We start from the raw sequence: 288,358 nt of genomic DNA on the forward strand, positions 1-288,358 counted from the left end.
TCCATCTGAAGGTCACCAACATCAAAGACCAAAGGTAGATAAATCCATGAAGATGAGAAAAAACCAGTGCAAAAAGGCTGAAAATTCCAAAAACCAGAATGCCTCTTCTCCTCCAAAGGATCATAACTGCTTGCCAGCAAGGGAACAAAACTGGATGGAGAATGAATTTGACAAAAGGACAGAAGTAGGCTTCAGAAGGTGGGTAATAACAAACTCCTCCAAGCTTAAAGAGCATGTTCTAACCCAATTCAAAGAAGCTAAGAACCTTGAAAAAAGGTTAGATGAATTGCTAACTAGAATAACCAGTTTAGAGAAGAACACAAATGACCTGATGGAGCTGAAAAACACAACATGAGAACTTTGTGAAGCTTTTGCAAGTATCAATAGCCAAACTGATCAAATGGAATGAAGGATATCAGAGATTGAAGATCAACTTAATGAAATAAAGCATGAAGACAAGATTAGAGAAAAAGAATGAAAAAGAATGAATAAAGCCTCCAAGAAATATGGGGCTATGTGAAAAGACCAAACCTACGTTTGATTGGTGTACCTGAAAGTGACGGGGAGAAGGGAACCAAGTTGGAAAACACTCTTCAGGATATTATCCAGGAGAACTTCCCTAGCAAGAAAGGACAACATTCAAGTTCAGGAAATACAGAGAATACCACAAAGATACTCCTCAAGAAGAGCAACCCCAAGATATATAATTGTCAGATTCACCAAGGTTGAAATGAAGGAAGTAATGTTAAATTAATGTTAAATTTCTCTCAACCAGAGAGAAAGGTCGGGTTACCCACAAAGGGAAGCCGATCAGACTAACAGCGGATCTCTCTGCAGAAACCCTACAAGCCAGAAGAGAGTGGGGGCCAGTATTCAACATTCTTAAAGAAAAGAATTTTCAACCCAGAATTTCATATTGAGCAAAACTAAGCTTCAGAAACAAAGGAGAAATAAAATCCTTTACACACAAGCAAATGCTGAGAGATTTTTGTCACCACCAGGCCTGCCCTACAAGGGTTCCTGAAGAAAGCAACAAGTATGGAAAGGAAAAAACCAGTACCAGCCACTGCAAAAACATACCAAATTGTAAAGACCATCGACATTATGAAGAAACTGCATCAACTAACAGGCAAAATAACCAGCTAGCATCATAATGACAGGCTCAAATTCACACATAACATTATTCACCTTAAATGTAAATGGGCTAAATGCCCCAATTAAAACATACAGACTGGCAGATTGGATAGAGTTAAGACCCATTGGTGTGCTGCATTGAGGAGACTCATCTCACCTGCAAAGACACACATAGGCTCAAAATAAAGGGATGGAGGAATATTTACCAAGCAAAGGGAAAGCAAAAAAAGCAGGGGTTGCAATCCTAGTCTCTGATAAAACAGACTTTAAACCAACAAAGATCAAAAGAGACAAAGAAGGCCATTACATAATGGTAAAGGGATCAATGCAACAAGAAGAGCTAACTATCCTAAATATGTATGCACCCAATACAGGAGCACTCAGATTCATAAAGCAAGTTCTTAGAGACCTACAAAGAGACTTAGACTCCCACACAATAATAGTGGGAGACTTTAACACCCCACCATCAATAATAGATCAACAAGACAGAAAATTAACAATGTTACTCAGGACTTGAACTCAGCTCTGGACCAAGCAGACCTAATAGACATCTACGGCACTCTCCACCCGAAATCAGCAGAATATATATTCTTCTCAGCACCACATTGCACTTACTCTAAAGTTGACCACATAATTGGAAGTAAAACACTCCTTGGCAAATGCAAAATAATGGAAATAATAACAAACAGTCCCTCAGATCACAGTGCAATCAAATTAGAACTCAGGATTAAGAAGCTCACTCAAAACTGCACAACTACATGGAAACTGAACAACCTGCTCCTGAATGACTACTGGGTAAATAATGAATTTATGGCAGAAATAAATAAGTTATTTGAAACCACTGAGAACAAAGACACAGTGTACCAGAATCTTTGGGAAATAACTAAAGCAGTGTTTAAAGGGAAATTTATAGCACGAAGTGCCCTCAGGAGAAAGCAGGAAATATCTAAAATCGACCCCCTAACATCACAATTATAAGAACTAGAGAAACGAGAGCAGACAAATTCAAAAGCTAGCACAAGACAAGAAATAACTAAGATCAGAGCAGAACTGAAGGAGAGAGAGACACGAAAAATCCTTAAAAAATCAATGAATCCAGCAGCTGTTTTTTTGAAAAGATTAACAAAATAGATAGACTGCTAGCCAGACTAATAAAGAAGAAAAGAGAAAAGAATCAAATAGACACAATAAAAAATGATAAAGGGGATATCACCACTGATCCCACGGAAATACACGCTACCATCAGAGAATACTATAAATACCTCTATGAAAATACACGAACATCTAGAAGTAATGGATAAATTCCTGGACACATACACTCTCCCAAGACTAAACCAGGAAGAAGTCGAATCCCTGAATAGAATAATAAAAAGTTCTGAAATTGAGGCAGTAATTAATAGCCTACCAAGCAAAAAAAGCCCAGGACCAGACAGATTCACAGCTGAATTCTACCAGAGGTACAAAGAGGAGATGGTACCATTCCTTCTGAAACTATTCCAAACAAAAGAAAAAGAGGGACTCCTCCCTAACTCATTTTATGAGGCCAGCATCATCCTGATACCAAAACCTGGCAGAGACGCAACAAAAAAAGAAAATTTCAGGCCAATATCCGTGATGAATATTGATACAAAACTCCTCAATAAAATACTGGCAAGCCGAATCCAGCAGCACATCAAAAAGCTTATCCACCACGATCAAGTCGGCTTCATCCCTGGCATGCAATGCTGTTTCAACATATGGAAATCAATAAACGTAATCCATCACATAAACAGAACCAATGACAAAAACCACACGATTATCTCAATAGATGCAGAAAAGGCCTTCAATAAAATTCAACATCCCTTCATTTTATAAACTCTCAATAAACTAGATTTTGATGGAATGTATCTCAAAATAATAAGAGCTATTTATGACAAACCCACAGCCAATATCATACTGAATGGGCAAAAACTGGAAGCATTCCCTTTGAAAACTGGTACAAGACAAGGATGCCGTCTCTAACCACTCCTATTCAACATAGTATTGGAAGTTCTGGCCAGAGCAATCAGGAAAGAGAAAGAAATAAAGGTTATTCAAATAGGAAGAGAGGAAGTCAAATTGTCTCTGTTTGTAGATGACATGATTGTATATTTAGAAATCCCCATCATCTCAACCCACAATTTCCTTAAGCTGATATGCAACTTCAGCATATCTTAGGATACAAAATCAATGTGCAAAATCACAAGCATTACTATACACCAATAATAGGCAAACGGAGAGCCAAATCATGAGTGAACTCCCATTCACAATTGCTACAAAGAGTATAAAATATCTAGAAATACAACTTACAAGGAATGTCAAGGACCTCTTCAAGGACAACTACAAACCACTGCTCAAGGAAATAAGAGAGGACATAAACAAATGGAAAAACGTTCCATGCTCATGGATAGGAAGAATCAATATTGTGAAAATAGCCATACAGCCCAAAGTAATTTATAGATTAAATGCTATACCTGTCAAGCTACCATTGGCCTTCTTCACAGAACTAGAAAAAACTACTTTAAATTTCATATGGAATCAAAAAAGAGACCGTATAGCCAAGACAATCCTAGGCAAAAAGAACAAAGCTGGAGGCATCACACTACCTGACTTTGAACTATACTAGAAGGCTACAGTAACCAAAACAGCATGGTACTGGTACCAAAACAGATATATAGACCAATGGAACAGAACAGAGGTCTCAGAAATAACGCCACACATCTACAGCCATCTGATCCTTGACAAACCTGACAAAAAGCAATAGGGAAAGGATTTCCTATTTAATAAATGGTTTTGGGAAAACTAGCCTGCCATGTGCAGAAAACTGAAACTGGACCCCTTCCTTACACCTTATACAAAAATTAACTCAAGATAGATTAAAGACTTAAACGTAAGACCTAAAACCATAAAAACCCTAGAAGAAAACCTACGCAATACCATTTAGGACATAGGCATGGGCAAAGACTTCATGACTAAAACACCAAAAGCAATGGCAACAAAAGCCAAAATTGACAAATGGGATCTAATTAAACTGAAGAGCTTCTGCACAGCAAAAGAAACTTTCATCAGAGTGAACAGGCAACCTACAGAATGGGAGAAAATTTTTGTACCCTATCTATCTGACAAAGGGCTAATATCCAGAATCTACAAGGAACTTAAATAAATTTACAAGGAAAAAACAAACAACCCCATCAAAAAGTGGGCAAAGGATATGAACAGACACTTCTCAAAAGAAGACATTTATGCAGCCAACATACATATGAAAAAAAGCTCATCATCACTGGGCATTAGACAAATGCAAATCAAAACCACAATGAGATACCATCTCATGCCAGTTAGAATGGCGATCATTAAAAAGTCAGAAACAACATATGCTGGAGGTAATATGGAGAAATAGGAACGCTTTTACACTGTTGGTGGGAATGTAAATTAGTTCAACCATTGTGGAAGACAGTGTGGTGATTCCTCAAGGATCTTGAAGCAGAAATACCATTTGACCCAGCTATCCTATTACTGAGTGTATTCCCAAAGGATTATAAATCATTCTACTGTAAAGACACATGCACACATACGTTTATTGCAGTATTCACAATATTATTCACAACAGCAAAGACTTGGAACCAACCCAAATGTCCATCAATGATAGACTGGATAAAGAAAATATGGCACATATACACCATGGAATACTATGCAGTCATAAAAAAGAATGAGTTCATGTTCTTTGCAGGGAAATGGATAAAGCTAGAAACCATAATTCTCAGCAAACTAACACAGGAACAGAAAACCAAACACTGCATCTTGAACAATGAGAACACATGGAGACAGGGAGGGGAATATCACCCACCAGGGCCTCTTGGGGGTTGGGGGGCTAGGGGAGGGATAGCATTGGGAGAAATACATAATGTAGATGACGGGTTGATGGGCGCAGCAAACCACCATGGTATTTGTATACCTATATAACAAACCTACACGTTCTGCACATGTATCCCAGAACTTAAAGTATAATAAAAAAATACAAAAACCTAGAATCTTATAATTTTAGATTATATATACAAAATGTGTATATATATTTTCAATGTGTATTACTTTAAAAACTGGAGGTTTTCCACAGCCAATATCATACTGAATGGGCAAAAACTGGAAGCATTCCCTCTGAAAACTGGCACAAGACAGGGATGCCCTCTCTCACCGCTCCTATTCAACATAGTGCTGGAAGTTCTGGCCAGAGCAATCAGGCAGGAGAAGGAAATAAAGGGTATTCAATTAGGAAAAGAGGAAGTCAAATTGTCCCTGTTTGCAGATGACATGACTGTATATCTAGAAAACCCCATTGTCTCAGCCCAAAATCTCCTTAAGCTGATTAGCAACTTCAGCAAAGTCTCAGGATACAAAATTAATGTACAAAAATCACAAGCATTCTTGTACACCAATCACAGACAAACAGAGAGCCAAATCATAAGTGAACTCCCATTCACAATTGCTTCAAAGAGAATAAAATACCTAGGAATCCAACTTACAAGGGATGTGAAGGACCTCTTCAAGGAGAACTACAAACCACTGCTCAGTGAAATAAAAGAGGATACAAACAAATGGAAGAACATTCCATGCTCATGGGTTGGAAGAATCAATATCGTGAAAATGGCCATACTGCTCAAGATAATTTATAGATTCAATGCCATCCCCATCAAGCTACGAATGACTTTCTTCACAGAATTGGAAAAAACTACTTTAAAGTTCATATGGAACCAAAAAAGAGCCCACATCGCCAAGTCAATCCTAAGCCAAAAGAACAAAGCTGGAGGCATCACGCTACCTGACTTTAAACTCTACTACAAGGCTACAATAACCAAAACAGCATGGTACTGGTACCACAGCAGAGACATAGATCAATGGAACAGAACAGAGCCCTCAGAAATGATGCCGCATAGCTACAACTATCTGATCTTTGACAAACCTGACAAAAACAAGAAATGGGGAAAGGATTCCCTATTTAATAAATGGTGCTGGGAAAACTGGCTAGCCATATGTAGAAAGCTGCAACTGGATCCCTTCCTTACACCTTATACAAAAATTAATTCAAGATGGATTAAAGACTTATATGTTAGACCTAAAGCCATTAAAATCCTACAAGAAAACCTAGGCAATACCATTCAGGACATAGGCATGGGCAAGGACTTCATGTCTAAAACACCAAAAGCAATGGCAACAAAAGCCAAAATCGACAAATGGGATCTCATTAAACTAAAGAGCTTCTGCACAGCAAAAGAAACTACCATCAGAGTGAACAGGCAACCTACAGAATGGGAGAACATTTTTGCAACCTACTCATCTGACAAAGGGCTAATATCCAGAATCTACAATGAACTCAAACAAATTTACAAGAAAAAAACAAAAAACCCCATCAAAAAGTGGGCAAAGGACATGAACAGACACTTCTCAAAAGAAGACATTTATGCAGCCAAAAAACACATGAAGAAATGCTCCTCATCACTGGCCATCAGAGAAATGCAAATCAAAACCACAGTGAGATACCATCTCACACCAGTTAGAATGGCCATCATTAAAAAATCAGGAAACAACAGGTGCTGGAGAGGATGTGGAGAAATAGGAACACTTTTACACTGTTGGTGGACTGTAAACTAGTTCAACCATTGTGGAAGTCAGTGTGGCGATTCCTCAGGGATCTCGAACTAGAAATACCATTTGACCCAGCCATCTCATTACTGGGTATATACCCAAAGGACTATAAATCATGCTGCTATAAAGACACATGCACACGTATGTTTATTGCGGCACTATTCACAATAGCAAAGAGTTGGAACCAACCCAAATGTCCAACAACGATAGACTGGATTAAGAAAATGTGGCACATATACACCATGGAATACTATGCAGCCATAAAAAATGATGAGTTCGTGTCCTTTGTAGGGACATGGATGAAACTGGAAAACATCATTCTCAGTAAACTATCGCAAGGACAAAAAACCAAACACCGCATGTTCTCACTCATAGGTGGGAATTGAACAATGAGAACTCATGGACACAGGAAGGGGAACATCACGCTCCGGGGACTGTTGTGGGGTGGGGGGAGGGGGGAGGGACAGCATTAGGAGATACACCTAATGCTAAATGACGAGTTAATGGGTGCAGGAAATCAACATGGCACATGGATACATATGTAACAAACCTGCACATTGTGCACATGTACCCTAAAACCCTAAAGTATAATAAAAAGAAAAAAAAAAAAAAACTGGATGTTTTAAATTAGAAGGGAGCTCCCAGTTTATCTAATTCAATTTTCCTCTTCAGAGGGTGAACAACCAAGGATTAGAATCTTTCATAACTTGCTCAGGGTCATTTGGTAGCACAAACAGAGCTAGAATCCAGGTTTCCTGTTCCTCAGCCTGCAGCCTTTTCTTTGTTTCTGCATTAACTTAAAATATTAATATCATGCATGCAATATAGATTGTACATCTGTACATCTTTATCTTCCACCAATGAGTTCTGGAAGATAAAGGCAGAAATTTAATTCAGGTAAATGTAATTTTTTTTCTCTAACAAAATAAAGCATTCTTGTGATGCACACAAAGCACCAGCAAAATCAGCAAATCACATCAATAATTCTTTTTTTTTTTTTTTTATTATACTTTAGGGTTTTAGGGTACATGTGCACAATGTGCAGGTTTGTTACATATGTATCCATGTGCCATGTTGATTTCCTGCACCCATTAATTCGTCATTTAGCATTAGGTGTATCTCCTAATGCTGTCCCTCCCCCCTCCCCCCACCCCACAACAGTCCCCGGAGCGTGATGTTCCCCTTCCTGTGTCCATGAGTTCTCATTGTTCAATTCCCACCTATGAGTGAGAACATGCGGTGTTTGGTTTTTTGTCCTTGCGATAGTTTACTGAGAATGATGTTTTCCAGTTTCATCCATGTCCCTACAAAGGACACGAACTCATCATTTTTTATGGCTGCATAGTATTCCATGGTGTATATGTGCCACATTTTCTTAATCCAGTCTATCGTTGTTGGACATTTGGGTTGGTTCCAACTCTTTGCTATTGTGAATAGTGCCGCAATAAACATACGTGTGCATGTGTCTTTATAGCAGCATGATTTATAGTCCTTTGGGTATATACCCAGTAATGAGATGGCTGGGTCAAATGGTATTTCTAGTTCGAGATCCCTGAGGAATCGCCACACTGACTTCCACAATGGTTGAACTAGTTTACAGTCCACCAACAGTGTAAAAGTGTTCCTATTTCTCCACATCCTCTCCAGCACCTGTTGTTTCCTGATTTTTTAATGATGGCCATTCTAACTGGTGTGAGATGGTATCTCACTGTGGTTTTGATTTGCATTTCTCTGATGGCCAGTGATGAGGAGCATTTCTTCATGTGTTTTTTGGCTGCATAAATGTCTTCTTTTGAGAAGTGTCTGTTCATGTCCTCTGCCCACTTTTTGATGGGGTTGTTTGTTTTTTTCTTGTAAATTTGTTTGAGTTCATTGTAGATTCTGGATATTAGCCCTTTGTCAGATGAGTAGGTTGCAAAAATTTTCTCCCATTGTGTAGGTTGCCTGTTCACTCTGATGATAGTTTCTTTTGCTGTGCAGAAGCTCTTTAGTTTAATGAGATCCCATTTGTCGATTTTGGCTTTTGTTGCCATTGCTTTTGGTGTTTTAGACATGAAGTCCTTGCCCACGCCTATGTCCTGAATGGTATTGCCTAGGTTTTCTTGTAGGATTTTAATGGTTTTAGGTCTAACATATAAGTCTTTAATCCATCTTGAATTAATTTTTGTATAAGGTGTAAGGAAGGGATCCAGTTTCAGCTTTCTACATATGGCTAGCCAGTTTTCCCAGCACCATTTATTAAATAGGGAATCCTTTCCCCATTTCTTGTTTTTGTCAGGTTTGTCAAAGATCAGATAGTTGTAGCTATGCGGCATCATTTCTGAGGGCTCTGTTCTGTTCCATTGATCTATGTCTCTGTTGTGGTACCAGTACCATGCTGTTTTGGTTACTGTAGCCTTGTAGTATAGTTTAAAGTCAGGTAGCGTGATGCCTCCAGCTTTGTTCTTTTGGCTTAGGATTGACTTGGCGATGCGGGCTCTTTTTTGGTTCCATATGAACTTTAAAGTAGTTTTTTCCAATTCTGTGAAGAAAGTCATTGGTAGCTTGATGGGGATGGCATTGAATCTATAAATTACCTTGGGCAGTATGGCCATTTTCACGATATTGATTCTTCCAACCCATGAGCATGGAATGTTCTTCCATTTGTTTGTATCCTCTTTTATTTCATTGAGCAGTGGTTTGTAGTTCTCCTTGAAGAGGTCCTTCACATCCCTGGTAAGTTGGATTCCTAGGTATTTTATTCTCTTTGAAGCAATTGTGAATGGGAGTTCACTCATGATTTGGCTCTCTGTTTGTCTGTTATTGGTGTACAAGAATGCTTGTGATTTTTGTACATTAATTTTGTATCCTGAGACTTTGCTGAAGTTGCTAATCAGCTTAAGGAGATTTTGGGCTGAGACAATGGGGTTTTCTAGATATACAATCATGTCATCTGCAAACAGGGACAATTTGACTTCCTCTTTTCCTAATTGAATACCCTTTATTTCCTTCTCCTGCCTGATTGCTCTGGCCAGAACTTCCAGCACTATGTTGAATAGTAGCGGTGAGAGAGGGCATCCCTGTCTTGTGCCAGTTTTCAGAGGGAATGCTTCCAGTTTTTGCCCATTTAGTATGATATTGGCTGTGGGTTTGTTGTAGATAGCTCTTATTATTTTGAGATACGTCCCATCAATACCTAATTTATTGAGAGTTTTTAGCATGAAGGGTTGTTGAATTTTGTCAAAGGCCTTTTCTGCATCTATTGAGATAATCATGTGGTTTTTGTCTTTGGTTCTGTTTATATGCTGGATTACATTTATTGATTTGCGTATGTTGAACCAGCCTTGCATCCCAGGGATGAAGCCCACTTGATCATGGTGGATAAGCTTTTTGATGTGCTGCTGGATTCGGTTTGCCAGTATTTTATTGAGGATTTTTGCATCAATGTTCATCAAGGATATTGGTCTGAAATTCTCTTTTTTGGTTATGTCTCTGCCAGGTTTTGGTATCAGGACGATGCTGGCTTCGTAAAATGTGTTAGGGAGGATTCCCTCTTTTTCTATCGATTGGAATAGTTTCAGAAGGAATGGTACCAGTTCCTCCTTGTACCTCTGGTAGAATTCAGCTGTGAATCCATCAGGTCCTGGACTCTTTTTGGTTGGTAAGCTATTGATTATTGCCACAATTTCAGAACCTGTTATTGGTCTATTCAGAGATTCAACTTCTTCCTGGTTTAGTCTTGGGAGGGTGTATTTGTCGAGGAATTTATCCATTTCTTCCAGATTTTCTAGTTTATTTGCATAGAGGTGTTTGTAGTATTCTCTGATGGTAGATTGTATTTCTGTGGGATCGGTGGTGATATCCCCTTTTTCGTTTTTTATTGCATCTATTTGATTCTTCTCTCTTTTCTTCTTTATTAGTCTTGCTAGTGGTCCATCAATTTTGTTGATCTTTTCAAAAAACCAGCTCCTAGATTCATTAATTTTTTGAAGGGTTTTTTGTGTCTCTATTTCCTTCAGTTCTGCTCTGATTTTAGTTATTTCTAGCCTTCTGCTAGCTTTTGAATGTGTTTGCTCTTGCTTTTCTAGTTCTTTTAATTGTGATGTTAGGGTGTCAATTTTGGATCTTTCCTGCTTTCTCTTGTGGGCATTTAGTGCTATAAATTTCCCTCTACACACTGCTTTGAACGTGTCCCAGAGATTCTGGTATGTTGTGTCTTTGTTCTCGTTGGTTTCAAAGAACATCTTTATTTCTGCCTTCATTTCATTATGTACCCAATAGTCATTCAGGAGCAGGTTGTTCAGTTTCCATGTAGTTGAGCGGTTTTGACTGAGTTTCTTAATCCTGAGTTCTAGTTTGATTGCACTGTGGTCTGAGAGACAGTTTGTTATAATCTCTGTTCTTTTACATTTGCTGAGAAGAGCTTTACTTCCAACTATGTGGTCAATTTTGGAATAGGTGTGGTGTGGTGCTGAAAAAAATGTATATTCTGTTGATTTGGGGTGGAGAGTTCTGTAGATGTCTATTAGGTCCACTTTATGTAGAGCTGAGTTCAATTCCTGGATATCCTTGTTAACTTTCTGTCTCGTTGATCTGTCTAATGCTGACAGTGGGGTGTTAAAATCTCCCATTATTATTGTGTGGGAGTTTAAGTCCCTTTGTAGGTCACTGAGGACTTGCTTTATGAATCTGGGTGCTCCTGTGTTGGGTGCATATATATTTAGGATAGTTAGCTCTTCTTGTTGAATTGATCCCTTTACCATTATGTAATGGCCTTCTTTGTCTCTTTTGATCTTTGTTGGTTTAAAGTCTATTTTATCAGAGACTAGGATTGCAACCCCTGCCTTTTTTTGTTTTCCAGTTGCTTGATAGATCTTCCTCCATCCCTTTATTTTGAGTCTATGTGTGTCTCTGCACGTGAGATGGGTTTCCTGAATACAGCACACTGATGGGTCCTGACTCCTTATCCAGTTTGCCAGTCTGTGTCTTTTGATTGGAGCATTTAGCCCATTTACATTTAACGTGAATATTGTTATGTGTGAATCTGATCCTGTCATTATGATGTTAGTTGGTTATTTTGCTCGTTAGTTGCTATAGTTTCTTCCTAGCCTCGATGGTCTTTACAATTTGGCATGTTTTTGCAGGGGCTGGTACCGGTTGTTCCTTTCCATGTTTAGTGCTTCCTTCAGGAGCTCTTTTAGGGCAGGCCTGGTGGTGACAAAATCACTCAGCGTTTGCTTGTCTGTAAAGTATTTTATTTCTCCTTCACTTATGAAGCTTAGTTTGGCGGGATAGGAAATTCTGGGTTGAAAATTCTTTTCTTTAAGAATGTTGAATATCGGCCCCCACTCTCTTCTGGCTTGTAGAGTTTCTGCTGAGAGATCAGCTGTTAGTCTGATGGGCTTCCCTTTGTGGGTAACCCGACCTTTCTCTCTGGCTGCCCTTAACATTTTTTCCTTCATTTCAACTTTGGTGAATCTGACAATTATGTGTCTTGGAGTTGCCCTTCTCGAGGAGTATCTTTGTGGCGTTCTCTGTATTTCCTGAATCTGAATGCTGGCCTGCCTTGCTAGATTGGGGAAGTTCTCCTGGATAATATCTTGCAGAGTGTTTTCCAACTTGGTTCCATTCTCCCCATCATTTTCAGGTACACCAATCAGACGTAGGTTTGGTCTTTTCACATAGTCCCAAATTTCTTGGAGGCTTTGTTCATTTCTTTTTATTCTTTTTTCTCTAAACTTCCCTTCTCTCTTCATTTCATTCATTTCATCTTCTATCAGCGATACCCTTTCTTCCAGTTGATCGCATCTGCTACTGAGGCTTCTGCATTCTTCGCGTAGTTCTCGAAACTTGGCTTTCAGCTCCATCATCTCCTTTAAGCCCTTCTCTCCATTGGTTATTCTAGTTATCCATTCTTCTAATTTTTTTTCAAAGTTTTTAACTTCTTTGCTATTGTTTTGAATTTCCTCTCGTAGCTCAGAGTAGTTTGATCGTCTGAAGCCTTCTTCTCTCAACTCATCAAAGTCATCCTCCATCCAGCTTTGTTCCGTTGCTGGTGAGGAACTGCGTTCCTTTGGAGGAGGAGAGGTGCTCTGTTTTTTAGAGTTTCCAGTCTTTTTGGTCTGTTTTTTCCCCATCTTTGTGGTTTTGTCTACTTTTTGTCTTCGATGATGGTGATGTACAGATGGGTTTTTGGTGTGGATGTCCTTTCTGTTTGTTAATTTTCCTTCTACCAGACAAGACCCTCAGCTGCAGGTCTGTTGGAGTTTACTAGAGGTCCACTCCAGACCCTGTTTGGCTGGGTGTCAGCACCGGTGGCTGCAGAACAGCGGATTTTCGTGAGACCACAAATTCAGCTGTCTGATAGTTCCTCTGAAAGTTTTGTCTCAGAGGAGTACCCGGTTGAATGAGGTGTCAGTCTGTCCCACTGGGAGGGTGCCTCCCAGTTAGGCTGCTCAGGGGTGAGGGACCCACTTTAGGAGGCAGTCTGTCCGTTCTCAGATCTCCAGCTGCGTGCTGGGAGAACCACTACTCTCTTCAAAGCTGTCAGTCAGACAGGGACATTTAAGGCTGTGGAGGTTCTCACTGAGTTTTTGGTTGTCTGTGCCCTGCCCCCAGAGGTGGAGCCTACAGAGGCAGGCGGGCCTCCTTGAGCTGTGGTGGGCTCCACCCAGTTCGAGCTTCCTGGCTGCTTTGTTTACCTAAGCAAGCCTGGGCAATGGCGGGCGCCCCTCCCCCAGCCTCGTTACCGCCTTGCAGCGTGATCTCAGACTGCTGTGCTAGCAATCAGCAAGACTCTGTGGGCATAGGACCCTCCGAGCCAGGTGCGGGACACAATCTCCTAGTGTGCCGTTTTCCAGGCCCGTTGGAAAAGCGCAGTATTAGGACGGGACTGACCCGATATTCCAGGTGCCGTCTGTTTTCCCTTTCTTTGACTAGGAAAGGGAACTCCCTGACCCCTTGCGCTTCCCGAGTGAGGCAATGCCTCGCCCTGCTTCGGCTCGCGCACAGTGCGCTTCACCGACTGTCCTGAACCCACTGTTAGGCACTCCCTAGTGAGATGAAACCGGTACCTCAAGCAGAAATGCAGAAATCACCCGTCTTCTGTGTCGCTGGGGCTGGGAGCTGGAGACCGGAGCTGTTCCTATTCGGCCATCTTGGCTCCACCCTCCTCACATCAATAATTCTAAATTCGAATATGACTTCCATCACTAACTCAGTGCAGTCTTTGATAGTTCAGTTTACCTCAATGACATGTACCCCATATATACAACACAAAAAATAATGTCTTTACTTTCTGAGACAGGAAAAAAAGGCAGGGTTTTTTTTTAAACTATTACCAATTGGAAGGGACTTGAAAATTCCATGTTAAGTACATATTGTAACGTTTTGATAAGAAGCAAATTATCTCAACTACTAGCAATAATGGTTAAACAAGGCAGAAGGTCTATTAGCATGATATTTTGTTTCTGTCTTTAATTTCAACTCTACCCTTCTGGACAGAATTAAATATGTTTTCTCTACTTATATTTTTCTGCCTTGACCAAATTATTGTTAGAAATAAATTCTGTTATAAAACTACAATACCTTTCCTGAACTTAATCAGCCAAGGTAAACCATTTAAGTAATTTCTTCCTAAATCCCTGTCTTATCTGGATTGACAATTGACGTTGCTCACATTAAGTGGGTAATTACTTAATATGCATTATTTTCTGATATTACAGTGCGACAAAAAATAAGAGAGCATGAACACTGAGGGTAAATTGTGAACAAAAATGCACAGCTATTTAACATTTTTGTGTGTACACATGTTTGTTTACTTGTTTGAAGTTTGTGAGGACAAATGTTCATTTCAGGTTAGAGAAATAAAAATGAAGAAAGAACCAAAAAAATATATTTTTGGAGTAACATTTCTTAAATGCTTAAATTAGGATAGTAAAATAGGCATAGCCCCAATCTAGATTTCATTATCAGTATATGCAAGCCTTAATACTTGATCCTTGTTTATAGGAACTATCATTTGAATTTATTGATGAAAGTTGGTTTGCTATATCTCATTTGCATGGTCTGTTGCATAGAACAAATAAAATGCTTATTCTTCTTGTTATTTATTAAAAGACATACATTTTGATCTTGAAGGCATAGTTTTGAGTTAAAGAAGTATCTTTTAAGTAGGAATATTTCTTGCAATTAATAAGTTGGCACTTATTTTATGGTTCTGATTATATTTTTATTTTAACCATTAGAGGGCACGTTAGTTCAAGGGAAATTAATGAAAAAGCACAGCAATAAGACGGAAATAGGCTTTGAAGTGGGGGGCAGAAAAAATTTATATATATAACTATGCTTATTTTCATTCATTTCATTGTCATTTGCAGTATAATTTATCCAGGAAATTTTTTCAATCTGAAAAAGAATTCAAGTATATATAGTTTCATGTAAGAAATAACTCTTCACTTTTTACTGCTAGGTACTACTCCTTGGAGAATGAGGTTGGCCTAGTTGCATTTGACGAGGTTGACTGCTATATGACCAAGGAGGACCTAATAAATCATGGCATTTGAAGAACATCCTGAGTTCAAAGTTACGTATGATCAGGTTATTATGAAATAAGTATGAAGTAAGCAAATGCCAGTCCCTGGTCTTGCAGTTAATAATAATAATAAAAGGCACCTAAGTGTCAATGAATGCAGCTCAGCAACTAGGCTTTACTGCAAATATTTATAACCTTTAAAATTTGGTACAAATTACAGAGAGAAAAATAGATGGCCCTGGAGTGAACACAAAGCTTTATTTCACTGGAAAGGCTTGACTGAGGTCATAAACTGCAAGAGAACAGGCAGCTCAAGTGGCTTATGAATGGCTGTCCAGTCTCAGAATGAGCTCATTTGTTTTCAATCTACGCAAACTGTTATTATTTCTAATCAGTCTTTTGCTCTAAAGGCTGCAGGTTTTTAATCTGTAAAGGCTAAAATAGACACTAGCTAGTATTAAGTAATACTACTTTTATGATGTCAAGTTAAAAGATCACTTTAAATAATTAACTCATTATTTAGTAAAATTTATTGAGCACCTACTAAGTTTCAAGTTCTGAGCTGGGTGATAGGGAATAAAGACAGATAATATATTGTCCCCAGCTCAGTAACATAATTTTTTATTGCCCTGTTATTTATAGAGAAATAAATCAGCAAATAACTGTAGTACCTAACTTTATATATTAGTGCAAAAATAGGAAAGAGATTTATCAAACTTATTACAAAAAATACTTCGCATTTTTTTAAGGGAGGTGAGTAGTTAGGCAAAATGATTAGTATATACTATCTTCAGTTTAAGACTGCAGAACTGCTCTGTTAATATTTTTCTCTGAGAGTCAATTATGCAATAAATTGTAGTAATTAGTAGCATAAAACAAGGTAATAATGTAATTAAAACCAAAATATTTACTTGGTATAGAAGATACTTTTATGCATCTTAATTCTGCTCCTTGGGAGCTAATAATACTCTATAGGAATTTCTGTGTGGCTTTTACATCTGGTGGTTTTGGAATTAGCATGTACAAAGAGAGCTCAGAATTATGCTTTAATTATGATTTGAATGATGATTTGAGACTGAGCATGAGTTGTCAACAGAATTGTGAGCTGAGGGAAAAAGAGATAAGGACCGTTAGTGGGAAAAAAAGTATATTTGCAGTCACTTACTTTAAAGAGCCTTTTGTTTTAAAAGAAGTAATTAATGTTAGGAATTAATTGGTTCAGATTCTTGATTTTAAAGTTATCACTTGGTTGCTAAGATGAAGCCTTTTCAAAATTACTACATGATATGCAATGACAGGAACATTTCAGTTGAAGGTAGAAAACATAATTGAAAAGCTAGCTTTTGAGTGCCTGCTTATCACCCTAATTGATAGATGAGCCCGAGGAACTAAATGCTGTAGTTCAATACAAAATGCATTTAGCTGGATTTCACATTACTATGTGTGGTTTTTCTAAGAGCTAAACATTATTGCTGATATTCTGATACATCCTTGGGCTTTAGGTGGAACCTGGTCAGTGTGCATTAACTGTTATAAGCAATCATGAAGTCAAAATTCCATGCAACAAATGGATCCAGGTTTAGTATCTAAAAATCTTTGAAGATTTGGATAACAAAATTATGGCATTCATAAAATTCATAAAATGCAGGCATAAAGAATAATGTTTCAAATATATGTTTGTTGACATAGAAAGCGCATTGCAAAAAAGATGATACAGTGAGTCCCACTATTGTAAGAAAAATATGACATGTATAAGAATGTGAAAAATCAGAAAGGACACACCCCAAATGTTAGCAGTGGTCATCTTAAGCAGTGGGATTAGGGAGGTGTTCATTTTCTTTAGGCTTATATGTATCTTCCTAATTTTTCTGTAACAAATATACTCAATTATATAATAAAAAAGATGTATTAGTATCCAGTCTGCCCAACACGTAGCAGGAAATTTTTCATACGACTTTAGAATATTTAGTGATATTGCTGATATTTAGTTAGTCCTAACATATATTTATAACTCCTATTTGTTTATGTGTTCTCTGTTTTTATATTTATATATTTTCTTGTAGCATTTATTAAAAATTCGGCAAAATAAAACACAGATAATACCTACTTTGTCTTAAACAAATGAGAGGATACAATGAATTTGGAAACAGTAAAAAAAAAAAAGACAATTGAAAAATAAAGGTGAATTTTAGCTTTGCAAATATAGAAGTGAAAATTTAAGATAATATGTATAGGATGTGACCTGGGCATAGAAGAAGGCTGAGATGAAAGAAGTCCACATTAGACCACCTTTTGAATCTGTACATGGGCAGGAGGAAGATAGAACTATTGGGAGTGACTGTCACAATAGTCAGGACGGGAGGTGTGACAATCTTTTGAGAAAGATGGTGAGTCAGCTAACACCCTGGTGATCTATTTCTACAAGGTGTATCCCTTTTAGTGAGGAGAAATCTTGGCCCAACTGATCTGCTCAAGGAGAGTTTATTTTCTTATTTCTATTTAAAAGAATAGTTTTTGGCAGATGGATTCTCAGGGCATTTTGTATGTTTGGTTCAACCGTTCACACTGATGTGATGCCTGAGACATCACATCAGTGTGAACGGTTGAACCAAACATACAAAAATCAAATGAGATGGGCGAATTTGGATGAAGTTCAGCAGGATCTTCCACTGATAGGGGGAGCAAAAATGACTCCTGAACTACTTACTTGGAAAAAGCCATACACACATATAGATAAACATCGAATAGCTCTTTGGGGCATCTCTAGTCTGGGTCAGATGGGATTAAGCTATAAGAGAAGAAGATTGCCTTGCTAGTTAGTATTCATAGTTAAGCATGAGGTAAACGTTTATTACATTGTTGAAAGTAAATGTTATAAAATGAGGGCTTAAGGGAGGAAGTTATGTTTCTGGGGACACAGTATTAAGCTTCTTTCTCCCTTTTCTGATTAAACAAACTCTAGTGGGTGTTTTATTTTTTTCTGCTTTATAGGTTATGTTCATTCTGACATATGGAAAACAGCTTTTAACTACTAGTGAATAATCGATTTTTCATTACAATTTTATTAACAGTAAGTAATTAATCAGTTTCACAATTTTATTTAGAATGTTGGTTTAAATATATGGCTGTAATTTTTTTCAGTCCAGAAGAAAATCTGTAAACCAACCATGTTTCAAATTGGCCCCTTAACCAATGAAGTGATTTTCTTGAGAGAGAAAGCTTAGAAAATTTTCTAATTAGTGCTAAGACCTGATTTTCTGTGGCTCACTGCTTCATGTATTCTACTTCTTCAAATTATGCTGTAGGAAATGTCTTTAGAGCTTGGTGTTTTCTGTTGATCTTTACAATTGTTCTCACTAATTTAGAAGTTAACTGTGCAGTGATTTTTCAAGAATGCACTGGAGCCTTGAGTCGGCACATACTCCTGTCCACCAAGCCAGGGGGCAAAGATTCTTGTGGCCCCTCATCCTAAGGCTCCATGCATGAGAATAGCATGCATGAACTCCAACTGCCAGTTCATTTTCTCCATGGAACTCTCCTATTAGCCTGCAGTTCGTGCCTTAAATGCCTCTTCCTCTTAAAGAGCTGAGAGGGGATTTGTGTAGCATGAGCTTACCTGAGAAACTAAAGACATTAATTAGAAAGGTGCTTCTGAGCAACAGGAAAATTTTCACTGGAAAGGTTTCAAATCTAAGAAAGTAATTAATTTCTCTGCGGAAGAGGATCATGATTTTCTCTTCTGGTGCCCTTCACTGTTGCAACTGAATGGTTTATGCCACAACAGAGGGAATTTGACTCCCCTCTCATTAACCCTTGTAGTTTGGCTCCCTCTGTTCCGTCTCCTTTTCTCTTCCATTTTGGCCTTCTAGGGGGTTGGGGGACAATATTTTATTTTTTTGTGAGGAAAAGTTAAGGAATATGTTTGAAGGAGTATATGCAATATGTAGTTCTTTTTGTTGTTGTTGTTTTTGTTTTTCTTTTTTTGAGATGGAGTCTCACTTTATTGCCCAGGCTGGAGTGCAATGGCGTGATCTTGGCTCACTGCAACCTCTGTCTCCTGGGTTCAAGCGATTCTCCTGCCTCAGCCTCCCGAGTAGCTGGGATTACAGGCATGTGTCACCACTCTGGGCTAATTTTTGTATTTTCAGTAGAGATGGGGTTTCGTCATGTTGGCTAGGGTGGTCTTGAACTCCTGATCTCAGGTGATTCACCCGCCTTGGCCTCCCTAAGTGCTGGGATTACAGGCGTGGGCCACCAAGCCTCGCCAAGCATATTCTTATATGTTTCCTGCTTTCCCTCCTTTTTATACAAAGGTAGCATACTATATATACATTTTTGTACTGACATAAAAATTACTCCGTATCAGTTCATATGTATTCTCTTCATTGTTTTCACTGTTACGTGATATTTCACTGTGTGTTTGTGCCATAGTTAATTCATTCAATCTCTTACATTAGGGCTTTTAGGTACTTTCCAATATTTTTTAGTTGCAAATAATGTGGCAATAAATAACCTCATATTGTTAGAGCTGTAACTTCTGGGTAAAATCCTAGACATGGGATTGTTGGATTAAAAGGCAAATATGTATGCAGTTTTGTTAGATACTGTCAAAGCCCTCTCTATAAGGGTTATATCATTTTGCATTCCTGTTGGTGTTGTATGAGAGTGATTTTCTTCCCAAACGTCATCAACAGAGTATATTGTCAAGCTTCTAAATTTTTGCCAGTTGGAAGGGTGAAACATGGTATCTCAGTATAATTTTAATTTTTACCATCTACTATGAGTAAAGTTGAACATTTTTTTCACGTGGTTAGAGTCATTGTTAAGTCTTTCTTTTTTGGTGAGTTGACTATTTATGACTTTTGTTCACCTTTCTATAGGATTTTTGTTCATTATTTCTTTTTATATTAGAAATACTAATTCTTTCTCTGCACTATATCTCACAGATTTTTCTCCCAATTTGTCATTTGTCTTTTGATTTTGCTTGTGGTGTTTTATGTCAAAAAATATCTCTATTTTTATGTAGTTAAATACATCAATTTTTTTGAATTGTGTCCAGATTTTGAGTCATGGTTATTAAATCTTTCCCTACAGCCAGGTTATAGAAGTTAATGTGTTTTCTTCTAGTATTTATGTTGTTTCATTTTGTTTTGTTGTATGTGTCAAGAATGAATTAAATTTTATCTTTTTTCAATGGCTATTAATTGTTCCAAAGCAATTTATTAAAACATTCAATTTATCTTTACCCCAGTAATTTGAGAAACCACCTTTATAAAATATTTTATCAAATACTTTATCACATTTCTTTAACAAAGAAAAATGTTCATATATAATTGAGTTTGTTCCTTGATTTTTTATTCTAGTCCATTGGTCTGCCTGTCTATTCAGTCACCAGTACTACACTGTTCCATAGTACATTATAACATCTAGTAGGGCTTGTACCCTCTTATAGCTTTTTTCTTTCAATACTTTCCAAGTGTTCTTGCATGTTTACTTTTTATTTATTTATAAAGCCCAGTCGTTTCAGAAGGACTATTTTATCCAGTTTTTGCATGTATACAGTGGGATATTCTTTTTCAGGGGCATTGGAGGGTCTTGAGATAGGGTCTTGCTCTGTTGCCTAGGGTAGAGTGCTGTGGCATGACCATAAATCACTGCAGCCTCAAATTCCTGGGTTCAAGTGATCCTCATGGTTCAGCCTCCCAAGTAGCTGGGACTACAGGCATGCACAACCACACCCAGCTAATATTTAAAAATTTTTTTAGAGATAGAGTCGCCTTGCTATGTTGCCTAGGTCTCAAACTGCTAGCCTCAAGTGACCCTTTGTCCTTGGCCTCCTGAAGTGTTGGGTTTACAAGTAGGGGTCACTATTCCTAACTATGACATAAGTTATCTCTTATTTCTAGAAAGTTTTTCTTGATTATATTTACAAATTTTGGTTCTGTTTTATTGTTTTGTGTTTCTTCTTCAGGCACTCCTATTACATGTATGTTGGACCCCGTTCCTCTCTATTTTCTCTTTTAAGCATTTTTCTCTTTTACTCCTTTTTAAAAAAATCTTATTTTCCTTCTCTTGGTTGTCATTCTTCCCTTTTGACATCTCTAATTAAATATTTATGTAAATGTATTCTCTTCTGGGCATCATGTAATTTATTCTTCTTTTCTGAGATGGTTTGTCTTTTACTTCAACTTCTCTCTGTGTTTAATCACTGTTTAATCACCTCCTGTGCATATTTTCCCGGCAAGTTTCATTTTATTAAAAAAGGTTTCTAGTTTTCCAATTTTTACATTTAGTTTCTAAAAAAATTTCAAAATGCTCATTTAATGCTATTTAATTCAGCTGGGAGTATTGTATTATACTCTTCTATCTCATGGCTTTTCTTTTTGAGAGGAGGGGAAGAATTTTCATCAGCTGAAATGCATTTTCTCTTTTCCTTGTACAGTAGCTTTGTATGGAGTTAGCCATAACTTTTCTATTCTGAGGCATATTTTGGATAGGGTTCTGAATTCAAAAGTGCCCTTTCCTGAGGTATAGTAATGTGCCATCTTTTTAATCAATGATGTTGGCAGTGGAGGTACTGGTGCTTACTTTTTCTCTTTTTTTCTGCAGAATTTTTAATATTTTCTTCTTCCTTCTTTATTTTTCTTCAAGAAATAAGGGGCTATGCCTTTCAGAGGCACCATCTTTTCTCTATTTATGTGATTCTCCCATAGAAGCATGCTTCTTGGATATTTTCATGCTCTATCCTACTTACCACTAAGCCCCTTCCCTGCAGCTGGTGCTATGAATTACCAAATCTTGTTTTTCAGTATTTTATGACTTGGTTTTGGACTTTCTCTTTCTAGGGGGTAATTTTGTCTGTGCTTAGTTTTAGTCCTCTGTTCTCCCCTCCTCTTTTTCACTGAGTCTCTTATGCTTCCGCTTGTTCACTCTTCAAATTCATAAGCTTGCAATGGTTGGGGAGCTTTGTCGAAATGTGGTGTTTATTTCTTTCTTTATGGTAATTTTAAGTTCATGGCATTCTCTGTCTCTGAGCAATGTAGATGGGCCATGTGCAGTTTTGTTTATATTCCTTGTTAATTTTACTTATTTTGCTTAAAAGAGCATTTGTGGAGAGATTTGGATTCAGGCGAATGTCATTATTTCCAGACCTGGAAATCTTTGTCTAAAAAGATACTTTTAAATTAACTGTTTCAAAGAGTGAATATGTCAAGTAGTTCAATATGTTATGCTCCTTGTCCCTTTCCAGGGAAAAGGTTTTCTTATTAATTATGGGAAAACTAAAATCCCACTAAGATTCTCCCACTGAAAGCTTGAGCTTTATTTAGTAGAGGCAGTATAGAGGATGTGGAAAGTTCTGGAACTGGACAATATTTCTTCTTCTCTTGGATCTCTTTGAAAACTTTCTTCTGAAAGTGCTCTCTTTTCTTTATCATGCTCAGCAGATGAGGTTTGGGGGTGACTTGTACCAACACTGGTACTCTTGGATGGCCAATTAGAAAAGAAAACGCAGGCTAGGTGTTTTATGTCAATTCTACTTTAGTGTCAGAGAAAATGAAAATTTATGCATTTTGCTTTCTTCTCTTTCCATAGAAATGGTAAGATCTGTGGTGTCAATCTCAGGGTGTGGGCTTAAGAGAAAGCGAGTGTGAACCTGAATGCATGGACTTTAGTTGGATGGAAAGATAAGTTTTTGAGGCTCATATGTGGTCCATCACAACTCTATAGAGAAAAGTATTGAGAAAAAATTGACACCATTTTCTTGCCCCCACCCCATGTAGACACTTGCCTCCCATCTCTACTCAACTTTTATACAATTTTCTCTATTCTCATAAGATAATGATTGTTTCATCCTGTTCAAGACCAATTGTTTCCATCTGGGCCCTGAGATAGCTGCTCCTGCATCCGCCAGTTTCTTCCATTCTGTCTCCTGAATCTTCAACATTCATTCCATATCAACCACTTGCCCTTTAATGGTTTCTTCTTGCCCTACAAACCTGCTTAAATTTTTATCATTCTTAAAAAACTTTAAAATAAATTCTTCCCTTATGTTACCCTATAGCTACCATCTAATCTGTCTGTTCCCCTTCTTATTTAAAATTCTCACAAGAGTGGTCCGTATTTGCTGCATTTAATTCCTCTTCTCGCATTTATTTCTCTCCTCTATGTTCTTCTACCTGTGTCCTAGGACTCATCAAAATGCCTCCCTTTAATGTCACCCATAACTTCCAAGTTCCAATTCTTTAACAACAGTGTTCAATTATATCACTAGAATTCTGTGGTCTCTGGCTTCTATGACATTGCACAAACCAGTCCTTACAGTTTTTTGACTGGGCCTTCCTGGTTTTTCTCTGTGAACTTTCTTTAGGGGAGTGACCAGAGGGACATTCTATATGATCACTGCATTCTTAATAACCCACACTAATCTTTTGCCTCACTCAGTGCCTGAAAGGGAGCAGAAGCTCAACATTATTAAAAACACTGCATACGTGAAATAAAATCTGTCTTCAAGCTGTGACCTTCAATGTTTGAACACTACTGTAATTAGGCCTAGTTAGGGCTATGAGCCTCAATTACTCTCTAGTCTCATAGTTCACTCAGCAGTCATTTAAAATGAGGAGATTTCACAGACAAATCTAGATTTTAAACTCTCTTGCTTAATATGAAGCTCCAGCAATATTGGGTTGGCATTTCTTCAAAGCAGCTTGTCACAAAATTGAGTAACTACTGCTCTCTTATTGATAGGCATGTACTCTCAAGCTTAATTTGATTCATTAATTTACCTTTCCTGCCTGAAGTGTTATAATTTGGCGCCCTTATTTAAACCTGTTATCTATACCCAAACTCTATTATCCTTGATATCCCAAGGAACTAATGATGACTCTGGGTAGGTGTCTGATTAGAAATAAAGGGACTTGGTGAACTGAACACATTTACTCCTAATAGTTAGAGCTTCCATATATGTTGATTGGTTGACTTAGCATGCATGTGACTTATAAAGGACATTAGGAAATTTTAGTCCAGAAAAGGAACTAGAAAGTCAAGTCCCAGTGATCTGTGTTTTAAAGACAGGACCATTACAAGCATAAAATAACACTATGTTAGTCAGTGCAGGTATATCATATTAAAAACAAACAAAGCACAAAACATAAAAATTTGAACGTATGAAGCAAAGACGTTATAGCTTGATAATTTTTGTTACACATGTTTCAGTTCTTTTTATAAAAGGAACTAGTGCTACGAACTTTTGAGTAGTAATTACCAAGCCCATCTAAGGTATAATTTTACTTACAAATAACTGTTGGAATTTTTTAATTGAATTCAATACTAACACCCGTTATTTTAAATATTAAGCATTTAAATGAAACATATAAGTGTTTCAGAAAAGTCTATTGAATTCTTTTGTTTTAATACAGCAACTATGCTTATTCCATCTTCTGCTTTTTAATTTGGGCTCATATATCTTTATATAGTTGTGATCAACGAGTTGTATAACATTGCTTTCTACCTTTTCAGTTAGCATTGTTTTATATAAGCATTTATCTGCCTATATTTCATTTAAACTACTTATTGGCATCACAATATTCTCTCAAAACAATATGTTACTGTGCCTTATTTTGGAGGCTTATATTGTCTTCAGTTTTTCAATGGTGTAGTAACAGTAATACAAATATCTTTTGATAATTAAAAGAAGTTTCCTTGATTTTCTCCCATTCCTTCTTAAAAAATTTTTTCTTCTGCAATCATAGCCATTGTAACCTTGAATACTTGGGCTCAAGTTATCCTTCTGCCTCAGCCTTCTAAGTAGCTGGGACTACAGGCATGTGCCATTATGCTAGGCTAATTCTTTTATTTTTATTTTTGTAGAGATGGGGGTCTCGATATGTTGCTCAGGCTGTTCTTCATATCTGGCCTCAAGCTATCTTCTTGCCTTGGCCTCCCAAAGTGCTAGGATTATAGGCAGGAACCACCACACCCAGCCAAAATTTGTCATTTATTGTCTTTTTTTATGGCTTCTTTAGCTGTCCTTGGACCTTAACTGTCGTCCAGGTCTCTGAATCAACCCACTTGGAAATGTTACATTTCTGGTCTCATTCAAGTGTCGCTTTTATTCAGAGAATTCTCACAATGCGTAAATGCAGGCCCTTATAAAGTACATACTGTGGATCAGGATCTCTTTCAGGAGATACAATGGTGAATTGAGTATGGTTTCTGTCCTCACAGACTATCCAGTCTAGAAGGGGCATTCAAGACATTATAGACATTCAAGTACTCTTGCAATACAATGATATGGATTTTGTACAAAGAAGACACAAAAAAGAGGTTGGTTAATTCTACCGAGTGAGGGATGATCAGGAAAGGTTAAGTAGAGATGGTCATATTTGGTTTCAGTATTGAAATATAGACAGTTGTTCACTAGATAGAAGGAATGTAGCGTATAATAGGGGAGATGTGGAGAGAAGGGATTTCAAGTAGAGAAAGTTACCCAATCAAAGATACTGAGATGCAAACAAGATAGACTATTCAGACAATTCCACATATTCTTCTTGGTTGGAACTCTTGAGAAGGAAATAAGGGTACGATTATGGGGGAGAGGGGCTTAAGCTCTATATAGACTATGAAAATAGTAATTAAAGAATTACAAGTACAGGTATAACATGATAATGTGATTTGCATTTCAGAAGATCATTATAATAGTTATGTGGAAGAAAGCTAAAATGGGATCCAGGCCAGAGACAGTGGAGCCAGATAAGAGACTATTGTCATAAATATTAAGGAGGAAAAATCAACTAGGATTTGGTCACTGATTGACTGCAGTCAATGAAGTAAAAGAAAGAGGTAAAGATGAGTTCCAGGTTTCTGCCTTCAGTGATAACAAATATTTGCCCAGTGAAAATGAATGGCATGGATCATGATTCTAACCAAGATAGAAAATAAAGATAATGAATTTAGTTTTGGCCAATCTAAATTGGAGGTGCCAGTGTCAGATGAGTGGTTTGATATATGCTGATACTGGAATTCCAGAGAGAGTTCCGGGCAGAAATTATAGAACTGTGCTCTCAGCCTTGAGCATGTCCTTATTTCCAATTATTGTAGGACGTGTCTACCTAGATATTCTACCATCACCTGGAATCCAGCTTAGTCTAATTCTAACTCATCAGTTTTTCACCCAAGATAATTTTCTTAACTCTCTCACAATTAATTGTGACACTAAGACACTCACTTCTAATCTCTAAGCAGTAGAGGTAAGCTTAGACTTTTCCTCTTTATTGTTATTGGTAAACTTGCCTATTATCACGTTCTGTAATGTCTTTCTTCAAAATTTCTCCAGTGAAAATTTCTAGGTGTCCAGAAATTTAGGCTTCAGTCCTGATTCTGTTGCTAACTGGGAAGTTGATCACCTTGTACAAACCATATAATCATTCTAAGTCCTAGCTTCTACCTCTGGAAAAAGAAGGACTTTGAATTAGTCAGTGGATTCCCTTCCAGATATTGAGTCATATATGTTCCTTCATTATTCTGAACGGATTCTTTGTGATTCGTGTGTCTCCAAATGGATGTCCCAGCTTTTGGTGTCATTCCCACTCAATCTTATGCTTATAATTACCACCTGAAGCTTCCTTAAATGCACATCTTTCAAGAACTAACCTAATGGCTTCCTTTTGCCTATCAAGTCTGACTTGTTTGTCAGGTTACCAAGATTCTGCAAAATGATTTCTACCTAGTCAAATGAATCCATCATTACTTTTTAACATCATCCCTGATATATAGTCAGTAGACTTCTGACTGATTTCTCCTCAGAATTTAATCATGATCTTTACCCCCCTTGAAAATCTAGTACCCTTCCCTCTGAATCCTAAATTATGTTTCAAATACCAACTCAAGTCCTGTCTTCCAGCGGGATTATACTGAACCACTCCAAACATCAGTGTTCTTGCCTCTGTTTCTAAGAGCATTTGTATTCTGTGGCATGATTTACCACTTAAATTTATCTATAGGCTTGGTTTTGACTGATTTCTATGTGGGGACCATCTTCTGTGTCTGCCACAGCCTACCAGAGTGTGAAGCCCAACACACCATAAGTACAGGTTGGTTTACTGGCTTTCATGAACACACATGTTACAATAAGGGACAGGCCATAACCTCAATGTTTGAAAAACCAAAACAAAATAACAAAGCCACACCTCTGTCGGAGGGATGACTTGTAAGATGATAAAAAAAATTATACACCAGAACAGACATGGGAAATTGAAAAGCTGAATTGGTCTATTAAATATAAAATTAACTCTTGAATTCTTTTTGGTTTATTTACATGCAATTGACAATTTGAGCACTCGGGGTTCAAATATCTTCATTACAAATTGTACATCTAAGAACTAAATCATCTATGCTACCACAATATCCTATCAGTTTTAAGAATGTCTGCAGTTTAGTTAGTAGTATTGTGTTAATGTTAATGTTTTCATTTCAATAAATGCATGTGATTATGCAAAATGTTAACAATAGGGGAACATAGGTGAACCCTGTACTATCTTTTTAAGTATCTGGTATGTCCAAAATTATTTGAAAAATTCCTTTTTAAAGTTTCTGCTAAATGGCTAAATATCAGCAAACATTTGTGTCTCCTCTGGAGCTCTGGAATCCTAAAATGTTGCAGAGGATGGTGACGTGCATGTCCCAGAGCCGCATCTAGGATGGGACACTCATTCTCCACACTGCCAAAAGCACTGAAAGAGGACAGCCCAGCCAGTGCTTCTCTAGGCATTGCCTGAGCCAATGAGAGACCAAGACCCTGCTTCTCTCCAGGGGAACACATTTACCAAGACGAGTGACAGTGGGGGATAGAAAGGCCTTCCCCCTTGCTTTATGGAGGGTGCCTTGGGGCCCTTTTTGATGCAGAATTTTCTGTCTTGTGACCACATTGCATTACAAACCTTGCATTTTCCCAATTCTATCAACTTCAACCCCCACTTGATTGTTGATCCCAACAGCATTCACCAATAAACTTCCTCTTCAGAAAAAAAAAAAAAAAAAAAAGAGTGCCACTTTAAATTACTGGAGAAATTAAGTGCAATTTCAAACTTTATATTGTTTTGCGGGTCAAAGTATAAAAATAGATTCCATGAATTTGTGAAGAAGGCAGCCACAAAGTAAACCAAAACATACTTGGTTAGGTCCCTGGGTAAAATTTGGCTGAGTTTTGAAATGTGAATGCCTCTTTGGACTTCACAATTTATTTCTGTTACATTAGGATTCAAAAGAAAAGAGAACTTATTTGCTACACTTTATCTCTTCTCCATATCTGTCATCAAACACTTATCTGTTTTTGCAATTATTATTTAGGGTTTTTGTATTTTGTCAGGCACCTTGAAGTAATTTTAATTATTATGACAAACATGTAGCATAAATACTGTATGATTCTATATGAATTTCTATATGACTTTCTCTGATGTCTTTGAGTTTGTGGTTATCGCCTACTTAAAAGAAAGTTTAGGCCATATCACTGCCTTCAAAAAGTTTAAAGTCTTCTACATTAACAATGCACCACAGAGCAAAGACAGGCCAGCCTACATTCAGAATTTAAATTTAAACTCTCATGGGCCTAAGACAGGATACTAAAGAGAATCATGATTCATATTCTGTGTTCTCTAAGGTGGAACAAGTGTCTAGACTCCTGAGAGCTGGATGTCAGCAGACTTTAACACAGTGATTCTCAGTGTAGCAAAAGTGGTAGAAAGCCGCCTCAAGGACTGAAAAACTGAGGGGGAAAAAGCTGTCTCCTAAAACACAGGAGACCCAGAGAAGACGAAGTATGGCAGAGACTTTGTGGTTTCCATCTGTTTAAGAAAAACTTGAGTAAACATTTTAGTTGGTTTCCATTCCCTGCCCCATCTTGGTGTTTGTATACCATTCTCTGCATCTGCATTCTATATTCCTATTAACTGAGAGAAATCTTCTTTTCTGTGATTTGAATGTGATTCTACAGCCCACTTGTCATATATGATAATAACACCATCATTGATTAATGTTTTACAGTTGGCAAAGCACTTTTACAGATGTTATTGCATGTGACCCTTATGGTAAGCCTATGATGTAGGTAGGAAAGACATTATTTTACTCACAAATAATTTTAAGCTCAGAGTACTTGATTAATTGTGTCCAAGATCATAGAGCTTATAGAATTATTTTGGAACTGAAACCTAAAATCTTTCTATTATTCTTTAAGTTCTATTACCAACTTGCTAATGATGACATTTATGGGTGACTTTGATTAATGGAAAAATAGCAATAAAGATGTGAAAGGACTCCCATTCATGGAAGAATAGGAATGAGGACTGAGAGTCCCCCTGTGGTCCTTTTCTGATTTAATCATAGAATTGTAGGATTTGATAATTAATAAACCAATGGGTAGGTATGATTTTTTAATATACAAAGCCCTACACTTACCTGAGCTTTTGATTTAGGAGACCCTGGAGAAAAATATATATTGTTTCCAAATAGTTTCAGAGAGGGGGCTCTAGTTTCTCTCAATATAACCCTTTCTGATCTTAAGTTCCTTTATCACCAAGTACTCATTTCTATCTAACCCAAATCCTGACTGCTGTCGTTTGAGCCCAAATCCTTTTGTTCAGTAGGAGCTACTGTAAAATTTTTATTTATAGCTTTGGAAAGGTGCAGGAAACATATTTGAATGATTTCTGACTGCTGACAAGCCCTAACAACCGATAGTCCTAGGCACTGAACTGAATGTCTCTTGGCAGGGATGGCTATTTTGAGGGGAAAAGACAAAAACTGGCAAGAAAACTTTTTTCATGCAGGTGTGATTTTATGATGGAATTTTATGACAGAAACCAACCAAGTGTCCTTTGTATCGTTTACGATGTCATCAGCTCTTAGGCCGAGATTTCTTTCTCATTATTCATGTTTATTTGGCTTAGAGCAAATTAAAAATCAGACAAGGAAATTGTAATATAATTTTGATTTTGCAGATGTAATCTGACTCCTGAGCAACTTGAGATAAGTTTGCTTCTTTTATTTGTGCTATTGAATTATGTTCTTAAAAGTTTTTTTGTTTTGCGAAGGTGGAAATTGTTCTTTGTCTGTATGGCTTGTGCAATTTTGAACACTCTATCACCACTTGATATTAACAGCAAACAAGAAATGCTCTGCATATTACAGTTATTTTTCTAGCTTCAAAGAGTTTAAAGGTAGGATTTAAAAAAATCAGTTTACTCTGAAGAGAAAATTGCAGCTGGAATTCTCTCATTGTGGTATACACTGATGCATTTCTTTGATTTTTTTTTTTTTTTGATACGGTGTCTCACTCTGTTGCCCAGGCTGGAGTGCTGTGGTGCAATCTGGGCTCACTGCAACCTTCGCCTCCCAGGTTCAAGCAATTCTCCTGTCTCAGACTCCCCGGTAGCTAGGACTACAGGCATCTGCCACCACGCCCAGCTAATTTTTGTATTTTTTAGTAGAGATGGGGTTTCATCTTGTTGGTCAGGCTGGTCTTGAACTTCTGACCTCAGGTGATCCACCGCTCCTCGGCCTCCCAAAGTGCTGGGATTACAGCCGTGAGCCACCACACCTGGCCAATATTGTTTTTTTCAATCTTATAGTAAATGGGGTAAAATTCATGGAAACAGTTTTTTTTTCTTCCTTCCTGAAGTTCCAGTTTGTTATCATGCCATGGTAAATGCCGGAAACAGGTATCCCTTTAAGAGCAATTGTAGTCTTCACACCTTTCTTATGAGTGGTTACCTTTCCATTGTAACTTGTGACCCTGCCCCCAACCAAATCTGAATGGACCTGTTGTGAGCATCTGGCCAAAAGGCAGCATCTATAGGCAGATTAGTCTATATCTTTTGATGTTTACCTCTCAATTCCTCTACCCTAATGCTTTATAAGCAGCATGCATGCACATATGTACACATACACTATTACTTTTCCTACATCTCCAGGTCCTCCTTATTATCTATTTGTAACCCTATGCCATCCACTTACTAGCCAGTGCCTGACTTTCTACTTTTCTTTGCAAATTTGCTTCCCATGGCATTGTGCACTCTTTCCCCCTTTTCTCAGCCCCTCCTTTCACCCATCACAAGCATTTCCAAATTAAAAAAAAAAAATTAGAAATTGGTATCTGTGCATGTCATTTCAAATTTTAATAGCAGTTGTGAGTGGATAGCAGCTCTGCTTGGCATATGAGCATTAGATATGACTCAAGCTTGAGTCATGGACATATAAAGCATGTATTCAAATCAATTTTCTTTTTGTCAGTACGTCTTGCAGTTATGGGTTGAATTGTATCCTCTCCAAATTCATATGTGGAAGTGCTAACTCCCAATGTAACTATACTTGAGATGGTGCCTTCAAGGAGGTAATGAAGGTTAAATGAAGTAATAAGGGTGGCGCCCTAATCTAAAAGGACTGGTGTCATAAGAAGAAGAGACATCAGGAGCACGCATGCACAGAGAAAAGGCTATGTGAGGACACAGTGGGAGGACGTCATCGGCAAGCCAGGAAGAGAGGACTCGCCAGAAACCTACCCTGCTGGCATATTGGACTTTCATCTTCCAGATCTGTGATAAAATAAATTTTATTTATTTAAGCCACTAGTCTGTGGTATTTGTATGGCAGTCTTAGCAGACTAATACACTTAGATAAGGCTTGAGTTTCAAAACATGATTTTAGTGGAATTAGACTTGAGCAACTCAAAATGATATACTTAATTCTGATCAGCATCATTGTTGATACATAATTGATTCAATCCTGTTATCATGACACCTGGGGGCTGTAAGTTAAACACTGATTTTAGTGGGAATATGATTAGACCTTTGGCCCATTGTTCATATGTGCTAGGTAATTAAGTTAAAAATACTTGTTCAAGGCCGGGTGCAGTGGCTCACGCCTGTAATCCCAGCACTTTGGGAGGCCAAAGTGGGCGGATCACAAGGTCAGGAGATCGAGACCATCCTGGCTAACACCGTGAAATCCCGTCTCTACTAAAAATACAAAAATATTAGCTGGGCATGGTGGCAGGCACCTGTATTCCCAGCTACTCAGGAGGCTGAGGCAGGAGAATGGCGTGAACCCAGGAGGCAGAGCTTACAGTGAGCCAAGATGGTGCCACTGGACTCCAGCCTGGGTGACAGAGCAAGACTCCATCTCAAAAAAAAAAAAAAAAAAAAAAAACTTGTTCAAAATCTCATGTAGGACACACTTTGGGGTCTGCATTTGTCCTAACCACTCTGTCCTGAGATGTAGAGCATTTCAATCTCTGACTTAGGAATAATATTGATTTTGATCAGAAACTGTAAATATTCATGACCTAGTACCCTTACTTAAGAGGATATATGATATAATATGATCTATCTAGCTTGGGGTTTCGAGGTGATTGTTGATGATTGCTCTATTAGTGATTGGTTTTTTGAAACTTGAGTCTGTAACCTCATTAATTTAGCTGGTATATAGAGAGCACATATTGAAAATCAAGTTCAGCTTTAAAAATGATAAAATAAACAATTTGAAAATATAAATTGTAAATTACATTTCACATGCACAGCACACATCAGAGGCTCAGACAAATAATGTAGGTTTAAGTTTGATTCTAGTACTTGTAACACGAGATAACTTTTGGCTATGATTGATGCACCTGTGCACAGCCTTGTACGATATATCTTCTCTGAAGCTCTCTGCAAGGGACTGTATCAGCCAGGGTTCAGCCAGCAAGCAGAGGCCCTATGAGTATCAAGGAAATAGGAGATTTCTTATAGGAATTAGATATGACACAAATGTGGGAGGAACTGGGGAAGTAAGGTCCAGAGGAGGAGTTGGAGGATCAGAGAAGGAGTCACTAGCCAGTATGTCTGAAGTACTGGCCATGATGGATAAGGGCGAGCTGGCAGGGAAATCTGTGTTGCCTAATCTGAGAAGGCAAGCACACGCAGCTGCCTCAGTAGGACCAGGGAGAAGGGTGTGACTATTTTCCAAGAGTCAAGCCTGTTGCTTTACCTCTGTCTCCCAAATCTCACACAAGTTCCTCTTTTGGCCAACTTTAACCTGGAAGCTTCAGGGTTCTCAGCTTAACCAAGTTGACATAGTACAGCACAGCCTAGCACAAGACTATCAGTTTCTACAGGGTTCTGTAGACAGAGGAGATGATGCTTGTGGTGTAGAACCTGCATCATTCTAGGGCTATCATTTGAGGGCCATTGAAAGGTATGCCTGCTAACAAATGTCCCCTGCCCTGTGGTACACTTGCTAACAAATATCTTCTGAACTGTCTTCACTGGTGCCCACAGCTCTCACCATGAGTCTCTATTTTGGGTTAGGGTATTTTTCTCATAAAAATTCCCAGTAAAAATGAAAAATCTTACTGAGAGAGTTAATACGTGAAACCTATTACTTCATAATATATTAAAATACTTGATCACCATCCAGGCATGGTGGCTCACGCCTGTAATCCCAGCAATTTGGGAGGCCGAGGCAGGTGGATCACCTGAGGTCAGGAGTTTGAGACCAGCCTGGTCAACATGGTGAAACCCTGTCTCTACTAAAAATACAAAAATTAGCCGGCGTGGTGGCACACACCTGCAATCCCAGCTGAAGAGGCCTACTCAGGAGACTGAGACAGGAGGATAGTTTGAATCTGGGTGGTAGAGGCTTTAGTGAGCTGAGCTCGTGCCACTGTACTCCAACCTGGGTGACAGAGTGAGACCCAGTCTCAAATAAACAAACAAACAAAAAACAAACTTGATCGCCTTGCTGGTCCAGCATCTGAGAAGTTTTGGGTAGAGAAAATGGAAAAAGCTCTAGTGTTATTTCAGAGGATAAGGGTGGTGGAAGCCCCTAAACATATAGGGAGTAAATGAATGGAGAAGAAAGGATGTAAAAGTGGAATATGCCCACTTAACCTTACTTCCTACTAATAATTTTGCTTTGAAGTCACCTCTCCACTATACTGCTCAAGGATAAAATTGCAAATAGCATTTGTGAGATGTTAATATTCATATTTAGGTACATGAAGTTAACTCTGGAATCATTTTCAGTTTGAAAAGGTATGTGTTTGTACAATGATTTGTTCTTTGGTCTCTGGGAAAATCAACTTATTTTCAGGTTGCCCAGTTTTCACATGTATTATTTTAATTTAGTTTTGCCTGATTCTGTCATAAATCTTGGAATCAAACTTTAGGACCGGCGTGTTTATTAGGTTTCCCTTCTCTTCCCTCCCTGTCCTTTATTTTCTTTTCTGATGTGATTCTTTAAACAAAATGCAGTGGTGATTTCTGTCTCTGACCTCTGGCAAACTGTGGTCTCCTGCAAATTGGCTTAAGTGCTCTCCCTTCAGTGGGCAAGATAACAGAGACAGAGGCACCTGGAGACAGCTACTCATGTTCTGGTGACTGTGAGATGTGATGTACAAGAGCAAAATTAGGCAAACATGATAGATTGACACTGAGGACACTTGGGATGAACAGCTTCTTCTAGTTTAAACATGAGACAGCAAGATAAATGAATAAAGAAAATTGACAGTCACTTATACCTGCAGGCATCAGCAGCCATCTCAGCTAGGCTGCTGACAAAAGGTCGCAGCTCACCTGCCATGGAGACAGCCAACAGTGAGGCTACAAATAATTTGTTTTAAAACATTGTTTAGATACTTCATACTGTTTGGTGACAGAGGAGTGTCTGATTTCCTCTCCCACCCCTTGACTCTTTAGCTCACTTGCGAGTATGCACGTGCCCTCTCTTTCTAGAATCATGCAGAAGCAATAAATCAGCCAGTTTAGGAAGACCCAGCCAGCCTAACACAGATCGATTTCACAGGGAAGTCGATGGGCTGCTAATAGAATTACAACTACCTGTCAAAACAGGAAAAACATATCTGTGACAGTGACAAAGGGCAAATCAATTTAAGAAGAGGTTTTTTCTTCCAGAAACATAGATGTGGAGTACATGGATGTCTCTGAGAGTCTGTAATTGTGAATAGAAACCATATACTTGGACCGTTACAGCTAAGGTTATGTCAATGATTCTGGGAGAGCATACTGACTCTTTTTGCTTTTTATTCCAGGGGTTTGCCTGGTAACTGTAACAATTTGCTCTGTAATAGAATATAGCAGAGAGCAGCTGCCTGAAAACACATTTGATTAACTATGTTACCCAAATAAGTTGGCCTGGCCCATTAAATAAGTTATATTTCCACAAACTTTCTATTTTCATATGTCTTGTGGAAATTTAGACAAGGAGCTGTGCATTGCCAAGGATATCAATCTGGCAAATCTTTATCTTGTAAGTCAACTTGATCATTTTCAGAGACCCTATAAAACTGTTGGTAATGTGTCTTTTACTAGCAGCAACTTCTGTGTTCAGGCTTAGTTTCTTGCAAAGGGAATCTTAATCCTGAGTACAACTGCCAGGTTAAACCCATTGTGACTTAACGCGAGGCTCTTTTAGGTCAATGACTAAATTTTTAAATATTTAATATGCATGAATTTAGCCCAGCACCATAGATTTTCTGCAAAACAAACAAAAAGTGATTCTATGTTACAACAGAATCTGACTTCTCATTGTAATCAGGAAATGCACTGGGCTGTATAGTCACCAAGCTCAGTAATCAAATGTAGCCCTAGTAAGCATGTTGCTGCTCCCTTACTAGAGCAGAGCTGCTGTGTGACAATCTATGCAGGTTAAGAAACATGGTTCTGGAATCAGGTATGTCTGTGTTCTGGTCTGCTACCTGCCACTTCGCTGCATGACTTGGGTAAGGTGCTTAACCACTCCAAGCCTGTTTCCCGTTTCCCATTCTGTACCGTGGGGCTAGTAATAGTGCTGACCTCATACAGTTGTTACCATGTATATCCATGGCCCAACTATGCAGAAGGAGGAAACTGTGGCATCAATCATTTCTGTAATCTTCCTTCTACTTATGACTAGGCCAAGCAGAGAATGATCCAACTGGCTTTTTTTGTTTTTGCTCTAGGAAGTCAGGTGATGGCTTCTCATGCTGTGTTTAAGTTAACAGATGTATAAGGAGAGCTATGTCCTCTCTCCTCCCCTTTATATACATACCCTTCCCTTGACATGTATCTCAAGGATTTTACATTTTCTTCTATTGTCATTTCCACCTCTACTTTTAGAGAACTGTCTCACCCTTTGGCCTTCACAGCCTGGGAAACTAGGGAAGCGGGGACAGCGAACTGCATGGTATTAACTCTGGTACCTTGTGTTTGCTGGGTGGTGGCTTTTTGCCTGACACTGAGGGCCAATGATTCATCCTCTTGGCTCAACCTGACCTTGCTGACTATAGCTCTTATGTGTATAAATTTATTTCCATCCCCATCCCGCAGTGGGGTGAGAAATAAATGCAAGAACAAGATTTTAATTACCTTCCAAGTGTGTTAGATATAATAAATGACATTTAAAAAATCCTTCTCTTCCAACTGTACACTGATCAGAGTTGCATTCCACAAGGACTTAGTAATAAGACTGTGGTTGGCCCAGCTGTTTCAGAATGATGCCTGGAAAGATGGACAGTAACCTAGTATGATTCTCCAATCTCAGCTTACAATGGCATACTCTCACTTGGGTCCAAACTCTGTTCACATTTTGATTTTTTAATTTGTATTTATTTATTTATTTATTTTTATTTTGAGATGGAGTTTTACTCTTGTTGCCCAGGCTGGAGTGCAATGGCACAATCTCGGCTCACCGCAACCTCTGCCTCAGCCTCCTGAGTAGCTGGGACTACCGACATGTACCACCATGGCCCAGCTAATTTTGTATTTTTAGTAGAGACGGGGTTTCTCCATGTTGGTCAGGCTGGTCTCGAACTCCCGACCTCTGGTGATCCACCCGCCTCGGCCTCCCAAAGTGCTGGGATTACAAGTGTGAGCCACTGTGCCTGGCCCACTGTTCGCCTTTTGTACTGCACTTCCATGAAATCTGTTCTGGAGCTGTCTCAATTTTTGGGCTATTGTATTAGCATCATCGCTTGATATGAAAAAATATTGACTGTAGCCTACCTTCTTGTTCTACCTCACTTTTTTGTCATGATAAAGACCTTATAAGGCTGGGCACAGTGGCTCATGCCTGTAATCCCAGCACTTTGGGAGGCCGAAGCAGGTGGATCACCTGAGGTCAGGAGTTTGAGACCAGTCTGGCCAACATGGCAAAACCCTGTCTCTACTAAAAATACAAAAATTAGCTGGGCGTGATGGCGAGTGCCTATAATTTCAGCTACTCAGGAGGCTGGGGCAGGAGAATTGCTTGAACCCAGGGAGCAGGTCGGGGGCAGAGGTTGCATTGAGCCAAGATCACACCACTTCACTCTAGCCTGGGCGAAAGAGCAAAACTCCATCTCAAAACAAACAAAGCAAATAACCTCATGAGAAGGTACTGTAATGCACCTATGTGTATAAAGACAAAAATGCAAGTTTGTCTTGTTATTAATAAGACAAAGTATAATTAGTCTTGATGTACAATTAGAATAATTATGTGGATTCCATCCTTAGGACATGTTTATATTGTTACCCTGGGTCTACATCTTCATCATCATAGTGGACCTGTTTAATTCTCGGAGGGATGAGATACAAGGATAGCCTGTGGGCTCAGTGTAGGATATTTTAAGTATGATAGAGACAGAGGAAGAGTGCTGAGTGATTTCAGATCTCTGTTAGCCCCTGCATTGAAGCTCTTTGTGTAAGCCTACACACTCTGCCTCAAATTCCTCTTGCTCTAAAAAGGGGATAACCTAAAGATGGTGCTTGAAAGGGTTGCCAAAATCTTAGCTTTGTGGTGGAGACGTCTTCCACCAATCTCATCACATGAAACCAGAACCAAAGGTGTTTCTAAACGAAGGTTCAGAAGAACAAATGCATCTGGACTGATACCTGGGCAAGGCATCAGGCCTTCCACCTGGTTTCTGAGAAGAAAGTGCCCGTGGCTCAAGCCAGGTGACAGGGGTTCACTTCTCACCCCTGTGTCTTGTAGTCTGTTTGATGTTTGACGTGTAACTTAAGCCAACCACCTCTGCCTTAAGTTTACAGTACACCAAGTGGAGGGGAAAAGTTGCTGTGTTGCAAATGATAGAAGGCATTTTTTTAAGTTTAAAAATGTATGTAATGATTCTTAGTTTTTAGAACTACAGGCAAGAACACGAGAAGCCTCCGTGGTTCTGCATCTGGTGCAGTAATTTCCTTCTCTGCAGGTTCTCTTCTCTTCTTCCTCCACCCCAGGGGCCTGTTGTGGCTATCTCCTCTAGCACAGAGCTAAGATCATCTAAGGAATACTGGTTAATTGCTGAGCAGCTAAGCAGAATTGTAAAGGTCAGCTATAACAGGCAACAACATACTCATGTTCAAAAACAGCAGGATGTGACAAAAGCAATTTGTCTTGATAAATGCACTTCAGAAATCTATTGAGCTTATTTTGTCTCCCTCAGGCTCTGTCTGTCCATGTTCATCTGCCCCTTTCAGTTTCTGCGTCGGTCCCTTCTTTGGTTTTTGTTTCTTGGTATCCCGTGTCACTGTCTGGTGCTCCTGGTTGCTCTTCCTTTGTAGTAGCTGTCATGCAGAGAGGACTATGAGGATTCTTTTCCCTTAGATCCCCTTTTCCTTTTTTTCTCCTCTCATCTTATTTTCTTTGCTTTTTGTTCCTCATCTTCTTCTTCCGTCCCTTAACAGCAACATTTATTTGTCTTTCCCCACTGTTAAAACTGAAGTACTGTGGGTGCTATTCACCACAATTCCGTGGCTTGTGTTTCAGCTGCTTCCATAAGACCCCTGGCTCCTCCAACAAGGACTAAGGCGATTGTTTCTGTGTAAATCTAATTTTGAAAGGGGGGGAACAATGCCTCACCTGAGCTCACATGTGGCACCCTTGTGGTCCCCTGTTGGGCTCTCCTTGAGCTCTACAGCTTGTTGTGGAGTTCCCTGAGAATAGAACTCCACTTCTGCTGCTGCCCATGCCATCAGTGGCCACCCTGCACCAAGTGCGAGCTCTGGAGACTGTGAGTGGCTGCTGTGCCTGGGTGGTGCATGGTTCCTGTGGCTGTCGCCGTGTTGGGTCCTCCTCAGAAGTGGGGAGGATGTCCCATGCCCTGCCTTGGGCCACACATTTTATTCCAGGACTGGAGCAATTTTCTGAGTACATCTAATAGGGTCCTACAAGGAAAGAGATGGCACAAGCGAAATGGGTGGTTGGGGAGAATTTGAAGGAGGCACTATTTTCAGAGGTGTTATTAATTAGTGGTTCACAAAACATTTTTGTTGCCTTATAAATAATAATTACATAATAACTATAATCACACATATATATCCAACATATGTTGTATATACCAGTGAGATCACTGAAAAATATTTGAGGCTTTCTTTGCAACTTAAAATCAAATCTCAAATCCTTTATATGTTGTACAAGGTCCCCGGCCCCTCCCTCCCTATCCAGCCTGATCTTCATTCTTTCCCTCTACCTCTAAACTTTGCCTTCCTTGTGTTTTGCAAAGCTGGACCAACTGTTTTCCTCTTCAGGACCTTTGCACATGTTGGCCTCTGCCTGGAGCAAGCTTCCCTCGAGGCCCTGCTTGCCTTCACCTGGTGGACTCACTTCTCAGGTTGCAGTGTCGTTTTCATAGAATATTTTGACACACTTTCATAACACCACCTACGTTTTCTTCACAGAACCCTTGACAAATGACAAATAAAACAAGGTAACAGACAATCCTCGCATGGACCAATGATGACAGTGATCCGTCTAACTCTGACCTTGTAAGCTTTGGTGGGAGGTGGGGGTGGGTGGGTTTATTGATATAATTTGTGTTATTGTTTACTATCCATCCCCCCCACAACATGACTGTGGGGATCATGCTTGTTTTTGTATAGTGATGTTTTCCCAGGACTAACACATAATGAACTAAGTAATCACTATACACCGGTTGCTTTACTTATGTTTGTGTGGGTCACTTCAGTTTTTACCATAATTCCATCAGGCAGGGGTTGGCAAACTGCTGTCCACAGGCCAAATCTGATCCACCAACTGTTTTTGTCAGCAAAGTTTTATTAGAACACGGCCGTGTCAATTTGTTTATGCGTTGTCTATGCCAGCTTTTGTGCTCCAAAGGCAGAGTTGAGTAGTTACAATAGGGACCATTTTGTCTGCAAAGCTGAAAATATTTGCCCCTGTTACAAGGTAATGCAGAATCTCCATTTTCTGGATGAGAAAACTGAGGATCAAAAGTTTCAGTAACTTCCTCATACCTAGATTTCAAGTGGCAGAACTCAGATTCAGAATCACCACATCTTCTTTTATCATTTTTCTCCACAAACCAGACCTTTTTGCTGATATATATTTTTAGGACACTAAATTTCCACAGGGGAGGTGACATTTGGTCTAGATCTTAAAGGAAAAGTGGGAATTCAGCAATGGACAAGAAAGTACAAAATATTCTAGGCTGAGATGCAGAGGTATAAGAGAGCTTGGTGTGTTTATGAGATAGCTTGTCAGACTGATCAAAACATAGCAGTGTTTTGTGGTCATGGGGGAAGTGTGGGAAAATTGACAGAAAAGGAGGCAGTTAGAGCAGGAGGAACCTGCCAGACCAGGAAGCCTGAACTTGAGCTTCCAAGCCTGTGGCTTCTGCTTTGCTTGCACATTTTCTCTTTGTCAAAGTTTGAGCTTTTGTTCCAATATCTTTATTTTCCATAAATTATCTATATGTATCACTATATTAATACTATATTGCATACAGTATAAAACATAAAAACATTTTAAAAAGATAAGCTCAAGGTAAAATGAATATTCAAAATAATTTTTATTTTAGTTATTAATGCTTCAAAGTATATTTTGGCTGCCTTTTAATAACAATAATATTTCATGGGAAGAATGCTAATGCATGTGCTTAATTATATTTGAAAATTTTGGCTTAATACTTAGCGATGCAGCTGTTTGAACATATCATTTCAAGATTAATTTTTTAAAATACATGGTTTCAAATGGTATCACTGCTGGAAAATAACTCAAAGATACATGGATTCAAGTGGAAGAAGTACATTGTTGGTTTCACTTACAAATTATGATAATTATTTTTCAAATCCGTCCACCAATTAAGCAAAAGTTTTTGTCTCAACTTATCCAGTATGTTTACATCTTCCCTGCTGTCAATTGCTTATCAATATGCAAATAAATGTGAAGGTTATTTGTTCTCATATTTTACACAATGTGTTCACAAGCCATTGAAACTGTTCAAACTGTTCACCTAAACATTTTTAAACAGATCGGAAAATTGTAAGTTTAAGTACCTATATTTGGCAGTTCTTGAAGGTGGTGCATACCATTTCCAGCAACAAACATCATATAACAACAAAAACATTGCTTTTGAAATGCTCTCTCCGAAGCACAGGTTTCTCCCTTAAAGAGGTTACTCTATCCCTCTTACTGTCGCCTGTACCAAGAAGGAACAGATTTTGTGATTTTTTTTTTGTGTGTGTGAAAATAAATGTATCCCAGTGATATGTATGATTATCTGACTGATGATTTTACCTCCTCTTGATGCTGACCGAGAGCACAAACTGGAAACAGGAGATATGTTTGTCTTACCATTTTCTTGTTATTTGTCGGTATCGTTACCATTTTCTTTAATCCATATCTTCTTTGAAAAGTCCCTTTAAGTCATTTGCCCATGTTGTGAAGGTTGGTTTAGTTAAAACTATTATCTCTAAATCCAGAGTACTGACATATGTAAACTGTCCTAACGTGCTCAAGCGAATGACTAAGGGATCTAAATTAATGTGTATATTAAACATTAGAAATCTTTACCTACTTTCTTATTTTTTAGATAAATAGAAATAGAAGTTGTAAAATTTTATTCCTACCCCTCAATGACTCTTCTTGCTGATCCCCTAGCACCCACATCTTATTTCAGAGACCACTGCTTTGAGTCCTAGAAAGCAAACACAAGTGATTTAATGGGAGGACAGGTGAAATTATGAAGTTCAATTTGTCTTTGGGATTGTATTTGTGGCTTTGAGTATTCCTTTGAGTATTTCCTTTAATATGCTTTAAGTATTCCTCTAAAGTTTTTCTTGTATGTATATTCAAATAAATTAGTTGGTTTTACACCATATTATCCCAACCTCTTCAGAACAGGCAGCCACTCTGAGCCTCATGGAGACCTGGCTAGCCTCATTAGTATCTCCATGCCCTCTGAAATTTTTGATAGCTCCACAGCCTCTGCCCTTTAGGTTGGACAATAAGGTGCTTTGGGTACAAGGAGAGGACTGAGGTGACTTACCTCAGTGTGGAAAGAAGAATAGTTGTGTTCTGTAACAGACCGGGCAAAAGTTTTTTGTGACCCTATTAAAACTGAAGATTTAACAGAAAAAATTATTAGCTCTGACTCCATAAAGAGGAAGAAGAATACAAAAAATGAGAAATAACTCTAGGTTAAGAGTTGCTTGAGAAGTTATGTCCCTTTTAAGCCTTAATGAAAAATTCTTGTGTTTTTTCTTAATATAAGAAGACAAAGATAAAGAACTAGCCAATGACCTTGAAACAATGAGAGAAAAAAATGGAGTTGGTCCCTGAGAAATAGAAGTTGTCAAAACAAAACCTACCTAGGCAAAATTTAATAGTCATTTGGATAAAAATGCTGTGCTAGTTTATTTTTCCGAGCATGTAACCCAGTACACGAGGGACTTCATCCCTTGTCAAGCCTGTAGAATTACTTTTGAGAGGAGAATTTCCACTATCTATTTGGGAAACAATTATGTAAAAAGTTTGTTGCTGCATTTTGTAATTTTTCCCATTACTATAATTGTGTGAGTTTAGAAGACACAAGTCAATTAGAAATCATAAAGACTACTTTGTCTAGCTGCTGGTGGCTTACAGGATGGCATCCACATCTGGAACCACACCCTCCAAATTATTGAGTGGTTGGAAAATACATTTTTTGACTTGGGAAGTGGAGTGTATATTATATGGAATGTTAAATTGGAATCCTAGCTAAGGTACCAAGGTATGATGGATATCAGACACTGGGAAGAGTTGTGAGACAGGGCATCTGTTTGCAGTTTCAAAGTAGGTGATTAAAACCCAGTTTCACCAAATCAACAAGAAAAAAAAAACATTAAAATGTGGGCAAAGAACATAGACATTTCTCAAAAGAAGACATACAAGCAGCCAAGAAACATGAAAAAGATGTTCAGTATCACTAATCATCAGAGAAATGAAAATTAGAACCACAATGAGATACTGCCTCATACTAGTCAGAATGGCTATTGTTAAAAAGTCAAAAAATAACAGATGTTGGCAGGGATGTGGAGAAAAGGGAACACTTATACACCACTGGTGGAAATGTAAATCAGTTAAACCCCTATGGAAAACAGTATGGAGGTTTCCCAAAGAACTACAAATAGAACTACTGTTCTACCCAGGAATCTGCCCAAAGGAAAATATTAATAAATCATTCTACCAAAAAGATACCTGCCCTCATATGTTTATCACAGCACTGCTCACAATAGCGAAGTCATGGAATCAACCTAAGTGCCCGTCAATGGTAGACTGGTTAAAGAAAATGTGGTACATATACCCCATGGAATACTACACAGCCATAAAAAATAACAAAATTATGTCCTTTGCAGCAACATGGATGCAGCCATTATGGTAATGCAGGCCATTATCCTAAGTGAATTAATGCAGAAACAGAAAATCAAATACTGCATGTTTTCACTTTTAAGTGGGAGCTAAACATTGGGTACATATGGGCATAAAAATGGCAAGAGTAGACACTGGGAACTCCAAAATGGGGGAGGAAGAGAAAGGGGGAATGTGTTGAAAAACTACCTATTGGGTATTAGGTTCACAATTTGGGTGATAGGTCCAACAGAAGCCTAAACCCCAGCATTACACAATATGCCCATGTAACAAACCTGCACATGTACCCCCTAAATCTAAAATAATTTTTAAAAACACTTGGTTTTATGACTCTTCAATTCTATAGTCACTTTGAGTATAGAAAATAGCTAAAAGTCCAGATATCTGTGGACAAGGAATTTGATGGCAAAGGATTTCTTTGAAGAAAGGTGCTGGGCGAATTGTGAGTTGAGTCTTCTCCGTTATCAAGGAAGATGGGTAGATGGTGTCTACCTCTTGCATTGGTCTTCAACAAGACCCTCTGGAGTCTTGAAATGGGCCCTCGGTAATTAGCCAGGCATCATGGACAGTGTCTGCCTTTTTCTCCGGGGAATCCAGACTATGAGGGGTGTGTCTACGGCCATACCACTCTGAATGTGCCCCATCTGGTCAGCCTATGATATACTGGGATAGCTTATATCCCTGAATTTATTTAGATAAAGGATTTGTGGGGATTTCCTATGATTGATGTGAACAATGAATGAAAGAGTTGATGTGGCCATCTTAGGTCCTGCTCAATAATGTTGGTTCTCTAATTGCAGAGGGCAATGGCACCTCAGCAAACAAAGCGAGCTGGAGGTCACCGACAGCATCCCAGCAGCTGCAGAAAATGCCAGGCAGCCAGCCAGATTGGAGATGCATTGCCCGAGTCTATGAAGTGGCGGCAGAGGATTGCAATACTTGTGAATCCCCAAAGAGCTTTCAAATGTGCCCCCAAAATAAGATGTTTAAATACCTGACAGGCCTAGAGAGCACAAAGTCAACTTGCAATGCTACTGATCAAATAAGAATGTTCCTTCCTCCCTTTCCTCTCCTGCCTTCCCCAGTATAACCATGACAGGACAATAAGATGGGGGACAAGGTTTTGGAAGTATAAGACAGGGATAGGAGTAGGGAACATGGGGCAAGGTGATTTAAACCTGTGTTTGTGGCCTAAAGTGACCAGGGCATTTTGTAATCTAACCATGAACCAAAAACTTACCAGACTTCCCAAGGTTACATCTGGGGAGTGGAAGAACTTTTCTCTACTGAATGAATTTCATAAATATAGTGGGAGGCAGAAGTAAAGATACTTGCAAATTATATCTCAGGAGTTCTGCTTATTCAGCATCCTGGTCACAGAGCCACCCCTTTGCTCTGGGCCCCCAGAACAAAGAGGCAGTAGGACACAGGAAGAGCAGTGTCCTCAGTGATCCGGGGACCCAAAGACAGGCCAATGTGTGATGTTTTAGCCCCTCCTCTGGCTGCAGTGGCAGGGCTGGGGTCAGAGGGAGGATGTGATTGTGGAGGAAGCAGAGAGTGCTGTTTCTTTTGATGTGCAAGGAGGGGTACTATGGGCTGAATGTGTGTCCTCCCAAGTTCATATGTTGAAATCCTAATAGCAAGGTGGTGGTATTAGGGAGGTGGGGCCTCTGAGAGGTGATTAGGTTCTGAGGGTAGAGGCCTCATAAACAGGATTAGTGATTTCATAAAAGAGGCTCCAGAGAGCTGTTTTGCCCCTTCCACCATGTTAGGACCAGTGAGAAAGCACCATCTGTGAACAAGAAAGTGGGCCTTCATCAGACCCTGAATCTGCCAGTGCCTTGATTACGGACCTCCCAACCTCGAGAACTGTAAGAAATATACTTCTGTTGTTTATAAACTGTCTGGCTTATGGTATTTTGTTATAGCAGCCCAAATGTACTGAGACAACGGATGTTCAGCAGGATCAGTTGGCCTTCTCTTCAATGAATTATTAAAAGACTGGTAGGTGTTGTGCATCTGAGGACTGGAATGCAATGCAAGGTGTATGTCTTCCCACCATATATATACATATATATATATATGTATATATAATGTATATATATGTATATATAATGTATATATATGTATATATATACGTATATATAATGTATATATATGTGTATATATACGTATATATATACACACACACATATATGTATAATGCAAAGGTAACCTCTCTCAGTATTTCCGCACGTGTGTGTGTGTGTGTGTTTGCACAAGGAAGTGAGGAAATAAAGTAACAAGTACCAAAGGATAAAGGCATGAGTTTGTAACTTGGAAAAATCGCAGAATCTTACCAGTTCAGGGTGACAAAACTAGTGAGACTCAGTACCATGCAGGGATTGAGATTACAGATTTTGGAGTCAGGCTGTCTGAATTTGAATCCTGGGACTTGGATAAGTATGCACTTCTGTTACCTCACCTACAAAAGAGGTAAACTACTTATCTCATGGGATTATTATAGAAATTAAAGAAGATAATCTCTGTAGAGTGCCTGCTGTAGTTGTTGGTACTTGATAAATGTGCCATAATTGTCAGCTAAGATTGCTATTGTTTCCTAATACGTAGAGTGAATTCCCATTATTCCTGGTATTTATATTCCATAAAGTTGCCACAAACGCTGAGTTAGCAAATACTGAACCATTGATCCTAGGGGAAATAGACGGTTAGGCTCTTGCAAGCCTATGGTCACATTTTTGTCAACAAATGAATACATAACGTTGTTTTATGTGTGTTTCTATTTAAAGACACCTTATTTAATATATAGTGTTGATTCATTAACATTGGGCTCTCAGCTAAGAGCACTAGAGCTGATGTCTTCATGAAGATTATCTAAGACACACATTTTCTCTTTAAGGCACATTCTTGTGATTAGGAATGCCAGACAGTGCTTTGGCACTACACTTGGAGGCCATTTTAAATAGAAAAATCTCTAAGAAAAAGCACAAAAGTGCAAAAATCATGGTATTCAATAAACTGCATAAAGGATACTTGTTTACAGAATGCAAGCTGAAACCAAAGGGCAGAATATCATTTGTTTGACCTCAGCTAGGAAGGTGCATGTTGGCTGATTCGAAATTTTGTGCAGCTCTGCCCCTGCCTGTAAATAACTGTGAAAGCCCCAGAGTATTGATTTGGGGTACAAAAAAATTTTAGTGAATAGGCAAATTTGCAACTATAGAATCCGTGAATAATGATGATTGACTATATCTGGGGGCTGTGGTTTGAATGTGTCCCATGAAGTTCATGTGTTGGAAACTTAATTCCCAACTGATAAGTGGGACTTTTGGTTTTGTTTTGTTTTGTTTTTGTTTTTGTTTGAGATGGAGTCTCACTCCATCACCCAGGCTGGAGTGCAGTGGCCTGATCTTGGCTCACTGCAGCCTCTTCCTCCCTGGTTAAAGTGATTCTCCTGCCTCAGCCTCCCAAGTAGCTGGGACTACAGGTGCACACCACCATGCCTGGCTAAAAACCCCATCTCTACTAAAAATAGAGAAGTGGGACCTTTAAGAGGCCTTTAGGTCATGAGGGCTCTGCCCTCATAAATGGATTAATGTCATTATCCTGGGAGTAGATTTGTTATTGTGAGAGTGGGCTTGTTATAAGAGTGAGTTTGGCCCCCTCTTGCTGTCTCTGACATGCTCTCCTGCCCATGTGATGACTTCTGGCTTTCACTATGGGGTGATACAGCATGAAGGCCCTCACCAGGTGCTTTTGCATGCTCTTGGACTTCCCAGCCTCCAGAACCATGAGACAAATAAATTTCTGTTTATGAAAAATTGCCCAGTCTGTGGTATTCAGCTATAGCATCATAAAATGGACTGAGACACTGGATTATCAGCAACTGGTACTCCAAGGTCTGGTTAACTCTTTCCAGCAAAGGGAAAATGACATGTTGAGGCAGCTCATTCTGTCCTTGGCCAGCTCTCACTTTTACAAAGCTTGCTAAATTCTACCCCGTAGGACCTCGCAGAAGCACTTTAACAATTTCTTTCAAATGACATTCCTATACTGGAACACAGCTATTGTGTCTCCTTAGACTGAAGTGTAGGTTAAGCATTCTCATTTCCTGTAACAATTTGCCATATGATAATAGTTTGATTGCCCTCATTGTCCTTATTGCCCTCCTTGGAAGATATTTCAGTGTTTCAAATATCTTTTTTAGAGAGTGAAGCCCAGGAATAAAGCTGAGTATGTGAGTGCCAGGTGAGGTCTGATAAGGGTCTCAGAAAAAAGTGATGATTACCCCTTTCATCCTAAATGCTATATGTTGCTAAATACTTTTAGAGTTTATGTGGCAGGGACAATTGGTGCTCACACAATAAATGGATATTTTTTTAACATTTCCTTGTCTTATGCATCCAGACGGAGTCATATGACTAATTCTTGCCGATGGGTGACAGGTGGAAATAATACAAGCCTCCTGCAGGTCTGATGCATAAGAACATCCCAAGGAATTCTCCATGGCCACCTAGGGAGTCATGGGCTCCAGATGATATAGCAACAAGGTAGAAGAATGCCTGGGTCGTGAGTCACCGCATGGTGGAGAGCTGTGTGGAAGAGCTGTCCAACCTGCCACAAGACTTTGCGTTGACTATAAAATAAAATGTATTTTAAAAACTGGTTTTTGGCAACATAAAGTGTTAATTCGGATAATGAGTATAATATGTAATAGCTTTTTTAGTGGCCATATTATGCTGTTGTGACTCACACTGAGTTTGCTATAAACAAAAAATCCACTGTTCTTTTTAACATAGGCAGCTACTCAAATAGGTACTCCTTTCATGAACTTGCTGATATTTTTGGATATAAGCCCAATATAATACATTATCCTTATTAGGTTTTAATTTTTAGATCTAGCAAATCCCTTTCTAGCTTCTCAATAACTTCTTAGATTGTGAATTTGTCAAGCAGCCATCCTTTAAAATTTTGTGTCTTTCACAAATGCGTGAGCTTTTTAAACTCCTCACTGATAAACATTTGATTATCCAATATCCTGGACCTTGGTATTCAGACAAAGAAGATACAAATACTGTTTCTAGGCCCATTAAACACTATTTTCCCATGTGAATTATTGGTCAATTCTAGCACTGTTCCTTCTTCTTCTTCTTTTTTTTTTAATATTTTTTGTTCAACGTAACTACTTATTTTATTGGTGTCTCTTTTTCTCTCCTTTATTTTTAGTCATACATTTTCATTCTCTGGACACATATTCTTCTCTGTCCTTGAAAAGTACCTGTCAATAACTAAAGGTATGTAATTCTGGAATCTGATGCTGGAGTCCAGGGATACAAACCCCACTGTTTAACCACTCTTTGACAATGTCTACAAAGCAAAGCATTCCTCTAAAATCCTGTCACTTCTAAAAAGTTTAAATATGTTGTTTTGTCTCCAAGCTATTTGTTTTCCTAGTGCAGTGGAAAAACACTGCCCTCAAAATTAGAACACTTTGGTTTCAGTCCTGGTTTTTCCAATTATAAGCTTAATGATCTTGGAAAAGTGCCTTAACTTCTGTGAAACTCAGGTTTGTTTGTTTGTTGCTTTTTAAAATCTGTGAATAGAGATAATTATTTTCATCTTGCATACTCCAAGATGTGAGGATTGAATGAGTGAATGGTGCCCAAATGTTTAGGACTGGATAAGTGTTACCTTTGTTGATTTCTGCGCCAAGGATACTTCCTGTATCTTTCTGTTGGGTCCTTCATATCATCATGGAGTGTATGGTGGTCAGCAGGTTTGATGGATCTTGGCAGGTACTCAGGTATTACTTTGTATATCTGTCTCGGGAAGGGAGGAGAACCCCTTACTGACTATATTAAATTTATGCACAGTGACTTCCTTCCTTCCTTTCCTTCCCTTCCTTCTCTTCCTTCCCTTCCTTCCCTTCCTTCCCTTCCTTTCTCTCTTTCTCCCTTTCTCCCTTTCCCTCCCTCTCTCTCCCTTTCTTTCTTCACTTTCCTTTTTTTTTTTTTTTTTCCAGCAGAGTCCTACTCTGTTGCCCAGGCTGGAGAGCAGTGGTACAATCTTGGCTCACTACAACCTCCACCTCCTGGGTTCAGGCAATTCTCCTGCCTCAGCCTCCCAAGTAGCTGGGATTACAGGCATGTGCCACTATGACTGGCTAATTTTTGTATTTTTAGTAGAGACAGGGCTTCATCATTGTTGGCCAGGCTGGTCTTGAACTCCTGATCTCAGGTGATCTGCCTGCCTCAGCCTCCCAAAGTGCTGTCTGCACAGTGATTTTCATTCCTCAAGGGTAGGTAAGGGCACGAGCTCTGGAGCTGCAGGTACTAGAGTTATTCTCGATGGGTTCAGCAACAGAGTTATCCACTGTCCACTCTAGATGCTCCATAAGCAAAGTATTTTAGGGTCACAGAGGTCTGGAAAGTGAAAAATCAGTCTTGGAGATTCACAATACAACTTTAACATATTAAAGGCTCTGAGAAATCCTGCACCGAAAAACACTCATTTGATTTCATTTAATTTAGAAGTTCTTAAAATTATTTGACCTTGGAACCCTTTCTTCCATGGGAATAATATTAGTGTCACAGTGAACTAGTTTCCAATGGAAGGCTCTTCTAGAAATGTTGGCCCAGGATAGTCAACAGTGAAATGTCCTTCAGTGGATAATAATATGGCAGATTATTTGTATTCTGATCTTTTCATAACCTGGCCCTATCCCAGCAAGGTTTTGGAGAGAAATAACAAGCCACTAGTATGTGTACTGGATTGCTAGATACCCTCAGACACACTGAGAGAGAAGTAGTCCCCTGTGCCTGGCCAGCTCTCCAGGATGTTCCTGTGTATCTTCCCAAACCTTGAGGTCATCCTTTAGGTGGTGTGACAGCAAATAGCTATTGGGAGCTGTGTGACTTTTGTCTGTGCCATTGAGAACAGGTTCTAAGGAAATTGAGGAAAGGACACAGGGAGGACACTGGGGGACCTCTTCCTAGCCACTACTGTGTTCTATGCTTCTTCACAGATATAGACACAGTACATGACATAAACATAGTATGTGGAATAACAGCAGTCAGCTCAAGGAAATGTGAGGTTGAGGCAAACTATCACTTTTTTCTGCAGTCTTCATATTTTCCACTATTGTCTACTCCTCAAGACTCTTCTGTAACACCTGATCAACTTTACCATTTATGATACTACTGATCCCTCGAACTTTGGGTTCTCATTTTCTGACAACAGCTGCCTTATCTGCTACCTGTTTATTGCTCTCAATACACTCACATAAATTCAATCATGATGATCACAGCTATTGCTTCCTGTGTACTTCACATGAATCAATGCATTTAATCCTTACCTCAGTGTGATCCAGGAACATTTCAGAGAAGTTAAATTATTTTTGAGAGGGCATATAGCTAGTTAAAAGTAAAGCTGGACTTTGAAACCAGATATATTCTTCCCCATAGCCCATCCTATATCAGTGGGTCTCTATTGCTTCTTGAGGATACATTGGACACCTCCACTCCAGATAGCCTGTGAGCTACAGCAATCCTATACCCTCCAGCAATTTTTATTTCCTCACTTCCTTTACTTAATGCTGCATTGAGCTAATTCTGCCCTGATGATCCCTTCAAGGGCTTTTTCTTCTACTGCAGCTAATCTCTAGGCATTGCTAGAGGAGACACTGAGTCACACAGATCTAAATGATGGCAGATATAGGCTTAGTTCAGGCTATTATAACAAATGATCATAGACTGGGTATCTTAAACAAGAAAATTTTATTTCTCACAGTTCTGGATGCTGCAAAGTCCATGATCAAAGAGCCAGCAGATCTAGTGTCTGGTGAAGGTCTGCTTCCTGGTTTGCAAATGGCTGTCTTTTCATCTTTTTTGTGTATCCTTACATGGCAGAGAACAGAGAGAGACACAGAGAGAGAGAGAGAGAGAGCTCGCGCACTCAGGTCTCTTCTTATAAGGTCACTAATTTCATTCATTCATATGTGCACTATACCTCATGTCTTAACTACTTCCCAAAGGCCCCACCTCCTAATACGATAACATTGGGGGTTAGGATCTTAACACATGAATCTTGGGGGACACAAACATTCAGTTCATAGCATCTGCTCCCCAGCTTTACTCTGACCCTACTGTGCTTGTCAGCCACTTTCATCTCTTATTGACCTAAAGCATACTTCATGAGAGTCACCCTTCTCTTTCCTTAAGCTCCAAAATCTTCCATTGCCATCACATATATTTCACACAGAAGACTGAGGAGGAGAGAGAATAATACAGTGAAGGAAAGGCAAAGTATTCAATGTGGAGATCAACTCCAAGATTTTTATTACCTCTGTCTTTATTTTAAAGAATTGCTCACACCTCTTTCCCTGTCATTCCACCTTTCAGACTCAAAGGCAGCAGGATCTTAGCTCTGGTTATAGCCTCCTTTGGACTCGGGGACATCACTTCTTAACATTTTTGTCTCTTTTCTGCCCAAATCTTTCTCTTCTCTGACATCTTAACAATTAGTCATTTGGGTTCTGTTGTTCTGTTTTATATTTGTATTACCCCAGTGCATTGGGTTTCTCAAAGATTACTAATAAATTCTTTCTTTCCGGATCTAATGACTTTCTTCAGTACCTATCAACTTTGACTCCTTTAGACACTTGATAATGCTGACTACTCATTAAAAAAAAAAAATCTCTCATTACTTTCATAGCAATGTGCTGTCTTTTTTTTTCCCTGCTCTTTTTTCTGTGTCTTCTGCTACCTCCTATTCTACTCTTACTCTCATTCTTATTCCTGTTTCCCAGAGCCAAAGCTGTACTCTTTGCTCTCCATTTCCCACACATACCTCTCTTGATGTCAGCAATCACTTATGATGAATGACTTTCAAATCTGCATTTATAGTCCTACTTTTACCCTTGAACCAATTATGCATCTCCAATTGGTTACAGCTGAACTCCAGTTGGAAGGAAAATTAAAGGCTCTTACTTACCTCTAAAATGTGTTCCTTTTTATAGCCCCTTTATTTTTGTTAGTCGTCCCAGCCATATTATAGTCTTCAAATAACTTTGAAGTTATGTTTTACATTATCCATCTCCTCCATACAATCTGCATTAGCTTTGTCCTTTTATTTCAAAATGCTTTTCATATTTTCTCATCTTCTGTATGCCTTTCCCTCCACCCCCCAACACCATCCTGGTTAAAACTGAAGCCTGCAAAATTTGCTTTGGGGAGCCTCCCTCAAATAGTTGTGGACTCCGAGCACCCTCAATGATATCTGTTTACAATTCCCTCAAGTTTACAGTTCTGGCAGTCTATCTTCCTTCCTCTAGTCAAAATTCTCTTTCTCAAGAAACAAAAACACAAAAACTCTTTAAATTCATCATCCCTGAGGTAGGATTATCTGTTAACAGTTTGTCACATTGCCCAATCCTATTAGCTTAACTCAAGGTTCTTTAAATTGAAATGGAATCAAAGCCTTGAATTGAAACAATGAGGCTCTAAATCTTAGTTTCAATCACTATAAATAAGAGCCTCTGAAAATAAGCAGCTTGTATGATTACCTACTTTGCTTGTATAAAAGCCTGGTGCCACGATCCCTGCTGAAGTCCTAATCTTGTCAGCTCCGTGTCTTACCTCTTTGAATCCAGGGCCTCCTTCCAATCAATCCAGCTACTAGCTTCCTACAAATATCATCAATTTCTCTTGATAAAAGCATAGTAAACAGAAGTGCTTTGCTAGTATTGGAGTAATTTTTGGTAACCTTATAATTAAAAAAAAAATATTTAGCCCAGAAAGCTAAATTTTATCAAATATTTGCAGTTTAATAAAATGCTTCAATGAGGAGTTTGGCTAACATTTAATCCTAGTTGAGGTTATAGTTGGATTTAATGTAATGAACCCAGTGAGTGGGTGTGAGGGTAGGAGGGGCCTGGCTCTCATTGCTTCCAACACTGCCTACTGTACTAAGTTATGTCTGTCTGCTTGTTTTTGACATTTCCTGCATACTATTTCCTGTCACTACCATTCTAGTGTTAGTCTCGATTACTAAATATTCTCTTGGTCAGCAGGTGGGCCTTTTCCTCTCCTTACTCAATCCTTCATTCTTTCTCTTCTTTGTGCTCAGATTTTGCTATTCCTTTTACCCTTCATTGAATCATATTTAGCTCTCAAGGACAAATATAAATGTTGCTTTCTCTATAAAAGCATTCTTTCACTTTATTCAAAACCAATTTCTCTCTTGTTTGAATTTCTATTGTAATTACGGTCACAGCCACTTAAATCAGCATATAATTGTTCTCTGAATTTTTCATTGCTTTTTATTTTGCCTCCCTAACTTGTGGGTCAGAATGACATGCCTTTTTCCTTTAACTTGTATACATTATAAACATTAGATGAATATTTGTGGATGGGCAGGTTGTTCTTCCATGTCTATGTAAGTTGACCTCAGTTGGCAACTATTTGAATGTATTGCTGAAGTTATTACTTTGACTTAGTTAAGAATGGCTTTATTTTTTCCACCTGAAGAGGTTAAAAAAATGCCCATTGTATTCACAATATTTGTGTGAATTCCCCTAATGTTATTACAAATACTTAGTTTACAATAAAAGTTTTGAAATTCAGTTCTAATGATAGGGTAGGGTTTAAAGAAGTTTGATAATGAAAGTATTTAAAATAAAAATGTAAAGGAATGTATGAATATGCCTCAGACTGAGTCACACAACCTTTCCAAAATGAACTGCAAAAATAAGGATTAAAATAATTTATCAGGCTCTTACTGTTAAATAATAGTGAAATGAAAGCATTTAGACAGGGGTTATAGGCATCACGTTGTTAATTACAGTGGTTGTATTTGCTTTTTTTCCAGTGCATTGTAATTAATGAAGATCTACAGCTCTGTGCTTTGTCTTGGAAAACATACACTGTTTTCTTAGGCATCAATACAGCTACGATATCCTTCACTTATTTCTTAAGAATGACTCTTTTTAGCACAGGGGAGTCCATTGTTGCAGCAGCAACACGAAAATCACAGCAAGATTTGAGCTTCGACAGATCAGGGAGCAATCGACTCTATTCATGTGTGCCTAACCTTTTCTCGACACCCGACAAATGTAGGCTATAATGACATATGAGACATTGTTTAGACCAACTCAATAATGATAGGTATAATCTTGGTCTTTTTAAAAATTTCAAGCCCAAAGCATGAGTTTAGAGTACAAGGGAGGAAAAGTTAGCAATGGTGTAAATTAAAATGTGTATTCTAGATCTCAACCTAGATGGTTTAGCCTCTGTGATTACATGAGTTTGCCAGTCTGAATTGGAGAATATGGCACATGTTTGGGGAGGGAGAAGGAGGATGGGTAACCTTAGAGATATTAATCAATGTTTTGTAAGCAATAAATCTGAAGAGCCAACTACAAAAGGGAGATGAGGGTGATATTTCTGTCTCCTGTTAGAAGTATTACATAAATGTAGAATTAGTGATAAGAAAAATAATTTCAATGTTTTCTCCTCTGTCTTGTCCTGTTTGCTAAGATCCTTCTCCAAAGGGCACTGGCTCTAAAATAAAAAAGTGATGATTGGACTTGTCATGTGGCCCACTGGAAGCCTGACAGTTATCTCCCAACAGCCTTCATGGACATTTGAAGGCTTTTCACTGCTGTTATTTTGAAATAATCAGTGTGCACACGAGTGAACATACAAATTGTGCCACTTGATTCTTCTTCCCTTCTCTTCAGGGGCCAACAGGGCACCCTGTGGAGATGTAGATGGGAGAAAATTCCTTCTCTGTCTCCCTCCCAAATTCCCTGTTGGAGCTGGGCGTACAGCCTAGTAGGTGTTGGGAAGCACTGACTCATAGCCAGCGCCTTTCGGTGAGGCCACTGGCTTGGATGTGACTCTCTGTACCTCTTAGACAGACACCTGATCGGTGCTTGACACCTCTGAGAATTCTCAGGGATGCAAATGGTGGGCCAGAGAGAGGCAATGAGATGGGCAACTCCTTTAGTGCTGACGAGCTGATGGAGTCCTCTACATCTTACAAGGCAGAGACGATTTCTCGCTCTTGCATAAATCCATAGAGGGTTACAAGTTACGAGTTTCTAAGAGTTCCATTTCCTCTCTGGGTGTTAAAAAACTGGGCTAATTTTTGATATTTTGAAAAGGAGTTTTAGAATTTTGTTGTAAGTGCCACTTATGGTTTTAAAAAAAGCACTTCCCTGTTTATAGAGGAAAACACTTCATACATAATATGAAGCAGAAAATCTCTCAAATCTGGAAAAAGTTAATTGACTTTAGATAGTCTTATCAAAATATGAACTGATATCATAGGACTCCAGCAGATTTATCCACTACAGATCTTTTACTTTAATTTATTGGTTACTTCACAGAATTGCCAACTGCATTACAGTCCCGTGTGTAGTGGGAAAAGCACTATCATATAACTCTTGAGCAGATGTGTTACAAGAGTCTTTTCATTTCCTTTCTTAAACTCAAGGAATAATGACACTGCAATATCATGTGGTGAAAAGAGCAATAATTTGATAAACATTGTCTTTCCATTAGATTAGAGCAATTAATCTGATTCTAATTTGGCTGAAACATTATCATACTGGAGTCCCCAGAGCCCTGTGAATAATCTCTAAACACATTGGCACACTCAGTAGACAAACATTATCTTCACTCGCACTGTTCTTCCATATGGTCTCCTCCCACGGTGATGGAGGGCACCCTGCTGTTTCAATCAAATAAATGTCAATTATCTGAGATAGATTTTTAGTTCTCGAGCCCGGACTTGCAGTGCAGCCAGAGTGACTGGGTAGAATGGTCTGCAACTCTTTTCTGCACATCTCACTTGCATTTTATAAGGAATTCACACATTGCCACATCATCCAGCATTCTAAGAACTTCATAAATAAAATGGTTGATTTCAGAAGCTGTGCGTGTGTGTGTGTGAGAGAGAGAGAGAGAGAGAGAAACTCTTGACCTTCATTTAGCTTTACTTTGCTCATTCTGAGTAGAGAGTATTTTTTGAAACTCAAGGAGGGCTACTTTTTATTCTCCATGATCTGAAATAGGGCTAGTATCTATGTATATTCATGTCCTGTTTAGGCACTTCTCCCTTTGTAGCAGCCCTCCCTGTAACTGGATGGAAATCTGACATGAAGATCTCAGAAACAAAAACCTCACCTGACTGTCTGATTTCTTTTGCAGGCCTTTTGCTAGACGTGTTTGTTCTGAGCATGGTGGCCCCTGGGGGTGAGAGCTGTAGGATTTTTCCACCAGCCTTTGCAGGGGTTGCTGATGAGATCAGCAGGAACTCTGGACTCCAGAAAACAGTAGAGGGAAGGAGGAGGAGAACACACCTTCCCCAAGGCAGAGAGGAAGGCCTGGCGAGGGCACTTCTGGTGTCAAAGAGGTGAATGGAGTCTCTTAGAAAGAGGACTGTACATATGAAGCTGACATCGTGAAACCAAGCAAAAGTAGATGAGGTGAAATGGAATGACATGCTGAGAAGGCTGTCACTTCTATGTTTCTTTGCACCGCTCTCTATCTTGAGGGTGTCAGTTGGTTTTGTTATCAGACAGGTCCTTGTCTCAAAAGCTTGTAAATTTGCCCGGAGCCCTGAGGGCCTCTGATGACTATATGTCTAGACTAAAAGCACTGGGTCACGCTCCTTGCTGCTGCTACTGTGACAAGCTGGCACAAAGAGAAAGGCAGTCCATGGGGATCTTGACTAATTCACTGTGGCAATCCAGCAAACGTCAGAAAGGATTTCAGCTTCCATGTTGTCTGTGATCCTGAATCAAGGAGGAAAGCCACTGAGTGCTCAGAGTGAAAAAATACAGTAGCCGCAAACTCCTCTGCCTCTGACATGGTTTAATCAGAAACTATCACTCACTGACATCAAATGTCAAGCTGTGGGTCACCCCCTGCATTTGGAGGGCAGGAAGTCCCTGACTCCAGAGGAGGGCCCAGTGCACCTGCTCTGCAAGGCAGGAGGTGTGAAGGGTGGATATTTTAGCAACAGCTGGAGCATTTGCTGAAAAGAGAGAACATTATGCCAGGTTGACATGTAGAAAGAGGTTCATGAAGAGAAGACTGAGATGAATTAGAGCAATAGGTGCATGGTTAAATATCTAGTCTCTGGAGGGAGGTGGCTTGGGTTCAAAGCCTGATATCATCACTTACTGTGTGATTGTGGGCAAGTCACTTACCTTGCAGAATTCTCAGTTTTCTTATCTACAAAATGGGGATTGATGATAGCCCCTGTCCCACGTGTTTGTTGTAGATACTAAATAAAATAGTGAATGTAAAGTACACAGAATTGTGCTGGCACATAGTATGTGCTCAATAAATATTTGCTGCTGTTCTTAGAGAGAGAAAGGGTTAGAAGGCTGGGTTTTGAATTGGGTGGCTCCACCACTTACCAGCTTTGTATCTGTCAGTAGGTCACTAAATCTGCCTAAGCCTTCATGTTCTATGTGTCTTACCAATGTCACATGGTTCTTTTGAGGTTCGAATGAAAGATATGCGGTGCTGTAATGAGGACATAGTAAAGTATAATGTCCTTGGCAAAAATCGCAATAGGCTTCCATTGTGTACACCAGGCAAAGTGCCCTCTTCAGTGCTGTGATATAGAGCAGTTGGATTAAATACATTAAACTCACATTACATGGGGGAAAGAGCTCTGAGTCTGTGTTGTTTTACTAGAGTTGCCATAACAAATACCACAGGCTTAAACAGTAGCAATTTATTCCTCACAGTTCTGGAGGCTTGAAGTCCAAGATCAAGGGGTCAGTAGGGTTGTTCTTCTGAGGACTTCTTTTAGCTTGTAGATATCTTCACATGGTATTCCCTGTCTGTGTGTTTGTGTCCTCCTAATGTCTTCTTATAAGGATACTAGTCCTATTGAATTAGAGTCCACCTTAGTGATCTCATTTTATCTTACTTACCTGTTTAAAGACCTTATCTCCAAATACAGAAGAGAGTAAATTTATATCTTGGGGAGAATTTGGGGGAATTTTGCCAAAATTAATTTAAACAAATTTTCTTAGAAGTTTTTTTTTAATTCCAAAAGGTTTTATGGACTGGGTGTGGTGGCTTATGCCTATAATCCCAGCACTTTGGGAGGCCAAGTCAGGTGGATCACTTGAGACCAGGAGTTAGAGACCAGCTTGGACTCAAAAAAAAAAAAAAAAAAAAAACCAAAACATGGATGTTACATTGTTCTTTGTGCTATGTCCATATTTGTTTTCAGGTAAAATAACTTTTAAAATTTCTTGGCAGTTACATTACTTAAATTCTATGTTAGATAATGCTAGCTGCTTGATTTGATTTGGCTGTGTCCCCAGCCAAATCTCATCTTGAATTGTAGCTTCCATAGTTCCCATGAGTCATGGGAGGGACTTAGTGGTAAGTAATCAAATCATAGGGTGGGTCTTTCCCATGCTGTTCTTGTGATAGTGAATACGCCTCAAGAGAACCAATGGTTTTGTAAAGGGGAGTTCGTCTGCACACACTCTTGCCTGCTGCCTTGTAAGATGTGACTTAGCTCCTCATTTGCCTTCCACCATGATTGTGAGGCCTCCCCAGCCATGTGGAACTGTGAGCCCATTAAACCTCTTTCCTTTATAAATTATCCAGTCTCAGGTATGTCTTTATAAGCAGCATGAGGATAGACTATACATTACTATAATAAATAAGCTCTCAAAATTCAGTGGTTTGACACACAAAAATATTTTTTCTTGATCAACCCTCTATCCAATGTAGGTATATCTGCAGTGAAGTGCTTTTAGTCAGAGGTGATTCAGGAATCATGAACTCAGGCTCCTATCTTCTGGCCTTACCATCTATCTGTATTAGTTATAAATTATAATACATATAGCCTATTATGTTATATTAGGCTGCTATAGCAAAGTATCATAGACTGGCTAGCTTAAACAACAGAAATGTATGGTGTCACAGTTCTAGAGACCAGAAGTCCAAGATCAAAGTCTCAATAGGATCAGTTCCTTCTGAAGGCTGGAAGGGAAGTATCTGCTCCAGCCCTCTCTCCTTAGCTTGTAGATGGTCATCTCCTTCCTGTGTCTCTTCACATCATCTTCCTTCTATTCCTGTCTGTGTCTGAATTTCCCTTTTTATGAGAACAGCAGTCATACTGTATTAGTGGCTCAATCTACTCCAGTATGACCTCATTTTAACGAATTATGTCTGTAACAATGATACCTTCAAATAAGGTCACATTCTGAGATATTGGGGGTTAGGACTTCAACATATGAATTTGCAGGTGGTTACAACTCAGCCCATAAGAGTCCAACACCAGGATTACATTATAATGGGTCTCCTCTCAGTTTATCAGATGTGAATAGAGAGAAAGGTAGTAGAAAGCGTACTGAACTCGATATCATGGCTTCTGTTGGTCTAGTCAGCATTCACACAAATTAGGTGAGTGACCTTAAGGAAATCCTTTCTCTTTTAGAGTCTCAATGTCTCTTTTCCAGTGTTCATGCTAGCATTAACATCTTATAATGGTTTAAATAATATGTATCCATCTGTCACTCTCTCTCCATCCTATCGTCCATTCATCCCATCTTCCATCCATCCTTCCATCTGTCTTCTCATTCAATCAACAAACACTTATTGAGCATTTATAATGTCCCCAGTATCAAGTCGATTTCTGGGAATACAATGACGGATGAGACACATTCTCTTCCTTCAAGGCATTTACCAATCTGCTGGGGAGACAGACGAGTAAAATGTAGATGGACTGTTCCCTCTTCTACATTATAGTCCTTCAAATATTTGAGGAAGGCTAACATTTCCTACTTTTTCTCTCTTGGCTTCTTGTTTCTAAAGTAAGTATACTTTAATTTCCTTAGTGATTCCTCGCATAACACAGTTTCCTCACTCTTTTAAATTAATGTTCTGTGGTATTTTCTAGGTTGTCGTCCTTAACAATTCAGAAATAAATACAAGCTGTGTGACTATACTGCTACTTGGTTAGGAAGCAGACAATAGTCAGACTACGCTGGGGTGTCACACTGAGTTAATCTGGAGTAAGATTGGATGTTGCAAATTACAGAGGCCTCTCAGATTACATTTTTCTCTCATTTTCTTCAGTTGCCTCACTCAGGCACATTTACTGAGCTCTTGTTTATCATAGAGCACTTTACTGGACAAAGTTAGCAGACACCTTTCAGTCAAATGCAGAAGTCATAATATTGACACAAGGGCCGCAATATTAAAAACAAAAACAACAGGTTGGGTGCAATGTATCATGCTTATAATCCTAGCACTTTGGGAGACTGAGGTAGGAGGAGCGCTTGAGGCCAGGAGTTCAAGACCAGCCTGGGCAACATAGCAAGAGCCTGTCTCTACAAAATATTAAAAAAATTTAGCTGAGCATGGTGGCATGTGCCTGTAGCCCCAGCTAAACTGAGAGGCAGAGGTAGGAGGATTGCTTGAGCCCAGGAGTTCAAGGACGCTGTTTGCTGTGATCATGCCATGACATTCCAGTCTGGGTGACAAAGTGAGATCCTATCTCTAAAAATAAACAAACAAAAACCAAACCAAAACAAAAACCCACTAATCTCATGTCAAGCACTTAGTGAACTTTGTCTTATTTAATCACTGTAACAACTCTATTAAATATTCACCATTTCATCATTGGAGTTACTGGATCTTGGAGGTTAAACTACTTGCCCATAATCACATCGTTAGTAGGAGGAGCCTGGACTTATCCCCAGATTTCTTTGATCCTAAGAACTTGGTTCATAACCCCTATGCTTAAGCATTTCTCTCAGGGCCCTCTGTTCAATTAAGGATTAGGAGATTGCTTGGTGGATTTTCTGTTGGGCTGCTCACACATTAGTTCCCAGGTAAGGAGAAGGCAGCTGGCAGATTTAGGCCAGGCCTCATGGGGATTATACCTTGATGGAGACATTATGGTGTTGGGTTTAGGTCTTAGCTTTTCCCTTTCAAGATCTCACTTCTATTATTTTGTCACAGTGAACAGACTTTGAGGGATAGATTCTCTCTAACAAAAGAGAATGATTTATAAACCACAGTCCCAATTTACCATGGGAAATAGAACTTATTTTTAAAATCAGGAACATTTTTTCAACAGGCATTCCCTTTTTGTGGGGTCAGTCACTCAGAAGGACAAATAATAATTCAGAAGGTTGCTTGGCGAGCATAGAATTTACAACAAAAAGATTAGGTATTGCCCAAGGGAAGTCTCCTCAGGCTAACATAACTTGGAGTTAATCCTTCTCTGCCCTGTGGTTGTTTCTGCCTAAATTACTGGAATCCATCCTCTAGAATCACAGCATAATTTTCCTTGGTCACTGCTACACTCAGACACACAGACAATGTAACCTCCCAATTCTTTTTAGGCAATCTTTCTCTTTTGAAAGTATCTATTATCGAAAACATCTCTTGTCACATTACTTCATTTTATAATGTTCTAAATTGTTATTTATCTTTATTAGTTTACATTGTAGGTTGTCTGCTCTTTAATGAGGCTTGGGTTGGACTTTGTATTGAACATGGAGTCTTGAGTCATCCATTTTGCAGCAGCTAGGAGGTTTGGGGCATTGACTTCAGCTAAAAGGATGAGCTCTAATTAGTCTATGAAAATCCCAGTAAAGCCTTACTCCCAAGCCAGCACCAGTATCCATTTTAGGATGTGAAGCCTAAGCTCCCATAGCATATCCTTGGCTGGAGGGCTTGGTCAAAGAATTTGTGCTATGACAGTCTGGATAAATGGGATATGAAGGTAAACTTGGCAGAGGGGCTATTCAGGAAAAAGTTTCCCTACTTTTAAGTGGGAGCCATGCAAAGAGTATGGGTGTAAGGCCAGAATGGCTAAAGCTACTTTTCTGACAATCTGAAGGCAAAGCCTCATGGCAGAAGGAAGAACATAGAGCAATGCATGGAAATGGGGCCGGAGTCATTGCATTAAGTCAAGGCCAGAGTCCAGCCTGCCTCTAGAATTTCGCTCATGTAATCAAGTAAATTCCATTTTTGTGCGAGCCAGTTTAATTTAGGTTTTTTGATACAAGCAGCTGAATGTATCAATTGAAGGATGACTTTCTCATATCCATTTTATATTCACAAACCATCAGGAAAAGTTCTGCAGATGGCCAAAGCTATTGATTATATGTGATTTTTTTAATACTCTCAGTTTGGTGAGTGAGATCTTTTAAACAGCCATTTGATTATGAGATCCAATCTACCTTTTGTGCAATTACTGTAGTTATCATTAATCCAGCTGTAGCTCATAGCAATATCAGCATAGCCATTTCTTTGAGCTCAAGGCAGGAACTGGCTCGTAAGAGTCAAATGCATTGTTCCTTAGAGCCATCAATTCACCAGCTCCAAAAGTCTGCCCTAGACTCACCCTGGCACTAAGAGCATCTTTGTTCAGCACTGATATCACAGACATTGTCAGAAGACTTTACTGCCTCTGGATCCCCAGCTGAATCAAATGTTTAGGATCTGAACAGAACCACATATGCTGTCAAATTGCTGGTTCCTAATGAAGGTGATGCTATGGGAGAATGTACCAATGTACTGCTTCCTTCACACAAACAATCTTCCTACGGAAAAAAAGAAGCCAGTTGAACTAAACAATGTGCTTCATGATCTAATTCACTTTCTGAAGCAAGATCTTTATCTTGTTGTGTGGGTTAGTAATAAATAGATTGACAGCTAGTCCGTGGACCTAACTTTGAATAGTCATTCTCTCATTCATTTATCAAACACTTACTGCACTAATATATGTAAGTAACCTAAGAATTATCTTGGGAGTTATCTAAGAAATCTTCTGCCTTTCTCTTCATGTTCAGCCTGGCATCATACCTTCCTCTGTATTCCTGCAGTCATTAGCTTGGTGCAGGCTTCCATTGCTTTCTGAAACACTGCCATTGTCCTGCCAGTCTTGCCTTCTCCGGGCTACAACATGCTATTAAAAAATATATTGCTCAAGGTGCTTTCTAGCTTCTGTGTCAATGAAAGATACTATGGTGGACCTTTTGCTGAATATAGTAGAAATGGATGTTGGCGTCTCATACTGCAAATGTTCTTGGTTAATGAGCCTTCCGTCACACTATCCTGAGAGAAGTGTGTTCTGCAACTTGTGTAGTTTCCTCTGTAGTCTCTTTTAAATGCCATCTGTGTCCTGGAGAACTAGATCTGTGGCAAAGAGACAAAGAAAGAAGATCTTGTTGGATGTTATAATACAAGCTGTGTGATAGTTAGGCATCTCTAGCCATAAAAGGGTGGGTGGAAGTTCTTTGAAATCGTGAAGGGCATCATAGTTATCATTGCAACCTGAGAGAACGAGCCAACAACTGTATATAATGAATGATAGTGGAGAGAAGATACAGTCAGAAGAATATGATAATTTCAGATGATTTGATAAGAAAGGAAGTTCAACTGTACTTGGGGATTTGGGGACCTTATCTCTCTGGGAATGATGCTTTATTGACTCTTAAGTGGTAATTATAATTAAACTCAATTTTTACCAGTGCATTCTTGTGCTTAACAGGGTTTTTTTTTGGTGGATACTTAATATTATAATCTCTCTGTCCCTTAGTTTTTGAAGAACTGAAGATTCAGTTTATTAGTATTTTAATAAATCTCACTAGAATGGATCATATTCTTCTTTGCTTTATGTCAATGCTGTGAAGCATATTTAATTTTTTTATGATAAATTTTTGATTTATAATTAAGAACATTAAATATATTACTCTGTAATGTGGTGATATCTTTGGTAGGTAATTAAGTTATGTGATACTGTTTTACCTCCATATAAACCTCATATGTTTATTTGGGGGTAAAACAATTACCTAGAACATTTTAGATAAACAAGATTAATGAAGGAAGTCTCTACCAAGTACTTTAATGCCTTATAAAGCTACAGTAATCAACAGTGTTTTGTGGTATAGAAACACAATACATAGCCAAGATATTTATGCCAATATAGATAAGTATTCAGCATATAGCAAATGTGGAATTTCAAGTTAGTTAGGAAATAATAGATTATTAAAATGAAGGCAGGACAATTATTTAATCATTAAGACCAAAAATAATGTTTAGTCAACTTTGTATGACTAATCCCAGATATATTAAGAAAGTACTAGAAAATGTAGTAGAAATAGATATTTGTATAATGCTGGGATGGGGAAGGATGTTTTTAAAGCGAGAACTTAACGCCTTAAAGATAAAGACAGATAATTTATGTATATATCAATTTTAAGACTTCTTTATTTTAAACACACTCAAACACAAAAGGAAAAAAATGTTGTTTCACCAATTAGGATGGCTAATAAACAGAAAATAGAAAATAAACAAGTATTGGTAAGGATATAGGGAAATGAAAACACTCGTGTGCTACTGGTAGGAATGTGGAATGGTACAACCACTGTCTAAAATAGCATGTGGGTTTATAAAATATTAAAAATAGAACTATCATATGATCCAGCAGCTCCACTTCTGGGTGTAGATCCCCAAAAATGGACAGATGAGACTTGAAGAAATATTTGTACACCTGTGTTTGTAGCAGTATTATTCACAATAGCTTAGGGATGAAAGCAACCCAAATGTCCCTTGACACGAATGGATAAACAAACTGTGGTATATATGTACAATGGAATATCATTCACCCTTAAAAGGGAAGGAAATTCTGATACATGCTACAACATGGGTGAACACTGAGGACACTACGTTAGGTGAAGTAAACCAATTGCAAAAGAACAAATACTGTGTCATTCTATTTATATCCCTGGAGACGGAATGTAGAATGGTGATTGCTAGAAGCTGAGGGGAGAGGAAAATGCATAGCTATTGTTTAATGGGTACATAATTTCAGTTCTGCAGGATGAAAAGAGTTCTGGAGATGGATGATGATGATAGTCGCATAACAACGTGAATGTACTTTATGTCATTTAACTGTACGCTTAAAAATGGTTAAGATGGTAAATTTTATGTTATGCGTGTTTGTAAAAATATTTTTAAAATAATAATTTAAAAAATAATAAACAAAAGAGGAATGGTGGTGCTTAGAGTCAAGAGCATGCTCTAGCGTCAGGCACAGCTGGGTTTTATCTGGCTCAATGGGTGTAGGCAAATGTGTTAAACTCTGTGTGCCAAATTTTCCCATCTCAGTTATTTTGAAGACTCAGTGAGATAATTTCTGTAAAGTGATTTTTATAGTGCATGGAACATAATAACTGTTCAATAAATGCTACATACTGATCTGTTAAAAGCCAAATGATAAACATATATTATTGACTATTATTTTTATTTTTAGAGGTGAATATATTATTGACTCTTCATATAGATGATATGTTAAGAACTCTAACAAACCAAAGAGAAATGATAAAAACTCTAGAGTTTATGGAAAAATAGCACGTTAAATTTTATCGACAAAGAATATGTTAGTATTTTTTATTTCAAGGAATGAGGCCTTTTCTGGGCTAGCTTAAGTAAATGGGGACTTTTTGAAGAATAAATTTTAAGAGAGATAGAGTGTTAGAGATGCAAGACTAGGAGATCGACACAAGATTGGATATAGGTCTAAAGTAGTTCTAAGGATCCTGACAGTAGAATCTACATTTCAGTGCTCTGTTGTTAATGTAGTTTATCTCCTCTTGTTTAGTCGCTGTCACGTTTCTTCTCATCTAATACATCATTGACTCACTCCTTTATACCTTACCTACCTCACAGCTCTTGCTTATTCCTGATTTGTACTTCCTTATGTCTTTGATTTCTGCATGACTTTGCTTTGCTGCTGACCATTCATGGATCTAATTCACAGTATCTTCTCAGCTTTAGTTCCCACTGCTAACAGTCTGATTTTTCTCCATTTGTTTGAATCAAATTATTCGAAGTAGAATTGGACTGGAACATTCCTTGTTTTTAGCAAGAATCTTATTGGACCTTTCTTTGTTTCCGGCAAAGCTTTTTAGATCAGGTTATCTTGAAGCTCACTGCTCAGCCACTTTCAGCTACATTTATGTCATGTGACCAGTCCTATTCCAATCAGCTGTGGTCTGGGTAATAAATTTCTATGGTGCAAAACAAGATGATCTGAGGCTGCCTCTACAGAAGGAGCTATTTTGTGTTTTATTAATCACTTGTAATGACCAGATTGTTGAATTTTTCTTTCAAGTTGAAGATTTGACAACACCATTTTTATGTCTGCTTTTAATAGTTCATCCCTATCTGTTTCTATCACCTTGCTCACAAGTTGCTAATCTGTTATCCAACCTTCAGTCTATGAATCAGAGCAGGAAGAACAGAAGTGTAATGGGAACATAAAATTACCACATAAGATAACCATATCAGTAAGCTTGATCTACCTTCATCTGTAGAAGCGAGTAAGTCAACAAGCCCTAGTTTAAGGCTACTTTTTAAATTCTCGAATAAAGCACATGATCTTGGCTTAGAGGCTTTTTGGATTACTTGGGTTGGTCTGGATTCTGAGAAGGTGAGGCGGCTAATGTCTAACTATCAGATTAAGCATAAGTTTCCTGTACATCAGAGCAGATGTGACACCTTTATTCACAGTATGTCCATATTGTTTTATGTTCTTGTGTTACTTTTTCCCCCCAGTAATGCCTTTGCATGAAATGCTTTCCTTTCAGTAAAAAAATAAGCCAAATTTTCTTGTTATCTTCTGGACAAGGGAGGGGGTGCTTTTTTCAGGGAAAACAATTAACAGTAATATAAAACTTTACAGTGTCAAAGTAAGATGATCTTTTTATGCAAATACTACCTTGAAGTTTTTAACCATCTGTTCTTAATTGAGCTTGGAGAAGATTATTTTCATAATCTAAAAGACATACTGTGAATGCTTAGGCACATGCTGAATAGCCCAAGAAAGTAGGGATCAGCATCACGTATGTTTAAACAAATTAGTCAAAGGGAAAAATTTTACTTGTGTTTCTGCATGAAAGGTGGAACCTAATTGAAAAGCAGGAGATATTTTCAATTTCATTGGTTGAAATAGTCAAAGATAAACTGTGGTGATTCTGTTTGGGGACCCACATATATGCATATCATGTAGGAAGACATAATTGCTTCCATAGCAATAAACTATTTCTATTTCTTCTTATTTGTTATGAGTTAGACTTTGTCATTCTTCAGGACTCCCAGAGATTTCGAAGAAAGACTATACGAAGATAGATAAAGCATATCCTTGATCCCATCTCTGTCTGTGGAAGTCGATATATTTTTAATGTGAAAAAATGATTGTAGTTTGGTGAAGAAGACATCACAGCTTGCAAAGGAAGAGACTTCATGAGAACTCACAGAATGAGTTTGAATCTTGGAGTGCTGGCCCAAGGTAGATAAGACACTGGGACAATAATTAGTCAACATTTTTGGAGCACACATCAAATGCAGAATATGGAAAAGGCTGTAGTACTAGTTCCTGTTTTGGGACAGGTGACTTATGCATGATCTGACAGATTTAGGAACTGACAGAAGAAATATCAGTAGGATTGTTGATCTGACTGCAATAAAGCAGCATAAATGACCCTCTGTCCAAGTGGGAATTTGTTCTGCTGCTTTTCCTCTCTTTCTAACTCAGCAAAATAACAAGAAAACCATGGAACCAAAAAGGATCTTGAAGACCTAATTCCTACATTTTAGAAATGTAAAAATGGAGACTCAGAGAGGTTAACTAGTTTCCTTAGGTAACCTAGCTAGGGAGCAGTTGTTTCAGGATGGGAAACCAGACCTACAGTATGGATGCCATTTTAATATACCATACAGTTCTTATTCCCTGTTGTGTTTGTGAAGATAGCAATTCATTTTACACTGCAGTAAGAAAATAACTTTTTCAAAGTTTGTTACTATTTCTTAAGGCTTTAATGGTTGGTTGTTTTATCTGTATTTTATTGAGCAACCTTGATGATTCTTTTCACACATGGACAGATAATTTATGATGGAACATTCTTCTCGTATGTTTTGTAGTGATTGGAGGCTATAAACAGATACATTTTGGTACCAGAAGCTTGCTTTGTGTCAGGTGAGAGGAAGAAACGTCGTTGTGTATTCACTGTGTGTTGGTAATGATCCAAGACTGTGAGCTAAAACATCTGGATTATGGTCCCAACTCTGAATTAATTAGCTCTGCGTTCTGGATCTTAATTTCTTCATCTGACCAAAGAAAGTTTTAGTTAAATGATCCCTAAGTTCCTCACAAGATGAAATGTCATAATATTCTAGATCAGGGAAAAGTTAGAGAAACTTTAGTCTGTACTTGTTAAAGGGCTGTAATGGGCTGAATATGCTTAAAAGACCAAGTTTACTTTGACACAATTCACTAAGCAATTGCCCAACTCTTTATTTAACACTGGCTTTTGGGTTTTCCTACCTACAAAGTCACTGTCTAACTTGAACTGTCATGCAGTGAGAACTGAATACATCCACCTTTATATAGGTATTACAACCACACTGAACTCCTGATTCCACTTATAAAAGCACCAGGACTCCCCCTGCCTTTGCGTGTGTTGCTTTCGCTGGCTCACATCCCTTCTTTCCTGTCTTGCCCTGGCAAACTCCTACTCATCATTTAAGGTCCAACTCAAATATCACCTCCTCTATAATCCTCCCATAACCATTTCAGTTGTCAGTCAAACCAATATTTATGGATCATCTACTATGTGCAAAGCCTCCTGTCAGTAGCTGAGGATGATCACAGTTCCAGCTTTCATTAAATAATAATTACAAGAGGCTGGGCATGGTGGCTCATGCCTGTAATCCCAGCACTTTGAGAGGCCGAGGTGGGCAGATCACTTTAGGTCAGGAGTTCGAGACAAGCCTGGCCAACATAGTGAAACCCCGTCTCTACTAAAAATACAAAAATTAGCTGGGCGTGGTGGCAGGTGCCTGTAATCCCAGCTATCTGCAGGCTGAGGCAGGAGAATCACTTGAATCTGGGAGCTGGAGGCTGCAGTGAGCCGAGATCGCACCACTGCACTCCAGCCTAGATAGAGTGAGACTCTGTCTCAAAATAATAATAATAATAATAATTACAAGAATGTAAAGTTATATGAGAGAAAAGTACTTAATGTCTTGGAGGGGCTAATGGAGGAGACTAAACACAGAATTAGTGGCTACCTTCTCTGGGTTCCCATGACACTTTATTGTACATCTGTACCATGACAGTAATTATGTTGTGTTCTTACCAGTATTATGGGTTTTTGTATCTATCTCCTCCTCTACACTTGTGTGATACAATATGGCAGCCATTAACCACATGTGGCTATTTAAATTTAAAGTAATTAAAATAAAATTAAAATCCACTTCCTCAATCATACCAGCCACATTTCAAATGCTCAATAGCCACATACTTCTAGTGCCTACCATATTGGATAGCACAGGTAGAGAGTATTTCCGTCATCACAGAAAGTTCTGTTGGACAGTGCTGCCCTAGAATGGTGAATTCCTCAGTGTCGAATATTGTGTTTCATTCATCTTTGTATCCCTAGGACCTGGAACAGCGATTTATTATTCAACAAACATTCGTATATATGCTTACTAAGTGCCAAGTACAATTCTAGATTCTGGGGATAAAGCGATGAACAAAAAATAGTGCTTGCCTTCATACAGCCTGCACTTTAGTGGTGTTGAGGGGAATTGGATATTCAACAAACCAAGTAAATATACAATATATCAGGTGGTGATGAGTACTATGCAGAAAAACAAAGCAGGTTAAGTTAGGCAGGGAGTGACAGGAGAAGGGGTAAGTGGTGGTGGGTTGATCTTTTAGGTAAAGTGGAAAGGGAGGCCTCACTGAGGGAATCAGTTGCCAAGAAGGAGCAGCAAGCATAATGTCCCTGAGGCAAAAATGTGTGGCTTGTCTTAGGAATGAGGAGGCCAGGGTTCCTGGAGTTGAGTGATTAAAGCAGAGGGTCAGAGAAATGAGGGCAGTGGGACAGCAGGGAGGGAGCAGGGCCTTTGGCTTTCACTCTGAGATGAGAAAAATTGAGGAGTATTGAGCAGAGATGGGAAGAGATCAGGCTTACATTTTAAGTATGATCAGTGTGATTGCTGTGTTGAAAACAGCCTGCAGGGGGCAAAGCCGGAGACCAAATGAGGTCTCTCTGGTGAGAGGGAAATAGTGGCTTGGATGGATAGGCAAGGTGGTGCGAAGTGGATATGTTCTGAATGTAGAGCAGGCAGGATATGTGGATGTGTTGGAATGTGAAGTGTCAGGGAAAGAAAAGAGTCAAGGATGGCTCTGTAGATTTTGACCTGAGCAAGTAGAAGAATGGGATTTGCATCAACTGAGATGAAGAAGACTCTGGACCTTGCAGACTGGGAGGAATATCAGGAGTTCGGTTTGGGACATATTAAGTTGAAGTGTCTGTTGAGTGTCTCCGTGGCTATTGCTGACCATGAGTTGGATATTTGTGTTTGTGGTTCAGGGGCAAGGTCTGGCTGGAGGTATGTATACATGCTTGTTGACTGACTGACTGATTGAATGAATGAATGAGACATTATTATCTTAAAATAGCGATTCTGAATGTGAAGCTGCAGGACATAGTCCTGGGGAGCAATTTGCCTACAGACAAAAGAAAAATCACAGAGGAGGCCTGACAATCTGAGCAGGCAGTGGATGCATATCCAAACAAATAAAATCAATTAAATCACCTTTAAAATTATTTTGAACATAGATTTTAGGGTTTAAAGTATAAAATTTCCTCCTATTCAAATGGTGGGGGAGGGTATATCAGTTTCCTACGGTTGCTATGAACAAATTACCACAAATTTAGTGGCTCACAACAACGCAAGTGTATTATCTTGCAGTTCTGGAGGTCAGAGCCTGCAGTGGGTCTCACAGGGCTAAAATCCAGGTGCAGCAGGGGCTGTGATGCTTCCTGGATGCTTTGGCGGAGAATCTTTCTCTCAGACTCACTCGGACTCTAACTCTCCTCTCTTTCTTTTACTTCTAAGAACCATTGTGATAACATGGGATCCATCGGCGAATCCAGAATAATCTCCCCATCTCAAGGTTGTTGATTAGCAACCTTAAGTTTGTCTGGAAGCTAAATTCCCCCTTACCACTTAACGCAATATATTCACAAGTTCCAAGAATTAGGATGTGGCTACTTCTAGAGGAGGTGATTTCTTGAATTTATTCATTCTTTTCATGTCGAAAGATCAATACACAATAATAAAAGTGATTGAAAGGACGTTTAGAGTATACACAAGCCCCAATTAGACATCCTCTCAATTGCTTTTACTATTGTATACAAATATTTTGACACTAAAAGCCAAAAAAGGACTGGAGATTACTAAGCAAAAGAATAATTGGAGAGAAGTTCACTTTTAAACAAAGTTGTGTACACGATCTGCTTTTAATTTAAATATTTTAAGTTTCAAAATATTTATGGCATGTGTAAAAACAAACTCAGACCTAAGCATATTGAGGATGTGTGTTTGTGAGTGTGTGTATGTGTGTGGTGGCATAATTATTCCATATAAAAATGTTTATTGGTTATAAATCTTATATAAGATCATATAAAAGGAATACTGGGGTTTACTCGATGCTACTCTTAGGATTTATGTTTTGATTTTTATGTATGCCTTATATTTACAAGGACCACATTTTATGAACCTACAATCTGTAAAATGCAAATGCCCTTATGGATCACAGGATAGAACATTTGAAGTTGAGATATCTTGAGATAACTGTCATATTTAATTGACCTGAATTGTCATATCTTATTCTGAAATGTCTGTCCCAGCTCTTCTCACCACCATTCTCATGGCCACCTGTTCAGACCACAAGAACAGCTTCCTAATTGACTGTATAACTGAGGTGAATCTGGGAGGTAGGAGAGTGCAGTGGTTAAAAGAATGGGTTCTGGCCGAGCCTGGTGGCTCACGCCTGTCATCCCAGCACTTTGGGAAGCTGAGGCAGGTGGATCACTTGAAGTCAGGAGTTCAAGACCAGCCTGGCCAACATGGTGAAACCCCGTCTGTACTAAAACTATAAAAATTAGCCAGGCTTGGTAGCATGCGCCTATAATCCCAGCTACTACTAGGGAGGCTGAAGCATGAAAATCGCTTGAACTTGGGAGGTAGAGATTGCTGTGAGCTGAGATAGCGCCCCTGCCCTCCAGCCTCAGTACAGAGTGAGAATCCTTCTCAAAAAAAAAAAAAAAAAAAAAAAAAAGACAGGGGTTCTGGAATCAAATTATTGAAGTCCAATCTTATTTTGTCCATTTATTAGATGGATGGCTGTAGACAAATTACTTCACCTCCATAAACTTCAGTTTTCTGTCTTGTGAAATGGGAGTAGTACTGATCTTATAGAGTTGTCTATAAAATTCAGTATGAAATTTATACTGAATTAAGGAGTAAATGAACTTGTGTTCAAGGAGTAGAAAGTCCAGTGGCTAGAACATAGTAAGTGAGCAGCAGAGTTAAGATCTGAAAGACTGGCAGGACAAGATCATGCAGGGCTCTGAAGGCCTTGGTATAAGGTCAGACTGGAGGCAAAAAGTGCATTGTCTGAATTAAGGCTATGGATATGAAAAAGTGATGTTGGGGCTAGTAGTATAAAGAAATAGCATTTACAAGACTTGTGATATTTTTTGGATGTTGGGGAAGGCAAGACAGAAGCCTGAATGACTGTGTTTCTGACTTGGAGGTCTGGGGACTGGGGATATCATTCTCTGAGATGGGGAATACAGGAAGACAAGCAGGTTTGGGGGAACAGACAATGAGTGCAGTTTGGGATAGAAATGTAAAGTGTCTGTGAGACATTCAATTGTAGATTTATATATAAAGATGGATGTGTAGATATGAATCTTAACAGAGGGTTTGGGCTAGAAGCATAGGTTTGAGAGTCATCAACATGTAATAGATTATTGACAGAAGACAAGTCTGGAAAGAGTTTTGACATGGAGGGAGGTAGACATTCAACTTATGACAAAATAAAAGATTAATCTGGCATTTCCCTCTCCCTAGCTCCCCTTCTTATTGCCGTGCTCCAAACACACAGAACATGGTTATAGGAAATCCACCAAAAGGATTAAGAGCAGAAACACAGCTAGGATGCTGTCCAAGGTTCTGGGAGGAATAGAAAAAGATTTCCGTGAAAACTGAAGTCACAAGGCTGTGCCACATATAGATTTGAGGTTGATATTTATTCTGCTTGTATTGTGTGAGAATCCTAAGCCAATAAATGAAAAAAATAGAGATGGGCTTTTGCCATGATGCCCAGGCTGATCTTGAACTCCTGAGCTTAAGTGATCCAACTGCTGCAGCCTCCCAGCTAAGCCAATACATTTATATAAGAATTTAGTGGTGACCAGAGAAAGCACTGAAGATCTGGAAGAAAAATAAATATAAAGTTTCCCTAGAAAGATACGTAACCCTAAGGAAATGTTCACAGAAAAATGAATCCTTCATGAGAGGATGAATTCAGCATAAAAATTTACAAACCATAGGAGGAAATGATTTATCACAAGAGAAAGTCAGTTGTGACAGTTATCAACTTACTGATTCTCAGATCCAAATCTGCCCTTTGTTGCCCTGATTCTTGTTAATGGAGCTTGGCTCCTTGCTGGCTGATGCAATCTTAGGCTTTGTCAATACAGGGTGCTGGTGGGCCCTTCACGTCACAGTGGAGGAGGGGGCTTCTCTTCCTGGTTCTTGTGACTCTTTTCTTCCTCCTAAGGCCCAGCTCTCAGTGGTGTGTGGGAGTCCCAGTGGAGCTCACCCTCCAGTGAAATTCTCTGGCACCCCAGTGGGCAATTTTCTGCATGCCAGCTCTGACCTGCTCATACCTCAGCAGGCAGCTTTCAGTAGACCAGCTCCAACCCACAATACCTCTGGAAATGTTGCTGGCACCTCAGTGGCAGCTTTCTGTGGAACACTTCCGAGCCATGTAATCCTAGAAAACTCTGCCATCCAGTGGGCTGTAACCACACCCTCTCCAACACAGTCTCAATATTGGCTGTAGTAGGGGTGGGGCCATTTCCAAATTTGCTTCTGCTTTGTATACCCTCCCTGAGCCCTAGAGGTAATAGCTGTTTTCTACATTTGCTATTCTTATGTTCTTTAGTATCCTGTTTTACTCCCCGCCTTTTTGTGTGTGTTAATCGTCTTTTAGAAGTTAATAATTCTTGATATTAAATTGTCCCTGTTCAAATTACTGATATGGTCTCTGTCTCCTGAGTGGACCCTGACTGATATATTAGCAGCCTTAATAAGCAGAACAATTAGCACCCTAAGAACATGAGGTAAACCATCCCAAAATGATTAGAAAATAAGTATGCTTAAAATGAATAAAATATTTTAAAAAGAAATAAAGACCATAAATAAATAGTAGGGTTCTATGAAAAGAAATAGGCATATTGAAAAATAATTTAATTAAATGTTTAAAAAACACAAAAGGTAGTCATTGGGTGGGTGCGACGGCTTCATGTCTGTAATCCCAGAACTTTGGGAAGCGGAGCGGGGAGGATCTCTTGAGCCTGGGAGGTCAAGGCTGCAGTGAACCTTGATCATGCCACTGAACTCCAGCCTGGGTGACAGAGTGAGACCTTGTCTCAAAAAAAGTAGTCATTAATTATAAAATCAAGTGGGTAGGTCAAACATTAAAATTAGTGACTTCAAAGATAGCCCTGAGGAAACTGCCCAGGATACAAGGACATAAGAAACAAAAAATTAAAAAGAAAGAAAGAAAGTTCAATAGAATGAGGAGATACCACATACATCTTACAGGAATTCCCTACATTTCTCTCTCTTTACCATCTATATCTATATATAAACATGTTTCCAGAAAGAGAAAATAGAAAGAATGGGAGAGGAGGCAATATTTGAATACTGCCTAGCTGAGAATTTTTCAGAACTGAAGAAATACCAGTAGGGTTTACTCTAGGATTATAGGAATAATATAACTTTATAAAATTTAATGTAACTTACCATATTAACATATTAAAGAAAGAAAAAATAACTCTTCTTAGCATACATAATAGGTTCAACAGCCATTCATGTTAACAAACCTTAGAAAATGATATCTAGAAAGGGACTTCCTTTAAAAAAAAAGGGTGTCTGCCTAAAACAATGTAAACCTCACATTTAATGGTGAAACATTGGAAGCATTCTCTTAAAGTCAGAAATAATTTAAAGATGCCTGCTGTCACCACTTCTATTCAGCATTGTACTGGAGGTCCACAGCAGCTCAATAAGACATGGAAATAAATAAGAGTTGTGGGGAATGGAAAAATAAGAAACCAAATTGTCCCTATCACAGATGATATGATTATCTATATATGAAATTCAAGAGAATGTCCCTGCCAACTATTAACAGTAGAAGTAACCAGAAAGTTCATCAAGGTTGCTGTCTAAGAAACTATATACAAAAATTAATAGTATTTGTATATACCAGATAAAATTGTTTCAAAGATGTAATTTAAAAACATCTTATTTTTCATAGCCATTAAACTACAGAGTATGTGAAATAATTAGATTGGTGCAAAAGTAATGGCAAAAACCTCAATTACTTTTGCACCAACTTAATAACATAATATATACATGATTTTATAAAAAATTATGAAATTTTATTGAATGACATAAGAATACCTAAATACATGGAGAGTTATACCATATATATAGATAGGAATACTCAGTATTTTGAATTTCCAATTCTTCCCAAAAATAATCTATAAAATTAAAGCCAATTCAATCTAAATCTTAAATTTTCTCGAAAATTGACAAGTTGTTTCTAAAATGTATATGGATGAATAAAATGCCAAGAATAGCCAAAGGAAAACATTTGAAGAAAGTTAAAGGTGATGAACTTACACTATCATTTATCAAGGGTTATTATAAAAGTATAATAATTAAAATGTGCTTTATCAGTAGAGGGAGGTACACATACACCCACTTAACAAAACAGGGATCCTGGACACCACCATGTATATGAGAGAGGTGATTTTCAAATTAGTGGAGAAATATAAAATAAAGAGCATATTTATTTTAGATAAGACAATTAATTTGTCATATGGAAAAAAATTGTAAATCTACCTTATACTATACATAAAAATAAATCCAAAATGGATTGAAAATGTAAGGATGAGTTGAAAAATATGAAAAAATTAAGAAAAATAGCTTTATAATCTTTTTTTTTTTTTTGAGAAAGGGTCTCACTCTGTTGACCAGGTTGGAGTGCAGTGGCGAGATCTCAGCTCAGTACAACCTCCACCTCCCAAGTTGAAGCAATTCTCCTACCTCAGCCTCCCAAGTAGCTGGGATTACAGGCACCTGCCACCACACCCAGCTAATTTTAGTATTTTTAGTAGAGATGGGGCTTCACACTGTTTGCCAGGCTGGTCTCGAACTCCTGACCTCTAGTGATTCACCCCTCCTCAGCCTCCCAAAGTGCTGGGATTACAGGCATGAGCCACCGTGCCTGACCAGAATAGCTTTGTGATCTTGAACGGTAGGGAAAGAGTTATTGCACAAGACTCAAAAAGCACAGACTTTAAAAAGATTACTAACTTTAATCATTTAAAATAGAAAAGGTCCATATGAATAAAAGACCATAAAATGATAAGATAAGGCACAGACTAAGAGAAGATATTTGTAGTCCAAGCAACCAGTAAAGGATTAGTAAACAAAATACGTATTAAATAGAAGCCTAAAAAACAATAAAAAGGAAACATTTCAAAAGAGAAAGAACAAAGGACATGATGAGTCAATTAATTAAAGAAGAAATCTTTTAAAACATAAAGTGTTGCACAATCTCATTGATCATTAGGGGAGATTAAAATTAAAACAAAATGGGACAGCATTCCATAACCAGCAGATTGGCAAAACTTAAAAACTCTGATCATATAAAGTCTTGGCAATACCATGGGAACATAGAAACTTTCAAAAACGGCTATTAGGTACTTCCACTTTGGAGAGTAATTTAACAATATCCATGGAATTAAAGATGTGTATAACCTACAAGGCAGCAAATCTATTTTTAAGCTATATATCCTTGTTGAATTCTTAAACGAGGAGGTGTTCTTAAATAAGGTAGTGCAGCATTGTTGTGTTAGCAAAACTTGAACAAACATAACTGTTCAAGAATAGAGAAACGGAGAAACAAAATAATTTAATAGAATACTAAATATCATTAATCATGAATAAGTTAGATCTACCTGTACCAAAATGTATATATTGCAAATTATAATGACACAAGTCATGAAAGGATATGGTATGGTAAAGTTTAGGTGAATCATGAAAATACATAAAAACAATACTATATGTTTATAGATATATACATATACAGTTAAAAATGAAACATATGGACGGGAAGTGTACGTGTTGTGGTGGCTCTTATAGGGAGGGAAGAAACAGTATTTCCAATATTTTATTTATTTGTATTTGCTAGATTTTATTTTGCAAATATCTGAGGCAAATACTGTCAAATAACAACACATGTTAAATTAGACGAAAGGGGGCATTGTGGTGTGTTACATTATTATCTATACTTTTCTATATGTTTGAAATAGTTCATAGTTAAAATTGAAGTATTTATTTACATGAAGGAAATAGCCCAAAATGTAAAGATCTTTTACCTAATCCTTGTTGTGACTCACAGCATAAATTGGAGACCATGACTGATTTTAGATGAAGTCTTTTTTCTTAAAACTAAGAGAGGATAACTGGCTAATAAAGAAGATATTCCTAACCTTGGTTTCATTAGTGCAGTTCTCTAAGCAACTAAACTGACTGTCCACAGGTGACAAAACCTATAAAGAAATAAAAAGCATTGTTTGCTTGATGAGTTTGGACATAATCACACAATTAAGGTAAAGAATAACTGTATTGTTTGTGGAACCTAGAGCAAGATGCTGTTAACATTGCTAATCAATTTCACATGAAAAATTTTACATATTATAAAACGTTTGTCCTATTAAAATCTTGGTATCAAATTCAATTGATTTCTAAGACGCAGTTTTTGTTGAGAGAAAAGTAACAAACAATGGTTTGTTTTAATTTAGTTTTTATAAAACAAAAATTTACATGGAGTTAGGAGAAAGATAGCTTTGAATGGAATTTGTGTACTTTGAAAAGAGGGAAGAAACCTTTCCCCTGCATTTACAGATATTCAGAGTTCAGAAATCCCATTTCACCCATAAGGGCTAAGTTTTAAAAATCCTCATCGTATAAGAGTTTCTTAAACTTTTATTACTTTTTTGGTGAGAGAACGTAAGGACCTAGAAGAAAAATAAGATAGGAAGAGCAAGATTTAGAGAGCAAATGTGTCAAAGCCACAGAGCCAATGTTGTGATCCCTGATCATCTGATTGAGGCTGGTACAAGAGTGTCCCAGCAATTCCCATATATTAGAACTGGAATCATCACAGTTGCCTAAAATGTTTAGAGAAGGAAATTCCATTGTACTTAGATTTCATGTAAAATAAACTCATGGTTGGGGAGGGAGAACTCTAAACATATCTGACTGCATTAAAGCATAGAATTATAGAATCCTGTGTTATTAAAACTGGAGGAAACCTTAGAAGTTTCCAGTTTAACCTTTTCATTTTTCATCTATGGCAGGGACATTTAAAGCTGTGTCTAAAGGCACAATTGGCTCAACTCTTTTCTAATTTATCTTGACAGTCCTAACAGTCAAACCAATTGTGTGTAGAAAGAGACATAGAGACAATTTCAAGTGGGGGTATTAACCTCTTGGTACGTTATTTTAAATATCAGTCATAAAAAAGCCAAAGTTTAGAAGCCTAGCTTTTGTCTTATGTCATCCCGCATATTTTAAATGCACCATAGTTGAAATGTAAATGCCAAATTGTCTAGGTATCACATACTGCCAAATATGCCTTAAATAGACAAGGACTATGCTATTTATAACCCACAGAATACCATGAAAAGCCTCATTTTCCTAAGTGTAGAGTGTGGAAGCTAGGATGAAAGAGAGTATTTCACTTGATTTATGAGCTTTAAAATATTAAAAAAAAAGGCATCCTCAACGAAAACCTAGCTTCCAACATTTGATGAGTATTTAACTGACTGTATGTGCTGTCTCTGCACAAACTGTCTCATTATGGTTGGACTGCTTTTTCAAAGAGTCCAGAAATATTTTCTTCCAGGTAGGAGTGAGTAGTTGGCCAGGTGGGGAAATTTACTAAGATGCATTTTTTTAAGTCCATGCAGTTTTTCTGGAGAAAATTGGGAGAAATCTCTGGAGGCTGTATATATAGGCAAAATAGGGCTTGCAGGAAACAGAAATGCTTTCAGTCTTTTAGGCCACGTGTGTATTTTCTTGTGGCAGACAGCAAGATGAAATTGAATGTGCAAGGTTTTTATTAGAGGAAATACTTGTGAAAGGAAACAGAGAGGGAGCCAGGTATAGCTGGGAGAACTGTCAGACCCATGAGGCAAGTCTGGCTCTAAGTGAAAGAGGGAGAGAGGTTGAGTGGAAGTGTCCTAGACTGCCCAGTAGTCTAAGGAAGTTTGGCAAAACCTGTGAGGAGTCCTTGAGATCAAGGTGGACAATACAGGAGCCCCGTGTCTCCAAGGAACTCCTTGCTATACCTCGTCCTTGCCAGGCAGCTGCCTGTGAGGAGTGGAGCCTTGGGACAAAGGCTGAGAAGGATTTCATAAAACAGCAGGGGGCCCCTGGGTCAGTTTCACTTCCTGTTACAGGATGTCTGCAGTGAGCATCCTCATAGCTGCTACTTCCATCCATAGGCAAAATGATGAAATAGGAAGCTTCATCTGCATTCTCTTTACCTTCATCTCTCCACCACATCCCTTGTCCTTTGTTGGGTGGTTCTTTCCTACTCCTCTTAGACGTTCAGTCACAGCCTTTGAAATACCTTTTACTCTTGAAAAACGATTTGCTCCTCGAAAAGATCTGATATTCACAGTAGGGCAAAATTCCATGTTCTTCAAATATTTTGCTTTTGTATCCCCTGAAAGAATTTTTAAAAAAGGTGTACACATTCACAAATCTTTAGTTTTGGGTGACTTATTTTTAATATTTTTAAAGCTTATAAATCAAGTGAAACACTCTCTTTCATCCTAGCTTCCACACTTTACACTTAGGAAAATGAGGTTTTTCATGGTGTTTTGTAGGGTATAAATAACATAGTTCTATGTCTATTTAAGGCACATTTGGCAGTATGTGCTACCTAGACAATTTGGCATTTAAATTTCAACTGTGGTGCATTTAAAATATGCAGGATAACATAGTTTTTTAAAAAATGATATACACATTCACAGATTTTCATGTAGACATCTACAAATTTTCTGCCAGAATACGTGTGTATCATGACAGTAAAACTCTTTTCTGAGATTCAATAGAGAGGCAAGTTTTCATTGCTCACTATATTATACCAGAGATGTAGGAAGGCTACAACTACTGAGGGAGGATGCAGATAATGGGTCTGCAGGGGACCAAGGTCTAAGATAAGATGGGGGTATCCCCATCTTCCATTGTCCCGCTTACCCCACATGTCTCAGGAGAGATCTACTGAGGATGGTGACTTAGAGGGGACCTAAGGCAGGTGCTACGTAGCTAGCCCCTACTCAGCTGTTGGGACACATATGACACAATAAAGCTTTGTTGGATATTAATTGACACAGAATGTAATCAATTGCTCTGGTATCTCAAAAAGTTTATTTTCTGCAGATTGGCTGCATCTTATCAAACAGGCTCATTTTTGCTTCCAGACAGACTGCTGCACTTTGCACTAGGCTGACATTGTTTGTCTGTCCTCTACTGTGACACAGGAAAAAGTGAATTATTTCTGATGTGCTCAAAGCATTCCTGATTTTCTCAAGGTGAGAGTCCACGTACAACTTCCTAGTTGAATACTGATGGGAAAGTACATTCCTGATCATCGTGGCAATCTGAAATTTGCAGTCAATTGTGGACTTAAAATAATGAGAAACTCTGGGTAGAGAAGATGCACAGTGTCTCCTCAGACACCCTTATTCAGATCTTCATTCACATTGTTTCTTGTTGCTCTTCTGTATTGGCTGTGGTTTATATAGAATACAATTCAGTCATTTTGCTTTCATCTGTGGCTCAAGGACATCTTGGTATTTTCTTCTATTTTTGACCAATATAGCGTATTGCTATTAATAAATTTAAATAGTATGCTTTTGTTTGGGAAACGATCTGATTTTTCAATAGCGTAGGATTTAGTGCCACTAATATACTTTAAAATAACATTTTAAAATTGCCTTTCCCCCCTATTTAGACATTTAGTTCCTTTTCCAACATACATTTTTTTAAGGATGAGATTTCCATTTAACACCACGATTTAGATTAAATTACTTTCTTAAAATCACATTGCTCCCATAGTATACCTAGTTTTCTAATTCCCATATGCTCCACTATTGCTGAAAAAACTTCATCTATATGATGTGACTGAAGAGGCAGCCTTCGTTCACAACACAGCACAATCTGTTAAAGTGGTAAATATTACCCATTTCTATTATTAGAGCTGAAATGGAATTTTCTCTTGCTGCATTTTCAAGATGTGACATAATGAGATAGCAAGCATGGAAAAGTCAGAAATAGTGGAAGCTAACGGTTGTCATCAGTACCAGGAAAGCTTGAATTCAGTCTGCCTTGCCTGGCTCCTGACTCGTTCACACAACGCCCCCAGGCCATCTCATTCTCTGTTGAATTATAGGGTGCTATTTGAGCTTTGCAGATACTGGGGTAAGGAAGCGTGAAGCAAGGTTTCCAATTCTATATTGGTTTTCAGACTGAACGAGAACAGAAAAATTCTTGCTTGATGTTTCAATTCTCTTCAGCCTCCTAAAGACACACCTTCCCAGCTCTGAGAACTAGCTGAGTTGTTCTTCACCCCACACAGAGACGCCTCTGACTTCTCCCCCCTTGACTACAAACCAGAATTAAAGAACGAGAGAAAAAAAGTAAAAAAAGGCAACCGTTCTTGTTGCAGAAGTACTGTTGAAATTAGCACAGTGTACAATTTCTGGCAGAAATGAGAGAAGAATGGGGGATAGAGTGTGTGTGTGTGTGTGTAGACCTCAATAGACCTCAAGAATGTAATTGAGGAAGGAACAAGAGTAACTAGAGAAAAACCTAAAAAACCCTATATATATATGTATGTTTATCATATATATATTCACATATATATATTTATCATATATATTCATATATATAACAAAAATGTTATCCGAAAAAGCTTTATAGTTAAAAATCAGATTCACTTTGAGCCTATTTGTTAAAGGAAAACTTTTACATCTTTAACTGGGCTGTTAATATTGTCATTTACTAGTTGATGCCTTCATTGAGTGCATCAGTGAAATTCAACTCAGTTTTCCCTGCTCTCAAGTTGTGCGTTAGTCACTGATACTCCATGGCCTGGCTTTTCTCATTGCTTAAATAGTTTCCTACTCTTTTATGTTATTAGGACAGAGTATATTCAGCTTTCCGAAGTTAATAGAGCAGCATAGCTTGATTTGTTTTAATAAACAATGGATAAAATTGCTGGTTTCACTGGAGTGGTCTGATTTGCAACTCCCAGTGGAAATCTTCCCTTTGAGTCTTGTGCTTTGGAATTAGAAGAGATGCATGCTTCTTGTCTTCCCTCTAAGTCATATGTGGACAGTAGAAAGAGGACTGGATGGAGTCTCAGGAGCCACGTCTCTTTAATACCAGCTTTGCCAGTAACAAGCGTTCCAACCTCAGGTGAAGTGCTTAGCTTCTCTGGGGCCTAGTTCCTCATGTGTAAAATTATGGGGAATGGACTTTATGATTTTTCTTTATAATTTAGGCATGTCTAAAGCTCTACCACATTTGAACAAGAAACACCAGTGGGGTTCTGTATATTTAGTATTGTTTAGTGAATGAATCACAGGGACACCAAAAGTTCTTTATGTTAACAGATGGAAAATTTTAATGGAAAGAGGAATGACTGAATCAGAATTTTCTTATTAAGATGTCTGCAGCATGCTAGCTAAAAATGAGGTATTGAGCCACACATGACAGTAATCTTTTCGAGTGGTCTCTGTCCTTCTTATTGACTGACTGATTTTTGGTTTATGGGTGTGGCCTCTGGAGCAGCCATTGGTTAACAGACTTGACTCCTTTCTAGATCCAGTGCTTATGGTTACATATTTCCGCACTTTTCCAGAGCTTGGTGCAATGACTGACTCCAATATTTTATATATGGCTAAGAGAACTCACCTACAAGAGTATACAATATCTAGAATACTTATATTGTTTCTATGTAAATGATTCCCTGTTTTAAACCTACCTCACTGCACAAAATTGTTATGACCAAGAATGTTTATATCATGGGCTTGATATAGACATAGCCTAAAATTTCAAGGATGAAAAATTGATGTGATAGATTATTGTCATTTCTGGTATGCTTACTGTATGCCAGGTACTGTGCATTATCTACGCATTACCATTTATAGGAATGATCTCACTTTAATGTTATCAACAATTTTATAAAAGAAGGAGTATTTTTGTGCCCATTTTTCCGTAATGTAACTGAGGCCCAGGGAGATTAAGTGATTTCTCCGGACTCATCATTACTAGCAAGTGTTAGACCTAGAGTTCAATCCATGTCAGTTTCACCAGAAAGCTTTACTTTTACCAACACTGCTCAGTTCTGTCTCGTTGGGTCATCTGTTTTCTGCCCAGATACCAACTGCCTCACCTTCATCCTCAAACATCCCCCATCTCCATGGTATTATGGTAATGCCATGACTGCAAAGATGCCTTCTTTAACACAGGCATACTTTGAAGGACATGTGTTCCTGCCTTATTAATTGAATATTCTGAAACTTTCCTTCCAGTGTACAGCCACTGGAAAATACCTGGGAAATCACATTTTCCTATATGCATGGAGAGATTGCTATTTCCTAAATTTAAGGGGTTTTCTCCAAATTTAACTGAATGTGTTTCTTCCCATTGAAAACAAAAGTGCCTCTCAGCCAACAAATGAGCAGAATATTTTCCCAACAGGTCCTTTAATTTGCAGATGCTTGAAAATGAATGAAGATCAAAAGCTTTTTCATAGACCACTTTCCCCTCTGGGAGACATTTAAGCATGTTAAGAATAAGCATCGTTTTTAAAAATTAAGAAAACAAGTTGGATTTTAAATATATTTCAAAAAATAGCTTTGCACAAATATTATGCCATTTTGTGCTATTCAGTTTTTTTAGGCACCCGAGGAATCGTCTTTTTCTACATCTAACCCATGTTGTTAGTACATATAGGCTTTTGTAGTACAGAACATCGTGATTTAACCAGAAAGATCATTACCATGAAACACATTTGTATATTGCAGAAAGCTCCACAAAAAGGTATCTGTGTCCTTGCAGATAAGGATGTTCCCATTTAGATTAACTGAAAGAAAAACAAGCCTGACAATGGATGTTGCCTTTAAAAAAATAAATAATCTGATTTTCAAATAACAACTTAAAGCCACTGTGGGAATTGCTGTCATTCTGTCAAATAGAGATGGCCTAGTTTTCTGTGGATCATCTTAAATGGCAAGGGGCAAATGTGTGTTTCAGATTCCCAGTTGAGCTGTTTCTTCTGGAAGTGTTGAAACTGTTTGACCATCTCTTTTTGTTAGGATGTGGGTTCATATCTTCTCTCTTGTTTATTGGAGTTGCTGAGACCCAACGAAGACCAGCCCTAGACAAAACTATGATAGAGATGTGGCTTGATTAAGGTTTCCCCTAATCTTCCTTTTAGTATATTCCTCCAGGAGGCAGATGTGCACGCCACTTCCGACCGGGAGAGACTGGTTTATTGCCTGTCACTCTGGCTCTGACCCCAGGACACTGCTTACCCACCACCACTCTCATCTCCACTCCCCACACATGTTCTGGAACATCCCTTTCACCTTGTCTTTCATTAGTGCTTACCCGACCAAGTTCCATTTTCCCAGGGTGACTGAGGCTAATGTGATAAACTAATGACTGATTTTGGGTGAGCAAAACATTAGCATTTAAATAGGGACCTTCTGAAGGAGACACACTTAACAGGGACGAGGTCTTCAGAGGGAGCAATTTCAGACATGATGACAGGACCAGGTCAAAGATAATTTTGTCAGATGGGGCCTTGGGGTTATGCGCAGGGTCAGCCCTAGTTTCTAGCCTTTGTCTCAGTCAGGATTTCAGACATTTATGGCAGGATCCCAACAGCTTTCACAGGACTTTTGACATAAGTACTTTGACCCAAGAGCATTTCCTCCTGCTCCTTGACAGGCTCCACCTTTCCTCCTTCACAGGAGTAGACTGTTCTTGAAACAATTGAAAAGAGAACCTCTTTAGCAGTTGAGAAGAAACGTGATTAACCATGTGGCAGCAAATGGACATTTTCAAAAGAGGTCCTAAATCCAGGGCCCCTGCTTTGCTCAGCTCCAGGGCACCCATTCACATAGAATTACAGTGACTGCTGCTTCCTGGAGACCTGTGCACAGAAGGCGCTGCTGAGATCTGGATTTGCACTTGGGGCTCCTGAACAAATGTGGCCTCCATTCAGCCTCGCAAGCCAATGTAAGAGTTTCTACTCTCATTTTTCTGTAGGTACAGCATAAGTATCCTGATTTAGGGCTCAATGCTAACCATCATCCTTTCACTCCCTGAAATGCTGAGAAAATAAGACGTTGTTACATCAAGCAAAGACTATGATGGGGGCTTCAAGACCATTGAGTGAGTCTTCAGGACCATTTAGTGAGTTTGTATGAAGGCATTACTGACTTAAGGCTGTTGGCTTTATCATCTCCATAATATAGTCAATGTCCCCTCCTTGGTTCTTTGGATAAAGGTGATGGGAGTGACATCTGTTCCAAAGTTGGTTCACTGAATGGCAATTTTGATAACTTAATGCCTTTTCAGACTTGTGCTGCCACCGCTGTTCTTTGGTTTTGATTTTAAAGCAGCTGAATAGAATCTCTAAGCCTTCCATTATGCCTGCCTTTAAAAAAATTCTGAAGAAATAATTTAGAACATACCAAGGACAAATGCTTGAGTTATAGAAACTTTTTTATTACTATTATTATTACAAAGCAACCCAAAGATCTTTTAATTTCTTTGATTGTTTAAAGTAGCTGTGTGGAAACATAATATCTTAGATGTGGAGAGAGTTTATAATTGAGCACAAGTCTGAGTGCGGGGACAATGGCAGTTGGTTGCTGGGATTCCCAGGGACTCCGGAAAGTGAAAGGGGTCAGGAAAAGTTTATCGGAATTTGATAGCAGCCTCTATACAAACATCCAGATAAAACTACAGCCAATTACTATGTATGGCTTATTGTGCTCCCCTACCCCAAGTTCCCAAATTCTGTGCAGATTTAAATCTTTCATCCAGAATAAAGATTTGTAGCATAATGACCTGATTTACCTACAAAGAAGAAATAAATCTGACAGCTGGGACCAGAAGAAGTATTAATCTCCAAAGTTCACGCAAGCCTTTGTTTCCTCCTTTCAGTTTTTAAGCAACAGGGGCAAAAAAAAAAAAAAAAAAAAAAAAAAGTGTGAGGGACTGTTTGCATTTCAGCTCGAGTTACATTGCTTGGGAGAAAACAGACCAAAAAGTGGGGAGCGGTGTTAGAATTGAAAGAAAGATTTTCCATTCTTTAAAGACATCGCAACCGAGGGAAAGCAGAGAGATGGAGTCAACCTTGGCCATCTCATGGGCTGCCCCAGGCTTAAGAGAGAAGCAGGTGGACAGGAAAAGGCATTCAGCAGGAGGGGCACCTGGGGCACCTGGATATTGTTTCTGATCACCCAGGCATAATTTAGTGGGACATTTCACGATGTGGAGTCAGGTGCTGAATGGATAATTATTTTACTTTTCAGTTTCAGGTTTGACCCCTGGCACACACTGACCCCAGGTGAAGACAGAGCAGACTCTGTAGTCCGCCAAAGGATGGGCTCTGATCTAAGCTCTCTGAAGCAGTCCTGGCCTCTAGAAAAATGACCTCTTCAATTAGGCTTCTTTACGTTTCATCTAGATGAAGAGATTTTGGCTCATTTCCCCACTTCTGCCTTTGCTCAATGTGAAAACACATTATAAAATATAATCGTTTGAGGGTGATTCTAACAGTTCTAACTGACTGGCTGTTCTGGAAGAGAAAAATAATACGGTTTTAAAGGAACCTTAACTTTTGAAAGTGAAGTGAGTACCACATGCTGCAAAGGAGAATATTGATTTAATGGCCACACATAATCCTGTAAATTTAGTCATGAAACAGACACTAATTTTAAAGAATAGTGCTACTATTAAAATATACCTCTGCACAGCTGTAGGACAAACAGATTTGATTCCCCTAAGGGGAAACTGAGAGGTCCAAGTGGACTTTGCCAGTCTGTGAACTTGCAGTGTGTGTCAGTGACAGTTTGAGTACTGCGAGCTATAGGACTTGCATTCCTAAGCAAGTTCTCTAGGCTCCCACAGAAATAAGTGATAAAAATTGCTCTTCTGTGTTTTGACTTAACTTCCTTTAGATCTCATTGAGCCAAGAGCCAAATCCACCATAAGTAAATGTGTTGAGCATTGTCAGAGAGCTGTACTAATGGACAAAGTCTGACTTTAAAGGTCATAAAGTATTTCTCTCACATGGGTGATGAATAGCAGTTTGGAATTTCCTTGGCTTTGTTATACCGTGTGCTGAGGTGGTGGTAACGTTTATCAGGGAAGCCTGTCTTGGCTCATTGGACTAAATGAGAGGCTAAGAAGGGAATGCTGTCCTATGTCAGGGCATTATAGGTAAGTCATGAAATTTTCTCTAATGAGATTTACAAAGGATCGTCTTTAACACTAGAAGGTATAGCTACTAATTATAACCAGTATTCAAAATGAGCTGGGCTTGAACCTAGTGAAAGTGTCATAGTTTCATCAAAGACCTGTATGACCAGAATAGAAAATTATACCTATAGGGCTACCAGATGTCCATAGAAAGGTAAATAGAACTTTGAATGGACAGGGTTAGGATTTAAAATCACACTGGTACACTGTAGAAGTAGAATAAAGGAGAGTGAAGTCTGGTAAAGACACGATGCTAGACAAGATTATAGTACTAAACATAGAAAACAGTTTTGTACAGTGATCAGGTAGGAAATAATGGCTAGTATACATTCCAGCAGAAAACATAATTTGTGGACTTGTTAAATTATTTTCTGTTCTGTTGTTCCATCATTTCATAATTCAGCCTCCTGTCTGTCAATTCTTCTTTCATTGGAAATAAAGCCAGCGGAGAAACCAAATTTTAAGGAGTCTGCTTATTTTCTCACCTCTACCTTAGAAGCAAAAGTGGTTTTGAGGTAGGGCCAAATACTGAAAAATGACAGCTCACAGTGTAAGGTGGATGAGGCTGAGGCTATCAGGCTGGGGCCTTTTAGTGTAGGGGCAACCAGCCTGCATATCCAATACTCATGAGATTACTATATATCAAAGCATAGAGCAATAATAATTTTTACAACGCTAACACAAAGTGTCATCAAAATGCTAAATGATGTTCAGTAAAAGTTTAGGCTCTTTTACAAGTAAATATATTGGTGTGGAACTTCCTATTATCTAATGGGGCTGGATAAATGTGCTGACTTTGCAATCTATTATTATTGTTATTTTTTTTTCAGAGATAGCACTAAAGTAAAATTCTTCAGTATTGCTCTTGCACAAATAATCATACAGTTTGAAGTAGTTAGGACTAAAGTGATAGGTTTCCAAGAATATAATTTTGAAAGCAAAAGTAGTTAGATTCATTCAGATATTTTAACTGTTTCCTGCCTGTATTCATTTCTATCTTTACACAGCAGATTTCTTACAAAAATTTAAAGCATGCGTAGAAAATGGGAGAAAAGTATCTTTCTGTAAATTGTAGTGTGGTGGAGCTACTTACATATTGAATCCAAAAACAGGTAAAAATGATTCTCCCTAGCTGATTAAGTGATTTTCAACTTGTGTCGTTGTCTTCAAATATAACATTTTACCATGGTTTCTGAGGCTAGGATAAATAATCATGGAACCTCATTTTAAAACAAGAATTGCAAGCAAAACAGAAAGAAAAAAAATCCACACTAGCATAACTGTTTTAAAGATCCTGGCATATATGATTTGCTTTTGAAAACAGTTCCTCACTGCAGGGAAAACCGATCGGTCATACACATCCATGAATAAGCTGCAGAAGCATGGTACCACATTGAATATTGCAAATTTCAGTGACTAGTCATGGTTGTAGATTCAAATAGTTCTTAGCAACTCTGGTGACATCTATGCAAACACTGTTACATTAGGATGAAACGTGTTGGTGACATGGGTCAAAGAAAAACGGGGTGTGCATTTAACACAAGAGAGTCTCCTCTAGGCTATTGCAGAGGGAAAACCCTGTTTTTCCTTGGCCTCATTGTAAACTTGTCTTTGACAAAATAACCAAAAGAACATAAAATTCAGTTAAGTCAAGGCAAAAGAAATAAAACCTCAAACTGTCCCTATGTTTGGGTGTTTTCTTTGTCCATCTTCATCGTGCAGACTCCAGTTATCAGAATTAAAGCCTTCGCTTTGTTCTGACCAAAGACTTGGAATTGTGCATTGGGTCACAAATGTAAGCCAGTTCCATCTGCTCTCTTTCATCCACTTGAAAAATTACTAACATTATCTAACTATTGAATGATCTTTTTCTAGGCTAGTGCAGAATGCATTTTCAAAATGGTAGGTTGTGAAATACTGCTAATGGGGTCCTTATAAAATAAACACTAGAGCAACAGAGCTAGTTGTTTTTGCATTATGTTCTCTTCAAGAACCAGTTCTTTATGAGTATTCAACAAATATTAAATAATTAGGGTTATAGCTAAGGAAGCGCAGCCAAAGGCTAAGTGGTGTTTTCAAGGTTGTAAAATGTGTTAGCAAGGAAACTTGGGATTGAAATGAAGAGTTCTTCGCTTCTTCCTGGGGCTTGGATCACTATGCCCCTCTATTTCCTTAATTGCATAAAACCATTGGGTTCCTTACTAACTCCTAATCCAGTGCTCAGTTAGGCAAAATTTGGAAACCTTCAGGCAATGACCTGTTTTTCAATGGAAAAATGTATTTACTTCCAGCTGGAACACATCAAGACAAGCCATTTGTCTTATAGCCTCATTCTTGCCAAAAGACTGGAAAATAACTTATTAGTGAGTCTAACATCTCAAGAGCCACAACAACAGCTGTACTGAATATAGAACACACAGAATGACTGGACACTGTGAAACTGGGTTGACGGAAACCAATGCAATGGTAATTCCAGGCCTTGCTTTGATTTTTTCAACTGAGTGCAAGTTAGAGGGAAACTTTCATGCCTACACAATCAGATTGACTTAGCCTGTCTGTTCATCTGTAAATTGTCTTTGTAGCATTTGTATATGTGCTGTTTGAGATCATATTCAAATTAATAATTGAGGTTTGTGACTGAATCATATTTTTAGAACCTCTTCCCAACTCAATATTCTCAATTAAACCAAATAGCCTACTGGGGAGATAAACTCAGTTAAAAATATATGTGTATAGTTATAAAACTCAAATACTTTATGAGATCAAAGGCAACTAGCTTCAAATATGCACTCCCATCACACTCGAACATTTCGTGATTTAATGAATTAAATAACCTAGAAATTACATCATTTACCAAATATATGAATTTAACGTGTACAGTTTCCATACAGTGATATTTGCTTTTCAGCCAGTTGGCAGTAGCATTTATGGAAAATCTTCTGGGTCTTGGGCATGTTTAAAAAATTAAGAGGGAAAAATTCCAATTCTTTAGTATTTCATTTCTTTAAAAATCTTGTTTCTGCTAGTTTAATGTAAAAATTTAAAAGTTGAAGGTAGGTGTTGTCACTTAAATGTTAACCACTTAAGTGGTTCTGAGATATTAGACAGTTCAAAAACTTTGATAGTTTAGAATAGGAAAATCAATTATCTTTTATTTAAAATTAAATTTATTTCACAATTGGTCCCATTATGGCAACGGGTGTACACTCTCTCAATAGTGATGCAATTGCTAAATAGCAGTGCTTCAGTGTTATTTATACAGTTAGAATGTTGATCAGACATTTACAAATATTTACTGAAATATAATAATTTATATTTGTGTGGCATATAAACACTAGTCCTAGAAGTATAACAGAAATAATTATAATCAAAAAAGGAAAGTAAAATTCCAAAATAATTTCTAATGACCTACTAATGTAAGTTTTGATTTTAATTATTATTGAAAACCAAAGACAGTAACTAAAGTAATAATAATATAACAAAATAAATGAATGCTATTATTTACTATACATTGTATTTTAAGCACATTTTCTTATTGAATTCCACAGTAACCCAATGAGACCACTTTAATGATTTTATAGGTGAAGAAACTGGGTCTCAGAGAGATTAAGGTCATATAGGTAGAAATTTGCAAGACCAGTCTTTTAGCACAGCCCAGTATGACTCTAAAACCTTTTAATGCTCTCCTGCATTAAGTGTTCAAAGATGTTACAGAGCTGTATTTGAGTCTGGAACACTATACGTATATCAGAATGAGAGCCTTCTCTTAGTAAGTACAAGTGTACTTAACAAAATTGGAGTAGATGTTGTTTGCCCATTCATTTGCCTGAAAGATAGGTAGAAGATAGAGAAAGTCCAAAAAGAATGTGTGCATGAGCCTATATGTAGTTTTTTTCTAAAAAATATACAGTCTGAAGGGACGGTGCACATATTTTGTAAATTTGTTTTACAAGCCATGTAGTGTGAAATTCTAGCACCATTTTCATTGAAAAAAATAATTTACTGCTGTGTGTGTATATCTAACAGAAACAGCTTGTAATTTAAAGCCATCTACAAGAAGGATTGTGATTTTAAATGTGATCAAATGAATTTTGGGATACTCTGCACAACATTGAGAGGATCTTGCAGAAGAAATGCAAAACCATATATAGCAACTCTCCATTATTATTTTACCAGTCAAATTGCAGCATAACCTGGAAATTGAAACATTCTTTTTAAGCTTGTATATTAAAGGAAAAACGCCTGAAAAATTATTTGGTATGATAGGAGAATGCAGGGATAGCAAATTCTATATCCAACTCCAGTTCATTGATAGTTGCTGTCTGGAATAGCATGGGGTTGAGAAGGATTATGAGGCTATGTCTGAGCTCAGGAAAAAAAAGCTGTGATTTTTTAGTAATATCTACCATAGATGAGACATGTGGGCATGGTCACACATGTGCCATGCATTGTTTTGCCCGAGTAGTGTATTTTCCCCATGAATTTTATTATGGTATCTTTAGATATGAGATCATCAAAAACAAAGACAATGTCTAATTCATTTTTAGGATAACCAACTCTCCTAGTTTGCCAGGTACTAAAAAGGGGTTTTCCAGGATGTGGAAATTTCAATGTTAAAACTGATAGAATCCTGGAGAGTTGGTCACTCTATTTTTTTTTAAACTTTTAACTTTGAAATAAGTATAGACTTGTCATAGGAAGTTGCAAAAAATAGTACAGAGTCCCATGTAACCTTCCCTCAGCTCCCTTCAGTGGTGACATCCGACATAGCTACAGTGCAATACCTATTTTTGTATCTCCCATCAGTGTCAAACACCTACACACTCATTCAGCCAAAGTGTATTGAATGAATGAATGAATGAATGCTGTCAGTTGAGACATACCTTGTTATAGTTTTACCCTGTTGCCCTAAAGAAACAGGGTTGTTTCCAAAGCTTAAAAACTATGCAAACAAGCACTTCATTTAAACACAGGAAAAGTGGGAAGAGTATAAAATCCTCTTTAAATTGGCCTGCAGACAAAGGAAGTTGGTATCATAAGATGAACACGGAACTGCAATTTTTAACAGAGAGATCTAGCACCATGGTTCAAATCTCAGTTTAATAATGCAAAACTATGAGTTTTCTTCAATTTCTAGGCCGTTGTAAAGATAAATTCTAGTAGTTTTGAAAGCATGCTTAGTATGCTTTAGCTTATTATTTAATATAGAGTTATAAACATAGAGAAGCTGGCAGCTGTGAGTGAGCTGGTGAATCATTGAGATTCAGTGTGGGATAGACAAGCAGAGCAGAATTTTCTTATCTTGGTAGGAGACAACTAAACTGAAAGTGATCTGGGATGCTTTTTGCCGGTGCAGACATAGGTTTGTTTTCGTCTTTAGAAAATGCTTGGTTTGGAAATTATCCATGTAGCAATAGCATGAGTCAATGATTTGAACTTACGGGGAAAATCAGAGTTTTATCTCTTCTAAGCCATCATGATGTGCGCGCGCACACACACACACACACACACGCACACACGATATCTAGTAGACCTAGATACTACAGGCAAAGTTGACTTAAAATTTAGAGCATCTTAAAAAAATGTGATCTAAGAAAAGACTGCTTTTCTCCTTTCTTTATTGGTATTTAATTTGGAGCTCTTGTATCTAACTACCAAGTTCATCCTGATTCTAACTCAAAACCAATCTCCAGTAACGTAGATTCTGAGACTTATTCTATCTTGTCTTTGACCTTATATTCACCTTTTGCCTCCAGCACTATTCATCCTCACCTTGCCTTTTTTTCTGTAATTTGTTTTCCTGCTTTTTTATCTTCTTTCGTCACCTCCCCATAGCTGCAGCAAGGAGGAGTGTACATCATTTTATTATAAGCCTTTCTCTTCAATGTGTGATTAAGCCTTTCTCTGAAGTCTGTAAAATTGGACACCAAATGACCTGTAAGAAATTAAAGGGTACTGTATTTCATTATACTGGTGCCCAAAAGATACTCTTTTAAACTGATTAGGGGAAATTTTGCCTTCCATTAAAAGACTGAAATCAAAGTTGTCTGTGTGTTCCTGACAAATAGGTTAACATAAAGTCTTTTTTCTTAGAATTCTACTGATGTCCTATCTTTCTATACCATATGCTTGGAGCAGGGCAAGGGTGGAGGAAGACAAAAGAGGGGGCATCAAACCCCCTCACCACTCCTATCAAACAGGTCACTGGTCCTACCTGCTGGGCATCTTGCTTCCGAAAAGAAAGAAGCCACTGCACCTCACCCCACCTGGGACAAATCTTCAGTGAGGAAGCAAAGCTGCACTGTGTGTTTGCTCACATTGTGTCTACACACGTATTGTGTGATTGAAGTTAATTAAAAGCAAAGACAAATAGAGTAAGACACACGCTTTGATGCCAAACAAGTGTTTTTGGCAAATGTTTCCCCTTCTGTGATTCCATTCTTTGTTCTGGATGGTTGAGCTGCAGAAGTTCAGGCAGCTGCGATTTTTAGCCCAGTATTTTCTTCACCTCCCAGGACCCTGCTGGCGTAACTGTCCTTAGTGATTGATGGGGCTCCACGCCCTCCATCTAGGGGGTGGCCCGCCTGCAGGAAGGCTCCTGGATCAGGGGCACACACAAGTGGCTTGTCCTACCTCTACATTCCTGGGAGAGCTGGGGCTCCCAACTTCCTTTGTGTGAAGTGAAAGAATAGAACTGATTTACAGGGTAAATAAAATATCAGAGGAAATAGAGGTTAGCTGTTACTTATGGCTAAGAGAGATTTATGAGATTACATAGTAACTGAACCTACACTTTAAGCTATAGTCATTATGGTCTACATAGTTCCATACCTCATTAGAGAAAAAAAAATGTGGAGAATGGAGAACACTAAGTCCTTCTTCTGTTTTAAAAATGTTTCTGGTTGGTGCAGATGTGATCCATAATCAAAAGAACACTCTACATTTTTATAGCATCTTCCCACAGCAGGTTTCACTAGAGACTATAAATCCTACTCTAACAGAGCTGAGTGGAAAATCCTTCTATTTTACGCTTGGAGAAACTGAGGCTCAGAGGCAGTCAGGGCTTTAAGGTGTATGCAAGAAGCAAATGGCTGAAGCAAGAGCACCTGGAAATTTTATTTCTAGCCTGTTTTTGCCTCTCGAAAAAAGTCGGTGAATAACAAAAAAGGGAAAAGGGAAAAAAAAAACCAGTACTGGATTCATTGATATGCTAGGCAGCGCCCGATATTCAATTCCAGTTCAAAAGCGTTTTCCCCCTACAGCAGTGATGGATTCCACAAGTCTTGGAGTAAGTTAAGGGACTGAAGAGTGCTTGTGGGTACAGTGAGCTATTTTGAGTGTGCTTTTTGAAAACTGAAATTACTAGAGCAAAATCTGTAAAGGCTCAATCATATACTTGTTATACAAGGGGAAGGATTCATGTAAATCCAGAGGTATGTGGCTCAAGAAGTGGACAAAGTTATAGGGAGTCTTGCCTCTGTGTCAACACTGTCTTGAATGCTCAGCCTTGTTACTCAAAGTGTGGTTCTCAGACCAGCAGCATCAGCATCACCTGGGTGCTTGTTGGAAATGCAGAGTCCCAGGCTCCATCTCAGATTTACTAGATCAGACTCTTTGAACTAGCTTCTGAGGATTTGCATGCATGTTAAAATTTGAGGATCATTGTGCTAACTGACACCAAAGAGGGGATCTGACCTGACTGTCATGGTTAAGATCCCTTGTGGGGAGGAGGGTTTTGTTGATAAGGCTGTGGACTGATGCAGTAGAACAGGCAGCTTAGGCCCTTCTCAGGGTGATGCCACCTGTATTTAGACAGAATTTTCCTCTGGCACAGAAATCCTTGGTTTGGCTTCTAACACTGGCATTTTTAAGTTATGTCAACTTCTTTGCCTCTGTTCCATTTAACATAGAAATGAAGTTAATAACAATTTTCTCAGGCATACTACTTCTGGCTCTGAGGAGAATGAATGTTTTAAGTAATAATTGGAAAATACATGAATAATAGGAAGTTTTTTTAAAAGTACACTATGATAAGCCAAAATATTGTCTGGTTCCTGACACTGTGCCCATTAAAATTACAAATGTTAATTTATAAGAAAGATTTTGTTTCAGAAGCCATTAAAAAATTTGGTTCTTAGCATACTTAACTCCTACCTCCTCACCTCCAGAACAGAATTACTCACATTTAAAATTAGTAACTGAAAATTTCATCCTAACCCTACATCTGGCACTTCACTTCATCTGATTACACTCAATTTCAGAGACAGGAATGTACCCGTTGAGCCTGGTCTCATTTTACACAATATTTTGTAAGTTTTCTTTATCTGGAAATAAAAGACCAATTTAGTCCTTGGGCAATGTTAATTATAAACCAGACTGAGGCATCATGCCTGTCTTTGTAGGATGGGGAAACACATAAAATTTCTTTGGAAGTTGGATTCTTTTAATGAGATAAGTACAGGGCAATGTTTCTATTTGTAAGTAAGTTGTTTAAGGAGAAATAAAGCCTTTGAATTCTGCCAAGGAGCCCCAGGCTAGAACACACAGAAACATGGAATTGTGTTCTGTGCTGTCTGGCCCCCAAAATGCAGTCTTTTTAATGAAGAAGGTCCCAAGTTTTTATCCAAGTGACCATGATAAATACCCATAATAAAATCCATGAAGGATTTCCGTGGTACTACTTCTCATTAGCTAAAAGGAACTTCCAAGTGATGGGTTGAGTGGGAGCCTATAGAGTGATGTGGTTGTTCCTGGAGCTTGATGGTTCCTCTGCAAGTTGTTCAAGCACATGTGGGAACAATACTTGGCAAATACAAGCACTCATTAAGCATCACCCCCTCCTTAAAAAGTACATTTTAGGGGGTGATGTGAGGAGCGGGGAAGGAGCAGAAAGTTTCTATTAGGATAAAGTCCCTAATCTAAATTTAAATGACCTCTGATTCATCTTGAACTTTTGATATGAAAAGAGCCAACAATATCTGTAAACTTCTTTCTCTTCAATGGTAGAGTTAGCATATTCATGCATACTAAGTTGGTCTTATATAGACATCATATAATCATCTAATCAATTTAACTTTATCATTCTTTATTTTCATTTCCATGAAGAAGAATGGTTGTCAATTATGTAAAGAGAACTGAGGAAACTTAATAAAGAGAATTATTGACCATGATGAGATTTGTGTTTGACTATGGCCAGTCATTGTTTCCTTAGGCTCTTTTGGAAAAGGTGACAATGCCAAAAACACTTTTATTTACTGTGTAACAATAGCTACTATTTACTGCGTACTTCATATACACCAGGCACTGTACTAAGTACTTTATATGTGTGCAATCCTCACGGTAACCTTATGGCATTGGTTCCATTACAGTATTATCCGCATTTCAGAGATGAGGAAAACTGAGTCTTAAAGACATGTAACTTTGAGGTTAAACAACTTGTAAGTGGCAGAGCCACACAGAATTCAAACCCAGGTTTGTCAGGGACCAGAGACCATGTTCCAAATGCCTGTGCTAGTCTGTATACCATAGAACAAAGACTTTGAGGTTTTCAGTTGAAACACGTCATGTAAAAGAAGAATGATTACACTTTCCATTATAATCAAATTGTTACTTACCATGCTCCATCTATGAGTTAAAGTGTTTCTGGTCATCTAGTGGGTTTCCCAGCACTGCAGATCTACTTATGTTCCCTTGTGCTTTCTAACTTTTTCCCCCCATATACTATAGTAAAGTAAACCTCTCCTGGGGCTCTTAAGTTTATCTTGTCTTATTCTTTCTACTCTGACCTCCCTTAATTTTCCCACATCAAACTAGACATTAAATGAGAGGATGGATGTGAAAGTATTTTGGAAAGTTAGAAGCAAATCAAACAGAAAGTATTATGATTTTGTCTGAAACAGCTTTCTACATCTGCTCAATGAAACCACCCCCTCTCTTTCCAATCATGACACTAAGCAAAATTCTTTCTGGAAATTCCAGAAGGCAGAAAGGCTATGAATCAGGCACATGAGCTGTCAAGTCAGTCAAAAGTGTCAAACCAGGTTACGTGCATAAGTACACCTTAAACCCAGTGGAGGGCAGCTTCCAGGCACAGGTCACGGGGAAATTTTGGAGGGTAGTACGTATTGTATTGCTTGAAAGCTGTTCCATGACCAAGAGGTTAAATGCCTTCTTTTGCCAAGAAAAATGAATAGACTGAGTATGACAGCATATAGACTGGCCAAAATGAGGTGAATGAGGAAGTCAACAAGTGATACAAAAAAGAGAAAAAAGGTCAAGAACTCGGTTTCAGGAGGAAGCAATATGCAGTTTAGTCTTTTTATTTTTAGAAAAGTTGGTTGCTAAAACTAAGGCTTTCTCTTAGTTTGTATAACTGATACCACAACTAGTTTGGAAATAATATGAGAGTTACAAATGAGTGAAGATTAACTAAATGCTCACAGTGAGTGGCTGTGAAATCTTAAAGTGCAATTTCTGATTTATCTTTTTAAAATGTTATGCCCACTTGGGTGCTTTGCAAGTCATACGAAGTGATTCACTATTCATTCTATTCACTAGTCATTTCATCTACATGTTCTCAGATTTCTACTGTGGCTCCTAGTCAGAACCCTGCTATTATTTATGGAGCTTAAAATTTGGTTCTATTCACATGATGATTTATGGACTGTATAGCAACAAAAGTATTTAATGACTGTTCATAGCACCAGTGCCTCCAGGAGATTCTCTCTCCCCCTCCTCTAGAAATGCTCTCTGGTCCTCTGCTCTGCCTTTCATTTCAGCTGGTAGAGGTCTTGGCCAGGAAAGTATTCCAAATGGCAATGAATACACAACAGAGCAATTCATTTTAAAAATCTCTATTTAATTTGTAATGAACTTGTTTTAAAAATAGTTTACAGAAGCCTTTTACACCAAAAAAACTAGTTACAAGGAGAGAAGAAATGAAATTGACTTATTGTTTTATAGATGTAGGTCTTCTCCCTGGGTAGAATGTGAAGCATGTGTGTTGGTCTCTTGTATTCACCCATCTCATCTTCCTGCATCCCTTCCTGTTTCTTGATGTCTCAACTTTCCTGGATCCTTGTGGTGGATGTAGGAGAACTTTACCTAGGCATATGCAGGATGCTGTCTTTGCCTTAGTTTTCTCTGGGTGCATTGTAATGATTAGATCAATCACAATCTATCAAACAGATAACTTAATTTACATAAACCATGCTGAATAACATAATGCTTACCTTGTTAAGGATGCCTAATTTAAGAGAAGGCTGGGAACAATAATGCTTGTACATAGGAATGAATCTGTAAATGCAATGGCCAGTAGAAGTGTTTACTTAAAAAAATCATGAATAAAAGTTTTACTCCAAAGTTTTTCTTTAGGCTGGGAGTACCCATCAAGAGTCTCAAGAAAGGGATGTTGAACAATAACTGCTTTAGATGCACTAATGCTCTGGGAACACTTTTTTTTTTTTTTTTTTTTGAGAAGAGACGCTGATCCAGAAATAACTGACAATGAAAGGTCTGGGAATTGTGTGATGGTATTAGCTAGGTTTCCTAGAAAACAGAGCATTTGAGGCAAAATTGCTGATGCTTTGTTGGGGAGTGGTGCAATACCAAAGCAGCAAGAGTGAGGAAGGAAGCGAAGGGAGGCACAGAAGCAGGCAGTACATTACTAAGCTTTGCGAGAGACACAGTGTAGTCAATGCTGTGACTCCGAAGGGGCCTTAGGGAGCCAGTAACCCTGGGACCAAAGAAGGGTGAGGAATTGACTTGTTGACCCTTTCTGTCTTCTGTACTCGTTGGTTCAGATTTACTCCAGACGCCATTAACTCCCCTGATTTCTTGGTTGTGTTACTGGTGAGGCTGAGATTGGTGACTAGACTACACTCACTCTTTAGCAAGAGGCTGAGGCCCTGGAGTAGGGGGTGGGAGAGAGGTCACGATTGGCCCAGCAAATCTGTGGGTCCTGTTGGTGATCTCAGGCGGTAGCTGTTGATGTTGACTGTCACAGACAGAAATGGTGTTCAGGTCAAGAAAAGAACAAAACCACAGAGACAATCCCAAGTGATACAAAAATCACCAAAAATTAGAGAAAAGAGGAGCATTAATGTAAGTTGGGTAGTCATGGACAGTCATGGGTAGTCAGGGGAGGTGGGCTAGGTGCTGGATTCCCAGCAGAGAGGAAAGGAGTGGGTCAGGAACAGAGATACTGCTCCTCTGAAATTCCAGGAGAGACAGTGACATACACTGTGACTTGATACCAAGGCCCTTCAGGACAGGCGTGTGACCTTTCTGGTTGTGTAACCCCAGACACCCAGTGTATGGCCCAGGCTAGCTGTAGGCACTCAATAAGCAGTCATTGAACTGGAGATGAAATGCTTTAATTTGAATCAACTTTATCTCTTTGCTGACAAATAAGTTTTGCCTTGGCAAATGATCTTAAGGGTTTTGTGTGTGGATGCCAGGGCTATGTAGAGAATGGAACCTTCCTTAGAACAGAGATGATGCCCACATTGCTCTGGAGACAGTATAGCATAAGAGTTAGAGTCAGATACATTTGGGTTTGAAACATGGCTCTGTCACTTCTTTACAGTGTGATCTGGGGCAAGTTAATTAATGTCTCAAAGCCATACTTTTTCTCAGCTGCAAAATGTATATACCAAGAGTAATTTATGTGTGGGATTGTTGCTACAAGAGTAGGTGGTTTATATTGAACATGCAATTACTAATAGTTATTATTACCATTGCTATTTATGCTCTTCATCCTGTGACTTATAAAGGGTACATTAAACACTGTCTGACAAAGAATTTAAGTTTATCTTATGTCAATATTTACAAACTTCTTTATAGGAAAGCGAAACAGTAAAAAGCATTTGGTTGGTAAATCCTGCACAATTATTTTTAAGACTGTTTCAAGTTTCAGTGCTGTGTAAAATAAGAACATCTAATGAAATGAGTTAAGTGGTTTCTTTTTTAGAAGGTAACTATACTGCATGTATGACTTATTCAAATTAAATTGAAAGGAGACACATGGCTTTAATGTCTCGTCCTATGAATGTAAACATAATTTGAACTGAAACTTCCTATTTTCCACTTTCCCTGTTATTACTGTTTTCTGTTAACAAACAGAAACATTCTGTCCATAAATAATTACTGCTTTAATCATGTCCTTGGTGGATTTTGTAGTCATCTATTTGATAGACAGATTATAGCCATTCCAAACCAAATTGGGTGTGCCAGCCTCTATACAATTGTTAGAATATTGTTAGAAACAGACCCAACCAACATCCATGTGAAGCAGAAAAGCAAGCAAATTATTAATTTGCTTTGCTGTCCACAGTTACTCTTCAAGCAAATTATTATTTTTCATTTAATTAGGATTTGTGTGCTTATCAGAAATGTAACCACAATGAAATACTTTCTAGCTCAGGCTTCTTACTACAAAGTGGAAATCTCATGAAAGCAAAATTTGAGAGGAGGAAAAGCAAACTAAAAGAAACATAGCAACTTAAATTTATTAGGGGATTTATAATCAAGGCATTAGCTCTTAAGTCAACAAACTCTTGGTTCTGGAGATGAAATTGTAATGTTCACAAATGTGCTGCATGAAGTAATGCAGTTTATTGGGTTCAAATACTGGCTTAACCACGTTTGGAAACTGGGACTAGTTAAGAAACTTATGAACTAAAATAATAATGATAATAATAAATGGAAACACTCATAATAATCACTTTACATTTTGTTCTGTGCTTTTCAATTAATAAATTAATGAATGAACAAAAAGTACAGAGTGAAGTTTGTGCCAGATGATAGGAATGTAAAAAATATAAACTATTGTGTTCTTACCTGCGGTGAATATGATTATAACACAAACCACCTCATCTAAGAAACTCTTGCTCTCATTGTGTTTATTTACTGAGACAGACTGTATATATTTTATCAGGCTGAGAGTTCATTATTAATTGCATTTTGATTGAGGGGCCATGGAAAGATTTAGATAATCCCTCACCCTGACACTCATTTATTATCTTAAATATTGCCTGGGGACTTTCATCTGATGTAAATTTCTAGGAAAAATGTAGCATTTTTTTGGACTATTGAACCCAGTACATAGCCAAAGAAGTTAATGTAAAAACATTACACAACTGGGACTTTCTTTTCTGTTGATTAGTAATTTGAACTTTGCAGAGAGGTAAAAGAAAAGTGATCAGTTTAAGGCTTCAGCTCTGGGGATTTAGTAGCAGAGGAAAATTCTCAGCCCCATTATGTTGCTGACCTTCTGAAATTAGGAAATAAAGAAGTTATGGGATTTGAAATACATAGCCAAGATTGCATTATAATAGCCTGATAAATAACTGCGCAAAGTTTATTAGCTCACTTATTAAAAAAAGACTTCTTTCTACCATGTATATTACATTGGTGATAAAAATGAACAAAATCAGCATACACTTCTACTCCCTTAAATAAGTTGTTTCTCACCTTGGGAAAAAAGGTGAATGGTTATTTCTCCTGCTGTCTTACAATGTAGTCATTTTAGGTTTTCCATGCCTTTGGAATTCTAATAACCACAAATTTTATACAGACACAACTCTATCATTAAAAGAAAAAATTATCTATTGGTCATTATCTATTTCGTTGAAAATAGATTCATTTTGTCCCAGGAAAGATATACTTCATATTTGTCAGCTTTCTACTTGTGTACACAAATTCTTTCAGAGCTGAAGCACTCCAGTCATTGACTTGTTGAAGATGGGGAAATGAGTCAGTAGCCATTAGGGTTTGTTAACTGGAGCAGAGAGAAAGATCATTCTCACCTAGTCTTACCTGGTAATTGGGAACTATATCAGAATCTCTTGAGGTTTTTTTAAACTTACTCCAGTGCAGCAGGCTTTCTAAATGCCTGTCCTCATCCTGGCAGGTGTTGGTGGTGGTGATGGTATTCTTCTGCCTTTTAGAAATCGCGTTCTAATAATCGATCCGATTATGTCACATCATATCTCTCCCTTGTTTTAGAGTGGAAAATTTTTGAAAATTCCTCATCCTGATGGAATTTCATAAAAAGCATGGAATGTTTGCTTGGGAAACATGTAGACAGAGCTCCTGATGCCTGGAAAATAAACAAACAAAATCCTCAATTCAGTAAAACAAAATATTCTTCAAGTTAATACATTTCTTCCTTGAAAACTTGGAGAGTAAGGATTTGAGATCAAATTATCAGAAGTCTTTTTCTATCAAGCAGGCTGGTAGTTCCAGGGTTAGTTTTGGAGACACAAATGTGTCCTGGAAAGGGTTTTTGACTTTGCATTTTCTGGACTGGTGTCCTAAAGAACACTACTCCTGCAAGACATACTGGGGAAGAAAAGGGAGATGGTTGGATGGATTCCATGACCACATTAATTGGGAACTCCTGAATCAGCATCTAGAAGGTTCTCAAGGGTCTTGCCATCACAATACCCATCACACACAAAATCCAAATGAGAATGCACATTGCTGTCATGCTTAGTTAACCCTTTGAGCCAATCCTGGCTATCCAAAATATGAGGAGAGGGGAAGGGATATTTGAATCACTATTGTTGATTTGGTGGCAAGCAACCAAAATTGTTAACAACATTGTAGAAATTTCAATGATTCCAAACATGTTGTATATACATGTTGGATCTAACCTTATATCTCTCCATAACAAATGAATATGTTGAAGGACATTAGAAGGTATACAGTAAACTTTTTAAGTAATAAAATTAATTTTAAAATGAAGCTACTTTACTTTTTGATGTTTTACCACTTTCCTGTGTGAATTGCTTTTGGCAGCTCAGAGACAACTTTAAAAACCTAAACACCATAAAGCAGTCCTTGCACTTCCATATGTAACTCAACTGAGGGCAAGATTTGAAAATCCATAGCTCCATGACTGGAAGCCTGTGATCTTGTGCCTCGATCAAAACTTGGTTTTCCAAGGCCTTCTGTGATCAGCTGACAATGACAAAGAGAGCAAAGAGCAAACAACTTGGGCCCAAAGGAGAGGGTGCAGTGATACCATTCTTATAGATGCTGTGGCTGCTTAGCCACTGGATCCTACTTGCTTGCCTGTCTCCATTGCAGCTGTTAACCTATGCACCCTCTCTATTGGACCTGAGGCCTTAAGGATATACCAGGCACTACAGACAGTAATTATCTGAGGTAAAAATCTCTCCTTTCATAATATTTAAAAAGTAACATGCACTTTCTGATTGTAAAATAAACACAACTGTATTGTCCTAAGCGCCTCATGTGCATAACTTAGTTAATCTTTATTGGGGAAGGACTATTATTTTAACCACCTTAAATATGAAAAACTGCAATTAGAGATTACATAGCTAGAGGAAGAAGCAGTATTGAATCTGACCATCTGGCTCCAGAAACCATACTGTTAACCTCTGTGAAAATACTGCCTCTTGTACTGTTGAAATAGATGAGTCGAGATGTGTGGAAGGTTAAAATAAACTCAGATTCAAATAGCCATTGGAAGTAGTAGAAGAGATGTCAAAATGCGGTGTATGATTAATTGTCAAATAAATTATATAGGCCATATATTATTGCAGTATAAAAAGAGTAGGGATTAGTTCAGACTGAAGATTCATTGTCAGGCTGTGCTTCCTTGAGGGTAATTGGGGAGGAGAGTGTGGTTTCAGCTTCGGCTTGAAGCAGGGGCAATATTTGTGACATCAGAGAGCACGATGTTTTGGGAAGGAAGTGGATCTTGGTCAGTTACTTAAAACTGGGTGGGTTATTCCAGGATAGAAGGTCCTAGGCCTAGAATGAGACCTCTCTACTAGAGTGGGACAGAAATTAGGGAGCTGACTTTGGGTGTAGGTGCGGACAGACTGTTTAATCTGACAACTACAGAGCTGCTTTTAACACAAAAACAAAAAAAAAGTGGATATCTGTGTGAAATGATGGCTCTGTTAATTTGCTTCACTATGGTAACCTTTTCTACTATCTAAATGTATCCCATAGCATCATGTTGTATACCTTAAATACACACAGTAAGTTTTATTTAAAGAAAAGAGAAAGTCAGTAAGATAGCTGAGGAGGGCAGATAGAGTATAATATGAAACATGGAGCCACAGTAACCAAGAGAGAAGAGAATTTTGCACGAGAAATGGGTAAGTAGTAAAAAATTTCAAATGTTGCAGAGAAGTCAATGAGAATAAGAACTAAAACATGACCATTGAGTTAAAAGATGGTCATTAATTATATTTAACAATTAGTTTTAGCCTAATGATTACTGTATAGAAGTTACAATTTTGGTGGGATGAAAAACTAATATATAGTAGTAGCCATCTTCTTGGAAGTGTAGTTCAGATATGGCTGAACAATGTATGCACATAGGTCTTAGGCATTATTTGTCAGATGTTTGGGAAAACTTACCCTTTTCCCACTTCATCCCATAAGTTGCCTGGTGGCATGGTTTGGCTGTGTCCTCACCCAAATCTCATCTTGAATTGTAGTCCCCATAATCCCCACGTGTCAAGGGAGTGACATGGTGGGAGGTTATTGGATCATGGGGACGGTTTCCTCCATGCTGTTCTTGTGATCCTGAGTGAGTTCTCAAGAGATCTGATTGTTTTTTAAGTGTTTGACAGCTCCTTCTTCACACACTCACTCTCTTTCCTGACACCTTGTGAAGAAGCTGCCTGCTTCCCCTTCCGCCATGATTGTTAAGTTTCCTGAGGCTTCCCAGCTGTATGTAACTGTGAGTCAACTAAATCTCCTTTGTTTATAAATTACCCTGTCTCAGGTAGTATTTTTATAGCAGTGTGAGACTAATATACCTGAGTAGTGAGTCTTCTGTGTATGCTGATATTCTCTGCCTTCTCCAGCACATACTTCCATTTCCTTTGGTGCACCCAAGTAGAAATATTTCATCTCAGTTATTGTAGGGCAGGGTTTGTCAATCTTGGCCCTATTGACATTTTTGGTTAGGTAATTCTTTTTGGAGGGGGCTGGCCTGTAATTGTAGAATGTTTAGCAGTATCCTGGCTTCTACCCGTTAGATGCCAATAGCATCTCCCCCAGTGGTGACAATAGAAAAGTCTTCAGATGTTGGTAAGGGTCTCCTGAGGAGCAAAATAACCCCCAGCTGAGAACCCAGCAGTCAGGGATATCTGTGATTTTGACCTTCCAGGATTTAGTTGCTGTACTGTCATTCTGGCAACAGCATTTCAATATTCCTTGGGGAAACAACTTCCTCTCGCACTCTCTACCCACTTGCTTCAGATGGAGTTGACTATGCACCTGGCACTGCTGAACGTAGGACATAGTCTGGCCATTTCTGTACCTAAGCTGTTGACTTAAGGATGGGCATATGACCAAAATCAAACCAATTGGCTTGGATTAATCCTAAATCCAGTCGTTGTGATTGAACAGCCGAAACGTGGGTTCTTTTCCACTAGATTTGACTTTAGGAGGATGTAATCCTGGAGTGTTGGCCACCACTTTGATACATCTAAATCCATTGTGTCTTCAAGCTAGTCAAGTCTGAACCTTTTAGTTATGTGATCCATTAAAACATTTTGTTTGCTTGATGTTGCTTAAGCTATATTTTCTCTCACTTGCATCAGAAAAATTTCTAATTGATACAAAGTTTTAGAATTTGGGGTTACAAAAAATGATCTCACGATGTAAAATAAGCAGGCTGATTTAGAGTTGAGTGGAAGAAAGTGAAGACCCTTCCATCACACTTTAATAAATTCACACTTGTAAATATTGTCTTGGGTTGTGAAATGGAAAGCTGTGTTACGCAATAGTGAAGCAGATGATTAACGTGCCACTTTTGGTATTTTGTTGCTTGGGCCATGTGCTTACCGAGGCTGGGACATTAATTAAGGAGCTTGGTAGCAAAGTGACGAAATGCTGGATCTTATGGATTATATTTTGAAGCCTCAGTAATGTCCTACCAATAAAAGGCAAGTTCAGGTAGATGCAGTCCTGTCTGAAGGCGGAGACAGAAGGAAATGTGTTTTTGCCAAGAGAGATATTTTCTGCATGCAGCCCAGAATCCAAGACCATTTAGGGGTCTGGTTTTACAGGTTTTGAAAATCCCAATTCTCTGCTTTGAGTTCAGGATATTTACACAAAGTCAGGATGGTGTGTTCAGGCAGGAGGTGGGAAACATAATAGGAGGTCAGACTGCGGCTGGGGAAAGTATGTTTTCACAAGCTCCTTCAGGCAACTTCTGTTATGCTTCTCTGCCTGAAAAACAGGCCAATTTCCCCCACAGTAGCTGTGAGGCAGCCGAGGGAGCAGGCGAATTAGACCTTGGTGACTAATGCTCCCATGCAGAAGCTACGATGAATTGGGCCCAGAGAGGATGAGCTGAGCACCTAGACCTGTTGCTAAAGGACAACACTCCCAGATTGGGTTCCAGAGGTAAAAACTTTGGCCTAACTAGATCTATGGGAATTGAATATTAAGTCATTGAATTGAGTGAAAATCAAATGATGAAAACCCTACTAAGTACGCCAGTGAAATGCCAAGTCTGGCAAACTGGCTCAACATTGCTTACCTCAAACCCCAAATGTTTAGTGGGTGCCAAAGGTCAGGTACTATGCTGCTAGTGGTCACATGGTTTTAAATGAAACAGATGCCCTTTCACTCCCTACATGAAAAGCTGAAATTCCAATGAAGAAAGAAGCCAGACAATATACAAATGAACAAATAATTATGAATAGATGAAGTTTGATTGTATTAGTGCTATGAGGAGAGGGGGAGAGAGAGAGAGCGAGAGAGCAAGCGAGTGCACACTGTAATAGAGATCTACTGGGAAGGAGATGGTGACATAAAAATTTGGAAACTCTCCCTTTTCTTCTATAAAGTATTGACAGGCTATTTTGGCCCTTCTACTAAAAGCATTGAAGTAGTAAATTACCTTTGGCTTTGACACTGTAATTATCTTTCTGAGGGGTCAAGATCTTTAATATTCCTTAATTATATTTCTAGTGCAAAGGTAGGCAGTAGCGGATGGACTTAATCATCAGGATATTTGAGCAGATTTGTTGAAGGCCATCTTCGCTGTGCAGACAGTAACCTGAAATGCAGACTGAATGGTATATTACCAACCACCTAATGAATCTGCTCCCTCCCAGTTGGGATCTTGGGTGCATTTACTCATCTTCAACCAGTGTAATTAAAGATGAAAAGTATAACACTGATGTATCCTTCTCTGGGGAGGGAGTTGTTTTAATTGTAGACCCATCAGTGGAAAATGAACCATGCTGGAGAAAGATCAGGCTTAATTACACACCTGTTGGTGGTATCAAGCAAAGCTGTTGCTTTGTGCTTTAATAGGGAAACTATCTAGAAAAACCCCGTGATGTGGCAAAGCTCAAAATATCACCTCATTAGAGCTTACAATTTCTGCCTTTTTCAATCATTGAATGATCAAATTTAAGGTGAAAAGGCGTTGAGGTTGTTCAGTCTAATTCCCATACTTCACAGATGAGAAAACTAAAGCCTGCAAGTATTGGCTTGTCTGAATTCACACAAATAATTTGAGAGGTGTTTATTACGCTTCTTTGCTGGCTGCCCACGTCTTCTAAATACTATCTGGTTAGATTTGAAAGTAGACAGTAGAGGTCCTCCATTCAGGACTTCAGAAAAAGTTTAAAAATTAAACCCAGACATGTTTCATTTTCAGACAGCTTTTCGCAAAATGAGAGGTGCAAACCATCAGTCAGAGAGAAATGGCTGTGATCCTAGATCCTTTAGGAAGCTGCCCACCTACTGCAGCTATAATCAGTTCTAAATTTTTGAAGGATATGATATAAAGGACAGAGAACTCTCTGGGAAAAATCATATTTTAAAATATCATCTCAGGATTTAACTCCAAATTCCTATTTGATTTTTTTTCTTGGTGACAGTTTTGAAGTGTTTGATCCTCAAAGTCTCCCTCTACCACTTTGCTTAATCTTACTACATGGAAGTCTGAGTGGGCTGCTTCATGCCTCATTTTTCCTGGGCCACCTCTTGGGATCTGCTTGTATGCCTTGGTTTTTTAAAGGCAAATTCTTCTAAAGCATGCAGTGCATTTAGGCCTGACAGAGTTAGGAAACTATAAGATGCAAGACAAAAGGTGTGCATCTTTCCATGAGCATGTGTATGTGAGGGAGGGGGAGGGACGAAGGAAAAAACAAAGGGAGAGATGGAAATGGATTCATTTATTAATTCAGCGACTTCATTGAGAGCTTATTATGTTCCATGCACTTTGATGGGTTCTAGGTATAAAGATATAAACCAAACAGGTGATTGCTGTCCTCATGGGATTTACAGTTGTTGGAAGAACTAGATCACGCTATTGACACTGTTGATATTTTGGGCTAGATAATTCCTTGTTTTGGAGCTTTCCTGAGCATTTTAGGATATTTAGCAGGATTTCTAGCCTCTACCCACTAGATGCCAGTAGCACATCCTCAACTTTGACAATCAGAAATGTCTCCAGATGTTGCCAAATGTCCTCTGGATAGTAAAATTGTCCCCAGTTGAGAACCACTGAGTTAGAGAATATCAAATGATCACACATAATTAAATAATTATAATGGTATCTAATTCCTTTTTGTTATATTTTCTGGTTGGTTACTTTGGAAAATAGTACAGAAGAGAAATACTGTTATTTGTACACAAGCTTGTTATTGAAATATAATAGTCATATATGAAAGTGCATGAATCACAAATATACAGTTTGAAGAGTTTTTTTCAAAGTTTACACATTCACATTATCAGCACCCAGCATCCAGATGAAGAAATAAAACATGACCAGTTCCCTTGAAGTCCCTCTGATGCGCCACTGCAGTCTCTATTATAATCTCCAACGCCACACTATGTGCTCTTCATGACAGGCTTCTGCTCATTTTATCTTTTATGAGAGTCATTCACATTGTTGCATGTGGAGCAGTTTGCTTTTTCCCATTGTAGTATAATATCCCATTTATTTTTTCTACCTTTGGTGGACATTTGGGTTGTTTCCAGTTTGAGGCATGATCAGTATAATGTTGCTCTTAATATTATTTTTTCCAAAAAACCCCACCTTTATTGAGGTATAATTTACACACCATAAAATGCACCATTTTAAAATATACAATTCAGTGATTTTTAGTGTATTCACAGAGTTGTGCAACTATTACCACTGCCTAAATTTTGAAACATTTTCCTCATACTAAAAGGAATCCTATCCCCATTAGCAGTTACTTTTCATTCCTCCCCTGCCCTCATGTCAGCCCCTACCAACCATCATCTACTTTCTGTTTCCATGGATTTGCCTATTCTAGATATTTTATATCAATGGAATAATGTAATATGTGATCTTTTCTCAGTGACATCTTTCACTTAACATGTTTTCGAGTCTCACTCAAGTTATAGTATGTATCAGTACTTCTTTCTATTATGGCCAAATAATATTCTATTGTGTGGTAATATCACATTTTGTTTTTCCATTAATCAGTTGATGAACATTTGGGTTGTGTCTTTTTGGGTCTTACGCCAGGTGCAGTGACTCACGCCTATAATCCCAGCACTTTGGGAGGCCAAGGTGGGTGGATCACCTAAAGTCAGGAGTTCAAGACCAACCTAGCCAACATGGTGAAACCCTGTCTCTACTAAAAATACAAAAATTAGCCAGGTGTGATGGTGGGTGCCTGTAATCCCAGCTACTCAGGAGGCTGAGGCAGGAGAATTGCTTGAACTAGGAGGCAGAGGTTGCAGTGAGCCAAGATTGCACTGCTGCACTCCAGCCTGGGCGACAGAGTGAGACTCTGTCTCGATAATAATAATAATAATAATAACACTGATGTGAATATTCACGTACAAGTTTTTGTGTGAGCATATACTTTTATTTCTTTTGGGTATATACTTAGAAGTAGAATTGCTAGATTGTATAATTCTATGTTTAATATTTTGAGAAATTGCCAAACTTTTCCAGAGCAACTGCACAATTTTGCAATCTTGCTGCAATGAATGAAGTTTCCAGTTTCTCCATACCCTCACTGACATTTGTTATTATCTGTTTGTGTCATTTTAGCCCATCCTAGCAGGTGTGGGTGTGAAGTGGTATCACATTATTGTTTTGATTTGCATTTCCTTAATGACGAATGATGCTGAGGGTATTTTGAGGCTATTTTCCTTTATTATTATTATTATACTTTAAGTTCGGAGTACATGTGCAGAACATGCAGATTTGTTACATAGGTATACACATGCCATGGTGGTTTGCTGCACCCATCAACCTGTCATCTACATTAAGTATTTCGCCTAATGTTATCCCTCCCCTAGCCCCCCACCCCCTGACAGGCCCGAGTGTGCGATGTCCCCTGCTGAGGGTATTTTCATGTGCTAACTCTACATCTTCGGAAAAATATCCACTCAAATTATTTGCCCATTTTTCATTGGGTTATTTGCCTTTTTTGGGGAGGATATATCACTGCTTTTTAAAAAAATAGACAAATAATAATTGCACATATTCATAGGGTACATAGTGATGTTTTGATACATACAATGTACAGTGATCTGGTCAAGGTAATTAGCATATCCATCTTCTCAAACATTTATCATTTCCTTGTGTTGGGAACTTTCAATATCTTCTTTCTAGCTATGTGAAGCGATGTGGTACATTATTGTTAACTATAGTCATTCTGCAGTGATATAGAATGCTAGAACTTACTCCTCCATATTTGCTATTTTTTGTTTGTTGACTTAGAATAGTTGTTTATAATTCTTGGATACAATTTCAAAATATTTTCTCCCATTCTTTTTTTTTTTTTTAATTATTATACTTTAACTTCTGGGATACATGTGCAGAACGTGCAGGTTTGTTACATAGGTATACACATGCCATGGTGGTTTGCTGCACCCATCAACCCATCATCTACATTAGGTGTTTCTCCTAATGCTATCCCTCCCCTAGCCCCTGACCCCTCAACAGGCCTCAATGTATGATATTCCCCTCCCTGTGTCCATGTGTTCTCACTGTTCAACTCCCACTTATGAGTGAGAACATGCAGTGTTTGATTTTCTGTTCCTGTGTTAGTTTCTGAGAATGATGGTTTCCAGCTTCATTCATGTCCCTGAAAAGGACATGAACTCATTCTTTTTTATGGCTGCATAGTATTCCATGGTGTAAATGTGCCACATTTTCTTTATCCAGTCTATCATTGATGGGCATTTGGGTTGGTTCCAAGTCTTTGCTATTGTGAACAGTGCTGCAATAAACATACATGTGCATGTGTCTTTATAGTAGAATGATTTATAATTCTTTGGGTATATAACCAGGAATGAGATTGCTGGGTCAAATGGTATTTCTGGTTCTAGATCCTTGAGGGATCACCACACTGTCTTCCATGATGGTTGAACTAATCTACACTCCCACCAATAGTGTAAAACCATTCCTATTTCTCCACATCCTCTCCAGCATCTGTTGTTTCCTGACTTTTAATGATCGCCATTCTAACTACCATGAGATGGTATTTCATTGTGGTTTTGATTTGCATTTCTCTAATGCCCAGTGATGATGAGCTTTTTTTCATATGTTGTTGGCTGCATAAATGTCTTCTTTTGAGAAGTGTCTCTTCATATTCTTTGCTCACTTTTTAATGGGGCTGTTTGTTTTTTCATGTAAATTTGTTTAAGTTCCTTGTAGATTCTGGATATTAGCCCTTTGTCAGATGGATAGATTGCAAAACTTTTCTCCCATTCTGTAGGTTGCCTGTTCACTCTGATGATAGTTTCTTTTGCCATGCAGAAGCTCTTCAGTTTAATTAGACCCCATTTGTCAATTTTTGGCTTTTGTTGCCATTGCTTTTGGTGTTTTAGTCATGAAGTCTTTGCCCATGCCTATGTCCTGAATGGTATTGCCTAGGTTTTCTTCTAAAGTTTTTATGGTTTTAGGTCTTATGTTTAAGTCTTTAATCCATCTTGAGTTAATTTTTGTATAAGGTGTAAGGAAGGGGTCCAGTTTCAGTTTTCTGCATATGGCTAGCCAGTTTTCCCAATACCATTTATTAAATAGGGAATCCTTTCCCCATTGCTTCTTTTTGTCAGGAGTTTCAAATATCAGATGGTTGTAGATGTGTGGCATTATTTCTGAGGCCTCTGTTCTGTTCCATTGGTCTGTATATCTGTTTTGGTACCAGTATCATGCTGTTTTGGTTACTGTAGCCTTATAGTGTAGTTTGAAGTCAGGTAGTGTGATGCCGCCAGCTTTGTTCTTTTTGCCTAGGATTGTCTTGGCTATGCAGGCTCTTTTTTGGTTCCATATGAATTTTAAAGCAGTTTTTTCTAATTCTGTGAAGAAAGTCAATGGTAGCTTGAAGGGGATAGCATTGAATCTGTAAATTACTTTGGGCAGTATGGCCATTTTCATGATATTGATTCTTCCTATCCATGAGCATGGAATGTTTTTCCATTTGTTTGTGTCCTCTCTTATTTCCTTGAGCAGTGGTTTGTAGTTCTTCTTGAAGAGGTCCTTCACATCCCTTGTAAGTTGTATTCCTAGGCATTTTATTCTCTTTGTAGCAACTGTGAATGGGAGTTCACTCATGATTTGGCTTTCTGTTTGTCTATTATTGGTGTATAGTAATGCTTGTGATTTTTGCACGTTGATTTTGTATCCTGAGACTTTGCTGAAGTTGCTTATCAGCTTCAGGAGATTTTGGGCTGAGATGATGGGGTTTTCTAAATAAACAATTTCATGTCATCTGCAAACAGAGACAATTTGACTTCCTCTTTTCTTGTTCAAATACCCTTTATTTTTTTCTCTTGCTTTATTGCCCAGGCTGGAACTTCCAATACTATGTTGAATAGGAGTGGTTAGAGAGGGCATCCTTGCCTTGTGCCAGTTTTCAAAGGGAATGCTTCTAGCTTTTGCCCATTCAGTATGATATTGGCTGTGGTTTGTCATAAATAGCTCTTATTATTTTGAGATATGTTCCATCAATACCTAGTTTATTGGGAGTTTTTAGCATGAAGTGGTGTTGAATTTTATCAAAGGTCTTTATCTATTGAGATAACCATGTGCTTTTTGTCATTGGTTCTGTTTATGTGATGGATTATGTTTATCATGTTTATTGATTTACATATGTTGAACCAGCCTTGCATGCCAGGGATGAAGCTGACTTGATTATGGTGGATAAGCTTTTTGATGTGCTGCTGGATTCTTTTTGCCGTATTTTATGGAGGATTTTCACATTAATGTTCATCAGGGATATCAGCCTGAAATTTTTTTTTGTGTGTGTGTCTCTGCCAGGTTTTGGTATCAGGATGATGCTTGCCTCATAAAATGAGTTAGGGAGGAGTCCCTCTTTTTCTATTGTTTGGAATAGTTTCAGAAGGAATGGTATCAACTCCTCTTTGTACCTTTGGTAGAATTTGGCTGTGAATCTGTCTGGTCCTGGGCTTGTTTTGGTTGGTAGGCTATTAATTACTGCCTCAATTTCAGAACTTGTTATTGGTCTATTCAGGGATTTGACTTCTTCCTGGTTCAGCTTTGGGAGGGTGTATGTGTCCAGGAATTCATCCCTTTCTTCTAGATTTTCTAGTTTATTTGCATATGGGTGTTTTTAGTACCATCAGAGGTGTTTATAGTACCATCAGTAGTTTGTATTTCTGTGGGATCAGTGGTGATACCCTTTTATCATTTTTTATTGTGTCTATTTGATTCTTTTCTCTTTCTTCTTTATTAGTCTGGCTAGTAGTCTATTTTGTCATTCTTTTCAAAAAACCAGCTCCTGGATTCATTGATTTTTTGAAAGGCTTTTCATTTCTCTATCTCCCTCAGTTCTGCTCTCATCTTAGTTACTTCTTGTCTTCTGCTAGGTTTTGAATGTGTTTGCTCTTGCTTCTCTAGTTCTTTTCATTGTGATGTTAGGGTGTCGATTTTGGATCTTTTCTGCTTTCTCCTGTGGGCATTTAGTGCTATAAATTTCCCTCTAAACTCAGCTTTAGCTGTGTGCCAGAGATTCTGGTACATTGTGTCTTTGTTCTCATTGATTTCAAATAACTTATTTATTTCTGCCCTAATTTTGTTATTTACCCAGTAGTCATTCAGGAGCAGGTTGTTCAGTTTCCATGTAGTTGTGCGGTTTTGAGTGAGTTTCTTAATCCTGAGTTCTAATTTGTTTGCACTGTGGTCTGAGGGACTGTTTGTTATGATTTCCATGATTTCCATTCTTTTGCATTTGCTGAGGAGTGTTTTACTTCCAATTGTGTGGTCAATTTTAGAATAAGTGTGATGTGGTGCTGAGAAGAATGTATATAATGTTGATTTGGGGTGGAGAGTTTTGTAGATGTCTATTAGGTCCACTTGGTCCAGAGCTGAATTCAAGTCCTGAATATCCTTGTTAATTTTCTGTCTCATGAATCTGTCTATTATTGACAGTGGGGTGTTAAAGTCTCCACTATGGTTGTGTGGGAGTCTAAGTATCTTTGTAGGCTTCTAAGAATTTGCTTTAGGAATCTGAGTGCTCCTGTATTGGGTGTATATTTATTTAGGACAGTTAGCTCTTCTTGTTGTAGTTCATCCCTTTACCATTATGTAATGCCCTTCTTTGTCTCTTCTGATCTTTGTTGGGTTAAAGTCTGTTTTATCAGATACTAGGATTGCAACCCCTGCTTTTTTTTGCTTTCCATTTGCTTGGTAAAATTTCCTCCTTCCCTTTATTTTGAGCCTATGTGTGTCTTTGCATGTGAGATGGGTCTCCTGAATACAGCATATCAATGGGTCTCGACTCTTTATCTAATTTGCCAGTCTGTGTCTTTTAATTTGGGCATTTAGCCAATTTACATTTAAGGTTAACATTGTTATGTGTGAATTTGATCATGTCATTATGATGCTAGCTAGTTATTTTGCCCATTAGTTGATGCAGTTTTTTCATAATGTCGATGGTCTTTACAATTTTGTATGTTTTTGCAGTAGCTGGTGCCAGTTTTCTTTTCCATATTTAGTGCTTCCTTCAAGAACAACTAAATAAGGCAAGGCAGGCCTGGTGGTGACAAAATCTCTCAGCATTTGCTTTCTGTAAAGGATTTATTTCTCTTTCATTTATGAAGCTTAGTTTGGCTGGATATGAAATTCTGGGATGAAAATTCTTTTCTTTAAGAATGTTGAATATTGGCCCTCGCTCTTTTCTGGCTTGTTGGGTTTCTGTAGAGAGATCCGCTGTTAGTGTGATGGGCTTCCCTTTGTGGGCAACTCGACCTTTCTCTCTGGCTGCCCTTAACATTATTTCCTTCATTTCAACCTTGGTGAATCTGACAATTACGTGTCTTGGGGTTGCTCTTCTCGAGGAGTATCTTTTTTGTGTTCTCTGTATTTCCCTAATTTAAATGTTGGCCTGTCTTGCTAGGTTGGGGAAGTTCTCCTGGATAATATCCTGAAGAGTAGTTTACAACTTGGTTCCATTCTCCCCATCACTTTCAGGTACACCAATCAAACGTAGTTTTGGTCTTTTCACATAGTCCCATATTTCTTGGAGGCGTTGTTCATTCATTTTCATTCTTTATTCTCTAATCTTGTCTTCATGCTTTATTTCATTAAGTTGATCTTAAATCTCTGATAGATATCCTTTCTTCCACTTAATCAATTCAGCTACTGATACTTGTGTAGGCTTCATGAAATTCTCATGCGGTGTTTTTCAGCTCCATCAGGTCATTAATGTTCTTCTCTAAACTGGTTATTCTAGCTAGCAATTCGTTTCACCGTTTTTCAAGGTTCTTAGGTTCCTTGCTTTGGGTTAGAATATGCTCCTTTAGCTTGGAGGAGTTTGTTATTACCCACCTTCTGAAGTCCACTTCTGTCAATTTGTCAAACTCTTCCTTGATCCAATTTTGTTCCCTTGCTGGAGAAGAGTTGTGATCCTTTGAAGGAGAAGAGGTATTCTGTTTTTTGGAATTCTCAGCCTTTTTGAGCTGGTTTTTCCTCATCTTCATGGATTTATCTAACTTTGGTCTTTGATGCTGGTGACCTTCAGGTGGAGTTTTTGTGTGGACATCCTTTTTGTTGATGTTGATACTATTCCTTTCTGTTTGTTAGTTTTCCTTCTAAGAGTCAGGCCCCTCTGCTGCAGGTCTGCTGGAGTTTGCTGGAGGTCCACTCCAGACCCTGTTTGCCTGAGTATCACCAGCAGAGGATGCAGAACAGCAAAGATTGCTGCCTGTTCCATCCTCTGGAAGTTTTGTCCCAGAGGGGCAGCCACCAGATGCCAGCCAGAGCTCTCCTGTATGAGGTGTCTCTCGACCCCTGCTGGGAAATGTCTCCCAGTCAGGAGGCATGGGGGGACCCACTTGAGGAGGCAGTCTGTCCCTTAGCAGAGCTCGAGTGCTGTGGTGGGAGATTTGCTCTCTTCAGAGACGGCAGGCAGGAATGTTTAAGTCTGCTGAAGCTGCGCCCACAGTGACCCCTTCCCCCAGGTGCTCTGTCCCAGGGAAATGGAAGTTATATCTATAAGCCCCTGACTGGGGCTGCTGCCTTTCTTTCAGAGATGCCCTATCCAGAGAGGAGGAATCTAGAGAGGCAGTCTGGCTACAGAGGCTTTGCCCAGCTGTGGTGGGCCCCACCCAGTCTGAACTTCCTAGTGGCTTTGTTTACACAGTGAGGGGAAAACTGCCTACTCAAGCCCCTTCCCCCACCAAGCTCAAGCATCCCAGGTTGACTTCAGACTGCTGTGCTGGCAGTGAGAATTTCAAGCCAGTGGATCTTAGCTTGCTGGGTCTGTGGGGGGTGGGATCTGCTGAGCTAGACCACTTGGCTCTCTGGCTTCAGCTCCCTTTCCAGGGGAGTGAATGATTCTGTCTCGCTGGCATTCCAGGTGCCACTGGGGTATGAAAAAAAAAAAAAAAAAACTCCTGCAACTAGCTCAATGTCTGCCCAAATGGCTGCCCAGGTTTGTGCTTGAAACCCAGGGCCCTGGTGGTGTCATCACCTGAGGGAATCTCCTGGTCTGTGGGTTGTGAAGAGCATGGGCAAAGCCTAGTATCTGGGCCAGAATGTACCATCATGGCACAGTCCCTCAGGGCTTCCCTTAGCTAGGGGAGGGAGTTCCCCAACCCCTTGCATTTCTGCTTTGGCTCGCCCTCCATGGGCTGCACCCACTGTCTAACCAGTCCCAATGAGATGAGCTGGGCACCTTAGTTGGAAATGCAGAAATTACTTGCCTTCTGTGTTGATCTTGCTGGGAGTTGCAGACCAGAGCTGTTCCTGTTCAGCCATTTTGCCACCACTGACCTATTTTCTCCCATTCTATGTGCTGCCTTTTAACTTTCTTGATGATCTCCTTTGAAGCACAAAATTTTAAAATCTTGATGAAGTCTAATTTGTCTATTTTTCTTTCATCATTTGAGTTTTTAGTGTCATATCTAAGAAACCCATTTCCCACATTTTGTGCCCACAAGGGCACAAAAATTTACTCCTGTGTTTTCTCCTAAGAATTTTATAGTTTTAGCCTTTACATTTAGGTCTATGACTGATTTTCAGTTAATTTCTATGAATGGTGTGAAGTAAGAGTTCAACTTCATTCATTTGCATGTGGAAATATAGTTGTTCCAGTACGATTGGTTAAAAAGATTATTCTTTACCTGATGAATTGTGTTGAGCCCTTTGTTGAAATTAATTGTCTATAAATGTAAGGTTTTATGTCTGTATTTTCAATTTGCCTAGTACAACCTTGTCTTGATTTCTGTAGCTTTGTAGTAAGTTTTGAAATCCAAACATGTGAGTCCTCCAGCTTTGTTCTTTTTCAAAATTCATTTGGTTCCTCTGTGTTGCTTGAGTTTCTATACAAATTTTTGGATTACTGTGTCAATTTTTAGTTTTAAAAAAGCAGCTTGGATTTTGATAGTATTGCATTGAGTCTATAGATCACTTTGGGTAGTATTGCTTTCTTAACAACGTTGAGTCTTCCAATCCATGAACATGAAGAATCTTTTCCTTTATTTAGCTTTTATTTAAAATTTTCAACAATGTTTTGTAGGTTTCAGCTTGCAAGTCTTGCAGTTGTTTTATTAAATTTATAACTATTTCATTCTACTTAAAGCTATTGTAAATGTATTGCTTTCTTAATTTCATTTCTGGATTGCTCATCACTAGTGTATAGAAATAGAATTAATTTTTGTGTATTTACTTTGTATGCTTCAACCTTGCAGAACTTGTTCATTAGTTATAATAGTATTTGTGTGTGTCTGTGCATTATTTAGAATTTTTTACATATAAGATTATATCGTGTACAAATAGAGGTAGTTTTACATTTTTCTTTCCAATCTGGATATCTTTTATTTCTTATTCTTGCCTAATTACCCTTGCTAGAATATCTAGTACAATGGTAAACAGAAGTGGGGAGAGCAGACACCTTGGTTTTATTCCTAACTTTAGAGGAAAGCTTTCAGTTTTTCACGTTTAAGTATGCTAGCTGTGGAGGTTTTTGTAGACATTGTTTATCAGGTTAAGAAAGTTCTATTCTATTCATTGTTTGTTTACTGTTTTTGTCATGAAAAGTTGTTGGGCTTTGTCAAATGCTTTTCCTATGTCTCTTGAGACTATCATGTACTTTTGGTTCTTTATTCTCTTAATAGGTATATTACATTGATTGATTTTTGGATGTGAAACTAAGCTTGATTGCTGGGAAAAATCCCACTGTGTTTTGATGTGTGATCCTTTTTCTTCTTTTCTGGATTTGGCTTTTTAGTATGTTGATGATTTTTGCATATATGTTCAGAAGGGATATTGGTCTCTAATTTTCTTTTCTTGTGATCCCTTTGGTTTTGGTATCAGAATATACTGGCTTTATAACATTGGGAAATGTTCCATCTGTTCTATTTTATGGAATAATTTTGGAAGAATTTTTATTAATTTTTTTAACATTTAGTAGAATTCACCATTGAAGCCATCTGGGCCTGGGATTTTCTTCTTGTTAAGTTTAAAAATTACTAATTCAATATCTTTACTTGGTATAGGCCTATTCATATTTTCTATTTCTCCTTAAGCCAGTTTTGGTGGTTTGTGTCTTTCTAGGAATTTGTCCATTTCATCAAGTGCATCTAATACGTTGTACAGTTGTTCATAGTATTCTCTTACAATCTTTTTTTCATCTCTGTAAAATTGATAGCACTGTCCCCTCTTTCATTCTAGATATTAGTAATTCAAGTCTCTTTTTTATCTTGGTAAGTATTATGGACTGAATTTTATCTTCTCCAAAATTTATATGTTGAATTCCTAACTTCCATGTGATCATATTTGGAGATAGGGACTTTAAGGAAGTAACTAATGTTAAATGAGATCATAGTGATGATATCCTAATCCATTAAGACTGATGTCCTTGTAAGAATAGGAAGACACACTAGGAACACATAGAGAAAAGGCCATCTGAGGCCACAGCAAGAAGGCAGTCCTCTGTAAGCCAAGGAAAGAGAACTCACCAGAAACTAACCCTGCTGGCACCTTGATGTTGGAATTATAGCCTCCAGAACTGTGAGAAAATAAATTTCTGTTGTTTAAGCCACCTAGACTAGGGCATTCTGTTATGGAAGCCCTAGTGGACTGATACAGTCAGTCTAGCTAAAGATTTGTCTGTATTATTATTGATCTATTAAAAGATTCAACTTTCGGTTTCACTGATTTTTTTCTATTGCTTTTACATCCCCTATTTCAATTATTTTCACTCTGTTATTTTCTTCTTTCTGTTTGCTTTGGGTTTAGTTTGCTCTTTTTTTTTTTTTTTTCCAGCTTCTTAAGGTAGAAGATTATGTTATTGATTTGCGATTTTTCTTCTTTTTAAAATATAGACATTTGCAGCTCTTAATTTTCCTCTAAGTCCATATTTAACTGCTCTAATAATTTTAGTGTGTTGTGCTTTTGTTTTCATTAATTTCAAAGTATTTTCTAATTTGCTTTGTGATTTCTCCTTTGATCCAATGGTTAAGAGTTTGACCGGGCGCAGTGGCTCATGCCTGTAATCCCAGCACTTTGGGAGGCTGAGGCGGGTGGATCACGAGGTCAGGAGATCGAGACCATCCTGGCTAACGCGGTGAAACCCCGTCTCTACTAAAAATACAAAAAATTAGCCGGGCAGAGTGGTGGGCGCCTGTAGTCCCAGCTACTTGGGAGGCTGAAGCAGGAGAATGGCGTGAACCCAGGAGGTGGAGCTTGCAGGGAGACGAGATTGCACCACTGCACTCCAGCCTGGGTGACAGAGCGAGACTCCGTCTCAAAAAATAGAAAGAAAAAGAAGAGTTTGTTATCTAATTTACACTCATTTATAAATTTTCAACATTCCTTATCTTAATGATTTCAATTTTCATTTTACTGTGTCAGAGAACATACCTTGTATGATTTTGATTCTTTAAAAAAATTTGGGATTGTTTTATGGCCTAACATATGGGATATCCTGGAGAATGTATGCTTGTGAAGAATGCATATTCTGCTGCTGTTAGGTAGAGTGTTTTATAAGATGTCTGTTAGGGATAATTATTCAAGTATTCTATTTCCTCGTTGATCTCTGCCTACTTGTTTTATTCTTTATGGAAAGTGAGGATATTAAAATTTCCAACTATTCACTTTGAATTGCCTATTTTTCTCTTCAGTTCTGTCACTGTTTGCTTCATATATTTTGGGGCTCACTTATTAGGTACATATAGGTTTATAATTATTATATTTTCCTCATGGGCTGGTCTTTTTATTATTATAAAATGTCTTTTTTCTCTAGAAAATATTTTTGTCTTAAAGCATATTTAGTTGAATATTAGTATAACCACTTTAGTAATTCTCTTTTGGTTACTCTTTGTAGGATATATATTTTCCATGTGTTTTCTTTTGACCTATATATGCCTTTGATACTAAAATGCGTATCTTATAGAAAACATATATTTGGATTATATTTTTTTCTTTTTTTTTATCCAGTCTGCTAATCTCTGCCTTTTGATTAAAGTGTTTAATCAGTTACATTTAATGTAATTACTGGTAAGGTAGCATTTACATTTGACCTCTTGCTATTTGTTATCTGTAAGTCTGATGTCTTTTTTGTTTTACTGCCTTCTTTGGTGTTAAATTGATATTTCCCGTGTACTATTTAATTCCCTTTTTGTTTCTTTTACTGTATTTTTTGAGTTATTTTGTTAGTAGTTACATTGGAGATTTTAACATCAATTTAAAATTGTATTTGCTAATTAATATCCACTTAATTTCAATATAAAACTTTGTTTCAATATAGCTTCATTCCCATCTTCTAGTTGTGTGATTCTTGTTACACAGATTACATCTTTATATATTATAAGCCCACCTACAAAATTTTATAATTATTGCATTATACAGTTGTCTTTTGAAACATATGAGAGAAGAAAAGAGTTACAAACACAAATACATTTATGCTGTCTCTTATATTTACCTGTGTAGTTACCTTTACTGGTGACCTTTTTTTCTTTTTATGGATTTGAGTTACTATATAATATTCTTTGATTTTAGCCTGAAGAACTCCTTTTAGTATTTCTTTTAGGGCAGGACAGGTCATGATGAATTTTCTTAGTTTGTTTTCTGATTAAATCTTTTGGATATTCTTTTAATGCATTACTTTCATAAAAAATGTAATATATGTGTAGCTATAAAAAACCCTACATTACAATAATTCAGATGCTAAATACACAGTATTGGGAAGGAGGAAAAAGTAATAACATTGAATTTACATAGTTTTTTTATTTTTCAGAAATGGAGTTAGCTTTATAATTTTGTCCAGTCTCAAAACACATGCTTATTGTAAAATATTTTAGGATATATATATGAATAAAAGTCCCCTGTTCTTTTCAGAATGTTTTTATGTAAACCCACGTCTTTTTAATGAGATTAAAAATATAGATGTATTGATTATGACATTTCCCAAGCTCTGTGCAGCATATATACCTTTATTTCTTTTATCACAAACTTTATTTTTATTCCAGGTCCATTCTTCCTAATGATGTAACCTAAGGAGTTACTTCTAGATAGATTCAGATTTTTGAAGTGAGTTTTTAGTCAATTCACCCCCTTGCTTCTCCTCAGTGTAACATTTTAGTTTCGGGTGATGTGTTGTTATGCTGTGTTTAGGCAATAGTGGGAAGGGGCATATGACCAACATCCTATGGCATCTGCTGAGGTGTAACTCATTCATTCTATCTTTAATTGCTGGTCTCTGCATTGCTGCATCTGCTGATACGCTGGAGTCTGTCCTGGCCATGAGTTATGTCCATGTAGCTCACTTTATGTTTCCTTACTCCTAATTAAAAGGCTCTACCAGTCCTATTTTGTACCCCTTGTGGATATACAAGAGAAATTTGGGTTCTTTTAAGTATAGTCAGGCTCTGCAACTACTGTCATTACCAGTTATTATGGATTGCATGAATTCTAAGCTCAGCTTACTTCAGTAAGTTCCAAATGCATGATCTGGCAAATAATAGCCTTGGCTTTAAAGCCGTTTCCTCTGTTAGGGATGCACACAGTCTATTTTGAAGTTCAAAGCCAAGAGTTTTTCCTCTCTTTTTTTTCTCTTTGGTGTCCTCCAATCAATGAGTGACCTCTGAGACAGTGAATGATGTTAAAGTGATGGCTATCAAGGGAAAAGGACAAAAAGGAAATGCAGGAAAAGTCCTACAGGCAAAATATATCCAAATTCAATCCCATCACATGGATCTACTTCTTTTTATTCTCCAAAATGGAAAGTTTATAATTTTATTTTGCTACATTAGGATTATACATAATAATACTGAAAATTTAACCTTTCCAATCAAATATAAGTTGCCTTGTAGCCATGCCCAAGATCACTGATAACATTCTGTCTATTTACCCTGTCTACATCTCATGTGACCATTTGTGCTGATATGTCTCTACTTTATATGGGTGGGATATACTATATTTGCCATCTTGTGACCTACTCCTTTTTATTAATACAAAGAATTTTTATTAAATATTGAGAAGATATAAAACGATATGTATAAAATATGTGAGAATGTAAAGAATAACAATACAACTAATTCTTATATGCTAACCACCTGATTATAGAAATGGAAACCCTCCTTTACTTGTGAGTTCCTGTGTCCCCTTCTAAGCTCTTTTTCTTACCCTCCCCAGAGGAAATTATTCTAAATTTTGTATTTTTCCCCCATGGCTTTAATTACAGTTTTTCATGTTAGTATATCTCTAACCAATTAGTTAGCCAATAATTAACCAATAAACTTAATTGTGAATTTTTTTGAAATTTCTACAAATGGAATTGTACTTTATACACTTTCATCTTACTTGGATTATCCACCCAACAATTTAACCTAGATTCCTCTATGTTGCAGTGTACGGTATAGTTTATTTGTTTCTTGTGATATGTAGTATTTCATATACCGTAATTTATTTTGCTGCTGATGGACATTTGGGCTATTTCTGGTAATTTGCTCTCACAAAAGCTGCTGCTACAAGCCTTCTTGTGCCTATCTTGTAGTGTAACTCCAGGTCCTCTAGGCTAGACAGATTCTGAAGACAAAAATTCCTCGGTTATAGGTCATGGGCAATCAACATTTGGCGTCACTTATTTATTTTTGCCATTTAGGTGAATGCAAATGATAGCTTATTTTGGTTTTAATTTACATTTTTTCTGAATACTCAATGAAGTGGTGCGTTGTTTTCAATGTCTATTGACAATTCATATTTTATAATCTTTGGGATAACAAGTTTCATTTAATGCCTGTTCAAATATTTTCCTGCTGGTTTGTTTTTTCTTATTAATTTGTAGGAGTTTTAAAAATCTTGTTTTGGTATGAATTCCTTATTGGTTATTATGTGGGTTGCAAACATCTTATCCCAGCTTATGTTTATGTATATTAAGACACATTTGGGCAACTAGACTACTTTCAGGGTTTTGCTATTATAATGCACCATTGAATATTTTGTAGCATTTTGTAGAATTTAAAAAACTTGTATTGAGTAGGCTAAATCCCAAGAGTTCAATTACTAGGTCAAAAGGTATGAATATCTTCATGAATTCTAAATAAATATTGCCTAATTGCTTTCCAAAAAGGTTGTAACAATTTACAATGCCAGAAACAGTCAAAGATGTAACAGTTTCACTCTAATCAACCTTAGCTTTTTGTCATTAAATATTTTTAGCTAGTCTAATGTGCAAAATGTTTCTCAACATTGCTTTAATTTGCATTTCTTGATTACTAGCATGGATGAGCATTTTTCACAGTGTTTGTTTACTAATAGTATTTTAACTTATGTAAATTGTGTAGTTTTACCTTCAAGGTCTTTATTTTATGTTAAGCTAAGAATACTAAATACAGCTCTCACAAACCAGAAGTAGAAAGTGATTTTCAGTTTTCAAAATGATTATGGAAGATTTTCCAAGTCTGAGTGTCTTACATACAGCTATTTATGGTGATTTTAACAAATATTTTTTTTAAAAAAAATCTATATTTCTGGTGGTGGAAATACAGACAAAAGAGTTGATCCTTGCTTTTAAGGGATTTATTATTTTAGGTTAAAGTAGAGAAATATGACAGAGTGGTGCTTCAGTGTTTTGGGAGCACAGAGGAGGGCTCCCTAAGTCAGATGAAAGTTCTAAAAGGCTTTCCATAAGTAGTGCCCTTTAAGTTACATGAGGGAGAAGAGTGAATGCTAAGTGGCTGGAGGGGGTACTGCAGACCAAGCAGAGTGCAGGTGTAAGAGAACAGAGGTGTGGAAGCGCATGGTTGTCCCTTGTGATGGACTGGAGCTGGCACTGGAGCAATAGGCTGGAGACCCTCCATCCATGCTAAGGAGTTTCAAAGCTATTCTGAAAGTGCTGGAGAGCCTCCAGAGACTTTTAAGCCAATTTAGAAAACTTCTCACAATGGTAGAATAGGATGGAGGATAGGTGGGTGTTGGGGAAAAGAGTATAGAGACATTTAGAAGTTATCTAGGGTGTAGTGGTGGGAATAAAGAAGAGGTGATGGATTTGGTAGTATGGAAATAGCTTTAAGAAAACCCAAGACTTAAGTCATATGTGCCATGGGATGAGAAGAAAAGAAGAGGAAAGACTACTACGCCAGCAGGGATGGGATGATAGTCTTAGGGGTGGCCCCAGAGACAAGGGCAGAGGCCCTGTGGGTAGATTCATCGTAGGGAGAGTGGGGTCAGGGGACAAACAGCCCTTTTCTCTTCTTACCTGCAGCTCCATTCCTTACCATGAAGAGCCTCTCCTGCAAGCATGTAGGCACCTCATATAATTGTGTCCTAGTCCCTCCACAACAAATAGCAGCTTCTGAGGCCTGAGGGTGTGCAGAGTAGCTCCATCTGCCCTTGGGAGGACAGAGCCCTGGGAAAAGGCTCATGCAGGCCTTAAATCAGGCTCAGAGTTGTTGGCGTAGGGAGCTCCAGACTCTTGAGTGCTTAGAGCGATCTAGGAAGAGAGAGATTGGGCTGCAAGTAGCCATATACTCTGGGACTTAGAGACTCCATGCTCTGTGGGGTTGGTCTGGTCAGAGGAGGGCACGAGAGGAGCTCCCTTTGGCTGGACTGAGGGTGGTATATGTGAAAGGTCTTGCCTGGGCAGGTGGACCTCTGGGAAGAGACGTGGCTTTGAGACTGGAGGCCAAGCTTGTGTTACATGGATCCTGTGGGCAACTTTGGTGGATGCTGTGCCCCAGCTGAGCTCTTAAGGGGCTGGAATAATCTCATAGCAATAGGGAAGCTAAGAGACTCTTTGAACTTGGGGATGACCACATTTTTTTGGAGACACCCACAGGGGATGACATTTATCCACTTTTGCCCAATGCTAGCTTTAGGTTGGCTGCCTGAGGAAATAACTGTGACAGAAAATTACTATTTATGTTAATGAAAATCTCCTTTTCAAAATATTAATACTTATTTTGGTTCTAAATGGTCACAAATGGCTTTTCTATAGTTGTTGAGTATGTTTCTCATTCTTTGCAATGGCAAGACATTTACAAATGAGCAAGATTAAAATATTCAACAATACTCAAAATATTTATTGAGTAACTACTATATGTGGTTGAGGAGATAGTGGTGAAGAAGACAGAAAAAAATGGCCTTTCTGGGGCTTAGATTCTGGTAAGAGACAGAAAATAAAAATGTCAACAGTGACTATATAAAAAAAAAGGAGATAAATGCTATAGGAAAAATAAAACTGGCAATACATTAGAGAGTGACAATGGAGGGAGGAGAAGGCTTTTCTAAGGACTGAACTTTTACCATGTATCTCAGCTTTTAGTTCTATGGAGATACTGAAAATGTCTACTTTTAGCTATGTAGGCCATTTCTGCCTTCAAGTCATGTATGACCTTCTGACCTTGTTCAATTTTTCTTCTGCTCTAAAAGCTCCATGTATTATTCTTTATAGCACTGACCATGTTTTCATTCCACATTTATTGGGGTAATTATTTGATTCATGTCCTTCTCCCCCAGAGTTCTGCAGGAACAGGGACAGGGTTAGTCATTCCTCTCTACTCCATCCAGGCACCAGCAGTGAACTTACTGGTTGAAGATGTGCAATCATTATATGTATTTTTCTGTAGTGAACAAATGATATACAGTTTTTAAATGCTTAACAAGTCTGGAACTCTGTATTTTTCTGATATGTTTCAAGGTTAGAGTGTGCTTGACAAAGAGGGCACATGGCAAATATCTCACTGTATGGAAATGAGTTTTTCCAGATGACCTTAATATATTGATCTTGATGAATAGTATGTGGTCTTGTTTGATTTTGCAAACTGGATCATACCTATCTAGTAACGGTGGTAAAAATACAGGTAAAAGAGGAGGGAAGCCCTTTTTGAAATGAAAACTGTTTCTGAGTTGACAGAATAATCTCCCCATGACAAGAGAGGAAACGAAGAAAAGTGGAGGATAGAAAGACTGAAATTTAAGCAGAATTTAGACAGAATTAGGAATAAATATGGGATTACTATGTCAAGACAGATTTACACATTATTTTCATAATGTTTTTGGTTGGAACTGGGGAAAAGGAGGAAACTATTTAAAATAAACAGTTTGAAAAAAGTGTAAATTCTACAACTACCTTTGCCAAATTACTGGGTATTATTAGAAATCAAAAGCCAGTCACAGTAGCTCTTGCTTATAGTCCCAGCATTTTGAGAGGCCAAGGCGGGAGGATTGCTTGAGACCAGGAGGTCAAGACAAGCCTTGGGCAACATAGCAAGACCCCGTCTCTAATAAAAAAAAAAGTCAAAGACTGCCTTATGAATCTTTTCTTTTTTGGGGCTACAAAAACTAGATGGGAAAGAGAAATAGAGGACTATTGGGCTTGAACCAGAAAAAAATGGATGAATGAGACAAAAAGGGAAGCACAAGTGGAGAGGTTTACTGCTTAGGATAAAGATCAAACCTTGGCAAGATCCTCCTTATCCAAACAAGAAAGTCCAAGACTCTAATAGATGTTTGCCAGCTTTTCTCATGTATTCTGTGCCTTTGCAACTGTAATAACAAATGGATCAGTAAGGAAGGATTACGTAGAAAGATACGATCACCTGAGGCTTCTGCCTTCCAGGCCTGGAAGACTCTCAGTGATGGGAATACCCTACTTTCCAAGGCAGCTCACGTTACCTCTAGACATTTCTATTGGAAAGTTCTTGTTCACATTGAGCTGAAGTCTCTGTCTTCTTATAGCTTCTATCTATTGTTCACAGTTCTAACCTTTGGTGCCTTCAATATAAATCTAATTCGTGTTCCACACAAAATCCTTCAAATATTTGTAAGACAACGTCATGTCTCTTTCTCCTGTTATCCCTATTTCTTTCTCTGCACGCTACTTTGCTCCACTCTGCAAATGTATGGTCTCATTTATCATGTCCTTCTTTCTCTATGATGACCCTGATTTCAGGATACAGTGGGTGCTAAATATATTTATGCTAAATGTCATATTGCTAAATAAATATTATATACAAAATAAATACATGGTAAATAATTTTTGATGCCAAATATTATATTGCCTTTAAGGAAAACAATACAATTGATAGCTATGTCATCCTGTAAATACCTATGGAGCTCACTCCTAGATAAATCCTTGTCTTTTTCAAATTATTGTGCTGCTGAGCAGTGTCCCTTCCATTCTATCTTTATGCCGTTACTCATTTAGAACAGTTGTTGTCCTATGGCTCCAGCCTGGTGAATATTTTAGATTCTGATTCTGTCTCCAAACTGTTTATTATTCTTCACAGTTTTATGCAATAGAAAAGACTGTTAGGCATGCTTCTTTACCTTCCTCCAAATCACTGGTAAATCCTGATCAGGAAAGCCTCAATATCAAAGCCTGTACTTACTATTCGAAGGAACTGGCTCACAGGTTGTCATCAGTCTGTTAATTGGTGCCTCTTTAGTATGGTTGTTCAATTCATTACCAATCTATCTTACCATGTTGTCATCAAGCACAGTAGCTTTCAACTTTTGCTGAATATTAGAGTTAACTGAACAACTTTTAGAAATCCTGGTGTCTAGTCCCCATGCCGGGCCAATTAAGTCAGAATCTCTGGTGTGGGATCCAGGCATTAATACTCTTTAAAGCTCCTTAGGTGATTTTAATGTGCAGCCGAGGTTGGAAACAACTGATATAGCCCAATATTCTCCAAACTTCTTTGATCAAAATAATTATCTGGGGTATATTTTATAAGGTCAAATTCCTAGTGTCTTCCCTTAGTCACTAAATCAGACAATCTCCTGGGAAGCTTCAGAAACTTAGGAACACTGATAACTCATACATAAGACATTTTCTTCCAAAAGAATATGATCAGAGGAGTAGTCAAATCTCTGTTGAAATCTAGATTTACTATTTCAACCACATTTCTCTGTAAAAGAACAAAATAAGTCAGTATAACTCATATACATATAGTAAATTATATTTTGTAGTAAAATATTATCTTATTTATGGTAGCCTCTTAGATGAAGTCCTATCTATCATCTATCTATCTATCTATCATCTATCTATCTATCTATCTATCTATCTATCTATCTATCATCTATCTATCTATCTATCTATCTATCATCTATCTATCTATCTATTATCTATCATCTATCTATCTATCTATCTATCTATGATCTATCTATCTATCTATCTATCATCATCATCTATCTATAAATATTTGTGAATATTTGAAGGCATGTATTTATTCAACAGAAATGTGTTGAGTAGCTCTTCTGAGCCAGGCTTGATGGCAGACAGGGGGATACTATTGTGAGAATAACATAGCCATGATACTTGTCTTCATTTGTTCAGTCTGGGTTGGTGTGGAGGAGACACAGGTATAAAATAAGTGCCCTAAATAAATACAAATTTTAGCAAGTAGAATGTAGGAAAGAAAATATTGAGGTAAGGAATGATGGAGGTGATAGCAATGAGGGAATTGATTTGAAAGGGAGGGCTTCTCCAAGGAAGTGACATGAACTGACTCAGGATGCCTGAAAAGAGGCATGGAGGGGCAAGCACTTCCAGGCAGGAGAGCAGCATGTGTACGAAAGGCTCTGGAGCAAGCAAGAGCTCGGTCTGCTTGAAGGGCAGAAGGAAAACCAAGCAGTGAGTGGGCAGAAAATGAAGGATGAGAGAATGTAGAGACAGGTTACACATTATGGTAATGGGTTTAGATCTTACCCTAAGTGAAATGGGAAACCATGGAATGTTTTTAAGTTGGTGGGTAGGTGGATGATGTGCTTGTGCAGGGAAATGATTGAATGGGGTCTGAGGGAAAATGGAACGGAGACCAGTGGGAATTTTTTGTGCTAGTCCAGGAAAGAAATGATAATGGACTGGGTTGGGATGGTGGAAGTGAAGAGAGTGGGAAGTGAGCAGATGGGTTTTGGAGACAAAATGAAAAGCACATGGATATAGTGTACAAGAGAAAGGGAGGGATCAAGGATGAATACTTTCTTTAAAATATTATTGGCCTGATAAATCTTGTTTACATGTGTCATGCATATGAATAACATTTTAATTGGATGAGAACTTCTTGGGATAAACACACTGTAATTAAGAAATCAGTTAATAAATTCCTGCTGTGTACACATCCTGGGCTGGCTGCTATGGAATATACTCATCTGATTAACAGGGATTTGAGTTCCAAGAAGGAGCGGAGCAATAGGGTTCTAAGCCGAGCTCTGCCATAAGTTATTTCATTGCCAGTTTTTGACTAGCGACATAATTAATGTACAGCTGATAATTAATATTGATAATTCCCTTATCTAAATAGTAAAATAAAATGGTAATTAAGTTTGAATAAACATCATAGTTGTATGATTTGTCCATCCATTGCGTGACCTTGGGTTTACATTTCCTTTGCTATAATCTGAGAGTTTTGGACCAGACAATCTCTCCGCTGTCTCCTAGCTATGACATTCTGTATTTCTGTCACCACTCTATGGACACAAGACACTCTTGTCACATAAAGTACAGTTTGGGACATTCTAAAATAGATGCCCAATGAGCAGGTCATGTGGGGATTTCTTGGAAACTTCTAATAAAGGAGAGGCTAGTCTGGAGTGGGTTGGTCAAGTCAATGTTTGCTTGGGGAAGAGTGAGCAGATTAGTTTGGCAGAACTAGAAGTTACAGTCAGTTAGGCAACAATGGCAGGTGAGCTTGTCACTATGTGTTCAGATGGGGTTGTGGAGAGTTTTGGGTGCTGTGTTAAGATGTTTCAGACTTTATTCTCTGGTGAGCTATGTGCAATAAAATCAGAATTTATGGCTCCACCTTTCTCAGTCAATTTAATGTGTACACAACGTAGTTGGATTTGGGAGTGAGGTGGAGCAGTGCCACGATCAGTGGTCCCCACGAGAGTGCTTGTCTTAGAACCCTGGGACTGCCATTTGTTCCCTCTTTACCCTTAAAGTAGGAGCAGTCTTTGGGATATGATCTAGTAGATGTAGATTTGTAGAATTATCTGGGGTATATCTTATAAGGTCAAATAAGCCTGTCTGGCTCTTCACGTTGCCACTTTCTTGTTCTGAGATTTTGGGCAGACTCTTTACTGCTCTGCATCTTTGTTTTAGGATATCTTAAATGGGGCCAATAACACCTTCTTTATGAGGTTATTTTGGGAATTAAGTATTCAACTTCTAAAGCTTTGTGAACACTAAAGTTTGCGTGATAAGCATGTGTACACAGCTCGCACTCTGCCCACTGACTAATGTCAGCAGGGTTATCTGAGGCTGCCTTTCAGCAAACATCATTCCATTTCATTGAGCCTTACAGGCTTACAATACAAACTTGAACAGTCAGGATGTTTCACTGCAAAGCTTTACAGAAGTGCTCTTCGAGTGATAGTCATGGCGGAGGAAAAGAAACAAATGCTGAACTAGGAGGCAACTTGGGGTTTTAATATGTTCCTTAAGTTTGCATCCTCCCACCTTCCCTAGATGAAAACCGCTGGTGATGTGATTTAATTCTTTTGGCTCGTGAGCTGCATTGCGTCGGTGGGCTGGGGAAGCAAGACGGTTGAAAGCCACTGCTGTGGAGAATAAATAGTGGTGTCCTAGAAACTTCCCCAGCAAGATTCAGAAGGTAACCTAAGACCCATGGCTTCATGGTGGTTTTCTACTATTTTGGAAACAGTGAGCTCATCGCTTAGAGTCACTGTGGATTAAGAAATACTCAGATGGCCTAGGTTACGACTATCAAAAGTCAAATAGATTGTTTCAGTTGAGGGACTGGGACAGGTCTTGGCCCCTGCCTTTGAATTCTTCCATCTACTGTTTCATTCTAACTCTTTGAGCTACTGCACTCAAGTCTTAGCCTCTGGTCTTTCATCATGGTGTTGGTCAGATACAGTGACAGTTTGTAGTGATTACAGATTTATTTTTAAAAGACAACCTATTGACCTTTTTATGAATAGCAGCTTTAAAAAGAAGACTAGAAAAAGTCTCTAAGCCAAGCATATATGCTTGGTCTTAGGTTTAAATTTGGAAGTGATGCAATGAGTAAGGCTAACTCTATTCTCCATGTGTTTTTAGTTATTATCATGTTCAATACAGTGTAATTTATATAAACTTAATCAAATGTATTATCTTTGACAAAAAGGCAAATGCTTGGAATATTAAGATTTTTTTTAAAGATGAAGAACATAATTAATTTTTTCAAACTTGTCTAAAAATGCTTAGCGGTCAGTTCTGCCATCTAGATTTATTTAAACATATGTAAATTTGGCATTTTGAGCAGCAATTAATAAAGTTGCTGTAATTTGAATCTTGGATTTTCTCTCTTCCTCTCTGGCTTTTTGAAAAGGTACTAGGCTAAGCATTTAAATTACTATTCCAGTTTTCAAAGATTTTGGTTAGTGCTTTCTGGGACAAGAAAATAAGTTGTATAGAAACAGTTTCACTATGGATTTTTAAAGGTACATGGGTTCATTAAAAATAGCATTTACTTGCACTGCTTTGAAAGTCTAAATGTGTTAGTCTAACTGTTATGGAAATCAATCTTTTTCTAATTGGAAATGAAATTTTGATTTTTAATTAGTCGAATCTAACTTTTTTTCTCAGTGCTCCTTCAACTCCTATATTCATTCGTTTTTTTTTTTTTTTTGTATTTGTTTTTCCTGCAGCATTTATTTATAGCACAGCAAATAAGTTCTACTCCTTGAGCAATCATTGAACAACTACCTAACTCAGTGATTTTGGACAAGTCACTGTGGACCTTTTTGGGTCTTATTTTCCTCGTCTTTAAAATAAAGGCATTGGAACCCACAGTGCCTAAGGTTGTGCCTAGCCTTGAAATTGTTATTCAAAGCTCTTTCTCCTTTAAACACACATTTACCCTTTTTGGTGTATTTGTGTATTAAATGTCCTGTTTATTTATTTAGACATTTTATCTCATCTGTTTTCTAAGCTCTGTGGCAGTAAATGCCTGATTTTTCTTTTCTTTTCTTTCTTTCTTTTTTTTTTTTAGACAGAGCCACCCAGGCTGGAGTGCAGCGACGTGATCTTGGCTCACTGCAACCTCTGCCTTTCAGGTTCAAGTGATCCTCCTGCTTTAGCCTCCCAAATAGCTGGAATTACAAGAGCACACCACCATGCCTGTCTAATTTTGGGATTTGTTTAGTAGGGATGGGGTTTCACCACGTTGGCCAGGCTGGTCTTGACCTCCTGACCTCAAGTGATCTGCCCACCTCAGCCTCCCAAAGTTCTGGGATTATAGGTGTGAGCCACCATGCACAGCCTGATGCCTGATATTTTAAAATTTATTTCTGAATTGCTGTTGACACTTAGAAGAGAATCTCACATAAACAAAAGCTTGATAAATATTTGTGAAATAAATAAATTTTCTCTCAAAGCAACTCATGTCAATATAAAAATTATAAAACTACTTAAGTTTTCACTTTTGTTGTACAGTAAGTTTTTAAAAATGAAATATCTGAATTTATTAACTTTTTAGATCCATACATTAATGTAACAAGATATACTTTAAAAAAGTTAATGAAAATAAAAATGTGTGGATGTCATCATTTATGCTCACCAAGATTGCAGAATTCTCTCCTTTGGGTGTAAGCTCCATTGACTACGTTGAGTTTAGATATGGCTGTGTGACATGTTTTAATAATGAAGTGCCACTCTTGGGTGGACATATCAAAGATCTGGTGTGTGATTCTATACACTCTTTTCCCCAGCCATAGTGAGCTTGAAATCTAAGTTGAGATGAAGTCATAAAATGGTAGGGTCTTTGTCAGTGTGCATCCTTGGTGACAAAATGAGCAGAGTTCTTCCCCTGCCCTCCACTTAACAGGATCCCTATAGATACAGTTAGACAGGTAGCACAGGACAGAAATGTCTTTGTTCTTTTTTAAGTTACTGATTTGTTTTTGTTACCACAGCATAACATAAATCTATTCTAGCCATTCTGAGTTGTAAATCTAATGAAAATAATTTTATACTTCATTAAAGTTGTAACAAAGATATTCTGTAAATTGAAATGTTTGCTATTTTACTATGAACCTCCAATATGCTTTTTGGAAAGCTTAAGGCAAACACTTGATTAAAATTTAGCTCAACTTTCACACGCTATTTTCATAGAGTGAAAAGTAATATGGCTTTTGATCCAGCCATAAAGTAAATTATTAAAGAAACATTTTTAGAACTGTGTTGTAATAGAGATAATGGAAAATCTCTGGTGGTGTGAATGCTTGTTGGATGTGTTTTGATTCAAACTCTGTTTTCCCAGGTAACAACCAGGCTCAGCCACTTCCAAAGTTCATTATCATATTTATTTACCACCAGTTATTTTCAAGTCAATTAATTTTAAAATAGAAAATAGGTTTTAGCATGTAAAAGAAAACTGCATTTGAACTTTCTTTAGTTTTAATTTCAAATTTTTAACATTTCTTCCAAAGATAGATCATGGAGACTAAAAACCTTAAGAAAAACTGTCTACAATCTTTTTGCATGCCAACTTCTGCTTCATGTAGAAACACTGTAAGACACAGGGTTACCAGTACAGACTCCAGACCTGGTTGTCTGGGTTCAAACCCCAACTTTACCAGCAACAAACTTTATGATCTTAGTCAAGTTACTTTTTCTCTTTGTGCCTTACTTTTCTCATCTGATAAATGGGGATGCTAATCCTAAATTATAGCTCTTATATGATTATTATCATGTGTAAAATACTTAATAATATCTGCTATGTAGTGACACTTAGTAACTGTTGCCCACTCCTGGTGGACATCCAGAGAGATTTCCTTTTATATGTAAAACTGTTTCTTTTAGGAGGATTCTGTTATTACTGGAGAAGTTCATCAACAATCTTTTCTTAATTTTATTGTACGCTATTTGGCTTCTTTTTTAGAATAGTGTTTGTTCTTCTACCCTTTTTTCCTTTGTCACATTTTCCTTTGTCATGCTTGTACTTAATCATGCATGCGTGTTGTAGATCGTATTTTCAATTTATTCTAATTGATATCCATTGGCCTATGAGGTTAGTTACCTCTAAACTACTATTACTATGACTATCCCTTAATAGTACTACACATCCATAATACTGAAACATATTTCTAAAATCATAAAATTTATTTCCAATCCAAAGTATGTAGCATAGATGAAACATTAGTCAAGATAAAAAGCTAGGTCAACAAACATTTACTAATGTGCTCAACACAAGATGAATGCTGTTGGTAATAAAATAGATATAAAGACAGGGCTCATGCCCACCAAGAATGTACAATGTAGTTGTAGAACTGTGAATTATAAACATGAAACAAACAGAGACCCATACTAATAGGATAGCAAGCCATACTCATTCTTACATAAGTGATACAGAAATGTTAAGAAGGGAAGCACTGTGGTAGATTGAATAATTCTTGAAAGATTTAAGAAGCTGCAACATAGACATTCCAGACAATCTATTCAAATTTAGCTTAACTCATCACACTGCTTCTATAGCATGAAGAAGCTATAGAAACTTAAGGTACACCTGATGACACAGCATGGATTTGTAATTCTTTAGGGGTCTTCAGTGTTGGTATATATATAACTGAAAGGAATTGGTGGAACAAATGGGACATTGTTTGGCAGTGCTAACATCCTGAGGGAATGGATTGCAGAGTAGAGGAAATTGGGGAATCAGGTCTGAGTGGAGGGGCAAGAACCCATTAGAGAACTTGTCAGGGGTTGGAGAGTCACTATGGGGTTGGGATGGAAGACTCTGACATTCAGACGTAAGTTTTTGGGTGAGCATATTGTGGGATTAGCTGATCTTTAGCTTTTGAAGTCTGTGCAGTTTTTCAGGGTGTTATCTTTTGATCCAGCCATACAGCAAATTATTAAAGAAACATTTTTAGAATGTTTCTTTAGATGGGAACTGGATGACAAAAGGAAAAGTTTCCATTCTGAATCATATTGATATTATGATTTGAAGTATAGTAATTGTGCTTACGTCCCTAAAATGACATGCTCATGTAGAAATATCAGGGCCCATTTAGATATGCTTAAAAAAGATGTATTAATGTTTGAGAAATAAATAACTATAGTTTTCTGTTAGTAACTGTTGAATTTTGGTTCCGTCTTGGTTGGTGGCTGCTGTGGGTACCAGCAAGGCAAGAGGACTTGCATTTTGAAAGCAATAATCTGACGATGTTTGCAATAAGCAGTACAAGTGGGAGAGGGAGGAGGGTCAAGAAGAGGTATCCAGGTAGGTGATGAGGAAAGGAAGGGGTGGGGGAGTGGGGTGGCTGTGTCATCGTGTAGGTGTGGCAAATCAAAGACACTTGCAATGGGGAATCTGCAAAGCTGTTTTGTCAAACATCCCTATTCGTCTGCTTATTTTGAAGGAAAAAAAACCTCTTTACTCCCCTTAAGATAAGATTTGAAAAGGAGAGTGGCAATTTCATAAGATATATAACAAGCTTAACTGGAGAAAGAGAAAGACAGAAAGCAAAAGGAGAATAAGAAAAAGTAAAGGACAACAAACTTAACCTTCCCTGTTCTTCGGGTGGGAAGTCTCCTAGAGAGAAGGTGTCCATCTGAGCAAGAGGCAGCTTAAGAGCCAGCCCTGGGATGACTCCCACCGCCTTCTCTGACTCTCCCACATCCCAACTGTGCAAAATTCATTAGACTTTTTAAAAGAGGATCTCTATAGAGTCACTATGCAGCAAATTGTGAGTGGTTGTGAAATTTCTTCTCTGACCCTGGGGAAAGATCAACATAGAAAAGAAGATTTTGGAAAATAATTCACAAAATAAAAATGACTTTGCACATTGTTAAGACATTTATAAGACAGCCCCTTTTTAAAAGTTCTTGCCATCTAAAAGGAGTAACTCACATATAATTTGATGATCAGGATGATAGTCATACATACATTTATCCATTCAAATATCTCAAAGAAAGTCACCAGCTGATAGTTTCTCCTGATCTTTATTTCCCACTCACCTCACAGTAGTATTTGTACATGTAACGAACAAGAAAAAGCTGCCTTCTTTCTTAGTTTGCTACATACCTTGGCCTTTGGCATGTAGGCAAATGGCAAATTTCAAGGCTGAGTTAGCCCCATCAGTATGGGTTCTGATTTTTGCCACACTCTACATGAGAAAGTGCTAAGTGGAGGGAGGTTGATGCGAAGCTGGGTGATTTGTAACTTTTTAAATAGGCTCATTAAGCACAACATCAACTCAAGTCTGCACACTTTGTTCCCGTGTGGCATGGCTGCTAATTATTCCCTGCTGACTGAATCAGTTACAAGAGCAATATAGCAAGGCAAAAGTTGGGAAGTTCTTAGAAAAATCTACTGATGAATATCAATTCATACCTGTTTACAGTTCACAGTTAACTTTCTTGTTAGCCAATTTTAAGCTTGGAACATTACATTCGTGGATCAAAACAGGTGTCAATGGAGAAGTGTCCTCAGGTGATAGGGCATTGCACTCCAGGGAATGAGGTCAGATACAGTTTGATTATAATCAAGGCAGGTCCCAAAATAATAAATTCTACTTTGTGGTATATTCAGTTTAGTTCGCTTTTCCCCTTCAGGCATTGTTTACTCAGGAATTACTTCACTTTCTTTTCTAATACAGGTTCCTCATGGCAATTCCTTAGGACAATCATAGCTTGCATTTGAGCTAAAAGAAAATCATCTTCTCCATTTGTAGATGTAGGGAGAGGAAATCTTTATGGTGAAGTTATTTATCCAATCAGTACTCCTTGACACTTCCCCGAATTAGCACTTAAAATGAATGAATGAATGAGAAAAATCTTATTTGAGTTGATTGAGTTAGTGCTAACAATGATAAGATTGCCATTTATTTATCCTACACCTTATACTGAGCACTGTGGTAGAATTTATCATGCATGCCCTCTTAATCTCTATAATGACCCTTTTCAATAGGCATTATTATTATATCTCGGTTTACAGATAAGGACATGAAAGATTATAGAGGTCATATAGGTATTAAATGGTGGTGATGGGATTATAACTCTTGTCCTACTGAGGCCAAACCTGAACTTCTTCCATAGAGTGATGTCAGTTTGAAAAAAGATCTCTTTCAACAAGTAGCCTATTGGAGAAGAGATTTCTCCAGGGCTTAAAACTGTGCCTTTCAGTCAAATCTAGCCCAGCTCCGAAAAGTCTAGAATTTAGACATAGCAGGAAAAAGTAATTGAGAAAAAAAGTGGCTCGTTGGTTTACCCCAGAGGATGGGAGGTATCAATGTCCCACCCCACCTTCAGGGGGCAGCTATGTGTGACCTAGGTTAACCTTGTATCTGAGGAACTTAAAAGGCTTTTGTTTCTTAAAGTCTGAGCTCAGTGAAGGAGGAGTTGGATTAATAGGGAGGTAACTCCTAGGATTGAAGGAGCAGAAAAGTTGCCTAATTCTAGAAAAGTTGGAATGTGCATTATTTGTGTGTGTTCGGCAGGTAGAGGAAGGGGGAGGAGAAGAGTGAGGAGTGAGAACCTCTGCTCTGATTTCCTGCAGCCCCCTGGAGGGACAGGACTGTGAGCATCTCAGTGGCCGTCGTGATGAACTAAAATCTAGGGTCCCTTCTGCAGTTTTCCAGCACTCTACCACTCCAGCTGTGAGCGGACGCCACTGTGACTGAAACTGGGTTTTCTGCCCCATGTTTTCGATTTGATTGTTAATCTAGATTTAATTTGATTTAGAAAAATAAGTGGGACATTTTTTACATCTAATGTATCAGAACACAACTGTACCTGTAACTCTAAAGGGTGCATCCTCAACAGGGTGATACCCGCCAAGGGGATGCAAATTAGTTCTTAGTGGGTGAAAGAAGTCTTACTTTTTTTATGCATGATGCACAGGTATAGATATACAGTTGACCCTGGAACAACTTGAATTTTAGGGGTGGTGACCTCCCGCATAGTGAAAAATCTGAGTATAATTTTTGACTCCCCCAAAGCTTAACTACTAATAGCCTGCTATTGACTGGAAGCCTTACTCATACCATAAACAGTCTATTAACATATGCTTTTACATGTTACATGTAATTACAGATTGTATTCTTATAATAAAGTAAGCTAGAAAAAAGAAAATGTTATTAAGATAATCATAAGGAAAATATATGTACTATTCATTAAGTAGAAATGGATCATTATAACAGTCTTTATGTTGAAGGCTGAGGAGGAGGAGGAGGAAGAAGAGGAGGGGCCTGGTGTTCTTGTGTCAGGGGTGGCAGAGGCAGAAGAAAATCTGCAATTAAGTGGACCCACACAGTTCAAACTAGCATTGTTCAAGGATCAACTGTAGCACAGAAACAGCTATGCCATATATTTGTGGTATAAAACAGGGGAGAAGAGATTAGGAAAAAACTGTTTTAAAAGCCTCCTTAGATATGTGATAATAAAAAAAGATTAAGAAATATTGCTCTAAAGTTTCAGATTCTTGGAGAAATAGTCAAAGTCACAAAGGTCAGAGAGGAAGCTATCAAGCATCATTTAGGAATGAAAATAGATGTGCAATGCAGGAACAGAAGGAAATGGGGAAAAGGACAAATACACAAGCATCATAAGAGAATTTTTTTCTGTTCAGACAGGCAAAAATTCACATAAATAAAACAATTAAGTTAGGTTTATTCCTGTAACCTAGAGGATATTGTTACAAGCTCTTTAAAATGCCCCAGCAAATGTCAGGAAACAGAAGTTCCCCAATTACTTTCTCACATGCTTATTGTCAGGCATGAAATCTTCTAAGCATCTTTAGGTGTCTCCTCTTCCTCATAGTCATATTTAGTACAGTTCTATGCTCTGTTTGCTCCCTCCATAAGTAATTACTGTCAGAATCTCTAGTAAGTAACTAGATAAGGATGAAATCTTTTTGTTCTTTTTGGCCCAGGCTTGACTGAAGTTCTCTAAAGCAATGATTCTCATATTTCACCTGCATCAGAATCACCTAGAGCCCTTCCTAAACCTCAGGTTGCTTGCTGGGCCCTGTCCCCCAGAATTTCTGATTCAGGAGGCCTTCAAGGAGGCCCAATAATGTGCACTTCTAATGCTGATGGTGCTGGTTGGGATCCACAATTTGAGAACCACTGTCCTCTATCAATGAATTGCCTATCTGGTGGGTCATCAGAATCACTGGCAACTCTAAAAAATTGTATTCTTGGGCTAACCTCTTGAGAATCTGGGGTCAGTGGATCTAGAGAGACATTCAGGTTTAGTACATTTTCATAGTCCTCTAGATAATTCTAATAATCATTTGAGTGTGAGAATCCCTCTTTCATGTGGCTCTTTCATCAAAACTATCCTCTGGCACTGGGGACTGACTGCCCTTTGGTTTTTCATTTGTAAAATTACTTTCCTTGGCAATGGATTGCTCCCAGTAGGTGATGCAATTTTGTAGTTTTATTTATTAATATCCTCCTTCTTATAAAGTGGATGTTGATTGCATTCTCCAGATCTCAAGGAAAAGAGCATATTTCTCTCTTTGGGGGTTGGCTTATGAAATTGTACTGTCCAGAGATGGAATATTAATTAGACTGTTTATGAGGTAAAATATAAAAGGCAAAACCTGGATTCTGGGTTCAGCTATTCAAATGGATCAAACAATGGGCCTCAGAGAAATGTGTAATGGTTTACTTATCATTTTGGACTTGTTTTCATACAAATTTTGTCTTTGAGTTGCGACAGGAGAATTCAAAACACTGGCAAAGTTCTATTAGGAAATTGGTTGGTGATGACTGGAATGACAATATTGTGTTTGAAGAAAGGATAACTTTTTAAATCTAATGTGATTTTCTTGAACTTATTTTGAAAGTGACTTCCAAGACTAGATTAGGTGATTAAAGCTGAGATCTCATGGCTGGGCATGATGGTTCACGCCTGTTATCCCAGCACTTTGGGAGGTCGAGGGGGGTGGATCACCTGAGGTCAGGAGTTTGAGACCAGCCTGGCCAACATGATGAAAACCCATCTCTATTAAAAATGCAAAAAAATTAGCTGGATGTGGTGGTGCATGCCTATATTCCCAGCTACTCAGGAGGCTGCGGCAGGAGAATTGCTTGAATTCGGGAGGCGGAAGTTGCAGTGAGCTGAGATTACACCACTGCACTCCAGCCTGGGCAACAAGAGTGAAAACTCTGTTTCAAAAAAAAAAAAAAAAAAAAAAAAAAAAAAGCTGAGATCTCTTTACTCAGAGGAAGGGGCAAGATTAGTCAATAAGTCAGTCAATTAATTGCTCTATCTGCCTGTCTATCTATTTAATCTTGATCTCTTACCACTGAAAATTTGCAGTAGCCCTCCAGTTGAACTTAAAAAAAATATTTCTAGCAAGTTTTCTGATCTGTCTGAATTCAGTATATTTTAGCAAACCTAATTTGCAGAGAAACACCGTGATTTTCTGTGCAAGGACAAGGGAATTATGAGAGATTATGTTCGAGTAGGATGGTAATACTGGGTCAGCTAAGCCTTTCTCCCTAGAAACTTGACGATTGGAGTGTACTTACGACTCAGGGACACACACTAATGATTCTGGAATTAGTTGCAGTTCTTCAAGGTACTAGCCTAGCAGATGGAAAGAATGTTTATCAGGAAATCATGGATATATATTCAGTTATTATATTTTTAGATGTTTGGAATATGTGCTGTCAACTGCTTAAGTTTCATTTCCGGAGTCAAAGACTTTAGCAACTTCCTTTACTTTAATGGATAGACAATTCCACTGCAAAGTTTGAAGCATGAGAAGCTCTGTGAACACTCTTTGGCATTGTAGTAAGTTTTTTTTATTGTTTTGTAGACTACTGTTCATAAAGTTTTATTACATTTCATTGCTTATAGCTTTTTTCTACATCATCCTGTCTGTTCACTCTCCCCAATAATTACGAAGGAGAAATGCCTGGTCATAAATATCTATTGACTTAGCCTAGCTACTAAGGTACAACCCCTTTAACCTTTGCCGAAGTGACACCTTAGAAGCAATGATACATGAAACTTCACTCACATATACAAGATATCCACTTCTTTCATGCCATTGAGAAATATTTATTTCATGATTAAAAGCAGTGACTCAAAAATGAACTGCATTTCCCTTTATTTTCTACATTCTAAGATGCCTGATGGTCTCACTGCTGAGCTATAACAGCTCTATTAGTCCCTTTCTCTGGGGTTCTGAGTGTGAGTGTGGTCTCCTCCACTTTAAACCCTGTAGGAAAAGGGGGCCAAAAGATGTGGAGATAGAAGATATGGAGGAATAAACAGAAATGCACTGACTGAAAAACAGCTGACTTGCAGGAGAGAAACTGGGGACAGATGAGATTGGGAAAGGAAGACTCTTTCCATCAGAGAATATTGAAATGGTAAAGGCTTTTCCCTCTGCTTTAGAATGAGCGCAACCTTTTGAAGAAATGGGTGGGTGGAGAGAGGGCAGAATTCTGATTTTGAAACAGCTTCAACAGTAAAATATCAACATTGAAAAGTTTATGAATCAGGTTGAACCTAATCTCATCAATGTTAAATGAATGTGTTTTCTTAGGCAGTTGCCTAGAAGCATGGGGACTTTGAGTGGAAGTTAATGTAAGCTTAGTCATATGTTTTCATGTCTATTGATGTTAATATTGTCCCTCTTAATGCAGAGAATGTCAGAGACCTCAGACAAGTATTATTTGATTACACCCTTATCCTGGTGCTTTGTCACCAGTGAGTGTTCAATAAACACTCCTGGTTGGTATTTTCATCAAAAGTGGTTATTTCCAAGAGATATATAATAGAAATGGTCATTGGTTTCAAACAGAGAACCATTTTGCAGTAATTATATCTTCATATTAAATATGTGATAGGCATCAGAGATACAAATTTCCTGTGCTTGTTAACTACAAAGAATCTTTGAGAATAAACCCCAGTCTTCAATTTTAGTGGGAAAAAGAGAACACAGGCAAATCACTATCCTGAGAGCCTGAAAAAATGGCTAACATGACTTATTGTTTAAATGGGACAGGATCTTAGATCTCTTATCTTTTGGTGGCAGACAAAGGATAGGGGATTGAAGAAAAGCGTGGAAAATGAGACCTTAATTTTCTTGATGAGGTTATACCAATAACAACAGTAGACTTTATAATAGAAGTCAGAAATGTTGACCTAAGTGGACACAAGGAAAGCCAGTGTTTCTTTCATAGTCCCCTTGGGTTCCCCAGCGTTATTTCTTCCACACTGTGGCATATATTTCCTGTTCAGATAGCTCCCTTTGGAGTTAATGAAACCTCATTTAACTGTACCATAAGTCATATATGTTTCCCAAACATGAGAAGGCATGACTGAACAGATAGCTAAATAGCTAAGCAGAGTAAGCGGATATCTTGGAATTGAATTGCAATTGTAAATATTGTTTGGTATGATCAAAACTCCCATAAAACAGCAATTAATTTGAGATAATTTCTACTTAGAAACTACATAATTGCATGTTTCCTTCTAGAGTCACCTTGCCTTTGTGCAGAGCATTTAATCGGTCATGCAGTTAACCTGAAAGGGAAGGGCACTTATGGTAGAATTAAGAACTGTAGCAGTATGTCATTCTAAATGGTAATATGTGAGGCCACTGAGCTGTTTAATCAAGTTAGTTATTATATCCTTGGAATTGAATCCAGTAGAGAGAAAGATGTTTTAGTTTTGGAATTAGTTACATGTGAGCCTCTCTTCTCAGAATATAGAAGAGCTGTATGTGTGCAGATCTGAGGATCATTATTGGAGGTAAAATAGTTTTCCATTCACCTTGGAATTGCAGAGAACCTAAACTGAGGGTTTACATACAAAGCTTGCCCAATAGGAGTGTCTATAGTGGTCAAGATAGAGGCTTTCGCACCAAATCCTTTGGGTTTGACGCTTTATTCTGCCACTTATTTGCAGAACAAACTACATCTTTTTTGACTTTCATTTCATTACATGTAAAATGAGAATAATAAAGTGCCTACTTGGAAAGGATATGGTGACTTTCATAAGCTAATATATGTAAAATGATTAGCATGGCACCTAATATTTGGTGAATGTTTAATAAATGTTTATTTTTATTATATCTAGTTTGTAATGGCAATTTCTTCTCCAAGACATATGCTCTAAGATATAAAAGGACTCCCAAATTTTGCTTCAATTGTGATGTCTCATTCTCCACTCAAAAAGATTTAGTCTGAGTTAGGCAAATACACATTATTATGCCCCTTAACTAGAATGACATACATTTTCAAGGCAATTCTATCTTTTTAATTTTTGGTAATTTAAAAATATAACCAGTGTACCTATTAAGTCCACCATAAAAATATGCATCGAAAGGCTCTATTTAAAAAGTCCTGGGTGAACTTTTTTCTTTTTTCATCAGAATTGTTCAAAGTCTTTTCAAGTACTCCTTCCTCATCAAATTCTATGTGTAAGTTCCCATCTGTGTGGTTCAGATTTAAATTTCTCTCCTTTTATAAAAGGCAATATTCTGTACCCCTTAAACTACATATTTTATTGGACATTCCATCCACACTTAATGACAGTTTCTTCTTTAAATAATTTTTGGGTTTCTCATGTCTGTATTTTATTTGTGGAACCAACAGGTTTTAGGATACCTCCTGACTGGCCACTGTTATATTCTTTATTGCCTTATGATAAAGTTCTTAGTAATTACAGGACTGTGAACATGTCCCTGAATAGCTAGTCTGAACAAAGTTAAATGCCATGAATTTGATACAGTTACTGATGTCTACACAAACTCTGTGTCTTAACATTGCACCAAGAATCTAAAGCACACCTTAAATTTATACAATTTTATTTGTCAATTATACCTCAATAAACCTGTTTTTAAAAAAGCATCTAGGTAGGTATGTATGGTCTTGTGTAGATTAAAGAAAAATTCATGAGGGCATAAAGAAGGCTGTTTTCTGTCGCTGCCTTTATTATTTGTTTATAGGTTATTTACAAACTATTAGAATTTTGAATGATACAAAAACATAGTCTTCAATCATAAAGAAGTTTCTTTTTTATTACATGGTATGGTTTATCTGTCATGCAACAAGAAAGGCCTCAATATGTGACTGGTCCTATTAACTCACTGTTTCTAAAGTAATAACATCAGTTCCACTATCATGTTTCCTAGAATCTAAGAGGCCATTAATTGTAAATTTCACCAATGATTTAAAATAAAGGTTTGAAAAATAAAGATTGTATTCTATGTTCCCAACGAACAAAATATCTCATTTCAGAAATGTCAACATGTGAGAAATAGTGCAAGTGTATTTTACAATGACAATGAACAGAAGGGGAATAAGGAGTACTTTTTTTTTTGCTGATAGAGTCTTGCTCTGTTGCCCAGGCTGGAATGCAGTGGTGCGATCTCGGCTTACTGCAACATCTGCCTCCCAGGTTCGAGCAACTCACATGTCTCAGCTTCCTGAGTAGCTGGGATTACAGGCCTGTGTGACCATGCCTGGCTAATTTTTCTATTTTTAGTAGAGATACGGTTTCACCATGTTGGCCAGGCTGGTCTCGAACTCCTGGCCTCAAGTGATCCACTCACCTCGGCCTCCCAAAGTGCTGGGATTACAGGTGTGAGCCACTGTGCCTGGTCAGAAAATGAGGAGTTCTTAAAGTACCCTGGGAATGTTGCTAGTGGGCCCATGTCCAGATATCTTCTCGGCACTGGCAAGTACAGTGCCTGTGTGGGTCCTTGTCTACAGAAATCATCACTAAGGATGAAATCTCTTAAAAGGGTGATCCAGATACAAACATTATAATAAATATTTAATTTCTATATAGAGTTGGAGGACATAGCCTGTTTCCTAGGGAAACTGAAGGGAGGTGTACCAATGTTGTATATTAATCTAGATTACAAACATCTTACACTCAAGTTTAAGTAAAAATCAAATTAACAGCCACAAACAGTGGACCAAAATAGAGTAAACTTTGAAAAAAAAAATTATTCATTATTATTTTTGAGTCAAGTGGGAAATATCAGTAGAGAATAAAGTTATGAAAATACATAAGTGGACTTTATTTTGTAGGAAGATAAAATATTTAGAAAGACATATAAAAGACTGGAAAATGTTGAGTAAATTTATAAGAAAGAAAATCTACCATACTGGAGAAGAGACATAGATAAGGTTTAGTACATGAAAATTAAACATAAGACAATGATTTTAGAAGAGCACCAACCATTCAGTAAGACAAGATTTCAAAGAGAAACATTCATATTCTGGAGATCACAAGAGTAAGACAAGTTGGAATCAGCCAAATAAATCAAAATCCACCTGAGACTGTTCTGTATAGCCATGAACACCCTGTTCCCATCAGTGAACATCATAACGAGAGAAACAATGTGGAAATGAAGTAAATGGTCAACCTGGGTAAAATTACATATGTCCAAGTTAGCTCTACCTTCATGGAAGTTTTGACAGTTGTTCTGGGAAAGAGGGTGGGATCCCACATCATCACATTTTGGAGAACTTAGAGCTTATTCTCCCAAAGACTTCTGTGCATTGCTTGGTTTATAAGGATTTGTGTCAGGTTATTGCCTCAGTGGATTTTCTTGCTGTAAGTAGCCATACAGGGCTTGCTGAGTGGAGAGATGTTGGTCAAAGGGTGCAAACTTTCAGTTATAAGATGAATAAGTTCTGGAGATCTATTGTACAGCATGGTGACTGCAGTTAAAAAGGCTTTTTGAATCCACTAAAATAATTAGCATAGGTGTAAGACAAGGGAGACAATTTCAATCTTTTCTCCCTTCTATATCCTCATGCTCTGCAAAATTATTTTCACCAAGTTATGGTTTGGCATTCTTCCCTCGGGTTACCATGCAAAGGGAAAAAAATCTTGTAAAACTCATTAATGCATATATGGTAGGGATACAAACAAAAACATTGTCCTCTATATTCCTTATTGGTTTAAGGCCTGTGAAAAACTTCTCTGTGAACTTCTTTGAATTCTTCTTTTTATATGACAAAAAGAATTCATATATTTGATTTTGCTGTTTCAGTCTTTAGAAGTTGCTCCAATGCTTGGAGGCAAAATTTTAGCTCTATTTTATTTTATTTTATTATTTTATTTTATTTATTTTATTTTATTGAAAGTCTTGCTCTCTTGCCCAGGCTGGAATGCAGTGGAGTGATCTCTGCTGATTGCAACCTCTGCCTCCTGGGTTCAAGTGATCCTCCTGCCTCAACCTCTCAAGTAGCTGGGATTACAGGTGCCCACCAGCATGCCTGGCTAATTTTTGTATTTTTAGTAGAGACGGGATTTCACCATGTTGTCCAGGCTGGTCTCGAACTCCTGACCTCGAGTGATCCATGCACCTTGGCTTTCCGAAGTGCTTGGCCTTCCACTCATAAGACATGAGCCACTGACCCTGGCCTAGCTCAATTTTAGTAATAGCATACAATGTACATGCAAATCTAACTTTTCTTTTGGTCTTGATGTTCTATCTTAATTTACATTTTTCCAGGTCTTGATTTGATTTCCTTTATTTACATTTTAGTATAAGTAATCTTGTGAGCTGTTTCAAAGAATTTGTGTAAAAAACTTGTTATAAAACATTTATAAGAAATGTTAATACATTTTGCTTTTGCCTTGTTTTTTTTTTTTTTGGTTGGGGGTGGTTAGTGTGGTCTGATTTGGTGAATTGTCAGTGTGTCAGTTATTGAGTTGAAAAATCCCAAACTGTCTGTTTCTCCTACTATTATAACAAGAAGGCTTCTGTGCCCAGATGTGGGGGAGTGATCCATACACCAAACGTGATCAGTCCCACAGTGGACATCAGCTGGGTGTCCTGTAATTCAGTACTGACACTATCTACCTGGTGGTAGCATCAGTTTCCACAGGTTGAAAGCTCAGTCCCACAAGCCTGCTCTTTACCTTAGACACCAGTCACAAGTCCAGGCTTCTAGAACTTCTAACTGACTTGCTATAAATTGGGGTTTCCATGACCGTCTCCTTGGGTTGGCTTAATTTGCTACAGCAGCTCACACAGCTCAGGGAAACGCTTGTATTGACTGGTTTATTGTAAAGGATATTTAACAGAATACAAACGAACAGCCAGATGAAAAGATACATAGGGCAGAGTACGGAAGGGTCCTGAGTGCAGGAGCTTCTGGCCTTGTGGTGTGGGGTGCACTACCCTTCGAACACATGGATGTGTTCTTATTCGCCTTTCTGGAAGCCCTCTGCACCTAGTCCTTTTTTGGAGGGGTTTTTATGGAAGATTCTTTATGTAGGTGAGATTGATTAAATCATTGGGCAGTGATGATCAATTTAACATGCAGCCCCTCTCCTTTCCCTGGAGGTTAGGGAGTGAGGCTGAAATTCCCAAACCCCATAATCCTGGTCTTTCAGGTGACCAGTTCCCCTGAAGCTACAGAGGGGCTGTCAGCCACCAGCCATCTCATTAGCATACAAAAGACACTCTTATCACTCCAGAGATTCCAAGTATTTTAGAACTGTGTGTCAGGAAATGAGGATGAAGAACAGATATATATTTTACAGTATCACAGTTATAGAAAATGCTTGTGTGTCAAAAAAATGGGAAATGGGAAATGGGATTTGTTTGAAAGACAAAAACACTTGTGAGAAATAATGTCTGTTTGATGGGCTGAGTAAAATTTTGGCAATGTAGGGTATTTTATATATATTTGTGAGATTATATAGTCGATTAGTTACTTCTTCCTTTTAACTTCAAGTGTTTTCACTGGCTATGCAGCATGTTATTCCTTGTTAATATAACCACCTCTGTGAATTAATCTCTCTTCTTATAGGATAGACATTTTCTAGCTAAGATCTCCAGGGAAAATTTTGAGGGATCACGAGAGATGGATGAATCATGAGGAAGGGGTTCTACATATTTCTGACCAGCTCCGAAGAAGGTAATACTGCATTGCAATAAATATGAAGGTCCTGTGTAAGAAAAACAAAAGCCGTAAATACATATTACACAATTCTCAGTTAAATGTTTTATGGGATCTTTTGGGATTAAATAGAACTCCTGGAGCTGACAAAGATTCCTTGGTTGGTTTAATTTTGGTCAAGCTTCCACATCTTCTTCTATGCCCATTTGTGTACTTCTTTGTAAAATCCAGTTTTAGCAAAGAATCCTGCTAAGTCAGTGTAACAAGATCCTTCATCCTTGATATCTGATCATTGTTGACATCTGATCAGTTTCCTCATCCTCCACCATTCCTCAGGAGATGTCTGATCACACTGACCTGTCTTTAGCAAGAGTCCTGTGAGGTTGGTTTTTACCAGAATCCCCCTTACCCAGGAGGTTTCCTCTTGGTAATTTTCCATCCAGTGATCCACATACTGCTTCTTGCCTATGAATTCCCACTTGTCAATGCTGTATTCTGAGTTGAGCCCAGTCTTCCTTCCCAACTGCAAGACCTTGTTGCAGTGGTCTCTATGCCTATTGTGATGGTCCTGAATAAAGTTTTCCTTACTGTGCTTTAGCAAGTATGATTGAATGATTTTTTTCTTTAACAGAGCCCTATGGTTTTATTTAAAGAGTAGCCAAGTGGCTCACCCAACATCTGAGTGCGCTGGTGGCAGGACTGAGACCACAACCAGACCTCCTGCAGCTCAGTCCCATGCCCTTGCCCTTTTCACCCCCAAACTAAATATGGCAGAGACTGCACTTCTAAGCTCGAGAGTGAAAATTGTTCTATTTATGTAGGGCTGTGCGAATGTTCTTAGAAATTTGGAAAATGAGATTGAATTTGAATTCTGCATCTATGTGGATAATTTTAAGTTTCATATGATTCATCTTTATGATGCACTTTTTAAAAGAATATGTATTCTATGTAGACCTCTGATTGGTGAAATATTCCATTGTTTTAAGTTAGAAAATATCATTCCTAGTCATCAACATATAGTTGAGAATATAGGCTTTTTGCTTTAACAGAGCCTTATGCTTTCGTTTAGTGCCCTGACAGACTAAAGCTGAATCCTGATTTCTCTACTTGGTAGTTATGTTACCTTGGCCAAGTTCCTTAACTTCTTTTTATGTCAGTTCCCTCATGTGTATAATGGAGATCATATTAGAAACTGATTCTTTTTTTGTGTGGTTAAGTGAGTTAATGCATAAGCACTCTGAATAGTGCCTGAAATAAGTAGTCAGTAAATGTCAACTTTTATTTCTCTATTTTTAATGTTTAGACAACTATATGCACAGATTCACCCATGCTTTGCTATATTTGAATAACAAAACAAGATATAGAAGAGAATATAAGTTGAGCTAAAATATGTGCAAGAACATACAAAGGTCATCAAATTTGAGGAACTGTTCAATTCATAAAAGTCTGTTGTAGCATTCTACCAACTGGTCATCCTGACTGTGTTTAAATTTTAAAAGATGAGGAATTCACTTTTTCTTGAAATAGTCCATTCCATTTGGAAAATTTTATTAAGAAGTTATTCATATATTGAACTGAAAATCTTTATCTGGTTTCTATTGGTTGTAGTTCTTTTTTTTAAAATTTTTTTTTCGGAAAGGAAGAAAGGAAATTTAACTCTCCTTTAATTGACATCCTCTAAATATTGAAGAGCGCTTTCACATGGCGGTCTATCCCTTCCATTTTTCAAAAAGACACATGAATAGGTGAGACACATGATTTCAAGCATTCTCCCACGTGTCCACTCTCTCTCCTGGTGCTTTTTTCAAAGTGATCTCATTGCCTATAATAGGTTTAATCAATCATTCAATTGATATATATAATTTTTGCCCTGACTGCATTTCAGAATCTAAAGTCTCCTGAATATTTTCTAGATGGTGGTTGATGGAAAGAGAAATTAATCCTGTAGGAAACTTTTATTTTCAGAGAAAACCTCTTCAGGATGCCCAGGACCTTTTAAAAATGGTGAACCATAACCTAAAATATCCGACACTTCCTAGACATTAGAAATATAGTCAATTTTTGGCTTCAATGGCAAAGATGAAATAATTTTAATGCCCAGCTCTCCTATTCCATTGGTTGTGAGCTTGAAAACTTCATGCCTCTTGGAGTCCTCTAAAATTGGAATTGTTGTTATTTTGATTTCTCTTACCATCAGGTGGCTAAATGTGTGCATCCCCTATAGCTTGGTGGAGGCAATGGACGATAACATTGGCAGGTTTGGGTCATACTTTCATTGTAAGGATGGATATTAACACTTAACTCACATGTGTTTTAATGTATGGATTATTCAAAGTAAAGTGTATGAACTGCTTAGTGTAATGCCTGATGCAAAGTAATTGCTTAGTAAATAAAAAGTAATAGAACTGATGGACTTCTGTTTTAAAAGAAAACTGTTGTATACCACTTTTTGTAATGTTCTAGACATTACATTATGTATTGTGTCCTTCTGGATGTTTTGTTTTCATAAATGTATGTGTGTGTATATATGTATATAATTGATATAGTATGAATAGATATACAAAGTGACCTCATACATGTGTATTCTTTCACAAGTGAAATTGTATTATATTCTGTTCTGCAATTTGCTTTATTCACTTTATATTACATGGACCTATTTCTGTAGACTAAAAATGGACATTCTTCATCTTTTTAGTAGTGACACAGTGCTCCATTGTGTGGATGTACTGTGTTTTATTTAATAATCTTTTAATGACAGACGTGTAGAATGTATCCATTTATTGGGTAATGTAAGCAATGCAACAATAAACATCCTTGGACAGATATTTTTGCACACTCATGTACCTTAGGGACACATTTTAAGAGTGGAATTACTGTGCCAAAGGATAAACGTATTCAAATTTAAATAGATACTGACAAATTTCCACTCTCTTAGTTTGTTTTCTCCTGCTATAACAGAATACTACAGGCTTAGTAATTTATAAAGAATAGAAATTTAATTGGCTCATGGTTTTGGAGACTGAGAAGTCCAAGAACATCTGTTGAAGATCTCATGGTGGAAGGGAAGGCAGAAGCGAGTATGGGAGACAGACTGCAAGAGTGAACAGAGCTCCCTTTTATGACAGTTGCTCTTATGAGAACTCACTCCCTGTGATAAGACCATTAATCCATTTAAGAGGGCTCTGCCCTCAGGACCTAATTACTTCTTAAAGGCCCCACATTTTAACTGTTACATTGGCAATTAAGTTTCCAAAATGTGAACTTTTGGGGGATACATTCAAACCATAGCAGCCACTCAAAAATTTGTAGTAGAGTTCACTTTCACTTTCTGTGAATTAATAAATTGTGTTTCACAGAATATTAATTCTTAATAAATTCTGTTTCACAGAATATTAATTCTTAATAAATTCTGTTTCACAGAATATTAATTCTTAATAAATTCTGTTTCACAGAATATTAATTCTTAATAAATTCTGTTTCACAGAATATTAATTCCTAATAAATTAAGAATCAATTTATTCTTTCATTCAGTAAGAGTTTCTGTTATTCCTACTCTCACTAGCACTGTGTATTATAATTATTTTTCTTAAATTTGTCAATTTGGTTAGTGAAAAATAATAGCCTACTGTTGTTTTAATTTGCATTCTAAAACTATGAATCAAATGGAGCATCTTAAAACATGTTTATTGGCTACTGGTGTTTCTTTTTCTGTGAATCTGGCAGTTGAATTCATTGTCCATTGTTCTATTGGATTGCCTGTCTTTTTCTTATTGATTTCAAAGTCAATAACGTATTTAGGTCTCTGTTGCAAAATTTGTTTCCTAGTTTGTTGTTTAGAAGGAGCCCAACCTTTTAATGACTATTTGATTATTCAAGGCAGCTTTCTTCTGTGGAAAGAGTGCTAGACTATAGGGTGAGAACACATGAGTCCTAGCTCTGGCTTCCACTCTTGCTTGTTCCATGATTTTGGTTTTCCCAACTGGAAAATGGGGGTACTAACACCTGACTGTGAAAGTGCTGCAAACACTAGATGTGATAATGTCCATGAAAGCATTTGATAGACTCTAAACAGTTTTGCAGATCACATGTTATTTTTATGATATCCATGAAATAATCCATCTGAGAAAAGGAAAGTTTGCTTGTGTTTAACCCTTCAACTCCAGTTCTTTGCTTCTTAGATTTAAAGTCAACCTCTTTCCACACAGCAAATTTAAAAGCATTGGCTTCAGATTAAAGAAAAGTTGTGTTAAGTCCTCTTTACTCTGTACTGGTCAGGTCTCATCTGGAAAAACTGAGTCATTTCTGGGGACTGTGGAGACTGTGCTTTAATTTGATTGTTCTGGAGAGCACTGGGAGAGAAGGTGCCAAAAAGGATAGGGCCTGGAAATCATGTTATAAAGATTAGGAAGGCTTATCTTGGAAAAAAAAAAAAGTCAAATTACAAAGATTTACTATATTTCTTCAATATTTGAAAGGTGGTTTCCTGGGAAAGGGAGTAGACTGATTTTCATTGTCTTACGGAGAAGTACTACTTATTATCATCAATTTGGGATTCACATAAAGAAGACATTTCTAGCCATTCTGTTTGACAGTGGAACAAGGTATTTCAAAACAGTGATTTCCTCATTACTAGATGTGTTCTAGCAGAAGGAGAAAGCCAGGGACATTGCCAAAGAAACTTCTGTGTCAGGAGACAGTGATTTCTGAGGCCCATCTGCATGGTTTGGCCATGTAGGTGTCTTTTTCTCTCACTTGTATTCATTCTCCTTACAATTTTTTAGGACATAAAAATTCCAAGTTAGATGTTTGAACAATATAAAAATGAGTAAGATTTGATCACAGAACTTAGATTATTAGAGAAGACCAATTTTGGAAGGGTAGACAGACAACTGACCTTGGAACCAGAAGATTCCAGAAGCTGAAGAGATATTTCCAGGACATCCTTTTCCATAGTCACCATTACACTGAAGCCACCTTTGCTGGTTTTCTTTCCTTCCCTCTCTTCTTCTGTCTACTCGGATTTCCTTTCCTTTTTATCTGGATCATTCTGAATGTTTTTCTTTTTTTTTTTAGACATTTGTTTATTAATAAAATCAAAACATTTATGAACCACCACTTAAGGGATAGACCACTGAAAATAACTTACATCTGCCTACATGTTCTTTCTCTATTCCAAGACCTGGTATCTGCACCAGACATAATTACTGAGTTCAATTTTGTATTTATCTTTCTCTTGTTTTATTTTTTAAAATAGTTTTTATCCTACATATAGTCTAAATAATATATATTTGTTTTACTTGTTCCAGGATGTTATAAAATGCTCATGTGGCAATGAAGCCTTCTAGTTTTGCCTTATCAACATCATGCTACTAAAATTCATCTATGTTGTTGAGTGTAGCTGCAGTTCATTTATTTTTCACTACTGTATACTATTTCATTGTGTCAATGTGCTGTAATTTATCTTTTCATTCTCTGGTTGAAAATTATTTAATTTTATCATTAGCATTTTACTATCATGAACAAATATTGTTCTACACACTTGCCGATACTTGTGTGTAAGGATTTCTTTAGGATTGATACTATAGGGAGGCTGAGGCAGGAGAATGGTGTGAACCCAGGAGGTGGAGCTTGCAGTGAGCCGAGATAGCACCAGTGCAGTCTGGCCTGGGCAAAAGAGCGAGATTCCGTCTCAAAAAAAAAAAAAAAAAAAAATTGATACTATAGGTGGAAAAACTAAGTCATTGAGTGTGTAAATGTTGCATCACAAGGTAATGCCAAATTGTTTTATAAGGTGTTTGTATCTTTGATTATATTCAAAGTAGCTTCTCCCTATGAGAACTTATCTTGCTAGAATTTATTTTCTTAAATTACATTATTTACATGCCCAAAATCCATAATGACATTCTGATCAAAAGACTCAATAGGGCATTCAGAATCCTCCAATGGCTGGCAGCCCTATACCCATTTAAAGTCATCTCTTATTGTTCCCCTTTAGGAACTTCACTCCAACCAGGCTTGTGACCTCAGTCTCACCCTCTTTCCCTGCTTTCCTGTCTCATCTTACCTTCTACCTCTTCCTTATCAATTTCAATCTACTTAGAGCAGAGAGTTTGAGAACACAGACTCTGGGGATGGACTGCTGGAGTTTGAATCTCATTTACTACCACTAACTGAGAGAACTTATTCATTTCTGGGTCTCAGTTTCTCCACGTGGGAAATGCAAATAATAACAGAACTTACCCTAGAGGTTTGTTGTGAGCATTAAATGAATTAATATACATAAAATTATTAGAACGGTAAACACTATATAAGTATGTGATATGTTATTATTATTCTAGTACAGGTTCTTATCTTGTTCTATAAGTATTTTATGATTAACGTAATTTTACATTGATTTCATAAATAATGCATCATTAATATCTTACCTGAAGGCAGAAGCCATGTTGGTACAACTTTCTTTCCAAATATTTAGTACAAATTGGGTTTGTTGATAAATAAATGAAATAAAATTGTGTATGGGAGTCAGTCCTACGTTTTCATAGTCTTGATACTGGCTATAGAAGAGCGGCTACCTCACACATAAAACTCCAGTTGGCTGCTAATTTCAATGCCATGATGCCAACTTATGACACAGATCTTAGCACTAAACCTAAATAGTTTACCTTGGAACCTAGATCATACAGGTATAACTTGGGACATAGGGTGGAAAAGAATCTCTAAAATGCAGATGCCTGGTTTTTGCAGGTTTTCTTAATTCTGCATAGGAATTATTCTGATAAAAATGTGAAACATCACGGGGTCCCAGAGCAGACCTGAATGAGGTACCAAAGGTGATTTTTGCACCACTGATGCTCACTCTCCAGCACCATACTGCAACCAGATGCCCCATTCACTTGATGTGGTGTGCTGCCAACAGGACTGGCATTTTTGCTATTGACCAACATTAGTTGACACGGTTACAAGAGACTGGAGAGCCAGTTAATCCTTAAAGATATGTCTTCTTTGATTGTGTGCTATAACATTATTCTTGGAAGTACTATTTTCTAAAGGACTTCGGAAGCAATAGAAAAAGCCGTAAATTGCTTTCCATTGCTAGGAAAAGTCACGTGTCTGTTTAAGTATACAAGCATCTTCAGAGGGCTATTTGTGATTGCAACATTTTCAGACTCAATAGAGTCACATAATAAAGCAAACTCTTTCTAAGCATTTGAGTGTCCTTTCTCTGCTGTCTGAAGCAGACAGATGAAGATAAAGATGCACTGGAGAGGAAAACATATTTCTCCCAGAGAAGAACAGGGTATGTGAAGTGTTAAAAAACTCAGAAAAGGGATAATGATTAGAATTTCAGGTATTCTTGAGCTATTGGATCAATTCAAAATACATGAGTGTTTCAAATTTTAGAGAATACTATAAATGAAAAAAAATTGGCCATGCAAGTTTGAATTTAAATATTGCTGACTTAGAGTTTTAACAAAGCAATTCACATTGCCATGAATTGGAGATGGCAAAGATCCGCATTGCCACCAAATCTGTTGATCTGTTGAGTTCTTAAATTCAGTTCAGTTTTTTTTTTGTTTCTAATTTTAAAATATTAAGAAAATTATTATATTTCTCCTGGATTGACATGTAATATAAGAAAAGGGAATTTCAGTATGTGTATACTTTAAAAACTTGAGGAGAAAGAGAAAACACTTTGAAAACATAGGTAATAGTTATAAATAAATATTTTAAGTGTCACTAGCCTCCTTCTCCATACTTAGTGTGCTAAGATGGCACAAACTTGGAAAAGGGAGGAGGAAATGATTTTTCGTGAGGGAAAGGTTAGTTGGAATTTTCAGTTTTTATTAGAAAGGAAAAAGACTTTAAACCTAAGAAATGTGATGTCATCCTTCATCTTCTTTTGTGACTTTTTGGCCCACTTAAAAATTAAAATAATGTATAGCTTCCTCAAGTCAGTAAGAGGATTCTCAAATAACATGCTTAGAATGAAGAGATCAGGATGACAAGTCTTTAATCTGAACAAGTAATTTATAGGATTATGAAAAATCCAGGTTCTTGACTATCCCCACTACAGAGCGAGACATAATTAAATTATGAGAGGAAAAAAGAACCATGAATCTGCTACAGCCTATAATCACTCATTAGATTTCAATGATTATTGAAAGCAGGTTAATGCAAAACTCAGCTATTTGTCTTTGATATACCTGAAAATTCTTTGAGCATTTCATCTAAATTACTTTGAAACACGTAGGAGCTTGGTAAGAGAATGCAAACAGACTTTTTTTTTTTTTGAGATGAAGTCTTGCTATTTCCCCCAGGCTGCAACCTCCACCTCCCGGGTTCAAGCGATTCTTCTGCCTCAACCTCCTGAGTAGCTGGGATTACAGGGGCCCACCATCAAAACCGGCAAATTTTTGTATTTTTAGTAGAAACAGTGTTTCACCATGTTGGCCAGGCTGGTCTTGAACTCCCGACCTCAGGTGATCCACCCACCTCAGCCTCCCAAAGTGCTGGGATTACAGGTGTGAGCCACCACTCCCAGCCAGACCCATTTTTTTTATAAATCAGGTAGTGCTACCCATTCTTAAAAGGTACACCACATTAGTATAGGCCAAAGGCTCTTTTGTTTCATTATATAACAATGACAGCAACTCAATTTAAGTGTATAATGACCCAAACCAGCCATCCTAGCAGCAAAAAAACTTAATAGCAATCTTATCTGGAATGCTGACAGGGAGCACTTCCCAAGAAACCATTACAGCCTCTTCAGTTTACAAAACAATTGGCTTTCATCTTTAATACTGTTAAGCAGTAGGGGGCAGATAGGCACATTAGCATAGCTTTACTTTTTATAAATAGCATTTAATACACCATATTCAGATACTGTTGGGCTAAGCATCTTATGTCAAACAGTTTTAGATTTGAGCAAATAGTACAAAGATTTTTTTTTTTTTTTTCTTGAAAGGCAAGGCACAATGCTTGCATTCCCATGATAGGACTTAGGAGGGTTTGTATATCAATGAAATTTGAAGGCAAAAACCTTGAACATGTTTCCTTAGGGAAATGTAAGATTCCTTGACATAAATTTAAGCTACAATAAGAAAAAAACCATTAAGAAGAAATTTTCTCAGTTCAACATAGAAGCATTAGCTTCATTAAATTCGTGTACTCTGCTTGGAGCATGAAGTAATGCTATAGTCTCACCACTATAGCTCTTCATCCATTTAAAAAAATTCTTTTATTATTGCATGACAAGAACCCAGATGTGAATTTCAGATATTCTGTTTCTTAAAGAAGCAGATATATTTTTTATCTTTGTAGTATGTCTTTGGATAACATGGAAGAAAGGGCTTAATATGATTGCTAAAATTGAAGGGCTGAGCTTGGATGATATTCCAATGACTTACTGGGATCCTCACACTCAGTGCATGCCAGGTAGTCCTGCAAGGCATACCATATACACACTGCACACCTTCCTGGAGCATCTCATTTCCTTAATGATAAGAAATGTGCTTTTGTATTCAAATAGGCACAAATGCATTATGAATATACTGAACAACTTCCCTGCATTTTAAGATAAACAAAACATAGGACTTTAAAGAAATTTCACATTTATGCTGGACTGCTTTGGCAGAGGTGGGCCTCCAGGTTCCCAGGGTAAGTAAGTACACTTGCCTTTCAGTTAAGGATATTTTGAAAGGGAGATTTGAAGACTGACTTAATGCGGAGCAAGATCTACAGTTTGTAGAAACCATGTGGTTAAATGACAACTTAAGCAAAAATATTCAAATATAGTTTTGCCTCAAAATTCATTCTGATAAAACTTTTCCTCTAGTTGCAAACAGAATTGGGAAAAATACAGGCCTTGAATTCTTGGCCTTATATTTAAAACTCAATAAAGCTATTTTGGAATTAGACATTATTTATTTGGAGAGAGTAGATTTATCACCTTGCTTCACACTTTCTACTTCTGATCTCTCTTGATTTGCCTCTTAGCTTTTGGGGGAGTATTTCTTTTTGATAATCATTGTTATCTACTTATCTCAGTAATAAAGACTCTTGCACTGTTTTAACATGTTAGATGGTTTGACTATTTTGACCCAAATTGCTACTTAATTAAAGCGTGTATATAAATATCATTCTAGCAGAAATGTAGCATAGGTAAGAGTCTTCTATCTTCTAATATGTACATCTGCATCAATGAACACACTTTCTATAAGATAACTTCAACTCTACTTATGATCTTCTCTACCTTAACGTAATACCATCAATCTCGTAGTCAAGACACAGAAAACAATTTTAGGATAAAACAGCACTGTGAGGCATTAAAATAGAAAAGGAATTGCTGGACAAGATGCAGAGCCTTTTTAAAATAACTTATTTGAAAACATCTAGCAAAGACAATGTGTTTTAGTGTTAAAGCAGGCTCTAGTCACAATTACAATAACTCCCCACAGTTTTCTTTAGTCTCTGTTTTCTGAGTAGCTTTTTTTGATCTTCACAACAATCCTGTGAGATAGGCAAAACTTTTGCTTCCATTTCACAGAGGAGAAACCAAGATTCATAAAGGTTAAATAATCTGTCCAAGGTCATAGACCTAAAAAGTGATACAGTGGTCATTGACCCTACACTACTGATTCCATGTTCAGAGAGATTTCCCCAAATGCCGTGCTGCAAGCTTTCACGCCAATTAAGTCATTTATAAATGTGACTTTGTATTTATAAGAATGACCTTTGTAAGAAATATAAGAAATAGACTGTGGAACTCAGACCTACTCTATTTGGGTGGTCAGAAACATACAAAACAATTATTGCTCAAAATGAGTTCTGTGGAACTTCAGAGCAGGGGAAAAATGAAAATATAAATGTGGGGAATACTATCTACTAAGTTCTCTCTGGGAGATTCACAGTGTAAATGGCATAGTTACAACCCTGAGAAACACTGCAAAAATAAATGTATTTGTTTATCGCTTCCCAAACTTAATTGGGCTTGGAACTTTCTTTTTATCCCACTTATTAACAATTCCCATATTAATGCTGAATTCCAGCTTATTTTAGAAATTTCCCTTGTACTGAAGAGTGAAATTTAAAAAATAAACCTGGTTTGAAATTCCCATTGCCAAATTGGGTAGTAAATGCCTGGAATATGAATCTTATTCTCCTTTAACTTTGAAGGTTCCTGTAAAGAAAGATGAGGATCTTTGAGTTTCTTTTTTACTTCTGCTTCCATCCTTTGGCTGTTCCAGAGCTGTTAACCACCATGCTGTGATGGTTTGAAATAAACCAGCCTTGCTATGAAAAACTTTGATAGATTCAACATCTCTTTATTTTCCTCCCTGTAGTGATCATTGTGGCACAAAATGATTTTTGAGGTTATGGGATAAGAAAAAAAGTTCTATGAAAGCAGGTCTTATTGATCCTATTGCAGGAGGTCTTATCACCGAGGATGGAAGATGCGGTTACTGAACTGCTTTTTACCAGCCTATGGAAGAGTCGATGCATTAAGTTGAAAAGAATGGGCTTAGATCATAAATCTGTTCTTTGGGGAAATTACAGATTCAAGCTCTTTGAAGATATTTATTCCTTCAAAGTTCTTAATTTGTGTTTATTCATTTCCCCTAGTTGATTTCAGGCACAAAGACAAGAAGAAAAACTTAATTCTCTATTGTGGCCATCCCTGGTCAGTGATTAGTATGAAAACGCTTTCTAAGTTTTCCAAGATTGCCTTTTAAAATAATCATATTTCGTTGCTGCCTTCTTTGGAATGCCTCTGTGTGTCTGATACTAGCCTTAATCTTGTTATTTTGTGAATATTATTTTTAAAATGAAATTCTTAAAGAAAAAAGGCTGAAAGGAAATTCACCAGAATATTAACAATGGTGGTTTTCTTGGAAAGTGGAATCATGGGTCGTTATATTAATTTTTTCTTATATTTTATGTGTTTTTGACATTTTCTACAATATTATTAGCATATCATATAGTGTTACTATGAAAATCAGTAAAAGGTACTAAACTATTTGACATTTAAAATTAGGGTCCTATTTCTCTTTAAACTTCAGACATGATTTAAAGATTTTTTGCTTTTCCTTTTAGCACCACCTTTAAAAGTGAGGGAGGTAAAGTAAATGTATAATATTTCCAATAGTAGTGCATTGCTAAAATCAAATTATTGCATAATGATGATTAAACATCTGGGTCTGCCTCCAATAAAGAAATGAGGAATGACCTAATTACTGTAGTTTGCCTGTAAAACCTATTCATTTATCACTTCACCGAACATTATGACCAGAGTTTTACAAAAAGAGCAGGTTTCAATTTATAATTTTCCTCCCTCATAAACTGAAATTTCTGTTGAGCAGACATGAAACATTTAGGCAACATTCACCAAGGAAAGCCCTCCAGCCTTCTCATAGGGTGCCTGGGAAGACTAACACAATTTACACGCCTCTGATCTAAAGAGTTATTGCTCTGAAAAATCTGAGAGCAGGCATCTCTCAGTCTTCTCCCCTTTGCATTTCTGACATGAATTGTTTCCACGTAAATTGACTTTCCTATTGGTTTTGACATGAGTAAGACCAGAAAGACTTTACAGGAAAGATTTGGGTAGTTATCAAGATGTTTTTCCAGCTCCTGAGAGAAACTGGAAATAAGTTTATATGAAGAAGTGAGATTTTTTAAAAGAAACATGAGAAAATATTGTATATATATATATATACATATAACATATCCCTGAGATCATTCCCTAAAAGCCACACTTCAGTGCTAAATTTAGCTAGTCTAGTTGGACATGATTTAATGATGTTTTCTTAAGTTCTCTGTGTCTGACTATTCATAAAGCAAATAAGTCTTGATGACAAGAATAGCTCAATAAAATCAATATTGAATTATCTGGAAATTAGCAATATGGTTTATGGACTCTGTATTAGTCTGTTCTCACGCTGCTATGAAGAAATACCAGAGACTGGGTAATTTATAAAGGAAAGAGGTTTAATTGATTCCCAGGTCCATATTGCTGGGGAAGTCTCAGGAAACTTATAATCATAGCAGAAGGCAAAGGGGAAGTAGGCACCTTCTTCACAGAGTGGCAGGACAGAGTGAGTACAAGCAGGCGAAATGCTAGATGTTTATAAAACCATCAGATCTCCTGAGACTCACTATCACTAGAACAGCACAGGGGAAACCCCCTCCCATGATCCAATTACCTCCACCTGGTCCTGCCCTTGACATGTGGGGATTATGGGGGTTACAATTCAAGATGAGATTTTGGGTGGGACACAGCCAAACTATATCAGACTCTCCAGATCCCTAGTTTCTCTTCTGTTTCTTTTGTACTACCTCAGCTATTGCATGAAGTATCATGAGAAAATGCAATTATAAGGTTGATATTCACTTGCCAAACCAATGCAAAGCATAAAGTATTTCTCTGGGTATGCATTTTAAGGGAAGAGAGAAGAATACACAAGGCAAAAAACATCTTACTAATGGCTTGGCAGTATTTAAATATTTGATTATCTAGTTGTCCTATTTCCACCAGCCTTTCTCTCCAATCTTATTTCTCAAAGTTCTTCACATGCACCCCAGACCCCCGTTTTTGTGAGTTTTTAATTAGGCACATGCATTAGTCAGGGTCCTCCAGATAAAAGGAACCAATAGTATGTGTGTAGACAGAGAGAGAGATTTCGTTTAAAGAATTGCCTCATGAGACTATGGAGACCAGCAAGTCCAAGATCTGCAGGGTGGGACAGCAAGCAAAGACCCGGGGCAGAGCCAGTGTTGCAGATGAAGTCTGAAGGCAGTCTGTGGCAGAATTCTTCTTGCTTGGGGGATGTCAGTCTTTTCTATTTAGGCCTTCAACTGATTGGATGAGGCCCACCCGCATTAGGGAGGGTGATTGGCTTTACTTGAAATCCACCATAAATGTTAATTTCATCCCCAAACTCTCCCAGAAACATCCAGAATAACGTTTGACCAAATATCTGGGCACCATGGTTTACGTAAGTTGATACATAAAATTGACCAACACAGCGTATGTAGTTTTCTAAGTCTCCCCGGGTGATTCAGACACCACCTTCTCCTCGCTGAGATAAAATCATCACTCTACTTCTGTTTCTCCTCCTGGTTGAAAACCATTGCTCTAGCTATGCCAAATTATTTTGAATACTCTGAATATTGACCTCCTTATGAAACCATGTCTGACTCTGCTGCTTCCTTATTTTAATGTTCTTCCTACCGCTTCTCTGCTTGGCTTCCTCTTAGACTCTATTCATCTTTTAAGAATTAGCTTAAGGCTGGCCATGGTGGCTCGCGCCTATAATCCCAGCACTTTGGGAGGCTGAGGCAGATGGATCATTTGTGGCCAGGAGTTTGAGACCAGGCTGGCCAGCATGCCAAAATCCTGTCTCTACTAAAAAAATACAAAAATTAGCTGGGTGTGGTGACGAATGCCTGTAATCCCAGCTACTCAGGAGGCTGAGGCATGAGAATTGCTTGAACCTGGGAAGCAGAGGTTGCAGTGAGCCAAGCTGCAGCTTGGGTGACAGAGCAAGACTCTGTCTCAAAATAAATAAATAAATAAATAAATAAATAAAAATAAAAATAAACATAACATAAAATAAAGAATGTGTTTAAGCACTGTAACCTTTTAAAGATTTTACCACCTTCTTCTGTGTTCCTATATATATTTAAGTGTCTTTATTTCAGCACATGGGATAGGTTGTGTTGTGACTATTCATTACCGATTCATCTTAGTCTGTTTTCTGCTGATATACAGAATACCACAGACTAGCGAATTTATAAAGAAAAGAAGTTTATTTGGCTTATAGTTCTGGAAACTGGGAAGCCGAAGAGCATGGTACTAGACTCTGGTGAGGGTCTTGTTGCTGCATTGTCTCATGGTGGAAAATGGAAGTGCAAGCAAGTACATGAGGCAGAGATAAAAGGGGGGCCACTCTCTTGATAACTAACCCAATCCATTCATGACCTAATCATCTCTTAAAAGTCCCAATAAATACCCCTCAATACTGTTAGAATGGCAAATAAATTTCAGCATGATTTGGGGAGGCAGCATTGAAACCTAGCAATGTCTGTTTATTTCATTAAAATGTGAATGCCTTGCTATTAGATGGTGACTTATTCATCTTTGTATCCCATCATCTAACAGAATCAAAGAAGGCCTATTTTCACAATGAATATTGGCTGAATGATTATTTGCTGGGTGAATTGAGATCTGAAGGCTATACCTAAAAATTCTAGCAGCTGTGGTTGGACAGAAAAGAGTTTTAAAAGTATCATGGAAATGGTCTATATACTTTTAGGGGAGTACTGGTTCATATGGGACATTCTAGGCAGCAGAAGGAAGCTTATTGGGCAGAAGCTGGGAATAGTAAGAGAAGGAATGTGTTATCTGATAACAAATATCTATTATTTTGAATTGTTTCATAGGTCAGCCTTAACATGTCCTTTATCCTTTTCTTATGCATTTGCCTATTAGATAATGAATAATATAACAATATAAAATGAGACCACTGCTTCTATCAAATTTTATGTTTGCTTAGTGCCATCTCCTATATAATGATGAAATTGCAAGACATTCAGTATTTTCCTGATCCTTTAAAATCTGTGTTTATATATTAAGCTCCTATGAACAATGCAAATGACCTGATGCGAGACCTCCCCCCCCACCTTGCTGGCCTCATATACCTTGATACTTTTGGACCCTATGGCAAGGAAAATGAGTTTGGAAGTTACTGAGTTAGAGCTATGGTTTTTAAAATGGAATAAAACATTGTCTAAGTCAGGGGAATAATATGCATTCTTGTAGGCCAATGGGGAAATGTGTGCAGAGGGTAGAAGGTGGGGGGCATGATTACAGTTATTTATATACCGGTTGCATCTCAGATATTTTGGATTTCAACTCTCCAAAGACCCAAATCACCACACCAAGTTTCTTTAAACTTTTTTTTCATGTGCATAATTGAGTGCTCAGCTGGATGCTGCACTCTACAAGCCTGATTTCCTTCCTAATTGCACAAGTGGCTGAGCTCTTACAACGCCATATTTCTGTTCATTTGCATTTACACAATATACTTCACTGTGTGCTTCAAATGCACCATTTGAATGTTGAGTCCTGTCTTTATCTTTAGGGTTCTTATAATGGCTCGGCCCACAAATAGAGCAAGTCTGGGGAGAGCTACTATAATCTCGATATGAGACTGCCTTCTTACAATCGGCCAATATTCAGCTGGCTTCTGAGGTGATGCTCAGCAGTAATTCAAATGGAAGAACATAGCAATAAGTAGAGGGAAAGAACACCCAAGGTGATCATTTAGAAATCGTTTTCAGGTCAGAATAAAAGAACATGGGATTTGTTTTATTTTATTCCAAACACCATATAATCAAAAGGGTCTCAGGCTCCCTAGGAGTTCACTACATGGGGTTGCTTTATAAAACTGTCGAACAAAGCTAGAAAGAATTCTTGCTTTATATTCCCTTCCTAACTCATACACTTGTTTTCAAATAAAATGAAGGAGTCTGTCTCGTCAAATAGTATAATTTCACTAAATGCTATAACTTCAGTTTCTACAAAAGACCTGTTGATCAAATATAGAGCACACGTGTGGTAGCAAAATGTATTTGTAATATGATCTCTCATATTTACTGCATTATGAATTTTGAACATATTTTCCTTTCAGATTAACTAAATAGAGAAAGGCTCCTGGGTTGTCCTGAATGGTAGAATCATCAGAATCAGAGATGGGGGAGTCCTGATGGGTTCATCCTATACTGGCTTGTGCTAAATATTCTTTAATGGTAAGGTTTCTCAACTTCAACACTATTGTCATTTCGGCCAGATCTTCTTTGTCATGAGCAGCTGCTCCGTGCATTGTAGGATGTTTAGTGGCATCCCCGGCCTCTACCCACTAGACACCAGCAGCATTTCTCCATTATGACACCCAAAAACTTCACCAGACATTGCCAAATCTTCCCTGGGAGGCAAAATTTCCCTGTTCGAGAACCACTTCTCTATAGGAACAATTTTGGTGACTGTGACCAGCCTATTTGGGCCATATTTTTACTCAGGAAGTATAACATTGAATGAGATCTAATAGATAAAATGTTGAGGTTGGCTTGCACTGTGGAGACTGAACATTTATTAAGGACTCCAGATCACAGCCAAAGTGACCTGGAATTTCAGAATTAATATAGGGATTTTCTTGCCATGCTATGCCCGTTGCATCAGTCAGGGTTCTCCAGAGAAAAAGAACCAAATAGTATTAACGGTAATGGCAAAAATTGCAATTACTTTTGCACTGACATAATATATATCTCTCTCTCTCCTCTCTCTCTCATGAGAAATGATTTATAAATCAGGAGTTGAGAGCACCCCTGGCACCCCTCTCAAGAGAGAGAGGAGAAAGAGAGAGAGAAAGAGAGAGAGAGAGAGAGAGAAAGAATTCATTCTGGAAATCGGCTCACATGACTATGGAGGCTGAGGAGCACCACGATACGCTGTCTGCAAGCTGGAGACAGAGGAAATCTGGTGGTGTAATTCATTCCCGGTTTGAAGGCCTGAGAACCAGGGGTGAGGGATAGGGTAGGGTGAAGTTGAGGAAGGAGGTACTGGTATAAGTCTCAGAGTCTGAAGTCCTGAGAACCTGAAGCTCCAATGTCCAAGGTAGGATAAGATGGATGGCCCAGCTCAAGAAGAGAGAGAATTTGCCCTTCCTTGACATTTTTGTTCTATTTGGGCCCTCAACGAATTGAATGACACCTGCCCACATTGGTGAGGGTGATCTTCTTCACTCAGTCTACTGATTCAAATGCAACACCTCACAGACACACTCGGAAATAATATTTTCCCAGCTATTTGGGCATCCCTTAGCACAGTCAAGATGACATATTAACTCAACCACTACACCTAGTCTATGGTCTCAGACTTTCTCAGCTCTCTCAGTGCAGCCCAGATAGAAGCATAGACACCCATTCCATCGGTTTTTCAGAGAACACCTATTGGTTCCATAAATTAAGTCCTTCTAATCTGAATATATTATTACCATTATTTTGAAATATTCAACTAATCAACAGGGCATCAACAGTGATACTGCCCTGTAATATTTCAAATTAGAATAGAAATCTTGTACTTTTTGGATGATTCACAAGTTGGATTTATAAATCTAAACTCTCTTGAAGTTAAAAACTCAGGGTTTAATTTATAGAACCTGCCCATATATTTTAGCAGCCTGCTTTTGATTTATAAGTCTCTCTTCTTTTTAATGGTAGTTGTAGCCAACTGGTTTTTAGTGTTTTATAAGTCCAAAAATTAATTTCCATATCCTTAAATGGGTTTACAAATCCTAATACAGATTTACAAGTCCTGAAACAGATTTTAAAATCATGCCAATAAATCCTAAATAAAGACTTGATTTACAAACCTGGATTTTGCACCTGGTTTTCCAGGAAGTGATTTATAAATCAGGAGTTGAGAGCACCCCTGGCAGAGTGAGTCCACTTTCACTCTGGGAAGTCCTGCTCTCTTCATGGAATTGCACTGGCTTGATTTACAAGGCAGCAGCCTCGAGCTGGCCAAGGCTCCTCCGGCTCTGACATGCCTGTGCTGGTGAGGAAAAAGGGCCACATCCCACAGGCTGGCTAAAACGGTCACTAATCAGACTGGAGATAGCAAACCATTCATCTTCTTTGTCAGAGAGGGAAGGTGGTGTCCAGATAGTGAAGACTTCCAGTTCTGTCTGAGTAAAGCAGCTGAGATACATGCAAGGCATTTGGTGCGATTCTAGTCAGCATTAACACTTGCATTACACTGCACAGCCCAGGGCCAAGGTCAGGGTAGAGAGTGTGTCTTATTCCTCCGATAGAACTGAGGATGGGCATCAGTACTTTGTCCCCTTCCTGTCATTATGCTGCTGAAGATGTTTGGCCTACAGGAGAATGTACACCAGACTGGTGACAGTGTTTTTTCTGGGGGAATGGGATAGGAGGAGAAGGGTAAATTTCATTTCTACTTCCTTAATTCCCAGGCTGTTTGAATGACTTTCACAGTGACCATGTAGTACTTTCATAACTGCAAAAAATATACCAGCAAGTATCAGGAATATGGGGAAACAAGGGGTTTTGTTATTTGTTCTTTCCTAAGTACCTATAGCAGCCTGCCATCACACAGGGCTCCTTCATTAGCTAGCATTCTGTTTTATTCTACATAGGTGCCCCCTGGTATTTCTAAAGTAGTTTAGAGTCCACAGAATCCTTCCATAGAATGCTTTCTTATTTACTCATCCAGTTTCCTGTGAACCAGGCAAGGCGACAGTCATGTTCCAGACATGTCAGCTGAAGTTCCCAGAGGATGAGTGGCTTGCCTTACCCAAAAGGATATTTAAGTAGGCTGAACAATCTTTGGGCCAGCACTGGATTTCTCATTCCGTAACACAGGCTTTCATGCCACACATAGGCCTCCTCACTGTCCAGGTCTGAAACGCATTGTGGCTCCTATGGCCCAGCTGCTATCTGGGCCATGTGTTATGACTGTGTTGTGGCTCCATCTGTGAGCCCACTGAAGCTCTGTCAATGATAGTCTTCTTTGAAAGACTATTATTTTCTATTTCTCTCACTCTTTGTTGGTCTCTCACCCTTGCTCTGGCATGTACCGATCTTTTGAGCCAAGTTGTGCCCTTCAGTGATCCTGCTCAATTCCCTCAAAATGTCTCAGACATCAGTTGTTTTGTTTTGTTTTTATAAAACCTTCCTGACCACTATACTTTCCAGTGCCTTTTCAAATCATCATAGCAGTTACTGGTTGTTTACCTGCCAGTTAATTACGTACCTCCTCTCCTGATGTCTTTCATTTTTGGTAAAGAAGTTCTCCAAAGTTAAAATCAGGAACTCTGAGTTTGTATTCTGGCTCCATGACTTGCTGAAATGAGGCCTGATGAGCCTCAATTTGTTCAAATGAGAATTTATTTTAACTTTCCTACCTACTGAACATTGTGGTTATAATGCTCAAATGAAACAAAATAGGAGAAAATGTTTTGCAAATCTTAAATACTATATGACTATAAGCTACTAATATAGCCCCACTGTTGAGGATGTGAAAAGTTTAAATGTGGCTGGGGCAATGATGATTAAAAAGTAATTATAAGAGTGATTTAGACCATAAATGCAACTTCGTTTACATATATATGAATGTGAATTATGTAAATTTGAAGTGCTATAATATAAAATGTTAATGTCTTATTTTATATACAAATTTTGAGATAAAAGCCTTCCAAATTAAAAAATAATAGTCAAAATTATACCATTTCAAAGCTATTGGGTTCAGAAAACTATAAACTATGCATTGACTATTGTTGCTTGGCAGTGCCACTTTAGCTGGTAAAGAAAAGAGGCACTCATTCTTTGTCAGAAAAATGTGAACCAGGCCCTTGTACCATGTGTCAAAATATACTATTTAAAATTCATTGTATTATAATGAAACAATATGAAGAGCCAAAAGAAATATCATTCAAACTTTTATCAAGTAGTGGTGTTAGCATTCGGGCTATGAATCCTCTTTTTTTATTTTTCTCCTACCTTACAAAGTAGTAACCTTGCAACATAATTGAGATGTGATAAAATACCATTTTTACTGCTCAATTATTTGGCAGAAAGAACTCTGGGAAATATTAGAGATAATCCTGAGTAAACAAAGAAGGAATAGTAAAGCAGTCCTCCTTTCAAATTCTTTAAAGTCATCATATATCCAGCCGAGGATAATGGGAAAAAATGGATAAGACTGTGGAGATGTGGCTGCATGATGAACTCCCTGTAATGTGTCCCCAGACTATCATGAGTGTAGTGGTATTCACTCAGAGAATGAAAGATCCTATTTAAATTTATTCCTTTGAGAAAATTAGTCTTGAATTTTGCAAGGTTTGAAATACCTCTTTAGGAAAACCTCCTTTGCATACAATCTGATTTGCCTGCAATCAATGTGGTGAAGATGTAGCTCCTGTTTAACATTTACAACTGGGTAGTGGAACACAATGTAGGTAAGACTGTGACTTTTAAATTGTTGTCTCTAATTTCTAAGACCTTTCTCTTTTTACATCTAGATTATCAACTTCTTGAAAGTAGGAAGGAGTCCATTTCATATTCTTTGACTTTCCTCAATATCTAGTAAAGAACAGGTACTCTCTCAATAGACATTTTGGAGTAATTCATTAAAAATATACACCTGTGTTATTCAGATTCTATGTAGAGCCTAATAAGAATTTCACCCCATGAATAATTTTAAAAGATTATACTAATAAATGGGATGCTTTGTTCACAATAAGCCCACTGATTCGTACCTTGGCTTAGAGCTAAGATGGGATTTGAGGGCCTGCTGATTACAAAATGATTGTTTAAATCTTTGCTTGTTGTAATAAGCCCTTTACTGAACACTACAGCATGCTAAATAGGAGCTCTCCAGTCTCAACAAATAAATCAGATAATCCTAACATTATATAAGAATCTACAGACTTAATGAAAATCTTAACAGGGAAGATGTACAATAAAAAATATTTATGTGTATCACTTAATTTAGTGAACACAAAAAAGAGTTACAGATCTGCAGTCTGCCTATACAGGCAACAAACCCTATTCCCGACCCCCTTCATGATGCCTGTGTTAGGACCAACAAACACATACTATGTATTAATTGAAGGTGAGTATAAAGCTTCTAAAAATCTTGAGGATTTAAAAATAACCAGCAGAACTAATTAAAAGGATATGCATCTTTTCTTCATGAGAATAAAGTCCAAAGAATTGTGGACTTGGATGAAAAAAATTTACATCTGCAATTTTACTAAACTTTAACTAAAATTTCACATTTTTATCTATTATGAATGCAGGCCAACCCCCACCCCCTCCCAAAACAAAAAAACAAAACCCACCGCAGTAAGGAGCAGTATTTGTGACCTTGGCTCAATCTTTTTGCATATCATATTACTGTTGATGGTGCTATCTTGAGGTACCATATATTCTCACCTCTGCTTTGAAATTATGTTTGTTAATAGACAAATCCACTATGTCCTGTTATTTAATATATTAACAAATACATAGATTACTATACCTTAAATTACAAAAGTATCTTTATGATATATATCTTGTGACATGGCTTCCTTTGTGATCTCATTTATTTTGGGTTATGCTCTTAGGAACATTTCTGGGAATGAACACGGAAGACTCCTAAGACTCCCAAAGGGATTTATGGCTCAGAAAAGGTTAAAAAACCCTGATCTAATGGCAGCTAAAACCATAGATTGTCTGTATTTGGGAATTAACTGGTCATAAACTTTGAAGACTAGGAGTCTCACTCACAGTTGACAAAGAAAGAATCCCATTACTGACCAAGTCTGTTGTGATTATAAATGGAGACTGGAAAGGCAACATTTTGTTACAACTATGTGCCAAAACTGTCTGCATGAGAAAAGGGGTCATAATCCTTTGCTCTTTCCTTTATTCCCCCATACATTGGTTAAAAAGTACTTTTAACAATATCTCTTTGCACCTTCTCAGCGATGGGTAAATGATTTATAAAAAGTCACATAAAGCAGAGCCATGACCTTAATTCTTTGTGCTTATGTAGGGACGTGAGATTTGTTATGTAGTGATATCATATACAGTGATTGTGCACTACAAAAGAATAATGACAGTGACAATTATTCCCAAAGCTGCTTTTGTTCATTGAAATGAGTGATATTTGTTGCTTAAAAAATATTTCCCAATTATGTATGGCTATTTCCTTGCCAAGTGCTGACCAGGCCTGGCCTTCCTTTTCAAAGCTGACAGAAGGTTTCAGGTTGAAAGGGATTTGGACTTGAAACTGAATTTCTAATCTGACCAACTCCCCAAATGGGGCTCCTGTTCTTGGCAAAAATGCTCTTTGCATATTTCCAGAAAATCATCAATTATTCAGAGGGACCTTTCAAATGCCAACAGCTTAAATAAGAAAATGTGCCATGGCAGAAGGAAGCAAGAACGAGGAGCATCAGGCTGAGTGGATCCTGCTGAAAGTAAATTTCCCTTATCAGGGTTTAGTCCCCAGGAAACGTCTCCATCCAGTTACTCCCTAGAGCAGCTGAGTCAAGAGGCCTTCTGAGCACTGTGGAAATTTTAACCCATCTGCCCCGAGGGGGTTGGCCTATGATACTGATTCTTCTTGTGTCTCACATTCTATTCCCTGAGAAGCAGGAATGAACACCACTTGACTCTTTATTGAAATTGTGTGCTTCCAATGGCACATTTCATGCTTTGATGCTTATTCAATTCTTTCAAATTCAAAAATTTTAGGAAAAAGCTGAACATGAAAAATCAAATTTCATTTCATAATATGTTGAATGCCTACTATGTGCTTGGCATTATGATAGCTTGCTCTAAGAAAATGCAATCTAAGATAACAAATTGGACAAAGACACAATGATTGCAAGCATTTGAGTTAAGGAGTTCATGCTTTACCCAAAGTACAGTAAGTTCCTCATTGTCTAGAAAGCTTGGAATCCCTACATTCCCAGATATTACCACAGTCAACTTTTTTTTTTGGCTTTTTCATTTGTAAAAGGAGAGACAATAGTATCTGTCTCACAGTTCATTGTTATGAAGTGTGGCTCAAATAAGATTATGTATGACAGGGGCACAAGGCTGTGTAGGCTTGTGCAGACTGGGCTAATTCAAAAAGGAGTGACAATAGTATCTGTCTCACAGTTTATTGTTATGAAGTGTGGCTCAAATGAGGTTATGTATGATGGGGCACGAGGCTGTGTAGGCTTGTGCAGACTGGGCTAATTCACAAAAGGAGCGACTTACTCCTACTCAATAGCCTTGTTATGTATGCAACTCAAATGATAAATTACACCATCTCATGGACATTTAGGTCACCCCTGGTTGAGTCTCAAGTAATAAATTGATAGCACAATTAATGTATATGGAAATTAGGGAAAAGTTAACACAGGGATGTCTTCATTGAAGAAGTGGACTTTGCCATGGGTCTTGAAAAGTCAGTAGGTTTCTAAAGGCAGAGAGGGTAGAAATTAGAAATGGTTGATGGAAGAGGAAATAGTATAAAGAAAAACTAAGAGTTGGGTGAATATAACACATGTGCAGGAAACAGTGAGTAGCCTAGTTTGTGTGCACCATGATATTTGCACCAGACTAGTGAGGAGATGGATCTGAGAGGGTAGCCTGGGCCATATTGTGAATGTTCTTCACATAGTTGGCAGTCAGGAAAAAACAAGAACATATTCTAACTGGGACAGAGCTGTGCTTTGGAAAATTAATCTGGTAGCAGCATGTAGAATGCATTAGAGGGTTCAAACATGCAAGGAGAGATAGAGACTGAAGTGGTCCCGCTAGGAAATGGCCTAGCAATTCAACAGCTAGTTTAGGACTTGGCTTTGTATGGCCACAGAGGTTATGATGATATGATGTTGAACTGTGGTGGTGGGCATGCGAGGCATTCAAGAGATTTTTCAGAAGCATGACTTATACAGCTTTGCACTGGCTTTATCGAAACAGGGGAGATATAAAGACAATTTGGAGGTTTGAGGCCCAGGTGACATAAGAAAAGAGAAATAACAGAAATGAAAAAGTTGGGAGAAGCTGGTCTGTGGGGTAAGCAAGATGGAGTAGTTCATGATATCAATTTGGAGTATGCTGAATTTAAGTTGTAAGTGAGGCTTCCAAGTGGGGGCGGCAAGCAGGCTGTTAGGAATTTGGGTATTGGCCGAGAAGAGAGCTAAAGATTCAAGTATACGCTTAAGCATCATCTTAAAGCAGGTAATATTTGAAGCAATGAAAATGAGTAGGATTCCTGAAAAGAGAAAGGGAATAAGAAAGCTGAAGTTAGAACATTGGCAAATATCCACTGCAGGTGAAGAGATGTGGCTGAAGGCTTTGTGGGATCAGGAGTAGGAAAAACCTACCAGTCAGGAAGGTAACTTAATTGGGAGGCAAGCTTGGGGTCAGAACATCCTCACCTACTTATTAAAAGGTGGGAATTGTGGGGGCACTAGGGAGGGTGGGTCTGTTTTAAGGGGTCCACTGGGACACAGTTTTAATGAGGGGGCCCAGTGTTGCAGATCTTTTGAATTTTCAAGAGAAGTCATAAATCTAGATCGTGATGGGAATCAAGGAATTGTAACACATGAAGTCAGACTTTAAAAAACACTGTGCAGAACAAACAGAACATACCTGTGGCCCTGACCTAGACCAGGGGCCATGGATCTCTCCTTCTGAAGTAGATAGAGATGGAATGTTCAGAGAAGTAGGAGGAAAGATGAAGTGAGGATGCTGCATTAAGCCTGACAAGTAGGAGGTAGTTGGTGATTTTCCAGAGGGCAATTTCACTGGCAAGGTGAAGGTAGAGGTCAAGTGAAGAGAGAGAGAGACATATCCAAGGAGGGGAGAATTCTGAGAAGTTTTTCTGGGTTGATAATCTTACATTGCCTTTACGGCAGATGGGAAGTCTTTACTAGCTAGGACCACTAATTAAGAACATTTCAGGAAGAAAATAAAAAAGACTTTCCAAATTACTACATTATTATGAGTGAATTAGGAGAGCAATTTGATCACTTGGAAAGTGCTCCTCTTTCAATAAATGTAAAATATGGATTCTTGCTGAGATTTCTAAGCTGCTTCATCTAAATTATATGCTAAAGTAGAGAAACAGATGTTAAATATGATTAAAACCAATTACAAGTTCCGCAGTGCAATACTGTGTTTTACTTACATTGGTCTCCCTGCTAGCTTAGGTGCCATCCGCTTTGCTTTTATTTCCTGTTCATAACTCCAGGGTAAGCAATGTGGGGGATTTATGCAGTTTAGACCAGAACCTGACAGGGAGGTACAGATTCAAATGGAAGTGCCTCAGCAAATCTAAACAACTAGCAGAAGGCTCACTAGGGAGGGATGTAGGGGGTGTCCTAGTTTTGCATATAAAACAGATTGTTAAGTTTCTGGCCTGACAGATCAGTGCTTGTATCAAAACTGAATTTTGACTTAATACTGGGGTGAGCTTTTTCCAGATTTTTGTTTGTTTTTAATTTTTCAAATGGGTTGTTGCTATCTTGAGCATATGACTGTTTGATGCCTGTGCTTTGTCATTCAGGGACTGAGAGCAGAAACACAAATACCTCAAGAAAAAGGAGATTTGTTCATTATTAAAATTTTGGTGGACTGGGACGGGAAGTGATCCGAAATGAGGCAGCTCTGGGGAATTGGTATTCTTAGGGTCTTGCAGTCGCATTTGCAGTTCTCTGCTGAGTCAGCATGTATGCTCCTTTCCTGAAGGATTCCTCTGCAGATTCACAAGATAGCCTCCTTAGAACTTCAGCCTTGTGACTATTCTGATGCCCTCTTACTTCATGGATTTCAGTTCTCACGGTCGACGACTTCAGTCTCCTAGGATCCTCTCCTTAAATTTCTTGAGGGTAAATCTCTTGGTTTCTGCTAATCTTTCAGGCCAGACTATTGGCCAACCTCTGGAGTGGCTGGCCTTGTGTCAGGGACCATCCATGGCCAATCAGCTTTGGTGGGGCTTTGGGAGTCATCCGATAACAAAATGTGTCTGTTCCTCGAGCAGGGACAGTAGACCTGGAAGATTGCCGTGGATGGGACTGTAAGCAGCACACTTCCACTAGAAGTTACCTTGCTAGTCTCAGTGCCTAACACATAAGAGGTCCTCAATAAATAAATAAATATCTGTTGAATAAATGACTGACAATAAATGGAGTGGCTTTGTCTTATGATTAGAAGTGTGTATGTTTGTATGTGTGAGATAAATATTTTCATGTTTGAGACTAAAGTAGGAGTGTCCAATCTTTTGACTTTTCTGGACCACACTGGAAGAAGAATAATTGTCTTGGTTCACACATAAAATACATTAATACTGATGAGATTTAAAAAATTACAAAAAAACTCATAATGTTTCAATAAAGTTTATGAATATGTGTTGGGCCACATCCAAAGCTGTCTTGGGCTGAATGTGGCTCACAGGTCATGGGTTGGACAAGCTTGGACTAAAGCAAGTCCGCCTACATGTTTTTTAATTATTATAATTGGAAAACTAAATGAGGTAGAGCTCTTGTGCTCAAGCAGCATCTGATAGAAAAATAACTATATTTATTTTTAGGGGTTTAATGGTAAAATATATCTTAAATTCTTCTTAGTCTCTAATCAGACACGGGTTGTATGCTTCAATATCTCACCCTCTCATTCTTTCTTCTCTTTGTGTAAAATAGGGTCAACAGAGAAATCCAAGTTGATTTAAATATATATCTTTCTTATAAAATGAGTCAATGAATAGTTTAAAACTCTTGATTTCCTGGGACTGAAGTCTCATAAGAAACTGATTACCATAACTCATTTTCAGAGTCAACTCTCTCAATTCTAATTAGAATTAGAAGTTTCTGAGGAATCCTGGGTACTTGTAATTCATACATAACATTAGTTATTCTTGAGTTATTCATTGGCTTGTCTTTGGGCAGTTTCTTTTAGCAGCCTCTCCTCATTTCTGCATGGATGGAGACTTCACCCTCCTGTTTTCTCACCATCCTCCATTTTCTTTCCATTCCACCATATCATTTGTTCTGAAGTGATTGATGTGGTCACAGTGATAGTGTCCTGGTTTCTTTTATTTTTCTGAAGTCTTAAGTAATCTACATTATTAAGCTTACATTGTTTTATAGCAATGCAAGATATAGAGTGTGTGTTATGCTCTTCTTGCATCGCTATAAAGAAATACCTGAGACTGGATAATTTATAAAGAAAAGTGGTTTCATTGGCTCATGGTTCTGCAGGCTGTACAAGCATGGTTCCAGCATCTGGTGGGCTTCTGGGGAGGCCTCAGGGAGTTTTTACTCATGGAAGAAGGTAAAACAGGAGCAGGCACGTCGTGTGGTGAGAGAGGGAACAAGAGAGAGAGAGGAGGAGGAGTTGCCACATACTTTTAAAACAGCTAGATCTCCTGAGAACTCACACACCATCCGAGGACAGCACCAACAGGATGGTGCTAAAGCATTCATGAGAAATCTGCCCCCATGATTCAATCACCCCGACCAGGCCCCACCTCCAACGCTGGGGATTACAATTCAACATGAGATTTACGGGGGCAAATATTCAAACTATATCAGAGTGCTACTGTTGTGTACATTTCTTTGGAATGGATTACTTTCTGAAATAGTGCAAAAATACTGTCATCACTTTTCTTAATACCATTAGGTCCTTTTCCCTTCAGTGGCAGTTTGTGAATACTGAGATCCCACAATGCAAAATGCCATCCTACATCCTGAAGCTATGCTTAGTGGGATTCAGTGATTCCTATTTATAGATTGAGTCCCTAGTGGTGATCTATGTACTATAAATTGCATGCTGATCTTTTGATGCCAATGCAGAGGGCAGTGTTCAGCATAAGAACGCAAGTAGAGGAGAGGCTGCAGGAAGCCAGGAAGTGATAGCAGAACTGGAAGAGTAGCAGGCCTTGGGTCAGGCCCTGACTTCTGGATCTTGAGTTTTGAATGGAATGTTTAGTAAATTAATGACAAATTGATAAATACTTAAACCTACAAAAACAAGTGGTTTTAAGAAGCCATGCAACAAACTAGCCAGACAGCAGAAATTGTATTCACCCTAACAGGGTTTAAGTCTTGCCAAGCTGAAGATGTGGCAGTCAGGCACCAATGGGCATTGAAGGCTAGGGGCTGAAATTAGGAGTGAGGCTGACAATCCATGAGTGAGCATGTGAACAAGTCAGTGGAGTGTGTCTTGGCAATAGTTTCTCTCCATGGCAGTCACCCCATCCTTTTTAGAAGCTGGGACCCAGGAGATCTGTTCTGCCTCAGGAGGTGCTTTAAAGCTTCTACATTTCAGTCTAGTGGTTCTCCATTGGGGATGATTTTGCTCTCCAGGGGACATTTGGCAATGTTTGAAGATATATTTGCTTGTCACGACTGGCAGATGTTACTGGCATCTAGTGGGTGAAGGCCAGGAATGCAGCCAAACATTGTATAGTACCTAGGACAACCCCCTGCAGCAAAGAATCATCTGATTCAGCATGTCAAGAGTCTCGAGGTTGTGAAAGCTAAAGGAAGAAAGCATTCTTAAGGATGTATCTCCTACATGTTGGCTTCACATTACATGTTGGTCTATGCTGATGGCTATCTCTTCCCAACCTTCCCTACCACTACACTTGCATCATCTTTTCTTCTTCCCCATTCATGCTTTGGCTGACTTTTGAAAACTGCCTCTGAAAGGGATCATTGTGGAGTTTCTAAATGTTTTGAAAGTGTTCTTATCAATAATTCAACTCTATTCAGTTCAACAAACATTTGTTGACTTTTTGCTCATAACTATTTTGCTATATTCCTTGTGTAAGGGAATACAGAGGTGAATAAGCCTGGGTCCCTGTCCCATAAGAGATCATAATTTAATGTAAGAGCCAGACATATACATAATTAATAATAATCAAGATAGACTAGAGTAGAGCTATAATTGAAGGGTAACCTAGCTGTCAGCTTGGGTCTTCCTGGCTCTACAGATTTAGGCAGCAGTGCCTTATATACTGCATGGGTATATGTGAGCCTTCTAAAATTTTTGTGAATTCACAGGGCAGTGTTCAGCATAAGAACACAGTTAGAGGAGAGGCTGCAGGAAGCCAGGAGGTGATAGCAGAACTGGAAGAGTGGCAGGCCTTGGGTCAGGCCCTGACTTCTGGATCTTGAGTTTTGAATGGAATGTTTAGTAAATTAATACTTTTACAGTCCATCTTCTGCATTAATGCCTTCTTTCTCTACCCATTTTCTCCGGAACACAGAAATTCATTCCTATATTGGTTTCTGAGTATAAATCTACCCACTTAAAGATTTCTTTGAATTTTTATAGGATTCACCAATAATTCTAGATTATTCATGAAGGGGTCTCCTTAAATATTACTTAATATGCCCTTTCAGAGTCCTCTGTCCCCTCCTTTGCTTTCACTCTGACACTTGCCTCCCTACTCTTCTGCAAAACAGCTTGTTTCCTTTATTGCCTCATTCCTAAAAGTTCTCTCCATACTCAGAACGTTTGTGGTCTCACCTTTTACTCTAGTCATTTTTAGGATATACTTTTCCCCAAGAAATACAATTCTCTTCCTAAGAGAATTTCTGGCACTAGAAATAACATTTTGTTCTGCATCTGTGCAAAAACACAATCACATTACATAAGCAGAAGAAATACACTGGGAGATGGGGTCAGGAAAAGCTGTCTAGGGGATGTGAGCCTGGAAGTATCAGCAGGAATTAACAGACAGAAGAAGGGAGTGTGCAAATATTCCAGGCAAAACAAACATCATCAGCACAGAGGGTGAAGTGCTTTCTGTTTGGGAAACCAGTATGGAAAAGGTACAAGGAATATTCTTGCTGAAGAATTTAGACTTTGATCTGTATTCAGCAGGAAGTCATTAAAGCATCTTAAGCGTGTATGGGAGAGTGGAGGGGATGGGGATGTCACAACCAGGTTCATATTTTAGAAAGATCATTGTGGATACGGTGTGGCAGAGGGATCAGGGCAAGGAGGAATGGTGACCTATCAGGAGACAGTCACAGTTGTCCAAGCAAGAAATTATATGAGAATGTAAAAGGGGAATGGATAATATTTAATTTTTCTTTGTAATTTTTTTTCACTTCATGTGCATGCCTTTTCTCTTCTATGATATAGAAGGGAAGAAAATAATGTAATTCAGTGTCTTTAGATCCAACTTTGAGTCCCAGATTTGTGAATTCTTCAGTTGCTACGTCCATAGGGCTGCTGTTTTGAGCTATCTCAAATGGCCATTTGGGCTGAGCCATCAGTATCTAGATGACCATTCATTAACAGATCGTTAACATCATTAACATCATTAAGTAGAGAGACCTCCTCTTAGTGGGTCAGGCAAACAATGTGGAGGTTTTCTGAAATATTTCCCTTAAGTGCATTTCCTCTTCACTGCTAGTCTTTCTTTCTGGTTTATAAGGTTATTTTTGCTTTCTTGAGATATCTAGGGTTAAGTCACTTTGGTTTTCCTTCAAGTGTTTAAGGTTTGACAAAGCAAAAATCCTGGACGTGCCAGCCCCTGACTGTCTCCTTCAATTTTCCCTTCAGAAAGTTGCAGCAAGTTTTTCTTTTTAGAAAGTACCAACTTCTGGAAACTTGAACATGCAATATGTATTTGCTTGACCAGGGAAAGGATCTTTTTTGAAAATCTTTGGAATCTTCTCCTTAAAGATTTGCCTGGTAGTTTCACCTTCTATATATCTGCACCTTGTCCTTACTTCTATGCATGGTAACTCTACCAACTTTGTTCCTGCATTCTTCCTCCAGCAGTTGCCATTCCAGGCTCCTGGTGACTTTGTGTTTCTGTAGTTTCTTCAAAGAAGTCCTAGAGCATTTCCTGGAAGAACTGAATCATTCTCACTTTCCCCAAGAACTTTCCCCATCTCTGTCATCATGGTTTGGAGTGAGTCTTTACTCTCCAGGAAGAGAAAATCCAGTGAATATGTGCATTACTTTTTTTGTTCCAATCTTGGTTGGATCAGAATATCCTTAAAGACACTAAAAAGAAGAAAACACTGCTTGGAATCAAGAATCATTTGCTGCCTAATAGCAGTGCAAACCTGGGAAAGTTAAAATGTGTCTCTAAATTTTAAAGTCTTTGTCTTTTAAGCTAATATAACACATTGCAGCCTTATTGTGAGAGTTAAATGAGATTATGCATATGAAAACATTTTGTGAACTTTAAAGTTGTATATACATTTTGGTGTCATAATTTTTCTACACTTGTTGCATGTTGTATGCTTCCTCATTAATAGTGGACAAAAGCTCAGTAAATGATATAATCAATCTAATAGTCCTAGTTTATGAGGTAGATGAGGGTGAGAAAAAGGGCTGCAAGAAAAGAGACAGCACTAACTTTTTGAGGATGTAATTACTGTATAGTTAACAACAGGTAAGAAAGGCCTCTTTACATTTTGGTCATGAGCCTAATACTTAAATTTATGCCACTAACCTGAGCCTCTCTTTCAGTCTGATATGTAACAAAAAGTACTGAGAAGCCACAAGTCAGGTGACCTCTTATGGAGTTTTGGGTTAAAAGTGTTGAATTCTGATGAAACATTGCGAGATACTATTTCTTAGATATTTTAATGATAAGGTCTCAAGAGACACATATCTCAAGTTTAAGTATATCCTGAAATTTTCCTGTTTGGAGTTCGCCCACCTCAATTAAAGCTGCCTCTCTAGTCCTTCATATGGGATGGTTAACTCAGAGACAATGACACCTCATTTGCAATGATTTCCTCTATAATTAGAAAAAAGCAAACATTAGCATTTGGAAACAAAGAAATAATTCTGTGTATTTTGGATGATTCACAATCATTTGGACAAGTAGTTTCCTCTATAGTCCAAAGCTTTCTCCAAAAACGCTCCAAAGGTTGTTGCAATATCTCATGCCACTAAGTTGATTTCATTTTTTTTCTCCTGGACATTTTTCACCTTTGTTTTAGCTACTTTTAGACTGTATACTTGGAAGGCAGGTTTTGAGGTAACTCTATCTTGGAGAAATCATGCGTCTCTCAACTGAAATCCATTATATGGCTGGCAAAAAGTTATTTGTAAATGGGAAAATTTGCTGAAATCAGGTGGTCAAGTAATTGGAAAAAAAGATGAGATAAAGCCCCAGGAGAGCATGTTAGAAATTGGAAATGCGTGGGTAGAGACTTGGGCATTTGCCTTCTCTTCAACTGGATTTATAATTCCGGAGGAGTCAGGGAGGAGGTGAAGAGAAAGAAAGAATTATCAGTTGCCAAGAGAGAATTTAAGAAGCTTACAAAAAAAAAAAAAAAAAAAAAAAAAAAGAACCTTGGCCGACAAAGATTAAACTAACTAAATAAATCAGTAAATTTTTATTGAAATTTTCTGTCTTTGGATGATTTCTCCGAATGTTTAGAGGCTTTCTTATTTAAAGGCTTAGCGATAGCACTTTCTCAGCTGTTTTATTGATGTTGAAGAACTCAGTTCTACCAAGGTGACTTATAAAAGCACCCTAATGCCTTTGGCTTTCACTCTATATTCCTGAGAAACTGTTCTAATTTTGCCAAATGAATTGGGGAGGTGAGTCTGTATGAAACTTATTCCAGGTTTGCTTTGCTGCAAATTATGTTCCTTCTTGTTATGAACGTCTGAAGATAAAAATACTATTCCATTGCCATCTGTTAAGTATATTCTGTACAACTCAAGAATATATTAGAACAATACGTATTGAATTTATCTTCCAGAGATGGGGTGGCCTCATCAGTCTCCGGTGTCACAGCACAGCCAGGACTCCCAAGAATAATGAACCCACCCTTATCTTGTGCACACGAGTTCAATTTCCTTTCTATTGTAATGTCATATTTGATTCACTTACCTCTTATTTTTATTTTTAAATGTTGCCTACAGCCCCAAGCCTCTTTCTCTGTCACCACTAATATAAAACATTTCTCAGAATTATCCAGTTCTGGGTCTATTTGCCCTACCAGGCTTTGTGAATACCTCAAACACCTAAGTAGAGTCCATAGATTAAAAATATTTTCAGTCTATGAATGTCAGGCAACTAGGATGACGTCTGAAGTTCAACTGGTAAATTTATCATCACAGAAATTGTCTATTTGATTTAGTTTTTACATTTATCTTCCATATACTCAGGAAACACATATGATCCTACTAGATGTGGGCAGCATCCTGTACACTGAACCTTAATGAGAGATAGGTCAGAACACAGCCCGAATTTGAACCCAATTAGAGTAGCAAAAGATTCCGTGAGAATAAATCTCCTGTCTTTGCTGGCTTCCTCTTTAGAGAAACAAGACAATATTTCCACATTATATTTACCTAATGGATGAGGCTCAGTCTATTAGATGAGATATAAAATAAATTAAATTCTGTGGCAGGTGAACACCCCAAGGATACTGTGGTTTGTAACACTATGTTAATATTCTCCAAAACCACTGCATGAGCTTAGCAGAGCTATCTTCAAAATTAGCTTTACAGGCCACCTGCAGACTTCTCTTTTGCTTTCCTAATCAAAACTGCAATCCTAGGTAATTTAGCAAAATATTAAGTAAATAATTGCTTCAGAATATTTTAGGTTTAGGGACATAAATCTTATTCTTTTTACATGCCTGCTGATGCTAAGAAGCAGGGAGGTTCCAACCTTGCAATTTCAGTTTTGGGTGAGCTCTATTACTTTCCATTCTGAAAAATTAAATTCCTTTTGCAGACGGTTGTAACACAATCCTTAGCTAAATTATAGTGGGAAGAGGATCTGACTTCAGGGGTCTGTACAGTACATACTCAGGATCAAGATGAAAAGGAGTGAAACAAGCTCTAGGGTTTTGGAGTGTATCCATGTGTACTTATGAATGTGAGCTCCTTGTTTTTGGAAATGGTTTTTGTTATGCGCTTCCAAATCGATGCCTTCTGAAACTGAGCACCAACTGGGATAATAAGGATCTTGTGGTGGGTGAGCCTTATAACTGCAGTTGTGGATAGAGGGGGCTTCCTAATTAGACCCTGGCAACTTAAATCTGGCAGTCTCTGTAACAAAAAGTGGTTGTGATAATAATGACAGCAACAGGGTATGCTGTGTGTGAATTGAGAATCATTTGCATTTTGAAATAAGCAATCTGCTTTTGGATGTAGCCGTTCCATAAAGTCAAGGTTTGGTTTAGATTCTGCTTTGGTTCTGTTGGTGGCTTCCTTTATCCTTCTTTTACCTCCTTCCCTATTTTCTATAGGATGATGGGGTTTTCTTCATTCCCTCCCACTTGCACTCACTGCCCCTTCCTCGTTGGAAAGTTGTTTATTGTCTTTCAAATTCCTTAATGGCACTCTAACTTTTAACACCTTTTTGACTTAGTAATGCCAAGTGTTAGTCCATGTTCTGCCCTCCTCTCAAATGACAAAGACTTTCAGACTCTGTGGCTCTCATCGCTTCTCTAATAGCTTGCATGTAGTTGTCATCTGATATCTTAGTTTTATATAGTTTTTAAAAACTCAAAATTAGTCATTATTATTATCTTATCAAGCCAATTATCTTATTTATTTTCAATTTCTTTTTATTTTATTTTTTATTTCACTTTAAGTTCTGGGATACATGTGCAGAACGTGCATTGGTATATGTGTGCCATGGTGGTTTGCTGCATCTGTCAACCCATCACCTAGGTTTTAAGCCCCGCATGCCAATGTGTATTTAAGTTTACCTCACACTTCTAGTTCTTTGCTCACCATTCCTCTTTGCATTTCCTTCCTTTCTTTACACTCTTTCATTCTAAGTCTAATTCACTCAGTGGGGCTGACATGTATCTCTTAAAACACGTTTCCATAGGGATCTGTTAATGGTAATTATACTCCGTTTTGTAATCTGAAAGCATCTATGTTATCCTCACTCTTCAAGGATAGTTTGGCTGGGCATATAATAGGAAATTGACCATTATTTTCTTTTGGCACTTTGTATTATTTTCTTTCTTTTTTGGTTCTTATCACTGTTAATTAGAAAGTCCTCAATGAGATACTGTTACTTTCTGGATTCTCTGTTTTAAATAAACTATCTTTGTCTATTTTGTACTTCAGTTTCACCGCTATGTGCCTAGGCAGAATTCATTTTTGTTTATCCTGTTTAGGACTCCTGCAAGTGTAGACCAGAAAAAAGAGTTGCCTACAGCCTTAGACAAGAGTTTTTGTGCTGCCTTTCCCAGATTTCCATCATTCGTAGGTTACCTTCACAATGTTTGCCTTTTATGCGGACTACTTGTACCATTATTTGTTTAATATCTTTCTTTAAAACTGACTTTAAAAAAACGTAAATTAGTTTAAATCAGTAGAGAAGAAAAAGCCTATGAAATCATTGGCTTGATATGTCATTTATACTTTTTCTAATGAAAATATAACTATTATTTTATTTAAATAAATATATGTCCACTACAATGGAAGAGACCACCTGTGTCTCACCTAAAATACCTTATACCCCAGCATTTCAATCCTATGAATGAGACTGCCATTGTTATGTGTCATCATTTGAGTTCTTCCTCACACTTATGAGGGGATTTTATTCTTTGTCTGAAATGGTTTCTGGAAGGTTCTGCCTTTGGTTAGGGAATTATCTGATTCTGGGTAGCTTGCTCCAACATGAAAAAAGAGGATGGTGGTCTATGCATTTGGCCACACTGGCCAAAGGAAGTGGCTGGAAGTCGTGAAAGCCAAGGCTGAAAATTGAGAGTGACTTGTTTCTAGAGGTTTTTTTGTTTACCACCCCACAAAAAATATTTTATCCAAGATGGACACATAAATTTGTGTTTAAACACACATGTTGTGGTCAGTGCTCTTTCATCAAGGAAACTGATTAATAAAGCAAAACTTTTCTTAAATTTGCACTTCATAAGTTAACAAAAGGCAACAACACACGATACCAACTTACCACTGCTTGAGTGAGCCAAGGGTGGAAGAAATTTATGGGCAGATTTAAAATGCTTTGCTTGATCAGAATATTCACATAATATGCTAATTGAGGAAAAGATAATTCCTCGGTCAAATTCCCACTCCAACTGGGATATTATCACTGTTTGAAACACCGAAGAGACTATGATATGCTAATAGCTTTAAATTGGCTCACACTCAAATTTCTAGGTGTTTGGGGAAGCTAAACATGCTTTACAGTAATTGGCCTCTTCTGTAAATGTGGCCTTAGGTACCACTTCTTGTGTTGAACAGCCACTTTTACATCCAGGAGTGATGGGTTCCAGGCCTAGTTATCTCAGTCTTCCTTAAGCAGACATGGCTATTTGCCATCTCACTGGGGGACCTTCCCTAGTGAGCAACCTGGCTGCTTAGCTGGTTTTAATTTGGTCTTTTGTGGAAAGTTTTATTTAAAAATAATTATAAAAAAATCCATTAATGCTCAAGAAAGTGAAACTTGGGCCAGGATAAAAAGAATGCAAAAATGTCAGCAAACCATGCATACTTAGAAACTCCAGAGAAGGAATAGATTCAACCATGTCTGACCCTGCCATAATGAGCTGTGTTTGGTTTTGGGTAGAAAATACACTTGCATATCGATTAAAGAATAGCGAACAAGCTGGGCGTGGTGATTCAAGCCTATAATCCCAGCACTTTGGGAGGCCAAGGCAGGCGGATCACTTGGGGCCAGGAGTTCCAGACTGCCTGGCCAACGTGACAAAACCCCGTTGCTACTAAAAATACAAAAATTAGCTGGGTGTGGTGGTGCATGCCTGTAATCTCAGCTACTCGGGAGGATGAGGCTCAGGAATGTTTGAACCCAGGAGGCGGAAGTTGTAGTGAGTCGAGATAGCGCCCCTGCAACTCCAACCTGGGCGAAAGAGCGAGACGCTGTCTCAAATAAATAAATAAATAAATTAATTAAAAAAATAAAAAAGCAAACAGATTCAGAAAAGGTTCTACCTCATTTTTAAGAAAACCCATGAACCCAATGGTAATTTAAAGGGATACAAATTAATACAGAAGAAAGATTCTTTGAGAAACAACCGTGCCTGCTGCCAAACAAGGAACATAGGAAAAAAAAAAAAAAGTCAAAAATTAAGGAGAAATAGTAATGCCCAAAAGTCAGAACTTCGATGTCTCATGTTAAAAAAGAGAGAAAACAGTGAAGAATCCCTTGCCTTCCACCCTCCTGGGGGCTTCTCCCCTACCTGGGAATATAGAGCTGAAGAACTGTAAGTGTTTGCCTCCACTTGAGAAGATAATGGAGCCATAGGGGCTTGCATTTTGAGATGGTTTTAAGACACAGGGCAGACAAAATGGAATAGACAGGCCCCAAAGTTCTTATGGAGCAGCCCTGTAATATCCTCAGTGTCAGCAGTCTCAGACCCTAGATATCTGCTGGCATTCTATTGACCAAAATTGTGTGCCACTATCGACTAGTAAGTAGATTTTGCTTGGGGTGTCGAACTAACCCTCTGTTGCAAAGTTGGGTAAGTAACTCAGGTTGTTGAGGGAAGGGTGTATATTTGCTAGGATTGCCATAACAAGGGACTGCAAATAGGGTGGCTTAAACAATAGAAATTTTATTTCCTTACAGTTCTGGAGGTTACAAGTCCAAGATCAAGGTTTTGACAGAGTTGGTTTTATTCTGAGGCTTCTCTTCTTGGCTTATAAATAGCTATCTTTTCCCTTTGTCTTCACATGAACTTCCCTCTGTGTATGTATGTGTCTTCACCTCCTTTTCTTATAATGACACCAGTTATACTGGATTAGGGCCTACCCTGAAAACACCATTTTACCATAATTACCTTTTGAAATGCCGTGTCTCCAAGTACAGTCACATTCTAAGGTACTGGGCATTTAAATTTCAAAGTATGAATTTTGAGGGGAAAACAGCCCAAAACAGGGTCATTTAGACAAATATCCCTGAATGTCTTAGCAGAAGTAGATGGTACTCTTTAAGAATCTTTGGGCCGGGCGTGGTGGCTCACGCTTGTAATCCCGGCACTTTGGGAGGACGAGGTGGGCGGATCACGAGGCCAGGAGATCGAGACCACGGTGAAACCCCGTCTCTACTAAAAATACAAAAAATTAGCCGGGCGTGGTGGCGGGCACCTGTAGTCCCAGCTACTCAGAGAGGCTGAGGCAGGAGAATGGCGTGAACCCGGGAGGCGGAGCTTGCAGTGAGCCGAGATTGCGCCACTGCACTCCAGCCTGGGTGACAGAGCGAGGCTCCATCTCAAAAAAAAAAAAAAAAAAAAAAAAACTTTGACTGTCTATAAACATTATTTAAGCCAAATCCAGTTTATGTGATTTTTCTAAAATTAATAATTGAATAGTAAGATATTAGAATTACTTGGAAGAAGAATATTGTAGGGTGTTGAAATACTCATATTCTCAGCATCCTCAAAATAGAATTCAGGAATCTTAATTGAATATCAAGTGCTGGTGAGTATTCAACAATGATAGTCTTAGTTAATAATAGTAAAACAATTCTGAACAACAACAAAAAACCTCCAACAATGTGGGATCTTTGTGATCTAAAATAAAATTCATCATTTTCCTGTGTCTACAAAATAAAAAGTTGTGTTGAAATATTACTAGTATAAGCCAGTGCTGAGGAACTTGAGTGTTTCTTGTTGTACAAATATAACTGCCTGAAGAAATATTTCCTCACAATTCTTTCATCCCCTAAACCATGTGTCTGATGTGTTGAAAAAGGGTTCTCTTTCTTAGTTGGCCAATTATAGATGATAGATAAATGATAAATAGAGTCACAGACTGAAATCCAAAAATTTAAGAAGCTTTGAAAGATAAATTTCAAATGAGAGATTGAAAATGATATCAATACCTACATCTTGTTTTTATTTTTTAACATGCTATCTTTCCTTGATTTCTTTGAGGGCAAAGTTTGGGGCCAAAAACTCAAGGTAGGGTTGGATGTGTTTGCCTCTGGCATGGCCTCTGGGGCACTTTAATCTATCTCTATGTACTCTTGAGCTTCTTTATGCGAAGTCCTCTGTTAGAGGCTTGTTTCATGCCTGGGGACACAAACAGAAGCTAAAGGGGGAAAATACATATTGTTAATTAGACTATACTCTGCAAAGTCTAAAACAGAAAAGAACACTATTTCCTAAAGGCCAATGTTCGCATGTTTTCTGAGGACTAGAAAGTTTGAGTTAGTAAAGAATGAGGATCACTAAGGTTGAGATATTGCTCTCATTTTATCTTTTGTAAGAAAATGGAAAGTAAAACCAAACCAAAACAAAATATATAGTTAATATTGGAGACATGATTTCATTATTTCCAAGAAAATTCAATATTCTAGACCAAGTTTAATCTCAACAAAAATTGCTAACATTAAAAACTATAAAAGTAAGATATTTGTTGGAATCCTTTGAATACATACATATAATTTTAAATTTCATAATAAAGTATTAGGACCCCCCTCCTCCCAACTACACATTGACTTTATTTGGTTTCTGATTAAACTGATTTTACAAATATAAATATTTAAAAATGTCTCCTAAGTAATAATTATAGTTTGTTATGGCAACCCATGACAATGCTAGATATCAAATAAAAATCTGCCTTTAAAATGATGTGCATATATCTCCCAAATACCTCATTTCTTGTTTTTATGAGTGTCATGGAGAAATACATCTGTGGTGAAGCTATTCACAAATCCAATAGTAATGCTATTGTTTTTGAGTTTTATAGACTGCTTCTGTTGTGATCTTAAAATGCATTACAAATGTAGACTCATCTGTTTGCACAATACTACCCGTTCCTTACATTCTTGCTTTACAAATGGAGAGAGACAAGCAAGGAGTTTTGGCATGATTTTAAACAAATGTCCCCAATATTTGGAAAGGCTGTCAAGGAGAGGGGATTCTTTCCTGACCCCTGGATTGCTATTGTAGCACCCATACCAGGCTTTTTCCCATGTAAGAAAATGAAATATCTCACACAACATGTTTACAGTACAACATGTAAGGTACAATGGCAAAACACAGTTATGTCAATACCATTTATGAAGAAAAAATTAAAAAAATACCTCCTTCATAAAATCAATAGCAAGCCAGAGAAAATCAAGATGAATGGGCAAAGGAGAGTAGGTAACCCAGATAACAAATGAGTGGAATCTGAGCGCACACCTGCTTGAGTGAGCAAAGGTAAACAATTACTGGCTGAATGTGTGTTTTCACCAAGTAAGTTGGGTCAACAGAGTCAGATAAGAGGAAGAGAGGATAAATTGTTGAGGCATAAAAAAAAAATGTTTATCTGAGTGTTTATCACGCGTTGATCTAACGTGGAATTCATTGATGGAGCCCAGTGCATGGCAGGCTTGGCTCTGGGTTTATACCTTGCCCTGGAATCATTCAGCAAACCATAAAACATGCTTTCTCACTTTTCTGCTTGGATGATTTCAGAGCTGCTCTCCAGAGACCAATTTCTCTAATGGCAAGATCTAATTCAATTGTGTGCTCAGTCAGTTTAGAGGGATGGCCGTGGAAGGAACAGCGCCACAGACAGTGCATCTGGGATTGGAGGGATGGAGATTCTGTTCTGGGAGTGAGGAGAGTGAATGTGTTGCTTCTCACTGAATGCATTCGTTGTGCACCTCTCCTCATCTTTCTTACTCTTCTAATTCAGGTGAAACCCCAGTGTGCAAGGATTACATACATCTTGCCCAATTTAAAAATGATAGTAATAGTTTCTTTTTCCTGAATTCCCCTTTTAATCTCTGTTATTTAGCACTTCAGGGAATGGGTTATGTTAGTTCACTAAGTTTTTTCAACTTGCTATAGTTAGTTACGATACACTTGATTGAATGATGTGTACTCCTTTAAAATTTGCCATTAAGACCCCCAGATATCACATTCTGTTCATTTTGTCATTAGAAAGTCCTACATTATAAACTCCTACAGGCCAGGGCTAAGCTAATGCTGCTCATTTTGTATTGTTCATATTTAGTGTTGTGCTCATGATATTTTGGCAGCTCATGAATACCTCCTGGTGATAATGCATTTATGCTACTGCCACAATTTTCTACAAAGAACTGACTCAGCAAAGAGTCTATGCTTTGAGTGACTTGTGCATAGTGATGATAGATGTGCTACTCATTCAAATGTCCTCTTCTAACCATTTCTCCAGGAAACAATGATTTCCTTTGTGTGCTAGACATGAAGGCAAGGTGAACAGACTACCTTGTACATTAGGCTGTATTCATCAATGAAACCTTCCAACTTTCATACTTCTACTTTGTAGGCTTATATTTAAAAGGGCGGTGCTCCAGGGGCTTTTCACTTTCTCCTAAGTATCTGGTTTCCAACAAGATCAATGGAACCACAGAATTTTGGAAACTAAAGGGAGCTTAGAGGATCTTTAACACTCTGACTTTAGAGATGGTGGAAATGAGGCTTACAGAGGTTGAAGTCACAAAGTTAGTTAATGGCAAGGCCAGGGCTTAAACTTGACTCTGTATCTTTCATTTAATTATAATGTGGGCCTTCTCTATGGCAGGCACTTGTAATTGTTGTGGACGCAGAAGTGAATGAGACAGATACAGACCCTGGGAAATGAAATTTACTAGGCTTTATCTCCTTTCCAATAGACTAACGGGCTGGATCAGCAGGATGTTGACTTTTTTTTTTCTTCAATTTTTATTTTAAGTTCCGGGGTGCATGTACAAGATGTGCAGTTTTGTTACATAGGTAAACATGTGCCATGGTGGTTTGCTGCACAGATCATCCCATCACCTAGGTATTAAGCCCAGCATCCATTAGCTATTCTGCCTGATGCTCTCCCTCCCCAACCCCAACCTCCTACAGGCCCCAGTGTGTGTTGTTCCCTGCCATGTGTCCATGTGTTCTCATAATTCAGCTTTCACTTATAAGTGAGAACATACAGCGTTTGGTTTTCTGTTCCTGCGTTAGTTTGCTGAGGATAATGGCTTCCAGCTTCATACATGTCCTGCAAAGGACATGATCTCAGTCCTTTTATGGCTGCATTCCATGGGCCTATGTACCACATTTTCTTTATCTACTCTATCATTGATGGGCTCTTAGGTTGATTCCATGTCTTTGCTATTGTGAATAGTGCTGCAATGAACATATGCATGCATGTATCTTCATAATGGAATGACTTATATTCCTTGGGGTATAAACCCAGTAATGGGATTGCTGGGTCAAATGGTATTTCTACCTCTAGGTCTTTGAGGAATCACACACTGTCTTTCACAATGGTTGAACTAATTTACACTCCCACCAGCAGTGTAAAAGTGTTCCCTTTTCTCCACAATCTCTAGCATCTGTTGTTTTTTTGACTTTTTAGTAATAGCCATTCTGACTGGCATGAGATGGTATCTCGTGGTTTTGATTTGCATTTCTCTAATGATCAGTGATGTTGAGCTTTTTTATATATGTTTGTTGGCTGCATGTATGTCTTCTTTTGAGAAGAGTCTGTTCATGTCCTTTGCCCACTTTTTAATGGGTTGTTTGATTTTTTTCTTGTAAATTTGTTTACAAGACTCTGGATATTAGACCTTTGTCAGATGGGTAGATTGCAAAACCTTTCTCCCATTCTGTAGGTTGTCCGCTCACTCTAATGATAGTTTCTTTTGCTGTGCAGAAGCTCTTTAGTTTAATTAGATACCATTTGTCAATTTTTGCTTTCATTGTAATTGCTTTTGGTGTTCTCATTATGAAATCTATGCCTGTGCCTATGTCCTGAATGGTATTGCCTAGATTTTCTTCTAGGGTTTTTATAGTTTTGGGTTTTACATTTAAGCCTTTAATCCATCTTCAGTTAATTTTTGTATATGGTATAAGGAAGGGGTCCAGTTTCAATTTTTCTGCATATGGCTGGCCAGTTCTCCCAACACCATTTATTAAATAGGGAATCTTTTCTCCATTGCTTGTTTTTGTCAGATTTGTCAAAGATTAGACTGTTGTAGGTGTGTGATCTTATTTCTGAGCTTTGTATTCTGTTCCATTCATCTATGTGTCTGTTCTTGTACCAGTACTATGCTGTTTTGATTACCATAGCCTTGTAGTATAGTTTGAAGTCAGGTAGCATGATGCCTCCAGCTTTGTTCTTTTTGCTTAGGATTGCCTTGGCTATTTGGGCCCTTTTCTGGTTCCATATGAATTTTAGAATAGTTTTTTCTAATTATGTGAAGAATGTCAATGGTAGTTTAATGGGAATAGAATTCAATCTATAAATTACTTTGGGAAGTACAGCTGTTTTCAAGAATTGATTCTTCCTATCCATGATCATGGAATATTGTTCCATTTGTTTGTATCATCTCTGATTTCTTTGAGCAGTGATTCATAGTTCTCCTTGAAGAGGTTCTTTATTTCCCTTGTTAGCTGTATTTCTAGGTATTTTATTCTTTTTGTGAATGGGAGTTCATTCATGATTTCACTCTCTGCTTGCCTATTGTTGGCATATAGGAATGCTTGTGATTTTTGCACATTGATTTTGTATCCTGAGACTTTGCTGAAGTTGCTTATCAGCTTAAGAAGCTTTTGGGCTGAGACAATGGGGTTTTTTAGGTATAGGATCATGTCATCTGCAAACAAAGATAATTTGACTTCCTCGCTTCCTATTTGAATACTCTTTATTTCTTTCTCTTGCCTGACTGCCCTGGCCAGAACTTCCAATACTATGTTGAATAGGAGTGGTGAGATAGGGCATCCCTGTCTTGTGCCAATTTTCAAGGGGAATGCTTCCAGCTTCTGCTCATTCAGTATGATATTGGCTGTAGGTCTGTCATACATGGCTCTTATTATTTTGACGTATGTTCCATCAATACCTAGTTTATTGAGAATTTTTAACATGAAGGGATGCTGAATTTTATTGAAGGTCTTTTCTGCATCTGTTGAGATAATCATGTAGGTTTTTCTTTAGTTCTGTTTATGTGATGAATCACATTTTTTGATTTGCATATGTTGAACCAACCTTACAGATGTTGACTTCTTGATGAAGTACATCTGTGATTTAAAGCAATGTTTCAAAAATGTAAATTTCTAGGTAACTGTTTTGAATCCTAGTCTGTTCATATACTTTTAACATTGTGGTTTTCAAGGAAAGTTATCTTAAACTAGCTTCACTGACTACCCCTTTTCCTATCCTCCTAGTTTGTTTGAAGTTCTTTTGTATTAGAAGTTACTGTTGCAATAGTTTCCTTTGTGCTGGTGGTTCCCTCTATTTCCACTCTACTCTGGTGCTAGTAGTCCAAAAAGGAACCCCCAAGAAGGAAACTACCAGAGATCATGAACGAGAAGGCAGACCTTCTCCAGCACTCCCCAGACTGCTCATTTTAATGATTCTTCCCCTGAAGATTTCTCTCCATAGCCAATTTCTCAAGAGAGTCTTCAGGAGTAATTTATTCTTCTCCTATTTTTGTCTTCTTTTCTTTCTATCTTAGCAGATGCCAGAACAAAGACCTATGTCCTATGGTTGCTTGTGTGAAGTCATGTAGTTGCCTCTTTTCTTAGCAAGAATTAATTTTTTATTTTCTTAATCTTATGTTTTTATCTTTGATGAGAACTTATTTTTACATGAAGCTTTGTAGTTTACACAGTACTTTTTATATGGTGTCTCACTGAGCCTCAAAACAAATATGTAAGGTAGACAGAATTTTCCTTATCATCTCCATTTTACAGTGTAAAACCAGAGGCTCAGAAAATTTGGAAATTAATACAATTGTACTAGTGGTGCCAACTAGAGGACTGAAGGGCGGTGTTCTGAGAAGTCATCTTGACTAGTTCCATTAAGCTATGCTGCCATCACGCTGCACTTTAAAACCATTTTTCTTAATTATTCACAAATAATATGGAAGTATTCCTGAAAAACAGTTTTTTTTGTGAGACCTTAGAATATGTCTTAAAAACACACTTGAATAGAAAATAACAAAATTTAAATAGCAACATAAAGCTGTGTCCCCTTATCGATACGTGAATTTTTGTGTAGAATTCGTTAAACAATTGATATAAGTGATGGCATTTGACCCTGCACAAGGAGTCTTCTCTTGGAATGGCAGACTTTCCCTTTGGGTCCCAGCACAGAGGTTAAGATTGGAGGCTCTGGAACCAGACTGGTTTCAAATTTTGATTCTGCTGCTTCCTACCCATGTAACCATAGGCAAGTTACCTCTGGGTGCCTCTGTTTCATAATCTATAAGATGGGCATAATAGTAGTCCCTAGCTCGTAGGCTTGTTGTGAGGATTGAAAAGCATGTACACACACACTCACCCCTGTCACAGCATAGAACAGTAGAACAGTGCCTGGCACTTAGGGAGCCCAATTGAAGTGTTGTCGTTCCTAAGATAGTGTGTCAGGTAAGTGACCTGGACCTGGAGTGGTGTGAGAGTGACTTCAAGGGTCTGCAGGAGAACAGAATTCCAGTTTGCCCTCTGAGCTTAGTTCAGGGAGGCAAATTTTTTTTCTTTTTTTACAAGCTTGAGTAGTTTATTAATCTGACAAAATTACATTTTAATAATTAACATAATCAATAAATGTAACATAAAAAATTATAAAAACTAGATATATGTAGTCATATAGATATTTTGCAATACAAAGTTATGAAATAGCAATTTTCTGCATTAAGTACCTAACATACACTTTGAACAAATGATATATTTTAAGTTTTTAAACACTATTTTTTAATTTTTATGGATACATAATAATTATACACATTTATGGGGTACACGTAATATTTTAATACAATCATACAGTGTGTAATGATCAAATCTGGGTGATTGGGATATCTATCACCTCAAGCATTTATCATTTCTTTGTATTGGGAACATTCCAAATATGCTCCTCTAGTTATTTTGAATTAAATAATAAATTATTGTTAGCTACAGTCATCCTATTGTGCTACTGAAAACTAGATTTTATTTCTTCTAACTGTATTTTTGTACTGATTAACTAACTCCTTGTTATTCCCCACCCCCAATACCCTTCTAAGATCATGGTAATCACCATTTTGTTCGCTACCTCCCTAAGATCAATTTTTAGCTCCCATACATAAGTGAGGACATATGACATTTGTCTTTCTGTGCCTAGCTTATTCCATATAACATAATGACCTTCAGTTTCAGCCAGATTGTTGCAAATAACAGGATTTCATTATTTTTTATGGCTGAATAATATTCCACTGTGTGTATACACCACATTTAAAAAATCTGCTTAAAATGTCATGGCTTTCTTATCGTGGCTCTTGAGAATAGTGCTACAATAAATACGGGGTACAGATACTGCTTCACTGTGCTAATTTCCTTTCTTTTGGATATATACCCAGCAGTGGGATTACTAGACCATATGGTAATTCTATTTTTAGTTTTTTGAGGAACTTCCATATACTTTTCCATAGTGGCTGTACCAATTTACATTCCCACTGACAGTGTATGAGTGTTCCAGGGAATGGGGTGACAGATTTAGCCTTCTAGGTAGAGGCTTGGAGTGAATGACACTGGGCCCCTGGGCCCCTCTGCTCAGCTGAGTTTACCAGGCAAATGAAAAGAATATACACTTCTTTTTTTTTAAAGGCTATGTGAAAGCTCCCAATCATGGGAACTGGGCCACACAGTATCCAACTTGGTCTCCAAAACCCTAGGAATGCATGCTGCCGGGAAGGAATGAAGACATTGCAGAGAGAGCAGTGTTTTCCCAGTAGCAGTTGTCATTGAGAGTTATGTCATTCCAGCTGCCAGAGGAGGAGTCTTGGGAAATCACTAACTTTGCATTCTGGGCCTGATAGTCTGGGATAGTGATCTGAGCCAAAATGGCCTGGACTGGTGCTGGGGGTGAGCCTTGTTGGGGAAAAGGCTAAAGCTACCTAAGAGTTTGCTCTTTCAAATCAGTGTTGCCCGATGAACGAGGGTCAAGCTGAGGCTGACTCTGGTGGGAAGTTTCCCTGCTTGTCTTCCCTTTCAAATGCAGGATCTTTAAAGGCAAGGACTGGGCATGTGCACAGTTATTCCCTACTATTGTCTGTCATAACTTATAGTTGATTGATTAACAATTGTTGAATGAGCTGGAAAAGCAGGGAAGAAGGGGAGATGAAGTAAGTGACTTAGGCAGAGACTAAACAGCAATTAGGTCTGAAGCCTGATACTTAGTCAACTGAGGTGCACAAGATCAGCACTTTCTAAATTATGGGATGCTAGATAGACTTCTGGTGATGCTTGGATGCAATGGTGCATAAGGAAATAAAAATGGATTTCAATTTCTGTAGGACAAACTCATAAGGACATTTTTCAGGAACTGAGAGAGTCAATGAACATAGTTTTAAAAATGTAAACCAGTGTTGCTTATAAACTGATATCAATAGGGATTGTTATTTTCTAGAAAAGGAAACTGAAGCCAAAAAATAAAATAAAATAAAATAAAATAAAATAAAATAAAATAAAATAAAATAAAATAAAACAAATGGCCCAAGGCCCTGCAGTAGTATAAGGCAGTATAAAGGGCAGGAACCAACCTATTTTTATTGTGTGGTTTGTCTTTCTGTTTAAAAATTATAAAATCCAAACAGCACAGGAAGCTCAATTTAATTCTAGCGAAGAGACCTAAAATGGTTTAGTTCATGACTGTTGCAATCTCTTTAGGATGAGGAGGCAGATTCGGAGCTTCGAGTGGAGCAGGGAAGCAGAACAGATGTGAGAAGCCATCTTCTAAATGACTGAGGATTTCAAAATCAGTATTGGAAGCTTCAGCCTGTGGCCTAATCCTTTCAAAAAGAAAGTAGTTATGGTCTCACTTAGCAGTGAATCCTCAAGCAGGCAGCCCGAGGTGGAGTATGTTTGAAACAAGGCATGACTTTAATTCAAGCAGAATTAGTCTGTGTGTATGAAAAACCAGCCTCATGCTGTCATCCCAGGACAATTGGTCTTTCTGTTTCCTCTTGGTTTCCGATTCCTTAGTCCAGGCCATTTCAGTTATCTCCATCTGCAGCCTGCAAATGGTTTCTGAAGAGTTGGATAGCGATGCAGTCTAGGTTTATAAAGAGCTATGTCATTGCATTGTATTGGCACATGAATTCTAATCATTTCACTCAGGTTGGGCCGGCCTGATGGAGGGGTTAGATATCTGTGCTGGAGTTTCAAGCACCTGCATTGTCTGAAGCTGCTAACATAATAAACCTTTGCTCTCAATGGAAAATTTTTAAAGTCAACTTTCATATTGATTTTAAAATATCAAAAGTAATATGAGAACTATAAAGGTAATATTGGAATTCTAATTTAATGCTAAGAAAAATGTTTGAGTAAAGGTGCCATAAACCTTAGGCTCTTGGGGATGATAGCAGTGGAGGGTAGGAGGCAAAAAGCCTGTATTTTAGCTTTCAGAAAAGATCAGTGAAGAGAAATTTCTTTTTCTTTTTTCCTTTTTTTTTTTGAGACGGAGTCTTGCTCTGTCGCCCAGGCTGGAGTGCAGTGGCGCAATCTCGGCTCACTGCAAGCTCCACCTCCCGGGTTCACGCCATTCTCCTGCCTCAGCCTCTCCGAGTAGCTGGGACTACAGGCGCCCGCCACCACGCCCGGCTAATTTTTTGTATTTTTAGTAGAGACGGGGTTTCACCGTGGTCTCGATCTCCTGACCTCGTGATCCGCCCGCCTCGGCCTCCCAAAGTGCTGGGATTACAAGCGTGAGCCACTGCACCCGGCCCTTTTCTTCCTTTTTTTAAGGCCAGGATATATTTTGTCAATTTAGTACTCATACTGTATAAGTAAGTATTTTACTGGTTGGCACCCTGGGCTTCTCTCTCTCACGTGCTTGTATCTGTTCATTTTTTTTTCTCTTTCCTGGTTGTCTCTGAGCATCTTTTTTTTTTTTTTTTTTTTTTTTTTTTATTATACTTTAGGGTTTTAGGGTACATGTGCACAATGTGCAGGTTTGTTACATATGTATCCATGTGCCATGTTGATTTCCTGTACCCATTAACTCGTCATTTAGCATTAGGTGTATCTCCTAATGCTGTCCCTCCCCCCTCCCCCCACCCCACAACAGTCCCCGGAGTGTGATGTTCCCCTTCCTGTGTCCATGAGTTCTCATTGTTCAATTCCCACCTATGAGTGAGAACATGCGGTGTTTGGTTTTTTGTCCTTGCGATAGTTTACTGAGAATGATGTTTTCCAGTTTCATCCATGTCCCTACAAAGGACACGAACTCATCATTTTTTATGGCTGCATAGTATTCCATGGTGTATATGTGCCACATTTTCTTAATCCAGTCTATCGTTGTTGGACATTTGGGTTGGTTCCAACTCTTTGCTATTGTGAATAGTGCCGCAATAAACATACGTGTGCATGTGTCTTTATAGCAGCATGATTTATAGTCCTTTGGGTATATACCCAGTAATGGGATGGCTGGGTCAAATGGTATTTCTAGTTCTAGATCCCTGAGGAATCGCCACACTGACTTCCACAATGGTTGAACTAGTTTACAGTCCCACCAACAGTGTAAAAGTGTTCCTATTTCTCCACATCCTCTCCAGCACCTGTTGTTTCCTGATTTTTTAATGATGGCCATTCTAACTGGTGTGAGATGGTATCTCACTGTGGTTTTGATTTGCATTTCTCTGATGGCCAGTGATGATGAGCATTTCTTCATGTGTCTTTTGGCTGCATAAATGTCTTCTTTTGAGAAGTGTCTGTTCATGTCCTCTGCCCACTTTTTGATGGGGTTGTTTGTTTTTTTCTTGTAAATTTGTTTGAGTTCATTGTAGATTCTGGATATTAGCCCTTTGTCAGATGAGTAGGTTGCAAAAATGTTCTCCCATTCTGTAGGTTGTCTGTTCACTCTGATGATAGTTTCTTTTGCTGTGCAGAAGCTCTTTAGTTTAATGAGATCCCATTTGTCGATTTTGGCTTTTGTTGCCATTGCTTTTGGTGTTTTAGACATGAAGTCCTTGCCCACGCCTATGTCCTGAATGGTATTGCCTAGGTTTTCTTGTAGGATTTTAATGGTTTTAGGTCTAACATATAAGTCTTTAATCCATCTTGAATTAATTTTTGTATAAGGTGTAAGGAAGGGATCCAGTTGCAGCTTTCTACATATGGCTAGCCAGTTTTCCCAGCACCATTTATTAAATAGGGAATCCTTTCCCCATTTCTTGTTTTTGTCAGGTTTGTCAAAGATCAGATAGTTGTAGCTATGCGGCATCATTTCTGAGGGCTCTGTTCTGTTCCATTGATCTATGTCTCTGTTGTGGTACCAGTACCATGCTGTTTTGGTTACTGTAGCCTTGTAGTATAGTTTAAAGTCAGGTAGCGTGATGCCTCCAGCTGTGTTCTTTTGGCTTAGGATTGACTTGGCGATGCAGGCTCTTTTTTGGTTCCATATGAACTTTAAAGTAGTTTTTTCCAATTCTGTGAAGAAAGTCATTGGTAGCTTGATGGGGATGGCATTGAATCTATAAATTACCTTGGGCAGTATGGCCATTTTCACGATATTGATTCTTCCAACCCATGAGCATGGAATGTTCTTCCATTTGTTTGTATCCTCTTTTATTTCATTGAGCAGTGGTTTGTAGTTCTCCTTGAAGAGGTCTTTCACATCCCTTGTAAGTTGGATTCCTAGGTATTTTATTCTCTTTGAAGCAATTGTGAATGGGAGTTCACTCATGATTTGGCTCTCTGTTTGTCTGTTATTGGTGTACAAGAATGCTTGTGATTTTTGTACATTAATTTTGTATCCTGAGACTTTGCTGAAGTTGCTAATCAGCTTAAGGAGATTTTGGGCTGAGACAATGGGGTTTTCTAGATATACAGTCATGTCATCTGCAAACAGGGACAATTTGACTTCCTCTTTTCCTAATTGAATACCCTTTATTTCCTTCTCCTGCCTGATTGCTCTGGCCAGAACTTCCAGCACTATGTTGAATAGGAGCGGTGAGAGAGGGCATCCCTGTCTTGTGCCAGTTTTCAGAGGGAATGCTTCCAGTTTTTGCCCATTCAGTATGATATTGGCTGTGGGTTTGTCGTAGATAGCTCTTATTATTTTGAGATATGTCCCATCAATACCTAATTTATTGAGAGTTTTTAGCATGAAGGGTTGTTGAATTTTGTCAAAGGCCTTTTCTGCATCTATTGAGATAATCATGTGGTTTTTGTCTTTGGTTCTGTTTATATGCTGGATTACATTTATTGATTTGCGTATGTTGAACCAGCCTTGCATCCCAGGGATGAAGCCCACTTGATCATGGTGGATAAGCTTTTTGATGTGCTGCTGGATTCGGTTTGCCAGTATTTTATTGAGGATTTTTGCATCAATGTTCATCAAGGATATTGGTCTGAAATTCTCTTTTTTGGTTAAGTCTCTGCCAGGTTTTGGTATCAGGACGATGCTGGCTTCGTAAAATGTGTTAGGGAGGATTCCCTCTTTTTCTATCGATTCGAATAGTTTCAGAAGGAATGGTACCAGTTCCTCCTTGTACCTCTGGTAGAATTCAGCTGTGAATCCATCAGGTCCTGGACTCTTTTTGGTTGGTAAGCTATTGATTATTGCCACAATTTCAGAACCTGTTATTGGTCTATTCAGAGATTCAACTTCTTCCTGGTTTAGTCTTGGGAGGGTGTATTTGTCGAGGAATTTATCCATTTCTTCTAGATTTTCTAGTTTATTTGCATAGAGGTGTTTGTAGTATTCTCTGATGGTAGATTGTATTTCTGTGGGATCGGTGGTGATATCCCCTTTTTCGTTTTTTATTGCATCTATTTGATTCTTCTCTCTTTTCTTCTTTATTAGTCTCGCTAGCGGTCCATCAATTTTGTTGATCTTTTCAAAAAACCAGCTCCTGGATTCATTAATTTTTTGAAGGGTTTTTTGTGTCTCTATTTCCTTCAGTTCTGCTCTGATTTTAGTTATTTCTAGCCTTCTGCTAGCTTTTGAATGTGTTTGCTCTTGCTTTTCTAGTTCTTTTAATTGTGATGTTAGGGTGTCAATTTTGGATCTTTCCTGCTTTCTCTTGTGGGCATTTAGTGCTATAAATTTCCCTCTACACACTGCTTTGAACGTGTCCCAGAGATTCTGGTATGTTGTGTCTTTGTTCTCGTTGGTTTCAAAGAACATCTTTATTTCTGCCTTCATTTCATTATGTACCCAATAGTCATTCAGGAGCAGGTTGTTCAGTTTCCAGGTAGTTGAGCGGTTTTGAGTGAGTTTCTTAATCCTGAGTTCTAGTTTGATTGCACTGTGGTCTGAGAGACAGTTTGTTATAATTTCTGTTGTTTTACATTTGCTGAGGAGAGCTTTACTTCCAACTATGTGGTCAATTTTGGAATAGGTGTGGTGTGGTGCTGAAAAAAATGTATATTCTGTTGACTTGGGGTGGAGAGTTCTGTAGATGTCTATTAGGTCCACTTTATGTAGAGCTGAGTTCAATTCCTGGATATCCTTGTTAACTTTCTGTCTCGTTGATCTGTCTAATGCTGACAGTGGGGTGTTAAAATCTCCCATTATTATTGTGTGGGAGTTTAAGTCCCTTTGTAGGTCACTGAGGACTTGCTTTATGAATCTGGGTGCTCCTGTGTTGGGTGCATATATATTTAGGATAGTTAGCTCTTCTTGTTGAATTGATCCCTTTACCATTATGTAATGGCCTTCTTTGTCTCTTTTGATCTTTGTTGGTTTAAAGTCTATTTTATCAGAGACTAGAATTGCAACCCCTGCCTTTTTTTGATTTCCAGTTGCTTGATAGATCTTCCTCCATCCCTTTATTTTGAGTCTATGTGTGTCTCTGCACGTGAGATGGGTTTCCTGAATACAGCACACTGATGGGTCCTGACTCCTTATCCAGTTTGCCAGTCTGTGTCTTTTGATTGGAGCATTTAGCCCATTTACATTTAACGTGAATATTGTTATGTGTGAATCTGATCCTGTCATTATGATGTTAGTTGGTTATTTTGCTCGTTAGTTGCTATAGTGTCTTCCTAGCCTCGATGGTCTTTACAATTTGGCATGTTTTTGCAGTGGCTGGTACCGGTTGTTCCTTTCCATGTTTAGTGCTTCCTTCAGGAGCTCTTTTAGGGCAGGCCTGGTGGTGACAAAATCACTCAGCGTTTGCTTGTCTGTAAAGTATTTTATTTCTCCTTCACTTATGAAGCTTAGTTTGGCGGGATAGGAGATTCTGGGTTGAAAATTCTTTTCTTTAAGAATGGTGAATATCGGCCCCCACTCTCTTCTGGCTTGTAGAGTTTCTGCTGAGAGATCAGCTGTTAGTCTGATGGGCTTCCCTTTGTGGGTAACCCGACCTTTCTCTCTGGCTGCCCTTAACATTTTTTCCTTCATTTCAACTTTGGTGAATCTGACAATTATGTGTCTTGGAGTTGCCCTTCTCGAGGAGTATCTTTGTGGCGTTCTCTGTATTTCCTGAATCTGAATGCTGGCCTGCCTTGCTAGATTGGGGAAGTTCTCCTGGATAATATCTTGCAGAGTGTTTTGCAACTTGGTTCCATTCTCCCCATCATTTTCAGGTACACCAATCAGACGTAGGTTTGGTCTTTTCACATAGTCCCAAATTTCTTGGAGGCTTTGTTCATTTCTTTTTATTCTTTTTTCTCTAAACTTCCCTTCTCTCTTCATTTCATTCATTTCATCTTCCATCAGCGATACCCTTTCTTCCAGTTGATCGCATCTGCTACTGAGGCTTCTGCAATCTTCGCGTAGTTCTCGAAACTTGGCTTTCAGCTCCATCATCTCCTTTAAGCCCTTCTCTCCATTGGTTATTCTAGTTATCCATTCTTCTAATTTTTTTTCAAAGTTTTTAACTTCTTTGCTATTGTTTTGAATTTCCTCTCGTAGCTCAGAGTAGTTTGATCGTCTGAAGCCTTCTTCTCTCAACTCATCAAAGTCATCCTCCATCCAGCTTTGTTCTGTTGCTGGTGAGGAACTGCGTTCCTTTGGAGGACGAGAGGTGCTCTGTTTTTTAGAGTTTCCAGTTTTTGTGCTCTGTTTTTTCCCCATCTTTGTGGTTTTATCTACTTTTTGTCTTTGATGATGGTGATGTACAGATGGGTTTTTGGTGTGGATGTCCTTTCTGTTTGTTAGTTTTCCTTCTACCAGACGGGACCCTCAGCTGCAGGTCTGTTGGAGTTTACTAGAGGTCCACTCCAGACCCTGTTTGGCTGGGTGTCAGCAGCGGTGGCTGCAGAGCAGCGGATTTTCGTGAGACCACAAATTCAGCTGTCTGATAGTTCCTCTGAAAGTTTTGTCTCAGAGGAGTACCCGGTTGAATGAGGTGTCAGTCTGTCCCTACTGGGGGGTGCCTCCCAGTTAGGCTGCTCAGGGGTGAGGGACCCACGTTAGGAGGCAGTCTGTCCGTTCTCAGATCTCCAGCTGCATGCTGGGGGAACCACTACTCTCTTCAAAGCTGTCAGTCAGACAGGGACATTTAAGTCTATGGAGGTTCTTGCTGAGTTTTTGTTTGTCTGTGCCCTGTCCCCAGAGGTGGAGCCTACAGAGGCAGGCAGGCCTCCTTGAGCTGTGGTGGGCTCCACCCAGTTCGAGCTTCCTGGCTGCTTTGTTTACCTAAGCAAGCCTGGGCAATGGCGGGCGCCCCTCCCCCAGCCTCGCTGCTTCCTTGCAGCTTGATCTCAGACTGCTGTGCTAGCAATCAGCGAGACTCCGTGGGCATAGGACCCTCCGAACCAGGTGCTGGACACAATCTCCTAGTGTGCCGTTTTCCAGGCCCGTTGGAAAAGCGCAGTATTAGGATTCCAGGTGCCGTCTGTTTCCCTTTTCTTTGACTAGGAAAGGGAACTCCCTGACCCCTTGCGCTTCCCGAGTGAGGCAATGCCTCGCCCTGCTTCGGCTCACGCACGGTGCGCTTCACCGACTGTCCTGTACCCACTGTTAGGCACTCCCTAGTGAGATGAAACCGGTACCTCAAGCAGAAATGCAGAAATCACCTGTCTTCTGTGTCGCTGGGGCTGGGAGCTGGAGACCGGAGCTGTTCCTATTCGGCCATCTTGGCTCCACCCCCCGTCTCTGAGCATCTTAAAGCCACTCTTTTTTTCTCGCTAACTTCACTCTCTAAGATAGTGCCTGGCACCAAGTAGATTCTCAATAAATATGTGTTGAATTAAAAAAATGAATTAATAGTATGTGGAATGATCAAAAGATAACAAGATAATTATTTAATTCATGCTTTTGTCTTTGTTTAAGAGTTCTAGGTTGTATTTTGATTAATATTTAGCATTGTGTGTACCACAGTATTCAGAGTAAAAATGATAGACTCTGGAGCCAAATTGTCTGAATTTGACTCTAAGCTCCACACTTACTGTCTGTGCACCCTTAGACAAATTATTTAACCTCTCTTTGCTTCTGTACTTTCCTTTGTAACTGAAGAAATTAGTAGAATATACCTCATAGAGTTGTTACGAGAAGAAAGTTATTTAATACATGTGGCACTTACAACAATTCATGATACATAGTAAGTGCTGTGTAAGTGTTAGTCATTGTTTTACTACTTATGCCCTGGGAGTGATCCTTTGAGAGCAAGGTGAATAAAAGGATTCTACCTTATTACTAAAAACTTAAATGAGGTTTCCAGTCCCGTAGTATTCTTTTAGTAAGTGTTCAGAGTAACATATGGTTTACTCTCAGTCCTTTCTTGGGATTTATTTTTAGTAGCTGAGAAAGCTGATATTTATATGATCATAGCTCTTCATGTTCATTGACTTGGCTAAGACTAGCTTTCTAAGTAAATGCAGTATGAGGACCACTTGGTGAGAGAGGGGCTATAAAACCACTCTTCTAACAAAAAAAAAAGTGTGATATGAGGTGAAGGGGATCAGCAATCTCATTATAAATCTATAATACAAAAATAATATATTCTACCAAATAGTCTTTGTCTTCAAAGTTTGATTCTCGGTAGGGACTACTTCTGATTTATATAACTCATGATAGGCCAATGGAAAATCTGATGAATTGAAGAACAAATGTCCAAACAGACTGAAAAAATGCAACTCTCTAGATCATTACATTTCTAGGATGTGAAGTTATGTAAAAGCAGTATGGTGGCCCACCGCAGGATGCTTGATAAAATTTCATGATGTGTTTAAATCTCTGCAATCTGAGAGGACCCACTACTATATTTTACCCTCAAATTGGATCTTAAGTTACATTATCCTTTTGCTGTTTTCCCTTCCTGTTTGATTTACTTATTTGTATGTGAAGCTTCTCGAAAACTTAACCATCTGGGATTATATTAAGTGGCACTAGTAACCAAGTTTAACAACAGTAAACAGGGAGTAGCTCATTATAGGACAGGAATAAGGAAATAGAAAGTGCTAGTAGTTAAAAAGGAGTTTATGTATCTACTGAAAAGAGTTTTGTTTTTCAAGCTACCTTTTATGGCATATTAGGTGTGCTTTCTTGTGTTAAAAATCTTGGCATCTCTTTCACATTAAATATTTCAAGATCGTTTAGTTATTTATCCTTCAAATACAATGAGTAAAACTATCCCAAAAGGAGGAAAATGGCAAATTGCTGAAATTACAACTGTTTTTCTTTTCTCTAATGGAAGTAGCTTTAAAATCCATGGGGGAAAAATCCAATTTGAAGGAAAGCAGTATTAGAAAGCATGCAATTATGTATAGTGAACATTTCCTCAATGATGGAAAATTCAAAATACATGAAGAAAAGCCTCCGTGACCATTTTCTCAATAAGGTGAGTTGATATTGTACACTGCTATTGGGGACTCCTGTCATCAAGGAGGCAAAGTAGAAATGGATTTATTTTCCCATTCTGGACCAGGGTAAGGGCACAATATCATTGCTGGAGATGGGACGATGTGCTGAAAACCACAGAGGGATTAAAAATATGCAATTTGAATTTCCATTCTGACTCTGCTCCTGAGAATAATATTAATGATGATAGTAGCAAGTATTAATAATATTTAATTTAATAGTGCAATTGTTGCACACATTAAGTGAGATAATTTTCTCAAGTTATCAAGTTCTGGGGTGCAATGTGAATCAAGCCATTTAACTAAGTTTTACTCTTAAGGTAAAATAGAGAATAAACTTTACTTCTTTTCTCCCTCATGGATAGAGACCCTTAAAGATTTTATACTAAATATAGAATATAGAATATATTTGCATTAATATAGAAGAATAATTTTGTGAGTTCTTAATGGGCACTTAGTGTCCTTTTCTACTTCCCACATGCTGTGTGACTTTTCATAGGAAAGTTGCATTTGGGCAGGTATAAAACTATTAAACAAGGAGAATATGAAAATGACTCCTGGTTCTTTACTTTGCAAATGGAAAGATGGATGAAGTATTGTGAAACATACTTAAACCCACCCAGGATGAGTATGTCAAACTCTGGAAATGTGGGACAGAATTCCTACAGCCTTGGTATAGGCAACCAAGGTGAAGCATTCGTTTACTCACATCTGACCCTCTCTAAGAATAAATTTTATATGACTTATGGGGATGAAACACTTAAAGAAATTAGATGAGGAAAAATAAATCAGGCACAAACCCTTGAAACACTGGATGGAGAGTTGAGAGGTAATTAAGTATACTTTTTTCTCTCCATTTTTAGAGTCTACTATTAAGGCTTTATGGAATTAATTTTCCAGGACTTGGCTATAGGGTTTATACGCTCCTCTTCTCAATTGTTATATTATGCAGCCTGATATCTGTGAACTTTAGATATTATGTATTTTTGCAAATGTCTTACCCACAACTAGATCATGTGCTCGATAGCTTGGTAATGTCAGGCACAGTATCTTTGGCAAGGTATATTCAATAACCATGTATAATTCTTTTTAGACTTCTTTTTTAGAAGTCATCATGAAATGTTAAAACGTAGAAAAGCTCTAAATACTAATATAATGAATAGCTGTGTATCCACCACTGAGCTTATGAAATAAATAGTACCAATAACTTGAAACTCCCTGTGTCCTTCTCATCTCATTCCCTTCCCACACCCACCAGAGGGAATTTAGTAATTGTCATTTCCTTTTCATTTTACTCTTTTAGTAAAGACAGTAACATAGAGAATAAATAGAATATAATGATGAATACAATTTTTCATGTTTTACTATTTTATGCATATGGAATAATCTATTCCATTGAAACTTACCATTTTTTTTTTTTTTTTGCTTGGCATTATGTTTGTGAAATTCTTCCATGAGAATATGTATGGCTCTAGTTGGTTCATTTTTACTGCTGTGTAGTCTTTCATTGTGTGAATATGCTGTAAGTAATTTACCCATTCTTCTCTTGATGGATGTTCAGATTGTTTCTTGCTTTTGACTTTGCCGATACTGTTACTATGAGTGTTGTTGAACATGCCTTTTTGTGTACATGTGCAAGAATTTCTCTACAATACATGGCTAGGAGAGGAATTGTGTACTCCTTGGATTCGCAATTCAGCTTTACTAGATACTGCTGAAATACTTTTCAAAGTAGTGAATACTAATTTACATTCCCAATAACAGCAAATCAGTGTTCCTATTGTTCCAATGCTTTCCAACATTTGTAACTTTAAGACTTTAATGTTTTTTTAATCTGATGAGTAAGAAATGGTATCTTCTATGACTTTAATCTTCATACTTCTTTTTACTAATGGGACTGACCATCTACTCATATGTTTATTGGCCATTTGGTTTCATATTCTCTGAATTTATGTTCATACATTTTGCCCATTACTAACAGATTTAATTATCATTTTTTGTGTCATTTAAAAAATTATTGCAGTAAAATATATGAAATATAAAATTTGCCATTTTAACTATTTGTAGTTGTACAACTCAGTGGCATTAAATATATTCACAGTGTTGTACACCCATTCCCACTATCTACTTCAGAACTTCTTCATCACTCCAAACAGAAACTCTGTATCCATTAAGCAATAATTCTTCTCTCCTTCTTACCTCTCCCCACAGCCTCTAATCACTTCTAATCTGCCTTCTGTCTCCATGAACTTGCCTATTATATATATATTCATATAAATAAGATCATACAGTATTTTTCCTTTAGCATTTGGCTTACTTCACTTAGCATAATGTCTTCAAGTTCATTCATGTTGTAGTATGCATCAGAACTTCATTTCTTTTTTATGGCTGAATAATATTCCATTGCATACATATACCACATTTTGTTGATCGTTTTATTGGCATATTTAGGATGTCCACATTTTGGCTGTTCTGAAAAATACTGCAGTGAACAGTAACACACAAGTGTCTGAGTTCCTGTTTTCAAATCTTTTGAATGTATATTTAGGAGTGGAATTGCTGGGTCATATGGTAATTCTATGTTTAAATTTTGGAGGAGCTGCCAAACTATTTTCCACAGAACCTGTACCATTTTGCGTTTCCATCGTAAACCTACAAGGTTACTATTTCTCCATACCCTTACCAAACTTACTATTTTCTTTATTAACAAAATTGTAGCCATTCTAGTAGGTATGAAGTGGTATCTCATTGTGATTTTGATGTGCATTTCCCTAATGACTAATGATATTGAGCATCCTTTCATGTGCTATTTGTATATCTTCTTTGAAGAAATGTCTACTCAACTCATTTGTCCATTTTTTAACATAGATTGTCTTTTTGTTGTTGAGTCTTAGAAGTTCTTTATGTATTTGTATGCTAACCCCTCATCAGAAATATGATTTGCAAAAATTTTCTACTGTAGGTTGTCTTTTCACTTTTTTGAAAATTTTCTTTGATGCACAAAATTCTTAATTTTGATGAAGTCTAATTTGTCTGTTTGTCATTTGTTGCTTCGGTTAAACAATTTTTGTTTCTAATTGATTTTTAGTAATTCTCTCTCCATATGCTGGGCATGAATTCTACATTGATTGTATTCATTACAAATATCTTCCTCAAGTATATGACTTCTCATTTACCCTTTTAAATAATTGTCTTTTGATGAGCAAAAGTATATATTTTAATTTTGTCATATTTATCCATATTTTAATTTGTGATTTATATTTTTAGTCTTTCCTTTAAGAGGTTCATCTTGTTCAAAGGTCAAAAAGACATTGATATGGTTTGGCTATGTTCCCATACAAATCTTGTTTTGAATTTTAGTTCCTATAATTCCCACAGGTTGTAGGAGGGACCAGGTGAAGGTAATTGAATAATGGGGGTGGTTTCCCCCATCCTGTTCTCATGTTAGTGAGTAAGTTCTCATGAGATCTGATGGTTTTATAAGGGGCTTCCCCCTTTGGTGTCAGCTCTCATTCTTCTTCTCCCTATTGCCATGTGAAGAAAAACTTGTTCACTTCCCCTTCCACCATGATTGCAAGTTTCCTGAGGCTTCCCCAGCCATGCTGAACTGTGAGTCAATTAAACCTCTTTCCTTTATAAATTACCCAGTCTTGGGTATCTCCTTATAGCAGTGCAAGAATGTACTACTACAGTAAATTGGCATTGCAGAGAGTGGGGCACTCCTGTAAAGATACTCGAAAATGTGAAAGTGACTTTGGAACTGAGTAACTGAGGCAGAGGTTGGAACCCTTTGGTGGGCTCAGAAGAAGACAGGGAAATGTGGGAAAGTTTGGAACTTCCTAGAGACTTGTTGAATGGCTTTGACCTAAATGCTGATAGTGATATAGACAATGACATCCAGGCTGAAGTGGTCTCTGATGGAGATGAGGAACTTGTTGGGAACTGGAGTAAAGGTCACTCTTGCTATGCAAAGAGACTGCCAGTGTTTTGTCCCTGTCCTAGAGATCTGTGGAACTTTGAACTTGAGAGAGATGATTTAGGGTGTCTGGTGGAAGAAATTTCTAAGCAGTAATGCATTCAAGAGGAAGCAGAGCATAAAAGTTTGGAAAATTTGCAGGCTAGTGATGGGATAAAAAAGAAAAACCAAATTTTCTGGGGAGAAATTCAAGCCTGCTGTAGAAATTTGCATAAGTAACAAGGAGCTGAATGTTAATCACTAAGACAATGGGTGATTGTCCACTGGCATTGGGTGAATGTCCAAGGGCATTGTCAAGAGACCTTCCCAATAACCCCTCCCATCAGACGCCCAGAGGCCTAGGAGGAAAAAATCATTTTATGGGCTGGACCCAGGGCCACCTCTTGTGTGCACCCTGGGGACTTGGTGCCCTGTGTCTTGGCTGTTCTAGCCATGGCTAAAAGGGGTCAAGGTACAGCTTGAGTTGTGATTTGAGAAGGTGCAAGCCCCAAGCCTTGGCAGCTTCCATGCGGTGTTGAGCCTGTGGATGCACAGAAATCAATAATTGAGGTTTGGGAATCTCCACCTAGATTTCAGAGGATGTACGGAAATGACTTGATGTCCAGGCAGAAGTTTGCTGCAGGGTCAGAACCTTCATGGGGAACCTCTGCTAGGGAAGTGTGGAAGGGAAATGTGAAGTTGGAGCCCTCACACAGAGTCTCCACTGGGGCACTCAACACCAGACTGTGAAAGCAGCTGGGAGGAGGCCTGTACCCTCCAAAGCCACAGAGGTGGAGCTGTCCAAGGTCATGGAAGCCCACCTCTTGCATCATTGTGACCTGGATGTGAGACATGGAGTCAAAGGAGATCATTTTGGAACTTTAAGGTTTTATGACTTCCCTGTTGGATTTTAGACTTGCATGGGGCCTGTAGTCTCTTCATGTTGGCCAATTTCTCCAATTGGGAATGGGTGTATTTACCCAATGCCTGTACCCCCATTCTATCTAGGAAGTAACTAACTTGCTTTTGACTTTATAGGCTTATACGTGGAAGGGACTTGCCTTGTCTCAGATGAGAGACTTGGACTTTTGAGTTAATGCTGGAATGAGTTAAGACTTTGGAGGACTGTTGGAAGGGCATGACTGTGTTTGGAAATGTGAGGACATGAGATTTGGGGGGGTCAGGGGTGGAATGATATGGTTTGGTTTTATCTCCACCCAAATCTCATCTTGAACTGTAGTTCCCATAATCCCCATGTTTCATGAGAGGGACCTTGTCAGGGGTAACTGAATCATGGGGGCAGTTACTCTCATATTGTTCTCATGATAGTGAGTGAGCTCTCATGAGATCTGATGGTTTTATAAGGGGTTTGCCCCTTCACTCAGTTCTCATTCTTCTTCTCCCTGCCGCCCTGTGAAGAAGGACATGTTTGTTTCCCTTTCTGCCGTGATTGCAAGTTTCCTGAGGCCTCCCCAGCCATGCTGAACTGTGAGTCAATTAAACATCTTTTTCTTATAAATTACCTACTCCTGGGTATGTTCTTACAGCAATGTGAGAATGGACTAATACAGGTATTACTCCATATTTCGCTTTCTAAATGTTTCAAAGTTTTGCTTTCTAATTTAGACCTTTAATACAGTTCCCCTCTTGATGTGTCTGGCAACATTAGGAACACCTCTTGATGTCCTTGCTGAACTTCAGGTGTCACCGCAAGTGCCCTACCAGCAACATTTTACTTCCATCTCCTGCTTCTATCTGGTTCTTTCAGGTTGTCCTTATTGACTTCTGCTTTTTCTAGAAGGAGATTCATGGATTGCCTTTCTATATCTCCTTCAGTCCAGTTCTGTTAGTATCTGACAGCATTGTGATAAAACTTCTTGCTTGTGCCTGTTAAAAATATAGGCTTTTTCCACATTGTGTTTTCTATACAATTTTATTAGGAATCTGGAAGACAGAAAATTAGGCAACTGTATTGGTGCCATCCCAAACACTCTGCAGAGCCTTTTCTAATTGCCTTGGCCAATTGTGGTGTTGCTTGGAAGGGGAGACCAGGCATCAATGTGGTCCTTCCTGATCTTGACATTTCAGAAATAGAATATCCCTTATTAGCAGCATGGCATATACAACTTGTTTTACAAGATGAACTTTTTTTCCCTTCTAGTCAGATGTCAGCTGGATCCTTGTATTTTCATAAATTACACAGTTTATTTGACAAAGGCTAATCAATACTATTTCAGAATCCTAATTTCTATCTATACCTACATCTTGTATTGAAAGATGAAAATAACTGATAGCACTGAACATTTTAAGCAGGGAGAGAAATGATCACTACTCATTTTCCCTGTGTATGGCAGAGAATCACATGAACAGAGGAATGGGAAAGGACATTGATTTTGGAGTTTGAAACATCTAGCTTTTTGAAAATGGTATAAGTAAACATCAGTTGCAATGACTGCAGCTGAAAGAATCATGACTGCCTGTCATTTTCTTTAATAAGCTTCAAAACATCCATGATTGGGAAGTCATGGGAAAAGTTAAAGGGATTCATCTGGGACTTTGGAAATCTGGATTATCAATCTGACTCTCCTTAGTAGGTGAATATGTTCTCTACATGTTATCTCTGGGTCATTCCCTACATTGTTTGCATTGCTGTTACTACAAGATTTTATTTTTTTAATTGTTTTTAAATCTTGAGACAGGGTCTCACTATGTTACCCAGGCTAGAGTGCAGTGGCACGATCTTGGCTCACTGCAACCTCCGCCTCCCGGGTTCAAGTGATTCTTGTGCCTCAGCCACCCAAATAGCTGGGATTACAGGTGCCTGGCTAATTTCTGCATTGTTAGTAGAGACAGGGTTTCATCATGTTGGCCAGGCTGGTCTCGAACTCATAACCTCAAGTGATCTGCCCACCTTAGCCTCCCAAAGTGCCGCAATTACGGGTGTGAGCTACAGTACTTGGCCATAGCAAGGTTTTTGAGAAGATCACATAAGGCAATGCATGGGAAAGTGTCTCATGAACCATAAAGCACAGGCTGTAAGATGGGTATTGTAATGTCCAGCTGATGAGATAAGAGCAACTGCTCCTGGCTGAGTTAGAAGTTACCTGAAAGTCACAACTAATTAAGGTATTATTTTTAAATTCTCAAACTGTCTTCATATTATTTTTCAGGAGTCTACATATCTAGCCATATGTACAAAAAATCCCTAAAACACGTAGCTGACGTTTTAGATGAAAGGCGAAATGAGCAATTTACTCTATGGACACACGAGGAGAAAATGGACTATAGAGACCCTGCAGCAGTCCTGGGAGTGAGGGCAAGCACAGAACCTTGCAAGAAGGAAAATGGAGGAGGACCCATCCAGGGATGGATATCATGCCACTGTGTTTCCCAGCCTTTCTGTGTTCCAGCCAGTCTTTTAGAGGAGGTCCTGCCCTGTGTAACTTATTATGGATTTGAGATTACAAAAATATGATCATTCTTGGCAAAGCATCCCAGATGCTGGGAGAGCAACTGCAGAATAAGCTACTCTGTAGAATGATTTGATTCAAAATATGTCCAATTTCTACCCAGTCGAAGGCTCCTGAAATGTTTGTAGCATCTGTGGGCTCTGAGCTACTCCAGTCCAGGGTTTCAGATGCTGGCAGGCATTTCCCTCTATTAAATCAGTCTTAAAGGTTTGCCATATGCACTTCAATCAAACCTTTCCCCCACACACGCTCCCATAAAATTGCTGCTCTACAGCAAATCTTTTCAACCACACTCATGTAAATGTGGCTTTTTCTATGAATAGAAGAGAAAGAATACGTTTAATATCTGGTTCAATAGCAACTTTATATACCCCACTGAGCTTTATGCCATGCCATGGGATACTGCTGCTTAATTCTCAGGAGGTCGTCAGTTGATATCTGGTCAGGCCATATATATAGTGAGATCCCATTATGCCATAGGGTTGGGGCTCAGGGATAAAATTCATTTTATAGATTTCCTACTCTAAGTTTCATTTCTCCAGACTTCATAGCTTTCAAAGTGTTGGTTTTTTTTTTTACACCCAGGTAATATAGGCAGAGCAGATGTTATTATCTGTATTTTATAGATACAAAAACTAAGGCTTAGTTATGTCTTGGAGATGTTAAATATAGTTCACTCTACTACATTCAGTAGGACTTTTTTACTATATTATTTTATGTAACTTATTTTCTAGTTCTGTAATGTATTGTAGCTTAATCTTTGAACCATGTCTGGCCAAAATCATAGGAGTCAGACCTGTATCCTTTTTAACTCTTTGAAATTATAGTGATATATATATATATATATATATATATATACATACACACACATATATATATATACATATACACATATATGTCACTACATATATCCAAATATATATACATATATTTGGAAATATAATAAACTGATGTATTTCTCATTCCCCTTCAATCATAATGTCCTACAGAAGGCAAGGCAGACACCTCTTAGAACAAATCAGTCCACAGGGTAGAGGAGGGGGATATGACCTTCAGGATTTCCTTGCCAAGTAGGAAGCAGAAGAGAAAGTCCTGTAGTACTGGGAGGGGAAAGAGAATATCTTAGTTCTTTAGGAGTAGGTTGGAGAGGCAGCTGACTTGTTGGAACAGTGGTAGGTTGAGCTTGATGCTAATAGTGGCAGGAGGTGATCTGGCCACGGTTAGGGATGCATTGAGGCAGATGAACCGGACATTGCTCTGTCTCCAAAGCCAGTGGGTGGGATGCAGAGTATCCCAAAGTTCCTGTGGGGACTCTTGGATAAATATCCAGTTGTAGAATGGGTCAGCAGGTCTGGGTCAGGATCAGGAGGTACACTCAACTATAATAGGCAACCTTGACTACAGACTTCAGCAGCTGCTCCAGCACATTGCTGCCACAAGTGGTCACATCCCAGGACTTTGGGGCCCAAAGCTGAGAGGACCCTCTACTGATTAAGCCCCACTTCCCAGCCCCATTACACTGAGGACTGGTAAGCTACTTTTTATATCCACATGGTATCTTCTCTTCAAAAACGTACAGGTGTCATAAAGAAAACTTGAGAGATGAGTATTTTTCCAAATGAGTCTTTAAAAAGTTCTTTTAAACCAGTGTGGACAGAGAAACCTTTAATTCATTAGTTTAAAATTCGTTCTTTAATCGCCTCCATCACCACCTTCCCTATTCCCCCAATTCCCAGGGAGATGGGGGTGCTCATGAGTTTAGTTCAGCTTTAGGGATACAAAGAAAGTTACTGTTTTTGGTATAACTGAATTTTAGGAGATGAATTGTGTGAATTGTTCACCTTGTTATAACAGGAGAGAAAAATATTTCATAGGTAGTGGAGCTGAAGGCTATGTTAAAGGTTAGCATATATGACAACCTTGGAAACGATAGGAAACCATAGGTATTTTTCCTTTCTTGTGTTTTCTTTCACTCTTGCTTGCCTAAACATCTATTATATTATGATTGTCCATGAAAATGCCTTCCTCCAGGAGGGCTGTCCGGGAGCCCACAAAGTGTGCCTCCAAGGGTTCCTTGGCTTCTCGATTTAATTACCATAAGACTTTTTGCAGCTGCCCCATGGTGTTTCCAGGCTTTCCAGAAGCTGTGCTGTAAATCTTCCACCCACCGACACCTTTTGTATATCTCTCAGCCAGAATAATTGGGAAGAAAATTATGTTCATGTTATTTCAGTTGGAGAAAATGCTAATAATTCAGGGATCTGTGCAGTGGGACATAGAAATCCATTACTTTTAGGGTTAGCTCTATATTCCATTGACCTTGGGCAAGTCCCTGGGCTACTGTGAAATGGATGGGCTAGGTGATTTTAAATGTCCTCGTTTATGATTTGTTTGATTTGCTTATTCATTTAACACACATGTATTAAATGCCTACTGTGTGCAATCCTAGGTGCTAGGATGTGTTCAGTCAGATGGGCATGGTCATTGACTTCATGGTGCTTTTATATGGATAGATAAATTCAGAAACTCTACAATAGATTCTAAAATGACATTCCCACGTAAAACCATGAGACAAACCCTTATTTCTTTATAATAGAATTAGCTTTTCACAGCAATACTTTCACTTCAAACGTTCCTGCTCATTCTGAACCAACTCTTTCACAAGTTCAGTGTTTGGTGCTCAAAAAAGGCATTGGAGACTACATAGAGGCCTCAGCACAGATACAGCTGGCAGAAGGACTGTCTTTAGGGATTAGGGAAACATAATGAAAGTGATCAAGAGATGAGCACCTATTATACACTAAGTATAGTGCTATGGGTTTTACATGTGTTATCTCAGTTTGGGAGGTTCAATCCCATTACTCTTTGTCCTGAACTCCCAAGTAAACTGTAGATGGTTTTCCATCAGAGCTTTCTGTCTTCTTTACCATGCCATCTGCTCCTATTTAGTAAAATACAGCACAAGAGGCCACCACATGGACTAAATGAAAGAGAAAGGGTGAGGGGAAGAGAGCTTCTTGGTGAAGAAAGGGTGCATATGAGGGAGAAACAGATGGGAAGAGTAATACCAGTGAGCTTACCTCTTAATTTCATAAGAAAAGGCCATTTTATAGCCATCTCTATTATTTTGAAGTAATGAAACATTTTGCAAAGTGAGAAATCGTGTCATCTGTTGTGCTTCAGTAGGCTTAATCTAAAGAGAAGCAAAGTATTTCATATGTTTTTATGAGAAACTTTGAAAAAAAGAAAACAATGACTAACCATCTGGTATATTTTTAAATCTGCTCTGGAATGTATATTTTACATATTTTCTGGATTGTCGTATTTTACTGCCAAGCATGCTTGCAAATACCCCTATTTCAGAGCTGCATGTTCAGATGATTGCTGGAAGAGTACAAAAAAGAAAGAAAGAAAGAAAGAAAGAAAGAAGCCAACAAAACCCCCACACCCCCATGACAGTACTCTGCCCATCCTTCATTCAGAATGATTAGCCATAAAGAATCTCAAACTGGGGCATATACACCTAAAATATTCATGAATAACTCGTGTGTGGGAAAACCTCCCTCAATGAACCTCAAGTAGTTCATTTTCTGAGAGCATACTCTTTACCTTCTGTGGAGGGGTCAACATTTATACACAATGATTTAGATAGGATAAGAATATAAGAAAAAACTTTATTTTCTTTATCTGATGCTCCTTTCTGAGCTCCTGAAAATGGTTGAAAAGGCTTACATTTATAAAGACATCTTGGTTTTATACTTTGGGTAAATATTCAGTTGATTTAAAATTCAAACTCTATCACTGTTGTTTCTTCCCTTTCAAAGGGTCTGCTGTCCTTTCCAAAGAGGGCATCAGGTAAAAGAGAAGGTGGACCTTATGCCCGTGGGGTGGAAGCTTTGGCCTGCTTGGTGTCTTCTGCGAGGTCCCTGGATAGCCGTTTTGACTTCCCTAGTCTCTGACATCTGCTGAGTGTGGCTTGTCCTGTCTGGCCTGTTTGTATGCCGTGTGGTAGCTGCTGCTGCTACTTGAAATTTTTCCACCACCTGCAATCAGGACTGGCAACATAATTTGTGAGACCCAGTGCAAAATGAAAATGTGAGACCCTTTGTTCAAAAACTAAGAATTTCCAGATGGCTACACTAGAGCGTTAAATCAAGCACAGGACTCTTCTGAGCACAGGGTTCTTTTACAATTCTCTGCTATACTCACTCTCCAGAGTAACTCCACTATAACTGACCTGGCAAGGAGACCACTCTAAGTCTTTAGGAGATCAGGGAGGGAGAGAAGCTGAGTGGAAGAAGACAGATTTTTTTTTTCAAGTGAGATGAGCAAGAGCATGGATACACATTAATGAGTCTTGTCCTTGACATATACTTTGTCACTGAATTCTTACTTGCTAAACTTGTCAATGGTTGCTCTAAACCAAGTTCTCTGTAATTTGCTTTCTCTTTTTGCAAAGGTCAGTGTCCTCTTATTTAGGTGGCTGTTTTCTCCGTGTTGTGGAAACAAGGATTTTAAAGCCCTTTATTTTATTTATTTATTTATTTTTTTGAGACGGTGTCTCGCTCTGTCACCCAGGCTGGAGTGCAGTGGCGCGATCTCGGCTCACTGCAAGCTCCGCCTCCCGGGTTCACGCTATTCTCCTGCCTCAGCCTCTCCGAGTAGCTGGGACTACAGGCGCCCGCCACCACGCCCGGCTAATTTTTTGTATTTTTAGTAGAGACGGGGTTTCACTGTGGTCTTGATCTCTTGACCTCATGATCCGCTCGCCTGGGCCTTCCAAAGTGCTGGGATTACAAGCGTGAGCCACCGCGCCCGGCCTTTAAAGCCCTTTATGGGAAAGAGTTTCATCCTTTTGCATTTTAGCTAGACATAGATCCTCCTCCTTTGAGTGTCCTGGCCCTTTCATATTAACACCATTAAAACTCCTTCCTCTGCAGCCACTCCCCACATGCCCTAAATCTAGAAAATTTGTCTTGAAACACCAAGCTTTAATATTTTACATTATTTTTGTGCACTGTCTTCAGTGTGGGGTGGGAAGCATTTTCTTGGGATGGAAATAATATTTTGTTGTATAAGGGCTAGTATATTAAAGATACTTTATTAAGCATTCAGAATCCAAGTGAATCCTTTTATTGGGGATGGACCTATCTTGCTTTTATAAGAAGGAAATACACTTATGATTTAACTCCATTAGAACGTAATAAAACCTAGATCTGTCTCTTATATTGTATAGATATATACGTAGGCAGTTGAAATAAGATTAAAATATTTTGACAGCAAACTGGGTGGCAATTCACCATAACATTGAATGCCACTTTTTTTTTTTAATTCAAAGTGTTAGTCAGTCACAAATTACATATTGTTATGCTAACAGTATCTTATCTAATGACAAAAATTCAGTGTCAATATCTTAGCTCTAAGGGCCAATGCTTCTGTGTTAAATTAACATAACATCTTTATTTTGCTGTTCACTATTTACTTGGAACAGGGCGCAATGGGAAAAAAAGTCTGTGGAGCCCCACACCAGTAGTAATACCTAAAACTACAGACAAAGAGGTGAAATAAGGTGGCCAGCTACTCTGTTTGATTTGTCAGCAGCTAACAACCGCTTCTTAATACCATAATTCAAATTCATGCATATTATGCACAGGCAGCTGATTTTGATATTTCTAGGAATAAAAAAGTGTTTTATCCAACAGATGTATTTAATATGTGGAAAAATGTGCTAATGTATAGCTGAAAGATACTGCAAGGGGTTGAGCATGTAGATTTTTAAAAATCACTCATCAGCAATATTGTTCCAGTTAAAAATATGATTGGTAATTTCCAGATTTTCCCTTTACTCACTCTTCCTATGTCCCTATTTTCTCCACATACTAGCGAAATGGTGGCAGATTTCCATTCATTAATCAAGTCCCTCAAAATGCTTCTTAAATCTGAGACTTTCTTTACCTCTTCCCACCATCAGTGTTTAGGTTCCTGTTGTTTCAGTCCTCCACACTTAAGCAATACTCTTTGTCTTCTTCTCTTCACTCTCATTCTTATCTAATTTATCCTATATACAGATGCCATACTGATCTTCTGAAAGTGACACTCAATTGTACTATTATTCTACTCAGAAACCTTAAAGATGTCTTAGAGCACAGAGAATAAAGTCCAACTTCCTTATGCTGGCATTTAGTCCCTATATAATTTGGCCCCAGCAGCCTTCTTAATCTATATTCCCACTCAACCCCTGATCTCTCCAAGGAAAAATCTTACGTTTTATTTCAGATTAGTTGGTTGACAACTACCCAAGGATGCTTCCACCCTTGTGTGTGTCTTTGCGTAGTGTTTCTTCATCATCCAAAGGGTGCTCCCACCACCCCCACCACGTAGCCAGGTCATTGCCAATCTCTAAACTCAGCTGAAGTGCTCTCTGCTCTGTGGAACTTTTTTCCATCACCTGGGACAACAGGTATTTTGGTTCTTAAAATTTACTCAACCAATGATTATTAAGCTCCTGTACACGTCAAGCCCTATGGATGTAACAATGAGCAGCCAGACACAGTCTGTGTGCTCATGGAGGTTCCAGTCTAGAGAAAACCTGGTGTGAAACAGGGAAAATCTCTCCATTTCTAGAGCATCGATTATCTATGAACTAATTAGGATACAAAATCTCTTATATCATGGAGTATATATTGATATCTCATTTCTGTCTTTGACCACTTTGAGACCAGAAACCTCGTGTCTTACCTGCAGTGCCAAATAAAAGGCAGAGTTGCATGTCGGGAAATAGAGCAGGCCTGCACCCAGACTGCGGGTGTTTAACTTGGCTCTGATCCTCGCTGCTTTTGTAGACCTGGGTAAGTTACTCATTAACCTCTCACATCGCCTCTTTAAAAAGGAGCATAATAACAGTCCCTACCAAGACAGATGGCAGTAAACATGAAGTGATTTCACATGTGTAAGGTGCTTCAAACAAAGTGGGGCACGTATACTAGGTGTTGAGTAAATGTTAGTTTTTGTAATTATTTTTATAATGCCACAGGCTGTGTGGCCTTAGGCAAATCATTTAACTTCACAGTAGCTTCTTTATCCCTTCCATAAAATAAGGATAATGATGTTAGCCAGATAAAGGCCCATGTGTGTGTTTGAGGAAATGAGATAAAAGATGAAAGTGCTTGGAAAATTGGTGCATGTTATAGAAACGTAGCGCTCATTCATGAACTCATGCTGGTGTCTGAGGAAAATCACCACATTCTGGTCTTCACAGAGTCTACAGTCCAATAGGAACAGTGGACAAGACCATTAAAGAAGGATTTACAGCACACTGTGCTTAGCAGGGGGACAGGGAAGAAGAAAACTCTTCAAGTATCCAGCAGGAACATCCCAAATAGGCCCGGGATGGTGATGGTCAGAGAAGGCTCATCCAAGAGGGAACAATGTATGTAGAAGCCTGGAAAACTGTGAGTTGGGCTTGTTTGAACAAAAAAACAAAGTTCAGTGTAGCAGCACATTGAGTATGGGCACAGCAGCAGCAGGAAAGTGAACGTTACGCTGGGATGACTACATAATTTTAGGGTCCAGTTCAATGTGAAAATGCGTAACATTTCACATTTTCAAAGCAGGGGAAAAAAACCTCTTCCTTTCTTTCCCTTCTCTGTCTTGACCTGCTTTTAAATTTGCTATTTAATGTTGTGCTCCTTTGGGCACAGGGATACACTTGTTGGATGATTGCAGACCCTTTCAGGTGTTAGGGGGTGTCCTAGTCTGCAACTCCGAGTGCATGAGCCTGACTTCAGCCCTCCCTGCACCTGTGCCTAGGCCTCCGCTGCAGGCAGACAGAGGGCTGCAGTGGTTGTTAGGTGGGGCATGGGGGCTTTCGACTGAGAATCCCCCCTGGGGAGGTGAAGGGGCACTGCCATTTGGGAGATAAGTATCTAAGACCTCTGTGCAGGCCTTGTTATCTCCTCAGCCTTCATTTACAAAATACCTATTCAAAGATAAGATTATTAAGAATTTTAAGATGATGACCCTCTGGCTGCACTATTGGTATGTGATTATTTTCTTATATCGTAGGGATAATGTGTAGATACAGCACAAATATATGCAATACCTAATCAATGGGTCATTGAGTCACTTCAGAGAGTTGGTATTTTTAATTTTTATTTTTTTAAAACAATTAAGAGATAGGCCAGTAAAGAGGTGAGTAAATATGTGGGGAAAAAGATATGGAAGATCATACAGCAGTGTGAAAGTTTGAAAATGGTTTCCTCCAAATAGAAGCATTCTCTCTTTGCTTTCTTTATAATGGTTTTAAAATAAACATTAATTTTATAACAAGAAAAAATAAGTTACATAATTTTTTATTAAAAAGCTCTGGAAATGTTTTTCTCTAGTACTGTTCAGATAAAGGAAGGCTCTAAAAGATGTGTGTTCCTAGCAGAAATGATCAGCCCGGCTCTGCCCCAATCTGACAAAGATCACCATCATTGTGTTTCTAGAAGAAACCCAATTTGGCCATTTTTTAAAAATAAAAATATATTTGGATTTCGTTGCTGTGATTGTTAATTTTATGTGTCAACTTGACTGGGCCATGGGATGCCCAGATATCTGGTTAAGCATCATTTCTTAGCATTCGAATTGGTGAATTGAATAAAGCAGATGGCCCTCATCAGTGTGTGTGGGCGTCATCTAATCTGTTGAGGGCCTGAATGGAACAGAAAACTGAAAGGAGTCTCAATTTGCCATCTGCCTGACTGCCTGAGCTGAGACATCAATCTTCCCCTGCCCTCAGCATTCTTGGTTCTCAGGCCTTCACACCTGGCTTGGAATCTGTAACATCAGTTCTCTGGCTTTCAGGCCTTAAAACTACACCCCTGGCTGTCCTGGGTCTCCAGCTTGCTGATGGCAGATGCTGGAACTTATTAGCCTCCGTAATCACATGAGCTAATACCTGTTTGAAAAAGTGCATATATTTAAAAGATATAAGGTATGAGCTAATACCCTATTTAGAATCTCTCTATGTCTATATATCTATATCTATCTCTCTCTAGAGAGAGCCGTATCTGTCTGTATATGTATCTCTATATATCTATCCTTATCTATCTATATCTTTTTTTGAGAGAGTCTCCCTCTGTCACCCAGGCTGGAGTGCAGTGGCATGAGCTTGGCTCACTGCAACCTCCACCTCCCGGGTTCAAGCAATTCTCCTGTCTCAGCCTCCTGAGTAGCTGAGATTACAGGCACCTGCCACCATGCCTGGCTAAGTTTTGTATTTTTAATAGAGACGGGCTGGTCTTGAACTCCTGATCTCACGTGGTCTGCCTGTCTTGGCCTCCGAACATGCTGGGATTACAGGTGTGGGCCACCACGCCTGGCTGATATCTATATCTTCTGTTGGTTCTGTTTCTTTGGAGAACCCTGACTAATAGAGCACTAGAACAATAATTTATTTTTGTTTCTATGTTTAAAAATGAGGTGAGAAAATGGTAGACTATTATTTTATGTTAGGAAAAATATTTTGAGATAAAATGAGAGGGCAGGGGGGATTTGAGCAGAGCAAGAACATATCTTACTCCTTGGAAGGTAGAGGACTTATATTTTTATGGCAAAGCCTTTATGTTTTGGGAATTCAGCTTCAGAAATGTCAAAATAAATGGGTGGCAGCTCTAAACAAGGTTCTAGACTCTGGAATTCTTATAAAGCTTTAGTATTAATGATACACTACCTTCACAAAAATATGTTGAAGACTGTCTTTATATTTTTTGTACTCTGGAAGTGTGGGTAAGATCAGAATCATCTGATTCTTAGATGGTTAGTTGAACTGTCCCATAAAAACGTTTGGATCTGTTGGTTATTTGTGGATAGACTCTAAACTATTAATTTAATTTAAAAAATAGTTATAGTTGTATTCAGTGTTTCTACATAATCTCAGATAATTTTTGGTGAGCTATATTTTTCTAGGGATTTGTTTTTTGTAAACTTTCAATATCACTGACATAGTTTTAAAATCTGTTTTGAATCTAGGTATGTTTTAATTTTCATTCCTGATATTTACTTGTGTCTAATTTTTTCTTGCTCAGAATTGACAGAGCTTTATTTTAATAATTATTCTTTTATAGAACCACCTTTTCTCCTTTTATTTAATTGATTTCTGCCCTCAGTTTTATTATTTTTTTGAAACTATGTCCTTTGGACTTACCTTGTTGCCTTTTTAAGCTGTTAAAGGTTATGCATTTCTTTCCAACTACAGTCATCACAAATTTTGAAATGGAGTATGTTCATAATCATTCAGCTCTAAGCATTTCTAATTTCCACTGTTATTTAATTTTGGGGACTAAATGCATGAGACTTTTGAAAGTTATTGCTTGTTATTGATTTTTTTAAAAGTCAGGTTTATTGAAGCATAATTTACATACAGTAAAATTTACCCATTTTTAGTGTTTAGTTTGATGAGTTTTGACAAATATATACAGTCATGAATCCACTACCAAAATCAAATATAAAATATTTCCATCACACTACAAAATTCCCCTGTGTCCTTTTGTGATCAATCTCCTACTCCATCTCCCAGCCTCTGGCAACAACTGATCTGATTTCTTTCCCTCAGGTTTTGCCTTGTTATTGATTTTAATTTAGTTGCACTGTGGACAGGGAACATGGACTTTATAATAATGATTCTTTTGATATTTAATGAGATTTGCTTTTGGCCCATTATGTGGCTAATTATCATAAAGTATCTTTAGTTTTCAATTGCTTTATGCAGAGTTCTGTATATGTTAGTTAAATCTAACTTGTTTAGAGTGTTTTTCAATCTTCTATTTTCTTACTCATTTTCTACCTGATTTATCAATTTCTTTTTTTTTTTTTTTTTTGGAGCTGGAGTTTCGCTCTTGTTGCCCAGGCTGGAGTGCAATGGCGCGATCTCGGCTCACCACAACCTCCGCCTCCCAGGTTCAAGCAATTCTCCTACCTCAGCCTCCCGAATAGCTGGGATTACAGGCATGCACCACCACACCCAGCTAATTTTGTATTTTTAGTAGAGACGGGGTTTCTCCATGTTGAGGCTGGTCTTGAACTCGTGACCTCAGGTGATCCGCCCACCTTGGCCTCCCAAAGTGCTGGGATTACAGGCGTGAGCCACCGCGCCCGGCCTGATTTATCAATTTCTGAAAGAAGTATTAACGTATGAAAATTTCCCCTATCCTGGTAAATTTGCCCATTTCTTCTTGCAGTGTTGTCAGCTTTTTGCCTCATGCATGTTGATGTTAGGTTCTTAGAAGTTTAGAGTTAATAACTTTTTCTGGCCTTTTACTTTAAATGTTTCTGAGTCTTTACGTTTTATTTGTTTTGTGTACAAAGCCTAGAGCAGTTTATTTTATAACCCAATTTTAACAATTTCTGCCATTTAACTAAACAGTTTAGACCCTTTACATTTATTGTGATTACTTATAGTTTCGATTTATCTCCCTCACTTGACTTTTTGCTTTAAATTATATATTTTTTCTCTTTCTGCCTACTTTTGAATTATTTGAGATTTTGTTTATTCATTGGTTTTATTCCATACCCTCACCTGCTTTGGGAGCTATATACACTACTGTTAATCTTTGTGTGACCACTCATAACATTTTAATATGCCTAGTTAATTTAACAAAATCTAAATTTAGTATCACCACCTTCTTCTTAAACAGTGAAATAACTTCAGAATTCTTTGAACGTGATTTTACCACTCCTATTATCTATATTGCTGTTATCCAGTATCTAAGTTCTACCCCATTTTTATATCCTCCAAATTAATTGTTTTATACAGTCTGCTTAGATCTATTCACATATTTGCTAGATTCTTCATTCCCTACTTCTTCTAGCCTCTCAAACTTTGCCCCTAACACCATATTTCTTCTTCCAGAAGTATATCCTTTATAAATTCTTTTAATGGTATTCTGTTGCTAGTCAACTCTCTTAATTTGCTCTTGTTCTTTTTATCTGTATACACAATTCTTGGCAGACAGTTATTTTCTCTGGATGTTTGATGCTATTGTGTCTCTACCTTTTGTCTTCCATTGTTGCCATTAACTCTTATGATTCATTAATCTACAAAATTAGTTTTGGAGCATCCTCAGTTATTCTACAAATATTGTCTAATCTCTGTTCCTATTATTCTCTTCTAGAAATCCAATTTGACATATCCCAGAGTAACTCATTTTATCTTTCATGTTTCTTAGTTTTCATGATTTCCATCTATTTGTGTTGCATTTGGGGCAATTTCCTTAGGCTTGTCTTCCAAGTAATGCCCACCCTTTAATTATGTAGGTCTTCAAAGATCCAGACTTTATCTAGAGGTCTTAGTTCCTAACTTGAAAGCCCAGTGCCTAGGTTTTGTTACCCTAGAGGTTGTTGTTAAAAGCAAGTGATTAGGTTAGGAATAAGAGCAAATGCCTAAAGAAGCCAAATCTCACATTAGATTGTTATGCTGGTTTTCCTTTTTTTTTTTTTTTTCAGTTTGTGACCATTTCTTTTTTATTTTTATGATCTCAGCTACATATTTCAAAAGGTGATGGTTATGTCTCATCCATTATGTCTAGGGGTTTCATGCAGAAAGAATTCTCTTTTTTTGGTATAATTATCTACCATATTGCTAGAATTGGAAGTCTAGAGTGCATTCTTTACCTGGGTTTCCTTTTTATGTGGTCAGATTTTAGTAAATATGTATCTTGGCTTCCAATATTTTTGTGATGTGCAAGAATACAAAGCATTCTACAACCCTGCTGTCTTACAATCATTATTTTACTCATTTATCCACAAGTCTTTGGGTCTATATATTTTTTCTTAATTTCTTAATTTAAATTTCTTTTTAATGACACCCTCAACTAACTAGCTCAAAGTCAGATGTGGGCTTTCTTAGATGCCAAATAGCTGGAGGCAGAGTCAGAAGAATGTATGTATGGGTATTATCACACCAGCTGGGGATCTATTTTTATGATTAGTAGTACTGAGCTTGATATTAGAAGTAGGAAAGTTATGATGTCTGTAAATATTACCTTAAATGGAAATGAATAGATGGGTGTTTCTGCATAGGGACGTAAGCCTCCAAGTATAAAAGAACTATGTTACAATGCAAAATTAAGCTTTATGGAACTGACAAGTCCCTACCTTGCTTGGAAAGTATCACTAGTAGCTACACACCACTTTTTGAGGTTAGGGAGGGGCCTTGGGAAACTGTGAGGAGACAGTGTTGTTGCTACCTCTCTGTGCGATCCCCTCATTTCAGGTAAGTTTCTATATCTTTTTTCATTGAAGTGTTTGTAGTCCCCTTCTGCCAAGCCAAGCTCACCTCAAGTGGCACATTACCCTCATTTCACATTATAGGCTCCATTTCTCACGATGCTGCCCATTTACAATACGGATTTATAATTGTTGAAATATGCATCTGTTTAGAAAAGACTTCAACTGGATTGTAACTCTTTGAGGACAACATTTTTTTCTTTCATAACTTGTATCTTTTATAACTTGTATTACACTGCTATGGCAGGTGCACAATACAGCAGGTCCTTCAAATAATGTTGTTTCATTCAGTGTCATTTTATTATAACATCGATGAGAAAAAATTTTGATTTCCAGCTGTGGCCTATGTTTGCATGGGTTTTCTCCAGACACTCTGGTTTCCTCCCACATCCCAAAGATGTGAACATTAGGTGAATTGGTGTATCTAAATTGTTCCAGTCTGAGGAAGTGCGGGTGTATGCGTGAGTGTGTCCCATGATGGGATGGCATCCTGGCTAGGTTGGGTTCCTGCCTTGCACCTTGAGCTGCGGGACAGGCTCCAGCCACCTGTGACCCTGAATTGGAATAACTGGTTAAATAATTGTCTTACTTGTTTTTTATGAATCTTTTTTACATGTACTTGACTCTTGTTTATATCAATTAGCCTATGGTAAAATTAGTTTCTTTATATGTAATTTTGCTTAAAGCAACATTTTCCAAAAACCTGTTGTACATACTTTTTGAGTAAGTGAATGAATACCTACCTTTTTCGGTACATCTTCGGTGATTTATCATAGAAATTCATATCTAGAGACTATTTTAAAAGTGAATTTTATATCCCTAAATGAAACTGTCTTAGCCTTAATGGCCTATCATTTCAAAGAGTTTTAGTACTTGGCAACCATTTAATGTATGGATTATTGACCTATTCACTCATATCGCAGATGCTTTGAGCTGTCCAAGTCTGCCAACAGAAATCTGTTTTACAGACTTCAAGATAAATGACTTAGTAGTCTTTAATGGTTGCTGTTATGGATGGCTGTGCCCTTAATTGATAGCTTAGCAGATTAACAGCTCGCTGGATGGATTATTTCACTCATCCATGCATTCTGGAGCATAATGTATCTCTAAAGTAGTTCAAGCCAAATCAAATAAACATTTGCTGAATGTCCACCATGGACAAAACACTGTCTAGGTACTAGGGTGGGGGTGGAGTGGAGATGGTAATCAACTTTAAAACACACAGCTACCACCACAGCAAAACGCATGCAATAAAAATATCAAAGTCAATTGCAGGCATCTACAATTAATGCTTTTTATGAAGATAGGCCAATTCTATATCAATGGAGCACCAATAAAAAATAGTATCAACATTGTTACTCTTAAGAATTCCTAAAACTGGAACTAGAAATACCATTTGACCCAGCCATCCCATTACTGGGTATATACCCAAAGGTTTATAAATCATGCTGCTATAAAGACACATGCACACGTATGTTTATAGTGGCACTATTCACAATAGCAAAGACTTAGAACCAACCTAAATGTCCAACAACGATAGACTGGATTAAGAAAATGTGGCACATATACACCATAGAATACTATGCAGCCATAAAAAATGATGAGTTCATGTCCTTTGTAGGGACATGGATGAAACTGGAAACCATCATTCTCAGCAAACTATCGCAAGGACAAAAAACCAAACACCGCATGTTCTCAACTCATAGGTGGGAATTGAATAATGAGAACACATGGACACAGGAAGGGGAACATCACACACCGGGGACTGTTGTGGGGTGGGGGGAAGGGGGAGGGATAGCATTAGGAGATATACCTAATGCTCAATGATGAGTTACTGGGTGCAGCACACCAACATGGCACATGTATACATATGTAACAAACCTGCACGTTGTGCACATGTACCCTAAAACTTAAAGTATAATAATAAAATAAAATAAAAGAATTCCTAAAACTGGTATGCGGTGAGCGTTTGTATAGGCACATTTGATTGTGCTATGGGTGTTTTATTGAATATTATTGCTTACGAAACATGAAATTAAAAGAAACATTAATAGCATTTGCATAGTTAAGAGATGTGTAAACAGCAAGAGTAGCAGTGGAAATTATGGCCATGGTTAAAACAAACAAATGAGTGCCAAATATTGCCCTATGTATGTTTTCTTCCTAGCTAGTAATGCCAAGTCTAAATAAAGATTTCTTGGAAAAGAGGAGGACTCTTGTGTGCTCAGGAGAGGGTGTGAATAATGGTTAAGAATAAGGGCATTACCACCAAACAGATCTTATTTTAAATCTCCAGCTTTTCAGTTACTAGCAATATGAAAGTGGGCAAGTTATTGAACCTCTCTACAGTTTTATCATTTATCAAATGGGTATAATACCTATTTTGCCATGGAGTTACTTTACCAGGTAGATATAAGGGTCTGGTCCATAGCTTGCACACTCAAAGTGTTCAATAAATAGTAACACTTATTATTCTAATTATTAATTTAGTTCTAAATTTGTGTGTCCACCATAAATGTAAAAATCTAACAATGTCATTTACTGTTAAAGAGAAAGTGTCTAAAGCGTATATTACTGAAAGTCGGTGTGAACTTTGAAGACAAAGTGAACTTGGGGTGCAGCTAGGAAGTTGGATTGAGAAAGGAAAGACTGTATGTATGATGAGTTGGTGAAAACAGGAGAGAGAAAACTGTGGTTGCAGAAACTCAATATTGGTAATTGTAGAAAGGAGTATTGCTATGGTTTCCCCACTGAGCATAGAAGACTGCTCATTAAATCCAGTTTAAATGAGAGAAAAACACTACCAGAAAGCATATAGGAGTTTGGTCTTTTCAGCCTGCTATTTCCTATAGAAATAATTACAATTGCATTTTAATATCTGAAAAACATTTCAGAGCAGAAAGGGTGATATAATTGCACTGAGAAGGACGATAGATGTAAAATTTCTGAAAAAATTAGTAAATATTGTGCAAGTATATCATATGATTATTGTCCTTCCTTGCATCTCTGTGCATAATTTTTTTTTTTTAATTTTATGTCCCAATCAAGACTTAGTTTTCTTAACTCTTTGGCTTTCCTGAATGTTACTGCGATTCACTGCAAGGTCAAAGGGCACAGAAATTCAGGTGGTGCAGAAAGTGAAGTGAGAAAAGATTTTATTTTCTCATTAATGTACTTAAATCAAATAAAAATGCTTGATAAATACAAACAAATCTTGGAGCAAGAGCGGACAGAATGATAAAAACAAGTTTTCTTCATGCCTGCTAAAGTGTCTTTTTTTTTTTTTTTTGAGACTGAGTCTTGCTCTGTTGCCCAGGCTGGAGTGCAGTGGCGTGATCTCGGCTCACTGCACCCTCCACCTCCCAGGTTCAAGCGATTCTCCTGCCTCATCCTCCAGAGTAGCTGGGATTACAGGCACATGCCACCATGCCCGGCTAATTTTTGTATTTTTTTGGTAGAGGCAGGGTTTCATGGTGTTGGTCAGGCTGGTCTTGAACTCCTGACCTCAGGTGATCCGCCTGCCTCGGCCTTCCAAGTTGCTGGGATTACAGGTGTGAGCCACCGCGCCTGGCTAAGGTGTCTTTTGAGTGTAACAGAGGAACCTCCTCATGGGCTGCAGGCTTCAGTGCCCACAAAAGCCAGAGCTGCTCAGCCCAGGTTGGCTCTAAGATTTCAAATCCAGTTCATCAGCTTACATTTCCCATTTGGCAGGGTAGTCTTGTGATTCATTGCCAGTAGGCTCCCTGTGGAGGGATGGTTAATGAGGATTGAAGTTTCACTTAAATTTTCTTTTCAAAAATCTTTTCTTTCCATGAAGATGAAAGTGAAGAGTTTCCAGACAAGCTTAGCTGGAGTGCATTACACTTCTCTGAAGTTTGAGAATGGCAAAGAAAATGTGAGTATGAATGTGGGGACTGTGTCTGATTTGACTGGGTGGGACTGCCCAAATGTTACCGCTGAGATGTTTCTTGGGCAGGTACCAATTTGCCTCAGGCATTTAAAGGGCTTACTTCTTCAGGTGGATTGGCCCATTATCTCCTCAGGGCACAAGCCTACCTTCCATCAGAGCTAATGTGAAGGGCATACTCAGTGAATCATGAGCATGCAGACATCAGGGAAAGGGAGAGAGAGAGAGAGAGAGAGAGAGAGAGAATGAGAGAGAAGACTATGGCGGTCCAAAGGAGTCAGCTGGGAGTGGGAGGAGGCTCTTCTGGCATAACAGCAGACATATTCTTGCCAGGAAGGATGCATTTCTTGAAATTTCTATTCCTGTCTGTAGAAACAGATTTGGGAAAACTTCAGGACTATGACATGCCAAATGTAGAGCATGCAAATTTTCACCTGGCCCACAGGTATCAGCAGGTTGAGACAGATTCTCAAATTGCCAATAAGGCAGGAAGCGAAGAATAAGAACAAGGAAGATGTTACAGAATGGCTAGTCCTAGCCAAGCAAAGGAGTGAGAAAGACATGCTGCATTGTGGGCACAGGCGTGGCTTGCCGCAGCAGACAGCTTCTGACCTTCTTGATGTAGTGATGACTCCTCCCCAGGCCTGCAGAGCATGGGGATTCCAAGTTTGTTGTTAAGTAACAATTTGTCCTAGCTGGAATTAATAAAAGCAGTTTATATAGATGTTGTTCTTTTGAAAAGGTTAGAAAGGTGAAAATGTGGATGAATAGGGAGGATCTGCAGCCAAATTTGAGATTACAATGACTTGGGCTTCATTATACCTTAGCTGATAACCCTGATTGTATTTTCCAGGGACTTTTGCTTCAATCTTGATTTCACTGGGTCAATTAATTAATAAATTTAACCAACATTGATTGAGCTAGTTCAATTTCCTGTACCTGAAATACAGTCTTCAGACTATGAGAGTAATTACGGCCAATGTCATCTTATCGTGGCACCCATTAAATAACAGGTGAATGCTTTTAAAGCATGATCCCAGCCACCTACATCAGAATCATCATCTGATGTAGGGGCGTTTGCCAAATTTTATCATCCTAGGTGTACACACACACACTCTGGGGACCCTTATAATAGTAGTATTTGAGAAGCACTGCTTTTGAATTTTAAACTTTAGGTGGGCAGTATTTGCAGAGGCAATTTTTCTCCCATACATACCTTGGTGCCAATTAAAGTGAAGTGCAAACACCTGGTAGTGATGAGCCTTAATTCACATGGCCTCTGAAGAGGCTGGAACTAGAAAGCTTGTCCTTTCCCAGAATCCAGACTGGAATAGTACATTTTTACTATTAACAATTTAAAATAGTATGTTCTTCCAAATACTAAACCTATCAATTATGTATCAGTAGATTAAATAATCACTTTGAACAATTCTTAAAAAAAATCCTTTTCATCTATACTTAATTGTTGTTATTTGCAGTTTCATGTAACCATAGTCTTCCATTTATATTGATTTTTAAAAATTTGAATGGTTTTTCTATTTTTCTTGGAATTATGTTGTAGAGCCATACCATAATAGCACATGCGATGTGTGAAGCATGAGACAGGGTGCTTATCATATGGTAATGCTCAGAAAGTGAGTCCTGGTTTTTTCCTCTCCTCCTCTTCTCCTTCTTTCCCCTCTAGATGGCTCCAGGAATTCATAACAGCTATGTAGCAACCACCTTTCTGAATCATGATTTCCTATTTAAGCCACAGGTTCTCTATTCATCCTATTTATAACATTGGAAATAATTAAAGGTACCATTTGGTTCTTAATTAAAAGTATTTTCTTTGCTTGACTTCGCCCTTCATGTAAACTTGGAGATGTATGCTTCTTACTGCATCATTGCTGTCAACATGGCCAATGGAGAAAGAGAAGATAAATGTGGGAAATCTCTCTACAGAGAGTGTACGGACTCCCTTTCTCTTTTGTTCCCAAATGGGGAAAAAGTAATATCCACATTTGCTCTTTGAGAAAATGAATGAAGCTATATCCTCTCATCAGTGTAATTGCAATTTTGGACAGAGTTTAACTAGACTAAGGACACCTTAATTTATCTCTTAGGCTGACTTCATTGCTGCCCCAGATTAAACATCTCTGCCCTTGGATCAATTACCCAGAATTTTCTAATACAGCAGCTCTGATGACAAGGTTTGGGAGAGAGCATTATCCATTACCCTTCACCTCCGTGTATATAATCACACATAATAATCACACAGGAGCCCCTCGTGAGGAACAGAGGGGCCATCCTTCTTTGCTGGGGCAATCCCTCCTTAGCTTAGCAATGATAGTACATTTTACTCTCTCCACTGCTATTATACATGAAAGTTACCATTTATTTTTAGAGATCATTTTGAAGTGTTCCTGAATTACAACCTTAAATCCAGAATATAGGTCATTGGTAGAATGCTGTCTATGCAGCTATGTCTATATAGCTGTATTAACATCTTTATCTATATTATAAATAGTTTTAGACCCATGTCTTATGCTTCTTTTAGATCTTCTTAATTTTTTGGAGCAGAGTTTCTGAGATCACAGATTTTGAAGCATATCCATCTCTATCACATACAGTCTTTGCTTTTCTTGATTTCTAATTTATGTGTGGGAAAATACTATTAAACTAGATGTGGCAGGGCAAACTAATTTGCTTTTTCTTTTCGTTGCAAATGTGACTTCTGGGTTACCTGAGTACTACTAGTTTCTTTTCTTCAGTTTAAGCTGTGCTGGGATTTTAAATAAAAAAAGTCATTTTAATTTCCAGTGCTATTTGTTTTGAAAACAAAACAAACCCAGAAAATTGGGAATCTCTGAGGTCTTTATATTGTTTGAAACTGAAGTTATAGTTTGTGGCAAGTGTGGCTTTTAAAATTAATTTAGGGCCAGGCATGGTGGCTTACACCTGTAACTGCAGAACATTGGGAGGCCAAGGAGTTCAAGGGTAGCCTGGGCAACACAGCAAGATGTGGTGGCTCACGCCTGTAATCCCAGCACTTTGGGAGGCCAAGGCGGGTAGATCACGAGGTCAAGAGATCGAGACCATCCTGGCCAACACGCTGAAACCCCGTGTCTACTAAAAATACAAAAATTAGCTGGGCATAGTGGCATGTGCCTGTAGTCCCAGCTACTTAGGAGGCTGAGGCAGGAGAATTGCTTGAACCCGGGAGGTGGAGGTTGCAGTGAGCCGTGATTGTGCTGCTGCACTCCAGTCTGGTGACAGAGCAAGACTCCATCTCAAAAAAAAAAAAAAAAAAAAAAAAAAAATTAGCCAGCATGTTGGCATGTGCCTGTAGTCTCAGCTGCTCTGGAGGCTGTGTTGGGAGGATCACTTGAGCCCAGGAGGTTGAGGCTGCAGTGAGCTACAGTTGCACCACTGCACTCCAGCCTGGCTAACAGAGTGAAACGCTTTGTCTAAATAAATAAATAAATATATAAATAAATAAAATTAATTTAGAAACAAAGTTAACATTAATGAAGAAATCTAAGAAACATAGTGGAAGAGATCCAGAACATCAAAAGAATTCTGATGCTGATGTCAATTTCGTATTACTCTTGGGGTTCTAGGTTTTTATGAGAAACTGACTATGGTGCAAAATCACAGAGCTCATGAGTTGAGTGTAGGGCTAGTAGAGGGTGATGCTTACAGAACATGTCTAAATGACGGAGATTTCCTGAATTTCATTTGCATTAAGATGGTTATTTCTAAAAACTGCTACCCTTGAGGTCAATAATGAGTTTGTAGAAACCTTCTGAGAGGACTAAGTCTATTTGTCATTTATGCCTGATACAGAGTGCTTATATCAGAGGAATACTTAAGTGATATCAGCCCCAGGGAGTGGGATTCTTGGTCTAGGGGAGGATAGAATGAGTCCAGGGAAGGTACATCAATCAGAAGAAGGATGGAGAAGGAGGAGCATGCAAATACTATTTGAATGGAAAATTTAAAATAACAATTATTTATTCAAAAGTAAATTGAGTAAATAGTAATGGATGCACAAGTCTGTAATAGGTACTTTCCACTAATGAATTTGATTGTTTATTACTCCTTTTCTTCTGCTTTTGGCAATCATGAGAGTATTTCCTTATGATAATCCTGAATCTTCAAAAAATATATTAAAAATCCTCTTGGCTTTAGCTCAGTCCACAATTTCTGTTTGTTTCTCCCCTGACTCTTGTTCTAAACTTCCATTTTTTTTTTTTTTTTTTTTTTTGGTGTTTACTGAAATCTGAAACTCATGAAGTGACTACATTATTTAAGCTCATTATCTCCCAACTGCTTGGTTCAGTGTTGGGCATGTAGCTGGTTAGTTCTTAAAATTGTTAAATCATTTTGTTTTGAAAGACAAAATAAAAAGTCTTGTTGGAATACTGCCCATCTTTCAATGCACTGCTGGGATGTCTTGACCTCTCTCTTCAGTGAGAACTCTGAGGTTTGTTGTTCTGTATATATGGAATTCTATACATGCCTCTCTCACACGGACAGACTGGCTCCCCTCTTACCCTGTGTCTCCACCACAGCCTGGTCAGTCCAGCTCAATGAATGGAAATGAGTGAAAGATTAAGTAAAGATTAGAAACCACGAAAAAAGCTCGTCAGTAACTCATCTGGCTCTTCTCGGTGCCCTCCCTTTATTGTGGATATTTGGGGATGCTTCTCCTCAAGGGGACTGCCAGCATCTGACTGCAGTTCAGCGTTTCTTAGCATTTTATGCAGGTTTAATCCAGATGTTAAGACTATTCTCTAGAGTTTATTGGTGTTGGGCTTATTTCATCTAATCCTGGGAGGAGGACTCATTTGGTAATAAATAACCTTGCCAGAGGAGAGCTGGGAGTTGTATCTAGAGTATGTTGTATCCATTCCAGGCCAAACTGTTTTCCTAAAGTAGGGGAAATGTTGTATGGGGGATAAAGGGTCCTCTCAAGTGTTCTCACCTCTAGTAGGAAAAATTCAATTTCCCTGAAAGATAAGTCACCACTTTTCCCTTCCTGAAACTTTAATCTCTCTATCACAGTGGAAACAGAGCTGAGGATCAAAGATGCGATACAAATTACTGGGTCACGTTTTGAACCCTACTTGTGCGGTCATCAGAATGTGTAGGAGCAGGAGGTAGCTGGCGGCAGATGGAGAGCTGTGGGAGTGTCGGGGGAACAGCAGGGAAGGCTGGTGAAATTATCTGAACACAAAATGGTGATTTTGATACTGTGTTCCGCCACCAAGCACAAGGTTATTAGCTGTAAAAAATCAATTTTCTTTGATAGTGTCTTCATGTCCCCTACCTTTTCTCTGAAATTTAGGTGATGACCAAAGTAACTTCAGACACTATATTGCATAGCACGTTATGTGTTTGTTGCATTTAGCTGCTCTGGGCATTATAAAATCAATAGAATACAATGTTGAAACCAAATTTCAAAATGGATGCTGTATTTTTCCTATCTCCCTTGTAATTTCAATCAGATAAGGTTTTTGTTTCTTGTCCAAAGCTGTTTGGTGAGCATTAAGTTTCTTGCAAAAAGTTAAATATAATATGTGGATATGCTTCAATCTAATCAACACATATTTATTTAGCTCCTAATATGTATAAAGTCATACAAGTCGATGTGAAAGAAACACAGCTTGTATTAGACACATCTCTGGCACCTTTCTTCTCTCTCATGAAATTTACTCTTGTGTGTTACAATGTTTTTACTCCTTTTTCAATTTATGAGCTTATCTTTGTTTGATAAAAGTAATATATTACCAACCCAATTGGAAACAAGAAAAAATATACTGTCCACAAGTCTCCATGCTAACACAAGACTACTAGCAGTTTCCTTCCAATCTTTTTTCTGGACTTGTGGATTTTCCTCTTTAGTTGTTCCAGTGTACATATATACTTATAGCTTCTTTACATTTTACATTATATTATAAACATTGTTCATTTTACTACAACATCTTCAACATCTTAATTGTGATGAGTCATAATACCTTGAAGAATAGATGAGGAACATTTGTTTAAAGAGTCCCTTGTTTTTATAACCTTAGTGGCAGCATGGGACAATGAAGAGAGCATGGACTTTGCCCGGAAATTGGCCTTAAATGCAGCCTCAACCACTTTTTTGCTCCATGGTCAAAGGCAGGTTATTTCTCCTCTCTGAGCCTCAGTTTTCATGTCTGTAAAATCTGTCATGCATTTAGTCAATACGTGATCTGGAAATGGTAGCTCTTATCATTAAGGCTCTTTCCAGTTTTTGCCCTTATAAATAATGGAATGTGGGACATCTTTGCACGCATAATGCTTACATATTTTCTGTTATTTTTTTTGGCTAGAACTCCAGAGTGCAACTTCTGGGTGGTTCTGATTAAAGGCTCTTGACTTGCTGTATCATGTTGCTTTCCAAAAGAATTTAGTAATTTAAATCATACCATCAAGGTATGAAAGAACCTAGTCTCATTTTATATTTTTCAGGTAAACTTGACAGTCGTCTTTCTAAGCTCCTGAAAATGCAAATAGGATTTGATTGTAATATTCAACCTTCTCAGTCAGGAATATCATATGCCTGCTCACTTACAATAATATTTTCTATTTTCATAAACGTTTATATTTTTTCATATAGCCCATCTTTCTCATTCAGAACATTCGTGAGTTTTATGTGTCTTATTGCTACTGTGAATATTCATGAATCATAATAATTATAGATAATATAATTATAGATAATTATATGATATATATTTTCTGTATTTTTTTACTTTATTATTCTTACGTATTGTGTCTGCTTCTGCATTATTCTTTTACCAGCCAGAGTTTCTAAATCAATATAAGTAATAATAGAGATAACAGGCATCTTTGTTTTATTTGAATGTAAAAGGAATCCCTCTAGCACAACATTTTCACAAGTGTGTTCTGAGAGGACCAGTGCTTTGAGCAAAAAAACATTGCATTCCATTGAGATTTGGAATTCACACCGTCTTAATGTTTCCAAGAAGTCCTGCCATCAGATATATATTTAACTTTGTTCAACTCAGCATTTTCCACACATATTTGAACAAGGGATTCCTACATTCTTTTTGAAAAAAACTGCACATATTAACATTTTGGAGGACAGTGCTCTGGGGAACTCCCATTTGGAAAAAAATACTATAGATCCTCATAAAATACAATGCTGGGACTACTATGGATAATATTTTATTAGTAGTGCCAAGGAAGTAGCCATTTATCTCTCTTTTAAAGATGTTATTAAAAGGAACGAGTACTAAGTGTCTTTTAAGCATCTATTGAACAATTTAGTTTGTGTTATTTTGTCTAGTGATATGACATGATATAACAAAAAGTTCCCAATATTGAACCTTCTTTGAAATCCTGGCTTAAAACCTACTTGAGATTGGTGGATTATTTTAAAAAATATATCTTGAATTGTCTTTGCTAAAACTGCAGTACTTGAGATTTTTGCATCTATATTCATAAGTGAAATTGGCATGTGATATTCATTTTTGCACCAACTTTGTTAGGTTTTGGTATCAGGTCTTTATATTTGCTCCATTAGATGATGGAGCATTTTCCTATGTTTTGTTCAATACAGTAACTGTTTATATCCAACAGGAGAATTCTTTGTGCCTTGAAGGTCTGGAATAATTCCCTGGTTGATAGGCTGAGGCTTTTATAAGGGATGTTCTTTAATAATTCTATTCATAGTTTCCTCAGTATTGTTTTTGTAAAGTTTTCTTTCTGTTGTTAAATCAATTTTGGTAATTTATGTTTTTTTTCCAGAAAATTGTCTATTTTGGTGAGATTACTGAATTCATTTTCTTATAATTATCCATAGTATACTTTATACTTTGTAAATATTTTCTGCAACTGTCTTTCTATATTTTCCTTTCTTCTAATTGCACTGTTTCTGCCCCTCTTTTATAAGAGCTACTGCTTGAATTTATTAACTCCACAATTTTTCTCTTAACTTTTGATTTTATTATTATGACCTTTCCATTTTCTGAAGCCGTTTGTTTTTCCTAAATATTGATTTCCTGAAATATTAATTTGATTTTTCCTTTCTGTTTTGCTTTTTAAGCAATAAATACCTTTGGCCATAAGTTTGCCTATGAGTAGATCTGTGAATTTCAGAAAGTTTGATATATTTTTTCATTTTTCATCTTTGTTGTATCTAAATAACCTTTTGTTGCCCTACTAGCTAGACTCTTGAAGATCTTGAGAAAAATCTTCTAAATTAACCTAAGACTTGTGGCTCTGTTATGCATTACTATTTCTTTCTAATTTTATCTGCTAGGTCTAATAGTCTGAGATGACTGTTGAGAAGCAAGATATGCTGAAATCACTGAACCCCTTGTAAAATTTTAGCATCTTATTTGCTCAGAGAGAAGGGAATAGATATGTGACCTTCAAAGTGTCTGTTTAAAGCCACTTTACATTTATTTAGCAAATATTAATGCAATTAGTACGTGCTAAGCATCACTTTAAGCATTTTATGAATATTAATCCAATTAATCTTTTAAAAACCTTGTGAGATAGGTATTATTTCCCCCTTTACAGATGGGGAAACCAGGGCAGAGAGGCTAGTGAGAGCCAGGACTTGAACCCCACGGGTCTGACTTCAGAGTCTGGTCTGACACATTGTGTTGAGCTGCTTTTCTGTTTTTAAAGCCTGCTTGCTTATTCCTTGGATGCAAATGTCTCCATAAGTAAGTTGGAGGAAAACCTCTTCCTTTATACCCCAATTAAGATTTTACACAAGGTTATGACTGTGTATAACTATAGATTTTGATACCTGCCCCAGGGAAGTAATAAATGGGGTCTTATTTCACAATTGGCTGGAATTGCCTCCTGATCATCTCCCTGTGAGTCTCGGCCATAGGCTATAGGAAAAACCTATTTGGGTCCATTTTCATCTCCAGTCTTAACAGCTACAGAACCCAGAATGTTCAAATTATCAAAATCTCCCATCACTGGGACACAGGAAAGATGAGTGATATCAAGACAGGACTTGGCCTCACATTAGGTGGAAAATCAAAGGAGAAGAAACACTGCTGTCTGTTTTTTGATATTCTGTAGTTTCTGCCTTACACTGATCAAACTACACAAAGCAAATTGTGGTCCAGGAGAGCAGGTGGCCCCAGGTTTTGAGGTCTGAGTCCAGCAAACAACTAAGTGGCTTAGGAGAAACACTGGACCCAGTGCTCCTGGTCTTAGATCACTGTGTAGAGTATCCCCGTGAACAGTTACCTCCTAGGGAGTCAGCAGCTGCAATGTAGAGGGTCTGCTTTTGCAATTGTAAAAAACAGAGTTTTGGGGTTTATGTGTAAAGGGCTATTTGCTTTCTTTGATCCCAGGGCCACAAAGTACACAAAGAACATCTGTCTATCTTTACATTATTCTTCAGTTACAGCTGCTCTTGAGGAAATAGTTTATTTCAATATAGTCCTCCTCAGTAACTCCCCAAAATAAATTTTATATATACCTTATAGCATATATTTTACTTCAGACTATGCCAAATATAGCCTTCAAATTCTGTAATAAATACATGGAAAACTATTTTTGTTTATATAGATTGATTTCCTCATTGACCTAATTGTTTTTAAGAGGATACTTCTAAATTATTTTTTAATGAGTGGGGTTTTAGGTTGAATATATTACTTATGGTTTTAATGTGTTGTGCCAAAGAGTGTATTCTGTTTTTTTCTTTGTGTTCTTTACATGTAGCTTTTGTGTTTAGTGTCAGTGTTGGATTTAGGAAACACGTATGGCTTTTTTTTTTCTATGAATGGAGCAGTGATACTAACACACACCAACCACACCCAATGGCCATGTATAACATAACTGGTCTGCTCACTGTTTCATATTTAGCTAGTAAATTTCTGCATCAATTACTAAGCTGATATGAGCATACAGCCAAGATTCAGGGCACATAGTCTTATCTTTTCCCAAAATAGTTTCAGTTTTTATTAGGTGATTTGTTTCATTTCAGGATGTATCTAACATCAACATCACCTAGTTACACATCAGCTGTAACAAATTCGGTCATATTTCATCGTATAAGCATCATGTGCTGATGCAGATCATGTCACAATTTTTTGTGACCTTTTTGGTATCTTCTTAATTATCTTCAGTCATTCAGAACCATTGACCTATTTCCCTTGCATCCTTCGGTTCTTCATACTAGAGTATTCTATTATGATAGACTAGAATGGGCAAATGATAGTCCTGATTCTTCTGGCTAAGGATGAGTCCAAATGTGGTCCCAGAAAACCTTGTGTACCATTACCCTAGAACCCCAGAACAGAGGTTCTGAAACATCACCTGGCAGTAGAATCCACTGGAGGGCTTTTTAGAACACTGATTGTTAGGCTCCACCCTCAGAGTTTCTGATCCTGCAGATATGGGTGGGACCCAAGAATTTGTATTTTAACAAGTTCCCAGGAGATTCTAACTCTGCTGGTCCCAGGCCACACTTTGAGAACCACTGCTCTAGAATCTTGTAAGAAATTTGCAGAACCCTTGCTACTGTACAAAGGGGCATTGTCAAACCTGACAAGTCCCAAATTGTCTGAATCCACTGATCTTGATTGTAAGTCTAAAAAATAAAAAAATCTATTCTTCTCCCATAACAAGTACTGCTCAGAATCTATCTTCTCTGCTTTCTGGCTGATTTAGTCTTAATCTGGAAGGTTTTCATTCCTAGAGACTTGGAAGCAAGATCATGTATAGCTGGTGTTTTGGCATGCTTTATCTCTGTGGCAGTCAACATTTGGAATACATAGACTCTTGCCCTCTTAAGCACCTGAAAAGAACGTTTCTATACTTTTGGTTTTCTTGCTTACCAGAGTGAGATAGAAAAGAGGAATGCAGAAATGGTACCACAAAGACAAATGCTCCTAGAAGCCAAACAGAACAGGTAAGCACATTAGGGCTGTCCTGGTTTTTGCAGAATTCCTTTGAACCTCTATTCCATCTTGATGTGCCCATTTTTTGATGCTCAGATTATGTAATTTTGTTTTGTTTTCTGTTTTGCTGTTCTAGGCAAGGAAGAGGAATTCAGACTCTTTTGGGGGGTCTTGTTGCTTCACTACATAAAATCACCAATTGCTTGAACTTCATGGAGAATTAGAAAGGTCTCTTCATCCCAGTCAATTCTGTGTCATCAATAAATATGGTTACATCAATAAATAAGCTTAATCTGAAAGTCCAACTAACATTTTCGTTAAATATATTTAGGAGCAGATCTTGACATCTCCCTAGGTAGACTGTTATAGTGTTGATTCATCTTTACTTTGTGGAGATCTTTACCTTAGGTTGTACAAATCCTTCACATTTAAGTCCATATTTTTCTGGTTCCATTTTCTGCAGAGATGGAGATCCGGTTAGGTGTCTTGTCTCCTTGTGGTAATATAAGCACCAATTAAATCACAGTTTTAAAAGGCAGAACAATTTGAGATTCTTATTTCTTTTGTGCATCTAGTTTCTAATCTTGTTAATACCTTTTTTTCTTTGTGACCTTCTTAAATATTTGTAAGCTTTTTTTAAAAAAATTCTTTTTTAATAACATGTTTGACTGCTTACTTGCTATGTGTCAGGCAGTGTTCTAAGCAATTCACATGTCATTACATGCTTTACCAAATTAGTAGATGTGCATTGTTGAAGCCTCCTGGGTTTCTAAAAAATTTATCATTTTGCATAAAGATTCAGACATTTCAAGTGAACAGAAATAATTTTTTCTGGTCATTATTTCTTGTTTTCCTACCTTGTAAGGGCTCTCTGAAAATTGATTTTCGATTTGCACCAGTTGTTTTAATATTCTAGTGTTTTCCAATTCTGTCAGTATTAGTAGCTTCGATGAATACTGCAATTTACCCTGACATTCAGGGAAGCTCAATATGCTAATTAAAAGATGCTGATCAAGAGATGTTAAATTTCTTTTAGGATCCAGTTAAATATAACACAAAGATTTCTGACAGAGAAGAAATGGATGATAACAAATATAGAAGCAGGTGGCAGAAACTGTTTAAAAGATCACTAGATGTCATTCTGGAAGATAAGGCAAAATAAGAATATGTGCTAGAACAGAACAGTTTAACCCTGATAATTATTGGAAAACTTCATGCCTAACATAGGGCTGTGTTCATTCATCTGGCCATTCAAGCAATAACTATGCTCATGCATGTGGTCCCTGTATTGAAGCTCAGACACAGTGATTAAGATGTTGTTCTTGTTCTTGAGGGACAAGCTGGCAAAGAGCAGAAGGGTGTAGGCAGCTCTCACCTCATCCCTGCATTTCATAAGTTGTGAGAATGGCGTCTTGCACACTGTTAATATGCCAGTTAGGGGCATTTTGCTTGGGATGTTGTAATTGAGAAAAAAGAGTGTGCTTAGAGGAGGGTAATTTTTCCTGTGGGGGTCCATGATGACAGTGGGTGTGAGGAATCCTAGCAACTGTGGGAAAGAGTGACTGCTGCTGTGAACCAGGACACGCAGAAAGTTCTGCCAATGCCTCAGGAGGCTAAGAAAGGCCCCTCTCCCAGTCTGGAGCAGGTCTGAATTGGAGAGCCACGAGGGTGCACAGTGCTAAGGGAGGGGACAGAATCTAGTCCTGGGGGGTTCTTGGGTCCCTGAGATCTGAAGTGGAGGAGGTGATGCTCACTGCCGGCAGAGGCTCTCATGCTCCCTCCACATGCAAAGTTCAGGGTTCCTTACTGCTTTCGTTTGATAAAACCTCTCTCTACAACGTTTTCTTAATGGTCTCAGTGGGATGATTCGAAGAGAGAATTTATCAGGTCAGGCAGCAACCTTATCCTCACCAAATCCAGCAACGTCAGTTCTTCTGCGACAGGAAACTTGGGCAATAAGGACCATGAAAATATCCAGTAAATTACCACGATGCTTTCAGTGCTAATACTGTTAAATTTTGAGTAGGAATTTCACAAATTGAGCTTTACTGCACTATATAAAATCATATAACATAACATAGTATAATATAACATCCCTGTGAATTTCTTGTCAATAAATGGTAACCACAAGATTAAAAGGGGGAAAAACGCTTATTTTCTCAGGGATATCAAAGTACGTATGAGATTTAGGCATCTTATTTAGTCTCAGGTGTAAGACAATTCTGGTCTGTCTCTCCCTTTCTCTCTGCAATTGTTTTTCTGAGCACACTTGACTGAATGCCCTTGATAACATTAGCAGTAGCCACCTATCATGTGCCTCTTACGATGTGTTGGACATTTTGCATGTATTATTATAGCCGATACTCACAGAAACTCTGCCAAGGTAGGTATTATTATGTCTCTTTTACACGCTGAAAGTTGAAATCATTTGGAGAGGTTTGTTCCAGAAGCAGAGTGGAGGTTCAAGCCCAGGCCTGACAGGTGCCAGAGCTGTGGTCCTCTCTCCACAGATACAGCCTCCTCCTAAGAAGGGCTTCCTGCACATGTTTATAACACGCCTCATCAGCATCGTTATAAGCTTTCTTTGACAACTAATAAGATTTCAGATATACTTCCAAAAATCAAAAGAGCAATTTTATCAGCAAATACAGCACTTACAGGGGGAAGCAATATTATTAAAAATAATAATATTTTCCAAGTATTGTGATTTAAATAGCCATTACTCCAGTGTGGCAGTATTTAAGATAGTGTTAGCAGGAATCAGTAATGCCAAAAATTAAATATGACATATCCTTTGAAACCAGAGTTTATACAGTACGGTTCCCTTGTCCAAACAGATCAGAATGACACATCTTTATGTTCTGTCTAAAGATAGTTGGCCTGCTGTCACTACAAATTTGTCTGGAGTGGGTGGTTTGGGAGATGTAACCTTGTACCTGCTCGGTAGGCTCGGCAGTTCGTAGTGTCTGTTACTTCCAAATGCGGCTCAGCTTTTGGCTGTTAGGTTCATCCTCCTACGTTGAGTCAAAGGGGTCAGATAAGTCATTTGGAATGTCTTGTTCCAAATCACTGCTGCTGTTACTAAGCAAAAGCAAAAACAGTGCAGCCATGTGGGAACTGGCCTTGAGGCTTGAGCAGTGGTGGATGAGACAGATGGGCTAATGCCAAGGATGGTTGCCCTACTGGTCACTTTCTTAGAGACTGGAAATAAATGCCATGGCCCCCTGTGCTCCAACTCATTTCTGTGTTGGTGACCTAGACCAAGTGCCATCTGAGCCTAGTGCGAGCATGCTCACATCTTTATGAGCCTATCCCTTGCCTTGTGTGTTTTTGTGGACCAGTGTCTGTGCCTTTGCATCATGAGCTAATACCCTTAAGATAAATATATCTCAGGAGTCAAGTCACTTGTTCAACTGCACCAATGATTTGGTAGGGGTAAACCTTGAAGCAGGACAATTTGTTTTTTTTTTTTTTTTTTAAATGAAGTAAAACAGCATGTTAAGTAAGGGCTAATAGAACAAGTGTCTGAAGATGTTTTGTCTTGTAATATATGTGCATCACACAAGGTGGCAGAATAAGCATAAGGCGATCCTCCAAATGCCAGGTGGGGATGCTGCATTGTTTGCAAGGCAGGAGCTGGTCACTAGCCCCTACCTTCGCTGCTGCAGCTGCAGCTGCTACTTCTCTGTGAGTGTGCTCACACGTCTGTGTTTGAGGGGAATATGCCATGTAGTTTAATAATTTGCTGGCACCCCATCCTTTGCTTTCCATGAGAAACTGTGTTAGATGATTAGACTGCCCTGGTTTATGAAAATGCATACCTACTCCTGGCTCTGGTTTATATGCTTTCTCTTTGATTGAAAATGCAAGCTCATTCTCCATCAGCATTCTAGTTCAATTCAAGGGCATTGTAAAAGCACAGCCACAGACAGTTTTATAACATAATATCAAATTTTAACTTTTTTCTTCTCCATATAGGGTGTAAATATGAAGTTAAATATTTATTAAGTATTTGTCAAGCATATTAACACTGTTTGTTTTTCTCCATAAGGAGAATTAAAAGTCCCTGGATTTATTTTTAAATTTAATTGAATAGTTAATACTTAATTTTAATCATTATTAATTTAATTTTTAGTGTAGTCATTTTTATGGCTGAATTAAATATTTTACCAGACTCAAGCTTGTGAACAAGGCCATTAGCAATTGACTACATAGGACTGTCAGGCCAAGTATCAGAAATACTACAGTAGAAATTTATCTGTACTATTAACCTATTCAGTAAAAAGAAATGGGACATCTTTCAAAGTCATGGGGAAAAACATTTGATCTCTCAAATAAAAAAAATGGAAGTTACGCATAGGCCTCATTTCTCATATAAAATTCACATGTATTAGCTTCAGAAGTTTTAACTGACAACAACTTATTTTCCCAAGTTCTATATGGAAAAATCAGGGTCAGCTATGGGAGGGGGTAAAATGCTCATCCTCCATAAAGTAGGTCAGACAATTTGCCAAGCTAGACCACCAGGGAGATAGCTGACTATGGCTGGTCATCTTTGGTCAGTTCTTTCATCCTCTCTTCCCTATGATCACTGTTTTTCAAGGGCTTTCAATACTTCTGTCAAGTTCTGTTGGTTCCTGCATCTGTGTCTCTCCTCTCATTTAGCTTAAATTGTAGTCCTTATTTCTAGGCTTCTTGCAGTTGGCTGCATCTCATCATTTCCTCCTCCACCTAACACCTACCAGCACTGTGCTGGAGTTAGCTCAGACTGGCTTGGGAAAGCCAATTTTGCATATCTTTTCCCAAGTTCTCAGTCAGTGACGTCAGGTTGAAAGCTTAAATTGGCCATGGTGGGAGTATTTACACCACAAAAATCAGCCAACACCACAAAAAGTCAGGGCTCTTCCCTCCCATCTTCCAAGCCAGTGTACCTGCCCACCACTATGTAATATCATGGATTCCAATGAAGAACCTCAACTCCAGGTTGATTCTGTCATTTCACACCCCTGACTATGTGGTTAATGGCACACCGCATGAAGTTAATCTTCCATGTGTTAACCTCCATAACTGGAAAAAAATATATTTATTCACAGAACTGATGGTATTCTTGTCATGTTTAGGAAAGACAGATGACTGCATTACGCAGCTGGTGTGCCATTTAAACCATTGTGCACACAGCAGCTGGGCAGAGATTTAAATGGAAAATGTCTCCACCTATAGACCATGCCAAAAATGAACTGCAAATGGTCCAAACACCATAGTAAGTTTCATGAAATGTCTGACACTTCTTCAATTTACTGGCTACTCCTAGAGAGCTTGGCATTGTTGCCCAGTGCAGAGAATCGCAAAGTCACTTGATTTTTGAGGAAATTTACAATCTGCTTTATCTTGTGGGTTTTTGTTCCTCTAAAAAAAGATGTCCCAACTTTCTGCACTAAATTGGAATATTTTCTCCTGGAATTCAAATAGTCTGTCAAGGTCAAGTATTCAAAGTGTTTAAAAATTCATAAGAATTCAGAACATTCTTTAATCTGGAATTCAAAGCCCTCTCCAATATTTTTCCAGCCTACTTCCCAATCTGTTGTTCTCTGTGATTTCTGACCACTCCATCTTTGCTCACACTGTATCTTCCACCTGAAGTTTTTTTTTAATCTTCTCTATTTTATTAAAACTTTATCCTGTTTCAAGGCTGATGTGAAAATCCACCCCTCTATGACGTTTTCCTGATTTCCCCACTTGGAGATACATGTGTTCTTCACAGGACACTTACAACAGTTTCTATACCTGTTAGGTTGCTTACTAATTTTTATATTTGCACGTGCTTTTTATCTTCCTTACTAGATTTGAAAACATAAACCATGCGTACTGGTTATTAAGCTATTGGCTCTTTGCTCAATTCCCCCTTTTTCACTCTGCATGTGAAGCTGGGGCTGATACTATGCAAACCATACATCTGGTTTGCTGGCTGCTTCCTGTCAGGGGCACCAGGTGGAGAAACTGGAAGGAAGAGGTGGGAGGGAGACGGAAATTGTTTCTTCCTGTTTGCTTCATGTTCCTGAAAATGATATTCCAAGGATGGCACATCACTCAGTCAGTAGCAGTTGGTTCCAGCCTGCAGCTTCTCCTCAAATGCCAGAACCCACCTCATAGTGTCCCTCAGAGGCACCAGCAGCATCTGTGCTTCTCAGGCATCTGGACCCCAGCTCCTTGAGGCCTGTCCTGCTAAGTAGAAGCCCCTGCTCAGATATTAGAGCCCAGCTCTGAGTGGGCCCTCCTCTAGCTTCTAGGTTCTTCCCTATGTTTCCTCAGCCCAAGAATGCACCGCGTCTTGAAATTATGAAGTCTATGTTGCCCCAACCTTCCTTCTAAAAGGTTGTTTCGGTTCTCTAACACCCACATTATCAATTATCTATAATAAATACCCTGTTGAAATATCCAGTGTGGTTTCTCTGTTCCTGACTGGACCCTGAATGCTACACAATGACCAATCCATCTATTTTCTCCTTTGTCCAACCCCCAACCCAGTTCCTACCAGTGTGGTTTGCACACAGTAATTCCTTAATAAATATTTGTTGAACGGATGAATGAATATTTATTAAAATAAAAGATCCTGCTATATTTCATTATTCTGTCTTGTCTTCTCCATTTTCATGATTACTGTGTTCAAATAAGAAGCCTCAGTTATCATTCATGGGCAATTTTGGCGGGTCAGGAAGCATTTCCTTGGGGTTTATGGGATGGTTTAAAATGCATGACTCGCCACTATACTTCACAAGCAGTAGAAAACAACATATGCATTATGCAGGGCTCCTTTGTGTGGATCACTCTTCTGCAGACTTTAGGGAAGTTTTTGTACTGAGAAAGGTGCTACTCTCCTCATGTGTACCGGTAACAGAAATGGACATGATTTATGATATGCACATCAAGAGGGTGACTCTATTAGCCACTCTTTTACTCCCTCTTGAAACTGAATAAGGATTTTTTTTGAGGATATGATTTAAGGCCAGATTGTGTAGAAAACAGCTGCTCTACAAGCATGTGAATAATTGCTGCTTTAACCAGAGTAAACTTTGCAGAAGGCTGAAGGCATTATCCATTACATTAGAAGAAGATAAAAAGAGTGCCAAGGGGAATGTAGAAACTGACCAACTGGGTAATCAGCAATGATGTGATTATTCTAGACTGGAATGTATGAAATGCTTAAGTCCAGATATGTGATGCACACATAGAAATCTATTAAAATGTGTATACATCTCGGTTCCTGCCTCCCTCCCTCCCAGGGCTTACATCAGCTTAAACAACTGATATCATTAAAGTGCCTTTGAGGAAACTCCTTGAATACAGGTGGGAAACTGGCAGTTATGGCCATGATAGTAGCTGGAATATTTTTGCTCTGTGTTTTACTGATTTTGACCATCATTAGCATACAGACAAAGCCAGAATCTAGTGAACAAATGCAGCATCATTAAACCACTCGGGAGATAAGCCATACCCTGTGCTCACTGTTTTCACATAACCTATGTCATTTGGGAATCATGCGAACATCATTCGTCACCAAAAATATGACTTTGCTTAATATATTGTTTGCTAAATATAAATAACTTAGAGGTAGGTAAGTTGCAGATCAGAAGTATTGAGAAACTTTTTCTAAATCCTTATAATCTAATCTTCAACACGTATATTACAGTATTTGGACTTGGATAATTTTCTGTAACCAACAGAATACCAGGAAACTTTCAAAAACGTATAGTTTTTGGCTCTCTAAAAAAAGGATAAAGAAAAGGCATTCTGAAGAGGATCACTGAAGTGGTTTGGAGCATGGACGTGCACCACGGGAGTGAGTTGGTATTATGTCTGCATGTACTTTGGGGTAGCATGATGTTGTGTAACAACCACAGGCTTTGAGTTGGTAGAACTGAGTTTAAGTCTTATCTCGTCTGCTAGCAAACCTCCGTTCTCACTTCTATAAAATGGGGATAGCAATATCTCCCCAACAGATTACAGGGGAGATCAAGTGCTCTTACCTTTGTGAAAGCTCTTGGGACAGTGCCAAGCTTGTAGTAGATTCACAATCAATGCTAGCTGAGTTTGAAAGGACCAGGTGTAGAAGTTGGCATAGGAAGTCACAATGGAATATGCTAGTGGTCAGCACAGGAGCCAAAATCCCTGGCTGGCCTCACAAGGTGAGTGAAACACTATCCCACCACAAGGAAAGCTATTGTAATTCTTCCATGCCTCTGGAACCTGTGGTCAGGTGTGAAAATCAGTGGGCTCAGAATAGGATGCAGAGAAGGTGGATGGGGGTGTGGCCTCAGGGCAAATGAAGCACTGGAGGCTTGTGAATCCTTGCATCATTTCTTGGCCATGAAAGCCCCTCATGTACAAACTCAGACCCTCTGCTGTCCCACCACTCCAGCATCCCAGTATCTTTATCCTCTTCCTCTTAGGCCCATGTTGTCAAAACATCATACCTCTGATCTGAGCATGCTTCGCTCTGCACCTATAAACTCCATGTCTATGCAGTTTGAGTTCTAAGTTTTACAGCTGTTTTGTCCTCCCAGACTGTACACTATTTCATCTTACTGCTAAACATTTTCTTGCCTTAGGTAGTCTATGTCCCTCCTTCGTATGTGTTACTCCTAATTAGCTATGATATTGGAAATCAGCTCCCCACCCTTCAGAATTATGGGAAAAATAAGCATAAATGATTGATGATAAAACCCCAGGTGGCTTTCCTATGAGTCAAGTGCCTCAGCTTTAGTGCCTGGAGTTAGTGGCATATTTTGGCTGCTTTGAGACCTCTTTACTTTCTTCTTAGTTCGAAGCTGTATTCTGAAAAGGTGACATTGCTTATTGTAAAGTTCTAGATGAAATATTATTGTATTGTCCTTAATCCTCTTCTGGGAATAGGGGACAATATTACTGATTCACTGGGCACCTGCCATTAAGTGGAGAGAGACAGCATTATGTGCCGCCTCGTTTTTAAGGGCTCCTGGTGTTGATAAGAGCATTCAGAAGAGCTCGATGCAGACACTAACTTATCTGGCCTCCTTGGCAATTGCTTGTGGATGAACGGGCAAGTCAAGTCCTTGTAAAGAAAGGTCAGGATGAAGGTTAACAAATATATTTTTGAGGTTTGAGACATGAATAAGCAGAAACTGTCAGAGGTTGAAAGGGAAAAGAAAAGGGAAAAAGGGAATTCAGGACCATTTTCAGACAAGAGAGGAGAAAGAAAGCAGACAAAGAAACATATGGGGGAGGAAGCAGAGAAATAATTAATGAATACTGGCACAGTGACCCTCCACTGCAGTGGGATTAGTAGGTCTGGGCGAGCGTCCCTTGACTAAGACTGATCGCTGAGTACAGACACAGAATATAAGGGCCAGCTCCAGGGAAGTCCATGGAGAGAAGCACAGTGTGATTAAGATGCAGTCCCTGCTAAACTCTGACCTGGGAGAGTGAAGACAAAGTGAAAGGTGAGTCACCAGGAAGAACTATGAGCGATATTGTGATGAGAAGAGAAAGTTAGGGAGTCAGAAGGTGGAACAGTAGTTTGAAATAAACTGTGCAGCTTAGCATGCTGGGGCAGAGGTAAGCAGTGGCAAAGGGGAATACAGCATGAGGACCCTTGGTGTCATCTGGTGAGGTCCAGGAAACCAGACATTGAGGGCATGGAATGAAAGACTCTAGATATTTCTGTGCTAGCAAAAGATACAAAAAGGAGAGCTGCATTTGGGCTGGAAGGGCCTGTGGGGGAATGTGGATAATGTGCATGGTAAATCTTACACAGTAATATTAGCCAGTGGCATTGCAAATTGATCTTGCCTCTTTGCCAAGTACTGTCCTAAGACTTGGGCTACCACCATCCCTGGTCTGAGCCACTGCCATTCCTTGCCTGGATTACTTAATAGCTTCTTAATTGGATTTCCCACTTTCACCCTTGCCCTCTAAGGTCTATTTTCAATAGGGCAAGCCAGAATGATATGTTTTAAACTGTAAGATCTTATTTCTTTTCTGCATAAAACCTTGTGATGATCTCCTCGTCACCCAAAGTAAAAAACAAAGTTCCGACAAGGATTTACAAGGCCATACATGCTCTGTGCCCTCCTCAGCCCTGTTCCTCTGTCATTCCACTTCCTATGATTCTTCCACTTGTTTAGTCTGTGTCAGTTAAATGCCCCCCTTGCTATTCCTCAAATATGCCAGGTGTACCACCTCCCAAGGACCTTGGCTGGTCGTTTCCTCTGCCTGGAGTGTTCTTTCTCCCAGATACCCACATGGCTAACTCTGTCACCTCCTTTGCTCAAATGTCGTCTTCGCAGTAAGTCCTGTATTGACCACCTTATTTAAAATTGTAACTCACATATTCCCCTTCTGCCTGTCCCCCCACCCCCTTCATTCCAATCTTTTCTTGATTTTTCTTTACTTCCATAGCCCTTATCACTTTCCAACATACTATGTAATCCAATTATTTGGTTTGTTGTTCGTTGTCTGTCTCCTCCATTAGGAGCTTCCACTGTGAGCTCCACAGGGAAGGAATTAATAAATTGCTCATCAGTGTACCCCAAGTGACTAGACCACACCTAGTCACCTAGAAATCACTCGGTTTTGGACTGACTGACTTAATGGAAAATAAGAATGAACTAAATGTGGGTAGTGGAGAAAGGCAGGGGAAGGAGATTGTTCACATTTAAGCAAAGTTAAGTACAATGGGAATGGAGGGCGGCATGGAAGGATAAGACTAAAAAGTAGGTGAAGGCTCCAACCATGTGGACTTTGTGTTAAGGATTTTGGTCCAGGGGAAATGAGAAGCCATGTAATTATTCTAAGTGGTGGTGATGACATAGTTTGATTTGCATTTGGAAAAAAAATCAGTAGCTGAGGAGGGACAACCATTGAAATTGCTGGTTACAGGAGGCCAAGAAAGAGATGGTAGCTTAGACCAGGAAGATGTTGATACAGGAGAAAGTGGTGGATGGATTATAGAAATATTTGCACATTCCAGAATAGAGTAATGAGCAAAGTTTGTGGGGGACAACAAAACAAAAAATGAAAAGCAGGAAATGGCAAGCCTGGCTTCCATGCTGGATGGATAGTAGCATCGTTCATTGCAATGAGGAATCCTGGGAAAGGATCAGGTTTTGGAGGAGTTCAATTGGCGACAGGTTGAATGTGAGATGCTATTGTGGATTGAATTGTGTCCTCTCAACTCCAGCTCATTTGTTGAAGTCCTAATCCCCAGGACCTCATTTGGAAATAGGGTTGTTGCAGACGTAATTAGTTAAGATGAAGTCATATTGGAGTTAATCCAATATGACTCTTTTTTTTTTTTTTTTTTTGACAGAACCTCACTCTATCACCAGGCTGGAGTTCAATGGCATGATCTCGGCGCAATGCAACCTCCGCCTCCTGGGTTCAAGCGATTCTCCTGCCTCAGTCTCCCAAGCAGCTGGGAGTACAGGTGCCACCATGCCCTGCTAATTTTTGTATTTTTAGTAGAGATTGGGTTTCACCATGTTGGCCAGGATGGTCTCGATCGCTTGACCTCGTGATCTGCCTACCTTGGTCTCCCAAAGTGCTGGGATTGACTGGTGTTCTTATAAAAAGGGGAAATTTGGACACAGAGACAGACACACATAGAGGTAAGATGATGTGAAGAGGCACAGGGAGAAGATGGCTCTTTACCAGCCAAGGAGAGAGGCTGGGAATAAATCCTTCCCTCACAGTGGAAGGAACCAATTCTGTTGATGCTTTGGTTTTGAACTTCAAGTCTTCAGAACTGTGACACCATGTATTTCTAATATTTATGCTTCCCAGTTTGTGGTACTTTGTTACATCAGCCCTATCAAACTAATGCAGATGCCTTTCAGACATTTGAGTGGGGAGATGAAACAACTAACTAAACATGCATGTCTGCAGCTCAGAGAAGCCCTTAGTCCTGGAGCTACACCTTTGGAAGTCATCTTATGGAAGGTAATTGAGCTAGCTTACTGTCCTGGGGGTGAACAGCAGGATGACTGAATGACTACGAGCTAATCACCTTCTGCAAGTGTCCACACCACATTAACATGGAAACTCACTCACCCTTGCCATCTAAGATGGAGGGAATGTAGTCTACCCAATCTTCGAGTCCCACTCTCTACTTCCTTACTTGTTTTGCCACCTCTCTCCTGTATCCAAATTCCTGCCAGCGGCCTGCCTTATCAGACATTTAGCCTGTTCAGAGTTTAGACGCTCCAACATATTTGGGGAGTTTGTTATCACCAGTCCCTGACTTAGTGGATGTGAAGGGCAGATTAGAGATCCCCTCATCTTGAAAGGAGAAGAGCATATTTGGAATAATCTTCCATGACCTGATATGGGGAGGAAGACAGATAGTTGTTCCTTCACAGCTCTACTACTCTTGTACCCCGTAAAAGACCTGCACCCCTTGTAACCCTCATCATATCAGTGCTGGGAGTTGTTGCTGGAGTGCCCAATCTGATAACAGAAGACTTCTGTCTATTAGTCCCAAGAAAGTTTGGGGAGAGGGGTTTTTCTAATCTCAGAACAGGGATGGTGGAGGTGAGGAGGGAAAGAGGTCCCAGGGATAGGGGTTGGGTTATTTTGCGCATTTCATTCTCAGTAGCAGGCTATACTTGTTGAGAAATCTGGGAAAACAGAAAACTTTCTACTTGGTACCTCACACCTGATGAAACCTCCCTGACAGAGTGGGAGAAGGTAGTAGAGCCAAATAGGCTATGCCTCAAAAGTGCAGGAGAATTTCTTTCTCTTTTTTCTTCCCTTCTTTCCCTCTCCTCCTTCTTTTCTATTTTTATCTTTTTATTATTTATTTATTTAAAAAATTTTTTTTGACAGAGTCTCACTTTGTTGCCCAGGCTGTAGTGCAGTGGTGCGATCTGGGCTCACTGCCACCTCCACCTCCCAGGTTCAAGTGATCCTTCTGCCTCAGCCTTCCAAGTAGCTGGGATTACAGGCACCCACCACCACACACAGCTAAATTTTTGTATTTTTAGTAGAGACAGGGTTTCACCATGTTGGCCAGGATGGTCTCAAATTCCTGGCCTTATATGATCTGCCCACCTCGGCCTCCTAAAGGGCTGAGATTACAGGTGTGAGCCACCACACCTGACTTACTTCCTTCCTTCCTTCCTTCCTTCCTTCCTTCCTTCCTTCCTTCCTCCTTCCTTCCTTTCTTTCTTCTTTTGGGTTGAGGCACAATGGTCAGAAAGTGGAGTGAAGTGGACAAAAGAACACCCTGATCTTGGAGTAGATAAGGTAAGACATAAAAAACACCCAGTCTTCTGAGACTGTAAGGGAGCAGTGTTCTCAGAGAAAGTCCTGGTTTTAATTAAAACTATGTCTTAATTAAAGAGAGGTCAGGGCAATGCTGGCGAAAGCTGAAGATATAGAGGAATCGACTGGTTCTGAAACAGCAGTGCCAGGGGCCATGGCGGACAGGTTGAGGATGGTGGAGAGGCCAGGCAGTGGTGCAGAGGCTGGTGTTCAGGAGGTTTAGATGGTTGAAGGATGACGGTGCTGTTCAGAATAGATGGCCAGAGCAGATTATGGTTATAGCACTGATGGAAAAAAAATTAATAGGGCTGATGGATTAGGTTTTGTAGAGAGGCAATAAAGGACTATTAGCCAGATGACTCTGTGGGCATAAATGATGGCATGCATCAAAACTGAACTCTTTGTGCTGTGAGCATTGGGTTATGGCTGAAAAAGTTGCCAAAATTGAATTTATAAGTGTAAAATGTTCATCCTATGAGACCCTGTAATTCTATTCCTATGAATGTTTGCTAAGAAAATAATTGAGCAGATAAAAAAAGTTATGTGTAAAGGAGGATCTTCATGACAGTGTTATAGTCATCACAATTAAAAAATACATTTATTTTTGCAACTCTTTTTATTCCCTTGACTCTTGAGACAACACACTGCTGCCTCAAAAATCTCTGCTTACCTCTTTGTTTCTTCTTTTGTGAAGAAGAGAATGGCTGGCTATTTACAAAACCCATTTTACTTTCTTCCCAGACACACGGCTAGATGATATTTTTCAGCTTCCCTTGGAATTAAGTGGCCATGAAATGAAGATCTGGTCAACAGAATGTGGGCAGGAGTGATGTATGCTTCCCCCAGTTCTGGCCCCAAAAACTTCTCACCTGACCCTCTATCTTCATTCTTTCCCCATCTAGCAAAGCCACAAGAAGGAAGGAACTGAGGTTCTTAAGTGTCCGTGTGGAAGGCTGACTACTAACCAGGAACATCTGTGCTAGAGTTATATGAATGGGAAGTAAACTTCTATTAGTTAAGCTTCTGATATTTGGGGGTTTATCTGTTGGAATACTTAGCATTGCTCTAATGAATATACCTTCTTTGTGGTTTCTTAATCTTCCTGCCCCATACTCTTGGTGTTCTCTGAGTCTCAGACCCCAACATATTTTCACTCTGTATATTCCCTCTGAGTGATCCTATTCATTCCCATGGCTTTATCTCCCATCTTTATGCTGATGACTCATGTCTACTTCTCCCAGTGAAACATCTCTCTGCATTCCAGAGCCTGTATTCAGTACTGTAGCAGGCATCTTCACCAGCTTACTGAGTCCTGAGACTCAAAGTATATAATATTTATTACATTATATTTCTTCAACCTGATTTCTCTTCTAGAATCTTAATCTCTGTGAATAGTGCCACCATCCAACCAATTGCCCAGGCAAGAAATCTAGAAGTCACTCCAGGTTCCAGCCCTCACCTCCACCTCCCACACCCAAAGACATATTAAATTACATGTTTAGATATCTCGAATCTCCTCCTTTCTATCTAGTATCACTGTTCCAAGGCAAAGATAACAAGATGGGGAAAAGGAGAGATTCAGACTACACATATATAAAGTTATATGTCATGTTGCATAGCATGAAAAGGAATTGAACTGTGTGTCCATCACTAGAAGAGAAAGACACATGGAAAATCTCTGTCCCTTCACATCTAATCTGGTACTTAACTAGACCCTCACTCCATTCTCTCACCCTGCATACCCAATTATTCCACCTTAACCTTGGAGAGGAAGAAATCACATCGATCAATGCCTAGATGTGGATCTTGGTCTCAGGGAAGGTCAACAAGGGTAACCTGAGAGATCAATAATGTGGTGAATAGAAAATATATTTGTTGATGAGCCTATGGAGGTCTGAAGAAATATCTTGTGGAGCTTTGGGTTAGACTAGATCTACTTCCATCCAATACAGACATGAAAAAGATCTTGCAGGGGGAGGGTTGTTAAAATGATGTCTTGGCCCGTGAAGTCCAAGGCTGCAGATAATGGAGGCAGGTTCAGGAACTGGTAGCAGTGGTGAGCTGAAGCATGATTGCCATACCCTAGACCCTACCTTACATGAGCTGCTGCTGATAACAAGATCACAGTCTAACAATCTAGTTCCTTTGTCTCTTTCTCATAATCTATATTTCTGGAACAAAATAAATAGGAAAAACCATTTGTTAAACTTATTGAAGGTGTCTCTATTCACAAACTAAAGTGGCAGAATCATGACTTGATTAAAAAACCAAAAAACAAAAAAGAACTATTGACAAAGTACCCTAGTCCTGTGCTAATATCCCAGCCACATTTTAACTTGTTGAGATTGTTTGTTGCTCTCCCCAGGCAGTGAAGAAAGTTTTCTCTTCTGCGCATTTTATGATTGGCGTCAGCAGTATATTTTTCTGGGGAATCGATTTCTGTCTCTCTCTTTCTCACTTACTTTTTCTTTGTGAGCAGCTCTCTGTGATTATAATTATGCAACTAGGAGGTCTGAGGGCTATCACTGGGCAGTGCCTGCTGAGCCAGATTGCAGCACCAGCCCTATTTGAGATTTGCCACATGATGGCTAGGGTAGCCTGTCTGCTGAAATAGCAAGGTTTACTTCAGAGCCTTTTCTCAAATTTTCAGGGGCTATTTAACCTACTTTGTACCAACTATCTATGGCTTTCTGGTCTGAAGAGCAGACTCAATAGTATTTTAGCATTCTAAATCCCAAATAAAACCCGAGAAATGCTGTTATACATAGACAAAAACCATTTCAGCTCAGAGAGGAATAAATACAAGTTTTTGCTTCTCCAAACGTTGTCTGGATTAACATTTCCTTTAATTATGGTTTAGAATATGCTAGACTTTCTATTCCTTGTCTTAGACTTTCCTTCCTCGCAAAAGTTCAATTTTATATGTCTTCTTTTTGTTCCTATAAGACAAAACATCTATCCATCCCTTCTTCCCTCCAATTTCCAGTTTTTTCATGGATGGAACTTTCAACAAACCTAAAAGTTGACTGGAAGACTCTGACATCTCGTTACTCCGTGCTTCAGTGGCTGTTAAATTGATAGTTTCAGAGTGGATATCAAACTATCTACTCTATCAGTGTTTTTTAAAAAAGGGAAAAAGATTACAGTTTGTCGAAATCAATGTGACACTTCTCTGACATGTGTGTCTTGATCGCTTTTTTCCTCAGCATATCCATTCCTTCTGACTATCTCCATTTCTCCGTGGCTATCTGAGTCAGACAGAGCTTGTCATCTCATAAAAATTGCTCCACCTTTTGCTTAGGTTTCTCTTAATTTTCTGTTTTTCTGTATTTATCTTTCTGTATTTATCACTACAGACCATACTTCAAACCAACATGGGTTGGAATTTTACAAGGCAGACGGCGTCTTGGTTTTTCTCCTCAGTAGAATTTCTATTTGTGGCACATGCATTTCCTTCTTCGCTGAATTCCCAGCAACAGTTCTCAGTAAGGGCAGCTGCTGCTCTGAGCCTCTTTGGACTTTTCTTTCATTCTCTCTTCACATATCGAACTCATTCTGTCTTGAAAGGTTCTCAGTCTCCACCGGCCGGGGGAAGGTGGAACATATCACAAGTTGGCAGAGTTGCAGTGCACTGTGCTTTGAACTTGTAAAATTCTTTTCAAAAGTCAAAATCTTTAAAGGAAAGAAAAGAAGCTTCTGGTACATTTAGACAATGTGAGAACAGGAATGACCCGAGTTTAAAGATAAGGGTTAATGCTGTGATGTCAGTTCTTGGGCATAACTTCTCATGAAACTTTAGCTTCACTAAAGCTCTCCGATTTTAAATGTCTTTCAAAGCAATCTTTTGGTGTCTGAAAATATAAGAAAATAGAAAGAACAGGATTTAGGACTCTTCCAGTAATTTATCCTAAAGCATACAAACATGATATTTTGTTGTACTCTCAGAAGCCTCTCTTCATAGATAAAATTCAGCATTATGCACTTCTACCATTACCACTGCCCTTCCAATCTGACCAAACATTTGGAAAAATAAAATGTAATGAAGGTGTTCACTGTCTTCCCTTTCAATTAATCCGGGCCTGTTAAGATGCACAGATTGTTAGCACATGCAGCAATTCACACATATTCCTTGTCCAGCCCTGATTATAAGATCACATTCTGACTGCTTGTGATTTAGCTCAATAACCAGGGGATGTAAATGTCATTCTGCCAAAGATTCACAGAGTGGCTGGTCAGAAATGCCCTCTTCACCTTAGTATGATCATCTGAAAAATAGGTATACAAATAACATCATAATAACCATGGAAAAGAACAGAATGTTTTAAAAAAATACATTACATATGTGCTGAGTTGGTTCTAGACATTTGCATGAAGCAGAGTTTTTTTTTTATCCCCATCACTCCTGAGCACCTATGTTTTGCCCCTTGTGTGCTCATGGAACCTCATTCCTCTACCACCCACCCCTCCCCTCATCCATCTTCTTTGTCAATATGCTTATTCAGTTCTAATTTGGAGAAAATATCTTATTCAATCAATTGACACGGGTTGGATTTCTTAACTTCAGGTTTACGAACTCCTAAAACCATAGGCGAAATTCTGTGTTTGAGGACCTATGTGCCTTATTCTATAGAAAGTATCAGTAGCTTTCAATGAGTCTCAAAAGATTCTAGGATCCCCGAATGGTTGAGAACCATTGCAAAAACATTTTCCTTTAGAAGGACTTGCTAATTTAAAGTCATGCACATTTAACAGTGATATTTCAGGAAGTTCAAGGAAGATAGTCTGAGGCACAAGGGGGTTGGGGGAGACTCCAGGACTCCTTTTAGCTACTCCACAATTCTGGATGTTCACTGTTCTTCAGAATCTTTAGCTTGCTTTGTTTAGAAAATTTTACTTTTAGCAATTTTGTTTGGTGCATGCCATGAGAAAACGCACCCAGTTCTTACATGCTGAGTCCCTCAAGGACTCAGTGGTGTACGCTGTGGATTTGGGGACATTGCTGTTCTACTACAAACTTTAAGTTATTTAGGAAGTAGAGGGTTGAAGAGAAGGAAAACATCAATTTTTATTCCATGTATTTGTTCACTTGAGGAAAAGGCATTTTTTTCTGAATTACTTGAATTGCTGAAAATTAGTATTTATTTTTCAAATAAATAAAAGAAAAAACAAAAATTTGCTATATTTTTTGGATTTTAAAGCTAGTAAGACAATAAAAATGACAGAATCAACCCTTCAAAACTTTTCCCTTTAAAAGTCTGGTGTAGAGGATGCATATAAATTAAAGTCCAGAGGCTGAGGCATTTGATGCCCCAGGTGTAGGGAGATTTCATAATTGTATTGTTCTTTTTTCAAAATGGCTTCTTGCATGGCTACTGTTAAGATAGACTTGCTTGAAAAACATTTTTCTGAAAGCATATCTTGGTCTCATCCTTAATCATTTGAAGAAGAACCCTCGGCTGGATCTTTGTGAAGCTGGAAGGAATCACGATTGCCTCAGGAAGAGGAAGTAGTCAGGTCTGACTTTTAATAAAGAAGGGCTGCTTGCCAATACCTAATTCCTCTCTACTTGTTTCAAACCTGCGAGGGTAGTTAAGGAGTTTGTCCTGAGGCAAATTAATCTGAAGTAAAAATGAATTGGGGGAGGATTGAATTTTGAGTCAAAGATAGGAAATAAATTTTCCCCTGAGTTAATTAGCACACACATTCTAGGAAAAGTAAACTGTATCAAGAATATTGCCCCTCAGTCATCAGCTTCTAACTCCTGTCTGGTGACATGAATGCTTCCCCAAATAATGACTGCTTGTCAGAGAGATGGCCTTCCCTACTTGGCTTTCATGCTTACTCTTAGTTTATAGACAGGTCTCACAAAAGCTTTTGCTGTGATTTATTATTTTTTAAAATGCTTGTCTCTTCATAAATGACCAAAAAAATGGGGATTCAGGAAAAATGGAGAATTCTGTCATATGCTTTATAGACATTCCAGGCAAGCCTGGAACAACAGCCCATTTAAATAACCACTCTATGGATCCATCACGCTGAGCTGAGACATGCCTCAGCAGCCTCTCCTCGTTTCAAAACCAAGCTGTCGGATAAAGAACAGGGAAAAGAGGGGTCTGTAGTCAGCTCATACCTGGGAACTTCTTTGAAAGGAGGATGCTGGAAAGAGAGTTGAACGGGGCAGGCTGTGACAGAGGAGTTGAATTTGATCTCTGCTGCTACTCAGAAGCATATGGTTTCCACCCACAGGAAAAATCTGCTTTTCTTCTGGCTGCCACACTAATGCAGGCATGAAGGGAAAAGACTTTGCTATCAAATACATCTCCAGGGTTGGCATCTGTGATTAAAGTTTTCTGTTTGCCCTGCATCCCTCCTCCAGGTGGTTTTAAAAAAATTGCTAAAAGTTGTCCCTATTCTTGCTTAGATAGTGTGAATGTAGGTGTTTGTTGTTAGCGGTTTATAACATACCTATTGGTGGGGCCAATCCTAACTTTATTTAGCCTCTTATCCTGTTATTAGGCTAGTGAAATAATTAAAGGACAGGCCTAGAACTTGGAGCTTCATAGAGCAGTTTCTTTTGGCTGTTACTAGTTGTAAAACATCTGGTTAGGTTGACTGTGAATAAGGCAATTCTTGGCTTCCAGTGTTATTTACTGTGAGGTAGAGATCTTACACTAGGGACTAGATGTAAATACTGCCTTCCCCATTTTATAGGTGGGGGATGTGGAGGCTGTGTTACTAGAACACAAATATAAGAAGACACAAAATGACTCTTAGCAGTAGTCGATTGTGGATTTTGTAGTGTGGCAATGGAAGAAAATATGGAGGGCTTCGGGGCAATAGAAGGAAACCTCTCAGCTGGTGCTCAGAGTAGAATTCTCTCTTTCCTTTCCAAAAGCCAGGAAGGCCTAAGACCCCCTCCTATAGCACAGACACAAGAGAGGAGTTGGCATTTGTAGCAGGCACATTTCCTATTGAACTTTTAGGGCAAGGATCATGAGCACTGACTTCCTAGCATGTGCGTGAATCCCTTCATTAACATAATGCAAATATTTAATGTTCTGTTTATTTATTTTTAAGAGACAGGGTGTTGCTCTGTCTTACAGGCTGTAATGCAGTGGTACAGTCATAGTTCACTGCAGCCTTGAACTCCTAGGCTCAAGCAATCCTCCCTCCTCAGCCTCCTGAGTAGCTAGGATTACAGGCATGCCCAGCTAATTATTTTACTTATGGAGACAAGGTCTCGATATGTTGCCCAGCCGAATCTTGAACTTCTGGCCTGAAGCAATCCTCCTGCCTCAGCTTCTTAAAATGTTGGGATTACAGGTGTGAGCCACCATACCCAGCCATAGCTAGTCTTTTAGAAGTGCAGTTGATTTAGTCAGATCTTGAATCAATTGCCCAGAGAAGTGAGAGACCAAGAATTGTTTGCTGCCATCTGCATCAATACAAGGAAGAGACCTGTCCCCTGAATAACCTGGGAAACCTATGAGCTCTGGATCAGAAAAGCATGTGAAAGTGGTACAGTATGGGATCCATGAAGGACTGCAGGCAGCTCTCATCTGGGAACTGCAAAGCCTACTGGAAAGTAAGGCGAACACTTTTCCTCTCCTATGAATTTACTTGACTAGGGAATTCACAATGCACCTCAGAGAAAGGCAGGAAGATTGCCCCAGATTTACGTTACAGTTAGATTTGCAAGGTACTTTCAATCTGTTTGTAAATTTAGTAAACTTTATGTGGTTCTGTCCAGACTTTTATTAACTTTCTTAGTTGCCTCTTTAAGTTTCCAAGTTAATAATTTAGTTATTAAGGAGAAGCATCTGCATTAGTTGCACTAATTCCCAAACTGATGTTCAAATTAAAAAATTTGTAGTTTGGACCAGGTAAGTCATACCTTACACAGATGGGAGCTAGAACCAGTCCTGAATTTATGATCATGTGGCATGAAGTGAAGAATCAGCACTTATTTTATTTACTGAAATACTGCAGAGAGTCAAATTCTAAATATATCTTCCGTCACTGTCGGCAACAGCCTTCCAACACTTTTGTCTGTCTCAAATCTTGCCCCATTATGACCACAGTGATCTTGCCAATCTCTTTGTGTGGCTCCTGCTGTCATTTCCAGCCACATCTCCCTTGGGTCTCTAACCCTGGCACTCTACGGTCCATCAATCCTGAAGTGCTTGGAGTTTTCCCAACATGCTCTCTTGTGCTCTGTTTCTTTGCGGATGCTTGTCTCTCTGCCTGGAATTCTCCCCTTCTTTCCTGGTGGTCACTTGGGAAGCACCTACTTGATCTTAAAGACAAAGCTCAAGCATTTCCCTCTCTCTGTGGACTTTCTAGGCACATGTGGCTGCTCCGTACACATTTGCTGAATGAACAAGTAAATGAGTGCATAAAACAATCAGAGGAAACAAATGAATGTCTGGCTGTTGCTGCTCTTCTTTACTTAGAAAGATTTCACAGAATTCCCAAAGATAGTGCTGCCAGTGTAAATGTTATGATAAATTTGTAATTTTTGAGTCAAATGCTGTAAGGGTTGGGGGGAAATGTGGCACTTACTGAGGCCAACTTTGACAAACTGCTTTTCTCATTCTGCCTCAGAATGACTTTAAGATTGATTTCTTCATCCTCTCCAATATCACTATCAGCATCTAACATCTAACCTTTACAAAATCAAAAATGATGAGAACTAAATAATTCAACGTGAAGAGAGCTCGCCAGAAGACAAATGGACTATGTGCAATATGTTTGGTTGTGTGGATGTAATCTATCTCAATAATTAAGTATCTGTGTTCGTGAATAGGCTCTAAAACCTCTGAAGACCAGACCTTCAAAGATGAAGTCAAAGGTACTGGTCTTATTTACTAGGTGAAGAATATATCCCCTTGCCATTTCTTTTTTCTTCTCTTAAAGATGTCCAGTTAGTGAAACTTTAGCATTTTTAACTACAGGGTTGCATGTATTATTGAGTATGGAAACACCAGTATACTGAAGAAATACAGTAGAGGGAGGGAGAAGGTGAGCTCATCTGTGATGAGGGAAAATGCACTAAGACACAGAATGTGCAGTGTGAGCGATTTTGGGTCCTTGCTCTCTCCCTCTCACCCTTTACTTTGGTGTGGATGCCCCTAGGATAGGACACAGTGGTTTGTTTGCAAGGATGTTCCATAAAGTCAAATTGAGATCTCCACTCCTCACATGCTCACATAATATTTCATTAGGGATTATCTTCCTTAATATAGCATGCTCCCTGGGTGGGAATGGGAGCAAGGTGTGGCCCCCAGAATTCAGGATATTTGCTACAAACTAATTTTAACATCATCTAAGTAAAGCACACATCTAAATAAAGCATCTAAATAAATGTGCAAATAAACTTTGTCTCTGTTCAGGGGTCTCAGAATATATGCATTATACTACCCTGTTAGGTCCTATACTACTCTGAAAGTCCATGACCTTCTCTGGTCCTATGGAATGCTGTGAGCTCATCATCCTCTGCTCAGAGTGAGTAAGACAGGGAACAGGAAGGCATCCTTCTTGCTGGGCAGGGCCAAGCCAGGCTGCTCCTGAGGGGCCATCCTTAGCGGACCTTGAGAGAACAACCCAGTGCAGCCTCTAGCCTCTGGGCCTGGGTGAGGGATAGTGCTCTCTTCAGGGAAGGGTAGACAGTCTATGGATAACTATTCCATTTCCACTTGGCTCTTGGCCACTCATACAAGCTCCCAGTGTAGGGCTTTTTCTAAGGTGTCTGTTGATCTTGCCTGCATGGCTCTTCAGATCTTGCCCTTTCCCCCAGAAACTCAAGTCTCTCTTTCTTTTTTCCTTCTCCCCTCCAGCCCAGCTGGAAGAGTCTAGTTTTGGGGCATGGTATTATATGTCTTTTTTTTAAAAAAATAATTATTTTATTTTATTTTTCCATAGGTTGTTGGAGTACAGGTGGTATTTGGTTACATGAGTAAGTTCTTTAGTGGCGATTTGTGAGATTTTCATGCACCCATCACCCATGTATACACTGCATCATATTTGTAGTCTTTTATCCCTTGCCCCTCTCCCACTCTTCCCCCTAAGTCCCCAGAGTCCATTGTATCATTCTTACGCCTTTGCATCCTCATAGCTTAGCTCCCACATATCAGAGAGAACATATGATGTTTGGTTTTCCATTCCTGAGTTACAGCACTTAGAATAATAGTCTCCAATCTTATCCAGGTCACTGCAAATGCTGTTAATTCATTCCTTTTTATGGCTGCGCAGTATTCCATTGTATATACATACCACAGTTTCTTTATCCACTTGTTGATTGATGGGCATTTGTGTTGGTTCCACGATTTTGCAATTATGAATTGTGCTGCTATAAATATGTGTGTGCAAGTATCTTTTTCGAATAATCACTTCTTCTCCTCTGGGTAGATACCCAGTAGTGGGGTTGCTGGATCAAATGGTACTTCTACTTTTAGTTCTTTAAGGAATCTCCACACTGTTTTCCACAGTGGTTGTACTAGTTTACATTCTCACCAGCAGTGTAGAAGTGTTCCCTGTCCACTGCATCCATGCCAACATCTCCTGTTTTATTGATTTTTTGATTATGGCCATTCTTGCAAGAGTAAGGTGGTATCACATTGTGGTTTTGATTTGCATTTCCCTGATCATTAGTGATGCTGAGCATTTTTTCGTATGTTGGTTGGCCATTTGTATGTCTTCTTTTGAAAATTGTGTATCATGTCTTCAGCCCCCTTTTTGATGGGATTGTTTGTTTTTTTCTTACTGATTTGTTTGAGTTTGTTGTAAATTCTGGATATTAGTCCTTTGTCAGATGTATAGATTGTGAAGATTATCTCCCGCTCTATGGGTTGTCTGTCTACTCTGTTGACTGTTCATTTTGCTGTGGAAAATCTGTTTAGTTTAATTAGGTACTAGTTATTTATCTTTGTTTTTATTGCATTTGCTTTTGGGTTCTTGGTCATGAAATCCTTGCCTAAGTCAATGTCTAGAAAAGGTTTTTCAATGTTATCTTCTAGAATTTTCAAAGTTCAGGTCTTAGTTTTAAGTCCTTAATGGATCTTGAGTTGATTTTTGTATAAGGTGAGAGATGAGGATCCAGTTTCATTCTCCTGTATGTGGCTAGCCAATTATCCCAGCACCATTTGTTGAAAAGAGTGTCATTTCTTCACTTTATGTTTTTGTTTGCTTTGTCGAAGATCAGTTGGCTGTATTTGGAGTTATTTCTGGGTTCTCTATTCTATTCCATTGGTCTATGTGTTTGTTTGTTTGTTTTCCAGTAGTATGCTGTTTTGGTGAATATAGCCTTATAGTATAGTTTGAAATCAGGTAGTGTGATGCCTTCTGATTTGTTCTTTTTGCTTAGTCTTGCTTTGGCTAAGCGGGCTCTTTTTTGGTTTCATATGAATTTTAGAATTGTTTTTTCTAATTCTGTGAAGAATGATGGTGATAGTCTCATGGGGGTTGCACTGAATTTGTACATTGCTTTTGGCAGTATGGCCATTTTCACAATATTGAGTCTTCCCATCCATGAGCATGGGATGTGTTTCCATTTGTTTGTGTCATCTGTAATTTATTTCAGCAGTGTTTTGTAGTTCACCTTGTAGAGGTATTTTGCCTCCTTGGTTAGGGATATTCCTAAGAATTTTATATTTTTGCAGCTATTGTAAAAGGGGTTGAGTTCTTTATTTGATTCTCTGCTTGTTCACTCTTGGTATGTAGAAGCGCTACTGATTTGTGTACATATCTTGTATCTGGTAATTTTGCTAACTTCTTTTATCAGTTCTAGGAGCTTTCTGGAGGAGCCCTTAGGGTTTTCAAGGTAAACAATCATTTTGTCAGCGAACAGTGCCAGTTTGACTTCCTCTTTACCAATTTGGATGCCATTTTTTTCTTTCTCTTGTCTCATTGCTCTGGCTAGGACTTCCAGTACTATGTTGAAGAGGAGTGGTGAGAGTAAGAATCCTTGTCCTGTTCCAGTTGTCAGCAAGAATGCTTTCAATTTTTCCCCATTCAGTATTATGTTCTCTGTGAGTTTGTAATAGATGGCTTTTATCACATTAAGGTATGTCTCTTGTATGCCAATTTTGCTGAAGGTTTTAATCATAAAGGAATGCTGTATTTTGTCAAATGATTTTTCTACTTCTATTGAGATGATCATGTGATTTTTGTTTTTAATTCTGTTTATGTATGTATCACATTTATTGACTTGCATTTGTTAAATCATCCCTGCATCCCTGGTATAAAACCCACTTGATCATGGCATATTATCTTTTTGATATGTTTTTGGATTCAGTTAGCTAGTATTTTGTTAAGGATTTTAGCATCAATGTTCATCAAGGATATCAGTCTGTAGTTTTCTTTTTTGTTATGTCTTTTCCTGATTTTGATACTAGGGTGATGCTGGTTTATCGAATGAATTAAGGAGGGCTCCTTTTTTCTCTCTCTTGTGGAATAGTGTCAAAAGGATTGGTACCAATTCTTCTTTGAATGTCTGGTAGAATTCTGCTGTGAATCCATCTGGTCCTGGACCATTTTTTGTTGGTAATTTTAAAATTACCGTTTCAATCTCACTGCTTGTTATTGGTTTGTTAAGATATCTAATTCTTCCTGATTTAGGCTAGGAGGGTTGTATATTTCCAGGAATTTATCCATCTCTTCTAGGTTGTTTAGTTTATGTGGGTAAAGGTGTTCATAGTAGCCTTGAATGATCTTTGATATTTCAGTGGTGTCAGTTGTAATATCTCCTGTTTCATTTCTTAGTAAGGTTATTCAGATTTTCTCTCTTCTTTTCTTGGTTAACTTTGCTAATGGCCTATCAATTTTATTTATCTTTTCAAAGAACCAGCTTTTTGTTTCATTTATCTTTTGTATTTTGTTTGCTTTAATTTCATTTAGTTCTGCTCCGATCTTAGCTATTTCCTTTCTTCTGTTGGGTTTGGTTTTGTTTCTCTAGTTCCTTGAGGTGTAACCTTAGATTGTCTGTTTGTGCTCTTTCAGACTTTTTGATGTAGGCATTTAGGGCTATGGACTTTCCTCTTAGCACTGCCTTTGCTGTATCCCAGAGGTTTTGATAGATGGTGTCATTGTCGTCATTGAGTTCAAATAATTTTTTAATTTCCACCTTGATTTCATTTTTGACCCACTACTCATTCAGGAGCTGGTTATTTAATTTCCATGTATTTGTATGGTTTCAAAGGTTCCTTTTGGAGTCGATTTCCAGTTTTCTTCCACTGTGATCTGAGAGAATGCTTGATATAATTTTTCTTTAATTTATTGAGGCTTATTTTATGGCCTATCATATGCTCTTAGAGAAAGTTCCACGTGCTGTTGAATAGAATGTGTATTCTAGGGTTGTTGGATGAAATATTCTATATATATAGGTTAAGTCCATTTGTTCCAAGGTATAGTTTAAAACCATTGCTTCTTTGTTGGCTTTCTGTCTTGATGACTTGTCTAGTGCTGTTAGTGGAGTATTGAAGTTCCCCACTGTTACTGTGTTGCTGTCTATCTCGTTTCTGAGGTCTGTTAGTAATTATTTTATAAATTTGGGAGCTGCAGTGTTAGGTGCATATACATTTAGGATTGTGATATTTTCCTGTTGGACAAGGCCTTTTACCATTATATATAACTGCTGTTGCTTTAAAGTTTGTTTTGTTTGATATAACAATAGCTACCCCTGCTCACTTTTGTTGTCCATTTGCATGAAATGCCTTTTTCCACCCCTTTACTTTAAGTTTATGTGAGTCGTTGTGTGTTAGGTGGGTCTCCTGAACACAGCAGATGGTTGGTGAGTTCGTATCCATTCTGCAGTTCTGTGTCTTTTAAGTGGAGCATTTAGGCCATTTACATTCAATGTTAGTATCGAAATGTGAGGTACCATTGCTTTCATCATGTTCTTTGTTGCCTGTGTACTTTGGTTTTATTTTTGTGTTTTTGTTTTTTAACTTGTATTTCTGTTTTGCAGGTCCTGTGTGATTTATGCTTTAAAGAGGTTCTGTTTTGATGTGTTTCCAGGATTTATTTCAAGATTTAGAGCTCCTTTTAGCAGTTCTCATAGTGGTGGTTTGGTAATGGCGAATTATCTCAGTATTTGTTTGTCTGAAAATGATTGTATCTTTCCTTCAAATATAATGCTTAGTTTTTCTGGATACAAAATTCTTAGCTAATTGTTTTGTTTGAGAAAGCTGAAGATAGGGCCCTGATCTCTTCTAGCTTGTAGGGTTTCTGGTGATAAATCTGCTGTTAATCTGATAGGTTTTCCTTAATAGGTTACCTGGTGCTTCTGATTCACAGCTCTTAAGATTCTTTCCTTTGACTTAACTTTGGATAACCTGATGACAATGTGCCTAGGTGAAGATCTTTTTGCAATGAATTTCCCAGGTGTTCTTTGTGCTTCTTGTATTTGGCTGTCTAGGTCTCTGGCAAGGCTAGGGAAGTTTTCCTTGATTATTCCCCCAAATATGTTTTCCAGGCTTTCAGAATTCTCCTCTTCCTCAGGTATACCAATTATTCTTAGGTTTAGTCGTTTAACATAATCCCAGATATCTTGGAGGCTTTGTTCATATTTTCTTATTCTTTTTTCTTTGTCTTTATTGGTTTGGGTTAATTCAAAGACCTTGTCTTCGAGCTCTGAATTTCTTTCTTCTACTTGTTTAATTCTATTGCTGAGAATTTCCAGAGCGTTGCACATTTCTAAAAGTGTGTCCAAAGTTTCCTGAATTTTTTTATTGTTTTTGCTTTAAGCTATGCATTTCCATAAATATTTCTCCCTTCACTTCTTGTTTTTTTTTTTTATTTTTTTATTTTTTTATTTCCTTGCATTGGGCTTTGCCTTTCTCTGGTCCCTCCCTGATTAGCTTAATGACTAACCTGCTGAATTCTTTTTCAGGTAAATCAGGGATTTCTTCTTGGTTTGGGTCCATTGCTGGTGAACTAGTGTGATTTTTGAGGGTGTTGAACAGACTTGTTTTGATATATTACCAGGGTTGGTTTTCTGGTTCCTTTTCATTTGGGTAGGCTCTGTCAGAGGGAAGGTTTAGGGCTGAAGGCTGTTGTTTAGATTCTTTTGTCCCCCATTTCCTATGGATGTGGCTTCCTGTGTGCTGAACTGCGGTGATTGTTGCCTCTTTCCTGGGTCTAGCCACCCAGTGCGTCTACCTGGCTCCAGGTTGGTACTGGGATGTTAACTGTCCATGGGTCTTTCAGCCATGGATACCAGTGCCTGTACTGGTGGTGGCAGAAGGTGCAATGGACTCTATGAGGGTTCTTAGCTTTGGTGGTTTAATACTCTATTTTTGTGCTGGTTGGCCTCCTGCCAGGAGGTGGTCCTTTCCAGAAAGCATCAGCTAAGTGTGGAGAGGGATTGGCAGTGGGCGGGGCCCTAGAACTCCCAAGATTATATGCCCTTTATCTTTCACTACCAGGGTGGATAGGGAAGGACCATCAGGTGGGGGTGGGGCTAGGCATGTCTGAGCTCAGACTCCCTTTGAGTGGGTCTTGCTGTGGCTGCTGAGGGGGACAGGGTTGAAATTCCTAGGTCACTGGAGTTGTGTACCTAGGAGAATTATGGCTGCCTCTGCTGAGTCATGCAGGTTGTCAGGGAAGTGGGGGAAAGCTGGCAGTCACAGGCCTCACCCAGCTCCCATGCAAACTGAAGGGCTGGTCTCACTCCCACTGTGCCCCCCGCCAACAGCCCACTGTGCCCCCCACCAACAGCCCCGAGTCTGTTTCCAGTTAGAGGGTGAGATGGGCTTGAAAACTTGCCCGAGGCTACCCGCCTCCCAGCTGCAAGAGAAAAAGGCTTTAGTTCTTCCTTCCCTGTGAAGTCTGCATGCCTGATTCATGCCCTCCCCTGAGTTCTGGCCAAGAGGGTTCTCACCCCATTCAAATTGTTGCAAAGTTCAGCTAGAGAATTCCTTTTCCCTGTGGAGTTTTACCCCCTGCTCCTCTGGCCACCCTCCTGATGGATCTCTATGGTGTCAGACAGGAATGGGCAGCTTGGAGACCCAGCGAGCTCCCAGAGCCTTTCTGCTGCTTCCTCTACCCCTGTATTTCACTTGGATCTCTAACTTGACTCAGAAACTTCTCCCACAAACAGACCTTCAGCTTCTCCAGTCAGGGTGTGTGTTCAGGAGAGGATGGTCTCCCTTTCCCACATCCACAATTGCGGCACTCACAGTTTTCGGGGGGTCTCCCGGGTCCTACAGGAGCAGTTTGCTTCCTTCAGAGGGTCTGTGGATCCTTTTGGGATTGCTGGTTTGTTCCTGCAGTTGATCTGGAGCCAAAAATTCACAGTGCAAGCCTCCGCATGCTGCTCTGTCCAGAGCTGAAATCTAGTCCTGCCTCCCGTCCGTCATAATCCCCTGAATCCAACTGCCGCATCGTATTATCTCTTAGCAGATATAGGTTTCTGGAAACCAAATCATGAAGAATCCTTTATTTTTGACCATATCCCTTTCTTGAGGTGAGGATACAGAGTTGAATAGCTGTTTAGATAGGCAAATTGGAGGGAGAGAAAATAATCTATTAATATTCCACAATGTTATCCCACCTTACATAATTTTGAATATAATTCTGATATAAATATACATCAGAATAGGTAAGTATCTGTAGATAATATTATAGAGTCAACAATAAGTAGTTTGGCTTAAATTCTGTTTTGGATGATTTACATCTATGTCTTTAACTCATTGAGAGATAGCTGTATTCAAAAGTCTGATTTTTATTTTTTATATAGTTCAGCCATTTAAGGGGAGATATGGCCTTATAATTGCCAATATTACATTCCGTAATGCAGAAAATGTCTCTTGTAATTTCTAAGGCAATTTTAATTGGTAGACCTAAACAGACCTAGTTTTGAAGAAGCTGGGCATTTGAATCTCAGAGATTTATGTGTCTGAGAAACCCTGACATTCTTTAGTCACTCTGAAGATGTGTGTTGAGTAAGAGAGAGAGAGATTTTCTATGTGATGAGATTTTTCTGTATATTTTCTGCAGAGGGAAAACATACTGTTGCTTAGAAGAGAAAAATCCATGAATACATTTAACAAATGTGCATTCCTCACCTGTGAAATAAATCATGCTATTTAGTAAACTACCACCACATATATCTCAATATGTTAAAATATGAAAACTAATGACTATTCATAAAAATTGAAAGGAAAATATTTTGAACAAAAGATCTGTAAGGAACAGATTTCACTTAACTTTAATAAATGGGATTTGGAAGATGAGTTATGTTCTTATGCACTTTCTTGCATTTATAAAATAATAGGCTTATGAATCTTCTTTTGCCTGACAGGGTCAAGTAGCATACGGATTTTCTTTCCTCTTCATTTCCACTATTGAAGTGCAACAATCAAGATTCACTCAAATTGTGCTGGTGGCTCTGATGGAGAGGGTTATATCTCATGTGCAGTGGGACCATGAGAACCATAATATGTTTAACAGCAGTATTCCAGAATTTGTCCCCAATGAGTCTTCAAGATATTTTCCCCAGGAGGCTTAAATGTACTATAGGTTTGAGGTTATTATTATTTTTTCATGAGGCCAGGTATTTGATTTTGAACTATGGCATTTACACTCTTGTTGCTCTTTTAAAAAGTGGTCATTTTAGTCACATAATAAAACCATTGCCACAGAAAGTTGCTATCTAAAACAGACACAACACATAACAGTTCCTTTGTTTTAAAATGCATTGGGAAAAAAAGAATTTCTCTCCAGAAAAGATTAACCCGGTGGTTATACAAAACCAGAATAGGGAATGTAATATGGGAATTGTAATGATTCAGAAGAGAGTGACAACATGGCAGTTTATTGAGAAATCCAACCATATCATTAATTGCTGCATACAATTGCCACATAAGGGAGATGAAGTTTATTATTATTATTATTATTATTATTGACAAAGAACCTTTTAATGATTAAGACTCAGTTTTTTTTCTAGCCATATTTCATTGCATACCTGGAAAGCAGATACAGCATCAAAAGCAATTCTGCTGACCATGCAGGGAATGCATAATGTTGCAATACTATAGTATTGATTTTTTTTAAGATCCCATGCATAACCTTGTAGTGGTTTTATTTTAGATAGAAAAGATGCAAATACTCAGTTCTTCAGCATGTAAACACTCTTCCCACCATCTCTTTGGTGGCCTTTGTTCTCTTGTTGGGATCAAATCCATTTTTGTCATTTCGAAATATTTTGTGGAGCTCATCATTTTCTCTTCTTGTGGACTAGTTCGGAAGCTGTTCTGTTTCTTACCAGCTTCAGGCCTTGCTACAGTTGTCTGTTTGCATTACTGTGAAAGAAGAATTAGTCTCATCTTTTCTTATAAGGAAACCCATGTCCTTAGTATATAACACTCGCACCTTGGGGTCTGTACTATATTTTACTGTTCTCTAAAGTCTCTCTCTGAGAACAACGGCTTGATAAGTGTTTTCTTAATTTGTAACTCATTGTCCCTCAATTCTGGCTGTAGTCTTATGTGAATGGCTCAGGGAAGTTTCTCCTTAGTGTATCTAACTTGCAACTTTGATTTACACTTGATTCTAAGTAGGGTGCTATCTGGATTTTTTTTTTTTTTTTTTTTTTTTTTTTGCTATGTAGGCCTATAGCTTGAGATTATGTTTTTCTTTGAAATTTGGGTTTTTCTGCTCCTACCAATTTTAAGATTGCAGTAGAGAATACACGTCAATGACAGGGGATGGAAAGGAAGTATAATGGCTATGAAGTAAGAGTTCTATTTTGAGCCAGTAGTGTCTTAAAAAATTATGAAGCATGTGATGTCATTTTTAAATTGAGGAAATCCTCAAACATATTTGTGTGATATAACTCATTCAATAAGTATGCTATTCTTCACACTAAACTATCTTGCTATTGTTTGCATTACTGTGAAAGAAGAATTAGTCTCATATTTTCTTATAAGGAAACCCATGCCATTAGAACTATATAGGACATTAAGTCTTAGCTATAATAAATATTTCACTATACTGGATCTGATATCTCAATATATGAATCCTCCAGCAGTGTGTTCTCTCAGAAGTTGTAGTGCATTTTGAAGTTCTCATTTTCTTCTTTTCAATTTCACTTAAGTGCATAAAATCTATCTAATTAATCATCCAACATCATCTCCTTTGCTGTCAAATGAACTTGATAAATGATAATAATTGCCAATGGTCTCATAATAATTTTCAGCTTTGAGTGAATTTAACAGGTTTGAAAATGTATCTGCCTATCCAGACTTGCTTCATTGGTTTAATTTCTTAGGAGTGAATGACCGGGAATGGTTATTTACCAGGCTGATAAATCTGGGCACCTGCTTACAAGTGTCAAGTAATGTGTTCTAGGTACCATACAATTTGTGTTAAAGTTCATTATACTAAAAAGTAAGAACTGCTGCAAGTAAGAACTGAATTCTTCAATAATACCTACTTAAAGTAAATTAGTTATAGAATTAGTTTTAAAATAGATTATTTGGTGCCTCAGGCTTTAATTAAATGAAATGAAGGGCCCTGTTGAACCGCAGTGAAATAAAAATGTGAGCAGTGATATGGGAGTGTGTAGGAAGGGAGATACGGCCTCCATCACAGCTGGAGCATCTGGACTTGCAAATCACGTTTCATGGTGGTCATATCGCTGTATATGTGCGGTACTCTAAAAAAGATCTGTGAATTTTAATAATACTTCCTATGAATACTTGAACTTAAGGTGTGTTAAAACTTCCAATTAAAATTTTTGAATGAAGTGGAAAACTAAGGTTGGAAGTTTGTATCTGCCACATGCATCTAATAGCGAGCCTACAGGCTTCTTATCACACGTTTCGGGGACATTTCTAGTTTTGAGCATTGTGAATGCATATACTCCGCTTTTCTCTCATCAGTTTCTTTCTCACTGTTCATCTTTCACAGTGCTTTCCACTATTTTGAAGGGTTGTTTTCCCCTAATTTTCATGTTTTAATACCTTTTTCTTAATTTGTTATAGATCTGGAAAGTGATGAAACTGTGTGAGAATTAGTGGGAGAGTTATTCTTAGAGACACGTAGAGCTTTAGGCCAGGGGCTTTGACGCTTTTAGCTGTTGCCCCAGAAACTACCAAGGAATCTGATGTCATGAGAATGAACTGGCTTGAGCTACAAAATTAACCTACTTGATTTTAAGCTTCTTCAGGGTGGGATCACCTCTTATTCTGACTAGGTGTTTATAATATATTTAAACCCTGATGTGATGCCACAGCACTGGTGCAGAATGAATGGGTTAGTTCTTGCTTCCATTATTTATATTTGCCGTTTCCTGTTTTGCAGTGGGTTATTAATGAGCCAATAACTGACCGCAAGGTGTTTGAAGCCAGATATTTGACTCCTTTGTCTATATTAGTTAAATAATATCAAACTGAAGGTATTTAAACACCCCTGAGAAACAGAATCTTTTCCTTTCAGTATCTAGTTATTGGAAGATACCCTCATTTTTATATGGCTTAACTCTTGAACCCCTAGTACAAACAGAGGTGTGAGTGGAAATACATTCTGAGTTAGAGCTGGAGTCATCTGGTTTCCTAAACATGGTCAAAGGAGAAGTGGGGCCACCAGCTGCTGCAGCCTGAAGCAGAGTTGCCCAGAGAGTCCAGCCTCGACCAGCCGAACCTCAGCCAATGCACAGACGTATGAGTGATAGTAAATGATCATTGTTTAAAGGCATGAAGAGCTGAATGGTTTGATATGCAGCAACAGCTAACCAGTGAAGTTAGCTATTATTATTACTATTCTACTTTTAGGGGAAAAAAGTATTATTAGGGGAAAGAACAAAGAACTATTAAATAGGCTCCTTGAGCCAGGTGGTTGTGAATGTTGCTGAGCCCCCGTCCCCAGTTTCCATGCAGTCAAAGCCCCGGGACTTCTAATGCTCTGGCAGCTGATGAGGCAGCTCCCCAGGCTGCCTCCTCTTTCCAGCATTCCTGCAATCAACTATCATCCCTGTGGGTGTCACTTTCTAGGGAGATCAAGGATCTTGGCTAATACAGAGCCAAATAGTAAAGGGAGGAAAAATACTTAAAGGGTGTTTTGCATCCACTTTCTTTTTTAGTATTTCCTCTAAATTACGATCCTGCTGCAGTGGATGCTTTTGGCCCGAGAGTCCAGGCATTACATTCTTGAAACCTTTTCAGCACTTAATTGGGTTTCTTTGTGTTTCTGCTTCTCTAACTACAGTGACCTAATAATACCAGCACCTAACTTCCTTTCAGGGAGTCAGAGGGGATTAATGAGACAGTGTTTGCAAAGCACTCCGAGGCTCGCTGAGGGAAAAGGCATGTTAGTCATAGAAATGTGGATATCTGGAGTTGGCACTCATTTGTCCCTGTGTATCTATTTCACATAGTTTGGTATCTTTGAGGCAATAATTTGGAAGGCACAACCTCATGCCCTTCTCTTAGTAAAGGACAGTGTTTTGCTTGGAGCCGAGATATTTTTTCCACCCTTTTGGCCTTGCTGAGCTTTTTAACGATCACTTCCATGCTGCTTGTCTCTAATCTGCTGAGAGATGCTGTCGGTACAAACTGTACTGTGAAACTGTGAGAAAATTACACCACAACCCACATGGAAGCCCTGCTTTTGGTTCCAGCATGTCTGTTGGGACCGCTGTTAAGAATATGTGTCTAAAGAAGGAGCTCATTCTAATTCTTGGTGCACAGGTGAGTTAATAAGTGTGTGCATTGAGACCAAGAGCTGATGTATCAAAGATGTGGCTCTCTACCACCTCAGGGGTGTTCTTAATAGTGGTGCCAGTTTTTTTTTCCCTTTCATTTTCGTCAAAATGTATCAAGGGCTGTCATTGCTTCTCAAAGAAAGCACTTATTAATATGTATAAGGTAAGACTGTTCCTTTCTAAGAATTAACTTTACTCACAATCATTACATCCAACCATAATGCATAAGGAGAAAAAAGGTAACACACACACACACACACACACACACACACACACACACACACACACAATATAAACAGTAAAAGAGCACCACAGCTCTGAACTTTCCTGAGGCAGAAAATGTCATACATTAATGCAAAATAAAATGCAGTCCCTTGCTTTTTATTTTCCTCTCTGAGGTGGTAGCATTTGCTAGATAATGATATTTTGTGTTTCTAAGTCCAAACGTACCTTATTTTATATGATATTGTGAGTGCATACCAACGGCTAAATAATAGTATGTGAACACTGTTAGAGCCCCACTTTAATCTGTTTTAAACAGGTGACTCCAATTTGTCTTAAGCTATGACTTCTATTTTATTTGTACCTGTTTTAACAGCTAGATGGTCAGCAATTCAAAACACCTGCTTTCAGGCAGCTATATGAATTTACTATTTTTCATGAGTATTATGTTTTAAATTCTGCTTTGTTAAAACAGTTAATCTTGGAACATTTAGTTGGTTTTTGATATGGTTTGGCTGTGTTCCTACCCAAAATCTCATCTTGAATTGTAATCTGAATTGTAATCTCCATGTGCTGGGGCGGGACCTGGTGGGAGGTAATTTAATCATGGGAGTGGTTACCCTCAGGCTTTTCTCGTGATAGTGGGTGAGTTCTCAAGAGATCTGATGGTTTTTTTTTTTTTTTTTTTTTTTTTTAATTTGAGACAGAGTCTCGCTCTGTCGCCCGGGCTGGAGTGCAGTGGCGCAATCTCGGCTCACTGCAAGCTCCGCCTCCCGGGTTCACGCCATTCTCCTGCCTCAGCCTCCGAGTAGCTGGGACTACAGGCGCCCGCCACCGCGCCCGGCTAATTTTTTGTATTTTTTAGTAGAGACGGGGTTTCACCGTGGTCTCGATCTCCTGACCTCGTGATCCGCCCGCCTCGGCCTCCCAAAGTGCTGGGATTACAAGCGTGAGCCACCGCGCCCGGCCAGATCTGATGGTTTTATAAGGGACTCTTCCCCACTTCACTCTGCACTTCTTGCTGCCACCATGTGAAGAAGGATGTGTTTGCTTCCCCTTCTGCCACGATTGTAAGTTTCTTGAGGCCTCCGCAGCCATGCTGAACTGTGAGTTAATTAAGCCTCTTTCCTTTATAAATTACTCCATCTCAGGTATGTCCTTATAAGCAGCATGAGAATGGACCAATACAGTCATTTATTGAGAATTTACTGCACAGAGGTACCTTGAAGAGTCACAGAAAAATTGACAATCTGGTTTTCATTGAGTAACAATTATAGTAAACAATCCTTGAGAGTTTGCTATGTGATGAATGAAGAAATGAAGGTATAAAAACGCTAAGCCACTTTTCTAAGTGTCTCTCTCACCCTAGGGCCTTGGCTTACAACCAGCTGGGAAGACTAATGATTTCTTTCTTTGAGGTTAGTGTTAGTTTGCTAGCGTTGCCATAACAAGGTGCCACAGATGGGGTGGCTTAATCCACAGAATTTAATTTTCCCACAACTCAGGAGGCTGGATATCAGGAGGGCTGGTTTCTTCTGAGGCCTCTCTCCTTGGCTTGCAGATGGCTACTTTCTCATTGTGTCTTCACATGGTTATTCCTCTGAACCTATGTCCAAATTTCCTTTTCTTATAAGGACAGCAGTTATATTGGATGAGGGCCCACTCTAGTGACTTAATTACTTCCTTAAGACCCTGTCTCCAAATGCAGTCACATTCTGAGGCATTCAAGTTAGGACTTTGACATAGGAATTTTGGGGAGACACAATTCAGCTCATAACAGGGCTCACCAAAGATGAGTTTTTACAGATTCTTGTCTGCTCTTCCCTTATCTTAGCCCAGGCACAAGGGACTCTTTAAGACTGGGAGGAGTGAGGAGGCCTCTCTATCTGTTGGGGAAGCCTGAACTTTGAAAACTCAGTGGCCAGAAAGAGACTTGGAGGCTGCTTCCCTTTCGCCCTGATATCCCTCCAAGGAGGGCTTGTGGCATGCATGAGGGAAAGGGCATGCAGAGGACTGCTGAGTGGCTGCTTCCTCTTCTGTGCAATAAGCAAGCATCAGATGGCCTTGCTACTTGAGGGAGGAAAGAGGGAACATTGTAAATGTGCAAGGCAGGGCAGGACAGGAGAAGAACTACCAGACAAATGAAATGCAAAACCAGTAAACCAGTTAATAATTCAAAAGCACCATGCTGTAGGGCTAGGCCTTTCCCTATAGCATCATCTCACTTATGCCTCGTCAACTGTTCAGTGGTCAGCTGTGGCTTCCGAGTCTATGTGCAGTAAAGACCCATTTCAAATGGCATTTGTAACATTAACAGAGGAGGAGGCTTCAGCCTCCATTTAGTTTCCTTTTTTGCTATTCTTGTTTGTGCGTAAAATAAAACAAAGCATAACAACATAACATCAAAACCATAAGGAACCTCACATTTAATTTGTTTTCTTGCTTTCATTGCCCATTGGACTCTTGGGGATTTCTTTGTTGGGTTGCTAATGAGCTGGTGGAGAGAGGGTGGGACTGGGCTTTGGATGGTCTAGTTTCCGATGCCATTGCTGTCACTAAGAAGCTGAGTAATCTCAGACAACTCACTTATGTTTTCCTTGCTTCATTGTTTGAACCTGAGAAATGAGACTTGTAATCCTTACTCCACAGTCATTAGAATTGCCTCTGAATATTATGGTGAGGATTAAAGGAGGCAACAAATGGGAAGATATTATTAAACCTTAACATCAGAGTGCAGTTCAAGTGAAAGTTCTCTTAAAACATTTTGCATCAAGTCCACAGAAGCTTTGTCTCCTTCCTAGTCTAGCTCCACAACCGTCACTCAGGATGAAGGATAGAGCATAGAAGTGAAGTTAGCATAAAGCCAGGTGAGTCCATGGGATCGAGATTAAGATAAGCATCTGTGCTGTCACACTGCCAGGGTTTCCTGTGGCCAGGTTATCTGCATGGCATGCAAGGAGACCTGCTCTAGGCAGTGACATTTCCCTCTGTATTTCTGGACCATACATCAGTGCAAATCATTTCTATAATTTCTATCTATACATGGAAATTGAGTTATTTTCCTCATCTGTTGTTTTTTGGAGGACAAATTTTCACTTTAATTTCTTTATTTCTTTCTGCTCTTATTCAAGGCTGGTGGATTAGGGGGTAGGTTACAGGTGTTTGTCATCTTTCCAGTCTCTCCTCTTTCTTCTTGGTTAGTGGGCAGATCTTCCCCCCGACCCCCGCCCGCTATCTGCTTTTCTGTGTCAGCTGCTATCAGGTCCATCGTTCCAGAGGAGGTGGTAATACAACCCTGCCAATTTTATCAGTTTGCTAAATAGTCATTCAGGAAAAGCCTTGGCAGGACCCTTGGCAGGGAAGCCTTCACTGACATTGAGTGGATCTCAGAACTGAGTCTCTGTTTGGTGGTGCCAAGTACCCAGCTGTGTGAGGAGACCTCTCTGTTCTTTCTTTCTGCCTTAACTAGTGAGTTGTTACTCTGACCCTAGGCCTCTCCCCAAATCATTCAGAGTGGAGTAGATAGGGGATTCTAGTCTTTTCTGGAGCACCAGTAAAAGCTGTGCCCTGTAAGGATTTTGCCTTATTTCAGGAGCATCTGGGGGCACCAGGGAAACTGCAGAATGTAGGGAAGCCTCTGCGCTGCTCCAGCTCTGCTCTGGTTCTCCAGAATGTAATGGATGGTCAAGAGAGAAAATTAAAAGCTAATGAATGCCTCACTGACCTATGATGGGCCAAGTCCCTGACTTCCCAACGGTTCTCCTCTTTGAGGCCCACACAGGGCTTTTAGAAATTTCCAAATTGAACAAAAACCCTGGCACTCTGGTCTGATCTTCTTCTTCAGGAACCTAAAATAGTGTGTTAGGAATTTCTGAGGGTCGAGGGATGATGTGACAATTGCTCTTTTCTGTTAGTCAAACTCGTATTGAAGTGGTATGTGGTGAAATGGGCAGCACTTTAGATTATCCAACATTGCAGTTATCAAATTGCCTCTGTGATCCCTGCAGTCTGGTGGCGTGCATGTGTCCCTCTCCTCCCTCAAATTATTTCAAGGCTTGAAGTGAAACATGAGAAGCACAATCATCTATTATTTTCTCAACATCAAAATAATGATGTCAAATGATTACTTGGGCTAGAGTTTCTCAGTATCTAAAGAGCCATAAATTTGTCCATTTGAGGAACTGAGGCCACCAGAGAGCATGTCTGGTGGTTTGTAAATTCAACATTCCTATGATGATCAGTAATTCATTTATGACTTCTCCCCTTGGGCACACTGCAGTAGAGAAACGATTACTCAACGGGTGAGATATTTAATATTCTTTGCTCTCAAGTGTCAATGGCACAGCATTGTCTGTGGCTTCCTTTTCCAGAACTTCTTCATTTAGTTGAAAGGGAAAGCTATCCCCCTACTACTGAGTACTCAGTGGGATAGCTCTCCATGCCTGGGCCCTCATCCCTGAATCAGTTGGAGAGAAATATTTCCTCTGATGGAAAGGCTTTGAAATAAATGGTAAAGGGACCCAAAGAGTAAGATTTTCTTTTCATGGTTTTTGGAAACTTTTTTTTTTGGTATTTATTTCAAAGACTTAAGTGTACTTTGGGGGGGGCGCCCTAATCATCATAAGCTCTGGGAATTTACTTCTCTGCAGCTGCTCCCCCTCCCCAAGCAGCCCTGCACAGAGCAAAATAATTGTCTGTTTCTGCAAGCAGCCTCCTGTGCAGATGGAGCCTGATTAGCATCCGCGCTTGCAGCAGTCCACTGCTCTAACCACATTTGGAAATCCAGCCACTGAGAGAAATGTGGGCTTGACATTCATTAACATTCTTTGGCTCCCTGGGAAATACACATAATAGGGTAAAATTGCCATTAAGGAGAGCAACACTTGAGGGAAATATCTACTCAATAAAGACGGAGATTCTTCTCATCAACAGCTGAGGAAAAATCCAGTTGCCATAAAGGGTAAAAGAGACATCCTCTTAATATGAATGAAGATGACCAGAGTTCAGTAGGTTTGTAGTTCTAATGAGTCCGATCTCCCTGCACTGGATGGCAACTGGCTTATTGGTATGCAGATGTTTCTCGGGCATATTTTGGTCTCAGCAGACCCTAGAAACAGCTTAATGATTTCTGTCCCCAGGGTTGTCTATATTAACCTTAAGAAAAGGCACATACGGAAGGAAAACTCTTAGCACTGACATAGAACCCTTAAGTTAAAATGTTTTTTTTTTTTCCCCCTGAGTTGGAGGAATAATATTCTTTGGTATTCTCTTTTCTTGGAACTGGGGGTTCTTAGTGGAATACAAAGTAACCTATGCCATAGATAATTCTGTCATTAGACCTAGGATTCACTTTTACATCCCTAGGGTAATTTGATCTGATTCTTTGGTCTTCATAGTCCTTTGAATTCGAATGACACTCTAGCAACCCTGTAGGATTGTGTATTGTATGTGTTGGAACTGATAAAAGGAATTGTTATTAACGTTTGGGAAGACTGTCCAAAGAGCAGCACTAATGGAGGTTTAAACAAACCTACATTTCTAGACATTTAAAAATTCTCTTTGAAGAGACTTGAAGTGATCTGAGTTCATTCTTTACTATTGACATGGACTCAGGTGTAGGTTCATGACACAGAACCCTAAAACTCATTTTTATTTTGTCCTCTCTTGACCAATGAAATGCTCCATTTGGTAGTTCTTGCAACTACTGTCCTTGACAATCGGCAGGCAGGAACAAGGCTCCTTGCTGAGTCTGTGTCTTGCATAAAATTATTGATGTATTGAATAAGTTATCTAAAACAGCAGGTTTCTTAATGTCAAGTTGAGCAGTTTTAAATTCCTGCCTGGAATGTAACACCAATTTGTGCACCTACTATTTTGATTGTTTTATCTCCAAATGGCCTTAATTTGATGTTAGGCATCTGTACTGCATTTCAATTTTGTTGGAAGCAGCATCCTGTGCTCCTTATTAATAACAAGAATACCTTTGTTTGCATAGCAGTTTATAATTTGTGATACATTTTTACATATATTTTCTAACTTAATCCTCACAATGTGCCTATGTGAAGGGTGATTTTAAATATCTGCAGCTAGATTTGGCCGCAGTGAGCAGAGTTTTGTATGTCTGCTGAACATTAAAATATACTGAGGCAGTAAGAAGCTTTTTTTTTTTTTTCTAGATAATTATCACAAGGAAGATTTTCTTAGTGGGTTCTAATGCTAATGCTCTTCTGAGACTGGGGTGCCTCAGTACTCAAATGCTCACACTGCATCATTCTCCCTGGAGATTTGGTGATGTTAATGTGTTTCATTCCGTTCAGGTCCAATGACATGCCTTGCTTCTGTAGTGAAAAATAATAATCATCAAAATATTGCAGTGCTATTTCAACTGAATATCACTTTTTAACATCAGCCTACAAACAAAACACTGAATATTAAATTAGAGAACAGAATGTGAATGCTATAAACCCTGCGATGTGAAAGTAATGGTCAAGTTGACAGAAGTCAGGAGGTAGGAATAGATGGTAGGCAGGAGATGTGATGTATAGGGTGGGGCTCTAATTTCTTCATCTAATGTAATGGATGGTCAAGAGAGAAAATTAAAAGCTAATGAAATAACATATGAAGGTTTAGAGATCTTATTTAAAGTTATAAAGTTATGCAGTAGAAAAACTAAAAATAATAGTGCTAATAACACCTGTTGGGGAGGGAAAGGGAGAAAATATAATTAAGGTAATTTTCTCAGCTTTGGTATCACTGAGTCAAAAAGTTAATATCTATAATTGAGAAATCATGAAAGAGACATTGGACATATTTATGACCACCAACGACTAAACTGTGACTCCAAAGGGTAGTGGAACTCAGAATGGGGAGTAGGACAGAAAATTTTCCTTTTTTAAATATTCTGTATAATTTGATTTTTAAATAATGGATATTAGTGCTTTTTAAATTTTAATCAATGGGACTTTGCTATTTCATTTCTGCCATAGACTGGTTGGTATATCTGCGTGAAAACCCCATGACTGTCTGAGCTGACAGATGGACAAGGCAGGCCAGACCTTGAACAGACTGGGGATTTGTGACTGAACCCTACATGGACTGACTGGCTGAGCCAGCAGACTCAGCAGAGACCCCAGTCATTAGATGTTGCCTGAGCCATGCGGTAGCAACAATATGACACATCCACAGCCTAGACCAGGTGTCAGTAGAACACCTGTTATTGTGACTTCGCCAATAACTGGTTGTGTTACTGGGCAAGTTTGAGGCCTCAGTCTCCTCCTCAATAAAAAGTAGGGGTTCAATTCTAGACTTCTTCCAACTTTGACTTTCTGTTTTTCTATTATTCTCCTTGTCTTATTTTTATTTGTAAGATGTGTATAGTTATAAATCTTTTGAACCTAGAATCACAACCCTGGCTGTATGATCTAAGAGGCTACTTCAAATAATATCTTCTCTCTAGGAACGATCTTTGTGTTACCCAACAGCCATCAGTCATGGTTATGTCCTGAGTACTGTTAATCTGACTTAAGAATGTGTTAGTTTATCACTAATAGATTTCTTAATTAAATTACTGAAATGGTTCAAAAGAGTTCAAGCTTTTGGGAATAGGATTTAAAGCACATTCTCTTCCATCAATTTTTACAATTTGAGCTACTTATTACTGATTTAAGGTGTTTTCTGAATGTGTTGTCAAATTTCCTTAAAGGAAGCAGGAAGTTAAAACTTTACAGAGAGCTCAGTTTCATTGCTTGATCGTATGTGGCAAAGTAGCTTTGCTTTACCCTGTATTTGAATTGATCCGGTCACATTTTCCTCTAACTTTTTTCCTGACATCAGTTGATATTTTCAGTAATAAATTTAATACACAAAAGGTGAAAAATGAGTTAACATTTTTCCATGTTGTTTCTTTGCTTGTAGGTAATCAAGTAATCAAGTCTTAGATCAATTCTTTGAGAGTTTGCACTAAGATGAGGAAAGCCAAGCCCAGTGAGAAGGATGTGATGTGTATCAGGAGACTTATCTTCCCCTAAGTTTATTGGGTCTTTTGAAGTTTTATTAGGTTTGTACAGTTGCTTACTGCAGTGACTTGGGAGATAGAAGCTGGCCAGAGTACCCTTCCAGATAATAAAAGACTGCATTGCTTGGGTTTTTGACTGCAACTTGGGTTGCTGAAAACTGTCCTGCTCATTCACTGAGCGACGCTGGTTTCGTTCCAGCAATTCTAGTTGAATGCGCATTGGTGTGTACATCATTTAACTGCTCTTCTCTTGGTGTTTTGTCTCCCTTGATGCTTAGCTTCCCAGAGAGCCAACTCCTAGTAGATCTTCAGACTGAAATGTCAGCTGGGGCCAGAGTATGAGAGGCCTACTGGAAAGCCCTAAACCATCCAGAATTTGGGGCTGAAGAGGACAGAGGTCAGGTCAGAGGAGGCAGGCCAAGGTTGAAAAATGGTTTTACAGGGAACAGGAGTGGAAAATGGATTAAGATGAAGGAGGGGGTAAGAACCAGTACAAATAACTGTGTGCTAAGCCATTTATATACAGTAACACTCACAGTAGCACTCTAAGTTAGATATTAAAAGTGCTAAACCTAGATCTGGGGAGAATAATTTGCCCAAGATCACACAGTTAAGTATTGAAGTCAATATTTGAACTTAGTTCTGTCTGAATCCAAAGCTCTTACTCAATTCTATTTTATCATTCTGCCTCCCACTGGAGACAGGCAACTGGGTGTTTAATAAAACACTCCTGTGTACTGAGATGCAGGTTGCAAATATGAGCTGGATTTTTCCCAAAGACATGTAATCTCACTCATGCTTACATAGCTGCCTGTACAACTTGCAGCATCAAGCCTCCATTTGCAAGCAAGAAACATGGTCTGGGTTGGAATGCCTGGATGGGACTGTGAAGCAGGGTGAGGAGGGATAACTTCAATTCCCTTCTACTCCATTACAAAGCTTATCTTTATAGCACAAGAAATGCTTGCTTTTCTGGAGACTAAGGATGCTTTGTTCCTATTTTCTTCTTCATTTTAAAAATGAAATGAAAATATCCCATTAAAGGGAAGTTCTTTATTTCGAACTGTTGAATGCCATGGTACTTAATTTCAGCTTGTTAAATTTAGGGTCTTGAAACAAAATCCCACATATAAATGTTCTCTGGGCCCATGGCATTTCCATTTGATTGTGAATTGGATCAGTTTTTATTTATCTTAAGCTCTTGCCTCTCATTCCTTTTTGCTTTGAGATACTTAAACAAATGTTGACGGTTATGGTTGGCTTAATAAGCTGCCTCAGTTATGTAAATGATTTCTGTTAGTTATGTTATTGCTAGTTGAAGATAGCTTTAAGTTTTCTGGCATATTTTTAGGACTTACTAGTAAAGCATTCCTGATACCTTTTAACATTCTTTTGCTTCTTCAGGCATCAAGTTGACCTTTTTTCTAGCTCCCTTTAGCCCTACACTTCCTTTTTGAATCTACTGTTTGCTTGACATGAAAAATGAACTTACACAATCATAGACCCAGTGGCCTTTTCTTAGTCCTCATTCTTCTTGGCCGCTCTGCTGCAGTTGACACTACTGCCTCCTCCTTTTTCTTGAAATGTCTTTCTCCTTTGGCTTCCATGACACTCTATTTCCTGGTTCTTTCTTTCCCCTCTGACTTTACTTTCTGCTCTTCATCCTCTCTACAATCTTTACTACAGACTAGTGCTTTCTACTGCTGAAAGTGATGATAATTATGTGGCACATGGGGGTTCCTAGATGAGGCTGCCTGATTCTGAATGTGATGGGAGTGTGGTCTGAGGATATCAGTCTTTTGGCACACCTGTAACCCAATGGTGCACATCCATGTGCTTCTGCATACTGATTGAGAGTTTTGTTATATGCATTG

The 288,358-nt window shown here is 38.4% G+C and overlaps 2 long non-coding RNA genes across 2 annotated transcripts; both read left to right on the forward strand.

Moving 5' to 3' along the window:
* The first annotated feature begins 45,710 nt into the window (after nucleotides 1-45,710).
* Nucleotides 45,711-167,322, forward strand: LOC134732749 (uncharacterized). The gene is made up of 3 exons (XR_010116231.1): nucleotides 45,711-45,822; nucleotides 150,419-150,526; nucleotides 167,200-167,322. It is a non-coding gene; the product is annotated as an uncharacterized lncRNA (long non-coding RNA).
* Nucleotides 167,323-242,739: 75,417 nt separating this feature from the next.
* LOC129463683 (uncharacterized) lies at nucleotides 242,740-243,495 on the forward strand. The gene is made up of 3 exons (XR_008651279.2): nucleotides 242,740-242,846; nucleotides 243,193-243,263; nucleotides 243,389-243,495. It is a non-coding gene; the product is annotated as an uncharacterized lncRNA (long non-coding RNA).
* Nucleotides 243,496-288,358: the final 44,863 nt, after the last annotated feature.

The sequence above is a fragment of the Symphalangus syndactylus genome, chromosome 2 (genome assembly GCF_028878055.3).
Source record: "Symphalangus syndactylus isolate Jambi chromosome 2, NHGRI_mSymSyn1-v2.1_pri, whole genome shotgun sequence".
NCBI lineage: Eukaryota > Metazoa > Chordata > Mammalia > Primates > Hylobatidae > Symphalangus > Symphalangus syndactylus.